We start from the raw sequence: 288,358 nt of genomic DNA on the forward strand, positions 1-288,358 counted from the left end.
AGTAGAGTTGCAACCATGTCCAAGCCTACAATGGGGGACGCAAGTTAGATGTAAACCTGTCTAGCTGAGCATCATGGTATCAAAGTTGAGATTACATGTATGTTACATGGTTTATCTACCACTATGTTATTTTATTGTGGTGCTTCAAATTCTTTTATTTTACCATTTCTTTACTCAACAATGTGGGTTAGTGGTAGTACATGGTAGGTTGAGCTAGCCATTGGTTCCAAAGTGGTTGTAGATTCCTTAGTGATTGTATGTTGGACTTGGGAACCTCAACCTTTGCAATTGATATTTGTATCCTACGTTTAGGATCTTATGGCATCATTTTGGGTATAGATTTGTTAGCTTCCCATTAGGAAAGTATTGATTACCGACATAAGTTGGTATAATGTGTCAATAAAACAAGGGGGACAGGTTGTTCTTGTAGGATTCTAGAGACTAGTTTCACTTCAAATGATCTCAACCAAGTAGCTGAATTGGAGTATACACGAATTTTTCAAATGTTTGCATTCTTTGTCAATAACCTCGAGGAGGTTGAGATTCGAGAGGTGTCGCTTGAAAATCATTCACTCCTCCATGAGTTTGCAGATGTATTTCCTAATGAGATACCAAGTATGTCATTGCAACATGACATTAATTTTCATATAAATCTCATTCTAGGAGAAGAGTTTATTTCTCGGGCACCTTACCACATGAATACTTAGGCATTGAATGAGCATTGAATGTAATTAGAGGAATTGTTGGCCAAGGGCCACATTCATCCTAGTATTTTCTCATGGGGTGCTCTCATTATCTTCGTAAAGAAGAAGGATGGATCATTGCATTTATGCAATAACTACTAGCAGTTGAACAAGGTGATGGTGAATAACTAATACCCCATGTCAATGCTTGATGTCATGTTTGATCAAATGAAGAGAGAGAGAGAGTGTTCTAGAAGATTGATCTTAAGTCAGGAGGCCATCAACTTTGGATCCATGAGGTTGATATTCATCGGATATCTTTTTGTACATGCTTTGAGAATTATGATTTCATAGTTGCACCCTTTGGATTGACCAATGCACCATCAGTGTTCATGAATTTGATGAACGGGGTGATCTACACATATATCGATCAGTTCATCCTTGTATTTCTCAATGAGATATTGATTGATTTTGAGACTATAGAGGAACATGAGGTCTATTTGCCCCAATTTTTGAAATTTCTATGTGACCATCAATTGTATGATGACTTGGGCAAGTATGAATTCATCTAGACTGTGGTGAAGTGTTTATGGAACATCTTTACAGGTGATGGTATTGCAATGAATCCTACTAAGATTCAAGCTATCATGGATTTCCCAACACTCACTTGTGTTCCCGAGGTTTATAGTTGCATGGGATTGGCAAGTTATTATAGTCAATTTGTGAAGAATTTATCACATTTGGCTTTGTTGGAAACATGAATGCTAATGACATTCCTATGGGGGAGTATTGTAGATAAGTTATCATGATGATATGTTACATTCATGATTGTGTTTGTCATTGATGTCAACATAGCAGTCTTCGATGGTATTTGATAGAAGAACAATGGAAAGATCAAGTTGGTACAGATGGCTAGTTTAGTATTCTCACTATTCAAGGTTATGGGAGATACTCCGTAGTATCTAGTATATGCAGTTAAGGTAGGGTGAAGAAATGTTAAGTTTGGAAGAATTTATGAAAGTGTTGGTGATCTCTGTTCTGAGATAGAGTTTACAAAGGCATGTGGTAGTAAACTTGTTGAGGATGTGAAGAAGACATGTTGATGATGGCGTAGCTAAGCTTGCTTGTCATGATATTGCATGCATGGAAAGATATTATAGTTGCAAGGCAGAAGATTAATGTTATCGCTAAGTGTAATATGTTCTTAATGTGGTCCTATAATAATTAACTGAGAAGGTCTAACAGTTGACTTAATTGTTTTATGGATTTGATATAAAGGAATGCCATTTTCCTTTATCATGGACAACATGGAGAAGTGATTGTAAGAAGCAGAGAGAAAGGAATGTGAAGTTGATCAGAGTAGAGCAGAAGTGAAGGAAACTTCATTGCCAAGGTTTTATTGTGTAATCTGAGGTTTGATATTTGGATCTGAGGTTCATGACCTAGTCTACAAGGTCTGATAGTGATTGGTTTGGTTGACAGAATAGAGGAAAGAGAAACCTAATAGTAAATTACTTGTTTGGCTAGTGAGCTCTTCTTGTAATTGGGATTGCATGTTTGGGTACCAAACCCTTCTTGCATACATTGTACTACAACTCCTAACAGGGTTGGAATCTCCTAATAGGAATTCAAATTCTCCTAACAGGGACTCATATGTACCAAATTTGTAATAGACTCCTAACAGCGTCCATCCTCTAACAAGGAATATTTATATTAGTAAATCATCTTGTGGGCATCATTCCCACCAAGGTTTTCCCTCTAATCAAGGGTTTCCCTAGTTAACATATCTGGTGTAGTTGTCTATGTGCATCTTGTTATGGTTGTTTACTTGATTTGAATGGCTAAGATTTTTTAAGGTTGATAAATATTTTAATTGTTAGATAACTGATCCAACCCCCCCACCCCCTCTCCGTTATCTTGGTGGACTATTGTTTCTAACAATTGGTATCAGAGCATCAGGTCCTTGAAGGATAAGCTTAACAGTTTTGGGAGATTAGTGGCAAGTTATTTCAGAAAAGATAGTCCTGAGTTTGATGGTAGAAATTTTGACACCCAAAAGATGGAGCTTCTTGGTAGAATTGTGTGCAAAATTAAGCAATGAGTTTCTGGATAGAGGCACAAGTAAAGATAGATTCAGATTGGAAGAAGACATGGAGATCAAAGAAGGTATTGATCTGCTTATGAAAGGAGAGAAAGAAGGTATGGAATTTTTTTCTTGTTGGACATGTAATGAGTTTGGTAATTTTTCATCTACATGCCCTAAGAGGGTAAGAAAAACTAGAAAAAGTTTTCTTTTTGATGAAGATGAAGAATTTAAAGCAAGTATGGAAAGATTCTTGAATGATTGTGATAAGGATAATTTGGTTAAGAAAGAGGAAGTCTTAGAAGAGATAGCTTTGGTAACTATTGTTGATCCAGAGACTATCCATGAAAATGTGGAAGTCATCATTAACAATGATTTGCAGAATGGGAATCAGATTGAAGAGCAAAGATATGATCCTAGAGCAGAACAAAGAGTAATAGATTACAAATTAGATGATGATTTTTTACTAAAACAAGGAATGATGAAGTATTCCTTGGGACTAACAATAATTTGAAGAATGAAAGAGAGCCAAGGCAAGAACAAAGCTCAAAACCTTCAACAAAACCAAGAGTTGAGATAACAACTCCCACTTCAGGAAAAAAAATGACAAAGAATCATCCACCCAAGTAGATCATAGGAAGCAGAGATAAAGGAGTGATGACAAGAAGAAAAGTCAATGAAGAACTATTTTTGATATCTCAAGTTGAACCTAAGAATGTATATGAAGCATGTAAAGATGATCATCGGAAACAAGCTATGAAAGAGGAATTGGATCAGATAGTAAAGAATGAGACATGGGAATTGATCCCTAGACCAACAAACAAGAATGTGATAGGAACTAAATGAGTATTCAAAAATAGGATGAATAAAAAAGGAGAAGTTGTAAGGAACAAGGAAAGATTGGTATGTAAAGGTTACTCACAACAAGAAGGAATAGACTATGATGAGACCTATGCTCCTATGACAAGAATAGAAGTAGTAAGGTTATTCTTAGCATATAAGACATTCAAAGTATATCAGATGGATGTCAATTCAACATTTTTGAATGGAGAACTTGAAGAAGTGTAAATAGAGAAACCTAAAGGTTGTCCTTTGACAAATGACAAGGACACAACATGCAGACTAAAGAAAGCATTGTATGGCTTGAAATAAGAACCCAAAACCTGGTATGCAAGGTTGGAAAAGCATTTGACAAAGCTCGGATATAGCAAAGGTATGGAAAATTCTATTGGAAAGAAATTGATGATGGATTGATGATTTTGGTAAAAAAATTTGATGATATCATATTTGGAGGAAATGATGATGAAAGTGACAAGTTTGTAGAAGAAATGAAGAAGGAATTTGAAATGAGTATGATAGGAGAAATGAAATATTTTCTAGGATTATAGATTGTACAAGATAAGGAAAGAATCTTTATTTCTCAGACTAAGTACGTGAAGGATTTACTAAAAATGTTTTGTTTAGAAACATGTAAACCTGTTGGAACACCTATAGTTATTGGACACAAGTTATCTACAAAGGATGAGACACCTACTATTGAGCAGAAGAAGTACAAACCTATGATTGAAGGATTGTAATATCTAACTCACACAAGGCCATATATAGCAAATGCAATTGTAATTGTTGCAAGATTCCAAGTTGATCCCAAAGAAGCACATTATGCAACAGTCAAAAAGATATTTAGATACCTAAAAGGAACACCAGAGTTTGGATTTTGGTATGATAGATCTAATGATTTCACTCTAAGTTCTTATAATGATGTTGATTAGGCAAGTAGTATGGATGACAGAAAGGGCACCAGTGGTGGAGCCTTCTTTCTTGGAGGAAGATTGGTTTCTTGCATAAGCAAGAAGTAGGATTGTACCTAACAAAGTATAGTGGAAGTAGAACATGTTACAACAACAAACAATTGCAATCAAGTTGTTTGGATGAAGAAGATGCTGAAGGATATAAGGATAGAAATTAGTGAACCTATTGTCATACATTGTGACAACACAAGCATAGTAAATATGTCTAAGAATCCAGTGTTTCATTCTAAGACTAAACACATTTCTATCAACTATCACATGTTGAGAGAACAAGTTTTAGAAAGGAAATTAGATTAGAGTATGTGAACACTAAAGAGAAGATTTCATATATATTCACTAATCCTTTTCCCAAAGATACTTGTGAGTATTTGTGAGGTACGCTAGGGGTTATGCCCCTTCCTACATCAGAGTAGATAATGCAAGAGTGCATCAGTCCAATGTAACAGAGCACCATTGTTTGTCTGGACTAAATTCTAATGCTTCCTTTTTGGGAGAGTATTTGTGATGGATAGAGTCATCTAGGACTCTTGTTGGATGTTGTTTTGAATAGTGTCTTTGGACACTTGAGCTAGTAAGAATTAGTTGTTGCAAAGTTTGATGGTTGTTGAAACCTTTGCCATTGATGTCAATAGGGGAGAAGTACTACATGAAAAAAATCATGGGGGAGAAGAAAAAACATCATAGGAGAGAAGCACTACATCAAAATAGTTTTGAGGCATGAAAAAATAGAAAGCACATTGAAGCATATCAATGGGGGAGAATGATTGATGAAGACAATTTGAAAAGAAAGATGAAGAGGATTTGAAAAGAACGATTAATAGTCTTTTGCAGTTGGTATTCTTGGAGCTAGATGTTTTTCATCTATGTTTCCATCATTGCCAAAGGGGGTGATTTTTGAAAGCATGAATGCTGATGATATTCCTATGGGGGAGTATTGTAGATATTTTATGATAATGATATGTTATATCCCTGACAGTGTTTTTCATTGATGTCAACATAGCAGTCTTATGTGGTATCTAACAGAAGAATAATGGAAAGATCAAGTTGGTACAGATAGCTAGTTGAGTATTCTCACTATCCAAGGTTTTGGGAGATGCTTCTGAGTATCTAGTTTATGCAGTTAACATCAAGTAAAGAAATATTAAGTTTGGAAGAAGTTATGCAAGTTTTGATGATGTATTTTTTGAGATAAAGTTTATAGAGGCATATTCTGGTAAACTTGTTATATCTCTTAGCAGAATTGTTATTTTGAGAATCGAGGGTGAGGATATGAAGAGAAATGTTGATGATGATGTAGCTAAGATCGTTCATTATGATATTGCGTATACAAAAATATATTCTAGTTTCAAGATGGAAGATTAATGTTATCGCTAAGTGTAACATGTTCTTAATGTGGTCCTATAATAATTAATTGAGAAGGTCTAACAATCAACTCAGGGAATTGTTTTATGGATTTGGTATAAAGGAAGGACATTTTCCTTTATCATGGATAACATGTAGAGGTGATTGTAAGAAACAAAGAGAGTGGAATGCAAAGTTGAGCAGAGCAGAGCGAAAGTGAAGGAAACTTCATTACCGAGGTTTGATATTTGGATCTGAGCTTCATCACCTAGTCTACAAGGTCTGATAGTGATTGGTTTGATTGACACAATAGAGGAAAGAGGAACTTAACAGCAAATTACTTGTTTGGGCAGCAAGCTCTTCTTGTAATTGAAATTGTATGTTTGGGCAGTGAGCTCTTCTTGCATACATTGTACTACAGCTCCTAACAAGGTTGGAATCTCCTAACAAGGATTCAAAATCTCCTAATAGGGACTCATATATATTAAATGTTTTAATAGACTCCTAACAGGGTCCATGCTCTAACAAATAATATTTATATTAATACATCATCTTGTGGGCATCATTCCCACCAGGGTTTTCCGTCTAATCAAGGGTTTTCTCAGTTAACATATCTAGTGTAATTGTTTATGTGCATCTCATCATGGTTGTTGTTTACTTTGGTTGAATGGATAAGATTTTTTAAGGTTGATGAAAAATTTAACTGTTGGGTAACTGATTCACACCCCCCCCCCCAAGTGATCTTGGTGGACAATTGTTTCTAACAGGCTCATCCTATCACTTCTCTTCAACGGAAAGAGATGAAGTATTTGCAAACCAAGCAATGCAAGTCAACATTAAAGGCTCTTAAAGAGTGATTGACCAATGTGTTTATCCTTGCAATGCCTCATCCTATTGGTGATTTCATCATGTACTCAAATGAGTCATTAGAGGGTGTAGGAGTAGTATTGATGTAGGATGATCAAGGGATTGCATATAAGTCTAGAAATCTCAAGGACCATGAGCTAAACTACCCCTCTCAAGATCTGTAGTTGTGCGTGTGTTTATGAGTTGGAGACATTTCCTTTCAGGACACTAGTTTTAGTTGCATAATAATCATCATATCTTGTAGTATATCTTTAGCCAAACATGAATGCATGACAACATCATTGGATCGAGTTCTTGTGTAAGTAAAATTTTGATGTTCATTACATCACTGGTAAGAAGAATTTTTTCACGAATACAATGAGTAGAAGAAGGCACAAGGTTTTAGTTTTATCATTAGGAGTGGATTTGTGTAGCCACATCTTGGAGGCTTTTCCTAGTGACACATGGTATTATGAGGTTGGAGTGGATATTGAGTCTAAATGTACCCTTGAGGGGCGATTTTCAAGTTATTATTTAGAGTCTGATGGACTAATGCGACACTTAGAGAACATTTATGTTCTAGTATCAAGAGATCTTGGTTTTTTAGTTTAGTCAAAGGCACATTGTGGACCATATTTCCCACATTAGACGATTATACTTTTGGGTAGAGATGAGGCGCGATGTTGCTGATTTTGTTCCTCGATGCCATATTTCATTCAAAAGTGGATATGGACACAATATCTAGTGATTTCATCATGATGTTTCCTATGTCATCTTGTCATCATGATGATATTATGGTGGTAGTAGAAAACTTGTCCAAGCTAGCACACTTCTCACCATGAGAGCTCTTTCATGGCCACATCATTGGCTCATGTTTTCTTGGAAGACATTGTTTGATTTTATGGGATCCCTTGTAGGATCATTTTGGATAGAGATCTAGTGTTTACTTCAGCACTTTGGACATCTCTGTAGCATGATTTGGGAACATAGCACAATTTTAGTTCATCTTATCATCTAGAGATAGATGGACAGATTGCGAGAGTGCACCAAGTACTAGAGCATATGTTTCACATGTATGTGGTGGATCAATAGACAAGGTGGGAGGACTATTTTTACTTTGTGAGTTTTCTTATAAAAATGGCTACCATAGCTTTCTTAGCATGTAACTTTTTCAAACCTTGTATGGTAGACAATGTCATACCCCTTTGAGTTGGGATCGTTTAGAGGACCAGGTAGTTTTGGGTCCTAAGATGCTTTAGGATATGGAGCAATAGGTTGTTTGTATTAGATAGCATTTTCTTACTATCAAGCGTAGGAAGAAGTATGCATATGCCCCTAGGTTGGATTGTCATTTTTGTGTTGGTGATCAGGTGTTTTTGAGAGTCTATCTATAGGAGAGCCCCAATAGTTATGAGAAAGACTCTAAGTTAGCACCATATTTTGTTGGACATTTTGAGATCCTCGAGAAAATCAGTCCTATTGCTTATCGCCTAGTGTTGCCACCTAGCCAATCACATGTCAAAGATGTTTTTCATGTTTTTTTCTTGAGGCATTATATTCCTTATGTGACCCATGTACTTGATTGTGATGCTTTATAGGTAGAGGATGAGCATCTTTCTTTAATGGAGCCCATCTGCATTCTTCAAAATTGAAGGTTGGCCCTTAGAGGTTGGGATATAGAGCACGTAAGGATCCAATGGGAACCGAATGTTGAGACTTCAACTACTTGGGAGGATTCCACACAATTGAAAGATTTCTACACTTCAACTTTTACAAGCTTCCAAGAGTATGCTTATACCTAGTGGTGGAGGATGTAGGGCCTCTTTTTTTTGCATTTGGTACCTTGGACCATTTTGATTTGAGAGATAACTTGTTGAATTCAAGTATATTTACATTTGAGATGCTTCGATGACTTAATGATTATTTTGATTGCCAATATCATAGTTGATATAGGTTAGATGTTATATTGTTCAGTTTGATCATATCTGCATGATTATGCTAGTGATGTGATGTGATGCTTTATGATGATGTTTAATTGTTTTGTATTCGAACATGGATCACATTTATGGTTATATGATGGATATTATTAGATTCATTGTTGATGTGCTTATGCTACGGATATTTATCTCATTCTTGTAGTGGACTTATTTTATGACACAAATGAATGATTTAAATGGATTATTTTATTGAATTATATTAAATGTCTTATTATTTAATTTCACTCACTTGTTTCTTCAACTATATATTTATACATTGTATATCTACATTTGATAGATAGTTTATTTATTGTACATAGCACACCCCTTGCAGTGGCACATGGAGTTAGTGATTTGACCATTCATACTAAGCTAGTGTCATCTCGGTATGGGCAACATATCTATTTTAATTAAATTAATGAACCCTTTGTTAATTGGTAAAATATGGATTCTATTGGTGCTCAAAATTGCATTTCCATTTTGAGTACCTAGTCCAAGTTTTGCCCCCTATGAATGCCTTTCATGCATATGTGCTCGGCTATTGTATTAATGCATTTGTGGTGTTTCATGTTTCTAACACCATTCATTCAGCTTATCCATGTGTTCTATGATGATAAACTGACATTTCGAACTATTCTATGAAATCCCATTTTAAGTTGTTTTCAGTTCTGCATTTTCTGCCTAAGGGTCAAACAGTGACAAAAAAGCTCAGTTTGCCTTTGAATATCTTTCACCCAATTATGTTTCATAACTCGCCACTTTGAGGATGTTTAGTATGTATATCAAAGAACCTATGTTCCAAGTTTCAAGTCAATTTGAATCTATTTGACTAGGTTTTGAACCCCTCAAAGTTGGTCAGTTACCTCTGTTATAAATCTGCATTTTGTTTATAATTCCAGGTAGTCCTATTTTATCTAGACTATAACTTTTGACCAATTGAACCAAATAATAAAATTCTTTTTACATCATTTTTTAGGGGTCAAAGACTTTCAATTCTCCAGTTTTTAGCTTATGACAAATCCGTTTGATCAATTTTCAAATGTGATTCCATTTGCAATTTTTAAAGTTCTACTGGTAATCAGAAGTGTAGATTGATCAGGAGCCCTATTCGAGATGTCATATCTTTGAGCTTGTGATTGGTGGGATTGAATGGTTTATTCCTCTACATTCTATACCAAAATACTACAAGTGTGTCAGTTTTCAAGTCCTAATGAATCCATCTTCACACTTTACCAGAGTCATTCCATTTGCAAAAAACACTATTTTACTAATGTTCACTGTCCTACAGTTCCAACTAGCCAACTTCAAACCTTCGCCAAATGCGTCCCATGATTCCTCATGAGCCCAAATCATAGAAGTATACTCTCCTCATGACAAAGTATCAATGCTCCAGTTTTCAGATCCTCATGTGCACATTTGCCTAGTGTTTGAAACCATTTCCAAATGCAATTTCCAGCTTTCTGACATGTTTAATTTTAGGTTGTTTAATTGTAGGTAATTTTAAGTAGGCATGTTCGGAGGTCGATATCTTTTGACCCCGATGTTGTCATCAGACGAGATTTAGTAGGCCTATTGAATGTGTCAGAGAGAACAGAAGTCCAGAGTTTCGAGGTTTGATCAGATGTTTGGAATCAATTTTTAAGGCCAGCCGATAGGCCCTGTCATCAGAAAATCATAATAAGCAAAGAGAGGGGATTTGTAAAATATAACTGCAAGAGAAGGTAGGGGCTACACTCCTTTCAGTTTCACATCCAAGATGAGCCTCCCTCAGCTGAGCATAACAAAGCAAGCCATGCATAGCGAGCTGTAGTATGTGGGTCCACATTTTAGAAAAGAGTAGGTGCATTGAGCAGCCGCAGCTACACGTTAAGAAGAGGATAAAGCACATCCAAGGAGTTGTTTGGAGGCAGGGGTCTCCTCAGAGCGAAATAACAGCAAAAAATCCCCACGCCATCTAAGAGCAATTGTTCATGGCTTTCTCAAGGAGGTAAGGATGCCACAGGAACTCCACATACATAGCTGGGGCAGCCCAAGTTTGAAAGGGCACGATATCATTGATGACAATTCCATGACCTATGCAAAAGGAATGAGGAAGCTTGCAGGGTTTCCACGGTGAATGAGGTTCACAGCATCAACAGGAGACTCGTGCTAAATTGAGGAGGAAGCTCAAACATTGCAGGGGGATCTCACGCAAAATGGAGAGGAAATCATTTAACTCCATGTCCATGCACCCACATGGAAGAATGAAGGGACCAAGCGGAACTATCACTGGTTTCCATTTGAGAACGGAACAAGGCAACAGGCAGATCGATGCATGAGGGGGCCATCTACGGCAAGCAATAAAGAAACCAAGCCGCAGTCAGATGAAGGAGTTTCAGGCGGAAAAAAACTAAAGAGAAATCCATGCCCATCTTTCATGGCATCCCACGTCTACAAGGGTTGTCTATGTTTCTGTAGGGCAACATAATGTGAGGATAATTCACATTGTTAGAACAGAGGGCCGATGCAAATGGGGAGGCTCCACCAAATCATTCAGTAAAACCCACAATCCATGCATATAAAGAAAGTGCAGCAAGGATAGTGTGAAAAATTGCAGCAGTTGTTATCCCACATTGATTCGGATTCGATTTTCATAATATTTTAAATACCCATGAACGCAAAAGAAAATTGTCTTAAAAAAGACACATTGTTTGTGAAGCCACTACGTGTGTGGCTAGGCCGAACCTGTCGCGTGGTCAACAATGTTTTGACCACTTGCGTGTTCGGGGGAGTTGCTTGTTTGTTACACGATGGTTCGATGAAATCGTGAAGTCATAGATCAAAAGGTGAAGGGCTCCGATCCTACGAGATCACCGTAGGGTCGGGGCATAAATTTTGATGTCCTCCGATATTTCGACTGACATGTGATCGGGACATGAAGATCAAAGGCTCGCAATGCTACGAGATCATCGGAGGATCAGAGGGCTCACTTGGATGGCCTGCGATGTTACCACAAAAGAAGTTGTCAGGTGGTCGGGGATTGATTTGTAATGGCTTGCAATGCTATGAAGCGGATTAATTAAAGATTTAATTAATTAAAAATAAAATAAAATCAAAGCTCACTGCATCATCAAGGAGGATGGATTCATGAGCTACGATATTATGATTTGATTGTAATATCGTAGGCTTAGAAATTAAATATCATTTCAATTGAAAATATGAAGTGGGCCCACTCAGTGAATAAAAGATCAACATGTAGCAAAGGGGGAGGAGAGGGAAATGAAAAAATGATTATAAAAACAAATTGATTTGAATGTCAGATTTTCAAATTGATAAATTTGATTTATTTTTAAAGTTTTATATAGCTTATACTATATGACTTTTTAAATTTTTCAATTTTAATTGTTCTGTTCAGTCATGGAGGCCTGATTTTCAGAATGGTCCTAGAGGGGCTATTTTTGTCCAAAATGTGAAGTGTAATATACCGTCAGAACTGGAAAAGAGTGAATTTTCCATTTTTGCAGTCAGATTTTGAGTAGGTGTCAGCTGGTAGTAACTACAGGAGGTTTTCTGATTTTGGGGGCTTCACAGTGAATTGTGCAAATTTAATGTTGCAGATGAAATTGCAATCAGATATAGAGATATTTTCATCTAATCTGACTTCTCCAACAATTTGAAAGATGATATGATGGTTTTTTAATGCAATTGGGAGCAATTAGATGTTTTTGGCAACATCACAAGTTGCATTTCACAACAAAGCAAAAGTGACATGTTGAGATTAGATTTTTGGAGCCTCAGTACAATTTGATGATTTCTTGATATTTCTCCATGGGATATTTTGCTAATTGTTAAAGAGGATATATCAGATATTTTCATTTATGGTTTTCAATTGCAGGTAGATGAGGAATTTCAGTTTCAACAATTCCAGATTGAGAAATTTTTTCAATGGGACAGATGTCAATTCCAGATTACATTTCATGAAAGATCTTCACTCGTATATATATTCCTGTTCTGCTTATTGTAGGTGTTCCAATTTTTTGAAGATTTGAGGAGGATTGCGAGACTAGTCTGGTTCCAATTTCCTGAGATTTTCTCACAATTGTGATACCAATTTTTCTCAGTGTTATTTTGTTATGAACAACAGTAGTGTATTTCTTATGAGGCATTTCATATTACACAGTCATTCTTTGTGTATTTTCTGAGTTTTGATATGCAGATGATGTATTGTTTTTAATGAAATTAATACAAGAACTTCACCTTTCTTAGTTTCATTTTTATTCTCATCTCTTACTTCTATTACTTGCAATGTTCTGTGCTTAAGAACTAAGGTCTTGAATTCAGTTGCAATCCATTAAGGTTGTATGTCAAGATAAATTTGTTGTTGGAACAAAGAAGCCAAGTAAATGCTTGTTTATGCTAATAGGGTTGCAGGTTACACCAGAAAGATTTTACAATAAGTGCGAGAGTTGTTATGAAGACTGATGTCTATTTGCAAGTCAAATAGATAGATCAAATCTCTAAATATATGAGTATACTTCAAGTATTCATTTGCATGTTAAGGTTTAGTTGATGCCCAATGGATAAGGGACTAGTCAACTTGAAGGATACATGTTCTCTATTGTTGCATACCTAGATGATGTTGAGATACAAATCTTAATCGAATATCTTTCATTTTGTGTTTAAGAAATAAAAAAGTTTTCCCTCACTTAGTAGCAGGTTCATGTGCTCTGTTATCAGCTATTTCATCCATGAATGCTTACATAAACATAGAAGATTAAGGGATTTTATCTGTTTTCTAGATTCAACTGTATGTCTTTACACTAGTACCATATAAAGAGTCTGAGGTCCACTTGCCTAGGTCTAACAGAGCCTGAAGAAGAAGAAAGATTTATCCTTATAGTTGGCCCAAGACTGCAGTCAAGTGCATCCATTATAGGAATTTGCTAACCTTAGATGTATTGGTCTAATTTCTTGGTTATTTCCAAAACTGTTAAATCAGGAGCCAACAGATTCATTATGCATATGTCTTTAGATCCATGAGCGTGTCTGTGCATTTGGAAATCCACACTTGTTGTAGAAAATATTAATTCAATGCAATTTGATTGTTTAAAGGGAAAGTTCTTATTAAGTTTTCTTTGATTTACTGGCTAATTTGTTGTAGTTGAATTCCAAGAAATTGGAATTGCCTAATTTATTTGGGAAAATGGTTAATTAGACTATTTAATAGGTTAATGTTTTAATTTTATGAGCCACTTGGAAAGAGTGCTTATAATTAAATGTGAGAACTTTTAAAGTTCATTATTCACTTTGTTATTGGGTTTTTGAGATAAATTGCTTTGGTCGTTGTGATCAAATTATTGGTTTGTTCATTGTGGGAGATTGGTTTGGCAGATACTCGCAAGAGTGATCTCATTAGATATGTAGCGGGAGGATCTCTATTTGCCAAATGTCTCATCAAATTTGACACGCTATTTATTTGATTATTGCATTTCTTGATTCACCTTCTTGGCTATGAGGTAAGGCTCTTCCACTTTTGATGTTTTAGTCTATTTTTACTTTCATTTTTTGTTGCTAGATTATTGGAGGATGAGAACTAGTGTTTCCCTCCATTTGCATGCTTCAATTCGATCCAATTGGGTAGTAATAAGTATTTGAATATTTTCATATTTTAATTTGTAAGTTTTGGTAGAAATACGTTGCTAAAATTTTCATGTGAGCTTGTCTCTCAAATTTTATTTGAGATTTGGATGTTTGATCCCATTTGGAAAGTAGGTTTTCAATTCCATCAATTTTTTGACAACTTTGATTTTTGTGCAATTTTTATATCACCTCAATTTGTTTGCCATCCATATTTCTCAAGTATTTATTTATGCATGTCTTAGTCATATATTTGGAATGTATGCCAAGTTTTCAATCTGACCATGGTGTTACTTTCTTTGCTTTGGCACTTGTGTGAAATTCATGCTTCCAATAACATGCCCATATGAGTGTTTTTGTATTGGATGTTTCTTGACGTATCTCATCCAACCCTTGCATTGGTTTTATGATTATGGTCGTGATGTTAGTTGTGCACACACCTGAGCATGTGTATGATAGTATCTTGTGAGGCCTGAACTCATAGATTTAGGTTGTTGAGGTTTGCTCATTTGGGGGTTCGATTAGGAATTTGCATTGCCTACAAGCACTCATTTTGTGATGAGTATGGGTATGTAGGGTAAGGGTGTGGAGTGGCTTCTCTCATGTTCCCCAGATAAAAGTAGCCAACAAGGCAACGTTAGGTGGTTCTAATAAGTGATAATCAAACCCATTAATTGGCTAAAAAGGAAATTAATGAAAGATAAGTCTAGTCTCTTGAGGAAGTTGATCAACGGCACAATATTTGGCCTCCTAAGGGAATTGATTGAAGATATTATGCAAGTCTATTATCCAGTAGGAGTTCATTGACAACTCAAAGTACTTGTGTTATTTAAGGCAAGAAATGACACTCCACTAGAGTCAAAACATAGTTATCTCATATAGTGTCTAACCATTGACCTATTGTACTGCATTATCTTATGATCATGGTTTTTGTTTCGTGTTCTGTTTGGCATGAGAGTTAGCCTTTGATGATTGTACTTTGTGGTTTTGGTTGGATCACTATCTTCATCAACATGGTGGGAGTGGACCTACGAATACCACATAGTTGGGAGGCATAACTACCTATACCATTGTTGGGAACTGATTTACAAAGATGGTCTACTTCTAGCTCTAGACTAGAGCATGGTGTCTCACTTGGATTCTCTAGATTTTTGGTGGACATTTCCTCATGAGTTTCGGTGTTGCTATTATGCTATGATATATCATGTTCTTATGATGTACCTTATGGTTTTATGCCCACATTACGATGTTGTTTATACTTTAATTATTGTGTTGATTGTTATTATGGATTAGAATAGTTTAATGATTATGTTAGATATATTAGCTTTCTATGCTTTGTTATGTCATCAAGAAATCACTCCTCAAGTTACATGGATCCAATACTCCTTGGTGTGGAGGCTCTTTTTTTCCTTTCTTTTTTTCATGTTCTAGACTCACTTTTATATTAGTGCAGATTCAAGACAAAAAACTTGGGTGACACTTGTGGTTTATTGCCTCTAGTTAGGCAAGATATTGTTTGACCATATGAGATATCACCTATAGTTATGTCAAACATCGTACGATACTAGTGAAGTATCACCTGAAGTTGGAAGAAATATCACCTGACTTAAGGTGAAACATCATATGGTACCTGGCTAGAAACTAAAACCCAAAACAACAAGCACTTCCAGACTTGATATGGGTATGTAGGTTATCCTCTGTATGTATCTTCTCTAGCTTTAACTATCCATAATCCAAAATTGACTGAATGAAATGATACTGCAACTATATGTGTTGTCTTTGAATGTAGAGCAAAATTCTTCGCAAGATGAATGACACTCTAGCTATCTATAAACAAATAATTATCTTATTGTGGTTGTCCCAATTCTTCCATGAAGAATTCAAGCCATATCATCTCCTTGGTTGCTTTTATAGAAGCAACTACTCTACCTCCATAGTGGATAAAGCATTAACCTTCTACAATTGAGAAATCTGACTCACCGTTGTCCCACCAATAGTATATACATAACTTGTAGTACTCTGCCTAGTATCAATATCCCTTCCCAAAGATGAATCAACATAGCCCTGTAAATCAGTAGTAGAACCCCCAAAATGTAAACACTTACTAGATGTTCCCCTCAAATATCTAAGAGCCCATTTAACTACATTCCAATGCTCATGCCCTTGATGACTCATATACCTTCTAACAACTCTCACTGCATATGCAATATCTAGCCTCGTACATACCATAACATACATCAAGCTTCCTACAATTGAAGCACAAGGTACCTTGGACATCTTATCCTCCTCCTCTTCTTTTTTTGGGGACATATCTTTAATCAACTTCAAATGAGCAGGTAAAGTTGTGCTGACAACTTTAGCATTCTCCATAGAGAAATGTTGCAACACCTTCACAACATAATCAACCTGAGATAATGTTAAATTTTTGTTTTTCCTATCTCTCCAAATTTTCATACCAAGAATTTGTTTTGTTGCCCCCAAATCCTTCATAGCAAATGAATGTGCTAACTATGCCTTCAACCCCTTAATGTGATCCATGTTAGACCTAGTCACAAGCATATCATCAACGTATAAACATAAAATAATATAATTATCTTCATCTAATCTCTTAAAATAAACACAATGATCTAAATGACACTTACTATATCCATACTCATGCATAAAACTGTCAAATTCTAGATACCATTGCCGAGGTGCTTTCTTCAAACCATATAAACTTTTCATCAATCTATGCACTAAGTTCTCCTTCCCTTTACCTCAAATTCCTATGGTTGTGTCATATATCTCTTCATCCATATCACTATGTAGAAACATTGTTTGAAAAACAAGTTGCTCTAAATGCAAATCTTCAATAGCCACAATACTTAAAATAGTGTGAATAGGACTCATTTTTATAATAAAAGAAAATATCTCATCACAATCAATGCCCTTTTTTCTATGCAAATCCTTTTACAACTAACTTGGATTTAAATCTTTTCTTATGTCCATCATCTTCTTTCAACCTGTAAACCCATTTATTCTGTAATGTTTATTTACCTACAATAATCCCAAGTCTTATTTTTTAGCAAAGAGTTCATTTCTTCTTTCATTGCAGACTCCCACTGAAAATTTGTATCCACTTGCATAGCTTCATCATAACATTCAAGTTCACTAGCATGAGTAAGTAAAATAGAGTACAAAGAGGGAGAAAATATTTCTAGAGGTTCAATTAGCCTTGTTGAGCATCAAACATTCATTGGGGTGTGTGGTATTTATTGTTGTAGTTGTTGCAGATCATGAGGAACTACTGGAACATCATCTTTTGGAGTATCATCTAGACTACATAATCATTTTCTTTATTCTCATGTTGCTACAACAGATGTTTGTAGAACACTTTCTCATTGAATATGACATCCCTGCTTCTTACAATTATATGATTTTCAAAATCCCAAAGCCTATAACCAAATTCATCAATGCCATATCCAAAAAATACACATTTCTTTGACTTAGCTTCCATCTCAATTCTATTTTCATAATCAATATGTGCAAATGCTTCACAACCAAAGGTTCCAAGAAAAGAATAACTCACCTTCTTACCAGTCCATGCTTCTGTTAAGTTTCAGGATTCGCACTCTACTGAACTCGTAATGTTCAGTAACCCTTACTTAACATGGCAATCATTTCATTATGTGAGACTGGATAATGAAATGAAACCTCCAGATTCTAGGTCGGCTCCTATTGGATTTTTCAGTGGTAATCTCTACAACTCAATGAAAACTTGCAGGAAAAAGGTAAGAAATGACTGAAAACAAACCTAAAACCTAAGGTTTAAATTAAGAAGGTGATGCACCAAAATTTAATATGAAGATGTAACACACATATAACAGAGAGGATTATATAGTTCTATGAAATATAGATAAGGCATATCTTCCTGTAAAGGCTTGCACGAGTGATTTATGATAAGCTTTTAATATTGAAACTACAAAAAGAGGATAAATTACTACCTCACTTTGACTAATTTCACCTATAAACACATATCATAACCTGCAAGAAGACTTACTTTTCCACAAAAAGGTGTTGGAATGAGACAGAAAACAGGAAATAATGGAAATATTCACAGGTTAACTTATCAAATCATTCAAAAACACACACAGAATTTGTAGAAAGGAAAAGGGCTTAACAATTTATTTCATAAAGCATAATCACACTGTTGTCACTGGCATTATTTCTTCAAAATGTTGAATTACAGACCCTGTAACAAAGCTTACAACTCAAAAGATATCTCAAAACTCTATCATAAAATCAGAACTCCCTCAAAATGAGTTAGAAAACTCATTAAGTACAAAAACCCAACTTCTTGGGTCGTATGCAGAATGATAGCCCCAAAAAGAGGACTTAATCACTTACATAATGAAGTCCTACCCCTGAGAAAAATCCATTATCTCATAAAGAACCCAATGACTCACTGATAACTTCCCTAAAAACACTCTAACAGCCAATAAACCTCCTCCAACTACCAAGGCAAAGTCAAATTCGATCCCAAAGCCTATATTCTCTCCTAGAAGGATTCATAATGTCTATAAAAACTTAAAGACCATAATGGGAGAAAGATGACTCATTTCTTTGCTCTTAAACCATGAGAAATTATTAAATGATTTATAACTTTATCATTTAACTATTTCCCTTTTACAATAAAACATTGATGCAAAAATAATAATCAAAGCGATAAAAATCCCAAATATTTGACCAGTTTTAATTTTGAATGTATGTTCGTCAATTTAATAAGACTAGAAATTTTTATTAAATTGATGGGTATGCAGGGTCAAAACTCAGGTACCAACTTTAGGATTCGAACCATCATAGTCGACCATTTGGTTGGCGTATGTGCGGATGTATGAACTTACATAAATGTATGTATGCAACGTATGCATGTGTATGCAGATATGTATGGTTGACAACTAGACATATTTAGTGTTAGCGATATGTATGTGTGTATGTGTGCTACGTTAGATATGTGCATGTATGTAGGCACACATATCTATGCATGTGTGAATGAAATGGGCGGATATGACTGCAAAACAACATAAACTAGCAACTGAGCTAACTTAGACTACTAAACCAAAACAGAACATAAAACAAAAACTAAACTAAATGCAGACACATTTATTGAAAACAGGGAAAACTAACCTATTATATACAAGGTAGGACTGAAATTCATACATCAAAACATGGTTTGAGGTGGATCCCGTTCACAAGGATCGGTAGTACGTCTCCTTCCATGGTAGGTAGCTGGTAAGCATTATGCTATTTACACTTAGCAATCTGAAACGACCCAGCCCACATATGATCAAATTTATTGTGTTGGCCTGGCCTGCTCTTCAAAACATCCCACTTCAGTACCATGTCACCAACATGGAACTATTGAGCTTGAGATGTTCTGTCAAAGCTCTTCTTGATCTGCATTTTCTTATACTCCATAGTGTCCATGGCCTTTTTCCTTGTTTCCTCTAGCTCCATCAGCTGGGCACACCGCACTAAAATAGGATCACCATCTTCAAACAAAACCAGTTGTGTAGCAAGGTCAAGTGCGGGTAATTATGTCTCAATGGATAATTTAGCCCCTTTTCCATACACAAGCTTATATGGGGAGTTTCTGACAACTTGTTTTGGAGTAATCCTATCAACCTATAAGGCGGCTTTCAGCTTTGAAGGCCAATCTCTCTTGTTCTCTTGCAAGTTGCACTTGATAATCCTTATAAGATTCTTATTTGAAGATTCAGCTAATCCATTACCCTGTGGATAATAATTAGAGCTAGTGCTAAGATAAATCCCATGAGTAAAGGCCCAATCAGTTATTTTCATCCCAATGAAAGCAAGCACATTATCTGAGATTATGGAATCAGGTACTCCAAACCTATTTACAATATCATCATAAAAATTTAGGACTGTCATTTCATTTGCATCCTTTAATGCCGATGCTTCAGTCCAGCGTGTGAAATAATCAGTGGCTATGATAATCCACTTGTGACCTACGCTGGATGGAGGGTTAATAGGCCCTATAAAATCAATGCCCCACTTTTGAAAAGGTTGTTCTGTTTTAATTGGTTGTAAGGGAAAAGCTGGCAACCTTTCTTTTCCTATAAATATAGCGCATTTTCTGACATGTATGTGACAATCTTTGAACAAATCAAGCCAGTAATAGCTTGCTCTTAGAATCTCGTAAGCTGTAGTCCTAGGAGAAAAATGTCCTCCTGAATGCCCATCATGAAATTCATGCAATATTTGAGCAGTCTGGTCTGAATCTACACACCTGAGAAGGACTTCATTGAAATCTTTCCTGCATAGAATGTTGTTAATTAGCACAAAAGAAATTGATTGCAAGCGGTAGTACCTTCACTTTGCTCGATCCAAGGTAGTTGGACATTGACTAGTTTTCAAAAAATGCATCATATCTTTTAACCAGCTTGCTGGTTGATCACCAGTTCCAGCAGCTCCAATCAGCAAAACTGTATTTTGTTGCTTCTCAAGTTCTGAAATATCCTTATTTGCAATTTCTTCACATAATCCCTTTCCTCTAACCAGCTTAGTTATCTGAATATCTACGTCATACTCCATGACACGTGTAATCCAGCCAGCTCTCTTTTCATTTAGGTCTTTACTTAAGAGGAACTCCTTGACACTTGGGTGTGTGACACACAAAATAACCTTGCCATGTGTCAACAAGTGCTTGAATTTCTTAAGGCTTTTCACAACAGCAAGGATGTGTTTCTCAACAAAACTATACCTTTTCTCATACTCTTCTAGTCCTTTGCTGAAGAATGCGATTGGCTGTTCCAATCCTTTTGCATTTTGCTGTACCAACATGGCTGAAATCATGTCATAACCCACATACGCATAAAGAATGAAATCCTTACTAAAATTAGGATTGATTAGGACAAGCATTGATGCTAATGCATTTTTTATGGCTTGAAAATTATCTTTAGCCTCCTTTGTCCATGTGAAAACTGCGTTCTTTTTAAGCATAGTTGTTAAAGGCTTGAGAAGTGTTGCAATATTAGGCAAAAATCTTCACATGAAATTGGTGCGGCCAACGAAACTTTGAAGACCTTTCTTGTGTTGTGGTAAAGGCAGCTCCAGAATTGTTGCAACTCATTCAGGGTCCACTGTGATGCCTGCCTTAGATACAATGTACCCAAGTAATTTCCCCTCATGCACAGAAAATATACTCTTATTGGGGTTTAATGAGATGCCAAACTCTCTACAGCGCTCAAAAATTTGCCTTAAGTGATCAATATGATCTACTATTTTCTGTGAGTAAACTGTGACATCATCCAAATAAACCAAAACAAACTTGTACATTAAATTATTGAAAGTCATCTCCATAGCCTTCTGAAAGGTAGCTCTAGCGTTAGACAATCCAAATGGCATTCTTTTGTACGCCATTGTACCCCATTTTGTTGTAAACGCTATTTTATATTGGTCCTCTTCCTTTACCAAGATTTGGTTATAACTCGAATAACCATCCAACAAAGAAAACCTTTCAGCTCCTGATACACTTTGCAAAATCTGTTGCATGGATGGAAGCGAGTGCCTGTCTTTCAACGAGACTCGATTCAAGTCCCTGAAATCTACACATAGCCGTAACTCCCCATTCTTTTTCCTTACAGGGACCAGATTAGCAACCCAGCTGGTATGTTTAATAGGAAAAATAATTTTACTCTCGATCAGTTTGAGAACCTCTTTTTGCATCAAGGGTTCCAGCTTTGGATTGATACGCCTTTGCCTTTGACGCATTGGTTTTGCTGATGATTCTAGCTCTATTGTGTGTTGTGCCAATCTCGGGTTAAATCCCTTTGAATCACTATATTGCCAAGTGAACACATCGCTAAATTCTTGGAACAAATGAAGAAAAGCTGCTTTTTCTTCAACTAAGTTGACTTTGCCAAATTTCAAGCATTTACCTGGTGCAATTTCCAGGTCTGCATACTGGTTTTCTTTAACTAGCAAGTTAGCTTTTGAGGATTTGAGCTGATCATCTGAATTAAAAACACTCTCCAGCGTTACTAAACCCTTTGGCAACTTGTTGTTTTTTAACTGGATCACCTGGTCACCATATTGATCCTTATATCTCTGCTAATTAGAATTAGCAAAAACATCTTCTTCCAGCAAAAATTGTAAAATTTGTTCATCACTGTCAAAAACTTGCCAGTTAGTATCATTATCAGGAACTGAAGGCCTAGTAATGATCTTGATATGTTGCTGATCAGTATGTGCAGACACGCTATTAACAATATCATATTAGGCTCCTACAGCTGCTAGCCTGTCAGCATGCTGATTTTTGTTTCTAGGAATAGCCAGTATGTTAAATGCATCAAAATGTTCAAGTAAATCCCAAACACGATGTCTATAAGATTTCAAAATATCATTCTTTACAGCATTCAGACATCTGATTCGATTTACTACTAATTCAATATTACCATACACTTTTAAACACTTGATGCCACGTTTTCTTGCCCATTCTAACCCTTGGATTAATCCTTCATACTCTGCTGTATTGTTGGTACAAGAAAAATTAAATCTGAAAGCAGCATAATATTTCTCATTATCAGGTGAAATCAACATGACACCCCCACCAGCACCTTGTCTACCCCTCGAACCATCAAAAAGCATACTCCATAGTTGATCTTTGGACTTTCCTAGCTAATTTGTTGGTTTGACCAGATTGGGAATGACTTCGTTTTGCTCATGGATAATATAGGTCCCTAAGTCAACACTTGTCACATGATAAAATTGATTTTCAAAGGTTTGACTAGAGGCCCATTCATCAAGAAGAATATCTAGGACGTTATCTAGCTGGTTTGATTTTCAACTGCTGTATGACACTCCTCTTCATTAAATGCAAGCAAATTTGCATTGACAACATTGGGTACATCGGGCTCTATGTGATTTTTTGCAAGTAACTCTGACTTAATGGTTACTTTAGTGCCATATCTAGTCCTAAAGAGCATGTGGGACCAATCAGATGACAAATAGCCACCAATCTTAGCAGTGAAATCCCTAGACAAGTAGATAGCAAAATACGAGGGTAAATCTATGACATATATATCCTATTGAATGGCAAAATTAGGACAGGCATGAAGGATGACACTTGCATCTTTAATCATGCCTATAGTACCTACAGACGTCCCATCAAGTTGAACAACACCTTTTTCAATAGGCTGGTATTTTAGTCCTAACTGGTCAGCTATCTTTTTTGGCATTACCGAGCTTGTAGCTCCACTATCTACCATATAGTTATGGACTAATTTATCACCAATGATCAAGGAAAGGTAGAAATGAGGTGGTTTTGTTACCTTATTTGATTCCTTGGCAATTTTCTCGCTATCATCCTTCTTTTCATCAACGTTGGTTAACACCGCCTTTGTTGAAACATTCATCACCTTTACGGAATTTGCTTCATCCAAGAGAGCCTTTTGCAAGATATCCATTTGACCGGGAATAGCTAAATTCTCCCACATTGACATAGACATGTTCATCTTCTTCATATTCTCCACTATGTTGAATGGTGCAGCAAAGTGTGATTTCTGATGTATCTTAGCAGCAGCATGTTCTGCTGGCTTGTGAGCAGTTTCCTTGGTGACAGGGACGGGAGTGTCTCCCACCATGTTTGTACCACTTGATGATGGCTTAGCTATATCAATTTCTTTACCCTTGTTTGATGTTTTGTCTGTTTCAAGAGCTCTTTTCTTAGCTTGGGTATTTTTCGATATTGATGAGTCATTATTGACTGTGCAAAACTCATCTCTCTGCCAGTTGAGAAAAGTAGTCTCAGGAGTCAGTACATCATGCTGCTATTCAGGTGCTCATTTGTGACATTTTTTTGTCCCGCTACTGTATTTTGCACCATTAATGCTTGATTTATAACTCCATTTGTGCACGTAGCCTGATTGTGAGGTTCATCATAGGGATAACACCACTCAAAGTCCGTTGCGAGATTATTTTGCATGGGCACAATGTCTCTAACTGGATTAGCTGAATTGAGAGGAACTGGATTATATGGCCGGAAAGGTCTTTGATTAATATTCTGCCTATAACCCATCGCATTACCTTGAAATGGCGACCTATTTCCTTGAGGTTGACTTTGATTTTGCTGCTGGTAAGGTGGATTTACAGCTAGATTCTGCTGTTGGTAAGACGGCCTAGGCTGAAATTGTTTCTTTTTAAGATTAACCAGCTCATTACTAAAGGTTTGCATCATATTTTCAATTTTGAGCTGACTATTCTTAATCTCTTGCACCTCTGGAGAAGGACCTATGGTATTTGAAGGACCTGCCATGGTAATTTCTTGGCTAGGAACCGTAGGTAATGGGTTGAATGGAAAAATTACTAATGGTATATTTGATTGAATGTCTGAAAAAATGGGCATTGGAGGCCTAGCGGCTATTTTACCAGCCTGGATAAGACTATTTTCAGCCCTAATAGCAATCTCATAAGCTTGAGGCAGCAAAACACCTCCCATAGATTGAATCATTACTGAAATATCGCTATTTAAGCTTCTTAAATAATACAGAAAGGCATCATCTGCTGAAGATCTTACCGTATTGGGTATTCTAGTCCAGGTCCTTTGAAATCGGTTATTAAAATCCATCATTTGTTCTTGTGGTGCACGCTTTATGGTTGTGAGCTGCTCCACAAGTGACAAAAATTCTGACTTGTCCTCAAAATGTCTTGTCAAAGCGTCACCTAAAGCATCCCATGAGCCTATAGAACCAACAGCTAGGCTTCTGAACCATTGAAGTGCTTTTCCTTTTAATGATGCTGCTAGTAGCTTAGTAGCCACATCCTCCTCTGTAACATGATATACGTTGCATAAAGTTGCAACATCTCTTATGTGCTCATAAGTTGTAGTTTGGTTTTCCCCTATAAAATCAGGCAAACTCTTCAATGAAGCCAGTGGTATATCATGATGTTGTGCAAAATTCAAGGGGCTTCCTTGATTAAAAGGCACAAAAGCATATGCCCTCACCATTGGTGGAGGTTGCTATATAGGTTGTTGTACTAGTTGATGATGTACAAGTTGTTGTTGAAAACTTTTATTGACTGTACTTGCTAGTATAAAACCAGTACTTGCCAAATTTTCAGTTGAATCAGTAGATATGTCAAAAGAATCAGCTCTTACTAATGGACTTGCTGAATGTCTAACTTTTCTTTGACGTGTTCTGCTATATACACAAAGACCATGGGCTGAAAGTCGCCTCCTTGATGTTGGCTTTGTCCTAGATAAGCTCCTTCCCCATCTTTTTGGAGTTTCCAACTACAGTTATTCAAAAGAAGTGGAACTTTGTGTTTGAATCTTTCTCATAAAATCATCACCCTCTGCTGGCTGGTTGAAAAATGACTTTCAGTTGTACCAGCATAGTCGAATAATGCGCTCGGGTCCCACGGGGCATGCCAAAATTGTTAAATTTCAAGATTTGCACCCTACTGAACTAGTAATGTTCAGTAACCCTTACTTAACATGGGAGTCATTTCATTATATGAGACTAGATAATGAAATGAAACCTCTGGATTCTAGGCCATCTCCTATTGGATTTTTCAGTGGTAATCTCTACAACTCAATGAAAACTTGCAGGAAAAAGGTAAGAAATGACTGAAAACAAACCTAAAACCTAAGGTTTAAATTAAGGAGGTGATGCACTAGAATTTAATATGAAGATGTAACACACACATAACAGAGAGGATTATATAGTTCTATGAAATACAAATAAGGCATATCTTCCTATAAAGGCTTGCACGAGTGATTTATGATAAGGTTTTAATAATGGAACTACAAAAAGAGGATAAATTACTACCTCACTTTGACTAATTTCACCTATAAACACATATCATAACCTACAAGCAGACTTACTTTTCCAAAAAAAAGGTGTTGGAATGAGACAGAAAACAAGGAATAATGGAAACATTCACAAGTTGACTTATCAAATCATTCAAAAACACACAGAATTTGTAGAAAGGAAAAGGGCTTAACAACTTACTTCATAAAGCATAATCACACTGCTGTCACTGGCATTATCTCTTCAAAATGTTGAATTACAGACCCTGTAACAAAGCTTACGACTCAAAAGATATCTCAAAACTTTGTCATAAAATCAGAACTCCCTCCAAATGAGTTAGAAAACTCATTAATTACAAAAACCCAACTCCTTGGGTCGTCTGCAGAATGATAGCCCCAAAAAGAGGACTTAATCACTTACATAATGAAGTCCTACCCCTGGGAAAACTCCATTATCTCATAAAGAACCCAATGACTCACTGATAACTGCCCTAAAAACACTCTAACAGCCAATAAACCTCCTCCAACTACCAAGGCAAAGTCAAGTTCGACCCCAAAGCCTATATTCTCTCCTAGAAGGATTCATAATGTCTAAAAAAACTTAAAGGCCATAATGGGAGAAAGATGACTCATTTCTTTGCTCTTAAACCATGAAGAGAAATTATTAAATGATTTCTAACTTTATAATTTAACTATTTCCCTTTTACAATAAAACATTGATGCAAAAACAATAATCAAAGGGATAAAAATCCCAAACTGAAGCCTGCGGATTCCAAAGAATTATGCAATCTTGAAAAGGCGTAACAAGCCTTTAACCCTAAAAGTCTTTCATTTTACATATGCATCTTTCTTTGAAAAATCTAAAAAACTCGAGGGTTTGAAGAAAATGGAGAAATTTGTTGGTCTCTGAACCGCCATGAGAAGTATTTCAAGGCATTTCTACTCCTTGCGCTATGAAAGTGTGATGTAGATTTAGCAATCTTCATGAGAAAGATGTATTGGTTTGAAATGAAGCCGTCATTGGTACAATTGCTGGAAGGTAAGCTTGTGTTTAAACTATATCTCATCTTGTTGTTCAGATTTCTTCTTTTGTTGTTGGCGTTTGGGAGTCTTCATGTGATTTTTTACATGAGCTCGTATCCTGGAACCATGAGCTAATAAAACCCAAATGGGATTTCATTATATGTCGCCATGTATTTGGGTACCACTGAAAACTACCTTGTTCTCTTAATGACTGTTGTAGCCTTGAGGAGAGGCAGTTCAAATGTAATAATCTCTTGTAGAAATGATTGGAAGAGCTTCTCATACTCAAATGATGATCAATGCCTTTATCTATCTCTGATGTTTTATATCAAAAGAAATTGCTTTGTTTCTTTTCTAGTGCTAGACTGTCCATGAACACGATTTTCTCTTAATCTCCCTTATGATATTTCATTAGGTTTATCATCCTGGCTTTTTTTTTTAGCAGGCTTTGAAGTAGAATACTTCTGTTTTTAAAGGCTGAAAGTAATATTTGATATCGTGCCTCCAAGAAAAATGTATAACTTGAATGAAATGACTGGTGGATATTGTGTACATGCTGCACAATCATAATTAATGGCCAATTAACCTGAAATAGAAGGTTGGATATATATCTTCCAACTGCCTCGGCATTGAAATAGTCCCTGTGAAACCCTTTTTATAGGAAGATCATCCTAAATGAATATTCTGCAATCTTACTTGTCCTTTTAAAATAGGTTCATTCAGTACTTGAATTGTTCAAATTCCTTTCTTCATATTACATCATTTGCTCAAAATGCTATTCATTAGAATGAACAGCATCTACATACAAGTCTACATTTCTTTCTTGAGAATCAATCTATCTCACACCAAAGCCAATATATGGAGTTGCAGCCAAGAATAATGCACAGCGACACCACTTTATCACACGCCAGTTATCCTTGTTTTGTCTAGTAGTGATATTCTTGATTTTAAGCGTCCAACAAGATTAACTTAGATTCCTTAGCAGTGGTATTTGAGTAGCCCAGCAAGTTTGTGATTAATGCCCAGAAACTGAGCCTAAAATGTGCCTCGCTAAATAAATACTAGATTGACCACTTTGTTTTATTCATATTGTTGTGGCTAATAAATTAGAAGTATTCAACCTCCTTGATTCATAAGTTCTTAACAAACACCACACAACCTTCTATGTTGACTTTGAGCCTCCATTCCATACTTTGCCTTCCTTTTGTAGATGTTGTATCTGTTAAATAGTTCTATGGCTATTAAGCTGAATATGAGCCAAAATGTTGATGGAAAGAAGACTTAAAAGAATATCTAACTTTGTGAAACAACACATGCAATCATTGTTGTAACTAAAACCATTATAGTCAATTGCATTAATAGGAGTCCCTTTCTTCATGTGTTGCAATTGTATGTCCCTTTGCTGAATACATTTGTCTTTGAGGTTCCAAAAAAAACACACTTCCTAGCAGCATTTTTAAAAAAAAATTGCAATGAAAATTTTCGTTATTGCTTGAAGTATTCCTCCTTGATTACCTCTCATACTTTCTTGCGGTAGTACACATGTTTGAAATCTACGGTGACAATCATTATTTATTGATGCAATCCTGTAGAGTAATATTTTGTGAGGTTCGAGCACGGGCTCGTGACACTCACAAATAACTTTTCTAGCTTATTTCCTCATAATGAAATGCACCAGTAGATAGAGTATGTGTAGTTATAAAGATAGGTAGTCATTGCTTAGATCCTTTGAGATCTAACATCAGTTGTTTTCATGTTTTTTGGTAGCTGATGGATATCATGGAGCTTGGAGATAGATGAGTGCACCAGGCAGAGAGTTTATAATCAGTCAAAGCAACAAGCAGTGACTGGTTATCTTTACTCTTCTTTTCTTTCATTCATATATATCTGCTTATGTATTTCCTTATGAAAGAAATTTAATATAGTGAGCTATACTCACGGCTTGTGTGAGATCTTTTCCTATTCAGCATATTAATTCATTTCATTGTTTTGAAAACGTCAATGTATATTTGAAAGTAATTAAATACAAGGACATTTCTATTATTTGAATGAAATGAATAACACTTATGTACTTTTATTGCATGTATGCTTAAAATTTTACACATGTGCAAAATTTTAGCAACAACTTCCTCTAGAATAGTACATCCCAAAGGAGTAGAGGGACCTCTATTAGTCAAATATACAACAGTATTAACAGCCTCCACCTACATGTTTAAGGTCAACCCAATATGCAACCTCATGCTCCTTGCATGCTCCATTCTTGTCTTTTTCATGCGGTCAGCCACTCCATTTTCCTGTGGAGTCCTTAGAACAGTTTTTTATCTACGAATACCATTATAGGAACAATAATCTTCAAACTCTTTGCTGCAATATTCACCACCATTATCATATTTGAGATATTTTAATCTTTTACCAATGTCATTTTCCACTAAACATTTTCATTTCTTAAGTTACAAATACATCAGATTTTTGTCTAAGGAAATAAAACCATACATTTTTAGTTGCATCAATGAATGTAACATAATAATGAGAGTCACCAAGGGAAGATACCTGAGTTAGTCCCCATACATCTATATGCGCAAGCTCTAATTTCTCATTTTTCTTTTCCTTCCCACTCTTCACAAAATTCACTCTCTTTTGTTTTCCATACACACAACTTTCACATAAATCCATATTGACACATTTCAGACTTGGCAAAACTTTCTTTGAATGAATTATTTTCATACATTTTTCACTTGTGCCCAAGTCTGTTGTGCCATAGTGTTATATCAAAATCTACAACAATTGTTTGTTCTCCCTGCTCAACTATAGCAATTGTTCCTTAACATTCATTTTTCTTTGAAACAATTAAATTAGAAGGAACAATATGACCTATACAAAGATATAAGGTGCATAATTTCACATATTTTGCTACTACAAGGGAACCTTTTGAAATTTTCCATTTTTTTTCATTAAAACTAACTAGGCAACCCTCATCACTGAGATGCCCTACTGAACTTAAATTCCTTCTTAGCCTTAAATCATGTCTTGCCTCATGTAGTAGCCAATGATTCCCCCCCTACAACTTAATCTTAACTTTTTCTTTTCCAACAATCTGATAGGGTTCATTATCCCCTAAATAAACAAGCCCGAAATCCCCTTGGACATAATCAATAAAATAAACTCTATGGGGTGAAGCATGAAATGAAGCCCTAGAATCTAAAACCCAAGAATCATCAACACTTTCTAAAGAAAGAAGCAAAGCATCCTCTTTGGATTTGTTATTGACCACATTTGTCTCTGTGTTCCCTTCGTATCTATCTCCTTTTTTGTTCTTTCGAGTCCAACAATCTTTCTTCTTATGTCCTACTTTCCCATAGTACTAGCGATCTCTCAGTCCTCTGGATTGAGAGCTCTTCCCCTTTGATTTTCCTCTTGATTCCCTATGATATCCAAAATTATTTCCTTAGTCATTCTGCCTCTGCTTTGTGCGTTCAAAGCACTTCCTCATGTAGATCCACCTAAGGTTTTCTTATGAGTTTCCTCACTTGGAATAACACCAATCACATCATCAAATTTTAAGGTATTAGATCTAGAAATAGAATTACTCATAGTCATTACCAAGTCATTCCATCTTTCCAACAATAAACACAAAATAAAGAGAGCCCTAATTTCTTCATCAAAATTGACATTCACAGAAGATAACTGACTAGTAACAGTATTGAACTCGTTTAATTAATCTGCAATAGATCCACCTTCTGCCATCTTCATATTAAATAAATGCTTCATGAGAAATACCTTATTTGAAGCAGAGGGCTTTTCAAACAGCTTTGCTAAGGTTTGCATCAACTCTTTCATCATCTTCTCTTTTGTAATGTTAAATGTCACTAATGGTGTCAAGCATAATTGAATACTTCCAAGTGTCTTTCTATCTAAAATCTCCATGCCCTCATCTGTCATAGTTCCATGTTTCTTGGTCTTTCCTTCAAATGGCTTCCTTAAATCCTTCTGATAAAGATAGTCCTCTATTTGCATTTTCCATAACTAAAAGTTATGCCCATTAAATGTGTGAACCTTCAGCTTACCCTCATTTGCCATCACTCTCACTCAATCATGAGACCTTCATGGAGAGGATAGCTAAAAAAATAACAATGACCTAGCTAAAAAAATGGCGACAGTCTAGCTCTGGTACCACTTGTTAAGATTAACTACAGATAGAAATAATAGTTACATGCAAATATAATCAATATCAAAAAATAATAAAGTGCACAAATGAGAACACAAGACACAAAGATTTAATGTGGTTCACCCAATCCCTAGGCTACGTCCACCAACAACAAGCCCACTATTATTATTATCCAATGATTACAATCTGTAATCCCTTACAACTCAATACCACCACAAGAAGCTACAATATCACCATACATTATGAAATCCCTAACCCTACGCCATTTTATACAATCTTTTGTTGCTTACAGAATTAGGGCTAGAATAAGTCATCCAATAGAAAAATAGCAATCGACACCCTTTACAATAGTAGGGTCATTTTTGGCCCTTGCCCCATCTTGGGGGCACTACCCCCAAACCCCAATAGAAATAATCCGGAGAAACCACACCAAATGAACTTTCAAGTCTGATTAGGTTCCACATCACAACAAGTATGTGGGTTGGTATTTTAAATACCCTTTTGGGAGTTTTTGCTTCCTAGATCATAACAATTCTCCTACCATGTGCATAAGACATTCGTGTCAAAAAAGGGTTATCATTATGTTTTGTTAATCGGTAAATAAACTTACATGGATTAATCACGTAGGAACTTTGGATTTGGGCTTAAAATGAACAAAAAACAATTGCTAATAGGATGGGAATGAACTCACATGTTTAATTCACATAGTGGTAAATGATGTTGTTGGTTAGTAGTGGGGATCTTTGGTGGTGTCTGTATGTCTATCGTTGCAATGTTATTGTATTGATTGAATGTTGTATCTTACTTCAAAAAAAAATTAGGTTATGCTTATCCTTGTTCCCACGGATCTCCAAGCGAGGCACTACATAACACTAATTTCCTTCACATGTCCATAGCAGTCTAGAAAAAAAAAAAAACTCAATAGCTAAGAGTGTTTTAGGTGAGTGATTTCTAAAGTACACCTTGCTACAACCATATTATTCATATAAATAACCACTTTGCTAGAATTTCATTAAGGATCAAAGCACTTAATTCAATCTCCCATGCACCTTTCAATAATGTGTTATCAAGACTACGAAAATGATAATTGCATCATCTTGAGAAAACTTATTGGATTTGTCATCTAAATTATCTTTTTTAGTTTCTTCTCTCCTTTTGCAATCTCTACGGAAGTGATCAAGCTCCCTACAAGACATTTGGATCTCCCATGGAATGTGGATCTTGAATTTTCTTTCTTTTCGTGCTTCTTGCCTCTCTTTTATTCTTCAATGAACTAAGGACCTCCTTAGTTGTTTCAAACCATATTCTCTACATTTCTAAAAGAGATTATGCCATTATCTCATCCTTCTTGATCTTAGAGTCATGGCTCTCTATAACTATTAATTGTATGTTGATGCCACAAGTCTAGCAAATAATTAAAAAGTGAAATTTAATAATTGTCCTCCATTTTCACTCTGATAAACTACAACTAGGTAACTACCATAGTGAATGTGTTCATGAGCTCAATCATGTAGATACCAACCTTCATTCTAGGGGTGTACAAATTATTTCTCAATGAAATGTTATTTTGTAAAGATTTAACCCAAATTTTTTTTTCCAAAAATTCTTCCAAAGGGTTTATGTATTGAATTCATATACTTTTACCTAAATGAATCTACAAGATAGAAACTAATAGAACCCCTCAATTCTATGTGTAGCATGTCTTAATCTTCTTATTTCATTGTGGTAGGTTTAGTTTTAAATAACCACATATCTTTATCTATGAGCATATCATTTATCTTGAGCTTCCATAACTCAAAGTTAGTATCCATGAATCTCCCCCCATCACTATAGTTGATATATATCTCTTTTTTTGTGCAACAATATTTTCTTATACACATGCTTCCAATCAATCTAGAGTTAATGCAAAAAGCAGTGTACCCATCACCAAAATTCTATTAGGCTTTACTACCAACTTAAAGGAAGCGATGGACTAAAATATATTCTATCTAATCATTAAGGGAAGATTTGTGTAGAAGTTAAATATCTCATGATCATAAAAATCATTATATAGATAGTTATACCATGACATGTTGATTTACATGGAGGAAAACCTATTCCACATAAAAAGCCTTACATTAACAACAAAGCTTAGTCATACTATTGAATAATTGAGAGGTAACAATTCTAATCATCGTGTCTTTATATGAATTTCAACAACATTTAAATTTTGAAACATTTTCTACAACAATCAAATTTTTAAACATTTTCAACAACAATAAAATTTTAGAACATTTTCAACAATATAACAATACCTACAAATCAATTACACAACCTATACAACAATCTATCCTCAAGCATCAATAAATAGGAGAAACTAAAACAAAAAGTGGTTTACTGAAACTATTATTGAGAACAACACCAAAATAGTACCAAAATTGTCCCAAATTTCAATACACCTCTATTAAAAATAGATTTTACAATTGTCATAACGCATTGTAATTTTTATTTGAGTCAACTCCTCAATTGGTGCGCTGTGCTTTAGCGTATTAAAACTAATTCAGTGATGCGGTATAACTTGTCATAATGTTCATCAATATTCCAATGTTTCTTCCCCAGTACTATGCTCGCATGCATCACAAAGTCTGCCACAACTCCCATCTTACAATGTCACAAGATGTTTACAGATCTTAATTCTAGATTCTATTAAAATCTCTTGTACGCCTCTCAATTATCTTACACACGACAAACAATGCTAATAGAAAGTGGAAGTTTCATTCCGAATATGATATCAAATAAATAATAAATCAAGACATTAGCATGTGCTTGCGTCAATAATTTTAAGCTTTCCGTGTATAATTGTTAGTCATGGAACCCTCAAACATCTCACCCCACTGCCATCATCATCACCATTGAGACACTGGCTCAAGATCAATGTAAAGTGTGGCTACATTTACAAAAAGAAATTGGTTGATTCAATATAATTCAGACACTGTCTTGAGAATGTTGAAGACAACATTACGGAGGAAAATTGCTCAAACTATATTTGACATTATCCAATTATCAATAAAAAATCTTGTCATTATTTTATAGTATTTAAACACAAGTTTATCAAGCTACTGGCATATATATATAGAAGGAAACTAGTACTTATTATATGCCACATTTACAAGCCTAGTTAATTGCCTTGTCAGAGAAAATTGTACACCAGTAATTCAAGTTGCAAATCATGTTTCATACCTCTTGGCTTGCCATTATACGAATTATTTCTTCCCATGAAGGGGAATCCAAATTGAGGGTCTCTAACAATTTAAATCATCGTTGTGATATAATGATGACAGTCCAATTCAAATACCATCTTACTCTAATTTAAATAGAATCTCAAACACACGTGGTCAAGCCAAAGTTTTTCCATAGCTACATAATATCGCAGTCTGATAATATCAACTGTATTTTATGAAAATGGTGTCCAATACTTCTAGACAAAAGATTAAAAACAAGTATAAATCAGCAAAATGTGAAGTTATTTTTCTTGTAACCGCCAAGTTGTCCACTCTTCTTCATTTGTGTATAAATATCAAAAACCAATTTAATTAATTAACATTTAATCATTCAGTTCAATCCGTGTTCAAACTCTTAAATTATCATAGAAAACGTGTGAATTATTGCCGAAAACTAATATAGATATCTTACTTTTGTTAGAAAAAAGCTGAGGGGTTCCACTAGGAAGTAGTTTTTTTATTTATTAAAAACAATTTTATTTGAATTCAAACTATTCTATTTTAATATAAACAGATTGAGTATCACAATAATGATGATTGGGATTAAAGTATGTTGAAATTTCATACCTTAAAGTAATAATCCTAAGAATAAGTGCATTTGTTTCATGTTTGAGAAGGCTCATGCACATAAGTGTTTCTTCATTGTGCCCAGTGCATATCTCCAATAAATGCTGCTCAGTTTCACATAACTAGACACTATTGAAATAGTGATCTATACAGACATCACCCTAAACATCTATTGGTGATGTCCATATAAATCACTATTTTGACAGCATCTACTGACCTAGTTATACAAAAATTCCATGCTTGTTTGACAAACACGCAGGAGCATAAATGGATGGCACGCTCATTAAGCATGGAGTGTATGTTTATACGCATGCCTCCAATACACAAATCAACATACCACACATCATCCAATATCGTAACATTACCTTCATAAGCTAATATTAGTATCTTTTAACTCGTCATTTGCTCACATACATATTATGCTTGGTTAAACTGTGCTTCTAATATTAAACAGTGCCTTGGGATTTCAGGAAATCAAAACTATGCTTCTAATATTAAACATTGCTTGGGATTACAAGAACTCAAATTTTAGCAACTTAAAACCTTTCAAAACCACATGCTTACAAATATTTGAATTTGGCCTAGAATGCTGTACTGTAGCTATCTATTCACTTCAACCCATCGCAAATCAGAACTTAACTACCATTTCAGATTTAGTCAGAAAAGCCAGAAGTAATGCATGACTAAACCCCAGTGTTGGAGACTGCATGCCAGCCCATGATATAGGGCAATAGAAACTGCAAATACAAAGCACAATTGTTAGAACTATAATCTCATTTTCTTGCAAGATTGAGACTGCAATTGACCTTCATAATTTTTACAATGGTCTGCAGAAAAGAGACTTTAAGTTTCAAAAAGTTACAAAACCATACATTAAAAGATGATCGCATCACTGTAAATTCAGCTTTTGTGATGGGTACAACAAAATTCTCCTCAATTTGCTGAATCTTGTCTGACACCTCTGCAAAATAGATACCCATATTCACACTTTGGACAAGAACATATTTAGCATCAACTCTTTCCATAAATATATAGAATCGAACAACATTCAGTTCACACCTCATGCTAACATATGCTAGAGGTTGCCTAGACTGATAAAATAAATCACTCTTGTCTAAACATAGAGCAATGTAGATATGCAACGAGCTTGAGCTATTGACAATTTAATGTAACATCATTGAAACATTTAGATTACTATCTTGGATGGTCATACGAACATTGCTATTCCACGATGTGGTTTTAATAAACGGAAAAGCAAATTAAGACATCTTTGCTGGGTTTTTGTATGGTGCTGATACTAATGAGAACCCTTCTTGCCTCAACTTCAAGCATTCTTGTTAGTTTCACCGCTAGGGACTTTCCATATTACTGACGTTCTTTCATATTTTCTGTCCTCTAGGAAAAATATTTAATGGATCTCTTTCTCCAAAGTATAGTCACTGCTGTAGGTTTGATAAACTGCAATGGTGCCCAAGAATGCCAGGAAGTTTGTCTCAAAGTATAGAAAGAGGTAATGAAAGCAGACCTACTGCCAATGAGATTATTATACTAATGTTCTTTTAGAGTTTGTCCTCTGCAATGTACATTTAACGGATCTCTCTCTCCAAAGTATAGTCACTGCTCTAGGTTTGGTAAACTGCAATGGCACCCAAGAATACCAGGAAATTTCTCTCTAAGTATAAACAGAGGTAATGAAAGCGGACCTGCTTCTGATGAGTTTATTAAGTACGAAAACTACCAATACTTCAGAGATCAACTAAACTAAATATAAATGTATTCAACAGATATTTTTCAGTTCCATCCCCTTAAAATCCATCTCAAGCATGTGGGGTTAGAACCCAAAAGATTGTCCATGATTGGCATCGCCAGTATCAGAAGTTAGCAGTGGTGCCAGAGCCCCCAAAAATGATATTTGAATGTGCAGGAGCACCAAAGTCATGTTATTCTAAAACATCACACGTGAGCTTTTCCTATTTTCCTTTCCGTGACCTCAAAATGTGATCTGCCAAAATAATACTCTCTCTTTTCGGCAGACCCTATAAATGGGTGATATATGATGAGCTCAGTCCTAAATGGAATCAAGGAGTATAATCAGCATTTGCCACTTTTAGGGTACAATGAATACCGCTGCTCTAGGTTTGGTAAACTGCAATGGCACCCAAGAATACCAGGAAATTTCTCTCTTAATATAGACAGAGGTATGAAAGTGGACCTCTGATGAGTTTAAGTATGAAAACTACCAATACTTAAGAGATCAACTAAACTAAATATAAATGTATTCAACAGATATTTTTCAGTTCCATCCCCTCAAAATCCATCTCAAGCACATGGGTTAGAACCCAAAGATTGTCCATGATTGGCATCGCCAGTATCAGAAGATAGCAGTGGTGCTGGAGCCCCCAAAAATCATATTTGAATGTGCAAGAGCACCAAAGTCATGTTATTCTAAACCATCACATGTGGGCTTTTCCTATTTTCCTTTCCGTGACCTCGAAATGTGATCTGCCAAAATAATACCACTCTCTTTTTGGCAGACCCTATAAATGGGTGATATATGATGAGCTCAGTCCTAATTGGAATCAAGGAATATAATCAGCATTTGCCACTTTTAGGGTACAATGAACCATTCTCCCAGAAGCTTGCTTTCGGTGATCAAATCTAGATGAAAATTCAAGTCTTCCCTCTCATCAAAAGCAATAAGCTTCCCAAGTCTCTAATCATGGCTCAAAGAGAAATATGAAATTCAAGTGTTCCCACTCATCAAAAGCAATAAGCTTCCTAAGTCTCTGAACATGGCTCAAAGAGAAATATGACTTAGAATGGCAGCAATGTAGTATCCTACAAGGATCCTTCAGCATTCCATCAAAAGCTCCCTCTGGTATCCAGCCATGAGCTAGTTCAAATCCTTGCAAATTAACCAAACTGGCAAAATCAATATTTAATAGTGCCAAACAGATGGTCAATGTCAAGTCCAAAACCTCGTTGGATCTTATTTACAGCTGTAATGTCAGGACCCAAGTACTGGATAACACATGAACATGGAAATAACACAGAATTGAGAGCAAAAACCAGAGATCAATGATTACTAATATGCTGTTACAATCGATACAATCAGAATATCAGATGACATGATGAGTCTTCAAACAACAGGCATCCGCATTGTAGTTACAGATGCAACAATACATATATTCTGCGCCTCCTATGAGCTGCTGTGGCACAATGCTGAGCGCAGTTATATGGTCGGACACTGATTTATGTATGATCTGATTGCTGCGAATAGATGCGCGATGACCTATGTTGACCTTCCAAATCTCTGAGTTCAGCAAAGACGGTGTCATGGGTGATGGAAACCTGAGATTATGCGCACGGTTAAGATAGGTAGTGGCAGAATGATGTGGATGGATTTCACATAGAGACCATGCATATGTGCAATGTGCTGAGAGGTGGCAGATTAGAGGGATCACAGATATGTATATTGCTGGCTATGATGATGAAGCTGCTTCAGACGGCTTTAATCTGTAGATCGTGTATACTTCTAATGTTGTTGGCTGCTGAACATGATCTGATGACCGAATATATACTTGACTGTACAATATATCCATATCACTGTATCTGCTCGATAGTGATTATTTTGCATTATGAAGGTCGTTGTAGATTCTGATTTGCTGTAAAAAAGATCGCTAGTATGATTATTGCTGCAGGCTCACAATCATATTGCCGGAACTAATGCGCTGTATACCGTTGACAGTTGATATATTTTCCGAACCACTATTACCATTGATGTGATGGTATCACTGTTACTTTCACAGATCTGGACTCAAGAGAAGAATGTGCATATTATCTGATCGGCTAAAATTTAGAAATGATTTCAATGTATGAAATCAGAACTGACTATGAGAATCACAGCATGCCAAATATTGCCAATATGATCAATCTCCAATTTGGCTGTCTATGACCTGCAAAAAATGATGAACCTGACTCCTCCAATAAGGTCACGAAGTGACTTCACCTTATTGGAAAACTCAGCACAATAGGGTGGATCTCTAACTTCCAAAACTGCTCTCCAATGCTTAATTCATCAATTAAAATTGTAGACACAAGAATTGATATGCTGTGAATCATAATATTGAGCAACCAAATGACTTACTTAAATATGCAAGGCTAGGTCCTAAATCACAAAGACGACAGTCTGAAAAGTGGGAGCCCGAATTCAAAATCATAAAGACTAGTCCTAATTAACTTATCAAGCAAGGTGGTGCACTAGCACTAGCACACCCCCTTGTGTGACAATAAATTCCTGGGGGACCATAAGAGTTAATTTCAAAATAGAATAGGTCCAGCCTAAAGCAGGGACTTGACAGTCATCAATTTGTAGACACAAGAATAGATATCCCGTGAATGATGATAATGAACAACCAAATGACTTAAATATGCAAGGCTAGGTCCAAATATGGCAGTCTGAAAAGTGGTGTCGAAATTCAAAATCATAAAGATTGGTCCTACTCCTGACTAAGCAAGGTGGTGCAATAGTGCACCCCCTTCCTTGTGTGACAATTAACTCCTGGGGGACCGTAAGAGTTAATTGCAAAATATAATAGGTCCAGCCTAACACAGAGACATGACAGTCTCCCCTTCCTGGAAATGCTTGCCCTCAAGCAATCGCAAATTAGGATGCTCTAGCACAAAAAATGTTGAGAGGGGGTAGGGTGAATCAGTGTTTTAAACTTTTTAAATGCAAGAAACCAAGAAAAATAGAGAAATAGAGTAGAGAGTGTTGGCACATTTGTCATTGATTTCTCCCTGGCAATATGTGATGTTGCCTATAATGTTTTATTCATCAGATGTCTTTCCTTGATCAGATTTGTACTTCTCTGTCTTGTTTGATTGTTTGGATCTGAATTCCTTTGAATCTGGATGATGCTCGGCTTTGTCAGATCAGATCACCATTAAAAATTCCATTTCAGACTTCTCAGGACTATTACAAATTCTGTTTGAGACTTGTCAGGATTGTTACAAATTCTGTTTCCAGAGTTAGTTGTATATGGATAATGCTCAGCTTTGGTAGATCAGTTCTGAGTTCGATGGTCTGCTAATGCAGCTTGTCCTTAAGAACTTTCTCTATCAATGGCAAATTTGTTGATGCTTTATCTGACATGTTTATGAAATATCTTGTCTTCTGTATTGTTGACAGTTCTTTTAGGGGCATCTGGAGAACTGAAACTATCTAAGCTACATTGAAGAAATGCATGGCATTTTTTTGTTGGGTTTTGTCAATCATTGAGTCAATATTCTTTTCTTCTTTTTTCCTCGGGGAGGCAAGGTTTGGTGTATGAAAGAAATATATGATGTGCTGTTTTTCTTGATAGTGTATTCATGACTTCTGAAAATGTCCGTTGTTAAAAAGAGGTTACAGCAAGGGGTGGAATGTTATTAAGAGGCATGGGCGCAGTATTCATGCATGCAATGTTGTTGGTGTAAAAATCTAATCAATTTTTCATGGTATGAGTGTACTGCTGCACAAGCTCACTACAATATGACTAGAGCAGTAATGTTCGAAAAGGGGGCTTAGATTCAGATGTGCATGTGTGATATGCATCGGAGATGTAAAAAATTCTGAGTTGGTTGTAGTGCAGTCATTAATGATCCACATGAATTTCATATGGCTCTTCTTCCTCAGAAATACTTTTTGTTCTGAATGTTTCACGTTGAACTTCTGAAGATGCAAATGTCTCACCAAAGTTTCTTCTTTCAAAAAATTGCTGTTGATTTCTATGGAGTTGTAGCTCAAGCAGGGGGAGGAGCCACTGCTGTTTTCAGAGTTGGTACTCTTTAAAGTGTTGGAGCTCTTGTATGTAACTGGATTGGTGGCCACTGTGTTGGATTCCTTTTTTGGTTATAATAGCTTTTTATTGGCTGTGGTTTTTTACCTGGAAGGGTTTTCCATGAGATATATATTGTTTCTGTTAAGTGTGTAGGATCATTTTCTACAAATGTAATAACACTGCCATGATTTTTGTGTTCCAAATGTCAGTTGAAAGTTATATTAATATGCATAGAAGAGACATGTCTCATGAAGAGACATGTATTTATGGTAATTTATAAATTAATCATCAATTAAACAATATTAACACATACACACACACACACACACACAAACACACACACATATATATATGAGGATTTGTCTAATTGATGATTAACCAATAACCATAGAAGGATTATGTCTAGGTCAATTCAATCCGACTGGAGCTACAACATTAACAATTCCTCTTAGCTAGGGAGGATTTTTATACAACTCATTATGCTTTCAAGCATATAGAGAGATATCATCTCAATATGATATTCTTGGAGTGGCATATATAAGGATATCAACATATATCCATCAACTCAGATGTTATCTTTTGATATCATCTGACGTATGATTCAACAAGAAATATCAATCATTTGATATTCATCATAATTATATTCTCTTGGTACATAATTATAATGTCTACCAAAAGAATATGTTATATCCTAGAATGATATGGGTTATTCGATTTTCGGCACACTTTGGGATAATTATTGAATGCAATATATCAAATAACAACCTTGATCTTAGGAACAACAAGGTAGTCTTCATTATGACAACTATCACAATCTCTGGCACACCCTGGGACATCAACTTAATGTAGACTATTGTGATATGATAGTTATCATGATCTCCAACACATTTCAAGACAACAATTTAAATTAGTCTATCATGATACATTCGTTATCATGATCTTTGACACATTTCAGGACAGCAACTTAATGTATCCATCATGACAATAGGTCAAGCTAGCATTAAGATCGTCACCTTACAACAATGACCCTACATATACATCAATGAAAGATCATCACCTTTCATCACATAATCCACATATGCAAATACTAACTCTCATGATTGATGGAAGAATTGTCATTGATGCCAGAGGGCTTCACTAGTAATGATCAAATTGTTAGCAAAACTATAAGTATCAATGTCACAGGTATGAAGAAGTTATCATCGAAGCCAAATATAAAAAATTGATTATTGGACAAAACAAGTATTACTATATAAGAAAAATCTAATAGACAAAGGAGATAAATAGAATACATTAGAAGTTTAAATTGAAGATTTAAATTTCATCTAAAAGCTAAAAGAGTGAGTAATAAAAGATAAATATCATTATAATAAATATATTTGAAGTGATAAAGCTCTCTTGATAGCAAATTTTGTTAAAACATGTAGCTTTGGTTAAGACAATATATCTGATCATATGAGAATATATTCATATATATATATGATTTGCATATTGATATGTATATATACACAAATATAATTTGCATTTATCATGATGATCACTATTTATAGAATCGATTGTGCATATATATTTTGTTTATATCTGAGATTGATCTCAGCAATGATCGCATTCTATTTTGATCATTATCTATTTGCATCGGGCTTTGTTAAGTCTTTGAAACAATTAGTTTTGTTATAACTAACATCAGGTGTGTTTAAACCACCGATCAGGTATATCAATGAATGGTCATGTCTCCATTTGGAGACATGCCCATTCACCCATATAACCGACCACCCTTGTATATATCTTGTTACCGCTCGCTATTGCAAGCATCGAAATCAATTAATGCTGGCAGATCAGAGGTAATACAGATATTGAAGTTTGAAGAAACTTATATCAATATGTTTGCATTGTCATTATACATATTGTGGAGCATATCAGTTCCTTTATCAACAGAGATTGAACTTGAAAATAAAACCATACATTTATGAGTACTGTCATAGAAATATGTATTAAACTTTACATGGTATCAGAGCAAGGCTGAGGAGAGATTGCACTAAGTTTATAAGGATCAGATTTCACTTGAAAGATCCCTGATGGATGCCCTTGCTGATCTGCTGTAGTTTTTAAATTAATAAACTATATTTTCCTGTGATTTCTTTGATGGTCTTTGAGAATAGACAGAAGTTGCAGAAGGTTTTGTTTTTGTTTTGTGTTTTTTGATAGTTTTCACAATAGTAATGAATAATGAACAATAAACATGAGAGGAGACTGAAAATAAATAAGAGCATAGAGCCAAATCAGAATTGCTATAAATTGTAGCCAAATAATAAATCCAATGCAATTCCAAGGAGCTTACATCCAACAATGATGCCAAACTGCTGCAAATGGCAGCCCTAAGACTGCAAGGAATCAAGTCCCAACTAAAAGAATCAATCTGCAACGTTGAAACCATAAATCTGCAACCTGAATCCACAATAAAGAATGGCGTACTCTATCCCTGATAGCAACGCACACTGTCTGAAGAATCCAATGCCAATAACTGCTGAGGGCTACGTCCCAGCCAATCTAGAACCTGGGGTTTGCGTCCCAGATGAAAAATTGCTTTCTTAGAGCCAATTCACAAAAACAAGTTTTCCATTATGCAAAAGATAATAAGAAATTAAGTCTCCATCTCCTTATATCCCCTTCCAACTGTAAATCGAACCCTAAAGGGAAATTACACTTTGCCCTTTAAATAAAATATAATAAAATAACATTTTCCCAATTAAAGTCGTCCATGCTATAAGAAAAACATTACTTTATTAAAATTCCACAACTGAAGGCACCAAAAAGTCTATAGATAGTAAAAATCATGTATAATAATTCGAGACCTTTCCAACAAGCTATAACACATAGGTGTACCTGATCAACTAAAGCCAAAATCCCTTTATTACTCCAAAATGGTTATATTATTAACCTTATTTTAATTTATTTAATCACCAACTTAGGAAATATTTAAATATATTAAAATATTTCCCAAATGGTCCCAAAAGGCCCAAAATGACCAATCAAACATGAATCTGATCTTGTCACCTGTCTGTGACTGATGCCAGACAAGATGTGTCAACTGGTAGTCCATCCCTAAAATCTAGGGATGCTCCTAAAAAGTAGGAGACAGCCACAATCAACCAAAATTGAGTCCCAATGACTCCCCTGCTGTGTGCACCTCTGAGAGAACTGTCACTGAACTAGGAGTTTCTCCTAAAAAATAGGAATGCCTCCTAAAAAATAGGAGATGCACTCTAAGTCTCCAAAACATTCGCCAAGGTCTCCAAATGCCTCCTAGACCACTCCTAGTCAATCCCTACAAATTAGGAATCCCTCCTAAATTGTAGGAAATTGTTGTCTACTACTTCAAACTACTTGGGAAGCTCATGCATGACTCTCAAAGTTCCTGGGTTGGTTCCCTCTACGCTCTGCTGGCCTATGGGAACCAGATAATAGACCAACCCTGCTAGAAATGTTGTCACTAAGGAAGGGCAAAAATTGGGGACATGACATCACTTTAAATTTACAATCCATTCTCTTTACAAAGATGACAAATGTATTGAGATTCGAACATCACCTTGCAAGTGCTGATAACTTCAAACCCTAGAAACTTTGTATAATGATGTTATTAAAAGAAAACAAATTGGAATCTTTTGTAAGATAGGATAAAGACGACCCTAAATATGATCCTGAGAAATCAGTATGGATCGAGAATAATGAAAAAGCCATGAAGATAATTGTGGATATTGTTCCAGACCACATAGTACCTATTGTGGATATTGTTCGAGCTCTTGAAAATGCATGCATAATCAATAATACAGGTAGAGAACTTGCTCTTAAAAGGCAAATGAATAATGTTAGCATTAATAAAGAAGAAACTATAAATGCCTTCTTCATGAGAATCACAAAATTGAGAGATCAATTATTCTCACTCGGTTATGAGATTGACAATCAAGAATTATCCTTAATAGCATTAGGAGGACTTCCAAACTCCTGGGAATCTTTTGTACAAGGTATAAGTGCTAGATCTAAAATCCCAAAACTAGATTGTTTAAGATCAGATTGTCTTCAAGAAGAATTGACATTAATGATTAAGGGAATATACAAAACCTTAGATGAAGATGTTCAAATTCTTAACACAAACTCTCATAAAAAGGGAAAGAAGAACAACAAAAGAAAAAGAAACTTTCATGGAAAAGGACAATCTAAGCAAAAGAAAGACTTGTCCAAAATTCAATATTTCAGATGTGATCTATATGGACATTATGTGATAAATTGTCCCGATCGATCTAAACCTCAAGCATCATTTGCAAAATCTGATAAATCAAATGTAGCACATGAATCTAAGAAATATGCCTTATATTTAGCATTGTCCAACCAAATTTCAACCAAATCTAATACATAGATAGTTGACAGCGGATCTTCAAGACACATCACTGGATATTAGGATAACCTAGAAAGCATGCAAATAGAAACAGATGGAGAAATTACAATTGGTGATGATTCTGCACATTTTGTAAAAGGAATTGGGACCTGCACCATAAAACTGAAATCTGAAAGTTCTATTCAACTTTCTAGAGTTCTTTATGTATCAGGTATTAAGAACTTAATATCTATATCCGCACTTGAAGATGATGGTTATAGAATTGCATTCATGGAAGGTAAAGTACTAGCTTGGCCTAATAATTCAACTATAAAGAAGGCTCTAACAATAGGAGTACGACAAGGACTTTTATATGAGCTATGCACTAAGACAAACTTTGCACTTGTACATGAGACCTCAGATTCAAATGAAATATGGCATAGAAGATTAGGTCATATCAACTTTCGTGCCCTAAAATGGAAAAGTTAGTAACTAGAATTCCCAAATTAAGCCATATTCACAATGAATCTTACAAAGCTTGTGCCTTAGGGAAAAACACTAAAAAGTCATTTCCTTGTAGTTTGAGCAAAACTAAAGATGTGTTAGAACTAGTACACTTTGATCTATGTGGACCCATGTCTTTACCATCTATAGGAGGGTTCTTGTACTATGTGATATTTGTTGATGACAAGGATGATTTTTAAAGGAGAACAGATAATGGGAAAGAGTACTATTTTGAAATATTTAAAGAGTTCTACAAACTTGCTGGGATTAAGAGGCAGTTCACAATCTCCTACAATCCTCAACAAAATGGAGTTGCTGAAAGGAAGAATAGAACTATTGCAGAAGCTGTTAGGGCTATGATTTTTGATCAAAACTTGAGTATGTCTTTCTGGGCTGAAGTATTTAACACAACAGTCTATATTCAGAATAGATGTCCTCACTCATATTTGGACAATAAGACCCCTAAAGAAGCATTTTCTGGAAAGAAACTTGACATCGGTCACTTAAGGATATCTGGATGTCCTGTGTATGTTCGTGTACCTAAGGAGAAGAGGACAATGTTAGAACCTTCTGGAAGAAACGATATCCTTATTGGTTTTAGTGAAACAGTAAAAGGATATAGAGTTTGCATAACTCGATAGAAACAAGTAGAACTAAGCTGAGATGTCATTTTTGAGGAAGACATTGCTTTCAGAAGAGCCAAAACTTCTGATGAATGAGATATATTTGATGTATCCCAAGAAGAGGCTCCTACTCCTAAGATTCAGAGGGAGTACCCTGAAGAGACTTCAAATGAAACTGAGATCCATCCTGAGACTCAAGAAGAGAGCCTTGATCATTCTAAAAGGCCACTTTGGGCAAGGAAAATTATACAGGAAGGAGATGGATTTGCAGCACCTTCAAGGTCTTTTCGAGAAAGCAAGAGACCTAAAAAATTGACATACAATGCTTTCATGTGTAAGAGTCCAAACCCTGAACCTTCAAATACTTTTGAAGCACTTAAACATCAAGCTTGGAAAGATGCAATGGTGGAAGAATATCAATCTATACTAAAAAAATAATGTTTTGGATATAGTTCCTAGACCTAAGGGAAAATATGTTGTCTTCAAAATGGCTCTTCAAAGTAAAGTATGTTGCAAATGGTAGCATTGAAAAACATAAAGCTCATTTTGTGGCTAGAGGTTTTTCTCAAAAGGAAGGAATTGACTTTGAAGAAACTTTTGCACCAATTGCCAGGTACACCTCTGTTAGAGCTGTAATAGCCATCACAATAGCCAAAGGTTGGAAAATCCATCAAATGGGTGTAAAACCTGCTTTTTATTAATAGAAAAATCAAGGAAGAAGTATACCTAGAACAACCAGAAGGGTTTGTGACACATGATGCTACCTCTTATGTATGTGAATTGAAGAGGGCTCTATATGGACTCAAACAAGCTCCCAAGCCTAGTATGAAAGGATTGACAAACACATTTTAAGTCTTGGATTCACCAAGAATGTGGCTGATCCAAATCTTTACTTCAAGGTAACTAAAGGTGATATGCTAATTCTAATTCTTTATGTTGATCACCTTCTGACTACAGGGGAAGAACATCTCATTAATCAACGTAAGAAGGATTTAGCTTCTGAATTTGAAATGAAGGACTTAGGAATTCTTCATTACTTTCTTGGATTGGAAGTACGTCAGAAGTCTGAGAATATCTTTCTACATCAAAAGAAGTATATTGTTGATATTTTGAAAACATTTGGAATGTGGGACTATCGACCTATGTCTATACCTATAGAAACCAACTTACACAAGCTAAAGGAAGCAAGTGTTGAATCCAGACTAGCTGATCCTATTTTATACAGACAGATAATTGGGTCCCTGATGTATCTTGTAAATACTCGACCTGACATCTGCTATGTTGTGAATGCATTGAGTCAATTCATGGGTGAACCTCGTGAGATTCATACCCAATAGTGCCAGCTTGGGGTTACATGGATATACTAATTCTGATTGGGCCGGAAGTGTGAAAGACTAGAAAAGCACATCAGGATGTTGTTTCAGTTTAGGATCAGCTATGATTTCTTGGATTTGTAGAAAGCAAGCTTCAGTTGCTCAGAGTTATACTAAGGCAGAGTATATTGCAACAACAATGGTAGCTAGAGAAGCAATGTGGCTTCGGAAGTTTCTTTCTAACTTGTTTGGTGAGTCTATGAAACCTACCACTATTCACCATGACAACCAAAGTTGTATCAAGTTATCTATAAATCCAGTATTTCATGATAGATCCAAGCATACAGAAATTTCTTACCACTATATAAGAGACATGGTGGAAAGAAGAGCTATTCAATTGGAATATATCAATACAGGTGATCAAACCGCTAACATTCTTACCAAGGCACTTCCTAAAGTGAAGTTTGATTATTTCAAAAAGAAACTTGGCTTGGTTGAAATGTAAGTTAATGAGATTGAATCTCAAACTTTGTATTTTTGTATTATTTAATAAAGATGTTTAAAGTGTAAACTCTTTTGTCATATGTGTGACTCTATGACTTACGGGCCTACCCCATGTTCAGTATTAAAAGGAGACAATCTTTTATATTGAAATGTTGACTCTAATAATATAAGGTGACGACTTTAAATTATTAGATTACTTTATGATGAATATCATGTGACTTGATATTCTTGAAAATCATAATAGTTAAAAAAGCATGTTGATGGATATCATGTGACTTAATATCTATGGATATGCCATGATCTTTTATGGTGGATATCATGAGACTTGATATCTGTGTACACAACATAATTGAAAGAATATCATGAGACTTGATTTTCTTGAGATATCTAGAGGATATTACTTCTTATAATGAGAACTCATATGCACTTTGTCTTTTCTTCCCTAGCTAAGAGGGAGTGTTAAAACATGTAGCTTTGGTTAAGACAATATCTCTAATCATATGAGACTATATATATATATATATATATATACACACACACGTATGATTTGCATATTGATATAATATATAATCTGCATTTATCCTAATGATCACTGCATATAGAACCGACTGTGCATATATATATATATATATATATATATATATATATATATATATATATATCTGAGATTGATCTCAATAATAATCGCATTCTATTCTGATCATTATCGATTTGCATCGGGCTTTCTTAAGTCTTTGAAACAATTAGTTTTGTTATAACTAACATCAGGTGTGTTCAAACCACCGATTGAGTATATTGGTGAATGGACATGTCTCCATTTGGAGACATGCCCATTCACCCATATACCCGACCACTCTTGTATATATGTTGTTGCCGCCCGATATTGAAGACATTGAATCTTAATCAAATGACTGACTCAAAGAACACACGATAGAAAAATAATACACAGAGAAAAATAATAAACAGAGTCATGTGCTTCATATATTCAGAGATTGATAGATACAGTGATACGGAGGATGTTTGGATATTCACAAAACAACATTACTCAGCAAACGGAATAAGCAGTTGACAGGTCAAAGGATAACTATTTCAAAGAAAGCAACCTCAATATTTGATGCAGCAAATATCATACTGTAGAGGAGCAGCGTTTCTGAACAGGAGCCATCGGGAGTAATAAAAGAAATTAATCACCATCTCTATTATACCAGCAAAGACCACTGCGAAGAACTTAAGTGATACATGGAATATACAGTGCTCAAGGAAAGTGTGATTCCTGAAAAATGAATGTGAAGGCAGCTATAAGCATGGAGGACATTGTGTGTTTGCCAGAGAAAATTTATTCAAATCTCGATATTTGGTAGGCACGTCAAGAGTATGATTAAACCAGTATTGAAAGAAACAGTGATAACCATACATGTCAGTATAGAAGACAGTGTCTAAAGACACTCACAGTATGATAGTCGACGGCAAGGAACAATGACGGTAAAATATATGTCTCAGCAATGGCAAATTTGAAGTCTTGTCATGAACCTTACAAATGTACTGTGTATGAGTTGCTTAATTGAATGAGACAGATAACCAATACAGCACGTCAAGACAAGAGTCAAAGAATTGAAGTTATCATTAAATAAATATATAAACAAAGGCAGTGATCATTTTGAAGTATTTAAGTTTCTATGGAAAATACACATGCGATGACAACGATGCACTTAAAGAAGTTTGAGGCAAACAACGTGTATTGCAGACAATGACAAATTATGCCAGGTCATTTGCAGGGGACAAGTAAACAGGCAACAATGATAGAGCGGATATATTTCTATCAGCAATTACCCTGTGATAAAGTTTCTGCTATTGACTTGAATGAGAACTGTGTGAGACGAAGTCATAGTAAGCGCAGGCCACATCCAAAGAACCTGCCACATCACCTTGAAGATGTGTAGTCAGCGATTAAAGAGGACAACTATAGGGAAAGTATCGTTTTATAATGATCTTTGTGTTCTCAGTTTTATACAAATGATTAAGGAAAGAGAATTGACTAATATCAATTATAAATTAAACTAAAAGGTTTGATTATAATTAAGATATAGTGTTATTTGTTTTTAAAGAAGATATGACCTGTCATTTTGAAAAGTCACACCCTCCAGTGAATAAGAGATATAAGTATAGAATGGATTATTAACCAAAGCATGAGAAAGTGTAAAAGTGTGCAATGCAAATGTAGAAAAGGAAGAAGAGAAGTCAGCAATGAAGTAAAAGAAAAAGTTGAAAGTAATGAAAATATATAATTAAATTTTCAGTCTAATATATATATTATATAATTTAGTGAGAGGTGAAGAAGAGTATTGATTAAAAGAATAGTGTGGAAATACATGTTTGAAGGAAATAGAATCTAGATGAGAAGAGGGGCAGAACAGAAAAGGGGATATATTCAGACGTCTTAGAGGAGAATTTTGTAATCAAACTAAGAGAATACTGTGGAAGAATATTACAGAGTTGCGAAGACTATAATAAGATTGTGTTTTCAGATTAGTGAAAGAGATATAGCAGATTCGGTGAAGAAATTTGCAAAGATATCCATCATTACTTGGGTAAGCAACATTGGCAACATGGAAAAGAAGTTTCAAGCATGGTGTTCACGAAGACAGAAGTGGGAGTTGGTGCTTCCAATAGGTCAGTGCCTATGAAGTGGGAGTTGGAGCTTCCAGTGACTCAATGCTCATAAACATAGGGGTTGGAGCCTTTAGTAGGTCGTAGCCTACAAATCTTTGTAAAAGAACAAGTTTATATATAAAGCAATTATTTGTCATGGTTTTCTCCCGCATTGGGTTTCCAATTAAATCTGTGTTATTGTGTTCATGTGCATTATTGTTTATTTTAACATTTTAAGTAACTGTTTGGATAAAAGTTAAAGATTGAAAAAGATATTACTATACTAATTCACACCCACCCCCACTTTCTAAGTATAAATGTGTGCTCTTCAATGATATCCACCATGGACTAAGTCAGGGGTGGATACACCATAGCTGCTCCTAGAGGGTGAAGCAAAAGGGCTTTCACCTCAAGCTTCTCTCTCACAGAGAGGAATATATTACAAGGAATTTCACCTTTAACGTGTCCCTCTCAATCTGTTGGCTTTTTTCAATCAAGGTTGCTTCTGATGGAATGTTAGACTCCCTCTCAATCTGATACCAACCTTCTTACCTGGTACAAAGTTGTCTCTAACGAAGTGTTAGATGTCAAACTCCTTTAGGCTAACTAAAACATATCCTCTATCTCCTCCCTCTCTTTGTCCAAGCTTGTCTCTAATGAACTGCCATGATCCCTCTTAATATAGAAGTGTTACATCCCAAATTTTGACCAAATTTTAAATTTGCTCATAACGGTTAGATTGGATTTTTCTTTCATAATCATGTGAAGTAGGTAGTTATTTATAACCGTTGTATTAACTACTTAATGAAGATGGTCGTTATCCATTGTCATGTCATGTTTAGCAGTTCCTTGATTTTGGAATTATGGTTAATAATTAAATTCTTTTAAATGTTAATATGAAAATTATCATGGAACTTGTTATTATTGTGGAAATGTTGCACGAGTGATTGCAGGAGAAGATGAAGGGGGGAAGCATTGCTAAATGGGATCAACGGAATGGGATACTAGCTTAGTCCAATCATCAGGATGATAGGTATGACCTTAAATTGTCTTGGTAAGGACCTAGCGACTTGAACTTCAAAATACAATTGAAGGACCCGCATGAGCTATTAAGCAAACATTTTAAAACATAAAATAATTTAATTAAAATATAATACGTACCTCAGAGGATTTTGATTGACCTTTCCATCACATAATTATAATTAATACCTATGTACATACACATAGATATAAGAATAAAATGACACCATAATATTATTGTTTCTTTTATAATAGTATGATATCACCCCATAATTATATTTACGGGAATGTAGATAGATATAAACTATAATTATTTTCAATTTATAACCTTCAAATATTTTTCCATCTTTTTTATTTTCATTTTCTTACTTGAAACCAATTAGAACACTTGGCATAGCTATTTGGCGTTCAAGAGCCAAGACATTCCTTTTAAGTTATGGCTTCTTGGAAGCCAAGGAGACACATTACCTTTTATTTAAGAAGTCGAGAGAGAGGCAGAAGATATATATTTTATTTTTATGCACCCAACTTATATTTTTCTAAGCATTCGACTTCCATCTACCACCCGATATCTCTGCAATACTATCTGATATATCTCTACATCTATTGCCAATCTCTTTTCTGCCTTGTATTAATCATCCTGCTCAAAACATGAAATATTTTGTATTGGTTTTTGCATCTAAAGATCATTTCGAGGAAGAGTCAAATCATAGCGATCGGCTAGACTCCTATCTTCCAGATTATATTAGGCTATGTGGTCAATCATGTTCCAAACAGTGCTAAATCCGATTACCATATCAGTATACTGTAGTTATACTCATCATAAGTAGTATAGGATAGTTCCTCTTAGGAAAGAGTTATCTATGATGTAATGAAATTGTGATTTAAATATACCATTTGGAAGTCAGAGTCAATGATGTTTATGCAAGTCTTAAAGAACATATTCTATCAAGTCACAAATTGTGATAAGCTAGAAACTTATGATATTCAAGAATCAATTGAGAATCAACGGATAGAACTGATTGCTCTGAATTTCCAAGCACCTAGGACTCACCAATTGTATAGCCATGGAAAAGGTGAAAAGGTGAGATGAAATCTGCAATGACATGGAAATAAAGTCAAACATGATACACTAATCCTAAAATAATATTGTTTCCCTATTGTCAAGTCGAGCAATGGTGATCAGGTAATTGAACCCATCAGAAAAACCTTGGCCAAGGTCATTTAAAGGCATGTTTGTCATCTATAATCACTTGATGTCAGTGGTGCCAGTTATTCAGATATGTTCATCCATAACTGTACGGACATTCTAAACACCGGAATGCTCAAATGGCTGGATTAAAAGTAGCCCAAGCCCGATCAAGGGTAGGGAGGGCCTTTCTAATTCAATAGATTGTGTAAGGATAAGTATAGTCCGAGGTTGGGAGGTTAAGCCTAAGTCAACGCTTCTCCTCTTATCGAAAGTCGAGGCTTGCACAACCAACTAAATGTTAGAATCTGATAAGATTAATAATCCAGAAAACTAGTGCAAAGAATAAATATTCAAACTATGAATGCAAATGATACAAAATCAAAATAGCATCATAGAGTTAGTCTCCAAGAGAGTAATGCAAATGCTGGAAGCAAAATAGCATTAAGAGGATGCAAAAACCAGAGATCCAAATATAAGCCAGGTAGCATGCTTATATAGGCTAGGAAGAGGGAGGAAGTGGCAACACCAACCAATGAGGAGCAACTATCTATCGGACTAAAGATAGCAAAGTATCTTCTCAAGATAGCTAATGGATGCTCACATGTAGGAAGGTGACACCTCACAACCATTCACCTAATAAGACATGTTTTATTAACCTAAGCGAGATTATTAAAAGTGTAGGAAAAACCTAGCAAAATAGAAAAAATAAAAAAATACACTAACACCCCCCAATAAGCGAAGCTTAGGTGGATGTAAAAATGGGTCCCGACAAGTCAAGCCTGATGAGGTACCCATGTACATAAAATTCCCCCGAAAGAGAGAGAAAAGAGACTCCCCAAAGAAAATTAGGACTCCAAGTGAGAGGAAGAGGCCTCCCCAAAAGATGAAGCATCCCGCACCTCCAGCAAAGCTTGTAAATTTTGTCCGGTAGATCCACTTACATCGAACAAGTTTTCTTCCCTTAGGAAAAGGGACAAGATCCCAAGTGTGGTTCCTCATCAAGGAACTATACTCTTCCTGCATAGTTGTATCCCACTCAGAAATACCAGAAGCCTCATGAAAGGACTATGGATTTGAGATAGTAGCAATGAAGATATGTAGAGCATCCTGGAATTGTGAACGAGTCTGCTTGGTGTTTGATGGATCCCCAACCCAATCACCTACAAACTGCAAGGTCTGTCTAGCCCAAAATGGACCAGAAGATGAAGAATCTAGAGGAGAATCATCAACCTGTAAATGATGACTAGGAGAGGAAGGAGGTGAGTCCTTTGAATCACTATCTACATCAGAAGTGGAGGTAGAAGATTACTCAAGTGAATCTGACCCATTAGAAGATCTATCATGTATTCCAAGTGACTCCAATGTCAAAGTAGAAGGCAACCCTATGACCATGCTCTACTGGTTAAGCTGATGCAAGTAGTGGAAGTTAAGATGGCCAAACCGCTCATGCCATAATCTGCTCACATCATTAGAGTGAGTGAGTGAAACAGTCAACGGAGGATCAGGAACAAAGTGAGAAAACATATAGAGTCGTGACTGATAATCTACTCTCCCAACTACAACTGTAGAATTATTGTGCAACTCACGTATCTCCACTGAATCAGGAGTGAACTCAACCCGCTTGCCTAAACCTGTGTGAGTGATCTGATGTACCGATAGGAGATTAGTTGACAATGAGGGTACACAAGGAACATCATGGAATGTGCCATCCCCCACATCAACAGGCCCTCTCCCACACACCTCAACAAGAGTGTTATCACCCATCAAAATAGAAGGCATAGTACACAGCTCCAAGGATGCAAGTTCTTCCTTAGATGAAGCCATGTGGTGTGAAGCACCCGAATCAAGAACCCAAGTAGATGGTGAGAAAGCAACTGCAAAAAGGGCCTTGCCCTTTCCTTTCCCCTTGCTGTTTTCTTTTTCCTTGTTAGACCCTTCATTAGAACTTTGTTTGATAGACTCAGGAACACTGATATTATTCTTCTCAAGAATGTATGTCAAGTGATCAAGTTGTTTCTGCAAACATTTATGTTCATCATGACCAGGTCTTTCACAATAGGCACATTTGACCTTTTCTTTCTTAGGCTTATCGCCCTTGGAAGATGGTGTATCAATAGTTGCTTTTGAAGAAATCGATATCTGATCCTTCTTCTCCTCGCTATTCTTTTGTTTCTTATCCTTACTATTGTTGTTACTACTTTGTCCTCGTTGTTCTTTTGTGCCTTGGTTGGCAGCCAAGGCATGTGATTTAGAGGACTTAAGAGTGCCCATCTGGATTAGCTTATCTTGTTCCCGAGTGAGATTGACAGCAAAATCATCTAAAGATGGCATGGTGAATTGAGTACCAAGTGCACCCTTAGTAGCATAGAAGGTAGAGACAAACACAGAATATTCTGAACTCAGCTTAGAGAGAATACTAAGAATCAGTTGTTCATCTTTCTTTTCAATTCCACATTGTTTTAACTGCAACCTTAGTGATTTCAATTTGGTGAAGAAATCTTGGATTGTGTTGAAATTGCCTGGACTCAAACTAATTAATTCATTTGCCAACATATGACCCCTCATTGAATCTTGTGTGCCAAATAGTGTTTCTAGCTTTGTCCATACTTCATTTGATGTATACAAAGACTCAATGTGAAATAGCAAGTCAGGAGAAACAGACAAACACAATGTTCCAAATGCCTCATCACATTTGTTAAACCACTTAGGCTTATCTTCATCTTTAGCAGGTTCAGTTTCAAGTCCCATAGTTATCCTATTTAATCCAGCTTTCCTTAAATGAATTGTCATGCATGATTTCCACTCAAAGTAATTGTATGGAGTTAGGATGGGCATATTTGTTTGATCCATGATGAAGAAATGCAGAGAAGAAATGCTAAAAAGAAGAGAACCCAACCACGACAATGCCCCCCACTTTTTACTCAATCAAAGAACCCCCCCCCCAAAAGAAATATGATTTGGCACTTTATTTTAGTACATTTACAACTACCACTAGAAAGAAATACTTAGTGGTCTTGATTTCAATGCATTACAAACCCTCATGAAGAGCATATGCTAGAAGTGAAATTTGGGCACAATAATCAAGGAAACAAATAGCACCATTGCGATCTACTCGAAAAATCATGCACTTTCAAAAAAAGAATCGCTTCGATACAAGGTCGTATGAGAAAGTTATGATCCTCCGGAGTTTCCAAAACGAGAACTGTGCACAGTCACGACTGAGAATCTGCAATTTCTGAAGAATTCATGGATGAAAATCAAAAAACAACTCCACTAGTGGATAGAGCACAAAAAAATAGCCAAGTTCATAACAAGAATCATCAAAATCGGAGTCCATACGAGCAAGAATGAGACATTTGAAAACTGCGTTCAAATCTGCGACTGCCAACGGAGAGGAGTATGGCTGTAACCTTTCATGCTCGATTTTGAAAAATATACAGCTTGCATGCAAAATCTAAAAGATACCCAGATGGTTTTTCAAGGCTGCGAACAAAACCCAGAAATCGTTTTTCTTTTTGATCTACAGAAGATGCTGTTGTAGTGTAAATTGGGCACATTTAACAGTAATAAACAGCTCCAAAAATCAAAAAACGACCCCAGCAACCAAAATATGACATGCAAATGCTGGATCAGCTTCCTAAGTCCATCAATGGTATGCTAGAACCTGCAATACTGATTGAAAACTCCAAATATGCAAGTTGGTTGTCAGATTTGAGATTGAAACCCCAGAGAAAAATCGTTTTTGTCAAAACTTTTTTGATTCTCAAGATCATCCAAAGATGCAAGAGAAGAGCATACTTCGTTTTTCAAAAAACTACAAAAAGGTTTATTAGCCCCCCCCCCCCCCCCCCCCCGAATCTCTCAAATAAGGAAACTAAAATCTACTCTTGCACATAGAAAAGCTCTGATACCATGTTAGAATCTGATAAGATTAATAACCTCGAAAACTAGTGCAAAGAATAAATATTCAAACTATGAATGCAAATGATACAAAATCAAAATAGCATCATAGAGTTAGTCTCCAAGAGAGAAATGCAAATGCTGGAAGCAAAATAGCATTAAGAGGATGCAAAAACCAGAGATCCAAATATAAGCCAGGTAGCATGCTTATATAGGCTAGGAAGAGGGAGGAGGTGGCAACACCAACCAATGAAGAGCAACCATCTATCGGACTAAAGATAGCAAAGTATCTTCCCAAGATAGCTAATGGATGCTCACATGTAGGAAGGTGACACCTCACAACCATTCACCTAATAAGACATGCTTTATTAACCTAAGCGAGATTATTAAAAGTGTAGGAAAAACCTAGCAAAATAGAAAAAATAAAAAAATACACTAACACTAAAGACTTGCCAAAAAATACTTGTATGTCTTTTTCTTCTTTTCATGTTAAGCATTTACTTGTATGTAGAAAAATATAGTTAATAGTTATTCCAGTTATTTCAGTTGAACATTGATATAGTTATTTCAGTTAATTGTTATTATTTCAGTTGATCATTGATATAGTTATTTCAGTTAATCGTTATTTTAGTTATTTTAGTTGAACATTGATATAGTTATTTCAGTTAATCGTTATCTTAGTTATTTCAGTTGATCATTGATATAGTTATTTTTAGTTCATCATTATTATAGTTATTACAAATTTATTTCAGTTAATCATTGGTAGTTAAAAGCAGTTATTGTCCCATGAAAACGAATTCAATTATTCATCCAACAATCTATTGGGAAAAAATCTTTATAGATTGTCTTTGTTTTGTTATGAAAAACCGTTTGTTACATATGGTATCAGAGCGTTGGGTTCGACATTGAACCTAGGGCACACTACTTCCTAGTAAACCTGAAAGTTCTTAGAATAAATGCATAGGATGCAAGTATGTAAAACACCTCGCAAGAAGACACGACATCCCATATTCTTGTACCTAATTAAAAACATGCCAAACTTCGACTACACTTGTTGCTCCATGCCCCAAGACAATGAAACTCTGAACTAGGCTTTGCAACGAATGAAGAAAAGTATTAGGTGGACTCCTGCTAGTAAAGCAGCATATAGAAACAAACTAATTCAAAACTGGAACGCTTGTCAAGGCAACTCTCTTCTGCATTTTCACAGATCCTGAATGGTGCGAGATATGTACAAATCTAAATCAAAACTGAATGCTAAGAAGCAAAATTTAGATTCCATAATGTAAACATCCTTAGTAGAGGGAATTTTTGTAAATAAGGCTGTCATGAATTCAGCAGCAAAAGTATTAAAGTTAATTAAAGAAATTGGTTTATTCACTTCCAAACTCTTTTAATTTGTAGGCGCACTTAAAAATATGTATATAATAAATTGATACAAAATTTTGTAAAACCAGTAAACAAACAAAATGAGCAACGATAAGAACATTGCAGGTCATGGTATGGTCCATGAAAACACACAATCATCCATCGATTTATTACTTCAAATTTTGCAAGAAACGCAACTGAAGTTGGATAATATGGAAAAGAGAATGAATGAGATGGCAGCTCCAATGGGGCAGAACCAAGAGGAAATGCAATCCTCGCCTCCTCTCAGAACAGAGAAAGAAGTCTCCGAATACAACAAGAGAACTTCTTCACCCACTCAAACTGAAAAACAAAAGAAACAAGAAATAGTGAGTGATCTGTTCGCACATATTAAGAAGATCAAACCACCCAAATTTGTTGGTTTTGAATCTGGAGAGGATGTAGAGGCTTGGTTAACCGAAAAATATGTATACAATAAATTGACACAATTTTTTTGTAAATTTCTAGGTTAAACCAGTAAACAAACAAAATGAGCAACGAAAAGAACATTGCAAGTCATGACATGGTCCATGAAAACACACAATCATCCATCGATTTATTACTTCAAATTTTGCAAGAAACACAACTGAAGTTGGATAATATGGAAAAGAGAATGAATGAGATGGCAGCTCCGATGGGGTAGAATCAAGAGGAAATGCAATCCTCGCCTCCTCTCAGAACAGAGAGAGAAGTCTCCGAACACAACAAAAGAACTTCTTCACCCACTCAAACTGAAAAACAAAAGAAACAAGAAACAGTGAGTGATCTGTTAGCAAATATTAAGAAGATCAAACCACCCAAATTTGTTGGTTTTGAATCTAGAGAGGATGTAGAGGCCTAGTTAACCAAAATGGAACAAGAAATAGTGATTGATCTGTTAGCAAATATTAAAAAGATCAAACCACCCATATTTGTTGGTTTTGAATCCAAAGAGGATGTAGAGGCCTGGTTAACCGAAATGGAACAGTAATTTAAAATTAGGAACTTTTTAGAAACTTCAAAAGTGGTTTAAGGAATATATCACTTTATTGGAGAAGCTGCTACATGGTGGGGAAACACCAAGGTTGAGCAAAACATTAAAACCACTAAAATTACTTGAGAAAAACTTGTAACCATTTTTAGGAATCATTGGTTACCCCAAACCTTTTATATCAAAAAATTGTTGGATTTCCAAAACCTAAAAAAAAAAGATATGACTGTACACAAGTACTGGGAGAAATTTACCAATTACTAAAGTATGTACCACCATATCAACAAGACAGAAATCTAAAAGTGAGGAAATTCATTATGCATATGAATACTAGCATCGGAGGAGTAGTTTGTAATGACCCATACCTGCAACTCTTCTTAAATCAATGTGCAAACGCTGAGCTGAGGCCTTACGATAGACCTAACTCCAAAAAAACACTTGTATGGAGACCAACAAGGATGTACGGTCAGGATGAAGGCGTTACAGTACAGGTCGTACAGTATGCTGATGGTCACCAATATGTTGTACAGTGGACAATAGAGGGGACCATACGATGGTACGAGGCAACTATATGGTGTCAAGAGAGGGGAAGTACGGTGGCCAAGTCTTAGATGTACAATAGACTAGAGGACAGTCTATACGGTGGTGAGGGTATGTCTCCAGTTTGGCCATACAATGAATGAAATGCAGTACGGGGATGTTCTTGTAGCCATACCGGTAGGTGCTTGAGCCAAAAATGATAGAACACCAACTGCGAATGCAATCTTATTCATACACAAACACAACAGATTTAGATAAAATCCAGACACAATAATACTTGAAAATAATGCTCCGATTTGCCAGATCCGAGCGAAGAGTTACATGCAACAAAGGAATAGGGTGAGGGTTGAATCCCACCAAAACCCCAAATAGGGAAGATCTTTCACTTCCAAAATGGCAAATGAACCAGAACTCCAACAGGAATTCGCAGTACAAAGAAATAATCCAAAATGCATACCTAATAACAACCTACAAGTTGTGTTTAAATACCCGTTGGGGAAAACTTTCCTAGGGTGTACAAAGATAGTCGACGACAACACGAACTACGGAAACAAAAATAAAAATGGGTCTGAGATATATTAAATCAATCGGCCCATTAACAATAGTTTCATTAATGATTTATTTTATAACGAAAACATTACACAATTGATGTTTTCACGCCTCGAACATGGAAGAAGCTTTAGAGAAGGTTGTTCGACAAGAATATAAAATCAAGAGAGATGACTTCATTTGAGATAATAAAAGAAAAACAAACTAGAATACAGAACGTATAAATACTAGATCTCAGAAGAAACAATTTAAGGGTTATAACTTTAGCAAGCCAAAATCAAAAGGAAATGGAATCAAGGATTTTAAAAGTAATTTCAGTACAAGTAAAAATAATAAGAGCAATGAAAAGAAGGGGCCACCTTCAAGATGTTACAATTGTGGGGGAGATCATTATGCTAATAAATGCCCCGTCAAACCCAACACCAATCAACTGCACCAACCGCCTCTTCCATAATAGCAGCATGTTTATCAGCAAAGGGATCCACGCAGCCTTGACAATAGACAAGCAAAACAACAGAGGGGCCCAATTGAAACTCCGAGTAAAATCTATGGGAACCCTTTTCCTTCAATCAAGATTGTCGATATGGCTGGAGCCTGAGATAAACCAAGTCCCCTACTTCGAAACTCCTCTCAATTTGATGTCTGTCGGCATACATCTTTTGCTGATTCTGTGCTCGTTGCAAGTTTTTCTTCAGGTATCATAGGATGTTCTATCCCTCTTGAAGCCAATCCCTCACCCTTGGTGCGAGGTTGTCTCCCAGTACTATGCTAATGAAGGAGAGGGGTTTGTACCTGTACAAAGCTTTAAATGGTGCCATCCCGATGGACATGTGATACGTGTTATTATAAAATTATTCTCCCAGGTGTATCCCCTTAACCCACGCCCGTTGTTGTGCCGAAACATAGTTTCAAAGGTAACTTTCGAACCACTTGTTCACAATCTCCGTTTGTCCATCTATCTGAGGGTGGTAATTAGTACTTAGTGACAATTCTGTCCCTACCAATCGAAACAGTTTTGTCCAGAAGATATTGATGAATTGCCCATCCCAATCACTTACAATGTTTCAGGGCAACCTATGCAGACAAAAGACTTCTCTAAAAAATAGATCGACATCTTGTGCAGCCTGAAAATCTAAGAGGATGGCGAAGAAATGTGCGTATTTTGTCAATCTGTCAACCACCATGAAAACACTCCTTTTTGTTCGCCTTGGGAAGCCCCGTTATGAAGTCCATTGAGATACTTTACCACTTATGTTCTAGAATTGGCAGAGGTTGTAGTAACCCGACAAGTAAAGTATGTTCGGATTTGTCCTGTTGGCAGACCGCACATTCTCTTACATATTGCGATACGTCTCCTTTAAGTCCTTTTCATGAAAATCTCTCCTGGAGACTTCTGTAAGTTTTGAGGAAGCCCAAGTGTCCTGCCAAGGGAGAGTCATGTACCTCCTTTAGGATTTTCTACATCAATTTGGATTCTGGCACTAAAAATATTTGACTCTTATAGTAAATGATGTCATCCACCACTTTGTACCGATCATCCTTGGTGTTGCCATCCATTAGCTCACAGGCAAATGTGTTTTTGGAATATTCTACCAACAAATGTGCTTTCCAATTGGCTGAAATCTAGTTTAGTAAGCAAACAGTGGGTATCCTGGACAAAGCATCTAGAACCACATTGTTCTTTCGTTTTACATACTCAATGTCAAAATCAAAGGCCTGAACCTTGCATACCCATTTCTATTGCCTCTCGTTCAAATCTCGTTACTCCAAAAAATATCTCAAACTATTGTGATTCGTGTGGACAACAAACTTGGCACCTACCAGCTATTGTCGGAACTTCGTGCATGTATAATGGCCAACATCTCTTTGTCGTAGATGGAATAGAGTCATTCTCTTTGCGTAAGCTTCATGCTCTCATAAGCTATGGGGTGTCTATCCTGCATCAATACTACGCTAATGCCTTCTCCGGACGCGTCGCCCTCCAAAATGAACAGTCGAGTAAAGTCGGGTAATGCAAGTACAAAACAAGTGCTCAGTGCCTCTTTCAGCTTATCCTAAGTGAGTTATGCCTTTTCGTTCCATTGGAAAGAGCTCTTCTTTGTCAAATCCATTAAGAGTGCGCTGAACTGAAAGAATCCTTTAACAAACCTCTAGTAATTATTGCACAACCCTAAAAACCCTCGCAAATCTGTGAGTGATTTTGGGGGAGGCCAGTCAAGGATAGCCTGAATCTTCTCCTAATGAACTTGAACTCCATATTTACTGATAACATGCTTTAGGTACAATATTTTTGTCATACTGAATTCAAACTTGAATTGCTTAACAAACAAAGACTGCCCCTCCATGATCCTTAGGACGTCATCCAGATGCTTCAGGTGCTCCAAACATGTCCTGTCATAAATAAGATCATCAAAAAATACCAATAAGTATTTATGCAATTGTTTGTTGAAGATGTGATTCATGCATGATTGGAACATAGCAGGTGCGTTTGTCAATCCGAATGGTGTGACCAAAAATTCATAATGCCTATAGTGACAATAGAAGGCCTTGTTTTCTACGTCTTCCTCCCTCATGTAGATCTGATGGTATTTGGAGCGAAGATCTATTTTTGGAAAATAGATTGCGTCATGCAATTCATCCAGCAGCTCATTTATCCTTGGAATGGGATATCTATTCTTTATTATTTTTTTGTTCAACGCACGGTAGTCCACACACATGTGTATTCTCTTGTCCTTCTTCTTAACCAATACTACTGATGACACGAAGGAGCTAGAACTAGGACAGATCCATCCTTTCTCCAATAGTTCCTAAATCGTCTTTTCGATCTCATCTTTGAATTTCTTGTGATGACGATAGGGTGTAGTTCCTAAATCGTCTTTTCAATCTCATCTTTGAATTTCTTGTGATGATGATAGGGTGTGGTTATGACTGGCTTAGCTCCAACTTCCAACTCAATAGTATGTTCAAACCCTCGATGAGGCAATATGCCAAGAGGAATGTCAATGAATACTTTATCATGTTTACTCAAAATATTCTGGAGATCATCATCCTAGGGAGGTGTCCGTTGTCCTTTTATGGGTTTTGCTAAGACAAAACAAAGTGCAGCCCATGCAATGTCATCACGTTGAAAAATTGCCTCCATTCGATGTGCAAAAACTTCCTTCAGACCTTCATTTGCCATTCTGTGGAGAACCTTCTTTGCATCGACAACAAAATTGAAGTCCATCCATTTGAAACTCTGAGTGTATTCATCAAGTGTCTCCATCCACTGTATGCCTAGAATAACCTCCATTCCATCAACATCCATTATGAAGAAATCCTCAATCACCGTGTGATTGGCCATTATGATACGTAGCTAAGAAACAAGGTGTGTGCAAGGCAAGAGAGTCCATCCGGCAACCTTGACTTGAAATCCTGTTTGCGTCTCCATAGGTAGACCTCTTCGTTTCACCAAAGAAGAGTTTATAAAGTTTAGCATAGCTCCGCTATCGAGCATCACCATGACCCTTTGTCCTTGAAGGGTTCCCCATACACGAAACACTGTGCACCTCAGGCTACCGGCTAGTGCGATAGTTCCTTTGCATTGTACCAATGTTGCAATCCTTTCCGTACGGTTCAAATTAACCATGTTGGTGCATCGTGATGTTGGTTGTCTTCGGCGAGTGTTTCTTCTTATTCGTCCTCATCATCGGACACAACCTCAATGTAGTGTATTTTTCCTTTTTCGAGGCATCTATGGCCAGGTTCCCAAGGTCCCTTGCAGTTGAAACATAATTTCTTCCTTCGGAGTTCCTGTCTGGTAGCTTCATCTAATGACAGCTTCTTCGGTGGAGGTTTATTATCTTTGTCCCTTGAAAATACCAGCGGTTTGGGGTGTGAGTAACTTAAAGAGGATGACGTCGATGATGATGCCATGCTCTGTGCCTTCTTAATAGCTTCCAATAGGGTGGTACGATTGAACCCCTTTACCCAACCTTTCAATGTTTCTGTCAGTTTGCCCATGAAGAGCACTATTCGTCTTCTTTCAGAAATGTTTGTGACCAACACAGAGTTTCTAAAATTCTGCAATGTACTGGTCAACTGATCCATTTTGCCTCAGTTGTGCCAAATCTTTGAAATTGAGTTCTGGATCTTTACCATCAAATTGATCAATTAATCTCTCAGTGAATTCCGTGTGAGTATTTATTTGATCATGACTCGGTGTGATGGTGTCATGATGCCACCATTCATGCGCAATTCCATCCAAGTGTAATGTCACGAATTTAATTGCTTATTCTTCTGGCAAATATGGATCCATATCCATCAAAAGGAGACAGATTTATTTTACTTAACTTTTTTCTGAGATCATCATAAAAATATCCTTGGTTTTTGCCTCCCGAATATCTCATTCTCAGATCCGCATAATTTTTGTAGGATATATCTTCCTCAAAATTCGCATTCTTCCAGTCTTCTCTTAGTTGTTTTTGCATCTCTTCAAAGATTGGTTGTTTCCATCCGTGAGATGCCTCCGTCCATGGGGAAAAGACGGCATGGAAGATTGAGATCATGCTAGATGAGGGTTTGATTTACTCGATACCGAGTCTGTGCTGTGACCATTTTGTTCTCTAAATATTTTATTGTCTGCCAACTTCTTGAGGGTCTCTTCCATGAGTCACTGAGTATCAACAATCTGTGTCTGATTCTTGGCAAGTGCTCTTAGTGGTGCCACGACATTGACAGTTGTTGGTTCTGGTTCGACAGCCATTCTATCAACAGAATGTGTCCTCTTCTAGCTATAAACTCTCATTCACTGTCCACCGGCTAGTAGAATTGAAGAACTCTGATACCAATATAATGACCCGTACCTGCAACTCTTCTTAAATGGATGTGCAAACACTGAGCTGAGGTCGTATGGTAGACCTAAAAGCAAAAAAACACTTGTATAGAGACCAAACAAGGATGTACAGTCAAGATGAAGGCGGTATGGTACAGGTTGTACGATATGTTGATGGTCACCAAAATGCTATATGGTGGATAAGAGAGGGGACCATACGGTGGTACAAGGGGACCGTACGATGTCAAGAGAGGGGGGAAGCACGGCGGGGAAGTCTTGTCCGTACGGTAGACTGGAGGACAATCTATACGATGATGAGGGTGTGTCTCCAATTTGGTTGTACAATGAATGAAATGTTGTATGAGGATGTTCTTGTAGCCGTACGGGTAGGTGCCTGAGCCAGAAATGATAAAACAACTACAAATGCAATCTTGTTCATACACAAACACAATAAATTTAGATAAAATTCAGACATAATAAAGATCTGATTTGCCAGATCCAAGCGACGAGTTACATGCAACAACGGAATAGGGTGAGAGTTGAATCCCACGGAAACTGCATGAGCCAAATAGGAAAGATCTTTCACTTTTAAAATGGCAAACGAACCAAAACTCCAAGAGAAATTCATAGTACAAAAAAATAATCCAAAATCCATACCTAATAACAACCTACAAGTCGTGCTTAAATACCTATCGGGGAAAACATTCTGAGGGTTTACAAAGATAGCCGACGGCGAGACAAACTACGTAAACAAAAATAAAAATGGGGTCCAAAATATATTAAATCAATCGGCCCATTAACAATAGTTTAATTAATGATTTATTTTATTGCGAGAACATTACACAGTTGATGTTCTCACTCCTCAAACATAGAAGAAGCTTTAGAGAAGGTTGTCCGACAAGAATATAAAATAAAGAGAGATGACTCCATTCGGGATAATAAAAGGAAAACAAACTGGAATATAGAAGGTACATATACTGGATCTCAAAAGAAACAATTTAAGGATTATAACTTTAGCAAGCCGGAATCAAAAGGAAATGGAATCAAGTATTTTAAAAATAATTTTAATACAAGTAAAAATAATAAGAGCAATGAAAAGAATGGGCCACCTTCAAGATCTTATAATTGAGGGGCAGATCATTATGCTAATAAATACCCCATCAAACCCAACACCAATCAGCCGCACCGACCACCTCTTCTACAACAGTAGCATGTTTATCAACAAAGGATCCACATAGCCCTTGACAGTAGACAAGCAGAACAACAGATAGGCTCGATTGAAACTATGAGTAAGATCTACGGGAACCCTGTCTCTATTTTAATTGATACTAGGGCTTCTGAATGTTTTATATCACCTAAACTATTAACTAGATTTCCAAAGAGAGCTAGTTTTATGGCAATACCATAGACAATTGAGTACGAAAACATGTCAAGGGCTAAGGTAGAGCAGTGTTTGTTTGAGGCTCGGGTTGATTTTCCAATTTTCTCCACTAAATTGAATCTATATGTAGCACCCCTTGGGTCTTACCTCATTATTATAGGCATTAATTGGCTAAGTGAGCATAAGGCCAAGGTGGATTGTCTTAATAAAACTATAGATTGTCTAGATGACCAAGGCAAACCTACAACCGCTATTGGGATTAAACATGAAATTAAATCAAACCAAATATCTACCATGCAACTTAAGAAATGTGGAAGAAAAGGCTATGAGATTTTTGCAGTAAGAGTTGAAGATATGAGAAATACTATAAACACCACATATGGAGATGACTACATTTTAGAAGATGGGGAAATCAGAGAAAAATTAAAGGAATCTTTTAAAGAAAAATATACCTACCTAAAGAAATTATCAAGATCTGTTTCCTAAAGAACTCCCCGGTCTTACTCCATCTCGAGTCTTTAATTTTACTATAGATTTGTTACCAGGAGCAAAACCCATTTCTTGGGCACCATATCAAATGACCACCATAGAATTAATGGAGTCACAAATACAATTACAAGATATGTTAAACAAGAAATTGATTTAGCCCAGTGTATCACCATGGGGAGCCCCAGTATTGTTTGTTGGGAAGGAAGGAACTATAAGACTATGCATAGATTACAGAATGCTCAATAAGGTTACTATCGAGAACCAGTACCCACTTCCTAGAATTGACAACCTATTTGATCAAATAAAGGGTGCTACAGTATTTTCAAAGATTGATTTGAGGTTAGGATATCACCAACTTCGTATTAAAGATGAAGATATTCAGAAAACTACATTCAAAACCAAGTATGGGCATTATGAATTCACAATGTTACCTTTCGGGTTAACCAATGCTCCAACAACTTTAATGAACTTAATGAAATAGCATATTCCAAGATTGCCTAGATAAGTTTGTACTAGTCTTTATAGATAATATTCTAATCTATTCAAAGAACGAGGAAGAACATCAAGAACATCTGAAGAAAGTCTTACAAAGGTTAGAGAACATAAATTATATGCAAAATTGTCTAAGTGCACTTTCTATTAAAAGGAAATTCAATATTTAGGACACATTATATCAGCTCAAGGAATAGCTATAGATCTGTCAAAAATCAAAGCAATTAAGGAATGGCCTATACCGAAAAATGTGACAGAAGTCATTAGTTTCATGGGATTGCCACAGTTCTATAGAAAGTTTTTCAAAAATTTCTCCAAGATAGCTTACCCGATTACATCACTTTAGAGAAAGGGAATGAAGTTTGTATGGACGGAAAAATGTCAATCAACTTTTGAATGCTTCAAGGAAAAGTTAACTACAACACCCATATTAAGAGTACCTGACACGCAAAAGAAATTCGTTGTTATAACTAATACATTAGGAGTAGGAGGTGTGCTAATGCAGGATGAGCAAGTAATTGCATACAAATCTAGGAAATTGAAGAATTATCAGCAGCTATTGTTCATGCTCTTCAAATGTGGAGACATTACTTGATGGAAAACCTTTTGATCTACGATCCGACCACCACAGCCTAAAATATATTTTACTCAACCTAATCTTAATGCTAGAAAAAGGTGGCTGCAATTTTTAACAGACTATGAATTTGGCATAAGTTGCATCAAGGGCAAGGAAAACAAAGTGGTAGATGTCTTAAGTAGGAGGCGACATATTTCTAAAATTGCTTACTATAAATTTCAGATTAAAGGACCAGATTTTACAGCATCTCGAGCATGATGAATTTTATGCAAAGATCAGCCTAGCTCTCATCATAGACCCACAAGAGCCGAACTATTCAAAATTTACGATAGAAGAGGATGGATTGTTAAGATATCATGACAGAATTTATATACCTAACAAAACTGAACTTCAGAGAATGATTCTGGAAGAATCTCATTCAGCTCCATATTCAGGACACCCTGGAGTAACTAAAATGTTGTCAGATATAAAAACCTCCATATTTTTGGAAATGAATGAAAAGGGAGATAACAGAACTTTTGGCAGGATGCCTGGAATGCCAAAGAGTAAAAGTAGAACATCGATACCCAGCCGGTCTTTTGCACCCAAATGTGGTACCAGAATAGAAATGGCAAATAATCTCCACGGATTTTGTACAAGGATTACCTATGACACGGAATACACACAATACCATTCTAGTAGTAGTAGATAGATTGACAAAAGCTGCCCACTTTACACTAGGAAATCTAACCGTTGGAGCACCAAAAATCGCTCATAAATTCATAAAGGAAATTTTCAGATTACATGGAGTTCCAGAGAAAATTATCTCAAGAAGGTATGATAGGATAACTTGCAAATTTTTGCAAACATTATTTTTAGCATTAGGGATTAAACTAAACATCAGTTTAGCTTATCATCTTGAAACAGATGGTCAAACAGAAAGAGTAAACCAGGTATTAGAAGATCTTTTAAGAGTTTACAGTATAGATTGGCATTACCTGTGGGAAATGTATTTACCCTTGGTAGAATTTTCTTATAACAATTCCTACCAATCCACCAATAAAATGGCCCCCTTTGAGGCTCTATATGGCCGCAAATGTAGAACTCTTGTAAGCTGGAATCGATTGGAACATAGAATTATTGTTGGACCTGAAATGCTTAAGGAAATGGAAGATCAAATAATCCAAATTCGTCAAAGATTGAAGGAAGCCAATGACAGATGGGAAAAGTTATCCAGATAGACAAAGAACACCTAGGAAATTTTCAGTGGGAGAAAAGGTGCTATTAAGAATAAAACCTCAAAAGAGTACTATCAAGTTTGGTAAGAATGCCAAGTTAGCCCTAAGGTATGTGGGACCCTTTGAAATATTGGAAGTTATGAACCTAGTAACCTACAAAATTGCCTTACCACCAGCCCTTGCAAGGATGCATGATGTCTTCCATGTGTCATACTGTAATGTTCCCGTCATAAAATAAATGTATTTAATTAATCTTTGTTACGGACCGATTTATTTCATTTATATTCGGTCCCATTTTTATTTTTGTTTTCGAAGTTTGTGTCGTCGTCGGCTATCTTTGTACACCCTCGAAAAGGTTTCCCCGACAGGTATTTAAGCACAGCTTGTAGGATGTTTGTATGCATGCTTTGGATTATATTGTTTTGTACTACGAACTCCTGTTTAAGGTTCTCTGTTGTTCGCCATCTCAAAAGTGAAAGACCTTCCCTATTTGGTTTGTGCAGTTTCGGTGGGATTCAACCCTCACCCTATTCCGTTGGTGTATGTGTTATTTTGATCATCAGAACATTATCTTCTGGAATTTTTTATTCGCATTCAAATCTCTCCGTTTGTGTGGATTTCATCTACAATTCTCTATGTTTGTGTATGTGCAAGACTGTGTTTTAGTTCCAGTTGTTTTCCTTCTACATACGGCCTTCTTATCATCGTCGTACAGCCTGTCAAGACACTATCCAACCTCCTTTAAGCTACCGTACGGCTTCCACTTAACTTTTCATACAATCTCCTGTTGCACACTACAGGTACGGACTTCCCCCGTACAGCTTATTCCTAATCCCATCACCACTGTACAGTGTACGATCATCCTTCTTGGCATACGGATTTGCAAGGAAGAATAGTGTACGGATTCCAACCGTACGGCTCCCTATTCATACTTTCTACCACCGTACATCCTCTACATACACATTATCATCACCGTACGGCTACTCCAGGCAGCACCTCCTCATCGTTCGGACTTCATTCAAGGGCATATTTGCAGCAATTCTGTGTAACACCAATCTGCTAATCAATCCATTGCTCGCCAGGTATATTACAATGGTATTAGAGCGCTTCGTTCCTGCCAGCCTATGCACAGTGAATGAGAGTTTATAGCTGGAAAAGGACACATTCCGTTGGTCGAATGGCAAACGAACGGGAACCAACCACTGCCGAACTTGTGGCTCTTTTGAGGGAACTTGCCAGGAATCAGGCACAGATCACTGATATGCAGCGACTCATGGAAGTAACTCTCAACAAGTTGGCGGAGAACAAAATGGTCGGTGACAGGTAAATCACATCCTCAGCCAGCACGCTCTCGACCTTCCATGCCAACTTTCCCATCACGAACGAAGGCACATCACGGAGAGAGACAACCAACTTTCCAAGAGATAAGAAAAGACTGGAAGAATGTAAACCTTGAAAAAGACATATCCTACAAAGATTACGCAGATCTGAGAATGAGATATTCGAGGGGCGGAAAAAGAGGAGGATACTTTAACAATGATCACAGGAGAAAGTTGAGTAAGGTGAATCTATCTCCATTTGATAGATCGGGGTTCCATATCAGCGCAAGCGTGGGTAATGAAAGCCAAAACCTACTTCCAGTTGAATCCTATGCTAGAAGAAGAAGCAATAAAATTTGCTGCGTTGTACTTGGAGGGAGTTGCGCACAAATGGTGGCACCACAACACCATCACATTAGGGCATGATCAAATAAAGACTTATGCGGAATTCATGGAGAGATTGATAGAACTCGAGCTCAATTTCAAAGATTTGGCGCAACTGAGGCAAACTGGATCGATAGATCAGTTCATTGCAGAGTTTCAGAAACTTTCAATTTTGGTCACGGACATTTCCGAAAAAAGGCAGGTAGTGAGTGCTCTTCATGGATGGGCTGACAGAACTGCTGAAAGGTTGGGTGAAGGGATTCAATCCATCTACCCTGTTGGAAGCAATCAGTAAGGCATGAAGTATGGCATCATCGTCGGCATCATCCTCATCCTCTCGAAGTTACATCCAAAACCGCCAACATTTACGAGGGACAAACCTCCGCTCAAGAAAGCGTCATTGGATGAAGCTTCCCGGCAAGAACTCCGAAGGAAGAAATTGTTCCAATTGCAAGGGACCTTAGGAGCTTGGCCACCGATCCCTCAAGAAAGGGAAGAACCACTACATTGAGGTCGTATCCGATGATGAGGACGAACACCAACAGGAAGAAATGCCGGTTGAAGACGCCCAACCCCACAGTGACACCAACATGGTCAATGTATACTATACGGAGAGAATTGCCACTTTGGTACAGCACAGAGGATCCATTCCCTTGGCTGGCAACCCGAGGTGTACAGTTTTCCGTGTACGGGGTACCCTTCAAGGACAAAGGGTTCTGGTGATGTTGGATAGCGGAGCTACTTTGAAATTTATAAACTCATCCTTGGTAAAATGAATAAGTCTCCCTACAGAAGCGCACACAAGGTTTCAGGTAAAGGTAGTTGGAAGGACCTTCCTGCCTTGCACGCACCTTGTTACTCAGAGCAACATCACAATGGCAAATCACACAATGACAGAGGACTTCTTCATAGTGGACCTTGCTAACATGGAAGTCGTTCTTGGCATACAGTGGATGGAGACCCTTAATGAATACACTAAAATTTTCAAGCGGATGGATTTCACTTTTGTGGTTAACGAAAAGAAGGTTGTCCTCTGAGGAATGGCAAATGAAGGTCCAAAAGAAGTTTTCGCGCATTGGATGGAGGCAATCTTGCGGCACGATGACATTGTGTGAGCGACACATTGCTTTATCTCGGCAGAACCTATAAAGGGGCATCGAATATCTCCATAGAATGAAGAACTTCAAGATATTTTGAGTAGACATGATAAAGTTTTCATGGATATTCCTCTCGGCATACCACCTCATCGGGGGTTTGAGCACACTATTGAGTTGGAAACAAGAGCAAAGCCAGTCATAACCACACCGTACCACCACCCCAAAAAATTCAAAGATGAGATCAAAAGGACGATTCAGGAATTGCTTGAGAAAGGATGGATCCGTCCCAGTTCCAGCCCATTCGCATCATCTATGGTGTTGGTCAAAAAGGACAGAACGATGCACATGTGTATGGACTACCGTGCATTGAACAAGAAAACAATAAAGAATAGGTATCCCATTCCAAGGATAGATGAGTTGCTGGATGCACTGCATAGCGTGGTCTATTTTTCAAAAATAGATCTTCGTTCTTGATACCATCAGATCCGAATGAAGGAAGAAGATGTGGAGAAAACGGCTTTCTGCTGCCACTACGGACATTATGAGTTCCTGGTCATGCCATTCGGATTGACCAATGCACCTGCTACATTTCAATCATGCATGAATCGTATCTTCAACAAATAATTACCTAAGTATTTGTTGGTATTCTTTGATGATCTTCTCATTTATAGCAGAACATCAGAGGAGCACCTGAAGCATCTGAATGAAGTTCTAAGTATCATGGAGGAATAGTCCTTGTTTGCCAAATAGTCCAAACGTGAGTTTGGTATGACAGAGATATTGTACTTGGGGCATGTTGTCAGTAAATACGAGGTTCAAGTGATCAGGAGAAGATCCAGGCTATCCTTGACTGGCCTCCCCCAAAATCACTCACAGATTTGCGAGGATTCTTCGGACTGTGCAGTTACTATAGGAAGTTTGTTAAAGGATTCTCTCAGCTCAGTGCACCTTTAACAGATCTGACGAAGAAGGGGTCATTCCAGTGGAACGAAAAGGCACAACTCACCTTTGATAAGCCGAAAGAGGCCATGAGCACTTGTCCCGTACTTGCACTACCTGACTTCACTCGGCCGTTCATTCTAGAGTGCGAAGCGTCCGGGGAAGGCATTGGAGCAATACTGATGCAAGATAGACACCCCATCGCTTATGAGAGCAAAAAGCTTACACCAACAAAATGCTTGTATTCCATCTACGACAAAGAGATGTTGGCCATTGTGCACGCGCTAACCAAGTTCCGGTAGTATCTGGTAGGTGCCAAGTTTGTCGTCCGTACAGATCACAATAGTCTGAGATATTTTTTGGAGCAGCAGAACCTGAACGAATAGCAACAAAAATGGGTAAGCAAAGTTCAAGCTTTTGATTTTGACATTGAGTATATGAAAGGGAAAAACAATGTTGTTGCAAATGCCTTGTCCAGAAAACCCACCATCTGCTCACTAGATCGGATTTCAGCTAACTGGAAAGCACATCTGCTAGTGGAATATTCCAAGAATACATTTGCCTGTGAAATAATGGATGACCACACCCACGATGATCAGTACAGACTGGTGGATGATATCATCTACTATAAAGACCAGATATACCTTGTGCCGGATTCCAAATTGAAGCAGAAGATCTTGAAGGAAGTGCACGACTCACCTCTGGCTGGGCACCCCAATTTCCTCAAAACTTACAGAAGTCTTCAGGAGAGGCTTTCATGGAAAGGGTTAAAAGGGGACATGTTGCAACATGTAAGAGAATGTACGGTCTGCCAACAGAACAAATCCGAATATACTCTCCCTGCCAGGCTGCTACAACCTTTGCCAATTCTTGATCATAAATGGGAAAGTATATCAATGGACTTCATAACAGGTCTTCCAAAGGTGAATGGAAAAGATTGTATCTTCGTGCTGGTTGACAAAGTATGCACATTTCTTCGCCATCCCCTCAGACCTTCAGGTTGCACAAGTTGCCGATCTATTTTTTAGAGAAGTTTTTCGCCTGCACGTAGCTCGAAACATCGTCAATGATCGGGATGGATGATTCGTCAGTATCTTCTGGACAGAATTGTTTCGAATGGCAGGGACAGAATTATCACCAAGCATGAGTTACCACCCACAGACGGACGATCAAATGGAGATTGTGAACAAGTGGCTCGAAGGCTACCTTCGGAACTATGTCTCAACACAACAACGAGCGTGGGTAAAATGGATCCATTTGGGGGAATATTGCTACAATACCACCTATCACATGTCCATTGGGATGGCACCATTCAAAGCTCTATACGAGTACGAACCCCTCTTCTTCATCGACACAGTTCTGGGTGATAGTCACGCTCCAAGGGCGACGGACTGACTTCAAGAGGGGCAAGATATACTGAGGAGTTTGAAAGAAAACCTACAGCAGGCACAAAATCAACAGAAGATGTACGCCGACAGACACCAGATAGAGAGGAGTTTTGAAGTGGGGGATCTAGTCTATCTCTGACTCCAACCATACTGACAGTCTTCATTAAAGGGAACAAGAAAGGAGAAATTGAAGCCACGATTTTATGTCCCCTATCGAGTGGTCCGTCGCATTGGTGAGGTAGCATATGAACTGGAACTCTCGAAGGGAAGCCGCATTCATAATGTCTTCCATGTTGCCTATCTAAAGAAAGTCATAGGGCAAAACATCACAGTTGCTACCGACCTTCCGCCACTCAACGAAGAAGGAAAGCTCATCTTGGAACCTACCGAGATCCTTGAAGTACGTGAAAAGATCCTATGGAACCGCATTGTGAAGGAGTACTTGGTACGCTGGCGACACCTACCATTGGACGACGCAACGTAGGAAGGAAAACACATTCTCCAACATCTGGCACTGTAATTGCTTGAGGACAAGAAAATTTTAGTACGAGAGGATTGTAATGTTCCCATCATAAAATTAATGCATTTAATTAATCTTTGTAATGGACCGATTGATTTAATTTATCTCGGTCCCATTTTTATGCATGGCTTGTACGATGTTTGTATGCATGCTTTGGATTATATTTCTTTGTACTGCGAACTCCTGTTAAGGGTTCTCTGTTGTTTGCGATTTCAGAAGTGAAAGACCTTCCCTATTTGGTTTGTGTGATTTCGATGGGATTCAGCCCTCACCCTATTCCGATGGTGTATGTGTTATTTTGATCATCGGAACATTATCTTCTAGAATTCATTATTCTTATCCAAGTCTCTCTGTTTGTGTAGATTTTATCTACAATTCTTTGTGTTTGTGTATGTGCAAGACTGCGTTTTAGTTCCAATTGTTTTCCTTCTACATACGGTCTTCTTATCATCACCGTGTGGCCTATCAAGACATTGTACGGCCTTCTTTCAGCTAGCGTACGGATTCCACTTAACTTTCCGTATGGTCTCCTGCTGCACACTTCAGGTATGGACTTCCCCCATTCGGCTTATTCCTGATCCCATCATCACCGTACGGCGTACGGTCATCCTTCTTAGCGTACGGACTTGCAAGGTAGAATAGTGTACGAATTCCAACCGTATGGCTCCCTGTTCATACTTTCTACCACCGTACATCCTCTACAAACACATTATCACCATCGTACGGCTACTCCAAGAAGCACCTCCTCATCGTACGGACTTCATTCAAGGGCATATTTGCAGCAATTCCGTGTAACACCAATCTGCTAATCAATCCATTGCTCGCCAGGTATATTACACATACATTAAGAAATACATTACTCATCATGATAATATAATTGATTGGAACCTATTACAAGTGCGAGAACTAGGGGTGGTGGAAATAGAACCACTCAGAATACTCGAGGTGTGTAAGCTATGCTTACAAAATCGAGAGGTGACTCAATGCAATGTCCAATGGGATCAATATGCAGAAGATAATGCCACCTGGGAAGATTACACGAAATCTTTAAAAAATACCCTCATCTTTTCTCCAAGGCTAGAGCCTAAACCTATTGCTTTCTTGAAACAATCTAAATAGATAGTGTTTAAGTTTTCTTGTGATATTCATTGGGGACGATGAAAAATTTAAGAGGGAGGGTATGTTACATCCCAAATTTTGACCTAATTTTAAATTTGCTCATAGCTATTAGATTGAATAGATTTTTCTTCCATAATCGTGTGAAGTAGGTAGTTGTTTATACCCGTTGTATTAATTGTTTAATGAAGATGGTCGCTATCCATTATTTGTCATGTGATGTTTAGCAGTTGTTTCATTTTGGAATTATGGTTAATAATTAAATTCTTTTAAATGTTAATATGAAAATCATTATGGAACTTGTTATTATCGTGGAAATGTTGAACAAGTGATTGCAGGAGAAGATGAAGGGGGCAAGCATTACTAAATGGGATCAACAGAATGGGATACTAGCCTAGTCCAATTATCAGGATGATAGGTATGACCTTAAATTGCCTTGGTAAGGACCTAGCAACTTGAACTTCAGGATACAATTGAAGGACCCACGTGAGCTATTAAGCAAACATTTTAAACATAAAATAATTTAATTAAAATATAATACTTGTATGTCTTTTTCTTCTTTTCATCTTAAACAGTTACTTTACTTGTATGTAGAAAAAGATAGTTAATCGTTATTCCAGTTATTTCAGTTGAACATTAATATAGTTATTCCAGTTAATTGTTATTATTTCAGTTGAACATTGATATAGTTATTTCAGTTAATCGTTATTTTAGTTATTTCACTTGAACATTGATATAGTCATTTCAATTAATCATTATTTTAGTTATTTTAGTTGATCATCGATATAGTTATTTTCAGTTAATCATTATTATAGTTATTACATGGTTGTTTTAGTTAATCGTTGGTAGTTAAAAGTAGTTATTGTTCCATGAAAAGGAATTCAGTTATTTGTTCAACAATTTTTTGGGAAAAACTCTTTATAGATTGTCTTTGTTTTGTTATGAAAAACTGTTTGTTACAAGAAGGATACTCATAATCTTAATCATCAAAGATATTCGCTTCCAGAGCCTCACTTTATCCAGCATGATCATCAAATGACTAATGAATTTTAGATCACAGCTTCTTTGGAGCTACTGTCATAAGTTGAGCCTACACAATATGTGGTAGCATGTGTAAAGTACCAACCTTCTTTTCCTGCAAGAACATCCTCAGACATAAAGAAAAAGATCAAGGCAAATAACTCTTATGGTATGTATAGAATTACAAATAAGAGAGAGACTACAGTGAGTACATAAATGTAATACTTCAAGTATAAGAATACTTATCTGCACATGTGGGTCCATAACTATTTGAGAATGGAACATATCCTCTTTAAAGATTCTTCAATTTGGAATTTTGACGGTGCCCTTTCTGATATGTTCCCTCTAAAGATAGGTCAAGCGGGAATCGAACATTGATTATTATTATTATCCCTCCCACAATGTAGAATTCCCACTTTCCATTTTGTGAAGTTAGAACATTTCTTCCAGCTTGTTTTAGGAGCGAGCATGTGATCCGTCTATGCTCCCAATGTATATTTGCATGGATATTATCGTTTCCATCCCTGTTGGCAAAACATTGTTCAACCAGATCGCATATTTCCTATCTCAACTACTACTGTGATGATACCTTCCCTTTAGTAAGTTTTCTCATTCAAGGTTCTTGGTAAGCCAGCTAATCTACAACATCCACCAAACTGCATTAAAGCAAAGACAACATGATATGGGGGACAAATTGCATGCTTATTGTGCAGAATAGGGCACCATCTATGCAAATGCATTCTCTCAATGTAATTACTCTGCAAGAGAACACTCTGCTTGTTTTAAATCAATGTTTTATCTTTACCTTTTATACTCCCTCTGAAGCTCATGTTCTGGTATGCCCTTGAAGCATTGATCCATTATGGGCCCTTTGCAAACTCCTAATTTAACTTTAGTTAATCCACATGGCCCAATAAACTTTCACCTTTCTTTATGGTTTATCATTTAGTTTATGATCTCATTGTATCTTCTCCTGATACTATTTTTATATTTATTTATGTTGATACTAGTATATGCTCAACTATATTAAATATCAATTCTAGTCTGAATATTTATTATAAATACCATTTATAAATGGTACTTATTCTTCACAATAAGCTGCTAACGTCAAAACCTCAATGTAGATGTGTATGCTGGTATATGTATCATCCTTTCTCTTTTGGCAGAGTCGACGTGAGATATCCCTTTCCAAGGCAAGGCAGGCATTCCTATAACTGTTTACCAAATGTTATGTGGAGGATGTTGTTGGTCTTCCGGGATCACTGCAAATGTACTAAGCATTGCCATTTAATTTTGGTGTGTATTTTCAAAATGGCAGCGACCTCTTATTTATAATGAGAAAAGACTAAGAAGAGACATGTCTTGTGATGGGACATGTTTGTTTGTTAATTTGACAATTAATATAATAATTAATGTAATCATACTTTTATATATGTTGAAGTGCAAAGGATCATTGCGAATGTATTTCACTGCTAAAGATAAAGAATGTATCAATCACAGAATTGTTATTGTTCCCCTGATCTTGCTTTGTATTTATTGATTTTGATACTTGCAAGAATGAATTTATTTGATATATATAATCTATAATAGGGTATGTGGGTGAATGGTCACCCATATATCTTAACATGAATTAGTTAACAATAAATATTACATCAATTCATTATTGTGTATAACTCACACATAATACTTGAATGAACGATAATGCCAAATAAGGATTGACATTTCCAGTCAAACCTATAATCATATGAGATAAACAATGGTTGACATCTTCAGCCATTTCGATAACCATATGAACATGTGAACTTTTATGATAACCATATAAACAATATTAGAATAGCATCGAACTTATGTAATGACAATATGTATATATACATATCAATATTAAGTCATACTGATATGCATATAGTTCAGATTTATTATTCATAGTGTTTGTCTGATTAAAGCTACATACTTTAACACTCCCTCTTAGCTAGGGAAGACGAAATATATATTTCAACAAGGTCACCCCACTTTTTTGAAGAGTGATATCACTTATCTTGTGACATGAAAAATATAACATGCTTAAGAACATCAAGTCACATGATATTATTCTTATATGTATATCTAAGTTATGGTAAGTGCACTGACATCAAGTCTCATGATGTCTATCATAACACATCATGGCGTCTCACCATGATTATCCCATAAAGAACACAATGATCTACAATAGGTATCACGTCTCATCATATCCATCAAAATGCTCAAGAGATACTAAGTATGACATATTTACATATCACCTCACTCATGATATCAAGGAGTATATTGAACATCAAGTCAGCATGATATTCATATATCCTAGTTATGATATGTGCACTTACATCATGTTGCATGATGTCTATCATAACACATCATGGCATATCCATAGATATTATGTCACATAATATCCACCATGGTTATCTCATAAAGAACATATTGATACACAAACTATATCAGGTCAGCATGATATCTATCAATAAGTCCATGGGATATTAACTATCAATACATTCCATGAATATCAAGTCAACATGATAGTAGACATTGTAAAGTCATTACATTACAATGTTGAATATTAGTGTACATCATCAGAGAGATTGTCAACTTTAAGTAATGTAAATAGGGGGCCCATAAAGTCATGGAGTCACACACATGACAATAAAAGATTTTACATAGAGTTACCACAGATTCTCTCACGTGGTATTGTCATTTCATCACACACATGACATCCAAAGTTTACTTGAAATCACCACGGATTCTCTCACATGGTGTTGTCATGACATCCAAAATATCAAATGGTGGATCTATCATATCTAATCCCAAGAGGTGGAACAAGGGTTTCAAGTTAAGCTTCTCTCTCACAAAGAAAAAACCAATAAAGTACATTTTAAGAAATCACTGATGCTAAGACTCCCTCTTACCAAAGGCTTTATTGTTCATAACTCCAAGCTAGTCTCCAAATGTAAAAAACTTTACTTTGGTACGAGACTTGGTGATAATATTGGCCATTCGTACTTAAGTGATAAAGTACCTTGTCTAGAAACCATCTCCATGGTCTGCTCCCTCTGAATCATTATGATCAAAAATCCACTTGGCAGATTTTATAACAACTCTCTTTGTTTTGATGACAACATTATTCATAGGAGTAGTTTCTCATACACACGTGTACTTTTCTGATTCTTAGTAACATGAATGTAATATGCTTTGGATTTTTCCTGTATTCTAAAAATCTGCAATTGTTAGAACGAAAATTTGTGTTCTTGTATATCAATTTGGTTTTATCGGCAAGCTCAGCAAGCTTAGGAAACTCTCCAAGAACCATTCATCCTTCAAACCTACCAAGAGCACAGAATTTTTGTCATCAGGACTGTTGTTGTTGATTGTCGGCGATGAGTTTACATAAACCCTGACCCCTTACTAACTGGCTTTTATCTCTAGATCAAATTCTTGGACTTTAGAAACCTAGGTTGCTCAGTTATTGACTGCCACCTCCTGCTGTGTCAGGATACTTTTTACTGCAGCATTTGGTACCAGAACTATGGTGTGAGAGTGCTGAATGTAATAACGAAATTGTTTAACTGCCTTTACTACTGAAAATGCCTAATTTTCAGTGAGTACCTCAATTCATTATTTTTAAGAGGAATACTCATGAAAGAAATGGGAATTTCCTTGCCTTCCTCATTTTTTTGTAACAGGACAATGGACATAGTGTGTTCACTTGCATAACAATGCATTATAAAATCTTTTTTGTAGTCCGGGTGAGCTAGAACAAGTGCTCAAACAATAGCTGTCTTCACTTTATTAAAGGCCTCCACGGCTTCTTCATTCCATTTCAAGGTTACATTCTCACTAAGGAGATTAGCAATCAGCCTGGTTGTTTCTGAGAATTCTGGCACAAACTTCCTCAGGAAGTTAATCTGTCTGAAGTAAGATCTAAATCTATTTCGATTGGAAGGAAGGCATAACTGTTGAATTACCTTAACTCTTTCAGGACCAATCCTTATCCCATCTCTATTGAATTGCCTTAACTCTTTCAAGATCAATACTTATCCCATCTTCTAAAACTAGGCGACCAAGGTGTTTCCCTTCTATAATACAGAAAATGCACTTCTTTGGGTTTAGTGAGACACCATGCTCTCTGCATCTCTGAAGGACAAGCTTCAAATCTCTTAGATGCTTCTTTCTTCTCCTAGAAAAGACAATCATATCATCTAGGTAAATGATGATGACTTTATTTAGCAAGTGGTTAAAGGAAGAGTTCATGGCCCTTTGTAAAGTTGCACCAACATTTATTAGTCCGAAGGGCATCCCGCTATATGCAAAGGTACCACAAGGGGTTGTAAAAGCAGTTTTATGCTGATCTTTCGGGGGCAACACTAATCTGATTGTAACCTAAAAAGCAGTCCTACATGGACATCATTTCAAAGCCTGCAACCATCTGAAGAATGTGATCCATGTTTGGTAAGGCAAAATTGTCCTTCAAACTTGCTTGATTTAGGTTCCTGAAATCAACACAAATCCTAATCTCACCATTCTTCTTGCGAATAGGCACTATGTTAGCCACCCAAGTGGAATGGTGAATAGGGTAAATTATGCGAGCCTTTAACAATTTATCCACCTCCATGAAAATTGCATCACCTACCCTAGGATTGCAATTTCTCAGCTTCTATCTAAAAGGAGTAGCCCCTGGTTTGAGTGGAATTTGGTGTTTAAACCTTCCCTATCTGAAGTCTTTCAAATCTTCATACGACCAGGCAAAGACATCATTGAACTTCTTCAATAACTTGGTAAATATAATTTTCTCAAACTCATTGCAGCATTTACCCAAATTGACCATCCTTGGTTTCTCTTCTGTGCTGATGTTCACTTTGTCACAATCTTCAGACTTTTCTGTCTTTTATATTTCATTGCCAATATTCCTACAAGGACTATCTTTCCTATCAAATAGGGTTTCCAAGGCAACTAGTCCTTTAAGAATCGTATTGCCTTTCAATTGGAGCAGCTTGGTATCCTCGTCTGAATTTTCTTTAGGGCAGAATTCATGGCATTCTAACGAGGAGCCTTCAAATAATATGTTTCCAAAACCCTCCTTCCTACGTAAGAAGGCATTGATGTGGGCATCATTGTTGAAAATTTGCCATGAGCCGACATTATCAGGCAAACTGGGACGGTGTATAAGTTCTCTAGTATAGAGACCTTCCTTAAAATCTGGATGGGGAATTAATAAAGATGCTTATCCGGCAAGCGCATCAGCTCTAGTGTTCAATTCTCGTGGCACAGCCTCAATAGAGAAGGCTTCAAATCCTTCCAGCTTTTCCCATACTTTGTTCCTGTAGTGCTTTAGTCTAGGATTTTTAACAACAAAAATGTTTCATATCTGTTTAACCACTAGCTCCGCATCTCCTTTGGCCTTTAATGCCTTGCTGCCTTTCTTCTTAGCTTCTTCTATTCCTAACAGTATCACCTCATATTCGGCAGTGTTATTTGTTTTATCAAACTTGAGCTTGAAGGTGCGGGGAGTGATCTCACCTTCAGGGGAAATGATTACAACCCCTACTCCTCGACCGGTCGAAGCACAACTACCATCAAATTCTAGGATCCATACACCTTGATTAGTTGAGCTCTTGGGCTGAATTACCTCTTCTTTTGGTAGGATGAAATAATTAGCAAATTCAGTTTCTTGATACAGGATGTGGCACATAGGATCCTCTGAAGGAAAGACTGTGTATTTGGCTTTGGATCAGGGTTTAAAACTACCTTTTTGCTGCCAACTGGTATAATTGCTTGTGACCAGTCCAACTTTACCTCTACTCCTAGATTTTTACAAAAGGCTCGGCTCAACAGCATTCCATAACTAGCAAGAATGTCCACAACCAAGATGGCTAACACAATTCTTTTCTTAGGAAATTAAGCTAAAGCGACCTGGGCATCTTTAATCTGGCCTATAAGAGGGACTTGTTTGGTATCCATAGCATAACATTTTCCTGAGATCTGTGTGGTGGGAAGATTTAAGGCCTTTGCTATAGAGGATGGCATGATACTATCTGAAGCTCCGAAATCTATGATACAATTATTCAATTTATGGCCATGGATAAAGGACACGTAAAACAAGGCAGGCTTGAGAATGGAAGGAATATGCTCAGCGAACATTTTATCTTTGCTTTTCACGAGTGATTTAGAGTTAGACATGGCATTGATCAAAGAAGGCGTTTGAGGTTGATTTGGACCTTATCAAATTCTATCAACTCATCCAATTCACTACGATTTGAATGTAGATAATCAACTAGTGAAATTTGAATTCTAGAAGACTTACAAAATTCAAAGGCATTACAAAATTCAACTATATCAAAGGCAGGTTCAAAATCATTTGTTTTTGAAAGTTTTACCTCTGGGGCAGGATCCTTCAGACTATCAAGGACCACCTTCGATTGATTATGCTGTCTTCCACTTTTCGGTTCAGTTTGAGTTAAAAGGATCTTCACGAATTTTGCTCCCTCTTTTACCTCTTGTGAGCACTATGCATGAAGGGTCTTCAAGGGTGACATAGACATCATCTCTTCTTTCAGAATCTAACTCATATTCGAGGAAATAATTTAAAGAGTTGCCAGGACCTCTTTAGTCTATTTTAATAGGAATCTCTTCTATTGTCTACTTATTTGCATTTAGTTGATTTGAATGGATCATCTCACGACATGAAGCACTGTCATGGTTATCAAAAGAGTGAAAGACGAACAAAAAAAATTTTTGGTTGAACCACCTTCAATTAATAATTTTTTATTTGATGATAGCATATTAGGTTGCCTTTTGCCCACCCCTACATTTGGGAACTTCCTAGGGATGTCTTGATACGTAGTATTGATTTTCGAATATGCTCCCCCGAGTTTCTGGGACAAGGACCGACGGGGACCATGGGACGGGTTTCTGAGACGGCAAATTTTTTTGCCAATTTCAAGGATGGGGCGGATGGCAAATGTAATGTTTCGATTATAAAATAAATCATTTATCAAACTATTGTTAATGGGCCGATTGATTTAATATATCTCAGATCATTTTTGTTTTCTTTCCGTAGTTTGTGTCCGCAGCGACAATCTTTGTACACCCTCGAAAAGTTTTCCCGACGGGTATTTAAGCACGGCTTGTAGGTAGTTTTAGTAATGCATTTTGGATTATTTCTTTGTACTGCGAATTCCAATTGGAATTCTCAGTTATTCACCATTTCGAAAGTGGAAGATCTTCCCTACTTGGCTATTCCGGTCTCGGTGGGACTCAACCCTCACCCTATTCCGTTGCCTGTAACATTTTGCTCGGATTTGGCAAATCAGAGCATCATTTTTCAGCATATATTAATTGAAGTATTGTTCGTATTCAAGTTTTCTATTATTGTGTCCAAATATACTAATATAGGAACAAGACTGCATTTTCCGTGTGGCGCAAATACTTAAACATGTGGCGTCTGGACATTTTCACACGGCTTCCTCATTGCTCATACGGCCTTCACTCCTACCATTTTCCCACACCACTGTACTTCCCGTCCATCCTCTATCTATCCACTATACAGCTCATTATATGGCCATCTTGGCACTCACCTCATACACTAACCCTTCATCACCACCGTACGTCATCCCATCGTACGGCCTTCCTTAATCCACGTACGACTCTCCCTATCCACACTATACGGTCTCACTATTCACAACATATGGCCTCCAAATTGTTGCCACCGTACCTTCACTCCCACTCTCATAACCTCACCGTACGACATCCCTCCACAGGCCATTATACGGTCTTCAATCCGTACCATACGGACTCATTTGTACTTCCACCTACACATCCCTTGATTCTCCACCATATGGCATCCTTCCACGATAGACTCCACACCGTACGAACCCCATTCAAGAACACATAGACTGCCATTGGTACCAAATAATTTGCCAATCATGTTTTATATATTGCATTACTAGCACAAAATATTACAATGTTGTCAGAGCTTCATTCCTACCAGCCTGTGGACAATGAATGAGAGTTTATAGCCAGAAGAGAAGAACACATTTCATTGATAGACTGGTTGCCAAACCGGAACCCATAGCCGTTGAACTCATGGCACTACTAAGGGAGCTTGCGCGGAATCAGGCACAGATCAATGATACTCAACGACTCATGGTGCAAACTCTCAAGAAGTCAGCAGACAATAAAATATCTGGTGAACAAAATAGACACAACGCGGATTCGGCATAGGTAAAGCAAACCCTCATCCAGCACACTCTCAACCTACCATGCCATCTTTTCCACAACACAGAGGGAAACAATTAACCTTTGAAGAAATGGAAGAGCAGTTGAGGGAAGATTGGAAGAATGTGAATTTTGAGGAAGATATATCCTACAAAGATTATGTAGATCTGAGAATGAAATATTCGGGGAGCAGAAACAGAAGATATTTTAACGATGATCTTAGAAGGAAGTTGAGTAAAGTAAATTTGTCTCCATTTGACAGATTCTGTGCAACCATGGGTAATGAAGGTCAATATTTACTTCTAGCTTAATCCCATGCTAGAAGAAGAAGCAATTAAATTTGCGGCATTGCACTTGGAGGGAGTTGCGCATGAATGGTGGCATCATGGCACCATCACATTGGGGCATGATCAAATAAATACTTATGCGGAATTCACGGAGAAATTGATAGATTGATTTGATGGTAAAGATCTGGAACTCAACTTCAAAGATTTGGCACAACTGAGACAAACTGGATTGGTCGACCAATACATTGCAGAATTTCAGAAACTCTCTGTTTTGGTCGCAGACATTTCTGAAAGACGATGGGTAGTGCTCTTCATCAACGGACTAACAGAACCACTGAAAGGTTGGGTAAAGGGGTTCAATCCTACCACCCTATCAGAGTCCATTAAGAAGGCACAAAGTATGGCATCATCATGTACATCGTCCTCACGAAGTTGCTCACATTCCAACCCACTGGTTTTTCCAAGGGACAGAGATAATAAACCTCCATCCAAGAAGCCGTCGTTGGGTGAAGCCACCAGACAGGAGCTCCGAAGGAAGAAACTATGTTTCAATTGCAAGAGACCTTGGGAACCAGGCCACGGATGCCTCAAAAAAGGGAATATCCATTACATTGAAGTCGTATCCAATGATGAAGATGAACATGAAGAAATACCTGTTGAAGACAACCAACATCACGACGACACCAACATGGTTAGTTTGAAAAGCACAGGAAGAATTGCAGCATTGGTACACTGCGGAGGAACTATCACTCTAGCTAGTAGCCCAAGGTACGTAGCTTTCACGTACGGGGAACCCTTCAACAACAAAGGGTTATGGTGATGTTCGACAAAAGAGCCACTCTAAATTTCATACACTCATCTCTGGTGACGCAAAGAGTTCTACCTACGGAGACGCACACAGGACTTCAGGACAAGGTGGCCAAAGAGTTCTACACTGCACGCACCTTGTTCCTCAACTAAGAATCACAATTACAAATCACACAATGACCAAGGATTTCTTCATAGTGGACCTTGATGACATTGAGGTTATTTTGGGTATACAGTGGATGGAGACACTTAATGAATACACTCAGAACTTCAAACGGACAGATTTTACTTTTATTATAGATGGGAAGAAGGTCGTTCTCCGTAAAATGGAAAATGAGGGTCTGAAGGAAGTTTCTACACATTAGATGGAGGCAATTTTTCGGCGTAATGACATTGCTTGGGTTGTACATTGTTTTGTCTCGGCAGAACCTATGAAAGGGCAACAGACACCTCCCCAGGATGATGATCACCAGAATATTTTGAGTAAACATGATAAAGTTTTTATAGACATTCCTCCCGACATACCACCTCATCGAGGATTTGAACATACCATCAAGTTGGAAGCAAGAACCAAGCCGGTCATAACCACACCATATCGTCATCCCAAGAAATTCAAAGATGAGATCGAAAAATGATTCAAGAACTGCTAGAGAAAGGATGGATCCATTCCAATTCTAGCCCTTTCACGTCATCAGTGGTATTGGTCAAAAAGGATTGGACGATGCACATGTGTGAGGACTACCATACGTTGAACAAAAAAAATAAAGAATAGATATCCCATTCCAAGGATAGATGAGTTGTTGGATGAATTGCATGGCGCAGTCTACTTTTCAAAAATAGATTTTCGTTCTAGATACAATCAGATCCGCATGAGGGAGGAAGATATGGAAAAGACAGCCTTTCATTGTCACTACGGGAATTATGAGTTCCTGGTCATGCCATTCGGATTAACAAATGCACCTGCTACATTCCACTCATGCATGAATCGCATCTTCAACAAACAATTGCATAAGTACTTATTGGTATTTTTTGATGATCTTATTTATAGCAAGACATGGGAGGAGCACCTGAAGCATCTGGATAAAGTCCTAAGGGTCATGAAGGAGCAATCTTCGTTCGCCACGCAATCCAAGTGTGAATTTGGTATGACAGAAATATGGAGTACATGTTGCACCTGGGACATGTTGTCAGTAAATATGGAGTACAAGTTCATCAAGAGAAGATTCAGGCTATCCTCGATTGGCCTCCTCCAAAATCACTCACAGATTTGTGAGGGTTTTTCGGACTGTGAAGTTATTATCGGAAGTTCGTTAAAGGATTCTCTCACCGCAGCACACCCTTAACAAATCTGACAAGGAAGGAGTCTTTCCAGTCGAATAAAAAGGCACAACTCACTTTTGATAAGCTGAAAGAAGCAATGGGCACTTGTCCAGCACTTGCATTACCTGATTTCACTCAACCGTCCATTTTAGAGTGCGATGTATTTGGAGAAGGCATTGGCACGACACTGATGCAAGATAGACACCCCATAGCTTATGAAAACAGGAAGCTTACGCAAGCCGAACACTTATATTCCATCTACGACAAAGAGATGTTGGCCATCATACATGCCCTGGCCAAGTTTCGACAGTATCTGGTGGGTGCCAAGTTTGTCGTTCATACAGATCACAATAGTTTGAGATATTTTCTAGAGCAACGAGGCTTGAACGAGTTGTGATGGGAAAGCAAGGATCAGGCTTTTGATTTTGACATTGAATATGTGAAAAGAAAAAACAATGTTGTTGCAGATGCCTTGTCCAAGAAACCCGCGATCTGCTCACTAAACCAGATTTCAGCTAATTGGAAGGAATATTTGTTGGTAGAATATTCCAAAAACACATTTACCTATGACCTAATGGATGGCAACACCCAAGATGACCAATACAAAGTGGTGGATGACATCATTCACTATAAGAGTAGAATATTTTTAGTGCTGGAATCCAAACTGAAGTAGAAAATCTTGAAGAAGGTACACGACCCACCATTGGCAGAACACCCGAGCTTTCTCAGAACTAACAAAAGTCTTAGGGAGAGGTTTTCGTGAAAAGGACTTAAAGGAGATGTATTGCAGTATGTAAAAGTGTGTGTGGTCTGCCAGCAGAACAAATCCAAACATACTCTACCTACCGAGTTACTGCAACCTCTGCCAATTCCAGAGCATAAGAGGGAAAGTATCTTGATGGATTTCATAACGGGACTTCCCATGGTGAACGGAAAAGATTGTATTTTCATGGTGGTTGACAAATTAACAAAGTACACACATTTCTTCACCATCCCCTCAAATTTTCAAGCTACTCAAGTTGCCGACTTTTTTTAGAGAAGTCTTTCATCTGCATGGGTCACCCTGAAACATTGTCAATGATCGAGATGGGCGATTCATCAATGTTTTCTAGACAGAATTGTTTCGGTTGGCAGGGACAAAATTGTCACCAAGTATTAGCTACCACTCTCAGACAGACAGACAAAAGAAGATTGTGAACAAGTCGCTCAAAGGTTACCTTCAAAATTACGTTTTGGCACAACAGTCGTGGGTCAAATGGATGCACCTAGGAGAATATTGTTACAATACCACGTATCACATATCCATCAAGATGGCACCATTCAAATCTTTGTATGGGTATGAACCCCTCTCCTTCATTGACACAGTACTGGGAGAAAGTCGCGCTTCAAGAGGGACAAGACATCCTACAATACCTGAAGCAAAACATACAATGGGCACAGAATCAACAAAAGATGCATATCGACAGATATCGAATGGAGAGGAGTTCCGAAGTAGGGGACTAGGTTTATCTCAGGCTCTAGCCATATCGACAATCCTCATTGAAAGAAAAGAGAAAACAAAAATTAAAGCCATGATTGTATGCCCCCTATCGCGTAGTTCATCGCATTGGTGAGGTCGCTTACGAGCTGGAGCTTCTGGAGGGAAGTCGTATTCATAACGTCTTTCATGTTTCATGCCTGAAGAAAGTCGTGGGGCAGAACTGTTACGAGGTAATTGGTAAATACTTGCTTGCTTGTTAATAACAGAGACCGAAAGGTCAATTTATACAAAAGAATGAAACGATGCTTCCTTAGGAAATGATCGTAAAGAATAGAACCATTCTATTCCAGAGAAAGCAAAAACCGAAAGCAAACTAAAGCTTAAGATATTTACAAGATAACCATTAACTAATAATAGACGTCTTATCTATTATTGTAATACCCTCCCTTAATGGTTAATCTATCTAACACACCAAGCTCTCCTCTGAATTTGATAAACTTATCAGGACCAAGAGGCTTGGTGAGAATATCTGCAATCTGATCTGTGGTAGGAACATACTGCAGATCTATAGTCCTGTCTTCAACCAGCTGTCGTATGTAATGACAATGAACATCCACATGCTTGGTTCGTTCATGGAAGACTGGATTCCGTGCTAACTTGATAACGCCTTCGTATCAACAAACAGAGTAGTCGGTCCTGCTGGTGACATCTACATATCCCCAAGCATCCGACGAAGCCAGACAGCTTCACATCCTGCCTTAACAGTCCCTCTGTATTTAGCCTCTGTAGAAGAGAGAGAAACTGCCTGCTACTTCTTGCTGGTCCATGTGACTGCACCGGATCTCAAACAGAACACATATCCAGATGTTGACTTTTTATCATCAACAGAGCCTGCCCAATCTGAATCTGTGAACCCACTAAGTTTAGGATTAGAACTCTGAGAATACAGAAGTCCATAATCAGAAGTGCCCTTCACATAACGAAGCACACGCTTTGCTTCCATCCAATGATCAGCTTTAGGAGATGTCATAAAGCGTGAAATATAGCTGACTGCGAAGCTGATATCAGGCCTAGTAGCAGATAGGTAGATGAGGCTGCCTACTAGTTGCCTATACGTAGTATCATCAACGGAAGGAGAATCAGACTTGGCTGATAACTTGAGACCTTTCTCCATAGGTGTAGATGCAGGTTTGCAATCCTGCATTCGGAATTTGTCTAACAAGGCCCTAGCATAGTTGGACTGAGAGATGAATATACCAGAAGACTGTTGCCAAACTTCAACACCTAAGTAATAATGCATGAGCCCAACGTTAGTCATATCAAAAGACTGGCATAAGTGTTGTTTGATTCCCTGAATCAAAGATGTCGAACTGCTAGTGATGATCAAATCATCCACATAGATAACCAAAAGGATGATGTCACTGTCAGTAGTCTTGATGTACAGATTTGAGTCTGAAGAACTCCTCTTGAAGCCTTGATCACTGAGGTACGTATCAATCTTGATGTACCATGCCCGAGGGGCCTGCTTCAAACCATAGAGAGCTTTTACCAATCTGAGAACCTGGTGGTCTTTACCAGCAACCTTGAAACCAAGAGCCTGCATCATGTAGACCTCTTCATGGAGATCACCATTCAGGAAAGCACTCTTTACGTCCATCTGATGGACCTTCCAGCCAAACTGTGCTGCCTTGGCTAGGACTAATTTGATGGTGCTCATCTTTGCAGTAGGAGCAAAGGTCTCCTCATAATCAATGCCCTAACGCTGAGAAAAGCCCTTTGCCACTAAACGAGCTTTGTAATTATCCAAAGTACCATCTGATTTGTATTTGATTTTGTAGACCCATTTGCAGCTAATGGGTTTCTTCCTTGGGGGAAGATCAAAAAGGACCCAAGTGTTGTTCTTCAGTAGGCTCTAGTGTTCAGATTGCATGGCCTGTTCCCACTCTGGAATTCCTTTAGCCTCGGAATATGTTTGAGGTTCAAACACACTGTGAATGTTGGCCATACGAGCAAAGTTAACAGAATCTGTAGTTTTGCTCTTTTTTCGAGCAGTTCTCCCATCAATGAGCTAATCATCATGAACATCAGCAAGTGTCTTAGCCCACCACTTAGGCCGGAGAGGAGAATGACCAACAGTAGTACTAAGAGATGCTTGATCAGCAAGATCCTCATCAGAAGAATCTGGATCAAACTCAAGTGAAGCTTCTTCAAAACGAGGTGATCCTGCAGGAGAAGCCGGAGGTGTCTGTACAGGTATCACTGGCATGACTGGAGTTGCAGGAGCTACTGGAGCCCTCCCATCAGGTGGACCTAATGGAAGCCGAACTCCCAAATCATGAACCTGCACAAGCTGGTCTGCTGGATCAGGAACAGGAGAAACAGGCATGAATGGTCCTCCCTACTCATCAAAGACTACATCGCGGCTGTATATGAGACGAGATGTCTCAACATCAATAAGGCGGTAGGCTTTGTGAAGACTGCTATATCCAGCAAGCATCAGTTTCTGACTTTTGGCATCCAACTTGGTGCATGAAGCATCAGGGATCCAAACAAAAGCAAGAGAGCCAAAAACCTTCAAGTGACTGATTCTGGGCTTGCGACCTGACCAGGTCTCTTCCGAAGTTTTACCTTTGACCGCCACTGTGGGTGACCAGTTCAACAGATAAATTGCAGTTTTAACTGCTTCTGCCCAAAAACACTTCGGAACATGTCTGTGTTTGAGCATGGAACGAGCCATCTCGGTGATTGTCCTGTTCCGACGTTCAACTACGCTGTTCTGTTGTGGCGTGTGGGGTGTGGTGAACTGGCGTTGGATGCCATGTGTATCCAAGAAGCTGGACATTCAAACAAAATTCCCCCCCATTGTCTAATCTAAGAGTAATAATAGATTTCCCAGACTCTTTTTCAACTAAGGATTTAAACTTCTGAAATACAATAAATGCATCGGATTTCTTTTTAAGGAAATACACCCACATTTTTCTACTGAAATCATCTACAAACAATAGAAAATACCTGTACCCAAGAACAGAAGGAGTGGCCATAGGGCCACAGATATCAGCATGAACAAGCTGAAGTACCTAAGAAGCTCGCCAAGAATCGCCACTGGGGAAAGGTGTGCGATGTTGCTTCCCAGCCTGACATGCGTCACAAACTCCAAGGTGTTGAGTTTGAATCTTTGGCAAACCAAGAACAAGCTCATCCCGAGTAAGTTGAGAGAGATAATGCACATTTAAGTGCCCATATCGCTGATGCCAAAGTGTGCTGATGGAAGATCGTCGAGCAGCCATAGCTAAGTCCTAAGAATCACCAGAATCAGTAAGTCTAAAAAGACCATGATCCTCAAGACCAACTGCAACAGTAAACTTAGTCGCTCGATCAGTTATGGTGCACTGTTGTGCACTGAAACTGACTGCCAAGTGTGGAGAATGTCGCAGCAACTGATTGATTGAGAGTAGATTTAGTTCCATCCCTGGAACGTAGTACACATCAAGGAATATGAGATTCCTCCCGACAGACTGAATTTGAATGTTGTCTTTCCCGACAACTGTGTACTCTTCTCCACCACCAAAAATAATAGAATCTGAATAAGGCAAGTAATCAGTAAACCAGTCTTTGCGGTGAGTGAAATGTCGAGAGGCACCTAAATCAATGTACCAGGCAGATGACTTCACATGATCTGCGGGTCTTTTAGCCATGAAGGCGTAAAAGGCAAATTCCGCCTGCTCAGTGTGCTCTGCACTGTTCGCTTTGGGTTACGAACCTGATTGCTTAGACTGGGCAGCTAAGCGTTTCCGACATTCAACCTTCATGTGACCATACTTGTGGCAGTAGTTGCATTGAATGTTCTTCTTTCTGGTACCATCGGATGCTGGAGCAGAAGACTTCTGCTGAGATGGTTACTGAAATTTGCCCTTATCCTTCTAAAAGGATTTCACAGCAAAGGCTAGGCTTGCTCAGTGGAGGTGGAACTGGAGCTGCTACCAAACTGTTGTTTCCACCAATCTTGCTGAAGCAACAAGGTGCAGAGATTAGTGAACTTTAGATCAACATCAGTAGATGTGATGTTGAGAGTCTCGATAAAATGCTCATAGGATTTTGGTAAACTCCGAAGAGTGATTACCACAATATCCTCTTCCTCCATCTTGCGACTGATGGCAAGTAACTGATCACGGATTTCCTGAATCCAATTCAGGTGTGCCTGGAGCGAGGTGCGCTCATCCATGACAATAGAAAATAAAGTGTTTTTCAAAAAGAAGGCTCAGCTCTTGTCGGAAGTCTCATGAAGACCTTTTAGATGTGTCCAGATTTCGGCAGCTGTCTTGCCGGATGGAATCTGAGAACGCTGGTCATCAGCTACGGATAGTTGAGAAGCATTACTGCCTCTCGATTGTTCAGATCCCATGTATCTTGATTAGGACTTGGAGAAGTCGGACGTTGCGTAACACCCAGAACAAGTTTACCGGTGTTACGATATTCGAAGATTGCGATGATGCGCTGCTTCCAGGTTCCATAATTGCGACCATTGAATTTGGAATTATGCTCAAGCAGAATATTTGTCAGAGATGCCATGGCACGTTTTTCAATGAAAAACTGTGAAAATCTGTGAAGGCACGTTCTTCGAGGCAAAAATACAAAAGACCCAAAAGAATCAAAGAATGACCCTGAAGAGAGCTCGAAAAATCCAGAAGGAATCTGCTATCGTTTTCTAGATCCGCTAGCTCAAAAATTGAGGCACAAAAATCGAGGCACCCAGAAAAAATGGACAACCCAGTTGAGCTCTCGAAAAACCCACCAAGAATTTGCAAACAAAATATTTTTTCGACCCAAAAAATTAGGGTTTCGAACAAAACCCTAGCCGTTGGATTGGAGATCAAAAAATGGCAAATTTCTTGAAAAAAATGGTCGAATCTGCTTCGCAGAGCACGATGACAGACTGAGACGAAGCTAAAAAAGTTTTGACCGCCAAACGATTGGCAGTTTTTGTCAGACGCGAACCGCGCAAGTGCAGGCTTAAAGACGCGATTTCCTTTTTTTTATTAGTCGCGATTTGGAAAAAAAATCTTTGGCCAGAGTCGCAGAGGAACAGAACTGGAAATGGAGGTTGCAGCTAGGGCTACCATTCCAGTGACGCAGAACAAGTGCTCTGAAATCCGTTTTCTTACCTCACAAGGGCCCCCAAACGGAAGCAATTTTGCCCCCAAACGGAAGCAATTTTGAGAGCAGAGAGATCGCCAAAAAAATGGACACGATTTTTAGAGATGATTTGTAGACAAACCCGAATTTGGGATTTGCAAACAGACCCGAATTCGGGATTTTTCCTGTAGACCGAAAACCCTAGGCGGGTTTCTAAGAACGAGCACCAAGAAATGCACAAAATAATTTCGAAAAATTATGCGCTGATAATTTCAAAAGAAATTATAAGTTTTCGAAATAATGTACTAGCTCTGATACCATGTTACGAGGCAATTGGTAAATACTTGCTTGCTTGTTAATAACAGAGACTGAAAGGTCAATTTATACAAAAGAATGAGACGATGTTTCCTTAGGAAACGATCGTAAAGAATAGAAACATTCTATTCCAGAGAAAGAAAAAAACGAAAGCAAACTAAAGCTTAAGATATTTACAAGATAACCATTAACTAATAATAGACATCTTATCTATTATTGTAATAAGAACGTCACGGTAGCCACAGACCCTTCCACCACTCAATGAAGAAAGAAAGCTCATATTGGAACTAGCCGAGATCATCAATGTACGTGAGAAGACCCTATGGAACAACACAGTGAAGGAATATTTGTTGCATTGGAAACACTTGCCATTGGACAAGGCGACATGGGAGGGCGAGCACATTCTCCAGCACCCAGCACTGCATTTGCTTAAGGACAAGCAAAATTTGGGACGAGAGGACTATAATGTTCCCATTATAAAATAAATCATTTATCAAACTATTGTTAATGGGCCAATTGATTTAATATATCTTGGACCCATTTTTGTTTTGTTTCCATAGTTTGTGTCGCCATCAACTATCTTTGTACACCTTTGGAAAAATTTCCCAACAGGTATTTAAGCACGGCTTCTAGGTAGTTTTAGGTGTGCATTTTGGATTATTTCTTTGTACTGCGAATTTCAATTGGGATTCTCTGTTGTTCACCATTTCGGAAGTGAAAGATCTTCCCTACTTCGCTATTCCAGTTTCGGTGGCACTCAAACCTCGCTCTATTCCATCACGAATAACATTTCGCTCGGATTTGGCAAATTGGAGCATCATTTTTTGGCATATATTAATTGAAGGATTGTTCATATTCAAATTTTCTATTATTGTGTTTGAATATACCAATATAAGAACAAGACTACATTTTTCATGTGGCATCTAGACATTTTTGTACTGCTTCCTCATTGCTTGTACGGCCTTCACTCTTACCATCTTCCCAAACCACCGTACTTCCCCTCCAACTTCCATCTGTCCACTGTACAACTTACTTTACGGCGATCTTGGCACTCAGCTCATACACAAACCCTCCATTACAACAGTACGCCATCTTAGACCACCGTACGGCCCTCCTTAAGCCACCCTACGGCTCTCATTATTCACAATGTATGCCATCTAAATTGTTGCCACCGTACCTTCACTCCCACCCTCATAACCTCACCATACGGCATCCCTGCACCTGCCATTGTACGGTCTTCAACCCATACTGTACGGACTCATCTATACTTCCACCTGCACATCCCTTGTTTCTCCACCATACGACATCCTTCTAGGATAGCCTCCACACTCTACAGACCCCATTCAAGAACACAGAGTGTCATTACTACAAAATAATTTGCTAATCATGTTATATATATTGCATCGCTAGCATGGAACATTATAGCACAAGTGACATTTTTCTTTATATTTTTTATTTTTTATTTGTTACAAAATTGGGGACGAATGCAAATCCCCAATAAAGTCCCCAGGAATGGGACATCCCTATCCCCACAACGTTGCCTTTTTTATTTTTGGGTGGGGGGGAACGCGTCCCCGAGGAACACAGATTTTCAGTATTTGCCTCTTCATTGTCATTACATCATTGAATAATCTTTGAACCAAAGGGTCAACTTGTAAAAAACCTTAGCTGGCTATATCCTTAACAAACATCAATTTACTTTACTAAACAAGAGTTTGACATTTCGATGCATTTTTGTAAAGACCCGAATTGGCTCCCAATTTGAATATTAATGCACAATTTACTATTTGCAATATTTAAATGTTTATTATGTATTTTCGAGGTCGGTATATTATAACATTTTCAAGAACTTTGCACTAATGATATCAAATCAGACTTAACTGGATAAAATTCCTTGCACTTTACTTGAAGACTCCAAATCGGAAGTACATATTTTAATAATGGCACCTGCATTGAAGTTAAGTTTTCCAAATCGTGCCAACAAAAATGCCTTCTTAATGTTGACCTAGTCACAATGCAATGAATATCCTTGGCCATCCTTGAGAATGCAGAATGCTGTGTGCAAATGGCATGCAAGGGTTGTTGCTGAGACGTTACTCCTTATCACCCTCAGTATGAGTAGAAGAATGAATCGCAGGCCCTGACAAAGATACGTTAGCCTCCCAACAATCGTTCAAACACCAAATGCAAGGGGTAAAACCAATATCAGGACCAATATAATGTTGTCGTCCAATCTCCTCTTAGTTACAGTAGCTAGTATGCAGACTTCCAAAATTAAATTGTCCACCAATGTGGTCTCACAGAAAAGAAACATAAACTCCACAATTCAAGAACTGAACACTATAAGAATCTCCTAGCCACAGTAGACACAGTCGGAGAATTTTACAATTGTTTACCTCAGCACATTTGTAAATGAAAACCTCAGAAAAATTCATCAAACCCACAACTAGAAGTTATGAGCAAGGAAAATATAATATTCAAGATTATTCTCCTTAGCTACAGGAATACGGTAGGAGCATGCTGGTCAGTTGTATACTTCAGCACAATTGCCAAGAACTTCTCTGACGAAACCCTTATACTTCAACAAGGGCTCACTAGTCAAAAATGAGGAAAAGCCACAAAGGTACAAAAAGAAAATATATTTTCAAGCGTCTTTTTCCCAATGAAATGAGCTCTCATTTATAATCTTTTGTAGGCCAGAGTTTCCTAAAAACTCCACTTCAGAAATTGTTGAAGTTTCCCAAAAGAACTCAACCGTAGAAACTTTCCAACATACTTTTAAGAAATATCTCTTAATGACATTATTATAATAATATAAATATCATTATAATAATGCAACTTAATAATTACTAAATAAATAAGAGCTATGCAATTATTAACTTGATTTACTGCAGGTGACAACCAATAGCCAAGCCACCCACTACACTGCCAAAGATAGCAACTACCAAAAATAGACTTGCTAAAAATAGTAATTTTACAGCTGGGACCCACAAAACACCCTTTCAGCTCACAAGGGTTACTATGATGAGCTAACTCCATCAACTACATAGCCTTGCCAAAAACAGAGACATTATAGTCCTCCCTCCCGAAATTGCTTGTCCTCAAGCAATCCGACGTCATACAAAAACCTCCACCAGGATCGCATAAGAAGCAAGTGATGTCCCTATCTTCACTAGACCAACTAAATGCCAATACCATAATCAAAACCGATAACATAACCTACAACATGGCACTAAATACCTGTAATAGTGATGTAAAAGTCGAAACATCACTAATCGACAAATCCATAGGAGATCCCAAAACACTCTCCTTCGTTTTAATTAGCCAATCATCATGCAGACAATCCCAGCTTAGGCTCAAACCAACTCTATACCCGATGCAAATCCTGAAAATGTGAATCAAATACCAAACTATAAATACTCATCATAGTGTAGACTCTATCATCAATATGATCATCTCCATCAACATCCTCATGTTGTTCTGATGACTCATTCTCAATCACATCAGTGTAAACCCACATACCACAATTCGCTACTCCCTTTGGCCTCAATGCACAAGTATGACCTTTAGAGAAAGGCCCCTTGCACCAAAACCAAAGTTGACACCTCCTCAAATCCTCTCTAGAAATATCATCAAACCTCACCACTAACTTATCCTTGTCCTCAACAACTGGTAGGGGCTCATCATCGGGCAGAAGAGTGGAAGATTTTGAAGCAACCTTGCTTCGAGAAGAGGACTCCAAGTCTTGTGCCTTCCTCATCACTATCTATAGAGGAGATGGGTCCAATGACTTCACCCATCCACGAAGTCGCTCAATCAATCCCTCCATAAATAACATCACTCGTCTGGGCTCCGAAATATTATAAACCATGACTGAAAGCCTTTGGAACTCACCAATGTAACCCTCCATTCCACCAAACTGCTTCAGCTGAGTCAATTCACAGAAGTACACCTCTAGATCCTTCCTATCAAATCTCTTGATCAGGCGATCCACGAACTCCTGATAGGAAGTATTCGAATCATGTTGCCAAGAAACTAACCCATGGTACCACCTGTCATGGGCAGCTCCATCCAGATGCAACACTCCAAATCTAATAGCGTCCACCTCTGACATAGGATGCAAAGCCAAATATTAAGATGATCTTTAATCGCCTGTGGTAAAGCATCCCACTCTATAACATGTGCCAACACATGATCAACAAAAAAGGAGTGGCCTCAAACTCAATACTGACCGCATCCACCTAAGGTCTAAGAAACAAGGGCCTTGGCAACCTATCATGAGTGCCAGTATGTATGTCAGCTCTGTCAACTATTCTACATCAACTCGAACCCGATCTACATCTCTATACCTAACACCATCACGGGTTCTATCCTCGACTCGAGATCTATGAGAACCAGCAAAAACATCTCGAGCTCTATCCCTAGTCATTCCTCGAGGAAATGCTATCTATTGCAGAGTATTAGACAATTGTTGAAGTACACTTGTCATCTGTTATTGCTCAACTGTAATATTCCTAAATGCCTGCAGGACATCTCTATCAACCTCATCTTTTGTGGGTCATAGTCCAGTGCCACCAAACCCAACAGAACCAAACTGAATCTCAGGCTCTCCTTTGGGAGGAGAATTACGTCCTTACTTGTGGGTCGTAGTCTAATGCCATGATAGAAAATAATGGATCACATATTGACCACTAACAACTAATTCGGAGCCCAATTTTTGTAGGTTGGCAAGAAACTACTCTGATACTACTGTAAAAACCCTTTGCCAGTTATATATCCTTAACAAACACCAATTTACTCTGCTAATCAAGAGTTTGACATTTCGATGTGTTTTTGTAAAAACCCAAATTGGCTCCCAATTTGAATATTGATGCACAATTTATTATTTGCAATATTTAAATGTTTATTATGTATTCACGAAGTCGGTATATGATAACATTTTTGAGAAGTTTGCAATGATGATATCAAATCAAACTTAACTGGATAAAATTCTTTGCACTTTATTTGAAGACTACAAATCAAAAATACATATTTTAATAATAGCACCTGGATTGGAGTTAAGTTTGCCAAACCATGCCACCAAAAATGCCGTCTCCTTAATGCTGACCTAGTCGCAATGCAATGAATGTCCTTGGCCGTCCTTGAGAATGCAAAACGCTATGTGTAAATGGCGTGCAAGGGTTGTTGCTGAGACGTGACTCCTTATGACCCTCAGTACAACTACAAGAATAAATCGCAGGCCCTAGCAAGGATATGTTACCCTCCCAACAATCATTCCAACACCAAATGCAAGGGGTAAAAGCAATATCAAGACCAATATAATGTTGTCGTCCAATATCCTCTTAGTTCTGGCTGCTAGTATGCAAACTTTCAGAATTAAATTGTCCACCAATGTGGTCTCACAAAAAAGAAACATAAACTCCATAATTCAAGAGTTGATCACTATCAGAATCTCCCAGCCACAGTACATAGAGTCGGAGAGTTCTACAATTGTTTACCTTGGTACAATTGTAAATGAAGACCTCAGAAAATTCCTTCAAACTCACAACCAGAAGTGATGAGCAAGGAAAATATAATATTCAAGATTATTCTCCTTAGCTACAAGAATACAGTAGGAAAATGTTGGCCAGTTGTATACTTCAGCACAATTGCCAAGAACTTCTTAGATGAGACCCTTATACTTCAGCAAGGGCTCACTAGTGAAAAATCGGGAAAAGCCACAGAAGTCACAAAAAGCAAATATATTTTCAAGCATATTTTTCCCAATGAAATGAGCTCTCATTTATAATCTTTCATTGGCCGAAGTTTCCTAAAAAACTCCACTTCAAAAATTGTTGAAGTTTCTCGAAAGAACTCAACACTAGAAACTTTCCAACATACTTTTTAGAAATATCTCTTAATATCATTATTGTAATAATATAAATATCATTATAATAATGCAACTTGATAATTATTGAATAAATAACAGCCCATGCAATTATTGACCTGATTTACTGTAGGTGACGACCAACTGCCAAGCCACCCACTGTACTGCCAAAGATAGCAACTTAAAAAAGTAAATATACAACTGGGACCCCAAAACACCCTGTCAGCTCACGATAGTCACTATGATGAGCTAACTCCATCAACTTCATAGTCGTACCAAAATGGGGACATTACACAACTTGGCCTGACAAGGATGGTTGTGAGCTTGAAGCTTGCATCTCCCTTCTCCATTTACCAATGGCTAGAAGGTCATCTTCCAACTCGACAGCTAGCCTCTAAGCACCAACAATATCAGCAACTCCGTCTCTCCTTAGGTGAAAATTGATGTCTGGGGGCATTGCATTCACGAAAAATGCCTTTGTGATTTTCAGCATTAAGTCTTTTAGCAGCGGGAATTTTATAAAGTATCTTATTGAACTTCGCCACAATATATTTTCAAGCGTATTTTTCCCAATGAAATGAGCTCTCATTTATAATCTTTCATTTGCCAAAATTTTCTTAAAAACTCCACTTCAGAAATTGTTGAATTTTCTTGAAAGAACTCAACACTAGAAACTTTCCAACATACTTTTTAGAAATATCTTTTAATATGATTATTGTAATAATATAAATATCATTATAATAATGCAACTTAATAATTATTGAATAAATAAGAGCACACACAATTATTGACCTGATTTACTGTAGGTGACGACCAACTGCCAAGCCACATATTGTACTACCAAAGATAGCAACTGCCAAAAATAATCTAACTTAAAAAAGTAAATCTACAGCTAGGACCCCCAAAACACCCTATCAGCTCACGACGGTCGCTATGATGAGCTAACTCCATCAACTTCATAGTCGTACCAAAATGGGGACATTACACAGCTTGGCCTGACAAGGATGGTTGTGAGCTTGAAGCTTGCATCTCCCTTCCCCATTTACCAATGGCTAGAAGGTCGTCTTCCAAATCGACAGCTAAACTCTAAGCAGCAGCAATATCAGCCACTCTGTCTCTTCTAAGGTGAAAACTGATGTCTAGGGGCATTGCATTCACGAAAATGCCTTTGGGATTTTCAGCATTAAGTCTTTTAGCAGCGGGAATTTTATAAAGTATCTTATTGAACTTCGCCACAAAATCGCACATGGGTTCATGTACCTCTTTCCTGAGTTGTCTAACCTCTAGCAAAAGGATAGGTTCATCATCTGCTGATTCAAATCGAGCTTCAAATGCATTTCGCATTGAAGCCCAATCAATGAGTGTTCCATTTGGGAGATGGTGAAACCATTCCATAGCTACGTCAGTTAGGGTTTGTACAAACAATCTAGCAGCCACATTTTCTGTGGCAACCGCAAGAACTCCGTAAGTAGTGTTAAAGGCATTCAGGTGTTCAGGGTTAAAGGCAGTTTTGGGTAAAAATTCAGTCGCAAAATAGGGTGACCAGCCAGAGCATGTGAGACAAAGTCACTCCTACCTTAAAGGGAAGGCTCCCGCTTCTCACCATTCCTTGGATCAACTCAAGGTAAGCAACAAATTGAGAGATTTATAACAGGGTGTTACTATTATCCTTTCTTCTTAACTTTCAAGAAAGGATCCACTTATTCGTGCGACGCATAATCGGCAAGGTGAATCTCTAATTACACTTCTATCACGAGCTGGAAACATTGATACCAATACATTTTAAATAACTCAAAGGCTAGCCAAAATGTACCAGTTTGGCTCTAAGTCCTGTTGTACTTCTATATGATAAAATCTCTACAATTAGGGCACAAAGACTCCTAAAAGTAAGAACAATCTAACTATTTTGCGAATCAAGATGAAAATACAAGCTAACTATTTTGCGAATCAAGATGAAAATACAAGCTACAGACAAAGCTTTGCCTCTTTATTTTGTCTTTCCTTTTTGTATATACATTTATATAGACAAATTTGTATTCTTCTTATCGTTTTATTTGGTTTCTTTTTTTCCTTAGTATCTATTTGCTAGTTTCCCTTTCTTCTCTTATTAGTTTTTAATTAGTGTTATTTTAATTCTTTAGTTTTAGTTTTCAACTTATTATTCGGGTTTTTTCTCTCTTTAGTGGGTAGTTTTTCTTGATTTGCGTGTCACTCCCACCTACCTCTCCCTCTCCTCTTATTGCTTTGCTTGGTCTACAACATATCATTTTGTTTCTTAGCTCTCTTTATCATCCTGATGATGGATCATAGAGTATGATCCGAAACGTTGATGTTAAAAAAACATACACAATCACACCCAGAAGCGAATACAGAATACTTTTGATAACTGTCCTTTTGTTCATTCCAGCAAGCTAATGATGATTCTTTGGTCAAGTCAGCACATTCTGATTTGAGAGGCACTTTGAAGATTTGTTCAATCACTTCAGGATCAAGGCTAATGATAACCTTGCCGTTAGCTTTTTTAATATTCCTTGTCTTTGGAGTGAAGCGCCGACCACATCCGTAGACAAAATCAGGTTCTATGGCCGCCATGGGAAATGTAGAAACCAAATGAATGTTGTTTCTTGTAATACGTTTCATCACATGTGTAGCTAGAGCTTCAATCCTTTGTAGAAAATCAGCTACATCTATGTGACCAATCTTGGTGTCTACCACGTTATCAAGAACAGATGTAATTGAAGAAGGAACTATGTGTGTCAATTCTTTGTCATATTGGTATTTCATCTTGCCCTTGGATTTGGTAGGCGAGGACATTTCTTGTGCTCAAACTGCAACACAAAAATCCCAAAACACAAATACATCATCAGAAGGAATCTCCATGCAATTGAATACCGGAGCAGTAGCGAAGATTCGAAAAGGAGTGACTTTCGAAGAGAACGCATATGCATATGCAATGGAATGAAAAGTGAAATGAAATGAAAGTGTGGATATGGAAGATGAAATGAAATGGAATGGAATGAAAATATGCGAAGGTGAAATGCATCGAAATGCATGCAAAGTGAAAGTTGCTGATTTCAAAAGTGACTTAAAATTTTCAAGGCTTTATTGAATGAAACATGCGTATATGTAAATGCAATATGTAACAAAAAGTGGAAAGTGAAATGAGATGTAATTGCAAATGAAAGGTACACTTTATGTGTATATGCGGATGCGAATGAAGGGTAACATGTAAAATATGTTATGAGGTGGAAACATGTATTTATTCATGTAAGTGCGAATGCGTATATGAAGATGGAAATGAACCAATGGAGGTGAGATAATGAATTATATAGTCACTTTTGGCGGAAGAAGTCAAAGTACACAGAAAGCGAAAATGACATCTTTTTGTCTTTTCAAAATATGACTCTTGATCAAAATCGGACCTTTTGGATTACATGCATGTGCGGATGGTGAATGAAGTGAAAAACATGTAATCGCATTTGTCGGATGAGATGTGAGATGTAATGACATGGAAATGAAATGTGAAAAACGATAATGCTTTCGCATGTAATGAAGGAAAAACAAGTTTTTGGGAAAAAACTTGCAATTTCTCCAAATGGAGAAGAACCAGCAAACAAACACACAAAACCAAAACAAAAGAAAAAACATACCTTTGAAAACAACTCAAAACATGCCAAGATGCAATGCATTCCAAAGATGAAATTCGAATTTGGAACTTGGGAGATAACCAAAGACATCAAAATGAAGAAGAATTTCATATTTAAAGGAAAAATGCACATCCTAAGACAAATTTTTTTACAAATGGCATACATTCAACGATTTCATGCATAAAATCAGCAAGGACAAGCATGAATTAAAACGCAAGAAAAAACAGGTCCACTTACATGAAAAATATGTGCCAAAAATGAAGGGAAAAGATGCTCTTTGTTTGAAATCTTCTTCTAAAATGGTGAGAACTTTTCAAATCTTCAAAATTCGAATTATGGAAGGTAGCAAACAAGGAGATTAGTTAGCAAAATGCCAAAACGTGCCCTAGATTAGCTCCTCCTTGCAACATTTTAAAGATTGCATGTTCTTGGGACGTTTTTGCCAAAACAAGCAAAAAATGTGATCTTCCAAGTAAAATGTTTTGATGATTTAACACCAAAATAATAATCCTCAATCAATGTAATCACCTAATGAGGTAAAAACGAATTGATTCCATACAAAAACATGATCAAACTTGGCAGATTTATGGAGTTTTATGCAAACTCGTGCCCTAGATTGGGAGTTTCAAACAAGTTTTTGGGTGCAATAAATTGATTCTTGATGAGGGCAAAATGATCACCTCTCCAAAACATTTTGAATGCAACTGATTTCATCCAAATCCATGGAGAAAATCAAAAATTATGATCAAAATAGGAGGTTTTTGGAGCAAGAACATGTTTTCTTCACATAATAGGACATTTTTATGTTCATTACATATTTTAAAACATATTGGAAGGCAAAAGAGGACCTTTTAGAGTCCATTGCATGTTTTAAAATATGTCTTGAGACACAATCTCACTTTTTGAGACTCATTGCATATTTTAAAATGTGTAATTCTCTAAAATCTCACTTTTTGGAGTCACTTACATAATTTAAAATGTCTCACCTTTTTGATGCACAAGCATAAAAACTCAAATTTTCATATCATTGCATCAAAAAGGTCCACTTTTACAAGCATTTGATGTAATGACATGAAAAAAGTCTTCAAAATGAGTTTTTATATGCATTAGCATGAAAAGTTTCCACTTTTTATAGTTTTTTACATGCATATGCACATAAAATGTCCACTTTAAGGCTTTTAAGTTATGCATTTCACTTCTTTTTATAAAAATGTCAACAATATGGGTCAAAAATAACATTTATGCATTATAAGTCATAAACATTAAGTTAAAGTGACATTTATATAAGTATTTGATTTAAAAATCAAAAATTTTAAAAGTAACTATATAGCTCTATAGTCACTTTAAGTGAAAAATTAAAAAAGTAACTCAACTTAAAATTATAACATAAAGTGCACTATAGTCACTTTAACTTATAAATTTAAATGAAAAGTAACTTCAAAACATAACAAAAAGTGAGTAAATGTTATATTTTTGAAAAAGTGAATGTCAAAATGAAAATATAACATCATTTTTTTTAATTCGTGTTGCTGCACCTAAAATGTCCACTTTTGAGGCACTAAAATGACCATATCTCTTGACTGACAACTCCGATCGACCTCTAGGTTAGACCGAATCAAAAGGAAAATTGAAGGGTACGACATGAGCAAATCCAAAGGACCAAAAACAAGCAAAAATCGAGCAAAGGCTCGACAGAAAGCAAAACAAAAGGGACTTGACAAAGGCCTTCAATAAAACAATTTGATATTTGAATTGAAATGGATCGATTGATCAACACTAAGCAATTGAATATCAAATTCCAGCTTAGAAAAATGTGAAACTAGCTTGAAAAAGTTTCATATTGTTATCCGCATTTTGTGGTGACAAAATGTGAGACAACAAACTTCTTCCAATCTCCATTGAATTTAGGCAAGACATCCCTAGCTCCCTTCAGGAGAGAATCTGGATTAGGACCTAAAGCAAGAGGACTAACTTGGGCGCACCAAAGAGTAGGAGCCATTTGAGGTAAAATGAGGTTCAAAGGCTGGGCATTCAAATAAGTGGATACTAATGTCCCTCGTAAAATCAAGGCTTGCAAACTTACAGCAACAGGGGGTGATTTTTCAGGGGAAGCAAGTCAACTTATACTTTTTATAGACTTCCTTCATCTTTGGGTCAGATCAAGGGCAATGTTTTGACTTCTTACAAACTCATTGGATTGATCTAAAAATCCTTTCCTCTCTTAATTATGGGTATATTATTGCCAGCCAGCTTGGTAAAATGAAAGGATTTTCGATTACTGTTATTCAACGAGGTTGTTGGGCTAATCTTCCAACCATAACTTCTTCTTGAGCAATGGGTATTCATCTAATGAGCTTTGCTCGTTCTTCTTCCCTCTTAAGAACTTCACTTACTTGCAAGAACTGCTCAACAATGGTTTTGAGTTTCTAGGCTTGAGCATTTAAGTCTGAAATAATATCATCTTGAGTATTGTCAAATCCTAATCCTGATTGAAGCACAAGGAAAATCTTTGTGTGAGGTAAGACCATTCCTTATAACAATGTTGAACCCTAAAGGATTCCCCAACAGAGTCGCCAAAAATTGTTAGTGAACAATTTTTCCCTCTATAATACAAGGTAATGAACAAGGAAACCTTCCACAACAATTGAGTTCCTTTGATTGAACTCTCTCTGTTTTGAAGCATAGCTCCCTTCTTAAATGATAAATAATGATTTCCTTTATTTCAAAAGAATTTATCAAGTGAGATCTTTTAACCAGAAAGAACGAAGTCTTTTGGAAATACTTTTCCATCTCTTATGCAGAAGTATTGCAAGAATAATATTGATTCAAAAATAAGCCTAAAGACTTAAGAAAATATGTACCAGAGAATATCTGAAATAGGGATGATTGACTCCTAAAAAATATAATTAAAAACCATTCACAAAACAGAGCATATCATCATTGATCACGATCATGAAAACATTCCACATGAAACGAATCCAGATTGCTAAAACATATAATCACAAATGACCAACAACATATAACCAATATCAAAAGATTTATGTTTCTATTCCTTGTTCATGTAAATAGCATAACAAAAATGGTTCAGTTTGAACCTACTTTAACAACTTAAGTTACTATCACAGAATTACTAGAGTATCAATCCCAAAAACATTTAAAGTCTTACAATATATAGCCATGCAAGGCTTATAAAACGGTTATAAAACTAACTCCAGTCGGAGTTGATAATACTAAGCTTAGAACCATAAAACAACTAACTTAGGAGCCAAAAGACTAAACGGTCGAAGCCTTAGTTGTCCTTGCTCTAAAGTCACATTGCCACCTGCAGTTTTCCAGTCCTTGTAGGCGACTTCGAAATCCACTATTTCTTTCTGTAGCGGGACTCCCAGCTGTTTTGTTCTCAGCTACCAGATGGTGATGACTTGACGAACATACTCCATCTTCTTAATCTGCCTCATCAGATGATCATCACTGATTATGATCATGGAATCTATCCGAGCGATGACCACTAAACTAGTAGCAGCAACCTCCTTGGCATATTTGAAAGCTCGTAGCATGTCCTAACACTTTGTTTCTATCTCCTTCGAGTCTTTACTGGACTAGTCTTTATTACCTAAGATCTCAACATTGATACATTTCATGTTATTATGTAGGATCTCCTCTAGGCAATTGAGCTCTTTGACTAATTTTGAACACACTTCCAGGCATTGTTCAATGACCATATTTCTCCATTTCAGGTTAGTACTGGAGACGTATAAGAAATCCACATCAATCCTAAAATTCTGCTTTTCAGACAGAAATTTATCTACTCCATACTCCTAAACTTTTGTGATGTGAGTCACGACATCCTCCCATCTCTCCTTTTTCTCGGCCCATGCATTTAGCTTTGCATCTAGATCAGCCATCATCTATTAAGCCTTCACCTTTGTCTCAACTAAGAGAGCTATGTAGCTGACCTCACGAGAAACTACTGACTCAAGCCATTCGTCAAAAGCTTTAGAGACTGACCTATCCCTTTTTACCTGATCTATGAATTGTTGATTCGTTGGGAAGTCATGTCAATCATGGAGATAGCCTGGGGCTGGCATTCAGATTCTACATTTTGTAGATTAAGGATGTACTCTGCCAACATGCGAATGGATTGTTTTAGTTCTTTCTTCTCTTTCTAATCTTTCCAAATACGACTGGTGACCCTTGCGTGTCCTACATCCAAGATCTTCGTATTCACAGCTCCAGAGGTTGGCTCGAGAACTCTTTCTTCCACCATCTAGTCTTGACAGGTGATGTCCTCGAGAGTTTTGTTTTCGGACGGTTTGAACACATCAGACACCTAATCCCATATTTGTTCATCAACACCGAGTATAGTCTCTATTTTTGGTTTTTTGATTTTGGCTGATTTTCCCAAACATTCCCCAACCATGTCCTCGACTGAAATGCTTACGGATACCAAGCTCCTTCTCTTGTTCACCGACACATTCAACCAATTTGGTGTTGAGGAGGTACCTGTGGATGGAGGGGTTTGCAAGGCAGGGGAAGCATAATTAGCGATTGTTGAACCTGGGGCATTAGCGTTACCTTCTGTCAGCTGATTATTCTGATCCATGGTCTCTTGAGTTCTTCCTTTTGAAGTTCCAATCACAGCTTCTACCTCAATCGGATCTATACCAGTATCCTTCATGATAACCTTTTGGCCTTTCTCCTTTCTCGTGTGAGAACGACTCTGCCTTGCTGGCTTTGTTTGTTGAACTAAATTTTGAACCTCGGTGGAACTTCAACTTCAAGGTTCAGAATACCTACAGAGGAAAAGGTGACATCTTTATCAATATCAATATCATGAAAAGCCATAAGTGAGCTAGAGCTGATGAGGGCTTCTTGCGAGGCTTGCTCTGCAGTTTTTCGTTTTTGATTGCCTTTTCTCCTTTAACCAATTTTTAGTTCTCACTATGACTGGGTCAGCCCTGGATTGTAAGTCATCTTCCTCAAGTGAATCCCAATTTATTTCTGGTAGCGAAAAAGCTTCAACCTGTATTATATAAAAAGGATCGACAATTTCTTCACCTTTGTTCTCCCTTACCCCTTTTATATTCATCTACAATTTAAATTCTTTTATCTGCTCCAAGGTTAATCTAGACCACCACCTCTTCCTGACTTCATAATCCTCGTTACAGTCGGCCCAGAAGTCTTCTAAGTGAGGGACATGTGAGAACTCTGGTCATAGTTCAAACAGGGGTCGAGCGAAGTCTTTGTCATCAAAGTCGAGGCGAATTGTATGAGCCTCTAGGTTCATCAAAGTCAGTTCATGTTTGAGATCAAAGGCATCTTGTATAGTTTTGCATTTGTAATGGCCAAGTTCTTTAGCGAACATAGAACCAAAACCTCTCCAAATCTTGAAGCTTCTGTATACTTCAACTACTTACCTGCAGACTTCCATGAAAACATATCTATCTAGGAAATGCCTTGGCAGTTTTAGTGGTTTTCCTTCATACCCGTCGACTCGGATGAAGGTAATCTCATAGATGGAACACTCGTCGAGTTTTTAAGCTCAACGAGTTTTTCCCAATTTAACTCACAGGAACAAAAACTTGCCAAACTTGTAAAAAATTGCCGATTACTCAGCGAGTAATCATTGAGTTTTTTATTAAAACTCGTGGTTTATGTAACCCACGCATTGTGACGACATAATATGTATTATCCCTTTCCGAATATTTTACCAAAAACTGAGATATATATTTGTAGATTTAAAAATGTACAGTAAACCAATACTTGATACAATTTCCAAAACTTTAATAGATTTATAACCAGCAGATTTCAATACAAGAAATCTCAAAAAAGATTAATTTATTTCTCCAATATTCAGAAGTTTATACATAACCAGCAGATTTACTACAAATAACTATCCAATAACGTTTCTGTATTATACAACAGCAATACAAGAAAATTCAGAAAAGATTAATTTATTTCTCCAATATTCAAAAGTTTATACATAACCAGCAGATTTACTACAAATAACTATCCAGTAACGTTACTGTATTATACAACAGCAATACAATAACATGCTACAATCCCAATAATCCAATCTTATAAACAGAAAAGACAGTCAGATTGGAAATATAAATTGAACCTATAAGAAGGCTAGGTTTGCATCCAACCTCCAAAAGCTTCTTCAAGGGTTTGTGTCCTAAATGAAGTAACCAACAACTGTTTCCAGCTCCTAGATTAATATTTGCTTTGAATATTATAATCTTCATATATCATCCCATGTGGAGTCTGTTGTACCTTTACTACTTTTCCCAAGGTGATGCACACTCTTTTAAGCAATGTGGGATAAAGCACCTTTTCGTCCTTTAGTCACTTAAGTGAACATAGTAACTTTTTAAACTAAAGTGACAAGTTAAATAACTTTATTAGTCACTTAGTCAGGAAACCATATAATTGTCAGGCATTAAAATAACTGACCAAACGAACTCAGATAAGCACGTGTAATAACTCGTTGGAAAGCTCTCAGCAAGACGCTTCCGAACCAGCACTAAGATATCCAGAATACTGAGCTCTATTCACTTACTAAAAATAGTAAGTATTCGAACAACTTGCCAAAACTGCTCCGATGGGTCTAAAACTGGAAATGCCTAGGCCAAACCTTGAACTAAACCCTATAAAGAATCTTTCCACCCCATAAACCTAGGCGAAACTAGCCAGCACACAGAATTATAATGTCCCAAAAAAAGGGGACATTACATAATAGGCAAAAACTCATCTTTTTGCATTGTTTGTTGCATTTGTGTTCTCTAGAGCCTTGAGGTGTGGAGAGAAGAAGGGTTGGAGGCATTCTTAGCTGATTGCAAGTGATTCAAGATGGATTTGAGGGAATTTTCGAGGATTCTAACTGGTTTTACAAGACAAATCTCTTTTCAGGTATGTTCCTTTTATCATAGTTGGAAAACTTTTTATAGTTTTAACAAATGTTCTATTGTTTTTGTTGTTGTTTGTAAATGAATTCAAATCATTTTAAAGCATTTTAACTCTATGTTTCAATCATTTGAAAGCCATTCAGCTCTATGTTTCACAATTTTTTTGAAGAATATGTAAAATTTTCTAAAAACAAACCCTAGTTGTTCTAACTTTGTTTATTCATTTTTCTATAAATTTATGTGTAGGGCAGCGGTCATGCATTAAAAAAGCATGACAAATCCGCAAGAAGAGCGGCCACAAACACCATGGCCCATCTCGATATATACGATATATAGGCACTCAGCCTATAAATGCAGGAGATAAGGCATGGTGGTATGCCTATAAAGCTCCAAATGATGTTGGGAAGGTTATATGCATTCTATGTGAGAGACTTATTTCTAGAGGCATAAACTGCTTCAAATACCACCTTGCAAGCATAAAGAAACATGATTCAAATCCCTGTCTCAAGGAAACTGAAGAAGGAAAAAGATTCATCAATGCCCTACTTGCAACTGTTGAAGAGAAAAAATTGAATAGGGAGAGGGCGAAATTAGCTATGAGGGCAGCCATAGCTGAATCTCAAAGAGCTCCTTTTGATATGCAAGAAGAAGGAGGACTTGAGAACATACCAAGATCTCTTCATGGCCCACAGATCTGCAAACAAAATGTCTTTTTCGCCAATTCCACTTCTTCTACATTTCCTAGTTCTTCATCAGCATCTGCATTAGGGATAGGGAGTTATTTTGTGCCCAGGAACACAGTTGGATCACAGCCATCATTAGAGGGCACTGGATGGTTCAAGGAGGTGCATGAACAAACTAATATTGCAGCAGCTGATTTTTGGCTTTTCAACAATATCTCAATGTATGCGTTGACAGTCCCTATTGGTTGAATTTGGTGAATGCAATTTCAGTATTAGGCAAAGGGTACAAGCTGCCTACTCACAAGGATTTGAGTGTAAGGTTAGTATTTTACTATTTAGCAACCATAAATAATTGTGATTCACTTCAGTTCATTGATATATTTTAAATCTTAATTTTTATTTCCTATTTTTTACTAACACTTTATTACACCTAAATTTTGCTTGACCATGCGGTTGGTAATTCAAGAGTATTGATAGAAGACCAAAAGAAAGAGTGGAAGAAATATGGTTGCACCATTTTATCTGACGAGTGGACAGTTGGAAGAAGTAGAACCATTATTAATTTCTTGGTTGCTTGCAAAGATGATGTGGTGTTTTGGAAATTTGCTGACGCCTACAACAAAGTGAAAAATGCACACACATTAGCTTTATTATTGGAGAATGTTGTCATGGAGGTGGGAGTAGAGAATGTGGTGCAAATCATCATAGATAATGCAACGGCATATGTAGCAGCAGGTAAATTTTAACTTTTTATGTTATTCAATTTAGATTTTTTACTAATTATTGATTTTTTACTAATGTTTTAGATAGAACCCTCCAAGACAGGCACCCAAAACTTTTTTGGTCACCTTGTGCAACACACGTCCTTGACCTTCTTTTGGAGGACATAGGAAAACTTGACTGGGTGAGTCCAGTTGTGGAAGATGCTAGGCGAGTCACCAAATATATCTATAATCTCCCATGGGTTCTCAGTTTGATGAGAAAGACCACTAAAGGCAAAGATTTGGTGAGACCCGCTATGACAAGGTTTGCAACGGTCTTCTTGACGATGCAAAGTATTCTCAACCACATATTGGCTCTGAAACAAATGTTTGTGTGTGCTGATTGGGTTGCTTCATCTTACTCAAAGAAGCTCGAAGGAGAGGTTGTGGCACGGATTGTCTTTGATGATAGTTTTTTTGCAAAGGCCAAGGAGATTGTGGAGGTAAGTTCAAGAATCAAAACATTATATTTTTAGTTGATTCAAGTTTGATTATTAATTCATAACTTACTATGTTATTAACTAATGGTCTATGCCTTTGGTTAGAGTCTTGCACATATGTAATGGGCAACAATCCCCAATGGAAGGTCTTTATGAGGCCATGGATAAGGCCAAAGAGGCTGTTAGAAATTACAACCATGCGAATAGACTCATATTTGACCCCATTTGGGAAATAATTGATAGGAGGTGGAACAATATGCTCCACCAACCCATTCATGCAGCAAGCTACTTCCTCAACCCCAAATTCAAGTACTATGATTGTCCTTGAAGTTGAGATTTTACTAAGAATTTATTTTACTTTACTTTTTAAGGTTGTGTAGTAAGACTTGATATCATTTTATATTTGTTTTAGGGCTGATGATTCCTACTCAAATCCTAATGGAAAGGTCATTGAAGGTCTCTCTAAATGCATTGAGAGAATGATATTAAATGAAGCGGAGAGAGACCTTGTTGTGACCGAAAAACAAGTTTATGCAGAATCGAGGGGTAATTTCTTCTTTTCTATGCTAGCAAAGAGAGCAAGATCTACTGAAGCACTAGGTAACGCATCAAATTTTAAAACTTTTGCAAATTGATAAGTTGAGTTTTCTGATTATCTTTTTTCATTGTTTTATAATTTTTTATATTTTGTTTTGCAAATGCTTCGTGGAAACGCATTTAGAGAGAATGATATCCAATGAAGCAAAGAGAGACCTTGTTGTGACCGAAAAACAAGTCTATGCGGAATCGAGGGGTAATTTGTTCTCTTCTATGCTAGCAAAGAGAGCAAGATCTACTCAAGCACCAGGTAAGCATCAAACTTTAAAACTTTTCCAAATTGATAAGTTGTGTTTTTTGCTTATCTTTTTTCATTGCTTTATAACTTTTTATATTTTGTTTTGCAGATGATTGGTGGGCAAGTTGGGGTGGCACTACCCCCAATTTAAAGAATTTCGCTCTCAGAGTCCTATGCCAACCTTGTAGCTCATCCCATTGTGAGCGCAATTGGAGCTTATTTGAGTCCATCCACGCAAAGAAAAGAAACAAAATGACTCAAAAATGGCTTAATGACCTTGTTTATGTGCACTATAATCTTAAGTTGCGCATAAAAAGAGCACAAAGTTTAGCATTAACTGGTCCACTTGATCTGGAAGAGATAGATCCTTATTTTGATTGGACAGCACAAGAGCCAGATTGATTGTTTTCAACGGATGAGATCGCTGATTTGGAGAGGCAAGCCATGGAGGGGGCTGCTGGAACAGATTTTCATTTCACAATGGATAACATTGAGTACGAGGATGATGATGAGTCAAGCTCAGAGGACGAGGCATTACTAGTGCCACATATAGGAGGAGATACATCCTCTTCCAGGACACCAAGCCAGTCAGTAGGGATGTCAAGCGAGGAGGCACAAACATAGATTTCACAGTCACGCAGCGCACACCCTACCCTAGTGTGGATTCAAGGCCTACACCCCCTCGCTTTCCTGCTAGTAGTAATGCAGCTGGAATGAGGACGATGTGATTGTATTGAAATTTCATGTATTTACTTTTAGTATTTACTTCTAGTTTGACAAATTGAAACTATTTACTATTTTGCTTCTCGCCATGAGCATTCCGCATGAGAATGCAATTTTGTAGCGACTATGCATATATATATATATATATATATATATATATATAAACTCTGCTTGTTTCTCTTGTGTTCTCTTTAATTAACTTATTAGATGCATCTTCTCATTAAATTTTGCAAAAAAATGTATCTTTAATTAAATTTCAGCGGTTTCTTTAGGCTCCCAAGTTTTTCCTAGTTTTGTTTTTTAAATTGCTGAGTTTTTCCCGATTAAAATTTTGGGGGGCTTGGCGAGGTATTGCCTGGGGCGAGTTTTCCAACTATGGGTAAACTTTGAGAACTGGGTGCAGAAACTGCCATAGATCAATACGAATTGTGTTTCCTTTTCTGTTAACCTCTTTTTTTCCTTCCCTTGTAACTCAAAGACCAATTTAGCAAGGAATGTATCTTATACTCTCTTGAATTCATCCCTATTCTTCTCTTTTTTCAAGCAGGAGAAATATTCATTAATAGGCATGTTATTTATCCAACTAATATGAGGAAGTGCGACCCATTCTTTTCAGCATGCCAAGACATAAAACTGGTATGAACTCATATAGAAGCCAGACACTCCAGACGCTTGAGAAAGCTCTTTGTGCAACCTATTAGCTATGATTTCTGCCTAATCAATTTGTTCGTTCTTATCACTAAGGATGGTTTGGACAAAGAAATACATCCAATTCTCCTAGTGAAAGGCATGTTGATTTCCTTTAACCCTGTTCAAGAAAGTAATCACATCTTTGATATCAGGAATCATTTGTTCTCTTGTCAACGAGTGAGGAAGACAAGAACCCCCTTTTCTCTAGTTTGAGCAACTAGTTCTTGGCAATAGCATTATTGAACATGTTGGGGTCTGCTCAAAATTTAATGTCTGAGAGACCAATCGTCCAGGCTTCATATTTTTCATGTGGTGGAATCCTCAGAGCACCCATGATTGTAACCCTGTTTATATAGACCAATACTTCTCCAAGATATGTTCTTATCCATCTCTAGGTGACATCGTATCTATTTTTGCATTCTAAAACTAGTTCTAGGCAAAGAAATGACTCTGGGAAACCAACAACTTGTAGCAATCCGCTATTGGCTATTTTTTCAGTTAATTAATCGGGGTTTGGCTTTGAGAACCTAGACAGAGCTTGTTTATGTCTTAATCAGCAAGGAAGGTATCCTTTAGTGCAGGTAAGAAACAGGTAAGGGAAGAGATAGGCTTTTCTTTTGGTAACTTAGGGCAAGAACTAGCCATGGAAACAAAACTCACCAATTCTTTTCAAAAACAGTTAAGAACAAATGTAAATGGAGGTGGTTAATAGAGTTACTCACTTAAGTGAAAGAAGTAATAGTAACCATTGAGGAAGATAAAAGAAACTCACCATGTGGAAGAAACAACAATGTGCTTCCACAAACAATCTTGTTGCAAACTGCTTACGACTCCATACAAGGGTGAGTTTTTACCTTATTGCTGATATCATAATGTAAAGGAAAGCAACCTAGAAAAGCCTTTAAAAGAATACTCGCATCATGACTTGATGTGGAAAGTACCGATTTGACAGGAGCACTAAATTCATTAATGAGAGTATTTGCCTTCACACGTAACAAATCTTTCCACCACACTTCATACCAATCATTTATTGCAAGGTGTCACTTCAGCCTTTTTAGAAGGATTCTAATGCATTTTTGTACTGCCACTTGCTAGTCTTCTTGAATGTTTTGGATTCATGAAGTGAACCTTGAACTATTTAGAAGTTCAGATTTCAAGTCCAAAGCCAAGAATATAGAAATTCAAGCGTATGAAACCATATTTAACTTTGTCAAAAGGGTATTAATGACGAATAATGAAGTCTAAGAGAAAGTGGTTGTTCGAAGTTTAGTTTCAAAACGTGCCCAAAATTCAATAGATTTATGTCAACACTGAGCCTAGCTATCATTTTGGACAAGCTGGTTGAACTTTGAACTTTGAACTTAATTAGTTCAAGGTTCAAGTTCAAGGGTACAAAAAAGGTTTACATTTATAGGCCCAACAGAAAAAAGAAACTAGTGAATTTGAACATTGAACTCAATTGAGTTCAAAGTTCCAAATTCAAAACCTGGACTGAAAGGAGAGCCATTGAAAAAGGGCTTTTACACTGGTAACAATGTCGATAACCATATGAACTTGTGAACTTTATAAATGAAATATATATGTGAGTGTATCAGTTGTATTCAGTAAACAATATCAGAATAACATCGAACTTATGTAATGACAATATATATATACATATATATATGTGTGTGTGTGTGTGTGTGTGTAAGTCATATTGATATGCATAGAGTTCAGATTTATTATTCATAAAGTTTGTCTGACCGAAGCTACATATAATAATGATATATATATATATATATATATATATATATATATATATATATATATATATATATATATATATATATATATATATATATATATATATATATATATATATATATATATATATATATATATATATATATATATATATATATATCATTATTATATTAATTTCTCTCATATAATAAACTCCCTCTTAGCTAGGGAGGATAAACATACGTATTACCTCAAAATAATATCAAGTTAGCAAGATTAAGGATATCTTTGATCAGAAGATATCCATCATTTTGAAATCACCTTTGATATCAAGAGTATTTGTCTCCCAGAATATCAACATATGATAGTAACCAAATAATCAATAAGGTTTGATATCACATCTAATATCATGAGTATTGGTCTCCCAGAATACATGATATTCACCAATTACTCAAAAATGTTTCATATCACATATGATATCATGAGTATTGACCTCCCAGAATATCAATGATATTCACTAAATACTCTAAGTAATGGCCTTCCAGAATGTTGAGATGCAAAATAGTCACCAAATAATGTGCGTAATGGCCTTCCAAAACATCAAGTCACGTGATATTCACCAGGTACTCTGTGAGTAATGGCCTTACAAAACATCAAGTCGCATGATATTCACCAAGTACTCTATGTAATAGCCTCCCAAAACATTAATTTGTTTCTAAAGTATGTGCACACATTCTCATAATACTTACCATATAAACATCTAACATGCAAGGTATAGTCTATCATGATCTGCATAGATATCGCAATATATCTATCATAATAAAAAATAAAATAATAGTAAGATCATCACCTTTCAATAACTTTTGCAAAAACAAGTGGCATCATTTGGAAATCATCACTTCCTCACAATGTACACAAGGGATAGGCCCATTACATCATACAATCACACACAAGAAGTCAAGGCTCCCTCTGATTTTTGATATGATCAAGATCTTCAAAGATCAACTGAAACATATCCTCTAACTGCTAGTTCAGACGAATGTGTTAAACTGCCTTTGACCATCAATCTTTTGAGCTTCTTATTCAAACTTGCCTTTAACAAACTGTCAAACTCCCTCTAAATCTGATATAATTTTTTTTCCTACAATAACAATCTCAGAAGAAAACATCAAAGTACATAGCTCTTATAGCACATATTGAAATAAATAATAGAGAGACTAATGTAATACTAAATATAAGATATTTTCCAATAAGATAAAGATAGTTATAAAAACGTCATACTTTGGAAATGATCCCCATTATTCCAATATATTTTATCATTTATATAATTATAAATCTCCATTATAATCTCATTATGAATGATCTTATTCTAATCAAATATTATAATATATTCCTAAGAAAATAAACACTATTACAATATTCTCATACATACTTACCTTATTGTGGAGCCCACCTCTCATAAAAATTATAGTAACAATCTAACATAAAAGAATGTAGTATTAAGTCAATTTATTTTCCACAATATGATACTTTCCTTTAATAGGGACAATATGCCTTCATTCATCCTTGTCCTTAATGTTTCATACATTTGGCCGTGCTTATACATGTTTGACTTGACCAAGTTGGGGCCTCACATATCACTATGTACCATGTAACAAGGGAACTGGTCGGTTTGTCATTCACTATCATGTAGACTTCCGCACGCATTTACTTTGACCCTCCTGTTATCCTATTCGCCCATATACCAACTTATCACCTTTTTGAAGATTGCATCATTTGACATCAAGGTGTGATCCGTCTACAGTAATCCACACTTGTATTGAAAACAAAATAGTATTTCATGACCATATTAGTGAGAGGATCATATGCCTCTATAGTGAGAGTGGGTCCCTGGTTGACTTGAATTGTGCTCGTGGGAGTCGGCTTGAGGAACAATGAGAGTCGACGGGTTTAATGAATAGATGTAATTTGACTTGTGTGTTTACTGCCTATTGAACAAAACAAGGTTTAGTGTAATGAAGAAATTGCAACTGAGAAGATAGTTTACAAGGGCAGTGCCTACGAGAATAACTCATCTCACTATTCAAACACTGTCAAAACCTACGACCCAAAAGCACTTAAAATTTAACCCACATGATTAACACAACGAAATGCACCAATATAGACCGTTGGCTGATAAGAAAGACCAAATTCTCTTTCTTGGAAAATTAGCGCCTACAATGTAATAAACTTTGATTCATTTGAGTGGATCGTGACCATCCCCGTTAATAAAGTGTAAGATCCATTTAGTTCTCAAATCAATGGTGCTTGTCCAAAAGGTAAACTTCTTAACATTAACCTAAAATAATCCCAGTTGACTTGAAAGGGTCTTTGGATAGTTTGATGCCGAATGAGGGCATAATTCCTTAACATGAAGAGCATAGTTTGATTCGTGGAAGGGTCTAGATCACTTTGTCACAAAGGTTGTACAGTCAATATTTGTTGAATGAAGCATAGTGAGAAACCCCGATTGAATGTGTCGTTGAAAGAGTGACCATCTCCACCTGTGACAATTGCTTTGAGGCAAACAATTGTCTCAACCTGTTCAAATAAAATAGTGGGGAATGAATATTATTGTTACATCCCAAATTTTGACCTAATTTTAAATTTATTCATAGCCATTAGACTAAACGGATTTTTCTTTCATAATCATGTGAAGTAGGTAGTTATTTATATCCATTGTATTAACTATTTAATGAAGATAGTTGTTATCCATTATTTGTCATGTGATATTTAGCAGTTGCTTGATTTTGGAATTATGGTTAATAATTAAATTCTTTTAAATGTTAATATGAGAATTATTATGGAACTTGTTATTATCATAGAAATATTGCACAGGCGATTGCAGGAGAAGATGAAGAGGGGAAACATTGATAAACGGGATCAACGGAATGAGATACTAGCTTAGTCTAATCATCAGGTTGACAGGTATGACCTTAAATTGCCTTGGTAAGGACCTAGCGACTTGAACTTCAAAATATAATTGAAGGACCTATGTGAGCTATTAAGCAAACATTTTAAAATATAAAATAATTTAATTAAAATATAATACGTACCTCAAAGGATTTTGATTGATCTTTCCACCAAATAATTATAATAAATACCTATGTACGTACACATAGATATAAGAATAAAGTGACACTATTATATTATTATTTCTTTTATAATAGTGTGATGTCACCTCATAGTTATATCCACATGCATGTAGATAGATATAAACCATAATTATTTTGGATTTATAACCTTTAAATCTTTTTCTATCTTTATTCATTCTTTTTGCTAGAAAACCGAATGAAGGCATATTTAATTGGCGTCCAAGAGCCAAGACTCTTCTTCTTATGTTACGGCTTCTTGGAAGCCAAAGAGTCATTTAACCTTCATATATCATGAGGTTGAGAGAGACGGAGGACATACAATTCAATTTTTGACTTTCTTCTCATTTTCGACTTCCTTTCTACCACCCGATACCTCTACAAATACCATCTGAAATCTCTGCATTTATAACATTGCCAATCTCTTTTTTGCCTTGTATTAATCTTCTTTCCTGAAGACAAGATTATAATTCACACTATGAATGCGCCTGGAGATCATTTAGAGGAAGAGTTGAATCATTATCAAGTAATGTAGTCCATCAAATTCCAAGTAATGTTACGAATTTCATTATCAGTTGCTACGGTATTCCGATTTCCATAGCAGTAAGCTACAGTTATATATTCATCATGCTTAAGTATCATCAATTAGACCCTCCTAAGAAGGAGTTGTTTATCATAAATGATAGTAATGTATCCATGACATGGAATCGAAATTTATTTATGCCATTGATAGTCAGAACCAAATGATATTTTCTACAAGTCTTAAAGAACACATTCTTCAATTCACAGATTGTGATAGCTGGAACATATAATATTCATGAATCAGTTGAGAATCAACGGACAGAGCCGATAGCTCTGAGATCCAAGCACCTAGGATTCACCAGTTGTATAGCCATGGAAAAGGTGAAGAGGTGAGATGGAATCTGCAATGACATAGAAACAAAAGTCAGACATGATACAATGATCTAAAATTATTTTATTTAATAGCTCATGCTCGTCCATATTATTGTTCCCCTTTTGTCAAGTCGAGCTGTGGTGATCGGGTCAATGAAGCCATCAGAAAAAACTTGGCCAAGTTCGTTTAAAGGCACATTTGCCATCTATGATCACTTGATGTTAGTGAAACCAGTTATTCAAACATGTCCGTCCATAACTGTGCGGACATTCTAAACACCGGAATGCTCAAGTGGCTGGACTAAAAGTACCCCAAGCTTGATCCTGAGGTAGGGAGGACCTTTCTAATTCAATAGATTGTGTGGGGATAAGTATGGTCTGAGGTTCGAAGGTTAAGCCTAAGTCAATGCTTCTCCTCTTAGCAAAAGTTGAGGCTTGCACAACCAACTAAAGACTCACCGGATATTATTTGTATCTTCTTCTTCTTTTCATGTTAAGCATTTACTTTACTTGTATGTAGGGAAAGACAGTAAATCGTTATTCTAGTTATTACAGTTGATCATTGATACAATTATTTCAGTTAATCATTATTATAGCTATTACAGTTGATCACTGATACAGTTATTTCAATTAATCGTTGAAATAGTTATTTCAGTTGATCATTAATACAATTATTTCAGTTAATCATTATTATAGTTATTACAATTGATCATTAATACAGTTATTTCAATTAATTGTTAATATAGTTATTTCAGTTGATCATTGTTACAATTATTTTCAATTAATCATTATTATAGTTATTACAGTTGATCATTTATATAGTTATCTCAGTTGAGCTTTGTTATTTCAGTTAATCATTGGTAGTTGAAAGCAGTTAATGTCCCATGAAAAGGAATTCAGTTATTTGTTCAATATTTTGTTGGGGAAGACTCTTTATCGATCGTCTTTATTTTGTTATGAAAAACTATTTGTTACAATTATATGTGACCTCTAATGCGAGAGATGTCGTTCTATCTCTTCAGCTGCCTCCAACTACCTAAAATAATCCCCCAACCTGAATTTCATTTGTTCAAATATATGTTAATTTGTTATTATTACTACATTTGCAGCCTGAAGCTCTGATACCATGTTTTTCTGGGATCGGTGTAAGAACTACTATTTAATTTTTGGTATGTGTTTTCTAAATACCAACGACCTCTTATTTATAAAGAAAAGGCTAAGAAGAGGCATGTCCTGTCACAGGACATGTTTGTTCGTTAATTTGACTATTAATATAATAATAAATATAATCATAGTTATATATATATATATATATATATATACACATATTATTAGTATATTAATATCTCTCATATAATAAACTTATATCTCATATATAATTATATAGTCATAGATTTTTCCCACTGAAGCTACCAAACATCAATAGATGTGATTGCATTAATGGATCGACCCAATAGGGTTTGTCCTCCTCATATTCATTTATTGTATACGAAAACTGTCAACTGTGGGTCCTCCTGATTAATTAATTATCTGTGTACCATTTTCGATGTTATGCATTTGCCCCTTATGAGTCCCAACAATAATGGATTGCCTTTCCTTTCATTTTCAATAGCCAGTTTAATATTAAATTCTCCTTCCAGTTTTATATCTCTACCATGTAATGTATCTTGCGATAATGAAACAACAAATGTGATAGTATTATGTTCTAATCATCGGAGACTCCATGAATATTACAAACCTTATATTAGCAGCAATCTTAGTGGAAATCTCTCTAATGACCATATCGCACAGGAAACTAGAATACATGTGTTTATTCCAAGATATTTATTGCTAGTTTGAGATAATGCTATTGCTGATATCTTTGTAATATGTGTGAATTACATTTCTACTAGCCAATTTGCCCCCACATTTTGTCATCAATATCGATCATTTGTTTCATCATTAGAACCCACGATTAGGTTGACGTGATTATAGCTAATCGATGACACTAGAATCATGTATGTATCTTTGTTTCGACAATCACTAACTACAAAATTGTCTCTTCTTATGTTATTTGTTTCTTCGATGTTTATATATCAACGTTATAAAATATAGGGCTCCTCCATTTTATACGTTCCAAATTTGAATATGTATAAAATTGTCTTATACTTGACGTGTAGCCCACCTTTATTCATGGGGCTCGATGCTTGATGTTGCATCACCCTAGGCGCCTTACTTCGTATGTCTACTTTCCAATGTGTCTCATTCAATTCCACCATTCCATTTACCCACATGGCATGTGAACTAGTCCAAACGTGTCTTTGGATAATTTTCCACCATTTTTATGCCGCATATGAACCATTTTCATTACCTTTTCTTTATTAATGGGTTGGACAGCAAAAACAGTTGTTTAATTCAACCAGTTTATTTGTTTTCCTTTCTATGATAATGCCTTGTATATGTCCTTTTCTTTCACATGATCTCATATTTTTATAGACTTATTCCAAATCAATGTTTCCCAATTTCTTCATGTCTGAGAGGTATTAGAAAATTGCATACTATCCTCTTGAGCCACAAGAGGTAACGTCACTATCTTATGCAAATGTACTTGTTTGATTTCATAGAAACATGAGCAAAAATAATAGAAGATAATATGCTTCCCTTCGTAGTATCAACATCTTGTCCTCTTTGTCCAGGGTTGCCTCTAATGGACTGTCAAGCTCCCTTTGAATCTCAATCTCTTTCTTCCTGCAATAATATTCTTGGTAACAAAGATCAAGCACATAGCTCTTATAGTATGTATCAAGGATAAAAATTAAGAGAGAGAGAGAGAGAGAGTGATTGTACAATAATACTCAAGGATAATCAACAATTTTTGCATAATGATATAAAATCATTTTAATAATATAGATAAATGTATATATTTTGAGCATATATATATATAATCTTAATTAACATATTCATAATGAAATAGAATATTACGTACCTCTACCTTCCATCCACGTGGGTGCCTTCAATGTATGGTGGAAAGGTACTATAAAATGTATCTCCTCCACAAGAAGCAATCTCTACACTCGAAGGGTCTTTTGGTGGTTCATTGATGTATCCAACCAATGAAAGGTCTCTTTTATCAATACCTTCTTAACTACTGCCCACCCTTGGTATTGGCATGACCAACAATGTTTACTCTTATTATGGTCTGCGGTCAAACTACTCATATTGTTTGATGCCCTTATTCCTTTGTTTGTATATATCATTTTTGACCCCATCATTTGCTCGTGCCATGTTATATATGATTGCCAAACATGGGGGAGTAAACTTGTACCTGATGCTGACGAGTTGTTTTGCATATCGAAGCAGACTATGTTGTCTTTTTCCTCTTGATTTAATACGAACCACGGTTTGTATATAATTCTAACTTTTGAAGGATGTGATGTCTAGGGTATGGAGTATGCCTTATTCATTCTTGTTCATGTCCTCCCCGTGTTACGTGGATGTCGTGCCCTGGCTTCTTGCTGCTCCACGTTGCGGGACACTGTATCCATCCTAATTTGACTGTTGTTGCTTATTATGTTTGATGATTCCTCTGTCGAATGACCAAGTTTCCCAATGTTTCCACTGCTAAAGCATGACCAACTTGCAAGTTGAGTATTTTGAAAGTTTATCCTTCTCTAAACAATTTGAATCTGGCATTCTCCTTATGCAAAATCATTGGTCTTTGTTTCTTGTAGTACATTTGCAACTTGCTTTGATACCATGTTATTTCTAGAATCGTTTCTGCAAATTTACTATTAATGCCATTGTATTGATTATCTTCCAAATGTAGATTTGAGGACTCATAAATATGAGAGAAGACATGTCTCTTCAAGAGACATGTCTCTATGGTTAAACATCACTAGTTAACATATTAATATAATAGTAATATAAATAACCATAAATATTACTCATCTTAAGCATATATGTAATATTAATATGTTAACTACGTATGTAATATATTATTCTATAATAATATATAATATGTATTATTATATTATTATATGATAATATATATTATATTACATATATAATATATATTATGTATATAAGATATTTACCATCAACAAGGCATCTCAAGTTAAAAATCAATCCAATAGAAGCTAGAACCTTAACACCAATGTGTTCAAATCCATATGGAAAAGCTTGTCCAGCATTAGACCTCTACTTGGATCTGTTCTGAGAACAAAAGCTGGAAAGATATGGTGTGGACAAGGATCTATCCAATGGAATTTAGGGCCTGTTTGGTTGCTGGCATAGGAATTGGAAATTTAGAATTGGGAATGGGAATGGGAATGGAGATTGAGAATGGGAATGGAAAATTGTTAATCCATTCCCATTTAGTTCACCTAGAATTTGTTTGAAAATACGTAGTCTCTTGTTTGGTTGCATTAGAATTAGAATAGGGAATAGGATATTTGTAGCTCTAATACTTAAGCCAATCTGAAAATCAGCACCTCGGGACTATCGAAAAGGCTCAGAACTCTCCTCTCCCCATCTGATGCTTGACCGGAAGGATTCGGTGAGCCCAATAGCCGACTCTTCTTATCTCCCAAGGTTGGTGTTTATATTGGTGCAATGACAAAATACATTGTACAAGACGTTACTTTTCGCAATTTTTTTGTCTATAGGGTGAATTGCTTTCTTATTAAGATTTTCCCTGTGTTGGGGGATAGGACAAGACTTGTTCAAAAATTTAGGCACAAAGTTTGTGTGATCGCTACACCTCTGCTTCAATCACATCACCTGATTTATTCTCACTGTCCTTTCTTCTCTCTCCGTAAAAGCGCAATCTGGGTGCCTTCGATCAAATCGACGGAACATGTTTATGAGAAGGTAAAATAGGAAAGATTGTCATTTCCTTGGTGTTCATATGTATGGTGGCATTGTTCAGAGCAGCTCGGCTCCTATTTTCCCACTGGAAGAAGCACAACGTGCAACAGCAACACCATTTGTGGGTCTCGGAACAATTTATCCTATTACCTGTCTAAGAATAGATCCGAAAATATTATACAATTTGGAAAAAATGAGATTGGGAATAGGAACAGCTATTCCAATAACAGGTTTTTTTTTGGAATGGACATATGCTCATTTTAGGGGCTATGTATTCCCATTCCCTATTCCAATTTGATGCACCAAACGGAGAATACAAAACATATTCCTAATTTTCTCTCCCTATTCCAGCAACCAAACGGGCCCTTAAAGAATAATGGTAAACCTCTTGCCATTGTTCAAGGTTGTTCTACTAAGAAATGGGCACAAGCTGGTATTTGTATGTTTAAGGACATTCTTTGTGATGGTAAATCAATTGCGTGCACACAATTGAAGGAGAAATTCAATTTGCCAGCTTCTCATTGGAGGACCTACTGTTTAGTTAAAAATGCTTTAGATGGCTCAAGTGCTAAACTCAAATGTTGTACTCCTGCTACTCACACCTTTCAATGGCTTTGGTCAGATTCCTCCCCTCTCCATTTGGTCAATTCCAAATATGCGTATTCTGCCCTTTCCTCAAATTTTGATATCATTTGAGCATATCAAAAACTGCAATTACCTTTCCTTTGAGTCTGCAATTTGGAAAAAGCATCTGGCCAATCTTTGGTCTAGACCTAATGAGCAAAAAATCATTTGTTTCCTTTGGAGATTGTTGTACAATACCTTTTAAGAAACCTGGCGGTGAGTACAATACCTGTACTGTTTGCCAGCACATTGAATCAGTGCTTCATGTGTTTTTCCATTGCCCTTTTGCCCGGGGGGTTTGGGGTTTGTTTGGGCTTACTCTTGATACCAATTTCTCGGTGGTTGATATTATCTCTGCTAAAATTATTTATACCAGCAAATGGTGCAATGTATTTTGGTCTATTTTTTCATCTATTGTGCTGTGGTTCATTTGGAAATATAGTTATAATGATCTATTTCAAGATAGAGCTAGGATCCTTACTGAGTCTCGGAGGACACTCATATTTTTTGATGTTGTTATCCGAATTACTGGTTTTTTCAAGTTAAAGGAAAGCGCCTTCCTTAAAATCATACAAAATGGCAAAGGATTGGTGGAGAAAAAGAATCTTGTTCACGGCTACACCTCTATGAAAGACATTGATGAGTTGAATATCCCACTAGTTCAGTTTATTCAGAAACTCAAGGAAGAAGGCAGCTGGAAACCTCGGAATCAGGAGAAAGATATACCAGCAAATCTTTTCATGCCATCTCTAGTTCACTTCACTAGTCCAGTAGTGAGGAAGAAGTTTAGTAGTTTATAAGTCATATTTTGCATCCATATAAAGTAATATTATTAAACTCTCCATGGTCACTTAAGGTGGCTGTTATTTTTTATTTTGGGTGGGAAGCTGTTTCTGCAGCTATGACTGTAAACTTTTCTGTTGTTTTTCTTGATACTACCTTTTGGAAGAGTGGCGTTCCTTGGTAAAGGGGTACCACAAAAGGCATAAAAGAAGATTAATCTTTCTCTCTTTAAAAATAACACAAAACACAAAAAAAAAAAAAAATATGGCATTAGAGTGGGTATCTTACCAGACTGTAAAGATCAATGGTGAAGTCTATATAAATCAATCTACATAAATAAGGTTAAATATCAAATGAAAGTAATTTGTAGTGGTCTAGAAGGATAATTGTTTGGAATATTATTGCCAGCAGAGATTTTTAATTTCTATTACCGAATGGCGGAAATAATTTGTAAAGATCTCAAGGTTACCATGGTACAATGTTTATACGGTAACTATTGAATATTCATGTTAATATTTGCAGTAGCTTTGTGTTAATGAATAAATCATTCTTATCTAATTCAAACGTTGGATTTATTTATTTGTCACTATTTTTGGGACCCGTATTTCATTTGGGTCTTGTCATGATAATATTTTGGGAGGTATAATTGGCAAGGAAGTGATTTATTAAAATTGGTGTCGTGAATGTTTGTCGTCTGAAGTTAATATTTGCAGAAAATCTTTCAAGCTGAAGATAAATTTTGATTTTGGGCCGAGTTTATTCTGCAGATCACTCTTAGGTTTGAATATATATTGAATAAGGATTGCACTGGATTAATTTTTTGCTGAGTTCATACTTGGCAGTGAATATCAATATTAGTGTTTGTTCGCAGGTGCCTGTAGATTCATAGCAGAGCTCAAGAGATGTATTTGAGCCTAACAACACTTGTACAACAAGGCATAGAGTCTCTTATCTGCTGAGAGTCAAAAAAAAATTGTGTAGTTGCTGAAAGTCTCTATCTTGGCAATGGTGATCTTATATATAAGGCATGGGTAATAATATGAAACTCTAAGACAACAACTCAAGGAATAGGAGCACCAAGGTTTATTGTAACCAGAGTAATTTCCAATACTCAATCTTGGTTCAATTAAGTAAAGTTGTAACTTGATGTTATTTTCTCTGGCCTTACTTAAGCCATCCCTTACCAAAGATACCATTGGTTTGTATCTGTCTGAAGCATTTTAGTTGAGACAATAAATATTATTATTCCTGAATATTATATTTTTAGTGGATACATTGTCATGAGAAACTTCATTGAACTCTGAAATATGCTACAAGGTTGAAGACTTAAAGTTGTTGAGGGTTTTCAGCATTATTTGATATCATTATATCAACAAAGCTTATTGACAAGGCAGCAGTCCTAAGAAATCAAACCTGATATCGGCTCTGTGCGAAGATTATGAGTAGTGTTTGAGAGTCGTGTAATCCCTCCATTGGACATTACTGTTTTTAGGGGTTATAAAGCATCGAGTGGGAAATATTTTATGAAGAGGTCTCTTTATATTATGGGAATCAAAGAATTGGCCACCTAAAACATCTTCATTCTGCTGGAATATTGTCATTGATGCCAAAGGCATTCAAGGAGATTGATAGAAAACTTGTCAATAGTATCAATATCAGAGCAGATAAATAAATGTGACAAATGGTTCCCAGTGATGCAAATAAAAATGTCTACATATGATTTCTCATTAATAAGATTCACACCACTCATAGTTATGACTTAAAATGGAGTTTAAGTATAGACCAAGGAACACAATATAAAGAGAAATGATGTATAGAAAGGCATCAAACAAATGATGATAATCACCTCAGTCTTGTAAATAGAAGCAATCACATTCTTCTTAATTCAAAGGTTTTGGAAGGAGAATGACTTATAGAAATTGATGACACAAAGATACCAAACATCTCATTCAAAAGAAGCAAATCTTAGCAATCTTGTGTTGGAAAAACATACACAGAAAAAGAATCTTGGCAGGCAGAGGATACCACATACACCTGACATAGAAAAGTCAAACTACCATACTCAACACGACATCAACGTTTCTATTGAAGAATATCACTGTATGGACAAGCAGCGAAGCATGGCATTTCAAAGGTAAAAGTTAAACAAGAGCGTTTGAATTCCATATGATTTGCACGACATAGACAATAAAGTGACAGGATGGAGGAAATGATAACATACATATCAATGAGTCTATGGAGGTAATGTCTATGCTGCAACGATTGTACATGACAGACGATAATGATGTTAAAATGCAGAGATACATGACAGACAACTATGATATTCAAATCCAGATCTGCAGACACTATGTGAATACACGTCCTTACTGTGAACCTCCAAATTCAAAAGTATATGAACGCATACAATGATATGTATAAAAACAAACAAATACAAATGAGAAATATATCCAAGCAAGGAACTCACGATAATCTAAGACAAAGTATGATCACTACGCAGCCAAAGGATTTAGCATTTTAAACAAACAAGGGGCAATTGAAGGAACAATAAAGCTACATGTGATGAAGACAATAGTTTCCAGCAACAAATATAGGTGTCAAGCGTTTCCAGTCATGATTCTGATTGAAGGAAATTAAAGCATAGAATATCGATAGAGTAGAAAAGTTTGCCAAGTCAACAATAATAACACAGACGTGGTCAGAATCACAGTTCAGATCACAAGTATTATATCGGGTTGAATAGATAGTTTGTTATATTGTCATAAGCAAAATGAATGATATCATACAGAAAATACCTTTACCCAGTGGTCAAATTAATTATTTAACATAAGATGCAAGACGAATTATGGATGACACAGTGATATATTATATAATTGAATGCCTATAATGTTCAATGAAGAGGTCAGTGACAACAACAATCTGAGTCAGCACATAAGGCAAATAATGGTCACAAGACATGGGGCTCGATAAGTAAAGTAAGCCAATATTCAGTATTTTTATTGAACAAGGGAATAAGTCAGCAAGGATACTTGCCACATCAATCAGCATGACTAATATAGAAAGGTGCAATTAAGAGAAAATAATTAAAATGAAGAGTCATCATATTACAAGGTGCAAATTATAATTATCATTATTAACTAAAATATGAAAGGTTGAGTCACATCTATTCAATTTGAAAGGGTGCTACACTTTCATACAATGATATATATATAAGATCAGAAAGAAATAAAATAAATGAATGAACAATGTACGAAGTATGAGTGTGTAAGTGATGAAAAGGAAGAGGGTGAATATATATAAAGAAAGGTATCTATACATACAAGCACATATATACTATTAGATTGAAAAAATATAGAAGATCTCAAAAGTGGATAAAACATATAGAGAGAAGTATAACAGGTTGACTTCAAGGAATTAAGACGAAAGGAGGGTGTGTGCTGAAAGATTAATACAGATATACGAAGAGGAATTGTGTGCTAAAGATATCCATCATCAATTGAGCAAGCAACATAGTCAAAGTGGAAAGCGAGTTGGTGTGCAGTGGGTTGGTGCTCACGAAGAAAGCAATGGGAGTAGGTGCTTCTAGTAGGTTGAAGCCTATGAAGTGTGGGAGTCGGAGCTTTCAATGAATCAATGTTCATAAACATAAAGGCCATAGCCTCTAGTAGGTTGGATCCTACAAACCAATTTGTAAAAGAATAATTTTATATAAAAGCATTTGTTTGCCATGGTTTTCTCCCGCATTGGATTTCCACGTAAATAGTGTTATTATGTTCATGTGCATAATTGTTGATTTCGGCATTTAAAGTTATTAAACTTATTGTTTAGATAAAAAGTTTTAAATTGGCAAATTTGTTGTTATACTAATTCACCCCCCCTCTCAATGCAATCATGTGCTCTTCACTAAGGTTCACTTTTTAGTTCATGTTCGACATCTCCCATAAAATATAGGCTGCCATAAAATTCAAGTTGTTCAAAAAGTGGCAGTCAATTATAGTCTAGTACACATACTTCTCTAAATAGTATTCATTGGTTGTACGACCTACACTATAAATATAGATGTCCTAGATCTCCCTGGTTACCACATGACTCAATGGTACTGGTCACTGGTCACAGTTGATAACTGACCACTAACAGTCTAACTTATATCTACTAAATAAGAACGAACTAAAATTATAGAGAATAGACAGATAGGGGTCTGAGTTACTCACCTTTGGCTAAAATGCAATCGTTGCACTCATAACTCACCCATCAATCATCTCGGCAATATGAGAAATTGAGACTTCACTATTGATTGGAATTGAGACAACCTATTGATCTATGAATGTATTTATACCACTCTTTTTGGCAAATTCCGCTAGAATATTATAGTGCATACAAAATATTTGGCAAAGCCCGCATAACAAAAACACGTATTTTGAAATTTCCAAGGCGAATATGGTTCGTCCATTATATGGCCATGCATAATATAGTTGGCAAAATTGAATTAGCATGTGACACGCATCCGCATATTTGGGGGGCAAATGTTGTCCTCCTAAAACATTTTTTAAAATGAAGGGAAACCAAGGGCGAATTGGGGCCGTCCAAAAAGGCTCACTTTGGAAATCATAAGCAAATGTGTTTAATTTGCCATGTGCAAAAAACATTTCTGATTGGCTATTTCGTTTCGAAAGGAGATCTAATCGCATAATTCCTGTGGCAATGGGCTCGAGGGGTTTGACTTATTTTTGGTAAACTTGGGGCAACGTGCCATACCACAATGCAAAAAAGATTCGCCAAACCGAAATTGGTCAATGGGTGAAATTTGCCAAATGGTGAATATTCGCCACTAAAGTGAACCCTGGTCGCCTCCACCAACTAACGCCTAGAAAAAACAAAAAAAATGCAATTTCACTTGAATGATCATTAAAACATGTAAATTTTTGCACTTTTAAAACTTTTTTTTAGCTAAACCCTAAAATGGCCCTACTAGAGGCCTTTCAACCATTCAATCATTTTGTTTGCAGCTGGGTTTGTTGTTCTCATTTGGCTTCCATTTTGTATTTTGAAGACAACTTGATTATTTTCCAAGAGGATCAATCGTAAGGCGAGAATTGGCTTCCACAAAGGAGTTATAACCTTAGAGGTAAGCATTTGATCGCATTCTTGAGTGATTTAATGATATTTTTTTTTACAAATTTTGATGAATTTTCTCAAGTTTGTGAAGAAAATTTTAAAGTTTTTTTACTTTTTCTTTTTGAAATAAATAAAGAGACAAGTTTAGGGATCTATTTGAATGGTCTTTTACTTGTATGCTTGATATTCATAATTTTTATATTGATTTAAATCTATTTAATTCCAAGTTTTTTAAATTTTATTTTTGGAAAAACTAAGTATAGCAAGAAGTTTAGCAATCTATTTACGTAGTTTTCTATCATTTTTTTGCACTTATATGCTTGATGTTGATTTTTTTATTTAAATTTATTTAATTTTTTATAGATGGCCACCACCAGTAGTCAAGGTTCAATGGGCCAAGCATCTAAAAGTTCTAAATTTAATGTGGCAAGAGAGGCAAGAGAGCTTGCTTATAAAGCCATTGCACAATGTCTCTATACCAACAATCTTCCTTTCAATTCGATGAGATCACCATATTGGAAGGAAATGGTTCCACATTCCACAATCGCCACAATCACAGATGATCAAGTTGATAACATCCTGACACATGGTGTATCTACTACAACTGGAACTGTTTTGGGTTCAAATGATATTGAACTTGCAGCAATTGGAGGAGATGGAACCAAGAAATGACGGTGAGTTTAAAAAGAATCCATATGGTACAGATTAAGATTGATAAACATTGAATGGTGAACTATATTTTGATTTTGTAGTTGATGATAAACTATACTTTAATTTTTTAGTTATGATGCTTTCCTAAAATCATGAACATAGACGCATATGATATTCATATCATTGAACTAGTTTATATTTTATAATCTTAATGAGTATTTGAAGATGCATTGGTGAAGTTGCAAGCTATCAAATGTTGTAATTTTGTATATTTCTTTCATTTCTTTGCATATACATAGTATATGCATCTGCATCCATATGTATATAGTATATGTATATATACACATCCATACGCTTCTGCATCCCCCCAAAAAAAATCACGCACCCCGCATCTACTTCTGGATCCGCTTCCAAATTGGCAACTTAGAATGATAATAGTCATAGATATCAAAAGTATGAGTATCACATCATAAAGATGATTACGTTGAGCAGCATGATATGATATTCAATATGACTTCTAACTTCAATACGACCAATAGAATATTGAAAAAATGTTTTTTTTTTAAACAAACTTTTTGTTTTGGTTGGATAGGGGATGCCCAACTCTCCCCCTATCCCTGCCAAAATGGTGGCAAACTGGTGGCGCCACTGGAGACATCGGAACGACATCCCCCTATCCTCATCTTAGAGACGTCATGATTTGTGGGGGGGACGCATCCCCGTATTACACTACTTAGTATTATCTATGTTAATGAGTGATGAAGTCAATCATGGTTATTAACTACTTTCATCATAGTCAATGATATATGCTAAAAAAATAACTAATGTGAGTTAAGATATTAACAAAGAACATGTCTCACCTAGAGACATGTCCCTACATGAAATTTTGTTAATGTGGATATCACATACATATTCATTGAAAGAGGAACTTGAAATACATAGAAATCAATAAGTGCTATTATACGTTACAGCAGAGATATCTCATACCATCTCAAATAGAAAGCATTACATTATGCATCTATGAAACAAAAACTTTAGCATGGTATCAGAGCCACTTTTCCTCCTAAGTCTATAAGTTTACAAAAAAATGTAATGCTAAGTGAATTGATGGAAGATTATTTAGTTACCTCAATATGTGTCAATGTCATCAATGCATGGGAGATAGTAGCGTTTTAATTCTCTACCAAATAAAGGCATTATGAATATGCATTTGTATCATGTACTCATTGTTGCACGGGGAGGAGTTCATCAAACTCTTTGTTCTAGAAGAATCAATGGAGGAAATTATGTATGTTATCATACCATCGAAACAAATACGAAGAAGAGAATTGCACAACAACATCACCAAAAGTTCATTGAAATCATCAAGGAATTGCACTCAACAAAGGTTTAATAATTGATACATCATCAGACAAAATAATCTGCAAGTACTTTGACTAAGGAATAGCTAAACGATTGAGAAAATAATCTACATTTCTAAGTAATTATTATTGTAATTGACCTAAAAAAAAAATTATCAGTAAAAGGCAAAAGCCATTTTTATTATATTTCTTATATAAACTTTTCCATTTTGACACCGTTCAAAGTGCAAGCACCAAGGGAAAAAGAACATTGTAAGAAAATCCCTGATAGAGCTTGGGACATTAGTCTTGTTCCTGATTATTACATTTGCCTCTTAAAACTGACGTCTTCAGAAGGCATACCTTCGCTATAGTTACAAATAATAATATGAACCCTAGCCAAGGAAGTTAATATAGTTATAGTACACTTATTGCTGAATATTGTCACCAAGGAAAGAACAATGGAATTCTTAGTGTCATGGGGGCTATTTTTTATGCCAATTTTCTAGGGGGTGCAACATGTTGTAACTGATTTTTTCTAGCCTTAATTTTGTAAGTGACAAAAAGCTTGTATGATCATGATTTAGTAGCTTCTTGTGGCAATAGTGAGCTGTAAGGGACTTCAAATTGCAATCAGGTTGAAATCACTGGATAACAAGAATATTGGACTCATTGTTTGGTGGATGCAGCCCAGGGATTGGGTGAACCACGTTAAATCTTTGTGTCTTGTTTTCTCTTCTATGTGCTTTATACTTTTTTGATATTATTTATATTTGCATGTAATTGTTATTTATGTCTCTTTAATCCTAACGTCTATGGTGTTATTCTTGGTCTTAGATATGGCGTATGGTGGTCCACTTCTCTGTCCTCCCCAATGCAAGAATGTTTAGTGCAAAACGAATTCAAATCTAAGTCGGTTCTTTACTTGGACGATATTGGGACACTTTGGAAGTGCATGTGACATGGGCATATGTGTGTGGACCTTGTGTGTGTGTTTATACAAATGAGGATGCATTAAAGAGGATTTCTCTCCACTGCATAAGTATGAAGTCAGAAGGAAAACAATGTGGACTTCAATGTGTTAACAAAAACGGTGAGTCGGAGGTGACTACAAATCTTTCAATACTATTGTGGCGCATAAGTATGAAGTTTGGAGCAAAACAATGTGGACTTCAATGTGTTACCAAAAATAGTGAGTCTAGGTGACTAAAAATCTTTCACTACTATTGTGGTTGTATTGTTACCTATTTTTCCTTATTAGGTCAAAATAGTTATGTTGTTAGGTTTTCACACCATCGCCCCATTACAAATAGGGACCCCCTATTTTAACTCGTAGTTGTTAGATTTGTTAGGCTTCGACAATTGTGTTGGTGGTTCAAAGCTTACAAGATTTAAAGGTGATTAAAAATTAAGATGTCAAGAGTTTAAAGTGAGAGTACTCAAATTGAAGTCCTTTCAAGTCAAGTTGTAGGGCGTTGAGCCATAACTCCTAGGTGTATGTAAATTTTGGCTAGTCAAATAGTTCAAAATACATTATTAAGGCATATTTTATGCATAAGAATCTTGAAATTCTTATAGAAATTCTCAAAATCTTAAGGAAAATCAATTTTTCTATACAACAATACACAAAATCCAGATTTATTATGAATTTTCCCACGGAAAATACACAAAATTCAGTCATAGCATGAAATTTCCCACCTTAAATGTCATTTTCTTGAAAATATTCAAACTATAAATGAAAAGTAAGGGCAAAAGGTGTGAATGAAAAGTCCAAATGCAAGGCAATTCCCCCTTTTGGTTTATACTTCGTCAAATTTTGAGACTCAATCCGAGGATTGCCCCACTGTATATCTGAATTTATCCAAAGACAAGTTGATATTCCCCTTTGAGATAACTATGTATAATTGAAAATTTTCCTAGATTTGGGTACTTATCCCTACCTTGGCTGAATTTCCCCACTTGTGGATGAGCAAAGTAAATTTTTCCAAGTGTGAAATCTAAGGATTTATCCTTGCTTAGATCAATTTTCTTACATGAATGAAAAGAAAACCTTTCTGAAGGTGTGGAATTCCCTATTTTGAATGGTGAAAAGGAGACTTACTGAATTTTTGCAAATCCCTACTTTGGTAGATTTTCCCCTTTGTCGTTTTAATGAAAAAATTAATTAAATAAAAGGGTAAAAATAATTAATAGAGTTCTATAACTTCTAGGTGGGAAGTTTTATCCCACATTACTTAGGTGGGTTATGTTGTCTTGCATTTTGTCACCACAAAATGTAGGTAATAGTACGAAACTTTTCAACTTAATTTCACATTTCTCTAAGTTTTATTCATTATTTGATTGGTTGGTATTGATCAACCAATCGATTCCAATTGATATAATGAATCCTTTTACTGAAGGTTTTCGTTAAGTCTTTTTAGTTTTCCTATTTGTTGAGCCTATGCTTGATTTTTGAAGCCTTCAGCGTCCTTTTTCTCGTTTTTGAGTGTGTGTTTGTTGGCTTTTGGTCCTTCAGTTTTGCTCAAGTCATTGCTTTCAATTTTCGCTTTGTTTCAGTCTATCTTAGGACTTAATCGGAGTTGGCAATCAAAAGATATGACCAATTTAGTGCCCAAAAAGTGGACTTTCCAGCTGCAACTACACAAATTAATATATCCATGTCATATTTTGAAGTTGACATTCACTTTTAAAAAAATATAACATATATTCACTTTATGTTATGTTTTTAAGTTACTTTATCATTTTAATTTTTCACTTAAAGTAACTATAGAGCACTTTACGTTATATTTTTAAGCTAGGTTGCTTTTTAATTTTTGACTTAAGTGACTATATTAACTATATAGTTTGATTTAATGTGTGTTTTAATTCAAAACTTCTTAGTAAATATTACTTTTTGGATGATATTTGCACATTATATATTAATATATAGTGTAAATATTATTTATGACCCATTTAAGTAATATTTCTTCAAGAATTAAATTGACATGTGCTTAATTCATCACTTAAGTTCTGCATAGCATGTCTACAAACCCATTTACTTGAAAATATGTAATTGCCTCTACAAAACCGCAATTTTGAACAAAAAGGCAATTTGAAAACACAAAACATGTTAAAACATGTATTTTAGAAAATGCAATGACTCCCCAAGAATGAGACATACATATTTAAGTATTTTCAAAACATGCAGTGACCCCCAAAAGGTGCGATTTTGTACTAAATGTCATTTTAGAACATATTATGAAATATGTAATGCACCTCAAAAAGTGTGATTTTGCACTTGGACTCTATGACATGTTTTTAAAACATGCATATGCACTCAAAAAGTGTAATTTGAATAAGGAGACTATTACATGTTTTTAAAACACGCAATCTCCTCCCAAATTTGCAATTTTCCTTGAAATACATGCATATGCCCTCATGAAAGCCGAAATTGAAGATTCAAGGGCAAAAAACTTGATGTTTTCTTCCTCCAAGAATGAGTTTTTCATCTAAAATGCTTAGATCTGCTCATATAATGGCTTGAAATCCATCACAAGGGGGGCGTTTTTAAGTTTTAATGCATCTACATGCATTTAGGGGTCATGATTTTGCGTATCCAAGACAAAAATGCCTCAGATTTTTGCATTTTTTAGCCACGTTTTTGTTTAAAATGCCCAAAAACTTGGGTTTTCATTCACTTTTTTGCATTTTGGAGCCACATTTTTGCATTTGGATCCATGCATTAGTGGTGCAGGAGAACTTAGGAATGACAAGCAATTACATGGGAACAACAAGCAAACTATGAAGACTATGAAGGAATGGAAGACACTTAATGACAATTAGGGGTCCAAGGAGATCAAAGGAATCCTAAATGATACAAATCATATCAACTATTATGTATTGGCTCCTATAATAGTTTAAATTCCATAAAATGACTTTGAATGAATTAATATCCTTGAAAGGATTAAATAAATGTAATTTGGACCATTAGTGTCCCAATGTGTCTAGGAGGTTTTAGAAGGTAGGCTATTTTTAAATAAGTTTAAATAAGTCTCCTAAGTGTTGGAAACACCTTAGTGAGAAGATTTAATGAGTTTTAATTCATTTTCATAGTTAAAATGTTTAAATTCTCAATGCATAATGGTTAGTAGTCATTTAGGAGGGAAATGGAGTTTTTATAGTTTAAACACTTAACTACTCCCTAAAACTGATTGGAAGAGGTTGAGGAAGTTAATAGTGATTGTTTTTTGTTTTTGAAACTCCATTGTATGGCAAAAAAAGCCTGGAGTGTACGAACAGCCCAGAGTTAATGAAATTCATGTTTTGGATCAACAATTCTATTGTTTTGCATTGTTACTCCTTGTTTTGATTGGAGATCTTATGTAGAACAGTCTTGGAAGGTTTCAATAGGTTATTTTCAGGCTTTGTTACACGTTTTAGAGGGTTTGAGATTCATTTTACATGACTGTACTTTCATGTTCAGCATATTAGTTTGGCTTTTCTAAGTTTGTTTCTTTGTTTTGAAACTTATTTGGTGATCAAATAACCATCCCATGGACTCAAAAGCCTAGACTCCATGGAATGATGTATACTAACCCTGTATTATATGAATTTAACCTGATACATGCAGCAAATTGATTGAGAGTGTGATCACAGGGGTGTAGCTGGGTATTTTCCCATTGAAAATGATGGCACAAGTGTAGCAGCAGGAGTTTGAACTGAATAGCATGGTCTTTTTATGATTGAAATAGTTTTATATGGTGGATTTAATGGTGAATCAATCATTAATTGATCTTGGAAAGGTTTGGAAGAGTGAGATTGAAGAAACCCTCAAAATAAGGGTTTCAAGCAACAAAATTGGGGCTTTTGGTGTTCTACATGTTTTGGGTTTTATATTTAGAGGTTTTGGAACATTTCTTGATACTGTCTAAGGTTTGAGAACTTGGAGATATTTCTGGGTGGTAGTTGCTTTGTTAAATCACCATATTTCGATGCATTTTGGGGTCGCGTAGTGAGGAAAGTCATACATGTTCCAAAAGAGTCCATAATAATCTTGTAGTATGTTGTAGTAGGGCCAAAAGGGTATCCAAATATACCATTTATTTATTCCATCCTTTGGAAAGTTTTGTGTTAGGGGGCAAAAAGGGCAAAATGCTGACTTTTAGGCCTCATTAGGCTAGTTTGGAGTCTTTTTGCCATTTTGAGAAAGAGATAGGTCAAGAAACCTTGAAACCACTTTAATCCATCTTTATACATCCCAAATACATCAAATCTATCATGGGTTTGCACTTTGAGTAACTTTGGATGAATTAAGTCTATTAAAGCCATTTGAGTATTTTAGAAAAGTGTGGATTTCCAAGCGAAAGTTGAATAACCTATCTTGTGTAAAAGGTCCATCGCCCTTTCCTCTACATCAATTGGCATTTGAGGAAGTCATTTTTTCATTCACAAGTCAAAAATGATCAATTTATATGCATTTAGGAACCATATTTTTTGCAAAAACAGCCTAGATTTTTGCATGAAAAGGGCACTTTTTGATAAAAACACTCAAAAAATGACATTTCAAGCCCATACGTTTGGATCAAAAACAATCAATTTATATGCATTTATAAACCATGTTTTTGCAAAAACAGCCCAGCTTTTTTCATGAAAAGGGCATGTTTTCGTTAAAAACACTCAAAAAATGACATTTCAAGCCCATTTATTTGGATCAATAGGAGTTGTTTTTTAGTTTTAATGTATGTTATTGCCTTTGGAGACCATGTTTTTGGCATTCTCATGTCAAATTCGACCCTGCATTTCTCATTAATATTTGTTGAATGCAAGTATGAAAAAAGTCAAATTATTGTTTCAAAATCCGGATTGGAGGAGAACTGATCTTCAAAGTTTGCGATTCTTACTATTTTGGCTCTTTGATCTCCAACTAAGTGGACATTTTCAAACTTGCTCATCAATTCATGCTTATCTTGCTATTTCCATGCATATTTTAGCTTGATGTTGCACACTTGTTGATATAAATGCCATGAAAAGTGAATTTTTTCTTTAAAAATGATGAAAATTCTCATTTTCATACTTTTGGTTTTATCCCAAATTTCAAATTTGAATTTGAACTTTAAAGAAACTTACCTCTTGGCATGTTTGAGTCTAAAACCAAAAGTAAATGTTTCTTTTGTGCTTGTTATCGTTGTTTGTTTGCTTGCTCTCTTGTTTTTCTTCTTTTGGAAGAAGTTGCAAGTTCTTTCCCAAGAACTCGAGCACATTTCACTTCACTCCACCTTCCACCTCTTCATGCAAGTGCATCATTTCATTCCATATTCGCCATTACATGCCAAGGCACATTGCATCCATTCCTTTCATATGCAATTACACTTCAAGAGCAATTACATGTGATTCCACTTTCCATGTCATTACACACTGCATCTCATTCTCCATATGCAATTGCATGTAATCTCACCCTCCATACACATTTACATGCAATCTCATCCTTGTTCCCATTTACACGCATTTCCATCTTCCTTACCTAAATGCATGTTCGTTTTACATGTATTCCACTTTATGTGTAATGACATCAAGAGAACCCGTTTTTGACTAAAGGTCACACTTTTAAAGTCCAAAATTATCATTTACATGCATTCATATGCATTCCAACTTGCATTATTGGCCATACCCACAAAAGTCCATTATTGCCCACACGCAATCCATCTTTCCAAGTTTGACTTTGGCCCTTTCCATCCAAATATATATGCCTTCCGGTTCATTTTCAGCCATCATATGTGCTCCACAAGTGTCTAAACCATACTTTGAATACCTTCCCCTCATGGATTCGTCATTGTAACTCAAATCCCAAAGTTCTCAAGCATTCAATCTCATTGGAAGATGTTATCATCTTCATGTTGCGGCACACTCTTCAAGATATATCAAAGCTTCTTCAAAGAAAAAGAGACAACCCATCAAGAAGGCATGTCTTGATTCTCAAGAAGCAATAATCCATTTGATCTTCATTTTTCCAATGGTTGTATGAGAACCTGAGTTCATGTGGGAATGCGTCAAGCACTTTTTTTCAAAAAAAACTAGTTACAGATGCTTGTCGAAAAGTTGTTCCATGTTTACCTTTGGACATCATTGAGAAGGTCTTCAAAGTGCCAGAAAATCCAAAATGTGCAAATCTCACAAGATAATTCACAACTTGGAATAAGGACAAGCTTGATCACATCAAGCTTCCAAATCACAACTGGAAACTCATTATGGTGAATGCACTTATGGTCAATGCAGTGACGTAGAATACAAGAATCCCTGATCCTGTGATCATCATCAAGTACAAGGCCTTTGCCAACAATCCACAAGATTGATTCATTTAGAATCAGTAGCCTCAACACTTTCTTCTTCTTCTTCTTCTTCTTCTTTCATGTTTGTAGTTGGAGAGGAGGTATTGCAGGAAATTGTGTAATTACATGTAATACGATTTACATGTGTAATGACATGTAATCCAATAATTTCTCTTGTTAGTTAGACCGGATCAAAGTTGACTGAGTTGCTCCCACTATTTCCTCCATCTTTTTCTCAACTCATTTGCCTATATAAGGAGCACCCCCCTCATTGTAAAAATCATCTTTTTTTATATGCAAGAAAGCTCTACCACACTTGTGTATGCATAACTTTGATTGTGTAGTATGAATTTGGGAGAGAAGTGAATAAAAAGAAACAATTGGATTCGAAGCTTTCACTGGAAGCAATTGTGATAAAGCAAATTAGAAGCTTTGACTGTAATTTGTGCCTATTGTCTTTGATTCATGTTATTATTGTGTGTTCAATAATAAGAGCATAGTGAGTTAAGAAGCAATCGAAGCCGAGGCTTTGACTGGGAGCAATTGTGGTGATACACAAAAGCTTTCGCTGTAGCTTGTATGACCATCTCAAATTCATGAAAAATAGTTAGACTTCCCTACTTCTGAAAATCTTTGTGCCCCAATGGTAGAGGCTATTCTTATAGCATAGATTAAGACCGGACTTAGAGGCAAACTAGTACACTTTCAGCTAGCCTTTGAATTAGTGTTGGTTTATCGATATACCGTTTACAACTTTAGATAGAAATGTAGTTAGAGGTTTCATCTTGCCCATTACTGTTGATGTCAGTTTTGTTCCACTACATAACATATAACAATTGAATACCTGATATGGAATATTAGACACTAAATCCCTCTCTTGAAAAGTAAACACTCATGAAGACATGAGAAAAACTCCAATGTTCTTTACACCTGTGGATACTAAGTTGTATTAATGTGATTTGTTGGTTGATCACATAGGCGACCTTACATTGTACATTCGAAGATAACTTGGACTTTTGGTGTGATGGTGATGAATCTAGCTTTGTAAAATATATAAGCGCCAAATGATATTGATGGTGATGATGATGGCAATGTGTTTGCCAATGCTGTTTCTTCTTTTCTAACTTTCTAAGAATGAACTCCAATTACTAAACTACTTGCTGCTTTACTCCTACTCCTATGAATGGAAAGATTAGCAAATGGACGGGGATCGAATCTGATGAAAGCTTACCAACAACTCTACCTCGATAGATGCAATGATTCAAGGGGAAAAAAGACTAGATTACAACGCAAGGCTTCCTAACAAGCCTCTAGGATGCTAGTGGCCTAGTTTATAGATCCCTATCAAACATCCACTAATATCACCATATAACTATTTATCTACTCTTACTCTTTCTTAACAACTTTCTTGAAATAAAATCTACTTTAACAACTTCAATGGAATCTAACTTTAAGTATTGGAAGTAGAAACAATGCAATAACACCAAACATTCTTAATCACCATGTAAGTCACAAAAATGATAAAGAGAAGCAATTTTGGGATTATCTGAGCAACAATTTTCTTCAACCCTATTTAACTTTAACTATTGGAAGTAGAAACCATGCAATAACACCAAATGTTCTTAATCACCATGCAAGTCACAACAATGATAAAGAGAAGCAATTTTGGTATTACCTTAGCAACAATTTTCTTCAACCCTTTACAAATGAGAGCAAATGGCCTTATATAGAGGCCAAAATTACAACCAACGGTAGAGATTAAGAGGCAAAATCAACGATTCAGATTAGATCCTAAAAACCCTAATTAGGGTTGCCACCCCAACAGCCAATGAGAAGACGTCACCTCATCAATGGACCAATGAAAAAAATGGAAAAGTGGCAACCAATGAGAAGGCACCAAAATGGTAACCAATCAAAATCAAACACCTATCCTACCCAAGAAGAAGAAGAAATTGCCACGTGGACTTATATCAAATAATCTTCTAATATAATTCTACCCTTTTCTTTCATCTTCTTAGCCAAAGCGATGATCTTAGCTAGCCTGTCCTTGACTTCCTTCATGGGAGGGCAAAGTGTGTGCTTCATCTTGAGCTCGGCTAAATTCATCATGTTGTTCGTTGCTTGCAGTGTCTTCTCATGATCCTTCTCATACTCTCTCGCATATCCAATAAAGGCATTGAGGGAGGCAAGGGTGTCCAAATGCTTCTTCTTGATGGCAACCTTCCCCAACTCATCCAATCTTGATCCAAATTTCGTCTCATTGACGTTCTCCTCTTTGACGTTTTCAAAATCAAGTGAAGCCCCAACATCACTCATCATAGTTGAAATGCAAGTGTCAACACCTGGGCTGTGCTGTGCAGTCTCATTCTGTATCCCTTCAAGTATCCTCCATCTGATGGTCAAGGCAACAAACCAAGACTCCACCGTACTCATTCCTCCATCTACCAACTTGGTTTTCTCCAAATATCTCTCGAGTAGCTCGATAAATTCCTGTAGCCTGGGAATGGCTAAGACCTTGACTAGAAGGAAATCTTTCCACTCACCTTCAAATCTTCTAAATTTATCTCTAATAGCCACTAATGACTTGAATGTCGAGATAAAGGAAGGCAAGAAATTTTGCCCATCTTGAATTGTATCGTGGATCCAATCCTTGACTTCACACAACTGAGCAGATATCTCTTATGTGTTGCTCCTACTGTCTTGTGGAAGGGTTGCCTGATGCAACTGTTGGATAGGCTAGCAATCTCTCCAATACTTTTTTTTGGCATCCAACTTCACAATCCTCTCGTTTTCCTTCCTCAACCTTTCTCTAATTGAAACCATGCCTTCCTGGATCTCCTCACATTCCATGTCATCCATGATTCTTCCCAAGTTATGCTCAACTATCTCATATTCCTAAGCTACAATCTCATCCAATGCCTTGCCAACCGTTGGTATAGAAAGCTGAACTTGTTAGTGACCTTCATCATCACTCCTGATTACTTTTGCCATCATTTTTGCAATTTGTTTATGTTTCTCACTCACCCTTTTCCATTAACCCTTGGATATCTTCAACTATTCGGGCAGCCACCACCTCGCCTCTTGGCATAAGCATTTTCCTTAACCATAGTGGTGCAGTGCATCTCTCCAAATCTGGATTTGGTTCGACCAGCAAAGCATCACCAATTGCCTCAAGCACCTGGCTTATTTCCTCAATATCAATTGGCCTATCCTCTTCTTCACTAGTGAATATCACATCATCTCCATGTTGGTTCTCTAAGAGAGGAGAGTACTCGGTACTGTTGTTGTAACCGCTTGAATCTAAACCAGAGCTCACCTCTACTGCCGCCCCTTGTCCACTTGTATAATCCTCTTGGCCTCTAGCCTCAATTACACTCTCCCTTGACAGCGTTGCATTCCGTCTCTTTGTTGGAGGTTCCTAATGTTCTTTGCTTTTCTCAACCTCTAAACCTCTTTTCTTGCTCTTAACTACCTTTTGTTGTTGGCTACTGCCCTCACCTTTCTGTCTCACTGACTCCATTGGACCTTCCTCTGGTTTCATCTTCTCATAAGTAAGGCATACCTTCTGACTTGTAATTTCCTTAACTTCCCGTTGTACCACGACTCAGTGTGTAGATCAATTGTCCTTGTAATTGCCTCTAAGGAAGGATCCTGATGATCGTCCCAATCCACTAGACCCAATTTCATTCCATCCACTGTATCATAATCTCCATTTAGCACATTTTCATCATCTTCCAATTGATCGGGAATATCAAGGCCTCTCCATCTGATTGCCCTCATCATGCCCACTGACAACCTTGAGAAAGCTAGCTTCCTCACATGAAAGTCATCCTGTACATTGGCCCATAAATATTCTATAGTAGGAATATGTTTGAATGTCTTTTCACGAGATGCCTTGATAAGACCATTAGGATCGAATCCTTGTCCTACTCTATACCATCCTAAATGATACCATTCTAATTCTTTCTCCATAGCTACAAAGGTGACAGGATTAGGGCAAGTATCATTGCCTATTCCAAATGAGAAGGTAATCCATGTCTGACCTTTAAGTTTCATCATCTTGTCATAATGCTCAAGTTGCCTAGCGAACTCATCAAAACTATCTTATCGAGTGGGTACCTTGGAAGTCTCTTGGGACAAACTGTACTTCCTACCACTCTAATGTATGTAAATTGTGGAAATTGGATGAACCAACTCCCATACTTAACTTTTACTTTTGCTTCCGATGAGAGCCTCTTAGCAGGTGTCCCTTGTAATATCCTTATTGTCTTCATGGAAAAGGCATCATAAAACATCGTATAATCTTTAGTGTTGTGCAAATGAAGTTGTGGATAGCACACATGCACCAAACATTGCCCCGGCCCATTGCCAATCACTCTTAAGACCTTAAGTCCAGTATTTTCATATAGTCTCATAATCAGATAGAAAAGATAGGATCACATATAGAATTGCTTTTGATTTTGCACTGTACTAAGTTGCAACTCTAGATTTTCACTTATAATTCTAGCCCAATCAAATTTTCTCTTTTCGTTTTCAATTTCATAAATAAAGTAGTACATCCAGTTTTCAAATTGCATAGCTTGAGCTACACCCATGATTCGGCTCAGAAGCACAATAAGATCATTGTACTCTAATTTGAAATCTGACTTGGTGAGCTTTGATGACCTGGTAACTCCCTTCGTGCCTTCGTGTAACCAATTCTGCTGTAGATGAATGAAGTAAGCCTCCTGATTATCTTGAAATAACTTGGCCGCCTGATCCATCATTACCACTGCCATGCCTTTATACTGGGGAATATTATATACTTCTTCAACCACTTTTTCGCCGATGTTAGCTAACACTCTCTTCTCTTCATCAAAAGTGATGGAATTGGTAACAATATCAAACCGGAATGCACAGTCCATAACTAATTCTGGACAAGGCAATGTAGGAGGGAAAGCCACCGCATGTACAATTCCACTCTTGTAGATCTTCTTCGCCATGGGGATTACCCTTCCTTCAATCTGTCCTTCAACTATATCATGTTCACTATACCAATATTGGTATCACTAATTCGCCTCACTTTCAAGAAGAAGGTGGTTTTAGGCAACATGTCTTCCTTGTCTTCCTTAGGTATTCGTTCCTTTTGGGTTCTTGCTTGCACTAACATCTACCATCCTAAACACTTATTTCTACCCCTTCGTTATAAATGATATGGACTACACTTATCAATCTCCAACCTTCTTTCTACCGATGGAATCTAGCTTATTCCTGCCTCTCCAAGTCTTATCTCTACACTTATCAATCTCCAACCTTCTTTCCTAGGGGTGGGACTACCACTTATTTCTACCTCTTCGTTTCCTTAGGATGGATTACACTTATATCTCCCAACTTCAATCCTAGTGTGGTCTAGCTTATTTCTGCCTTGGATTTCTGCCTCTCCAAGTGTCCTATCATGAAATCTACACTTATATCTCCCAACTTCATCCTATCAATGGAATGATGAAGTGATGGATGATAAGTGCAAGAAGAAAATAACGGAAATGAACCAAGCAAGAACAAGGAATAGAATCCACCTTTAAAACCAATCTTCACCTTTAAAAATGAATAGAATTTTACCTTAAATCTGCCTTTACCAATAACAGGGCCCTCTTCAAGTTCAAATCAGATCTTAGAAATTTCAATCCTCCTTGCAAATAATGATGCCCTAGCAAAAATCAGAATTTTGACCTCTTTGTTATCTAGTCATGGAAATGGTTTCACTGGAGCCCTTTTAATCCTCCTCCTCAACTTTCTAGTGCTTCCTTGTGCCTATTCCTTTTGCCATTATGTTCATGCGGACACTCATTCAGTTTCACCTCACTAAATTTGGGTCCTCCAGCAGCATTACTTTCGCCTCTTGTTTCTTTATGCATTTGGAGCTATTTGTTCATCTTCACATAATCCTTCGCTATCCACCAAGTCACCCACTTCATTTTTGCAATGTCTTTGTCTTGCGAGTGAATCATCACAAACAATTTAATTGCTAACAAACCTTTACAAGCCTCCTTGAATCTTTGCCTCCTGCAGTTTTCATTAAACCTCCACACAAATGGGGTGTACATGGTTCCTTCAATCTTCTCAAGTCCACTTTGTTTGCCAGCCAAGTTTATCCCCAAACCTGGAAATGACTTCTCAAGAATTTCATCCATGCCCCCAAGGAATTCTCTTGGAATGGTGGTCTCCATTACCACTCTGATAATTTATTTTTCATCTCCTAGTTGTAGCCCCCACGCCATAATCAATGAGAACAAATTTGTGTTTGTTCTGTGATGATTCTCCACTTGACTGAAAATCTCTCCCAAAATGATCATCACATTTTCTGTTGATTTCTTATCTTCAAAGATGAACATCTTGTAAATCCACTTCTTTGTTATCTGGTCATGGAAAGGGTTTTGTTGCTTTGGGGAGGTGAAAGTAAAAGTTGTCTCCATCCCTTCACTCTCAAGCTAGACAACACTTTCCAAATTACTCAAAATCCTGTGAGTTAAATTGCTAATTGCCATGTTTTAAAGGGAAACTTTTGGCCTATCACTGCAATAAATGCAATGTCCTTCAAGGGTTGCATGTCACTTCATCCACAATCACTTCACCATCCCCTAAAGCTATAGCCAAAACTAAAAACCTCTTCTAAAACTCTTTTTTGTTTCTTGAGGGTGGCAGGAAGGTAACGGTTATTATATTCAGTCTTCCTCATCCATCAATAAGTATTTAAGGTCCTCAATTCTGTCCTCTTCCATTTTAAATACAAGAGCCCAATTTGAAATGTCTACCTCTTTATTCCCTTATCATCGAACATGTGTTATTTTATAGTCTTCTAGGGGTGTTAATTCTAAAGACGGCGAGCATGCATATCTCCTTTAATTATTGCATTTGTTAGTATTTGTGAATCTCCTTCTACATTAAGTTTTTGAACTCCTAAACTTTGTGCTTCCCTAACGGCTGGTAATGCTGCTTCAGCTACAGGTACATTGTTTGTTCCATCCACTAGTTTTTCTCCCCACATGCAATCACATTACCATCCCAATCTCAAATGATAAAATTATGGTCCTGATGGCTCTAGGTTGCGTTTAGAAGCACTGTCAAAGTTACAATTTCACCCACCAACCCTCGGTTTTTCTCACAACACGTCCTCAGATGATGGATTAACTCATCCAATCCCAATCACGTGCCTAATTTTAATACCTGGCTGATGAAACACTTAATAAAATGCAATTTATGGAACAAGAATCTTCACATAATTTACAAAATTAGTTTTATAAAACTCTATAACATTAACTAATTATTACGGCTGTCTAGTTAAAAACTGAAGATGGGATATTATGATAAGAGTAATAATGTGAAGCTCACAGCCATTGTTTACTTCCTTCAGTACAGTGGCCCCATCAGATTTTTTTATTAACAAAAGAAAGCTGCCAATTGCCGTACTTTTTATAAGCTGTCAGTTTGTGCATGGGAAAGACCAAAACTATACTTGTCTACATCATTGTCGATGTTTTCTTTTTCATTAAGTAAAAGAAATCAGCTTTCAAAGTGAATGACGTAGTCACTTTATTATTATACTCTTGCTTTAAACTAAGTATTAGGATTTACTGGGTAATACTTCAATATTATCCAGTTTGTTTTCAAATGGTTGAACGTAAATTTTGGCCAATAAAAGCAGAACGCTGATTACCACTTTTTGATAAGGATAAGATTAAAAATTACTATTAACTGTTTGGCCAATGAAGAATGTAATTTAAATACAGTGGAAGACTGGCTAAACTTATGAAAAATGTTTCAGGTAAATGTAATGCCAATCCATCCTTTCCCCAATTAAAAACCAAAGGCATATATACGGTTCAGACATGAGAGTTGCAAAATTTGGTTAAACTTACTCAGTCTGAAGAAATATCCTGGGGGACTTGGAAGTGGTGTTATCTGCAAGACTTTGTGAACTTTACCTGCATTGCTGTGAATCATGCAAAAACTCACATGATTATAGCTTTAAACTTTTAAAGGTGATTAATCATGGCAATATGAAACTGAACTAGATGAAACTGATGTGAAACTTCTATTCAATATGACAGACTAATAACCTGAAGGAAGCAGATTGAGAGATACTAATTTGTGTATCAGCATTTATTTCTGTAAAGCCAGTTCATATAATATAGATTATTTTTTAATTCCAAATATCAGGAAAGGGTAGAACAATTTGATTGAAAAAATTTATACCTTTTCCTGAGGAAAGGATCATGGAAGAATTCACACGACTCATTTGGACTTAGACTTATTAAGCTTCCAAGCTCGGTTGCTGATAAAGCAAATGTCTGCCAGATATCAAGGTCATATATGCAAAGATTACCTACTGTCAATAATTATGTAAAATACATATATGATGTGCTCGCAGCACCACGAATATATCAGAGACAGAGAAGGATTGGAATCAGAACCTATCAGAAAGTGCCAAATCAGAGAGTTCAAATATTCCTTAACAGCTGTGAGTAGACATCCTGAATATTATAACAGTAGCTATACCTCTACATAATTGCGAAGGGCAAATACTTCCCTCAAGTATATACAACTGTTGAAAAAGAGAAGTGAGATAAATCCATAACTATGAATGGATAGAAAATCAGACTACAACAAGCATACAGAATCATACCTGCTTCTTCTTCCAGTCATACTTCCTTTCTCCAACAGAATGAGCAAATTGAAGATGAATAGAGCCCGCTTTGGAAATACCAATGGACCCAGGCTAAATAGTGCATCAAAATTAGATCACAGAGCAACATTATCAATCACAAGTTAAAAACATTAAGTTAAGAAGGTGACTATTATGCATATAACTATAAAAAGTTCAAATATGTTTGGAACAATCCACATGTTCTCCCTCATAAAAGGTATACATACATCCAAAGGACGAAACTCTGGTGCTATTGGTGCAATACAAATTGCACCTCCGCCCTTGTAAATATGGTAGCTAACAAAAAGTTGGCCATGTTGTCCTGGGAGATGAAATAGTCTTATCAACTCTCATTTATCCACATCATTACATCCACAAATCAGATAGAGGTAATATTAAAGAAACAACAACCACTCTGCAAAAGGGAGAGACTCACCAGGAGTAGAAATGCTAGGCACTGATGAAATACCATGCGATTTTAAGATGCTACTATTAACCAGCATAGGGATGTTGATTAACTGACCTCTGAAAACACAATGGAAAACAAGAAGATGAGATAGAATGATTGAACAAGTGTTAATGATATGACACAGAGAAGAAATAATAATTGTCAGAAATATTTATAATGATGACACATATAAACTTCTAATTATCACATCTAAACAACAATCACATAGCCATGGGAAGTTCCAGACATGAAAATGTTTGTTTACAAAAGATACCAGTATCATTCTATGTTACTGATGCATATCAGGAAATCTACACTTTGTATGGTACAAAGATTATCTGTAAACAAATCTTGTGCACACTAGTAAAGAAAATAGTAAAGTCTTTGTTATCTGTACATGATAGTTTACTAAGATTTCATTTCTTTTCCCTGCAAAGCAGAGTAATTCAAGCACAAACATTTCAAAGCATCCCATCAGATCAATGTGCAACATTAATTGTTGCATCAATTGAAGTTCTGAGGTCTAAAAGTTTTTTCCAATGCTTCGAATGTCCTCCAAGACTCTCTTCAACAAAATATAAATCAACAATATGATATTTTCAATTGTGAATAATTTAGGCACCTTTTAAGGATAGTCAACCATTTAAAACTCAATCATAACAAGTTAATAGTAAGTTTGATCAGTATTATATTCCATATTGTATAAGTACCTTTAAGCAGCCAACACCATCCCTATCAATATTGTTATTTCTAATTCCCTATCAATATTGCTCCCATGTTCTATTATTTGTATAGTTTCTCTCAAGTGGCCTCTTAACATACTGATCCCATTTTAGCTAACAGTATTGGTTCATTAATTTAATATCATATTTCATAGTGAGAAAATGTCCAGCCAAGGCCCAAGTATGACTTTTCACACTATTATGCAATATGTCTTGATCATGTTGTGGGATTCTCGTTTACATTGTTCTATCCATCTCCCAAATGTTTGGTCTTCCTCGTGATCTTTATATCATCTATATCATGCCACTCTTTTCTAGGTCAAATTCATCCTTTGCAGTGTTCTACAAAATAGGTAGGACAATGGTTTCTATATATGGAATAGAAAAGCCTTTTGTTTCCATTCCTGATCAAAAACTTTCTTGCTGGTGGTGTTTCCAACTGATTGCTAATAACCTCTATTATGGAGCTAGCTTTAATCTTTAGAACTCTCAGATCAATGGCCAAGAAACTGGAGACAAAACCTTATCTTCTTCGCACCTTAGGGTCTGCTAGAGCTAGGGAGATAGCCCTTATTACAATATCTGAATGATGACCATGTATTGAGATATTGAGAAAAGCAGAAACGTTCCTACAACATTTACTAAGAGACCTAGGGGGGATAGCCCTTATTACAATATCTGAAATGATGACCTTGTGTATTGAGATACTGATAAAAGCAGAAACATTCCTACAACATTTACTAAGATTTTTATGGTTATTACCAGTCAAGCTAGACCCTTAGTAGAACTTCATTACAGAAACTTGAGAACATGGAACAATTAGAACACACTAAAATATTTAGATAGTTTTGTATTTTACGTTTTAGATCCTTGGTCTTAAACTAAGTATATCTCAGATTGGTGCCTATCCAGGGCTACAAAGTCAGATTCTCGCATGCAAATGTCTTGCTCAATTTTAACCTTATCACTGCCTTAGAATGATATATCCAAGAAAGGGTATCATCTGCAACCCTACAAAGCAATCCCTCAACCCAAAATACATCCCTCCATTTTTATCCAAAGCATATTTAATACATTACTTGAACAAAAGCAACAAATATGATACACCATATAGCAAATGTATATAGATAACTTCAAAAACCCTTGATTTTATTATTTATTTATAAAAGAAGTTGGTGCATTTCAAGGATATAACTGCAGAGAGCTCACATAAAAATTTTGAGTAGATCCAATCATTAAACTAAAAAGAAGATCCTTCTTACAATATTCCAAATTCATTATAATGAAAAGGCAAAAGATGTCCATCTAAGGACTAAGGACCTAATAACAACTTTTTTGTTATGGAATTGACTTTTCAATTACAAAATATGCTTTGGAACTTGTCCCCATTAAAATCTCAGGATTTGGTTTTAAAAGTACAATAATGAATCACATGGTGCAGACAAAATGTCCCAAGCATAATGATTGAACAACCTGCTTGGACCAAAAATCTTGTACTGCTTCAAAACTGCCAAAATGAGGTTACCTGCTGATCTAAATCACATCCGACCAATTCAAATGCAAATATGCCTAATCACCATATTTCTCCTCCTATGCCACATACATCTTCTCGGAATTGGAAGCCTTGGGTATTACTGGTATTCTCATTGTGTCATTTACATTCTCCATCCAAAATTGCCTAGTTTCCTTACTGAAAACTATCAAAAACTACCTCCAGGGAAAACATCTCATCCAATGCAGCGTTCAGCATGCTGAAGCTGAATTCATCATTTGCACATACAGCAGGATGCAAGACTTGGGAGTATATTGCCAAATCCACCTTTCCACTACTCCAAACTTTTAGCTTGGCCTTGTTCCTCTTGAATGTTGGGCATCATCCACTTCTTAATAGAATCAATTGATCCAAGATATCTTTTAACAGCTTATCAAGCTTCATCATATAGGCTGCCACCTCTTTGAGTGTCCATCATTTTACATGTTGCCTTTATTTATGCAAGTTTTCCAGGATCAAACTTGAATACTTTGGCAATGCAGCTTATTACTAAAGTCCTTGGCATCCATCTGCCCTTTATTGCGTTGATGTTTTCTTGATCCACTTCAATCTTCACTAAGGCATATTACAAATCTACATATGCTTTCCAAGTGTCGTCTACCTTGCCAATTATTTTGGACAATATGTTGTCAAACAAATTGGACACTAGTTTGCCTATGATTTGTATTTTATCCTCTTTAACTACTTCTGTTTGCTCCTTTAATTCCTTTATTTCAGAGATAACTGCCTCCCTATCTGATGGAAATGCTTCTACTAGAAGTTGAGGACTTGAAATGATTAGCATTAGTGCCCCTGTTGATGCCAATTCTTGAGATCTCAAATGATTGTTTTCGGTTATATATCCCGCATATACTTACATTTCAGTTTACCATGATCTACTTGCAACTCTTTAACTATTGCCTCACTGAACAAAGCAGCATTAATTGCTAATGATGTAGCTTTGGGAGCAAGATTGTCTTAAAGACTTAAACTAGATTTATGATCATTTCTCCTGTCAACTCTTCAACATTACAAACAACATTTGACTTATTTGTGTTTGGGGTCAAAGCCCAAATATCCAATGTTTTCTAATTGTCTCAAAGGCAAGAATAATTGTGATATCCTAATTTGGAAGCAACAACACTCCACTCTCTTGCACAATTTTCCTTATGTTGTCAAGAATGATATTGCCACCTCTAAAATCAACTTGTGGCAAAATGTTCATTGCCAACTCCTCCCACAGAGATTGATTGGTATTATTGCTTGCTTTTTAAACTCTTCTTTAGTCATTTTCTCTAACCATCATTACAAAATCTTTAAACTCCTAGGTGTTTACAAACTCATCATTGGCCACAAATTATTGATAAGACAAAGCTCTAATGTCATTTTTGTTGCCAATGGCAATCTTGAGATTATCATCTCTTCTATTTGTAGGCAAAACTAACACAATGACTCTTGAAGGAAAGAAACAAGCTCCAAAACTTCTTGTCATGTAACATATTCTACCACATCTTCAACACTTAGTACTTCAATTGCTTTCCCCTTCTCTTGGTCAATGATCTTTTGTCTCTCAGCAATTTTTTTCTCAAGGACAACAACTTGAGATTACTCCTTAGGCTCTTCACTTTGTGCTCTGAAACATAAGGCTTGATAGGTGCACCAAAGCCTTTTTTGACTTTAGGGTTATCCTCCTTGTTGGTTCCCAAAACCACAGATTGTAATCCTACGAGCCTTGCCTGCTCGATGCTGGGATATCCAACTGGTTAAGGCCAACTTAACGGGATTGATCGATGCGATCTAAATCCCCTGCGCTTCCTGCTCTGCAAGACTGAGGCAGGTGTACCTGATCCTGGACGAAACACTTAGATCCAAGATACTTAAAACAGATCAATTAGAACACGAATGTGATGAAAGCTTTCAAAATGGCAAGAATTTTAGAAAGCTATTAAGATTGCAAATTTCGAATTAAAGATAATAGTAAATAATTGTATGAATGTTTTTAAATAAAAGTGATTATTACAAATGATTGCAACAAATGAATATATTATTTCCTCAATGGAAAGAAATGAAACAATTGCCAGCATATGGATTATGAACCAGGAGTAAAAGACCAGTGCCTAATTGAACAAGCAATCAGAGTAAACATTACAAGTTGAGTCGTACAACTTTATAAAATTTAATATATTTAACTATAAACAATTTTAATAATTCAGATGCAACGGATCAATTATATAAACGCAATTTAAATTAGTCTAAAATGCACTTTAACTCCTGCAGAGACAAATTAGACATAAATACGGAAACAATAAAGTATTTCACAATATTTATGTTTATCTAATTTAAAATGCAATAATGACCCAATCCACTTATCCAAATATTAAAATATTTAAAGAAAATAATTAAAAACATTTACAAAGGACACAACTCAATAATAATTTAAAACTCCGAAATATAAAATAAATAATTATGCTAGAAATAAATCACAATAAAGACACTCCTTACAGATGATCGATCTATTGCAAATTTCAATTCTAGACTCGCATATAAATTTGCTCGATAATCCAAAATCCAGAAGCTTTGTTCAATTGTTCATTTCTCTGCCAATAAAAGAATATAATACATCATAGAGCATGTAAAATTTAAAAATAATAAATATTGTCGTAAGTCTCTCCTTGGTTTGGCTTTTACATCTCATATTTATAAGGTTTAGAAGGGTGTATTTAACCATCACACCTCTTCATAACTAATAACCACCAATATTAAATATTAAAAATACTTAATGTAATCTTCACCTAATATGATCGATAATTTGGTGTATTATATTTTAAGATATTGACAATACTATGCTTGAAGTTTTTAACCCTTTCGCTCCACATTTATAAACACCTTCAAATCCTTACACATTTATCAGAAAACCATGGTTTTGCGTAGAGCCTGGCGTATTTGCTGCTCCTTCTGCTAGATCTGAGATACTATTTTTTCTATCGCTTATTCATGATTATCTGCCGATTTTATCTTTTACAAATTGAGCAATCACCCATGTGAATACCCTTCGAAAGGTATATATTTTTCAACTCGCGAATGGGAGAAAAACGTGGACGGCACAACTTCAGCAAATATATTTATTGAATCGTTGTAGCTTCAATCATTTCACCGGAGGTATTGCTGGTGCATCCTCCTACTTCGATTTCCTGATTCCTTCCGCGAATATCATGTTGCTAATCCATTGTGAGCTTTTGAGATTGTGTCTTTCGGCTAATGGTGCATCCTAGCATCATGTCATAGATTTTATACTTTACAAAAACAACTCCAAGACTCCTCTTCGTGCACGCATTCATGCCCTTGTCCACATAGACAGCATCCTTCACACTTGCGAGAGACAAAGCATCATTAGATATAGATCCTCAAATAATGATCAGTATAAAACCCTGTTTGGGAAGCTCCCACACGGTACGAAAGCCTTCAGAATTGCTTTTAGAGTATTTGCTTGTTGCACTGAAATGTTCTTTCACGGATATTTGCATAGGTATCTTGCTCACCGTATAGAAAAACATAGCCCCACCTTCCTGAGCACTATCTTGCCTCCATAGCAGACGCTTCTGAAATTGGTGAAATGATAATTGAAACTTTATTTTCACTGCAACTATTATCCTGATTGCCTTCTGTGATCATGTCCTCAAAAGAGCTTTCCTTAGAATTGGTTGTCCACTGCTTTAAATCTGAAGACCTTTTCCACAGAAGTGCAACCAGCACTCGTACAAGGGGTGGTACACATGAAGTATCACAAATAATATCTGCTCCTAATATTACTTCTGCACCACAGTTTTGCAAGTCATCTTGAAAAGCTGACTCCTATTTAGATGTCTGCATTCTACCAATCTATGGTCTTGACGAAATTCTTCCTCTATCTGTTCTGCCATTACTACATGATTTATATGTCAGTTATGTTTCAAATTGACCAATGCAAACAAATCCCCATCACTAAGTATGACCTCGGAAGCTTTGACATTGGCAAGGCAAATGCCAACTAATCCCGAACCAGAACCTATCTCAAAACAACATCTACTGGAAAAATCAGTGGATGGGAGAGTATGAACTCAGATAGGAACAAACTTGATGGCCAAATAGAACACCCTGTACCTCCTTCTAGCATGTTAAGGGATGACCTCAATATTACAGTCATTATCACTGATTCTCTTGTTTATTCTCGTGCAGCAGATCATTCTTTACAGTAACCGAGTGTTGTTTATCAACATTAAAGCATTCAGGCATGTATATGAATGATCGATGATAATATAAATGTATTGGAGTTCTATATATTATGTGTTACTTCTGTCCCTTCACTTCTTTGGTTAAATTACTTTTTCATAAACTAACAGATACACCTAGCAAAAATCTGCTTCCATTGCTCTTTCTCTATCACTTCCCTCTACCAAAACATAGCTTCCTCGCTTTATCCAAAGACTCTTGTGAAATTTGGCTGGAAACAATGCCAAAGTTTTCGAACCCGTACTATCCATTACCTGAATAATCAATAGTAGAGCCTCTCAACACACAACAAGGTTCAGAAACAATCCCTCAAATCTAATTGCAACAATCTAATCTAGAAGCAACTATTGAAGATGATGCTAGTTATCATGTAAAAGATTCAGGTACTGCCCATTCAGAATAGAATCCAGTATGCCACTCCAATTGAGTGATGTACTATATGTACCTCAATGAGATTGGGCCCTCGAAGGGAAACTACTTGCATTATAGTTTGGCCTGCTTGTGGTTCAGAGCAACCTTAGAGAGCTTCTTTCTTCAAATTTTTCCTACCTCCTCTGATGATCTTGGTAAAAACTCAAATGACAGCTTCGAACAATTAATCGCTGTGCAAAATAATAGTGTGTTCTGTTACCTCTTAAGCCTTGACTAACTAGTTTTTGATATGCCAGTCAGCTCTATGCTCCCATCTTGGACTGAAGCTTTATCTTCATGACATAACACTTAATTAATAATGTTTCTTTGCCTTCACTTCCTGCCATAGATGACTAGTTTCTCCTGTTGTAAAACATAAGTTCTCAATTAGGACGAACATCTTGGACCAAGGCAGTAGGCGTGTAATCTTCAAATATTGACCACACAATGCCTTCCTCCCTGATTGGCACCCCTTATTGGTTCATCATGACTCCATTTTTTCAGATGCCAATTTCTCATTATGTAAAATAATTTCATATAGATATTGATTCCATTGCACAAAGCATACTACAATAGCATAAAAGATTATTTATTTTTCAAAACATTATATCTAAAATAAAAAATATATGGTTTTGTATTTATTCAGATATCCATCATTAAAAAGATAGGAGTTTCAATTTGCATCATACTCAACACTCTATTTTTTTTTAAACTGTAAAAAAGTGAATTATAACCATTAGAAATATTGTTATTTTTATTCTAAATATTGTTAATGAAAATAATGTTTAATATTCTTTTAGAAAGACTACTTCTAAAATCAACTGTATATATTTTGAATTAACATTCTGAACCAAACTCAACTAGAAATATCATTAGAAAGAAATCGGACTCAACAAAAACATATCATCAGAAAGAGGAGCTTTTACATGTAATGAACAGTGCATCAATCCATCATTGAAAAATTACAGACAGAATAAAATAGTTTGATAATAACATTTAAATTTAATCTAAATCTCCAAGTTGGTTGGATTGCAGTTACATCATATTTGTTGTTTGATTCCAAAATAAATGCGACAGTAATAATCTCTTTTTTAAAGAATTAGATAGATAGTGGGAAAACGTTCATGTTCTACTTAATAACAGCAAGACAATGGGATAAAAATTTGTGATGGGTACATGTTCTATTTAATAGCATGTAGCCATATAATTGGTTGACTTGATATTTTTTCTTTGCAAGCCTCAAACAGAATTTATTTCTTAAGGCAATTTTGTTTCTCTAGGTTGTACTTACCTGAAGATTTGAAACTGTGAAATTTTAGCTATTTGATACCTAAAATTGCATGTGGCTTCTCAATTCATTAAACTTATAGTAAAAAAATATCTTATAACTTGCATCCACAAGAATAGAGGTAGTGAGATTGCCAAACAAGAATAGAGATTAGAAAGACAGATATTCCATATTGTACAAGAGTTTATTTGGGACAAAAAACAAGCAAAAAAATGCAACTGTTACAACACAAAAAAGGTGATGCAACAGTGCTCTCCACCACGGCTTTGATACTCCCCTATAGAACTAGTGTATGCAACAAACACCTGCTCTCCAAAACCCACAACGGAACATACACAATTCTGCAATGAAGAATGCTCATATAGTGGCATCTAAATAGGAAAATAACATCGCTTTTTTGGCACGGTTTAGGGTTCTATTTTGCACCATTTTTCTGTGCATGATTAATCAAGATTAATCCACACTTTTCCTCCAATTTGTCATGCACTTTTATCGTTGACTGGTCAATGATTTTTTGCAAATTCTATCGTGGGATAAATCGATGTCATTCCCGATCTCAATTAAGCTCGACTGGTCAAAGATTTTTGCTACACTGATCTTTGCTACATTCATTGTCCACAAAAGCACTAGGCACCACCAATCTGCCAAAATCTAAAGCCCTAGCATTTTGAAGAGGGTAATGAGCAAACCTATTGCTATACCAATGTTCAAGCAATGACTAGCTAGAAATTGTCATGTTTGCATCATTGCAGCCTCCCAAATTCTCAATCTATTTATCTATAAGGCCTCCTAGAACATATACATTTGCATGTCTTCTGACCATCCGAGAAATTGCATGAAAAGGTCCTCGTGAAGCCCTCACCTTGTGGAAATTAAAGCAACTTCACTTGGCAAAGACTTAGGGTTCCTAATTACAACTAGGGTTTCATGATAATTTGCAATTTTGCCCAATGTTTCAACAAATTTAAATTATGCCAGCAACTATAAGCTCATAAATATCTAATTTGGCGAATTCGAGCAAATTTGAGCTTATATTGACCACTTACACATTGAAGTGCAACAAACCTTAGTTTAAGCACAAACAAAGCAAAGAGCTTCAATCTTCAAACTTGCACAATCAAATCAAATCAGCTTGGAATCCAACAGTCGAAGGTAATGCGAATGTCTACACTTGCCCATAAGGATTTTTTTTAATGATGTTTACTAGCAAACAGGATCAAGATGCCATTCTTCAAGACTAATGGTTTTGGGAACAAAACTTGGTTCTCCTCAAACCTTGGTATCCAAAATTCAACCCACTCTCTGAATCATTTTTGGTGAAGTCAATATTGGTCCACTTTCCAGAAATTCAACTGCAACTTTAGTTGGAGGGCTGATTAGAAGCTATTTGTGATTCCTTGAGTGACATTATTGCTATAAGCAATGACACCTCCAATTTCACCGCCACAATGTTTGCCCACATCCTTGTGGACTTGAATATCTCAAGAATCTCTAGTTGGAGATAAATTTCAAGATTGATGATCATAGTTGGCTACAACCTCCAGAAACAATGTTGAGCACCAATCTTGGTAAATGGATGCCCTTCCACATTAGTGTTCTATAAATGTTCCTCCACATTATGAGAAGGAACCTGTGTCTCCTCAAGTTGTTATTTCCTTGCAGGAGATTGATGTACAGATGAAGACGATATGAAGGCAATTTCTCATGTTATAAGAAAATATGACGAAAATCAGAGAATCCAAAAAAAATTATGCACGAAATAATAATGTTTCTCTATTTTCATTCAAATACACATTATATATATTAGGATTCCATATCCTATATTATAGATAACTTGTTACAAGTGTGGTTGTCATTGCACCAAAAGATCAACCTACCAATGCCCGATACAACCACTAGACTTATAAAATCCAAAAGGCATTAGTTGAAGTCAGTCCCTTGCCACGAATCTCGAGGGAAGTACTGACAATTTTGCTAACAATCTCCCCCTCAACTTTACCTGAGGGGATCCGAACCTAAGACCAGGCTCACATACCACTTGTTACAAGTGTGGTTGTCATTGCACCAAAAGATCAACCTATAAATGCTCGATGCAACCACTAGACTTAAAGAATCCACAAGAGGCGTTCAGTCCCTTGCCACAAATAGTAGCTCACCAAACAATATAAGATAAGAGTGGGAACAAACACATATGCTCGTGTCAAGAAATAGTAAAACTTGCCTCACAATACTTAGTACTTTCATCCAAGAATAGGGTCAAACACATCTAACCATCGATCCAAGGATAGAGACTAACACATCTATCCAAGGTCTTACATCAAATTTAGATAGGGACAAACATATCTATCCAAAAACAAGGGCATACACATGCTCACAACAATTATGACAGGGGGCGTCAAATCATAAGCACCAACTCATATAACTAGAGACAAACACTTCTAATTACTAACAACCAAGAAAAGTGATTGCGGACATACACATTTGACCATGTTATAAAAAGTTTGAGAACAAAGTCTTCATTGTCCAGTATGTAGCCACCATTCTAGATCAATACCACTCTAATCACATTGTCATTGCAATCTACCAACTGATCTTGGCTTTAGTCGTTTTGGCACAAAATAGATTTGTTACAAACAATGTCCCAATCCCTTTACTCGTGACTGGCAAGAGGTCACCAAGTGTTCTCCAAGCTCTGGTGTCTTCATCCTCGAGTAGATTTGATACTTAAATAGAAAATTATGCTCATAGGATCAAAGTTACAGTTGACCCCCACAAGATGGACGTCACATACACATGATAGAGCATTTTTTTGTTTTTTTTCTTTTTTATACACTCCTTTATTTGCAAAAATGTCAATACAAAAAAAGGTCATATTGATAAATATGACAAGAAATAGTGCTCCTTGTATTGCTAAGCATACATTACGTTCAAACCAAAAGAACAATAGTTTGGACAATAATGAAAACATAAAACAATCAACACCAAAGATTTCACACAACGATCAACAACTCCAATCCGTAATCTCACACAAATTTGCATGCTCAAAAATTCGCAACTATACTGAGCTTTTCATGTCAAAAATTCACAAGATGATTGATAACATGGCAAATGAATAAACCCCGTGCCATGAAAGAATTATCAAATATCAAGATGTTAAATAAGTCTTGATCAATTATTACCTTGAGACAGGGCAAGCATTTACATGGAGCTTTTAAGGGAATCAATATATCCTACACTCAACTAGTTTACCCACACCAAGAAGAGGACAAAAAAACAAACCAAGTTTGAAAGACTTCATGAAATATCCCTTTTTAATGCTATATTGACACTACATGAACTTATGTAATGGCTCTCTCGCCTTGCCCAACCCTTCTAAGACGTATCATCAAGTGCTACTAGGGTACTCCTCATAGTATTGTTTTGGCCAAGTTTGGGGAACACAGTTTCGGACTCGACGCTATCTTCGATCTAGTTTGGTCACTTCAACTTTGGTGCTTTTGGGATTCAATTGAGGGGCACCATAAGTACTCTAACGTGGCTTATTGCCTCAGAGGTGGTTCCAAATGCCAACTCCATTGGTCAGGCTCAATGTTCAATTTCTCAGGCTTTTGCTTTACTAAGGTCGAACGGAATCAAGATGGACCATTTTTCCACTTTCCAAATGTAGTGCCTCTCATCTTTGCATGATGTTCCATGACTTATTTTGATTCAAAGGATACTTTGATGTGTTCCTATATATTTGCATTACAGATGCTTCAAATGACATTACATTATTTTGATTGTCGGTATCATAGCTAATAGATGTTAGATGCTATATTGTCCAGAAATGAATCATTGATCATATATGCATGATGATGTGACGTGATGCTTTATGATGATTGTTAACTCCAAAATTTGCACCCTAATGCTAATGTCTTGAAACTTCAGCAATTTGAAGCGACATGGGATCACTCAGAGTATGTGAATTAACCTATGATCTGACTAAACCTTTGGGTTCTAGGTCGGTTCCTATATGATATATCTAATGAAATGACCTATACTGATAAAATATGTAAACTTGTATGGAAAAAGGGTAAAAAGGGAGACTAGAACATCAAAAAATAAGGTGATACACTAGAACAATAATGCAAATTATTGTTATATCATATGACACAATGAACGCTTCCAACAGATAACCACAAGATATAGCTTGAAGGAAGTGTTAATACATATAAATATTTCAAGAGAAGGCAAAAAATGAATATCATGAAAGGAAATACATCACAGTCAAATATATCATCAAGGAAACACAACTCGACCTATGAATAAAAAATATTAGACATGGAAGATGTAAAACGAGACATTACCCAAAAGGTTTCTGAATGAAAACAGTTAAATAGCATCAATTACCAAAGACATAAACCAAATCTTACTCCAAAAAGATGAGTCCAGTAAAAACTGTATTACGATCAAAAGCCCAAAGAACAATACATCTACATGAATAGCTCCGAAAAATTGAGAAAAATATTACAAGGACAATACATCACATATACATCCCTCTCCTCTCAAAATCTTAACTCTTTCTTTCAAAAAGAGAATATATAACAACAATGAAACTTCATCACTCTCCCTCCAATATAGGGGCTGTAGGTCAAATTTGAGAGAAATTTGCTCTAAATTTGACTCCAGAAACTAAGGAAACATGCCACATGGATTCCAAACTGTGTTTCCACCAAGTCTTTATGATGATCACTCAATGAAAACTCAGAAATCTCCAAACATATCTACACAAAAGACTCAAAAGTTATCCCTAAGACTGAAAGTCTCAAATGATAACTAGAACTCTTGGTAATCACAAAGGGTCTGTGTTTAACAAGTCATTTATAATCTTCAGTTAACAACTTAAGAGCTAAGTCAAACTCTTAACACATGGCGACGCATACTAGACACAATTCCCCTAATGACTCAAGCTCTCTCTTGATCACTATTTTGATGTATAAAAATTTATTATTAAATAATCAGTTTATAAAGCACCAACTATTATAATAATAATTACAATTTTTTACTTATTCACTTCAAAACAATAATATATTTATTTAACATAATATATAGCTTTATATAAATAAAGTTATAAAACTATGTAAATAAATGACTATTACTTCCTCAAAAAAAATCTTGGGCAAACCCAAAAGCCGTATGAAATTGGGTGGAAGAGGCAAAATGCAAAAAGGTAAAACCTAAAACGTATTGCTCATTTTGCATGAGTCGATACATGAAGGAGGAGAGTGAAGAGGGTTTGAGAAAACCCTTTCCATTAATGATGAATGAGTCTGGAAATTTTTCTTTGCATTTTTACTTAGTTTTTTCCCATGCCGAGAGTGCCTGGAGAGGAGAGCTGAAATTTTGAGGGCCTTTCTTTGCCTGTATTTCATGGCATTCTCTTCTGCTTATTGTTGTTGTCATGATTGGGTTTTCCCAAGCTGAAGCTATGTATTTGGCCTACTCATCTTTTATAGTATGCATTCTTTGTTACTTTCGAACAACGTTCTAGAGTTTTCTTCCCTTTGTCTTGATTATTTTCCATGAAATGAATGTTTGGGGTTGTTCTAATTGCGGCCTCTCTTTGTCTGTTGTATATGACGGTTATTTTACACGCCATTTTGCTCATTTAGCTATGACTGGATGCTTCTTCTCAGAATCTCCAAGTGTTAAGAAACCCCAACTGGCCATGAAAGAGATCTCGAGTCTTCTGAATCATTTCACAAGCCTAATTTCTGACATTTCCTTTTGACATTCTGGAGTTGGCTCCTTAGCCATAACTAGGTGTCTTTTCTCAAACACTTGCCATTTTTTGTTTTCACTACAAACCTAGAAGGATTCAACACCGTGATTGGGGCACCCGCTTGGTTAAAACGCGACTTTGCTTGAACATTTGGCCATTATTTACTAATAGTAAGACTTGCTTTGCACTACAAACTGTCCATCCATCTATTAGATTTTGAGGGTTTTACTTGAGTACTCTCTAATGGATAGATCCTCTATTGTTTTCATTCACTAAGCTTTTATGGGTATGACTATAGCTATGTGGACTTTCCAGAGATTTGTTTGAACAATGAGGTTTCTTCCAGTTTTACCAGACTTAAAACCCAAAAAGGGTCTTTTTTGCACATAATATCTCTGCACTTTTCTGATTCTTGTGATCACTTTTGGGACTCAAGCTTAAGAAAATATGGCTGCGTTTTTGACATTCTCCTGCGATTTTCCTTGCCATGATTGGGTTTTGTTTGCTGGGAGTTGTCATTGGATATTTTGAAGAGCAAAATGTGACTCTTTTCATTGCATTCAGATGTCCTTAGTTGTTGCTATAGCTAATCATGATATGCTTGCTATTCATATGTCTGATCTAAATAACATCCATTCTCTCTGTAATTGCACTTTGCAGCCCTTTTATATACAGTGATCATATACCTGTTGTAGTTTCATTCTTTTTTTACTTTCTAATCAGCAATTGTTATTACAAGTGTTTTACTATTACTGGTGAATGCAAAAAATCTTGTATCTCGATGAATGCTACAAAAACCTTTGCCTACCCATTTTGGAACACTATAGCTGGATACTTCCATATGATTGTTCATTTATATCACACTGCAGTTGGCATTTCTAATGACAAGGCTTGAAAGAATATAGATTGCAAAAAATGTTACCAAAATTTGACGTGCTCACCATTAGCTCAAAACCATGTTACCATACACATACTTGTCATTATTGCTCTTTCATTGTTTGGTTTCTTCAAATTTTTAAAACAGCCCTAGTCCTTAGATAGCCCCTCCCTTTATTTGTAAAATGATTGCTTCATTTGTGCATTTACACTCACGAATTCAGAATGGTTATTTACTTTTAATGCAATATAGAAAATTCTTGCTGAATCTCTCATTTTTTTACTGATATTTGATGTGGCTGCTTGTCGACCCTTCTTTCAATATACTTGCACTTGCACTTGTTGAACACCTTCAGCTGAAACATTTATTTCTTTTCTGATATGTTTGTAACAAAAGGTCTCATGCTATGATGACTTGTCCCTTTAATGTTTTCTTTTACTATTGCATATATTTGTTGAACTTGCTGAAACATATATCTATTGTAGAAGCAAAAGTTTACATATATGAATGTCTCTTTTACACTTCATTGTACTTGTTCTGATCAGCTTCATAGGTCCTATTTCTAATTAGTACATCGGACTCAATAACCCTTGTGGGAGCCTACAATTATATCTGCATACCTGTTAGAAACAAGAAGCTGCACAGTAAACAAACATGTCAGTAATAAAACATTTTGGCATGATTATTTGTCTTTTTTGCTAATATATATTTTTATTTTGCAAAGATGAATGGCATAATAGGAATATGAATGTGGGGTGAGATGAGACACAGTCATTGTTTAGATCCATTGGATCTAACAATCTTTTCAGTGAATGCAGAGTTCGGAGGCATGGACGGGAAGCAGTTCGATGCAGCGAATGGGTGAAAGTGAATGGATGCAACTGAACTAGTCATCATAGACAATGACTGGTGCCCATGACCTTTCCCCTCTTTCTGCTTCTTTCATGTTATTTATTTTGCAGAGTAGGAATGTATACCAGTAGTTTAGGGACTACTCTCACAGTCAATTGTGTGAGAGAATTTCATTTTCAGCATTCCTTTATCATTTCATGTTTGTAAATATCCATTGTATTATCATGATGAATAATACAAGGACATTATCTATTCTTTCAATATGAATGAAAAGTGTTTTTTTTTGCAATTTTGAGTATGGCTTGAAAGTAATAAACATGTATACTTTACTTCATTTGATTTTTCAGAACTGAATTTTAACATGAGTTAAAATTAAGTAACAATGGCATCTAGTTATTTTGTACTTGGACCATGATTATGTTTATGATTATATGATGGATTCATTGTTGATGTGGTTCTCCAAGTGATATTTATCTCATTCTTACGATGAAGTCATACAATGATTGCAAATGAAAGATTCAAATGAATGATTTTTATGGATTTGATTAAATAAAATCTTACGCGATTTAGCACACTTGTTGCTTCGGCTATATATATAGTGTGCATCTACACTTGATGTCGTTTGTTTACTATATAGGAATTATATCCCCAACAGTGGCACATGAAATCAGTGATCAGATTATTCATACTGAGCCAATGTCGTCCCTGTATGGCCAACATATCTATTTTTATGAAATAATAAATCCTTTGGTAATTTGGTAAATCCGGATTCATTATGAATTTTCTATTTATACTAGTGAGTGTGTTTATACATTTAGGGTTCCGCTGTTGTAGCGGAAAATGTTATTTAAATGTGACTTTAATTAGGGGAATTTTTATATTGTTTTAATTATTTTTATTAGAGGCTGATTTGTCGTAGTTCAATTCCAAGCAATTGGAATTGTCTAATTGATTTGGGAAAAGGGGCCAAAAGGTTATTATGTTATTTTAATAACCTAAATTACAAGCCACTTTGGAAAAAGTGCTTATATTGGCAAATTAGAACTTACATGTTCATTATTCATTTGTCATTTCATGTTTTGGAGAGGAAATTGCTAAAACCCTCTTGTGGCAAATAATTCTCTTGTTCGTTGTGGGAGATTGGGTCAATGGATCGCCACAAGGTTGATCTCTTTCGGTTCGTAGCAAAGATATCTCTCTTTGCGAAGCATTTCATCGAATTCAGCGGTCTCTTTCATTTTTGATGGCATTTCCTATTTTGCCCTTTTGGCTACGAGGTAGGGCCTTCTTGTTTTATTGTTTTCGCTCCATTTTAACTACCATTTTTATTACTAAATGGTAAGAGGATGGTGTTCCCCTTCGTTTCTATAGCTTATTTCAACCCGGTTGGATGGCGGCAAACATTTCTATGATTTAGGGGTTTTAATTTTGTAAGTTTATTAGTGTTATGCTGTTCAAATTTGTGTGAGAGCTTGTAGCTCAATTTTAATTTGAGATTTGGGTGTTTCACCCAATTTGGGAAGCGGGTTTTAGATTTTGTCAGATTTCAACAACTTTGATTTTTGGGCGATTTTTACATCGCCTCATTTTGCATGCTACCTAGATTTTGCAAGTATTTCTTAGCACATGTTTTGGTTTGGGATTTGAAATGTATGATAGGTTTCCAATCCAATAATGGTTTTACTTTGCACGCATTGGGATTTGTGTTGAATCCCTACTCCCAACAATGTGTGATTGAGTGTATTTTTTACTTGATCTTTTATTGCTTCTTTGATTTTCATGTAGATGGTTATGCCCACAAACGAGCATGTGTATATGCCTGTGATGGGATCATGTGAGACTCCAACTCTTGAATTGAGACCAGTTGAGATATTGTTCATTTGGGGTTGTGTTGGCAATTTGCATTGCCTACAGGCACTCATCATGTGATGAGAATGGATATGTAGGGTAGACATGTAGAGTATCTTCACCAATGTACCCTGACCCAAAAGTGATCGACAAGGTAACATGAAGGGGTTCTAACAAGTGATAACCAAATTAACTAATGGTTAATAAAACTTAAAGATAAGATAAGTGATCACCTATACATTTCTAAGCATCCTACGAGAGTCGATGCGAGGGTGTGGTGTTTGTACGTCTTCAATTTTATTTAGAAGTTGGTGTGAAGGCATGGCATGATTGCTTCTTTAAACCAAGAAACCAATACCTTGAAAGAAATTTTGGGTGTTTGGGATCAAAAGGCAAACGTTGACCTAGATACCTTGATTGCATGTGACATCATCCCATCTTCTGATATCTGTGATATCATCCCATCTTCTGATATCTGTGACATCATCCCATCTTCTAAAATGCTCTACAGATATCAGGGACTCATGGGTCATACGGAGGAGGTACTTGAAAAACTTCTAGCAAAGATACTATAATGTTCCGAACAATTCCAATTGAAGACAAGTTACAGAACCCCAAGTGACTGTACGGATGTGACTAGGAATGCACAGGCAAGAGGACTATACGGGATGGAATGGAGAGCTAACACAAAGGTCATATGGTAGGTATTGTTGGTCGTACGCTGGTAGGTATTGTACGGTGGATAGGGGAGGAAAAGTACAGGTCCATACGATGAAAGAACAAGGCATAGAGGGCCGTACGTTATCTCTAGATGGGTCGTACGGTGGGTGTGGGTTGTCCTGTGTACGGTGAAGAGTCCATATAGAAGGTATGGAAGCCATACGGAATTGATGCCTGATTATGGAATGATGCAAGTGTACGGTAGGGGAGTCTATCTAGGGAATGCGCTTTGTATTATGGAAATAGGCGAACATACATTCATATAACAAAAGACATTAGATGCAAATAAGCCAACAAAGATGAACCAATCTTCGATTAAAATTTGCCACAGATGTTGCTCCAACTTACCAAATCCAAGCAAGGAAATACAATGCAACAACAGAATAGGGCGCAGGTTGAATCCCACCGAAACTACATGAACCAAATAGGGAAGACCTTTCACTTCCGAAATGGCGAACAATAGAGAACCCCCAACAAGAATTCGCAATACAAAGAAATATAATCCAAAGCATACCTAAGACTTCCTACAAACCATGCTCAAATACTCGTCGGGAAACCATTCCGAAGGTGTACAAAGAGAGCCGACGGTGACACAAACTTTGAACACAAATAAAAATGGGACTGAGATAAATTAAATCAATCGGCCCGTTACAAAGTTTAATTAAATACATTTATTTTATGATGGGGACATTATAGTCCTCCCGTCCCAAAATTTGCTTGTCCTCAAGCAAATGCAGTGTTGGATGCTGAAGAATGTGCTCGCCTTCCCACATTGTGTCATCCAACGGTAGGTGTCACCAGCATAACAAGTATTCCTTCACATTGCGGTTCCATAAGGTCTTTTCACGTACTTCGAAGATCTCGGCAAGTTTCAAAATGAGTTTTCCTTCTTCGTTGAGTGGCAAAAGGTCGGTAGCAACTGTGATGTTTTGCCCTACGGCTTTCTTCAGACAGGAAACATGGAAGACATTGTGAATGTGACTTCCCTTCAGGAGTTCCAGTTCATATGCTACCTCACCAATGCAACGAACCACGCGATAGGGGCCATAAAATTGAGGCTTCAATTTTTCCTTTCCTGTTCCTTTTAATGAAGATTGTCGATATGGCTGGAGCCGGAGATAGACCAGATCCCCCACTTCGAAACTCCTCTCTATTCGGTGCCTGTCAACGTACATCTTTTGTTGATTTTGTGTGCGCTGTAGGTTTTCTTTCAAGCCCCTCAGTATGTCCTGTCCTTCCTAAAGCTAGTCCCTCGCCCTTGGCATGTGACTGTCACCCAAAACTATGTCGATGAAAGAGAGGGGTTTGTACCCGTACAGAGCCTTGAATGGTGTCATCCCGATAGACATGTGATACGTGGTATTGTAGCAACATTCCCCAAATGGATCCATTTTACTCACGCTTGTCGTTGTGCCGAGACAGTTCCGAAGGTAGCCTCAGAGCCATTTGTTCAAAATCTCAATTTGACCGTCTGTGAGTGGTAACTCGTGCTTGGCGATAATTCTGTCCTTGCCATCCGAAACAATTATGTCCAGAATATACTGACAAATCATCCATCCCGATCACTGATGATGTTTCAGGGTAACCCATGCAGACGAAAGACTTCTCTAAAAAACAGATCGGCAACTTGTGCACCTTGAAGGTCCCAGGGGATGGCGAAGAAATACTTTGTCAATCTATCAACCACCATGAAGATAGAATCATTTTCGTTCACCTTCGGAAGACCTATTATGAAGTCCATTGATATACTTTCCCATTTACGTTCGGGAATTGACAAAGGTTGCAGCAGCCCGGCAGGAAGAGTATGTTCGGACTTGTTCTGTTGGCAAACCATACATTCTCTTACAAGTTGCAACACGTCCCCTTTTAGCCCTTTCCATGAAAACCTCTCCCAAGGACTTCTGTAAGTTTTGAGGAAACCGGGATGTCCAGCCAAAGGTGAGTCGTGCACTTCCTTCAAGATCATTTGCTTCAATTTGGATTCTGGCACAAGGTATATCCAGTCTTTATAGTAGATGATATCATCCACCACACGGTACCAATCATCGTGGGTGTGGCCATCCATTATTTCATAGGGAAATGTATTCTTGGAATATTCCACTAGCAGATGTGTCTTCCAGTCAATTGAAATCCAGTCTAGTGAGCAGATGGTGGATTTTTTGGATAAGGCATCTGCAACAACATTGTTCTTCCCTTTCACATACTCAATGTCAAAATCAAAAGTTTGAACTTTGCTTACCCTTTTTTGTTGTCGTTCGTTCAAGTCCCACTGCTCCAAAAAATATCTCAGATTGTTGTGATCCGTACAAACGAAAAACTTGGCACCTACCAGATACTGCCGAAACTTGGTTAGCGCGTGCACGATGGCCAACATTTCTTTGTCGTATATGGAATATAGGTGTTTTTCTGGTGTAAGCTTTCTGCTCTCATAAGTGATGGGGTGTCTATCTTGCATTAGTACTGCTCCAATGCCTTCCCCAAACGCGTCGCACTCTAGAATGAACGGCGGAGTGAAGCCAAGTAGTGCGAGTACGGGACAAGTGCTCCTGGCCTCTTTCAGCTTATCAAAGGTGACTTGTGCCTTTTTGTTCCACTAGAATGGCCCCTTCTTCATCAAATCCATTAAAGGTGCACTGAACTGAGAGAATCCCTTACCATACCTCCTATAGTAACTACACAACTCGAAGAATCTTCGCAAATCCGTGAATGATTTTGGGGGAGGCCATTCGAGGATAGCCTGAATCTTCTCCTGATGCACTTGAACCCCGTATTTATTGACAACATGCGCCAAGTACAATATCTCTGTCATACCAAACTCACATTTGGACTGCTTGATGAACAAGGATTGTTCCTCCATGATACTTAGAACATCATTCAGATGCTTCAGGTGCTCCTCCCATGACCTGCTATAAATAAGATCATCAAAGAATACCAATAGATACTTACGCAATTGTTTGTTGAAGATGCGGTTCATGCATGATTGAAATGTAGCAGGTGTGTTGGTCAATCCAAACGGCATGACCAGGAACTCATAATGTCCGTAGTGGCAGTGGAAAGTCGTTTTCTCCACATCTTCTTCCCTCATTCGGATCTGATGTAATCCGGAACAGAGATCTATTTTTGAAAAATAGACCACGCCATGCAATTCATCCAAAAACTCATCTATCCTTGGAATGGGATACCTATTCTTTATTGTTTTTTTGTTCAATGCGAGGTAGCCCACACACATGCACATTGTTCCATCCTTTTTGACCAATACTACAGATGATGCGAATGGGTTGGAACTGGGATGGATCCATCCTTTCTCTATCAATTTCTGAATTGTCCCTTCGATCTCATCTTTGAATTTCTTGGGGTGGCGGTACAGTGTGGTTATGACTGGCTTTGCTCCTGATTCCAACTCGATTGTGTGTTCAAACCCCCGATGAGGTGGTATGCCCGAAGGAATCTCCATGAAAACTTCATCATGTCTACTTAAAATATCCTGAAGTTCATCATCCTATGGAGGTGTTCGATGCCCCTCTATAGGTTCCGCCGAGATAAAACAATGCGCAGCCCACGCAACGTCATTGTGCCACGAGATTGTCTCCATCCGATGTGTGGAAACTTCCTTCGGACCTTCATTTGCCATTCCTCGAAGGACAACCTTCTTTCCATCAACCACAAAAGTGAAGTCCATCCACTTGAAACTCTAAGTGTATTCATCAAGGGTCTCCATCCACTATATGCTCAGAATGACTTCCATGTCAGCAAGTTCCACTATGAAAAAGTCCTCTGTCAACATGTGATTCGCCATTGTGATGCTTAGTTGAGGAACAAGGTGCATGCATGGCAGGAAGGTCCCTCCAGCAACCTTGACCTAAAAGCCTGCATGCGCCTCCGTAGCGAGACTTTGTTGTCTTACCAAAGATGAGTTGATGAAATTTACAATAGCACTGCTACCTAACATCACTGTAACCGTTTGTCCTTGAAGGGTACCCCGTACACGAAAAACTATGCACCTCAAGCTGCCAGCCAAAGCAATGGCTCTTCCGCACTGTACCAAAGCGGCAATTCTTTCCATACGATTCAGACTGATGTTGGTGTCATGGTGGGGTTGGTTATCTTTGATCGGCATTTCTTCCTGTTCGTCCTCATCATCTGATACGACCTCAATGTAATGGATCTTCCCCTTTCCGAGGCATCGATGACCCGGCTCCCAAGGTCCTTCGCAGTTGAAACACAACTTCCTTCAGAGCTCCTGTCTGGTAGCTTCATCCAACGATGGCTTCTTGGGCAGAGGTTTGTCCCTCAGAAACGTCGACAGTTTAGGATGTAACTTCAAGAGGATGAGGATGATGTCGACAACGATGCCATACTTTGTGCTTTACTAATTGCTTCCGAAAGGGTAGCTAGATTGAATCCCTTCACCCAACCTTTCAGAGGTTCAGTCAATCCGTCCATGAAAAGCACTACCCACCTTGTTTCAGAAATGTCTATGACCAAGATAACGAGTTTTTGAAATTCTGCAATGAACTGATCTACCGAAACAATTTGCCTCAGTTGTGCCAAATCATTCTATCAATCTCTCTGTGAATTCCGCATAAGTCTTTATTTGATCATGCCCTAATGTGATGGTGTCGTGGTGCCACGATTCGTGCACAACTCCCTCCAAGTGTAATGCGGCAAATTTGATTGCTTCTTCTTCTGGCATGGGATTCAGCTGGAAGTAGGTATCGATTTCATAACCCACGCTTGCGTTGCTATGGAACCCGGTCCGTCAAATGGTGACAGATTTACCTTACTCAACTTTCTGTTGAGATCATCTTTAAAGTATCCTCTGTTTCTGCCTCCCGAATATTTCATTCTCAGATCAAGTAATCTTTGTAGGATATATCTTCTTCAAGGTTTGCATTCTTCCAGTCTTCCCTCATTTCTTCGAAAGTTGGTTGTCTCCCTCTGTGTTGTATCTTCGTTCGTGGTGGAAAAGTCGACATGGAAGGTCGGGAGCATGCTGGCTGAGGGATTGAATTCTATGACACCGAGTCCACACTGTAACCATTTTGTTCTCCAAATATTTTGTTCTCTGCCAACTTCTTGAGAGTTTCTTCCATAAGTCGCTGCGTGTTAGTTATTTGTGCCTGATTCCTGGCAAGTTCCCTCAGAAGAGCCACAAGTTCGGTAGCGGTCGATTCCCGTTCATCAGCCATTCGATCAACAAAATGTGTCCTTTTTCAGCTATAAACTCTCATTCACTGTCCACAAGTTGGCAGCATCGAAGTGCACTGATACCACTGTAATGATTCGAACAATTCCAACTGAAGACGAGTTATAAAACCCCAAGTAATTGTACGGATGTGACAAGGAATGCACAGGTAAGAGGACCGTGCAGGATGGAATGGAGAACTAACATAGAGGCTATACGATAGGTATTGTTGGTCGTACACTGGGAGAAAGTTGGTCGTACAGTATGTCCAAGGGCTGTACGGTGGATTTAAGTTGTGTGATACAGATAAGGGTATCCGTACGGTGGATAAGGGAGGAAAAGTACAGGTCCGTACAGTGAAAGAGCAAGGCACAGAGGGTCGTAGGTTATCTCCAGATGGGTAGTATGGTGGGTGTGGGTTGTCCTGCGTACGGTGAAGAGTCCGTACGAAAGGTATGGAAGCTGTACGGAATTGATGCCAAGCCTAGCTGATTATGGAATGATGCAAGTGTACGGTAGGGGAGTCTGTCCAAGGAATGCACTTTGTATTATGGAAATAGGCGAATATACATTCATATGACAAAAGACATTAGATGCGAATAAGCCAACAAAGATGAACCAATGTTTGATTAATATTTGCCACAAATGTTGCTCCGAATTGCCAGATCCGAGCGAGGAAATACAATGCAACAACGGAATAGGGTGAGGGTTGAATCCCACCGAAACCGCATGAGCCAAATAGGGAAGATCTTTCACTTCCAAAATGGCAAACAATAGAGAACCCCCAATAGGAATTCGCAGTACAGAGAAATATAATCCAAAGCATACCTAAAACTTCCTACAAGCCGTGTTTAAATACCCATCGAGAAACCATTCCAAAGGTGTACAAAGATAGTCGACGACGACACAAACTTTGAACACAAAAATAAAAATGGGACGAAGATAAATTAAATCAATCGGCCTGTTACAAAGTTTAATTAAATACATTTATTTTATGACGAGGACATTACAAATACAAGGAGCCTTAGAAGGTTGTCAATCAATGGAAATAGAGATCATCTACGATCTGGAGAAAATGGGATGCAATGTCCTTACTGAACATGACAACCTGTTCACAGAAGAGGAAATGACCTCAAAATATACCGACACAGTCAATGTTGATGTTGATTCTAAAGAATTCAAATCATACACGATGAAGCAGTTCACTATGTACAAATCTGTAGCAAAACACTTGTGGGATTCTCTTGCAGAAAACTGCAAAATTGTAAAATCAGCACATGCAGTCAGAATTGAAGCTACTTCAAAGACAATGGAGATACCAGATCTTATAATTCGTGATTGTATCACAAAATATAAGGCTTTTCAAAACAATCTTTAGGATTGATTTAACTTTCTTTCATCTTCTTCTTCTTTCAACTTTCAGCATTTCATGTTTGTAGTTGGGAAGATGAATTCATGCAATGCACTTACATGTAATTCGATTACATGTCCTTATGACATGTAATGCAATGATTCTTCTCACCTATTTTTACTGGGTCAAAGTGGTTGAGTTTCTCCCACTTTTTTCTCACTTTTTTTCCTATATAAAGAGTGCCTCTCTCATTGTAAAAATCATCTTTTATTGTTTGCAAAAAAGCTCTAACGAATTGTGCAAGCATAACTTTGATTCTGTAGTATTATTTTGAAGAAAAGTGAATACAAAGAAACAATTGCAGCTGAAACTTTGATTGAGTATAGTTGTGATAGTGCAAATTGGAAGCTTTGACCATAGTTTGCATCTTTTATCTTTGATTCATGTTGTTGTTTGTTTTAAATAATTGAGCATAAACGAGTTAAGAAGCAATCGGAGTTGAATCTTTGACTAGGAGCGATTGTGGTTATACATAGACTAGAAGCATTTATTATAGCTTATATTACCTTCTCAATTCACAAAAATAGTTAGAATTCTCTACTTCTAGAAGTCTTTGTGCCCCAATGGTAGCGGTTATTCTTATAGAATAGATTAAAACATCACTTAGAGCCAAATTGGTACACTTTCAACCAGCCTTTGAGTCATAGTTGGTTTATCAGTATCATTGTTTCCAACTATTAGATAGAAGTGTAGTTAGAGATTTTATATTACTTATTACTCACTCCATGGGTAAGTGGATTCTTTCTTGAAAGTTAAGAGGAAAGAATATTGGTAACGCCCTTTCAAAATCTCTCAACTTCTTGCTTACCTTGAGTTGATCCAAGGAACTATAAGAAGGGGGAGCCTTCCCTTAATGGTAGGAGAGACTTTGTCTCATACATTGTGGGTCGGTCTACCTATTTTGTGATTGAATTTTTACAAACTATTGGTTGCAAAATACCCACCCAACAGCTTGTTGCTTCTTGATCCATCCTAGAAGGATTTTTAGAGGTATTAGTAATAGTTCATAGTATCAAACTATTCATTAAGAGAAAATATATAGATCAATGCTAAAAGCATACATGACTCGCTATTATGAATATTATAGCATGAACCAACTAAATAAAAGTCATGATCATTATTCAAATACTTATCTCTTGATCACTTTCCTTATAATCCACCAATAGATCTTTCATCACCATACAGTTATAGTGCAGACAATGAATGAAAAATTTAAACACCAAAACATTTGTTATCCTCATAGATGTGAATGTCAAACATATGAGCATAGACAACATGAAATTATCCTCCTCGTTTAGGTAAGAAGTTTCATCAGAGATTCTACCCTCCAAGGCTCTTCAAGTACACATTCTCATATCAATCACTCAATTTAAATAGCATATGCAACTCCTATTAGACATCAATTCTTCTAAAATCCAATTGTTCTATTCTTGTTGGATTGTGTCCTTAGACCCGCTCTAGTACCATGTTAAGATTTTGAACCAACATACATGAAATGCATTACTCAGAAATAATAAAACAAAAGAGAAAATGACACAAGAATTTTATCCTAGCGAATTCATCCTACTAAAGGGAAAAATCTAGCCACACCTGAAAATATAGATCCCTTTATTGTATGATCACAACAAATAAAATCTTCTAAAGCTTGTTATTGTTAACAGTTAACAATCAATCAATAAGTCTAAGTCTCATACTCAAATCGATCAAACTTGCAATCAAAATGCGGAATATAAAATATTACATGTATCTTATAGACACTTTTGAGAATATCTAACACTAATCAATTGATCGTGTATTGTGCAATCAATTGTAACAAACGGATTTTCATATCTAAAACAAAGATGGTTTTAACTAAAAACTCCCATCATTCACAAAACAGATAACTAAATGCTTTTCACATGACATTAACTGCTTTTATCAATTAACAAGAAATACTGTGATCATATTAAATTGAAATAACTAAATCAGCGATTAACTATTCACAACTGTATTCATGATTAGCTGAAATAAATAGGTTAACGATTAACTAGCATAATTGTATTCATATTCAATTGTAATAACTAGATCAATGATTAACTATTTGCAACTGTATTCATATTCAACTAAAATAACTAGATTAACATCTAACTAGCATAACTATATTCATGATCAACTGATTTACGAAACATACAAGTAAAGTAAATGCTAACAAGAAAAAAAAAGGAATGGAACATACAAGTATCATTGGAGGATCTTTAGTTGGTTGTACAAGCCTCGACTTTGGCGAGAGGAGAAGCATCGACATAGGGATAACCTCCCAACCTCGGACCATACTTATTCTCACACGTTCTATTTAATTAGAAAGGCCCTCCCTACCTCGAGATCAAGCTTGGAATATTCTTTAGTCCAACCACCTGAGCATCCTAGTGTTTTATATGTTCGCTCAATTATGAAACGGACACGCTTACATAACTGGTGCTACTGACATCAAGTGATCATTAGGTGGCAAACATGCTTATAAACTACCTTGGCTAAGGATTTCCAATGGGTTCAATGACCCGATCACCACCACTCGACTTGTCAACAAGATTCAATCAGGGATGAGCATGAGCTATTAAGTATATTTCATTTAAGTTATTCATGTCTGATTCTCTTTTCTTTTATTGCAGATTTATTCCACCTCTTCACCATTCTTGGTTGCACAACCAATGATTCCCAAGTGTACTAAAGAATATGAGCTTTCTGCCCTTTTACACCTCTTCACCCTTTCTTGGCTACAATGCCGATGAATCCCAGGTGTATAAAAAGATTATGAGCATCCTGCCCTTGATTTCTTTCACCAAGATTTGTGACATCTTATTTTTGAGATCAGCAATATGCATACAAATTCTTATTGTATTTAGAAACTCTCTTGGGTATGGATTACTATTGAACCAGATAAAAGAAAATAAGAATTCTTTATAATTCTTCAAGGTTCATTCAGCAAGTTAAAGTAACATGGATATAGACATAGTGAAAGTTATGATACTAGTTGACTGCTATAGAATTGCATTTAAAAACTTGAAAAGATAAATTCATGACCTCTTAAGTATTTGATGTTGTACTAAAGGACTCAAACTTTGTCTGGTCCTCTCTTGTTGCGTTGAGATGTTACTTGCAAAACATTTGATCATAGATCATTGGCCAGATTATTGCATGGCAAGGTGCAGAATTTCAAACCGCTTGACAAGGCTTGATATGGGTGTGTGGTGGTAAAGAAGTTTGAGAACTTGGTATCCGATTAGGAGTCTGCTCTCCTTAAGATACTGCAGACATATCTATTGCAGAAAAATTAATCTTCAATGTCTGGGGTATTCGGCAAGACTGCTGCTTATAATGGATGATAGATTGATAAAGAAGGGGATTTCCGACTCTTGGAAAATGGGTGCAAGCGGGTGCTAAAGGTGGCAGAGACAATATGTTATGTGGTCGAGTGAGGAATGAATGATTCCCAACCCCTCTCATGGCTTTCAAATAAAGAACCAAGCCGTGACTTCTTGGCTTCCACCGTTCTTAAAGATTATGTGTCAATTTGAATTTCCAAGTGTTAATTCAATTATGAAAAGAGAGGAAAAATAAAGGAAAATAAAAAAAGTTGAAAAGAGGAGTTGGAAAGATTATAATTTTCATTCGTTATTACAATATATACTTATATACGTTGATGTAAGTATATCAATGGGGTGACATCATTAAATTACGTTATTATAATTTATTGGTGTCATTTCAATTTTACATTTATATGTACGTATGTAAGTATTTATTATAATAATATGATGAAGATCAATTAAAAATCTCTTGAGGTATGTTTTATATTTTAAATTAGATTATTTTATGTTTTCTTAGATTATTTTCTTAATAGCTCATGCGATCCCAGGAATGTATCTTGTGATCAAGTCGTTGCGTCCTTTCCAAAGAAGTTTAAGGTCTTACTTGTCGATCCTAATGACTGAACTAAGCGAACATACCATTCTGATAATCCTGTTTAGCAATGCTTCCCCCCTCTTCATCTTCTTCTGCAATCACTCATAAAAACATTTTTGCCATAATAATAACTCCATAATAATTCATAAAAACATAATAATTGTTATTTTAAATCAAGTAACTGCTAATCATCTAATAACAGTTAATGGTTAACGACCATCTTCATTAGCAGTTAATACAACGTATATAAATAACTACCTATTTCACATGATCATGAAAGAATAATTCGTTAAATCCAACAGTTATGAACAAGTTTAAAATTAGGTCAAAAATTTGGGATGTAACATACCCTCCCCCTTAGATTTTTCATCGTCCCCGATGAATATCACAAAAAAACTTTAATCAATACTTAATCAGTTTAATTTAAGAAAAAAACAAGAAATGTTCAGTTTCCAGCCCTAGAGAAATGAGGAGGGTATTTTTGAAAAAATTCATGATAATCCTCCCAAGTGGCATTATCCTCTGTGTACTAATCGCACTAGACCTTGCATTGTGTCACCTCCCGATTTTGTAAGCATAGCTTACGCACCTCGAGTATTCTAAGTGGTTATATTTCTACCAGCCCTGGTTCTCGCACCTGTAATAGTTTCCAATCATGATGGGTGTATTTCTTAAGATATGACACGTGGAAGATGTCATGCATCCTCGCAAGGGCTGGTGGTAAAGCGATTCTGTAAGCTATTGGGTTCATGACTTCCAATATTTTCAAAGGTCCCACATACCTTGGGGCTAACTTGGCATTCTTACCAAACTTGATAGTACTCTTCTGAGGTTTTACCCTCAATAGTATTTTTTCTCCCACTAAGAATTCTCTAAGCGTTCTTTTTGCATCTGCATAACTTTTCTGCCTATCATTAGCTTCCTTTAATCTTTGACGAATCTAAATTATCGATTCTTCCATTTCCTTAAGTATTTCAGGTCCAACAATGATTTTGTCTTCTAAGTGATTCCAACTCACTGGAGTTCTACATTTGCGGCCATATAGAGCCTCGAAGGGAGCCTTTTTAATGGTAGACTGGTAGGAATTGTTATACGCAAATTCCACCAAGGGTAAATATGTTTCCCACTGGTATTGTTGATCCATACAATATACTCTCAAAAGATCTTCCAACATGTGGTTTACCCTTTATGTTTGACCATCTGTCTCAAGATGATAAGCTAAACTAATGCTTAGTTTGGTACCTAATGCTGAAAATAATGTTTGCCAAAATCTAGAAGTTATCCTAGCATCCCTGTCTGAAATAATTCTCTGGAATTCCATGCAATCTGAAAATTTCTTTTATGAATTTGTGAGCAATTTCTAGTGCTCCATCAATTAGATTCCCTGGTATAAAATGAGCAACTTTTGTCAGTCTATCAACTACTACCAGAATGGTATTGTGTCGACCTCGTGTCATAGGTAATCCTTGTACAAAGTTCACGGAAATTATTTGTCATTTCCACTCTGGTACCTCATTAGGGTGCAAAAGGCTGGGTATCGATGTTTTTCCTTTACTCTCTTGCATTCTAAACAACCTACAACAAATTTTGTAATCTCCCTTTTCATTTCTTTCCAAATATATAGAGGTTTTATATCAGACAACATTTTAGTTACCCCAAGGTGTCCTGAATATGGAGCTGAATGAGATTCTTCCAGAATCATTCTTCGGAGTTTAGAATTGTTGGGTACATAAATTCTATTATGATATCTTAACAATCCGTCTTCCTCTAACTTAAATTCTGAATACTTAGAATCTTGTGGGTCCCTGATAAGAGCTCGGCTGATTTCTGCATAAAATTCATCATGCTCTAGATATTGTACAATCTGGTCCTTTAATCTGAAGTTTATGGTAGCCATTGCAGCAATGTGTCTTCTCTCCCACTTTCTTTTCCTTGTCTTTAATATAACTTATGTCAAATTCATAGTCTACTAAAAATTCCAACCATCTTCATTGTCTAGCATTTAGATTTGGTTGAGTGAAGATATATTTTAGGCCATAGTGATCCGTTCGTAATTCAAAAGGTTTCCCAATCAAATAATGTCTCCACATTTGAAGAGCATGTACTATAGCTGCTAATTCCAGATCATGAGGTATGTAATTTTGCTCATAATTTTTCAATTTCCTAGAGTCATATGGAATCACCTGTTCATCTTGCATTAGCACACCTCCTAACCCTTCTCCTGATGCATCTGTTATAACTATGAATTGCTTATGTGGGTCAAGTACTTTTAGTATGGGTGATGTAGTTAGTTTTTCTTTCAAGTATTCAGAGGTTGATTGACATTTTTCTGTCCAAACAAATTTCTTTCCCTTCCTCTAAAGTGATGTAATCGGATAAGTTATCTTAGAATAGTTCCTGACAAATTTTCTATAAAACCCTGTCAATCCCATAAAAATTCAAACTTCTAACACATTTCTAGGTATAGGCCATTCCTTAATTGCTTTAATTTTTGACAGATCTACGACTATGCCCTAAGCTGATATAATGTTCCCTAAATACTGAATTTCCTTTTGATAGAAAGCACATTTAGACAATTTTCCATATAATTTATGTTCTCTTAACCTTTGCAAAATTGTTTCCAAATGTCTTTGATGTTCTTCCTCACTCTTTGAATAGATCAGAATATCATCTATAAAGACCAACACAAACTTATCCAGGCAATCTTGAAATATGCTATACATTAAGTTCATAAAAATTGCTGGGGTGTTGGTTAACCCGAATGGCAATACTATAAATTCGTAATGTCCATACCTAGTTCTAGATGCAGTTTTGTGAATATCCTCGTCCTTAATACGAAGCTAGTGATATCTTGACCTTAGATCAATTTTTGAAAACACTATCACACACTTCATTTGATCAAAAAGATCATCTATTCTAGGAAGTGGATACCAATTCTCAATGGTGACCTTATTGAGCATTCTGTAATCTATGCATAAATCTCATGGTTTCGTCCTTCTTCCTAACAAAGAACACTAGGGCTCCCCATGGTGAAACACTGGGCCGGATCAGTTTCTTGTCTAACATGTCTTGTAGTTGTATTTGTAACTCCATTAATTCTATGGTAGTCATTCTATATGGTGCCCGAGAAATGGGTTCTGCTCCTAGTATCAAATCTATCGTCAAATCAAAAGCTCGGAAAGGTGGTAGACCGAAGAGTTGTTCAAGAAACACATCTTGATACTTCTTTCAATAGGAATATTTTTCTTCAAAAGATTCCTTTAACTTTTCTCTGATTTCCCCATCTTCAAAAATGTAGTCATCTCCATATGTGGTGTTTTTAGATTCTCTCATGTCCTCAACCCTAACTGCAAAGATCTCATAGCCTTTTCTTCCATACTTTTTAAGTTGCATGGCAGATATTTGTTTTGATTTAATTTCATATTTAATCCCTCTAATGCTTGTTGGTCTACCTCGATCATCCAAACATTTTACAGTTTTGGCAAGACAATCCACCTTGGCCTTATGCTCACTAAGCCAATTAATGCCTATGATAATGTCATAAGACCCAAGAGGTGCTACATACAAGTTTAATTCTGTTGAGAAATTTGGAAAGTCAACCTGAGCCTCAAACAAACACTCCTCTACCTTAGCCCTTGACTATCTTGCATATTCGATTGTCCATGGTTTTGCCATAAAACTAGATCTCTTTGGAAATCTACTTAATAGTTTAGGCAATATAAAACATTCAGAAGCTCCAGTATCAATTAAAATGGAGACAGGGTTGCCCTAGATCTTACCCAGAGTTTCAATCGGGCCTATTTGCTACTCTACTTGTCTATTGTCCAAGGCTGCATGGATTCTTTGCTGATAAACTTGTTGTTATGGAAGAGGTGGTCGTTGCAGCTGATTGGTGTTGGGTTTGATGGGGCATTTATTAGCATAATGATCTCCTCCACAAGTGTAGCATCCTGAAGGTGGCCCCTTTCTTTCATTACTCTTATTATTCTTATTTGTACCAAAATTACTTTAACATCCTTGACTCTGTTTCCTTTTGATTCTAGCTTGCTGTACTTGAAATCCTTAAACTGTCTTTTCAGAGATCCAGAATCAGTACCCTCCATATTCTTGTTTGTTTTCCTTTTATTGTCTTGGATGGAGTCATCTTTCTTGATTTTGTATTCTGAAAGATCCCTGATGGATCTCTGCTGCAAATCTGCTGTAGATTTATTTTATTTTTGTTTTTTTTCCTGTTTATTAATGTTTTCTTGTAGAACTAGACGGAAATGCAGAAGAGTTTGTTTGTTTTTGTGTTTTTTGATAATTATTCCACATAGAAATGAGAAGTAGCAAATGGCAAGAAAAGAGTCTGAAATTAAATAACAATATGCAGTAAAGTCAGAGTTGATACAAATCGTACCAGGCAAATCTCTGAATTATAGAGCCAAATAAAAGAACCAATACATTTCCTCTAACAATGACGCCACAACTGGCTGATGAAGACGGGCTAATAAGATGCAAGAATCTGCTGCTGAGTAACCGATTATTCTATGTATCCAAGTGCTGCAAATGACAGAGTACGGCTGCAAGAAATGGCAGTGTACGACTGCTAGAATTCACCTCCCATACGCCAAAGAACATGCCCAACAAAACAAATTGTAGGCCCAAGCTGAAGTGGCATCTACCTTCCTCCTGAATACTGTTGAAACTACTGACAAACCAATACCCAATGCTGCTGAGGGTTACGTCCCAGCCAACAATTACCCTGGGGTTTGCGTCCCAGAATGCAAATCGCTCAAGCAGAGCAAATCTGAAAAGAAGTGTTTGAAAAATATGCATAATCATGAGAAATGGCGCCCATATCTTTATAACCCCTTGCAAAGCAATTCGAACCCTAAAGTGACCCCCAATTGGCGTTGGCTATAAAAAATGAATTAAATCTTATTTTAAAGTGACCATGTCACTAGAAAATGACCTTTTCCACCATAGTAATAAATCCATTCACCGAATTGCCCTGAGACCAAAGAGGAAGATTTAGAGAATTTCAAGACCTTTCCAATGAGCTATCATAACATGGGATGCGCATCCAGATGAGGCCAAAATTCCCTTATTACTCCAAAATGGCTATTAACTTAGCCTTATTTAAATATTAAATGCTAACTTAGGAAATATTAAAAATATAACCCAAATAGCCACAAACTGCCCAACTGACATCACAAACCATAAAATCATCCTGTCACCTGTCTATGACTGAAGTCGAAAATCAAGGATCCACCGGCAGTCTCATCCCTAAAATCTAGGGATGCTCCTAAAATTTAGGAAACAAGCCCTATCCCTCTGAAACTGAACCCAAAGGGTCATCTCATGGAAACCCAGCCCTGGGCATGATCATACCTCCTAAAAAGTAGGAATGAACCCCATAAATGTAGGAACTACCTCCTAAAAACAAGGAATGTCACCCAATTGATCAATACCCACCAAAAAACCCAGTCCCCAACACTGAATAACCATACTGGGTCTCTATCCAACCCTGTCAGCCTACAAGACCCCATAATAAGCTGACTCACATGTCTCTGTTAGACTGAGCTAGCGTAGGGACATGACAGGCCGCCCCTCTCGGAGATGCTTGCCCACAAGCAACTGTAATGCAGGATGCTGTAAAATGCTCTCACCCTCCTAGGTGGCATCCTCTATGGGAAGATCTCTCCATCGAACCAAATACTCTCGAATCACCCGGCTTCTCAGCCGCCATTCCCTCACCTCAAGAATCTCATTAGGGACCAAAATCAATTTACCATCCTCATCCATAGGAGGTAATTCGGTTGAAACTATAATATGCTGTCCAAGGGCCTTTTTTAGGCAAGATACATGAAATACATTATGAACTTTGCTGCCATGTGGTAACTCAACCTCATATGCAACCTCTCCCACTCGCCTGAGTATCCTATATGGACCATAAAAACGTGGTTTGAGCTTCTCAGCTCCCCCCCTTTTTAGGGTGCTCTGCCGATATGGTTGTAAACGCAGAAAGACCATATCATCCACCTCAAATGCCCTCTCAATCCTGTGCCTTTCAGCGTACATCTTTTGCTGATTTTGGGCCTGCTACAAATTCTCCCTAAGAGATCTCATGACATCCTGGTTCTCTTGTAACCAATCCTGAGCCAAAGGAACTCTATTGTCACCAAATGCCAAATCAGTGAAAGATAATGCCTCATATCTATAGAGAGCTTTGAAAGGCGTCATGCCAATGGACATATGATGCGTAGTATTATAACAATACTCGCCCAAATGCAGCCAACGCACCCATGCTTTTTGCTGCCCTGACACATAGTTACGCAAATATCCCTCCACCCATTTGTTAACTATTTCTGTCTGTCCATCCGTTTGAGGGTGGTAACTAGTACTAGGTGTTAAGAAAGTACCAGCTAGTGTAAAAAGTTCCTGCCAGAAGGAACTCATGAATCTGTTGTCCCTATCACTCACAATGGTCTTGGGAAGACCATGAAATCTAAACACCTCCCTGAAGAACAACTCAGCCACCTGCGATACTGTAAAATCTAATGCAATGGGAAAGAAGTGGGCATACTTCGTTAGCCTATCCACAACAACATAGATGCAATCTTTCCCCTGAACCCGAGGAAGACCTGTAATGAAATCCATGGAGATCCCTGTCCACTTCTGTTCCGGTATAGGCAAGGGCTGCAATAATCCCGCTGGGTAGGTATGCTCTGACTTGTTCTGCTGACAAGTCATACACTCACGGACATGGCGTAAAACATCATCTTTGAGACCCTTCCAAGAGAATCTCTCACGTACCGCCCTGTAAGTCTTACCATATCCTGGGTGTCCGGCTGTAGGAATATCATGGAGAGCATGCAAAATTTGTTCCTTCAACTGAGAACCCGGAACAAGGTAAACCCTGTCTTTATAGTAGATAATATCATCTACCACACTGTATCTGTCATCCGCTATCAATCCCTCCATAATCTCACAAGCATGCTGATCTTTGGAGTATTCAACTAAAAGTTGAGCCTTCCAATCTGCTGAAATCTCGCTCAATGAACATAGGGCAGCCAATGAAGGTTTCCTAGAGAGTGCATCAGCCACAGTATTATTCTTCCCCTTTATGATTTCGATATCAAAGTCATAAGCCTGAATTTTGCTAACCCATTTTTGTTGTCGATCATCGAGCTCTGTTTGATTTAGGAAATACTTCAAACTGTTATGGTCTGTTCTCACCACAAATTTACTGCCAACAAGATACTATCTGAACTTGGCTAACGCATACATAATAGCCAACATTTCCTTATCATAGGTAGAGTACAACTTTTCATTGTTTTGCAACTTCCTGCTCTCATAGGCAATAGGGTGTCTATTCTGCATCAACATCGCTCCTATACCCAAGCCCGACGCATCACACTCCAGGACAAATGGCTGCGAGAAATCAGGTAGTGCCAAAACGGGGCAAGTACTCATAACCTCCTTGAGTCTATCAAAGACCCCCTGTGCTTGTTCTGTCCATCTGAACGATCATTTCTTTGTGAGATCTGTCAAAGGTGCTGCCAGCTGTGAGAAACCCTTCACAAATCTTCTATAATAAGCACACAATCCAAGGAACCCTCGTAACTCAGTAATGTTCCGAGGAACAGGCCAATTCTGAATTGTCTGAATCTTCTCTTCATGCACCTTCACCCCCTCAACACTAATCACATGACCCAAATATAACACCTCCCCCAATCCAAACTCACATTTGGAAAGCTTAGCAAATAGAGACTGACTCTCCATTATGCTAAGTACCTCCTCGAGATGTCTGAGATGGTCCTCCCAAGTACTGCTGTAAATCAATATGTCGTCAAAAAACACTAGAACCGATTTCCTCAACTGCTTGTTGAAGATATGATTCATACAGGACTCGAAAGTAGCTGGTGCATTGGTAAGGCCAAAAGGCATTACCAGAAACTCATAGTGCCCATAATGACAACGGAAGGCGGTCTTGTGTACATCCTCTGCTCGTACACTTATCTGATGATAACCTGAACGAAGATCAATCTTAGAGAAGTAGACAGCCCCATGTAACTCATCTAACAACTCATCAATGCGCGGAATGGGATATCTGTTTTTTATTGTCTTCTTGTTCAAAGCTCTATAGCCTACACACATCCGTAGAGTCCCATCCTTCTTCTTAACAAGCACTATAGAAGAAGCAAAGGGGCTTGAACTAGGTCGAATGAAACCCATGTCCAATAGCTCATGAATAGTCTTCTCAATTTCATCCTTATAGGCTCTAGGATGACGGTATGGGGTAGTAATCACTGGCTTCGCTCTATCCTCCAACTCTGTACCATGCTCAAACCCTCTATCTGGTGGCACTCCAGGAGGTATATCACCAAACACTCTACTGTGACGATCCATCACTGACTGAATGTCCACATGAAATACACGGCCATCCTAAGATATGGGTGTTTTGGAAACCCAGCCCTGGGCATGATCATACCTCCTAAAAAGTAGGAATGAACCCCATAAATGTAGGAACTGCCTCCTAAAAACAAGGAACGTCACCCAACTGATCAATACCCACCATAAAACCCAGTCCCCAACACTGAATAACCATACTGGGTCTCTATCCAACCCTGTCAGCCTACAATACCCCATAATAAGCTGACTCACATGTCTCTGTTAGACTGAGCTAGAGTGGGGACATGACATATTCTTGTTGAACAACCTTCTCTAGAGCTTCCCCCATAGTTCAAGAGTGAGAACATCAACCACTCCTCCTGTTCTATTGTTTAGAACCATAATGAACTTCCTCACCTTCAAATTTATATCTTGTTGATATGGTGGTACATACTTCAACAGTCAGGTAAATTTCTCCCAGTACTTATGCACAGTCATATCTCCTTGCTTCAAATTCTAGAAGTCTAAAAGTTTCTGATCACAAAAGGTTTGGGGCAGCCAGCGATTTCTAAAAATGGTTGCAAACTTTTTCCAAGTAATCTCAGTGGTTTTAATGTTTTGCTCGACTTTGGTGTTTCCCCACCAGGTTGCAGCTTCTCTAGTGAAGTGATATATTCCCCAAACCGCTTTTGAGGTTTCAGAAAAGTTTCTAATTTCAAAATACTGTTCCATTTCAGTTAGCCAAGCCTCTGCTTCCTCCCTGGACTCATAACCGGCAAACTTGGGTGGTTTGATTTTCTTAATTTCTACTGACAGATCAGCCACTATTTCTTATTTCTTTTGTTTTTCAGTTTGATTGGGTGAAGAGGTTCTCTTGTTATATTCGGAGACTTCTGTCTCTATTCTAAGAGGAGGTGATGTTTGTGTTTCCTCTTGGTTATGCCCCATTTTGGCTACCATTTCATTCATTCTCCTTTCCATGTTATCCAACTTCAATTGCGTTCCTTGCAAAATCTAAAGTAAAAAATCATTGGATGATTGAGTGTTTCACGGACTATCCCATGATCCACAACATTCTCGTTGCTGTTCATTTTGTTTGTTTATTGGTTTCACCCGTTAATTTTACAAAATTTGTGTCAATTTATTGAATTCATACATGTTTAAGTATTTCTGCAACAAAAAGAGCTTGTGAATGTATAAAACACATGAATTTAATAAATTTATTTGATTAACTTAATACTTTGTTGTTGCACTTATAGCAGCCTTATTTACAAAAATTACCTCTATTGAGGATGTTTACATAAGAATATTTAATCTTGCTTTTTAACATTTAGTTTTGGCTCAGATTGGTACATATCCCGCACCATCCAGGACTTGTGAAAATGCAAAAGAGAGTTGCCCTGTCAAGCATTCCAGTTTTGAATTAACTTGTTCCTATATGTTGCTTTACTAGCAGGGGTCTGCTTGACTCTTTCTTTCTTCATTCGTTGCAATGCATGGTTCAGAATTTCATTATCTTGGGGCATGGAGCAGCAAGTATAATTGTATTTGGGCATGTTTTTAATTAAATACGGGAAGATGGGATGTCGAGCCTTCTTGCGGGGTGTTTTACATACTTGCATCCTATACAATCATTCTAAGAATTTTTCATGTTTACATGGAAGGTAGTGTGCCTTAGGTTCAGTGTTGAACCTAGCGCTCTGATACCGTATGTAACAAACGGATTTTCATATCTAAAACAAAAACGGTTTTAACTAAAAACTCCCATCATTCACAAAACAGATAAGTGAATGTTTTTCACATGACATTAACTGCTTTTATCAATTAACAAGAAATACTATGATCATATTCAATTGGAATAACTAAATCAACGATTAACAATTCACAACTGTATTCATGATCAGCTGAAATAAATAGGTTAACGATTAACTAGCATAACTATATTCATATTCAACTGTAATAACTAGATCAATGGTTAACTATTCACAATTGTATTCATATTCAACTGAAATAACTAGATTAACGTCTAACTAGCATAACTATATTCATCATCAACTGATTTACGAAACATACAAGTAGTGTAAATGCTAACAAGAAAAAAAAGGAATGGAACATACAAGTATCATCAGAGGACCTTAGCTAGTTGTACAAGCCTCGGCTTTGGCGAGAGGAGAAGCATTGACATAGGATTAACCTCCCAACCTCGAACCATACTTATCCTCACACATTCTATTAAATTAGAAAGGCCCTCCCTACCTCGAGATTGGACTTAGGATGTTCTTTAGTCCAGTCACCTGAGCATCCTAGTGTTTTGAATGTCCGCTCAGTTATGAAACGGACATGCTTACATAACTGGTGCTACTGACATCAAGTGATCATTAGATGGAAAACATTCCTATAAACTACCTTGGCTAAAGATTTCCAATGGGTTCAACAACCCAATCACCACTGCTTGACTTGTCAACAAGATTCAATTCAAGGATGAGCATGAGCTATTAAGTATATTTCATTTAAGTTATTCATGTTTGATTCTCTTTTGTTTTCTTGCAGATTTATTCCACCTCTTCAACATTCTTGGTTGCACAAGCGGTGATTCCCAAGTGTACTAAAGAATATGAGCTTTCTGCCCATTTACACCTCTTCACCCTTTCTTGGCTACAATGTCGGTGAATCCCAGGTGTATAAAAAGATTATGAGCATCCTGCCCTTGATTTCTTTCACCAAGATTTGTGACATCTTATTTCTAAGATCAGCAATATGCATACAAATTCTTATTGTATTTAAAAACTCTCTTGGGTATGGATTACTATTCAACCGGACAAAAAAAAATAAGTTCTTTATAATTCTTCAAGGTTCATTCAGCAAGTTAAAGTAACATGAATATAGAAATAAGAGAAAGTTATGATACTAGCTGACTACTATAGAATTGCATTTAAAAACTTGAAAAGAATAATTCATGACATGTTAAGTATTTGATGTTGTACTAAAGGACTCGAACTTTGTCTAGTCCTCTCTTGTTGCGTTGAGATGTTACTTGCAGAACGTTTGATCACAGATCATTAGCTGGATTATTGCATGGCAAGGAGCAGAAGTTCAAACCACTTGACAAGGTTTGATATGGGCGTGTGGTGGTAAAGAAGTTTGAGAACTTGGCATCCAATTAGAAGTCTACTCTCCTTAAGATATTGCAGACATATCTATTACAGAAAACTTAATCTTCAATGTCTGGGGTATTCGACAGGACTTTTTCTTATAATGAATGATAGATTGATAAAGAAGGGGATTTCCGACTCTTGGAAAATGGGTGCAAGCGAGTGCTAAAGGTGGCAGAGACAATATGTTATGTAGCCGAGTGAGGAATGAATGATTCTCGACCCCTCTCATGGCTTTCAAATAAAGAACCAAGCCATGACTTCTTGGCTTCCACCCTTTTTAAAGATTATGTGTCAATTTGAATTTCCAAGTGTTAATTCGATTATGAAAAGAGAGAGAAAAAGGTAAAATAAAAAAAGTTGAAAAGAGGAGTTGGAAAGATCATAATTTTCATTTGTTATTATAATATATACTTATATACGTTCATGTAAGTATATCAATGGGGTGACATCATTAAATTACGTTATTATAATTTATTGGTGTCATTTCAGTTTTATATTTATATGTACGTAAGTATTTATTATAATAATATGATGAAGATCAATTAAAAATCTCTTGAGGTATGTTTTATATTTTAAATTAGATTATTTTATGTTTTCTTAGATTATTTTCTTAATAGCTCATGCGGTCCCAAGAATGTATCCTATGATCAAGTCGTTGCGTCCTTTCCAAAGAAGTTTAAGGTCATAATTGTCGATCCTAATGACTGAACTAAGCGAACATCCCGTTCCGATGATCCCGTTTAGCAATGCTTCCCCCCTCTTCATCTTCTCCTACAATCACCCATAAAAACATTTCTGCCATAATAATAATTCCATAATAATTCATAAATACATAATAATCGTTATTTTAAATCAAGCAACTACTAATCATCTAATAACAGTTAATGGTTAACGACCATCTTCATTAGCAGTTAATTCAACGTATATAAAAAACTACCTATTTCACATGATCATGAAAGAATAATTTGTTAAATCCAACGGTTATGAACATGTTTAAAATTAGGTCAAAAATTTTGGATGTAACATCAATAATGATCAAAACACATACAATTTTACATCAAAAAACAATAATTTCATTCCCTACTTTTGAAAAGACACACACATTTCCTTTGTACTAAAGTCTTAAAAGTTGTGTGACGATCCTCTACGATACTCACCAACAAAGCCCAACCAAAATTTAATAGGCTTCTTCATGAAGATGCCAATTGTATCTACAAGAGACAGTCGTTATCAACAAAAAAAACTACAACCATCAATGCATTTACGATGATACAAAAATGAATCAACATAAAATTGGCATTTACACTTAGCACATAATCATGAGCTATCTCAAACGAAAGAACCATGATGCCATGACACTCTAAAATAACAACAATCACTAACGTAACCGACACTGCTCAGTCAACAATATGGTGTCATGTCATTGTGCGAAATGCCTCTAGTCGTGTACACTGAATGATAATACTTAAAATTTAAATATGTGTGGTGATGGTAGAGACAAGAAGTCGGTTCACAAGAATACAAAGCATCTCGATATGCATTGGCTGATAAATGATATTTGCTCTTCCAAATACGAATCTCTTTATATTTCCAAATGCATGTCAGGAGTTTCTTCATATAATAAATGTTAGATATTTAGGGTGAGACCTAGCACACCTTGGATGCCATGTCATGCTCACTTGGTTTATAAGAAAGATACAAATGAATATTTGACAGAAATATCATTATAAATCTCTTCTTTAGTTGTTCACAGAATATAGAGGCATTATCTCAATTTCAACAAAAGTCAAATCGAAAACATATTGAATAAATCATATGGCCAATATCATAGGTAAAGCTCTCTATTGCAGCTATATTCTTCAACATTGGCAATATTGTGGATGCAGATAAGTGTGTATTACACCCACCACAACTCATTCTTGTTCTTGAGCTCATACTCTCCCATCAACTTCAGCTCTGATTCCAAATGTTCCTCATTGTATTTCCTTATTGAACCTTTTTGATAGTTATGGTCATCTTTAGCTGAAAGTGACCTTTATGATAGTATTAAAAAAAGAGACATGTGTCATGTGTCATACGTCGTGCGTATGGAATTATGAGTGGTTTTATATTTGGAAATTAAAAGAGACCTTCAATTGTGTAATGAAGAGTCTCTCTATTCTATATATATATATATATATATAGCATCAATCAAAAAGCATTGTACTTGAACAGTTCTTTATCAATAAAAGGGATATTTTTGTTTTGTGGTTAGGTTTTTCCCTTCAAGTGGAAGGGTTTTCCCAGGATAATCTCGTGTCTCTTGTACTTGTTTTGTTCTCTCTTATTTGTTGTTTATCCTTATTTCTGGGTATAACATTAACATGGTATCAGACCCAAGTTGGATTACAGAAAATAAGGGAGTTTCTCTTGTTCATTAATTTGCATATCTATTGTGGCTTGCAATGAATATTTTATAGGCAATCTATATGTGGTGATTATTGGTAGCGGAAGGAGCTATCATTTATATTTGTCCTGGTAGCTGCAGCAGATATCATCCCTACCTACGATGTTTTTGCAAACTTCAATTGCTCTCTATCTTTCTCAATTCTGTCATGTTGATTCTTTACTTCTTTGTTATGCCTAGCAGCAATTATTTCGGTTCATGCTTGGAAGCACGTTATTTTATCTTGGTCACATACATTACTCGATCTTTTCATTGAGATGACAAGCCTTGTTTAAAATCCACTTGGTGTTTGTATCACACCTTGACAATTATAGGGGATCTCAAGAATGCCAAAAAAATTGTGCAAATTCTCAATGCAGTTAATAGCAGAGCATACCAAACTTTCTAGTGCTTTGTTGATAGTTGTTAATGTTTTATATGCTGTGAGAGAGACCATTTAGCAGTCAATATTGTGTGATGTTCTATATTTTATCTCTTGGCACAATGTTTTCTCTAATCTAGCATCATGTGTGAGTCATCATTCATTCTGGCAATATTAACCTTGGGGATTACCATTATGGCATCCTAAGTACATTTACCGCTTTCTTGGCTTCAATTAACTTCATACTCTCACTGACTAGATGTCACATGTTTGTTGTCATGACAATAGTGCTTACATGTTTGTGCTCATGCCATGTTGTCACCACCTCTCTTTATGATCAACGATGGTTAGTTTTTGATGGTTCATTCTATTATTCTCTGTCGTGTATGCTGATTACAGTGGTCGCTTAGTGACTCTTCCTCAGCTTTGTGTCATTATTCATGATGGTCGCGTCTTTTTGTATGGTCGGGCCTCTTTTGAATACCCAAGTGTCGATGATTATTGATTTTCTTATCCATTAATTGTACCCATCAATTTGTCATTTTTTTCTTTTCATTGTACTATCCTTAGTTATATATTTGACATTCTAGGTTATGGAAAAGATTCCTACCATCAAGTGATTTTTCATGTGCAGTGGAGTTAGGCATATCTATGAAGATTGATTCTCTTTCTTGTAAACACAAAACACAAAATTGATCCCTATGCACTTTGTCTAAGACAGAAACCTTGGGCAAGGTCTTTTGGACAAAAAACCAAATAGGTAATTCTGAGTAAGAAATTGCAGAACTTACCATTTGGTTGGAAAAGATATCCCATGGGGAAAGCATTAAGTTTCAAGTCTAATAGCTAGATTAAATGCAATTTGCATGTTGACATTGTTTTCAGTGGTGTGGATAGAATAACAAGTTGATAATGCATGGGGAATAAAAGAGAAGATTCGCAATTATTTGAGTTTGAATGCATCATGTTAGTAGGTAGTGTTAGAGTAAATAATTATTTATTCTTTTACTTAAGTTTACTTAGGTTAATGCATTTATTTATTAGTTGTAGTCTAGGAGTTGTTGACAACACGGGAGTTTGTTCCTATCTAAGTCATACTTATCTCCTCATCTTGATCGAGAATATCCCACCTTTTGTGGACGTATACTTAATTGTCAACCTTATCTTCTAGCACTTTCCAACTTGTTCTACAAGCTTTCTTGAGGCCTTTATATTCGGGTTCTCTCATTGTATTTCTCAACTCATATCTCATTTTCAAGGCATATTATATAGCAATACATTTTCTTTGTTTGCAATATCTTCTCTCTCAGTCCATTTAGTTTTTCCAAGGTCCACCTCTTTCTTCTTTGGTTTCCCTTCGACAGGTTATTTGCATGCAGGTGATCTTGGCGAGATGTGAAGTTGGCTTTCATCAACTTCTACAAGTAGGGTTGGGAGCTAGAGGTGACTTCCTATCAATATCTTGTGTGTTACGGAAGAGAAGGTTGGAGATTAAGCCATAGAATGAACACCGTGGGTGGAGTTTCGAAGTTATGCATGTGGTGTTGTGGGAGCCTTGGCGAAGACTTTGTCACAAATGTAGTGACAAGGAGGATTCTAGCCCCTTGACATCTTCCACTACACATTCGTGTTGTAGCTAAACACTTCTTCCAGTGAAGCATGAGATAAGGCGACAAAAATAGTTTTGTTCTTGGCGTCATTTTTTCTAGGCAATTGCAACATTATGATGGTAGAGAGGCAGAATTGCATGAGCCTAGTGCATGCGTAAGTCAGTCATTATACTTCAACTAACTTATTGTGGTGATTTTCTTTCTTCTTGATTATGAGTTCTTATTTGTGTGAAATTAATAAAGTTGTAAGGACAGTTATCATAACTCTTTGACTTATGAGGGAAATCATAGTGAACATCATGTAGAGATAGTTCATGATACCATCACACTGAGAGATTTTGTGATGGGAGTTGGATGTCATGTTGAGAGGCTCTATGATAACATCACGTTGAGAGAGATTGTAATCCTTGTAGGCTTGTCATATTGAGAGATTCCATAACAACATCATGTTGAGAGAGTTTGTGATGTAAGCTGGCTAGGATCCTTGCATGCATATCATGTTAAGTGATTCCATGATTTTTGAATATTAATAAGTTACTTGTTTTTTAAGTGTCATGTTAAGAGAGTCCATGACTGATAAATTTAGTAAATATCATATTTACTAAAATTTGATAAATATTGTATTTGCTAAGAGGGAAAGCCCTTGGACCACCATCTGCGAGTAAGCATGGTGGAAGTTGTGACTTTAATCTTATGTGCTTATAAAGTAACTATGGTAAATTATGTTATGCTAAGATAACATGTTTTAATGAGCATTGAGAATTTATATGATGGAAAAATTATCATTAACATCATTAAAATGACTTTAAAAATCTCTCTTGCTAAGAGAGAGTGTTGAAGACTGTAGCTGCAATAGAGATCTTTATCTCTGATTTTATGAAATAGAAATGTCTATTATGACCGTTATGGTCATCTTCAACTGAAAAAGACCTTTATGATAATATTAAATAAAGAGGCATGTATCGTGTGTCATGCAAATAAGCATACATATGGAAATATGAAGAGTTTTATATTTGGAAATTGAAGAGACCTTCAGTTGTGTAATGAAGAGTCTCTCTATTCTGTATATATATTGCATCAAGTGAAAAGCATTGTACTTGAACATTTCTTTATCAATAAAAGGGATATTTATGTTGCGTGGTTGGGTTTTTCCCTTCAAGTGGAAGGGTTTATACCGTGTCTCTTGTATCTATTTTGTTCTTCCTTATTTATTGTTTATCTTAATTTCTGGGTATAAATTAACAAGAGGTGTCTCAAAGTAGACCCTCCTACAAGATTGCATTGATCAGATTTTAAAACACTTTGGCTATAGAACTGTAGATCTTTAATGGGCAGATTTTTTGGCCAGAGAACATGAATTGCAGACATTTATTAATGGATGGATAGTCCTTGGAACAAATTTGTCTGCCTCCCTCTGTTCTCTCTCTAAGGTTTTCTTTCAGATTCTGTTTCAAACAGACAAGGACCAATATTTTCTGTAGCCATTGGTTATGTGGTGGATTTGGCATCCATTTGTGTCCTTTTAAACCATTTTGTGATTCATAAGAAATTGTTGCCAAGCTACCTTTTTGCATCGTACCCTACAGTCTTCCCTAGGTTCCAAGAAATTCAGTTTTGATTAATTGCTAGCAATGCAGATTGGAGACCAAGTAAAGATGGATTCAAAGCAAGATTGTTTTAGAGAACTTCGTGAGAATCAGTGCCATTCTTGACATTTCTAATCCTTTGTTTCACCCCATTAGATCCTTCCTTTGCCTGATGCATAGTTCCAAAATGTAAACTTGAAGGCTTGCTTGCATTTTAAATGTCCTAGCAGTCCGAAGTTAAAACTTTAAATTGGATTCCACTTCCTATCAGTTTTGTTCAAAAAAATGGATTCCTTAAGCAGAACAGCCAGACAAAGACTTTATATGGGGGAATCATGGTTGCTTTTAAACTTAAGTGAGGAAAGATTTAAATGGCTCTTCTCCTGTTGCAGTTGTGAAACTTTTGGGAGGCTCTGCAGCTCACACTAGGGTTTCATGCCTTCCTTTTGACAGTGTATGGCAGTCAGGCCCAGTGGTTCCACAAAAGCAAAAGATGGAGGCAATGGCAGGGCAGGGCAGCCTTGGTTTGGAGAATTCGCAGGATCCCATATTTTAGAATGGCCAGATTCTCATTTGATGCATGATGAAGATTTGGTCTGTCAAGATTCTCAGGGAGAAGAAGAAAAACATCAGTTAAAAAATTTAACCATTGCTTGCTCAGAACGTCAAAAGAAAGAAAGCTGATTATGAGCCCAAAGAGAGCATGGAGAAAAGGCTGGCAAGGAGAATATTCAGGAGGAAGTTTCAGGAGATGTCCTACAATCCAGTCCTCTATTGGCAAGTTTTTTCTAAAGGGCATTCTTTTGTTTCTGCTGGATTTGCTAGCTTGAAGGAGGATTGTGAAACTGCAGCTCACTCAACCAAATTTCTTGTGGCTTGTAAGTAACTTCCAGGCTCAAACTCTTCTTTCAAATCAGGAATTGCAGGATGGCTTGGATAATCTTCCCCCCGTGATTCCAGAGGTCCTTACCTCTTTGTCCCCAAAGAAGAAGCAAGGGAGAAGGGAATTGGAAGCAGAAAAGCCATGTATGGAAGCCAGGAATTCATTGGAGATGGCTCTCCACTCCAAAAGAGAAGGAGATTGATTTCAAGACATGTTTGATTCTATCTCTCTGCCTCTTAGGAGGTTAGTAGATTTTAACGGCAGGCTCTTGCCTATAGTGTGCTTGGAAGGTTTTTGTGTGATTGCTTGGGTAGTGTCTCTTCAAGTTCATATTATTTGGGTTCTTTCTTCCTCTCCAGTGGAGCTAGTCTTATTGTTTTGATACTTGGCTCCTTATTTTGGATGCTTGCATCAAAGTTTATTTTCATTATGGATGAAGGTGACAGTAGATCCCCTGCATTACCTATTAAAATAATAATCATCAAGCTTCATAAATGGCCAATATTCCCATAGATAAGAATTATTTTTTGTTTGTGTAGCACTCCTCATCTATTTGTTTTGGCTTAGCAAATTGTCTGTGCAGTGGGAGATAACCTTGGCTTACATTCATAATTTGTGTCGCATACTTAAAAATTACCCCCATGTCACATTTAAGTCTCTTCAAAACCTGAAAGTACAATGCTTCTTGAAACATTATGAGTCATGACTATGACATGGACTGTTAAAATATTATGACTGTGACACCCCAAAATTTGTTGTACTGACTTTCTCAAAAATTGTCCTCCATTGTTATTATGCAAAAACCACCTGGACTTTTTCCACCAGTCTAACATTATCCTTGAAAGAGGAATTCTCAAGTGTTGCTTCAGTCCATATCTTATTATCCTTAGCAGCAACAGCCAGGTTTCGTAGGTAGATACAAGTTTGACTTCCACTCAATACAAGATTTAACTAGAGACTCGAAAGTCAATTCACAGATTCACAAGGACGTCATGCTTAAGACATGTTAAAAACAATCTAAGTATGTTCAGGGTGAAGATTTAATTACATTTTTTTGCCTATATGCTGATAAAAAAAGGTTTGAAAAGGAGGCTAAGAACATATAGTTAAATTAAACGTAACAAATGAGAAGCACCAACTAGAAGCAAACGAAAACATTTTTGCTAGAATCTCAACAAGAGGAATAATGCAAAGAGCATCTTCTTTAGTTAATAGTTATAAAATCAACAACGAGGGGTTTTCTAGTGCCTGAAAAATAGAAATTTACCCCCTGGAAAGAGTAGATCTCAAAAAAGTATCAACAAAGCTATTGTAATATTTTAGAGAGCAATTTGTTGGAGTGCCATCACGGTTTTAATGTACTTAATCAAATGATAAGACAGCAGTATTGAGATTTGACCCGGCATACATTTGGGACAAAATAAATTTTCGAAGCTAGGATTACAGCAATTTTCACAACCTCCTTCCTATTGAACCAAAAAAAATGGTCTACCACCGCAGCAATATTCCTGCATGATAACTTCAATAGGTCTAAAATTCCTGAAGGTGGAGAAGAATGTTATCTATTTGTTTAGTTTCTAATTACGCCAAAAGATGAATATGCCCTGAATCTAGAATAATGGAAACCCTTTTCACATAAATGCGCAAAATATATATCCATTTGCATGCACAAGGATAAATATGCTCTGAAGCGAGGACAATGCAAACTCATTCCATGTAAATAGATTTTATGAATCCCATTACATACAAATATACTATGGACTGTTCATTAAATGTAAATGTCTACCTGAATGATGATGAAAACTCAACTGGATGCTTGCGCAAATGATCGGCTAGATTGATCGCCCTCCTCATTTTGGGATAAAGTGAAGTGTTCAAGCTTCAGACAGATTAGAGTGAGCGTTAAGATGTATGTTCCTCTTTCACCTATAATATAGCAAAAAGAACAAACTAGGAATGACAACGGGAAGAAATTGAAATCCGGTTCAAAAACTTTTTGGTCTTCCCTTCATAATTCATTTCAAAATTTTGTTCCAGATTTGAAAACAAGGTTGAAGAGCGGAGAGACGTTGGCTTAATTTGATGCGTTTTGCTCTATGTTTTTCCCTTTCGTCTTTTTTAATCGTTCGTTCGTTCGGTGATTATGGAAGAGGTTGTTTTTTTAACATTAGGTAGGGGATTATTCTTACTTTTATTCTTAATATAATTATTAAGAGTAGGTCATTTATATATTAATAGTTGATTAATTTTAACTTTTTTGATTCATGATTGGTTCATTTCTACATTATTATTGAAAATTTATAAATTAGGAGTGGTTATTTGTTTTTATTAATTAAGAGTGGATCATTTATATATTAATAGTTGAACATTTTCTTATCTTTTTTAATTCATGATTGGTTCATTTGCGTATACCAATATAGATTTATGACCTATTGTTGGTATTTTTATGAACTACTATTAGGATTTATGTTGTGCCTTGGGGTAAAATTAGTGTGTGGTTATTGCTGCAATGGGAGTTCAATATCGGTCAATATTTTTTTTTTTAATCTTTTCACACATGATGTCTTTTATAAAGTGCATCATTAGTGGCCAAAAGTTGAAACCTTAACTTTAAATGGTTTAAGTCATATACAGAAACAACTAAAAAAATTTATTGAAATCCGATATTTTTAGGTACCTCAAATGAGTGTGCCAAGTTATCTATAGTCACTACTAGTCCCTTTCCCTTATTAGGGGAGAGGATTTTATAGGGGAAGAGCTTGGTAGCTAGGGGAAAGGATTCAACATTTGCACATCCTAATTTTGCACATTTGTAGATTCTAAATAGTATTTCCAATTTTGACAATTTTTTGGGTATTCCTAAGTATGTGAGTTAACTACTTAAATCTAAGGTTTCAGCTTCTAGGTACTACAAGGCCAAAAACTGACTATTTCAAAATAGTTGGACCAATACCCACTTTGTTCTTGCACCAATAGTCATTCACTAAAAAATGATAATACTTGTAGCCAAATATCCCAACAAAAGTGCACAAATAGGCCAATTACCAATCAAAAAGCTAAAAAATGATGGGGTATTAGTACATGTATGGTTGGCTACTATTATATTTTCTTATTATTTTTGTGGCTTCTTTCATATTAGTAATTAGGGGGTCAACAAGTCAAAAAGATTACGATTGTTGGAGTCCCTAATGGTTATTGGGTCATTTCCCCTAAGTTTGTTCTAATAGTCATAATTTTTTTGCATTCAATCTTTTAATTATTAATTTTGAAGGGGGCAATAGAAATGATAATTAAATGTATTAATAAGTTTCACACAAATTCATAGTGATTATTTTATTTTTAAAAATTATTTTGTGATTAGTCTATTTGTGCATAATTATTGGAACATTTATCCATAAGTACAAGTCATTTTTAGTGCACGGTTATTGGGACATACTTAAGTAAGTACTCGGTGACACTTTGAAATGACTACTTTTTTACTTTTTTGCACTTAACCAATTCTATAGGAAGCATTTGTACTACCTAGAAGCCATAACATATATTGAAGTAGTAGTTAAATTACATAGAAAAATATCAATAATAAATTTGTTAAAATCCTATGCATAGTTTAAGCACTTTGGATGCACAAAGTTCGCTATAATAACTATTAGTACACTTCATTTAGTAAAGTAGCATATTATAGTGGATAAATGAACTGATTGAAATGTGAAATGAGTGCTCTATGGAGTATTTGATTAACTATTACATATTATAAACAAAAGTAATAATTAAAATCTAAACCAAACAATGTTTAAAATATTTTTATTTTTATTGTCTTTAAAAGGAGGCAAGTAATAATAGAAACGATACACACTCCATACTATATGATATGCAATGTTCTAGATAAGTTTTTCCACATGCATTTGAACAATGCACTTTAATACTTACATGCACATGTTTGTACCGATTATAAATTTTAAAATCAATAAAAATTATTTCTTTATCAACATAAAACAAGTTCATTTGTCCTATCATAGAATAAAATACAACCTATAATACATGTCAATTTTTCAAATATAAATTGCTTTGTAAACAACAAAAGGCATGGTCGTGTCTATGATCAATCAAACTTAAACTCATTTCCTCCTTCAATAACTACTTACAACACATTTGAAAATATATGGATCAGAAATCAATATTTTATTTTACTTAAATTGGAATTAAACGTAATACAAAAATATTAAAAAGAAAGAAAATGGCTCTACTCTCGCAATTGAATTTGAACACCAACTTATGGTTGCAACATTTTTGTCTTGATAATATGAAATATGCTCATTGACCTTCGAATTTAGTAAAATCTTCTACTCAAAATGGGAGGAATTGAACTCCCCCTCCTCTAATTACTCAAGAACAAGGATGGGAAATGGTAAGGTCAAGAAAAACAAGAAAAATGGAAGCAATTTTTTCCAAGGCTATATCTACCAAATTTTGGGAATGATTTTAATATGTTCAAAAGCTAAAGTCTCTTGGATCTGGTAAATAACATAATGGGAATCCTTCAAAATCCTTGTAGAACTGGAACAAAAATTTCTCTTTGACCAAAAAAATCATAGGCCCTACCTTCATCTGTAGAAGTGAAGTACCTAGGGAAAAAAGGGAAGACTCCTACCAAATATATCCATCTATATTTGGATGCTAAATTTATGTAAAGAAAATATTGACATTGTAAAATTCATGGTTTCTTTGCATGATGAAAGGGATTGGGGATTGTGGGCAAATATGTTACAGAATAGTTCCAAGATTCTTATAGGGGCAAGGTAGGTATTACTATCTTATCTGAAGATTTATTCTTTGTGGATTGTTATAATGCCAAATTAAAGTCATCCTTTATATAAGGTAATTCATGAGTCTTCTAGGGCTCTAGGTTTAGCTTTCTTGATTGGTCTCTAAATTTCAATCCTAAAAATATTTATAACTTTATGGCAAAAAGACTTATTATGCTTTCCAATTTTCCTATTGAGATAATGGAGGAGAATTTGATAATGAAAATGAGCAATTTCTTGGAGGACTTTGTAGGGCATGATATAGATTCGTACTCTTGCTTTGATTGTGTCATTAAGGTTAATATAGACATAAATATTTTATTTTTAGATAATGTCACTTTGAAATTTAACTTCATACATACTATAATAAATTGTTATCCCCTAAATTGAACTAGCTAAAATTCAAACTTGTATATGACATTCATTGTTTGGCCAGTTGAAATTTGAACATTTTGTTAAAATGTTGTCAAGAATGATGATTTTAGTCAATGACCTTTATATGATTATTTTGGTGATTTAGTTGACATGCCTCTCTGTAACAAACATTTTTTCATAACAAAATAAAGATGATCAATAGAGAGTTTTCCCCAACTGAATTCATTTTCATGGGACATTAACTTCTTTTAACTACCAACAATTAATTGAAATAACCATGCTCAACTAAGATAACTATAACAATGATCAACTGTAATAACTATAATAATGATTAACTGAAAATAACTATATCAATGATCAACTAAAATAACTAAATTAACAATTAACTAAAATAATTGTATTAGTGATCAACTGTAATAACTATAATAATAGTTAACTAAAATAACTTGAATAATGATTAACTATTTTTCCCTACATACAAGTAAATTAAATGCTTAACATGAAAGAAAAAGAACATACAAGTAATATCCAGTGAGTCTTTGGTTGGTTGTGCAAGCATCAGCTTTCGGTAAGAGAAGAAGAATTGACTTAGGCTTAACCTCCCAACCTTGGACCATACTTATCCCCACACAATTTATTGAATTAGAAAGGCCCTCCCTACCCCAAGATCAAGCTTGGGATACTTTTAGTCTAGCCACCTGAGCATTCTACTGTTTAGAATGTTCGCACAATTATGGACAGACATGTCTGAATAACTTGCTCCTTTGGCATCAAGTGATCATAGATGGCAAACATGCATTTAAATGAGCTTGGCCAAGGTTTTCTAATCGGTCCATTGACCCAATCACCACCACTCAACTTGACAAAAAGGGAACAATAATAGGGACAAGTATGAGCTATTAAATAAAATTATTTTAATTTTATTTCATCATATGTGATTTTTATTTCTATGTCAATGCAGATTCCATCTCACCTCTTCACCTTTTCCATGGCTATATAGCCAGTGAGTCCTAGGTGCTCGAATCTCAAAGCAATTGGCTTTGTCCATTGATTCTCAACTGATTCATGAATAGTATATGTTCCAGCTTATTACAATTTTTGATTTGAAGAATGTGTTCTTTAAGACTTGCAAAAAATATCACTTGAATTTCTAATCTCCAATAGCATAATAAATCATGATTTCATAACATGGTTACTCTGCTTTTATTTTCCATAAACAACTCTAACTTAAAGAAGGTCTAACGTATGATATTAAGCAAGATATTTTGAATTATGATATATGTTGTAGCTTACTGCTATGTGAATTGGATTTGTTGTAACAACTAAATAAGAAATCATATTATAATGTTTGGATTATGGATAACCACATAACCTAGAATAATCTAAAAAAGGAATGGAGTCTTGTTGGATGCTCAACAACCCGCCTCACTTTTGATTGTAAAGATCTTGAACACTAATCCCAAGTATGAAGATTGCTCACAATTTCAACAGAATAATAGTATAATGCAAAAATCGTGGAAAGGAACAATACAATGGCTACTAATTGATAATTACAGAGATATTGGGTGCTACAAAATATGGTCAGTAATATGGAAGAAGACAGGTGATAAACACAAAAGTCAGATATTTTAACAAGGAATTTGGGTGATGGAAAAATGATGTCTTTCGTCTCCCTCGACTTCAAAATAAAAAGAGATAATATGTATCTTTGGCTTCCAAGAAGTTGTAACATAAAAGAAGTGTCTTGGCTTTTGGACGCCAAATAAATATGCCAAGTGTTTTAATCGATTTCAAGTAAGAAAGTGAATAAAAAGATGGAAAAATATTTGAAAGTTATAAATTGAAAGTAATTATGGTTTATATCTATTTACATGCACGTAAATATACTTATGAGGTAGCATCATACTATTATAAAAGAAATAATAATATTATGGTGCCACTTTATTCTTATTTCGATGTGTATGTACATAGGTATTTTTTATAATTATATGGTAAAAAGATCAATCAAAATCCTTTGAGGTATGTATTATATTTTAATTGAATTAATTTATGTTTAAAATGTTTAGTTAATAACTCATGTGGTTTTTTCAATTGTATCTTGAAGTTCAAGTCGCTAGGTCCTTACCAAGGCAATTTAAGGTCATACTTGTCAACCTAATGATTGGACTAAGCTAGTATCCCATTTTGTTGACCCTGTTTAGCAATGCTTCCCCCTTCATCTTCTATTGTAATCACCCGTGTAATATTTTCATGATAATAAAAAGTTCCATAATAATTTTCATATTAACATTTAAAAGAATTTAATTATTAACCATAATTCCAAAATCAAGCAACTGCTAAACATCACATGAAAAATAATGGATAACAACCATCTTCATTAAACAGTTAATACAATGGATATAAATAACTACCTAATTCACATGATTATGAAAGAAAAATCCATTCAGTGAAACGGCTATGAATAAACTTAAAATTAGGTCAAAATTTGGGATGTAACATACCCTCCCCCTTAAATTTTTCATCATTCCCGATGAATATCACAAAAAAACTTAAACAATATCTATTCATATCATTTCAAGAAAGCAAAGGTTCAGGCTCTAGCCCTAGAGAATAGATGAGGTTATTTTTGAAAGATTTCACGTTAATCTTCCTAAGTAGCATTATCTTTTGCATATTGATCCCACTAGACCTTGCATTGAGTCACCTCTGGATCTTTCTAGTGTAGCTTATGCACCTCGAGTATTCTGAGTGGTTCTATTTCCAGCACCCTCAGTTCTCGCACTCAATTATATGATCATGATGAATAATGTATTTCTTAAGGTATGATACATGGAAGAGTTGATTGTAAGGAAATTTTGTAGGCTATTGGGTTAATAACTTCCAATATTTCAAAGGGTCCCACATCTCTGGGGCTAACTTGGCATTTTTACCAAACTTGATAGCACTTTTATGAGGTTTTACTCTTAATAGCACCTTTTCTCCCGCTGAGAATTCCCCAGGTGTTCTTTTCGCATCTGCATAACTTTTCTATTTTTCATTGGCTTCCTTCAATCTCTGACGAATTTAGACTATTTGTTCTTCCATTTCTTTAAGCATTTTAGTCCCAACAATAATTTTATCTTCCAATCGATTCTAGCTCATAGGAGTTCTACTTTTGCGGCCATATAGAACCTCAAAGGGGGCCATTTTAATGGTGGATTGGTAGGAATTTTTATAAGCAAATTCTACCAAGGGTAAATACATTTCCCATTGGTATTGCTGATCCATATAGTAAACTCTTAAAATATCTTCTAATTCCTGGTTTACTCTTTCTATTTGACCATCTGTCTCGGGATGATAAGTTGACCTGATGTTTAGTTTAGTTTCTAATGTTGAAAATAATGTTTGCCAAAATCTGGAAATTATCCTAACATCCCTATCTAAGATAATTTTCTCTGGAACTCTATGCAATTTGAAAATCTCCTTTATGAATTTATGAACGATATCTGGTGCTCCATTGGTTAGATTTCCTAGTATAAAGTGAGCAACTTTTGTTAATCTATCTACTACTACCAGAATGGTGTTGTGTCTATTCCATGTCATAGGTAATCCTTGTACAAAATCCATGGAGATTGTCTGCCATTTCTATTCTGGAACCTCATTTGGGTGCAAAAGATCGGTTAGGTAATGATGTTTTGCTTTTACTCTTTGGCATTTCAGGCATCTTGCCATAAATTTTGTTATCTCCCTTTTCATTCCTTTCCAAAAATATAAGGGTTTTATATCTAACAACATTTTAGTTACTCCATGGTATCCTGAATATGGAGCTAAATGAGATTCTTCCAAAATCATTCTTTGAAGTTTAGTTTTGTTGGGTATATAAATCTTGTCATGATCTCTTAACAATCCATCCTCTTCTATCCTAAATTCTAAATACTTGGGATCATGTGGGTCTTTGATGAGAGCTAGACTAATCTTTGCATAAAATTCATCATGCTCTACATGTTATAAAATCTGGTCTTTTAATTTGAAATTTACAGTAATCATTGCATAAATGTGTCTCCTCCAACTTAAGGCATCTACCACTTTGTTTTCCTTGCCTTTGATGTAATTTATCTCAAATTCATAGTTTGTTAGAAATTCTAGCCATCTTCTTCGTCTAGCATTAAGATTAGGTTGAGTAAAAATATATTTTAGGTTGTGGTGGTTGGATCATAGATCAAAAGGTTTTCTAATCAAGTAATATCTCCACATTTGAAGAGCATGAACAATAGTTGCTAATTCCAGATCATGAGGGGTGTAATTCTTCTCATAATTCTTTAATTTTCTAGACTCGTATGCAATTACCTGCTCATCCTGCATTAGCACACCTCCTACTCCTTCTCATGATGCATTAGTTATAACAATAAATTTCTTTTGTGGGTCAGGTACTCTTAGTATGGGTGTTTTAGTTAACTTTTTCTTCAAGCATTCAAAAGTTGATTGATATTTTTCATTCCATACAAATCTCCTTCCATTTCTCTGAAGTGATGTAATCAGGTAGGTTATCTTGGAGAAATTTATGACAAACTTCCTATTGAACCCTATTAATCCCATAAAACTTCTGACTTCTGTCACATTTTTAGGTACAAGCCATTCCTTAATTTCCTTAATTTTTGACAGATCTACAACTATTCCCTGAGCTGATATAATGTGTCCGAAATACTAAATTTCCTTGATTTTTGACAGATCTACAACTATTCCCTGAGCTAATATAATGTGTCCCAAATACTGAATTTCCTTTTGATAGAAAGTGCACTTAGACAATTTCCCTATAATTTATGTTTTGTCAACCTTTGTAAGACTTCTTCCAGATGTTCTTGATGTTCTTCCTTGTTCTTTGAATAGATTAGGATATCATCTGTAAAGACTAGTACAAACTTATCTTGACAATCCTGGAATATGTTATTCATTAAGTTTATAAAAGTTGTTGGAGCATTGGTTAACCCAAAAGGTAACACTGTGAATTCATAATGCCCATACCTAATATTGAATGTAGTTTTGTGAATATCTTCATACTTAATACAAAGCTCGTGATATCCTCACCTCAAATCAATCTTTGAAAATATTGTAGCACCTTTCATTTGATCAAAAAGGTCATCAATCTTAGCGAGTGGGTATCAATTCTTGATAGTAACCTTATTGAGCATTCTATAATCTATGCATGATCCAGAGGATATTTTCACTAAAATTTGAAGTATCTCCAAAACTCCAATAATCAATGCCATGTTGAAGTCCTCAAAATTTTGAATCTAACAGCACTTGAATGGACGAAAAAGGAGTCTATATGCTCAAGTTATGGCTAGTCAAAGGTTGGTCAAACCTTGGGTCAAAGGCCATTAGAAAGGTGAAATTTTGAACTCTCCAAAATTGGTCAAAGTCGACACCAAATCAAAGGTCTCATTGAGAGCTTTCCAATGATGTTCATTTCATCAAAATTGGAGCCTGGACGCAAAAGTTACACACAATCAAAGTCAGTTGACCAAGTGGAATGATGTCCTTAGCAAGTGAAGTGATGTGGCAAAAGAAATGGTGACATATGTTGTGTCAAGTGAAGACCACATGGTGGAGTGAATTGGGTGGTATCGGTGATCGACCGGGGATGAACCCTCGACCATCGAACCCCAAAATTCAGTCAATGACCATTGTGCCACTAACCATCTAAGTGGTATCCTATTTAAGGTGTTACAAATAGCCTAGGGTGTTTTAAAGGGAAATCCGCCATTGGGGTGGAACCCTTGACCGGTCAGCCCCTAATCAAAACTTCTAACCATTCTGCCATTGTTATGCAGTTAAACAATGATTGCCTTAACTTATACTTAAGTTGTAACAGACAGCCGACCACATTATATTATAAGGATTTTGTTAATTTGTTATTATCTTTAAAACCCCAAAAATTAGTAAAATCCAAAATCCCAAAATGGCTTAAGGGGGTTATTACGAATGTAATTTGTTAAAGGGGTTATTATTATATATTTTTGTTGTAGCCTATTTTAGGCTAATTTTATGTATAAAAAGGGTGTAGGAGGCCTTTCCAAGGCATTGAAAAATTGAAAATTGAAGATTGAAAATTTGAATTCAATCATTTTGAATATTGGACTTGGATATTCAAAGGGGTTATTCAGGAATCAAAAGGACGACCAAGTGCAGAGAAGGAGAGAGAAAATTTTGGAGGATATTTTTAGACTCGTACATCAGAGTAGAGTAATGTTGTTGTACTTGAATGGGTTGATATTGTAACACTTTTTACTTGATTTTGGAGTTAATTGGATCGGTCCTCTATTTGGAGCAAGACCCACAGACGTAGTCATGATAGGGCAAAATCTAATATCAAATTGTGTTGTGCCTCTTATCTCTCATATTTCTTTCTATTAGTTTTATTATGTGTTGTTATTTTCTATATTTCAATTACGTTAATTGCTTTAGTAAAAGCACAAAATTAACTTTATGCAATTGGTTAGAATTCCTCTATATCAGTCCTAGATTCTTCTTCTTTGTAATTTCAATGGTTTGAAGATACATAGCCACACATTTATTGCATGGATCAGGAAAGTATATTTGATTGTTGGGATTAAGTCCTAAAACTTATAGATCCTAAATCAGATCAAGTTTGGTATCAGAGCCTGTTTTATAGCAAAATTGCAGGTAGTGAATGTTAATCTGGTTGAAGTTGAAACAAGAAGAAGGTGAACTTGCAAAGTTCATTACAGAGATTGGAAAGAGAAGAGCTTTTTCATGAATGATGACATTTGAACAAAATCTTTCTGATTTTGATGTAGAAGCCTTCTAGAGAGCTTTTGTGGAATTGAAAGCTTTGGTGGACATTCTTCTCCAAGAAAGGCATGAATTACAATTGAGAAAGGCGGAAAAGGCCAAGAAGAATGAAGAAGCTAAATCCTCAGCAAATGATGATAAAGGAAAAGGAGTAGGAGGTGGTAGTGACCCTCTTGAACCTCAATCCCTATCTTCTTCATCTTCTTCATCCTCTTCTTCTTCTTCTAAGTTGTTTACTTCTAAAAAGAAACATGTGAAGACACCTTTCTTAAAGCTTGATTTGAAATTTGATTTGCCCATTTATAATGGTGAATTGGATGTAGAAAGACTAGATAACTGGCTTAAGAAAATTGTAGTGTATTGCAAGGTTCAAAATATTTTGGACGATTCTTCCAAAATCTAGCTAGCTACTCTCAGAATGGGAGGTACTACATTAGTCTAGCAGGAGAGTAAGATCCAAGATGATCTAGCTACACATGGTACAATCATTTCATCTTGGTATCAATTTACTTCTTCTTTGAAGAAATAATTTTATCCTTTGGGTCATATGCAACAAGCCATTATGGACTGGCAAAATCTAAAGCAAGGTAAAGGGCAGTCTATGCAAGAGTATACACAGGTGTTTAGGAAGAAGCCATTAACTCTTGGAATTCCTCTTTACACACACGATACTTTATTAAAGTATATAGGCAGAATGCATTCATATTTGAAACATACAATATTGATGTTTAGTCCTTCTAACTTTGATGAAGTATGTGTTCAAGCAACCCATATTAAAGCAAGAGGAGGAAACACAAGTTCCAGCTCAAAGAAGGAATTTGTTCCTCTTGAAAGCAACAAGAAGGGAAAGAAAGCAACCATTATGAAGAAAGAGGAAGGTGAAGTGTTCACATGTTCACATTGTCAAAAGAAAGGACATGCAGATGTGAAGTGTTGGAAATTGAATCTTGAATTGAAACCAAAGTGGTTTAAGAATGATAACAAAGGAAAGTAAAAGACTGTGGTTTTTGTTTAAGGTCTTGGATTAGATTCTGATGATGAAATAAAGATATCAGTTGTGGGTCTAAAAGGTAAAGCTTTCTTTAGTCATGATTCTACCACTAATGTTTCATGTTCTACTTCCAAAAGCCATGATGTTTCTAAAGATAGTAAAAGATTTGAATTGTTTCATATAAGGGTGATTTCTAAGAACACTAAAATTGACACATTGATAGATAGTGGATCCTAAGTTAATTTAATTATAGAGGAAGTTGTTAAATAGTTGGAATTGGAAACTAAGCCACATAAGAGACCTTATCCTTTAGGTTGGGTGTGCAATGATAACAAATTGTGAATAACTAAGCAATGTAGGTTGAGATTTGCAATTACGTCCAAGTACATAGACGAGGTTGATTTTGATGTGGTTCCACTTGACATCTATTGGATTGTGTTGGGTAGCTAGTACTTATATGATAGAAAAGCTATCTTCTACAGGAAGCATAATAAGTATCATTTGTTTAAGGATAGAATTGAATACATTATAAGAGCTCATCACATGGAGAATGGAGGATCAATTGTAAAAATGAGACATTTGAAAATGGTAGTAAATGCAAGTAGTAATTGACTCTCATGTCTGCAGTAGCTAGTGAGGATTAGATGCAAGAAGAATCAAGTCTTCAACCCATGATGGTAAAAGAGGATTTGAAAGGTTCATTTTCTAATGATGTTTCTATACGAGGGGTCCAAAATGTTGATACTTTTTCCATTTCATCAGTTATTTCAATTTTGTTGCTTCTATTTCTACTAGTTGGAACTATGTGGGTGATGGACGTAACTAGTGGATATATGGTTGATTGTATTAGCAGTGCTATGTCATTCTTCATAATGTGTGTGATGAATCAAATATTCAAAATTCCAATAGTTTGTACAGGTGATACTAGACAAGTGAGGTAGACATGCCCTCACTTTCATTCTATGTAAAAATAAACTTTTGGAGGTCTGAAAGCTCTTTTTTTATTGGGGAGAATTGATCCGAAGGATATTTTTACTGAAATTTGAAGTATGTCCAAAACTCCAATAATCAGTAACATGTTGAAGTCCTCAAAATTATGAATCCAATGCCACTTGAATAGATGAAAAAGGAGTTTGTATGCTCAAGTTATGGCTAGTCAAAGGTTTGTCAAATCTTGGGTCAAAGGCCATTAGAAATGCAAAATTTTGAACTCTCCAAAACTGGTCAAAGTTAGTAACAAATCAAAGGTCTCATGGAGAGCTTTCCAATGACATTCATTTTCTCAAAATTAGAGCCCAGACGCAAAAGTTACACACAGTCAAAGTCATTTGACCAAGTGGAATGATGACGTTAGCAAGTGAAGTGATGTGGCAAAGGAAATGGGTGACATGTGTCATGTTAAGTGAAGACTGCGTGGTGGAGTGAATTTGGCAGTACTGGTGGTTAGTCGGGGTCGAACCCCTGAACGGCGCACCCCAAAATTTGGCCAATGACCATTACGCCACTAACCATCTGAGTGGTATCCTATTTAAGGTGTTACAAATTGCATGGGGTGTTTTAGAGGGATGGCCACCGGCGGGCTTGGAACCCCCGATTGGTCGGCCCCCAATCAAAACTTCTAATTATTTTGTCACCATTATGCGGTTAAACAACAATTGGCTTAACTTATAGTTAAGTTGTAACAGACAACCAACCACCTTATATTATAAGGATTTTGTTAATTTTTTATTGTTTTTAAAACCCCAAAAATTAGTAAAACCCAAAATCCCAAAATGGCTTAAGGGGGTTATTACAAATGTAATTTGTTAAAGGGGTTATTATTATATATTTTTGTTGTAGCCTATTTTAGGGTAATTTTATGTATAAAAAGGGGGTAGGAGGCCTTTCCAAGGCATTGAAAAATTGAAAATTGAAGATTAAAATTTTGAATTCAGTCATTCTGAATATTGGACCTGGATATTTAGAGGGGTTATTCAAGAATCAGAAGGATGACCAAGTGCTAAGAAGGAAAGAGAAATTTCTAGAGGAGATTTTTCAGACCCATACATCGAAGCAGAGTAATGTTGTTGTACTTGAACAAGTTGATATTGTAACACTTTGTACATGATTTTGGAGTTAATCAGATCAGTCCACTAGTTGGAGCAGGACCCGAAGATGTAGTCTTGATAGGGCAAACTCCAATATTAAATTGTGTTGTGCCTCTTATCTCTCATATTTCTTTCTGTCAGTTTTATTATTTGTTGTTCTTTTTTGTATTTCAATTATGTTATTTGCTTCAATAAAAGCATAAAATTAACTTTATGTAATTGGTTAGAATTCCTCTGTATCAATCCTAGATTCTTATTCTTTGTAATTTCAATGGTTTGAAGATACATAGCCACACATTTACTGCATGGATTGGAAAATTATATCTAATTGTTGGGGTTAATTCATAAACTTATAGATCCTAAATCAAATCAATGTATAATCTCATAGTTCCATCCTTCTTCCTAACAAACAATGTCGAGGCTCCCCATGGTGAAACATTGGGCCAAATCTATTTCTTGTTTAACATATCCTTTAATTATATTTGCAACTCCATTAATTTGGTGGTGGTCATTCAATATGGTGCCTGAGAAATGGGTTTTGCTCTTGATAACAAATCTATGGTAAAATCAAAGACTTGGGATGGAGGTAGACTAAGGAGTTCTTGGGGAAACACATCCTAATAATTCTTTAGGTAGGGATATTTTTTTTCAAAAGATTCCTTTAATTTTTCTCTGATTTCCCCATCTTCAAAAATGTAGTCATCTCCATATGTTGTGTTTATAGGATTTCTCATATCTTCAACTCTTACTACAAAAATCTCACAGCCTTTTCTTCCACACTTCTTAAGTTGCATGGAAAATATCTGTTTTGATTTAATTTCATGTTTAATCCCTATAATGCTTGTAGATTTTCCTTGGTCATCCAAACAATCTACAATTTTAGCAAGACAATCCACCTTGGCCTTATGCTCATTGAGCCGATTAATGCCTATAATAATATTGTAAGACCCAAGAGGTGCTACATATAGATTCAATTTAGTGGAGAAATTTGGAATATCAACCCAAGCCTCAAATAGACATTGCTTTACCTTAGCCCTTGACTGGTTTGCATACTCGACTACCCATGGTTTTTCCATAAAACTAGATCTCTTTGAAAATCTACTTAATACTTTAGGCGATACAAAACATTCAAAAGCTCTAGTGTCAATTAAAATAGAGAAAGGGTTTTCATAGATCTTACCCAGAGTTTTGACTGGGCCTATCTATTGTTTTGCTTGTTTATTGTTAAGGGTTGCATAGATCCTTTGCTAATAAACATGCTATTGTTGTGGAAGGGGTGGTTGGTGTGGCTAATTGGTGTTTGGCTTGATAGCCATTTATTAGCACAATGATCTCCCCCACAATTGTAACATCCTAAAGGTGGCCCCTTCTTTTCATTTCTCTTATTTTTCTTGTTGGTGTAATTAAATATTCACTAATTACACTTACTTAAGCTTACTTAGGCTAATGCATTGCATAGTAGTTTGTGATTGAGACACTTAGGAGTTTGCACCTCAATTAAACACATGGTGTAGGAGAATTCCACTTTAGATGGTCATAGTTGTTATCTCATTCCACCTTTAGTGAACATATCACATTATCATCCTCATCATTGCACATACTTCATTGCATAATGGAGGATGGTCCACTTTTGGTGGACATGTGATTCCACCTTGTGTAGGTTATAGCTTTTCTTCTCCTTATGTTTGTCTCTTATCACCTCTCCTATATAAGGAGACCTATTATGTACATTTTAATTCAATCCATTAGATTTCAATCAAGTCCATTATCTTCATGCAATTGTCTTGCCAATCTCTTGTGGAAGTTATATTGGTCTTTCATTTGATCCTGGGGGTGTTGTAGAGTCACCTAAAACTCTAACATGGTATTAGAGCTCTCATGGTGTGAAGACCTCTTCTCAAGAAGTGCAATCATGGCTTGACTTATTGTTGGTGCATCATTGGCAATTTGGACATCACAATCTGGAGGAGATTTCAGGAGTCATATTTTGTGACCTTCTATTGCAGGTGAAAATTAGAGCTTGTTGGTGCAAATCAAAGGTTGGGATCATATAGAGGAGTCCAAAAACCCTTAAATCAAATTTTGTTTCATCCAAATCAGACATCTGAGGCCAAATCTAGAGCCATTTGATTTTTGAAGTTGCGGAGGTGGCGATTCAAAAAAAACCATTTCAAAGGTGATTTTCAAACAACAATATCTCCCTCATACAGACTCCTTTCTCCAGCAATTTTTTTGATTTTGGGGTAGAATTTCACAATCTATAGAGTGGTGCAAGTGATTTTGGATCTTTGTCTCTGAATTTTTCTAAAAATCACAAATCCCATTCTTTGCAACTTTCAAGGCTCTATTTGGGCACGTTCGATAACATTTTCAGGTGCAATTTTTTTTGAAAGTGCATGATTTTTCCCCTAATTTCTAGATTTGTAATCAAATTTTAGTGATTTGGAGTGGACATATCACTTTAACAAATAGATCTTTTTTGGCTATATTTGCACTTGGTGAATACTTGGATTACAATTTTCTTAATTGAATCTGTAATTTGAAGGAGTTATCAATTTATTTCAGTCATCATTTGATTTCACTATGGATTTTTCAAAAGTTCCATTACTCACTACATATAACTATCATGAATGGAAACAAGCAGTTTCTAATCAGTTGATGGGTATTGGATTGCCTAGAATGATTCTTGGACGGGATCTAGAACCGAATATAGGTGTTGTAGAAAGAAGGAAATGGTTTGATAGAAGGGATAAAGCACTTGGCTCTCTTAGATCTACCATCTCCAATGATTAGTTATATCATATTGCATCCTGCACAAATCCTCACGATGCTTGGACTACATTGGAAGGAATCTTTGGTAAACCTAATAGAATAAGAAAATTCAAATTGGAGAATGAGCTTATAGGTCTAAGTCCATGTGATTTTGACAATATTCAAGACTTTTTCTCTAAGTTCAATTCCATTAGATTGAATCTTTCTAATTGTGGCATTACTAAAGATGATGAGCAATTGATATTATCTATTCTTTCCAAGCTAGGTCATGAATATTCAATCTTTGTTTCCACATTCTATGATACTATGGATGCTCTTGGTAGTGTATACAAAATGCCTTCTCTTGATGAATTTGTAGCTCAACTCACAATGGAACAAGCAAAGTTAGCATACATGGTTCAATTGAGGCCTTCCAAGTATCAAGCATTGGTTGCAAATGACTCCTCTCTAAAGGCTCCCAAAGGAAAGGGAAAAAAACAACACAAGGATCCTAAGCAACATGAAAAAGGTGATGACTCTCCTTCACAAGATAATATTGAATCCAAGTCCTCTTCAAGAGAGGAAACATCTAGGAAAAAGAGAGATAAATGTGCTTATTGAAAAACGCTAGGACATGATGAGCATAAATGTTTCCATAAGAAGATTGATGAATTGACTCACATTCTTCAAAAGAACAATATCTAGTTGCCCTCGTTAGTATCTTCTCCTTCTTCTCAATACCAGGTAGCTACTACATCTACATCATCATCTAGAGGCAAAGGACAAGCACTCATTTCTTCTACACATCCTGAGCAAGGTAAACGACTTCTTGATTCAGGTGCATCACATCATATGGCATCTTCTATGGATATGTTTTCTTCTATTGAGCCTTGTACTTTCCACCTATATTGATGGGTAATAATACATGCATGAAGGTTTGTGGGAAAGGTTCTATTCCTATGGGAGAGGGTACATTTAATGATGTTCTTTGTGTACCATCCTTGACTACTAATCTCCTTTCCATTTACCAAATTACTCATGGGGAACAAGGTAAAATTGTTGAGTTCACTCCTGATTATGTCTATATTAGGGACATGGAGACTAGAGATGTCATAGCTATGGGAGTTGTTGATCATACATCATGCTTGTATTCTTTTGCACATTTTTTTGATAATGATGATGATATTCATGATGTACCTAACCCTTTGTTAAGGGTGAATAATTCATGAGAGGAGAAAATTGGACACTTGAATCATTTTGTACTTGATTCAAGTGTTGAAATTCCTACTCCTCCACCTCCTACTTCTTCAAACATGAGTTCTACTATTTAGTGGGATAATCTTTATGCTTCAAATCTTGCAATGTGGGATGAATTCCTAGATGCTCTTTCAGAGGAGTCTCGTAATGTAGATTTGGTTAATACATCAGAGGAGGTTTCTCTTCGAGATACTTCTTCACCTTCTTTGGCGATTGGATTTCCCAACTCTTCATGTTCTCTTGATTTTTCACATCTCATAGGTTAGCTTGATGGTGTAGCAAAATCTTTGAGCTTGGAGACACCTATTCAATCTTTAGAGATGCATACATGGAGACCTTCTTCCTCCTTCCTCACTTTTTACATTGAGTGGCTTATTCATCATTTGATTTATTTATCTCTTCCTAAGGAGAGACATGCTTCTTGTAGGTATTGGATTATATTTTGCTTGCAGGTACTCTTCATCTACATTGGAGCTTCTTCATAATGGGGGGATATCATGTCTCCTTATTTCCTTTCGATGAGGGGATCATTCTTTGTATATACATGATGTATGAAATTTTTGGAGGGTCTTGAGTACTCCATCCATCCACACATCTTGTTTTCATCTCTCTTTTTGGAAGAGGTTTTTTCCCATGAGGTTTTCTCTCTTACTCCACTTTAAGAGAGATTACATTTCATGTATTGCATTGCATATTGTCCATGGGTACCTAAAATGGCCTAGTAGCTAGGACCCATCTTGCATTGTGAGTTTAAGTGCATTCTCCTAAGTTGCACTTAAGGGGGGGTGTTGGTGTAATTAAATATTCACTAAATACACTTACTTAAACTTACTTAGGATAATGAATTGCATAGTAGTTTGTGATTGAGACACTTAGGGGTTTGCACCTCAATTAAACACGTGGTGTAGGAGAATTCCACTCTAGGTGGTCATAGTTGTTATCTCATTCCACCTTTAGTGCACATATCACATTATCATCCTCATAATTGTACATACTTCATTGCATAATGGAGGATGGTCCACCTTTGGTGGACATGTGATTCCACCTTGTGTAGGTTATAGCTTATCTTCTCCTTATCTTTGTCTGTTATCTCCTCTTGTATATAAGGAGGCCTATTATGTACATTTCAAATCAATCCATTGGATGTCAATCAAGTCCATTATCGATAATAGCATTCTTGCATCTTCATGCAATTGTCTTCCCAATCTCTTGAGGAAGTATATTGGTCTTTCATTTGATCCTGGGGGTGTTGTAGAGTCACCTAAAACTCTAACAATTCTTACTTGTATTGAAATTAATTTTAAAATCTTTGATTCCATTATGTTGAAATCTGATTGAAAAGATCATTGTTGAAAAAGGGAGATTGTTGAAACAAAACATATGTTTCAATCATTGTTTTGTCACTCATGTCAAACTTGCTATTTGTTGGTAAGACAATTGCTTATAAGATCTAAGTACTATCACTTAGTTGATTGATGAAGAGGATTTAATCAATAAGATGTAACAAAAACACCTAGAGGAAAGGTTGAGTTATGATTATGTAATGAAGTATAAGGATAAATTAAGACAATGGTGAAATGATGTATTGATAATCTACTTGAAGTTACAGAGGTTGGCTACACTTAGAAACTTTAGAAGAACAAGTTATAATAAAACTATCTGCAAAGCTTGACTAAAGTTAATAGTGGGTGCCGAGAAAAGTTAGTTTAAGCTAAGCAAAAAATTAATTGGTACTGAATAAAAGAAAATTTTAGTGTGTGCCGAGTGAAGTAGTTGGTGCCAAGAAAAATTCAATAGGTGTCAAGCATTAGTAAAACATAGTTGATGCTAAGTGAACTCACAGTAGATGTTGAGCTACACAGTATGTGCCGAGCATTAGAAGATCAATAGTGCCAAGCTGTTGCATTATTTGAAAAGTTAAATATTTGCCAAATCTAAGCCAACAAGTTTGTTTTCTTGAAGTTTGTGAACCAGGTGGAAGATAAGGACAATGAGCTGGTGGTACAAAATTTGAGGTAAACCATTTTTAGGTGAATTCAAATGAATTTAAGGAGAAGTTTCTAGAAAAGACAAGATATGGGGTAGATACATTGTATCCTACCTAATCCATCTAAACCTTAAATTGGACGATGGAAAATAGGGCGAGAAAAGTATCCTAATTTCCTATTTAAGGAATGTCTGGTCAAGAAGCAAAATATATGTAGAGGAGCAAAAAGTTGAGAAGATCAAGAGGACCAGGGAAGAATAGAGATAGAGAGATAAGGACTTTGCTCCATTTAGTGACCACATAAATGATTCCATTGGCATACCAAGAAAGAAGGTTGAAGGAGATGAATGCTTGAAGGGTGAACAAACTATCAGAACTACAGAGAATGAAAGCCAAACAAATTAAGAACTAAATTGTGAAATGAAATCTGCAAGATAAGTTGTATTAGATCAAATATCCTATTGTACTCTCTAAAAATTGTATTAGTTAGGGTAAAATCCTTTGGACTAAGGTTGACTTAACAGTCATTAGAAAATCCTTTAACAGAGTGATATTTCGAGTGAATGTTCTAAAGTCCTTTAATGAGGCTCACTTCTAATAGGGTGATTAAAATCCCTTAATTGGATCACATTTAATAATGTGTGTTGTAACCTTTAACAGGGTTGGCCTTTCATAGGGCATCACTTCAAAAGAGTGAAAAAGGAGTAGCATGTTACTGGTGGTTTTTCTCAAATTGGGTTTCCATGTTAAATCATAATTTCAAGTACGCGAATGAGTTTTCATATTTCATATTTTATTGTTGCATGTTGATTTAATAGTAACTTGCATGTTTCATAGGTTCACTAAGCCAAGTAAAAAGTTTTATTGGGACATCTGGACCTTGAATAACTGATTCACCCCTCCTCTCATTTATTCTAAAGAATTCTAACAATTGGTATCAGAGCTATTTGTTGATAGAACTAGTTTGAAGGTTCTAGAAGCATAAAGATCAAGTTGTCCAAGAGAGAAGTACCCAAGCTTAACAGAGACAACTTCCCTACATGGCAAAGTCTAATGTAGCTACATCTTGGAGGAATAGGAGATCATGCACAATCCTTAATTTTAGTGGAACATGTTGATTAAGTTTGAGCTCCTACTGCTGAAGATATGAAGAAGAAGAAAGAGCACAATCAAGCAATGTTGGAGATTACCTCAGCACTGAACTATGCAGAATTTGATGACATCAAGGGATGTGGCACTGCATTCAAAATGTGGGCTGCCCTGACTACTATCTATGGAGGAGATAAGAATGTCCAAAGAGCTAAGGCAGAGAGTCTCAGAGGTAAATTTGATAACATGAGAATGGAAGAAGGGAGTGCAATAAGAAGTGCTACTAGTCGTTTAGATGATGATATTGTTTTAAGAAAAGTCTTAAGAACATTACTGCCTATTTATGCTATTAGAGTCTCAAAAATTCAAGAATTGAGATGCATTCTAGGAAACAAACTAACTTTTGAAGGTTTGGTAGGCAAATTTAGTGCTTTTGAGTTATCCAAATTTGACAATTACAAACCTGAGAGTCTTGAATCTACTTTCAAGGCTAAGCTATTGTTGAAAGACTCTAAAGAGGTAAAACAAAAGAAGAAGAAGAAAGGGAAGATAAAGCATGTATCCAACGATAGCAATACATATGAAGAAGATGTTGAAAAATTGGAAGCACTACTGGCTAGAAGATTCCATAGAGGCAAAGGTAAGTTCAAAGGTAAGCTACCTATCATTGCTTCAATTGCAATGAAGTTGGCCATATGGCAGCAAGATGTACACAAAAGAAGAACTACAAAGAAGGTAACAAGTAAAAAAATAGAAGAGAAGATGACAACAGAGATTACAAAGACAAAGGCAAGAAGTGCTACATTTTTGAAGAAGATGATCCTGGTGAACATGATGATGAAGTAATTTATGTTGCAATGAAGGATGAATTTGGTGAAGATAAGGCAATTGTACTTGTGACCCGTGTAAACAAAAATGACAGATGGATCATTGACAGTGGATGCTCACATCACATGACAGGAGATAAAAGTAAGTTTGTTGTCCTAAATCATTATAATGGAAATAGTGTTAGATTTGGTAATGATGTTCCATGTCTGATAAAAGGAAAAGGTTCCATTAAAATCACAAAAAAGATCTCTTGTGATAATGCTTACTATGTTAAAGGATTGAATTATAATTTGTCGAGTGTATCACAACTAAGTAATGTAGGATGCAAAGTTGAATTTGGAAACAAGACTGCCAAGATATATGACACAAATGAGAAACTAATAAGAAAAGGAGATCAAACTAGAAGTAATCTATTCTACCTTGAAATATATAATGCTACTTGTCTTATGGTGAAATCTAATGATGTATGGCTATGGCATAAAAGGTTGTGTCATGTCAACTTTGATAATTTGATTAGTATCAATACCTTGAAGAAAGTTAGAGGTTTGCCTAAGCTGAAAAAGCCTAATAATGTGATATGCAAATAATGTTAGCTAGGTAAAATGACCAAGTCAAGTTTCAAAAGAAAAACTTATACCTCTAAAGAGATACTAGAAATTGTTCATATTGACCTATATGGACCCATAGAAATTTAGAGTTACAAGAGAGACAAGTACATAATGTTATTTGTAGATGACTATTTTAGGAGGATGATAGTCATGTTTCTAAAGTAAAAATCTGATGCCTTTCAAATGTTTAAGTGGTTTTTGGCAAGATTTGAAAAAAAGAAGGTAAAAGTCTAAAATGTTTGAGATTAGAGAGAGGAGGAGAGTTCACATCAAGAGAATTTGAAGTATTCTACAATGATAAAGGAATTAAAAGATAGACTTCTATACCTTGGACCCCTCCATAGAATGGAATAGCAGAAAGAAGAAATAGGTCAATAATGGATTGTGTGAGGACACTTATGATAGAGAAGAATGTTTCTCTAAAGTACTGGAGAGAAGCCGTGAGTACAACTATCTATACCCTCAATCGAGTGCAAATCAAGAAAGGTACTAGTTCAACACCCTTTGAATTATGGTATGGTCACTCACCCAATGAAAGACATTTCAAAGTATTTGGAAGCAAATGCTACATTCTTGGAGATGTAAGGAATGGTAAGTTTGACTCAAAAAGTGATGAAGGTATATTCCTTGGTTACTCCACAAGAAGTAAAACATATGAATGTTTGAATACTAACACTAACAAAATTGTGGAAAGTGAAAATGTAAATTTTGATGAATACATAGAAGTTCATGATGTTGAACCCATCAAAAGACCAGAAGAATACAAATCATTTGTATACTTCTATGAAGGAATGCCTATTGAAGAAGAAGTTGCCAATCAAGTTGGGAACCAACAACAAGTTTCAGTAACTGTCAAGTCATAGCCAGTGAATGCCAAACTAAATTCAGGAACCAAGTTGCATTTAGATGGCAAGTTATAGAATGATGAAATTGCACATTCTGATTTTGAAGTTAGTATACATGAAGGAGATACTGAGTTACCTGAAAGAAATACACATAGTGACACTAAAGTTGAAAGATAAAATGAAGAAACAAGAGCTGAGTCAAGACTGTCCAAATGTGCTAGAAGACATCACCCTACTAATCAAATAGTTGGAAACAAAAATGCTAGACCAATGAAAAGGAATAGACTAAGAAATGAATCATTCCCGCTAAGCAAGAAAGAACCCAAGATAGTGAAAGATGCTCTCGAAGATGATGATTGGTACAAGGCCATGGAAGAGGAGATTGAGTAGATAGAGAAAAAAAAAACTTGGAGTTTAGTTCCAAGACTAGATGAAAAAAATGTGATTGGTACCAAGTGGGTAATTAGGAACAAGCTAGATGAAAGTGGTGAAATCACAAGGAATAAAGCAAGATTGGTTTTCAAAGGATATGCACAAGAAGAAGTAATAGACTATGGGGAAACATTTGCCCCTGTTGCAAGAATGGAAGGAGTAAGAACTTTACTTGCATATGCCACCTACAAAGGATTCAAAGTTTATCAGATGGATGTTAAGTCTGCATTTCTAAATGGCATACTAGAAGAAGAAGTCTACATAGAACAACCAGAAGGATTTGTTGATGAAAACAACAAGGACATGGTATGTAAATTGCACAAAGATCTTTATGGTTTGAAACAAGCACCAAGAGCATCATATGAAAGACTTCATAGGTATCTTGTTAAAATTGGATTTGAAAGAAATGATGATAACAAAAATCTATATATCAAGATAGAAAAAGGGAAAGACATTCTATTATCTAAAATCTTTGTTGATGATATAATATTTGGAGGACAAGATGCTTTATGCAAGGATTTTGCTAATTAGATGAAACTTGAATTTGTGATTTCAATGTTTGGTGAAATCAAATTCTTTTTGGGAGTGCAAGTTTATCAATTCAAGTATGGCATACTTGTCACCCAGTCAAAGTACATCAAGGAAATATTGAAAACATTTGGAGTAGAAGATTCAAAAATAGTAAGTACACCCATGATAACAAGACACAAGCTATCAAAGAATGATGATTTTGCTGAAATGAATCAAACGTTATATAGGTTAGTGATTAGTAAGTTGCAAAATGTTGTACATAGCAGACCTGATATAGCATTGTCTGTTGGGATAGTCACTAGACTTTTTGCAAATCCCAGAGAAAACCATCTAATGGTAGTGAAAAGAATAATGAGGTACTTAAAAGGAACATAAGAGTTTGGTCTATACTAAAAGAAGAATGAAAAGTTTGATTTAAGAGCCTACACTAATGCTGATTGGAGAGGTAATATAGATGATAGAAAGAGCACCAATGGAGAAGCACTTTTCTTAGGAAAAAGACTAGTTACATGGACTAGTAAGAAACAAAGTTGTACCTCACAATCTACAGTTGAAGTAGAATATGTTGCCACTGCTATAAACTGCACAAACATTGTATGGATCAAGCATCTACTCAAAGGAATGAGAGAAGAAATAACAGAACATGTTATACTTTATTGTGATAACACCAGTGCTATAAATATATCAAAGAATCTAGTGATGCATGCCAAGACAAAGCACATTGCAATCAACTATCATTATGTAAGAGAGCTAGTTGAAGATAAAGAAGTAAAGATGGAATATGTCAACTCAAAGGAACAAATCGCTGACATCTTTAAAAAACCATTACCTAAGGATGCATATGAATATCTTAGAGGTAAGTTGGGGGGTGATAGCCCTATCAAAGGCTACTTAAGCAACATAGGGACAACCTTGCATCAAATAGGTTGATTGCCAAATTTCACAAATTGATGCAGAGGATCTTACTTTAGGTATTTCTTGAAGTAATGAAAATGTTAAAATTCCAAATCAGTCACAAGCAAGGTGATAGAGGGAGAAATTGGAGCTACTACAAACTCTATATCTGCATGTTAAGATGTTGAGATAATATGTCTTTGGCATTGTTGTCAAAGAGGGAGAAATAGCAGAAACTGATCAAAGCCAAGAAGGATCAAAAGAAAGAGAGGGAGAAATAGTAGTTAAGAGGGAGAAAGAAACAATAGAAACTGATAAAAAACTTACATGGAGAAAACAACACAAGGAAACATAGTAGAAACTAATCAAGACGATAGATCGAAGAGGGAGAAAAGAAAAAAGAGAAAAGAGAAAAAGAAAGAGAAAGAGATAACTACTGATGTTGCTAATGAGAGAAAGATCTATCTTGTAAGAGGGAGTTATAAGAAAATAAATTTAGAGGGAGTCATAAGAAATTAGAAGTTGTCGATGAAAGGAACAATCTTGAAACAAGTTTTCTTTTTGGTATTGCCTTACTTTGTTAACCTAGTTAGTTTGATCAAGAAAATCATTTAGGTGACTTGGTTGATCAGTTTGGTTTGCCATCAATGCCAAAGAGGGAGATTGTTGAAATTTGATTGAAAAGATCATTGTTGAAAAAGGGAGATTGTTGAAGCAAAACATATGTTTCAATCATTATTTTTGTAAGAATTTGGCTAAGGGCAAAATTCACCCAAGAAATAAGAACTCAAACACAAGCACACAATAGACCAAAAATGGATATGATCAATTAATTAGAGTATGTCCAAATACATTGCTCTATTCAAAATGTGATGTTCAACACATTAGGAGTTCCTGTATATAAAGGCCTCTCAGGAAGCACCTAGAATGTCTCTAGAAACAACCAGAAGATAAGACAATAAGCACCTTATCCATCATTCTAGATGAATGGATAAGAATGAAAAAGTGTCATATGTGTGTAGAAGATTCCTGTGTTGTAGACAACATGTGCTTAAAAGAGGTACAAACCCTTGTGATGTCATCATGACAACTCACAAGAGTGCACAAACTCCTAAGTGTCTCACAAATAAAATAATGCAAAATAATTAAATAATGCATTAACCTAAGTAAACTTAAGTAAGTGGAATAAGTAAATACTTATTTACACCAACATCCCCCCTTAAGTGCAACTTAGGGGAATGCCCTTAAGTTTACAAACTAGGATGAAGATGCATAATGAGTCTTGGCTACTAGGCCATATTAGGTACCCATGTACATAATGAAAATGCAATCTCTCATAAAGTGGGGAAAGAGGGAAAACCTCATGGGAAAAAACCTCCCCCAAAAAGAGAGATAAAAGGGATGCATGGATGGATGGAGTAATCAAGACCCCCCCATTATGACATACATCCATGTATATACAAGAAAGAATGGAGAAGGACAAAACCTCCTATGAGGAAAAAGTCCACCCCCAAAAAGGAGAAGAAGGAGACAATGTAGTCCCCCCCCTTAAAAGTAGTGTGCCGATCAGTGAGAAATGCTCCAATGTAGAAGCTGATCCATGACCTTTGGACAATGTTCCTCCCCTTTGGAAGAAACAAGAGCAAGGGTACCTGTGAGATGCATCTCTTGGATGGAGAAGAAATCTCTATGATGATTGGTATCTCTGAAGCCTGTCCAAAAGTCCCTGTGTCGATACTGATGATGGCTTCCTCCAAAACTACTGAAGAGAAGAGGAGATCGAACAAGGAGTGTGGTAGAACCTTCTTCATGAAACCAATAGTCTTCTCAACTGATGAAGAGACCTCTTGCAAATGCTGTAAAGAAGAATCCACAATCACGCCAATATGGAAGAATTGATCATGTAGGGAATGTGCAATAACTATAGAAGACTCCTCAGCAAAGAGAAGTGATAAATCATCATGAAAGTCTCCCATATCTGTTGTGTGTGACTCAAAGAATAGAACTAAAATGTTTGGCAAGAAATCATCACCTAGAAGACCATGAGTACCCTACAGTGTTGAAGTACATGAATCTATCACTGTGGCAAAGGATGAAGTATTTGCCTCAAATAGAAGATGAATGTCATCAATTATATCTCCCACATCTTCAATGTGAGACTCCACAAACAATTGTGCAATGTCTGAAAGGAAGTCTTCACATGAAGGTAGAGTAGGAAGACATAAAGTATCCTGCTACACTGGTTCTTAAACATTTGTGGCTGAAATAGGATCAGTAGGAGCAACAGGAGATGGAGGTGTGATCTCATTTGAGGTTGAAGAAACCACAGCTAGAGTGACTGGATGTAAAAATTTCACCAGAGATTGAGGATCTCATGGATCTCCATATGCTTCCCAAATAGACCACCAAATATCACAAGGAAAATGTGCCAATCTAAGAGGACCAAAAGATTTCCTACTCATACTTTTTCGCAAAAATTGATTAAGTTTGATAATATATGTCCAATCAAAATGTGGTGGCATTGAATAGAGATAAGGAAGCAATCTTGGATGTCGTCTTAGATGGTCAATTATCAAAGTCCTCCATTTGTAATAGTTCCTTGTTGTCAACTGTGGTCTAATACCAAACTGACAAATCTAACTCCATGAGATCAATCAATGAACCCCTAAAGAATCAAAGAAAATCAAAGAACCCCCCCCTAAGAAAGATGTTGTTGACACTTGAAAGCCACTTGCCAATTTAGGGCCTATTTTTGAAAGTAGTATTTCTATCTACAAAACCTATAATTTGATTGTAGATCTATAAAGTAGACAAAAAAATGCACTTTCAAAAAAAATGGAACCTAATTTGGAGTCCGGATGAGCCTGTACCAAACATTTTAAGTGGCAAAATTCAAGATTATGGATTTGCAGAAAACTTCAAAAATAGAGATCTCAAACCACCTGCACCAATGTGTAGATCACGAAATCATACCCCAAAACAAAAAAAATTGCCTGCAAAAAGGAGTCCGTATGAGGAAGATATCGCTGTTTGAAAATTGTTGCTACTGTTATTTTTTCTGAATCGCCGTCATGCCTCCAAAAAATAAATGGCTCTAGATTTTGCCTCAGATGTCCGATTTGGATGAAACAAAATCTGATCTGGGGGTTTTTGGACCTTCTGAATGTGATGCAAATATCAGATTTACACCAACAAGATTTAATCTTCACCTGCAAAAAATCTCTCCTATGGCGCTATGGCAAAAAAAAATTCGAAAAATGATGCAGATCCAAAAAAAAAATAGCAGAGATGCAGATGAAAAAAAATGTAGATATGAAAATTACAGATCTGAAATGATCATACCAATTTTTCAAATCGGTCCTTCAGGTGTTGGTTTGCAAAAAAAAATTACCCCACAATTGACTTTGGCCTAAGGTAGGCAGCTTTGTAGCTGATTTTCACTGAATCAGCATTCTGGATGCCATGGTGAGGTTAGATCTGGCTCTAGATGCTCCCAATTTCTGCAGCACTCTAGATTCAAGCTGAGGTGATGAAGCAAGATGATGGTCTCAAACGGCTTGTGATGAGAAAATCTCCAAGTTGCTCTGATACCATGTAAGAATTTGCCTAAGGGAAAAATTCACCCAGGAACTAAGAACTCAAACACAAGCACACAATAGACCAAAAGTGGATATGATCAATTAATCAAAGTATGTCTGAATACATTGCTCTGTTCAAAATGTGATATTCAACACACTAGGAGTGCCTGTATATAAAGGTCTCTCATGAAGCACCTAGAATGTCTCTAGAAACAACTAGAAGATAAGACAATAAGCACCTTATCCAACATTCTAGATGAATGGATAAGAATGATAAAGTGTCATATGTGTATAGAAGATTCCTATGTTGTAGACAACATGTACTTAAAAGAGGTGGGGACCCCTGTGATGTCATCATGACAACTCACAAGAGTGCACAAATTCCTAAGTGTCTCACAAATAAAATAATGAAAAATAATTAAATAATGCATTAACCTAAGTAAACTTAAGTAAGTGTAATAAGTAAATACTTATTTACACCAACAGTTTTGTCACTGATGTTAAACCTATTATTTGCTGATAAGACAATTGCTTATAAGATCCAAGTACTATCACTTAGTTGATTGATGAAGAGGACTTAATCAATAAGATGTAACAATAGCACCTAGAGGAAAGGTTGAGTTATGATTATGTAATGAAGTACAAAGATCAGTTAAGACAATGGTGAAATGATGTATTGATAATCTACTTGAAGTTACAAAGGTTGACTACACTTATAAACTTTAGAAGAACACATTATAATAAAATTATATGTAAAGTTTGACTGAAGTTAATAGTGGGTGTTGAGCAAAGTTAGTTCAAGCCAAGCAGAAAATTAGTTGATGCTGAGTAAAAGCAAATTCTAGTGAGTGTTGAGTGAAGTAGTTGGTGCCGAGCAAAATTCAATAAGTTTCGAGCATTAGTAAAATGTAGTTGATGCCGAGTGAACTCATAGTAGATGTCGAGCTACATAGTATGTGTTGAGCATTAGAAGGTCAATAGTGCCGAGCTACTACATTATTTGAAAAGTTAAAGATTTGCCAAATCTAGGTTGACAAGTTTATATTCTTGAAGTCTATGAACCAAGTGGAAGATAAGGACAATGAGTTGGTGGTATAGAATTTGAGGTAAACTATTTTAAGGAAAATTCAAATGGATTTTAGGAGAAGTTTCTAGAAAAGACAAGATATGGGGTAGATACATTGTATCCTACCTAATCCATCTAAACCCTAAATTGGATGATGGAAAATAGAGCGAGAATCCTAATTTCCTATTTAAGGAATGTTTGGTCAAGAAGAAAAGTATATGTAGAGGAGTGAAAAGTTAAGAAGGTCAAGAGGACCAAGGAAGAACAAAGATAGAGAGATAAGGACTCTGCTTCATTCAATGACCATAGAAGTGATTGCATTGGCATACCAAGCAAGAAAGCTGAAGGAGATGAATGCTTGAAGGGTGAACAAGTCATTAGAACTGTAGACAATGGCCAAGCAAATTGAGAACTAAATTGTGATATGAAATATGCAAGATAAGTTGTAAGTTGAATTAGATCAAATATCCTATTGTACTCTCTAACAATTGTATCAGTTAGGGTAAAATCCTTTGGACTAAGGTTGACTTAACAGTCATTAGAAAATCCTTTAACAAAGTGAAATTTTGAGTGAATGTTCTAAAGTCCTTTAACGAGGCTCACTTCTAATAGGGTGATTGAAATCCCTTAACTGGGTCACATTTAATAGTATGTGTTGTAACCTTTAACAGGGTTGGCCTTTCATAGGGCATCACTTCAGAAGAGTGAAAAAGGAGTAGCATGTTACTGGTGGTTTTTTCCAAATTGGGTTTCCATGTTAAATTATTGTGTCAAGTGTGTGAATGAGTTTTCACATTTCATATTTTATTGTTCCATGTTGATATAATAGTAACTTGCATGTTTCATGGGTTCAATAAGCCAAGTGAAAAGTTTTATTGGGACATATGGACCTTGAATAATTGATTCATGCCTCCTCTCAATTATTCTAAAGAATTCTAACACATTCCCTTTTTATTCTGGCTTGCTAAATTTATAATCCTTAAACTATTTCTTCTAAGATCCAATATTTGTATTTTCTGCATTCCAATTTGTTTTCCCTTTATTATCCTAAATGGAGCCATCTCTCTTGATTTTATATTCCTATCAAACAACCTTCTCTAAAGCTTCTTCCATGGTTCGAGGAGTGAGAACATCAACTACTCCTATTCTAATATTCAGACCCATAATGAATTTCCTCATTTTCATATTTTTATCTTTTTGATATGGTGGTACATACTTTAGTAATGGTTACAAATTTTTACTAGGTAATTTATGTGGTTTTAATGTTTTTCTCAACCTTGGTGTTTCCCCACTATGTAGCAACCTCTCCAATAAAGTGGCATATTCCTAAAACTACTTTTGAGGTTTCTAAAAAGCTCCTAATTTCAAAGTATTGTTCCATTTTGGTTAACCAGGCCTCTACATCCTCTCTGAATTTAGAACCAACAAATTTGGGTGATTTGATCTTCTTAATATCTATGGACAAATCACTCACTATTTCTTGTTTGTTTTTTTTTTTTTTAATAGTTTGAGTGGCTGAAGCTTGTGAGGTTCTCTTGTCATGTTCAAAGACTTCTATCTCTATTCTTAGAGGAGGCAATGATTGCATTTCCTCTTGGTTCTACCCCATCTAGGTTGCCATCGCATTCATTCTTTTTTCCATATTATCCAACTTTAGTTACATTTCTTGCAAAATATGAAGTAATAAATTAGTGGATGATTGTGTGTTTTCATAGACCATGTCATGACCTACAACATTCTCATCATCGCTAATTTTGTTTGTTTACTAGTATAACCTTGAAATTTATAAAATTTTGTGTCAATTTATTGTATACATATTTTTAAGTGTGCCTACAACAAATTAAAAGAGTTTATGAGTGAATATAACACATGAATAATCCAATTTATTTAATTAACTTTAATACTTTTGTTGCTGCATTCATGACAACCTTATTATAAAAATTTCCTCAAGTGAGGATGTTTACATTATGGAATCTAAATTTTGCTTTTCAACATTCAGTTCTGATTTAGTTTTATACATATCTCACACCATCCACAATTTGTGGAAGTGCATAAAAGAGTTTCCCTGATGAGCATTCTAGTTTATAATTAGTTTGTTCCTATATGCTTCTTTACTAGTAGGAGTCCACCTGACTCTTTCCTTCTTCATTTGTTGCAAAGCCTGTTTCAGAATTTCATTGTCCTAGGGCATGGAACAAGTGTAGTTGAAGTTTGGCATGTTTTTAATTAAATACAAGAAGATGGGATGTCGTGCCTTCTTGCGAGGTTTTTTACGTACTTGCATCCTGTACAATTATTCTAAGAATTTTTAGGTTTACGTGGAAAGTAGTGTGCCCTAGGTTCAGTGTTGAACTCAACACTTTGATATCATATGTAACAAATAGTATTTCATAACAAATTAAATATGATCAATAAAGAGTTTTTCCCAATTGAATTCCCTTTCATGGGACATTAACTGCTTTTTACTACCAAGGATTAATTGAAATAGCCATGCTTAACTGAGATAACTATAACAATGATCAACTGTAATAACTATAATAATGATTAACTAAAAATAATTGTATCAATGATCAATTGAAATAACTATATCAATGATTAGCTATTATAACTATAATAATGGTTAACTAAAATAATTGGAATAACAATTAACTATCTTTCCCAACATATAAGTAAAGTAAATGCTTAACATGAAAGAAAAAGAACATACAAGTAATATCTTGCATGTCTTTGGTTGGTTGTGCAAGCCTCGACTTTCGGTAAGAGGAGAAGCCTTAACTTAAGCTTAACCTCCCTACCTCAGACCATACATATCCCCACACAATCTATTGAATTAGAAAGGCCTTCCCTACCCCAAGATCAGGCTTGGGATATTGTTAGTCCAACCACCTAAGCATTCTGGTGTTTGCACAGTTATGGACGAACATGTGTGAATAACTGGTTCCTCTGACATCAAGTGATCATAGATGGAAAACACACTTTTAAATGACCTTGGTCAAGGTTTTTTGATGGGTTCATTGACTAGATCACCACCACTCGACTTGACAATAGGGGAACAATAATAGGGATGAGCATGAGCTATTAAATAAAATTATTTTAATTTTATTTCATCATATCTAATTTTTATTTCTATCCATGGCTATACAGCTGAGGAGTTCTAGGTGCTTAGATCTCAGAGCAATCGGCTCTGTCTATTGATTCTCAACTAATTCATGAATAGTATGTGTTCTAGCTTATAACAATTTATGATTTCAAGAATGTGTTCTTTAAGACTTGTAGAAAATATCATTTAAATATCTAATCTCCAATGGCATAATAAATCATGATTTCATAACATGGTTACTCCGTTTTTATTTTCTATAAACAACTCTAACTTAAAGAAGGTCTAACCTATGATATTAAGCAAGATATTTTGCATTGTGATATATGTTGTAGCTTACTGCTATGTAAATTAGATTTTTTGTAACAATTGGATAAGAAATCATATTGCAATGTTCAAATTATGGATAATCACATAACCCAGAATAATCTAAAAAAGGAATAGAGTCTTGTTGGATGCTCAATAACTTGCCTCACTTTTGGTTGTAAAGATCTTGAATGCTAATCCCTAGTATGAAGATTGCTCATGATTTTGGTAGAATAACAATATAATGAAGAAATCATGGAAAGGAACACTACAATGGTTACTAATTGATAACTGTAGAGATATCAGGTGCTATGAAAATGTGGTCAGTAATATGGAAGAATACGGGTGATAAACAAAAAAGTTGGATGTTTTAGCAAGGAAATCGAGTGATGGAAAAATGATGTCTTTACTTCAAAATATAAAGAGATAATATGTCTCTTTGGCTTCCAAGAAGTTGTAACATAAAAGAAGTGGCTTCGCTCTTGGATGACAAATAAATATGCCAAGTGTTTCAATTGGTTTCAAGTAAGAAAATGAATAAAAAGATGGAAAAAGATTTGAAGGTTATAAATCAAAAGTAATTATGGTTTATATCTATTTACATGCACATAAATATACTTATGAGGTGGTATCATACTATTATAAAAGAAATGATAATATTATGGTGCCACTTTATTCTTATTTCTATGTGCACGTATATATGTATTTATTATAATTATGTGGTGGAAAGATCAATCAAAATTATTTGAGGTACGTAATATATTTTAATTAAATTATTTTAAGTTTAAAATGTTTACTTAATATCTCATGTGGGTCTTTCAATTGTATCCTGAAGTTTAAGTCACTAGGTCCTTACTAAGACAATTTAAGGTCATACCTGTCAACCTGATGATTGGACTAAGCTAGTATCCCATTTCGTTGACCTCATTAAGTAATACTTCCACCCTTCATCTTCTTCTACAATCACCTGTGCAATATTTCCACAATGATAACAAGTTCCATATTAATTTTTATATTAACATTTAAAAGAATTTAATTATTAACCATAATTCCAAAATCAAGTAATTGCTAAACATCAAATGAAAAATAATGGATAACAATCATCTTCATTAAATAGTTAATACAATGGATATAAATAACTACCTACTTCACATAATTATGAAAGAAAAATCCATTCAGTCTAAGGGCTATGAATAAATTTAAAATTAGGTCAAAATTTGAGATGTAACAATCTCCTCTTTGCAATTTGTTTGAGGCTATCATTAATTCTCAAGTCAAATTGGTTATTATAGTTTAATTTTGTTGGATTTAAAATAAACATCACACATGACCTCTTTGGACCATATCCCAAAGTGAGAATATTTTTTGTTTTGTTTTGATCATACACATAATTAGTTGGTGGCTCAACAATTTTCCTAGAAGATGGTGTCTTATAATGGAATGCAATTAGAAATATTTTTCAAATATTGACAAAAGGTTTGTAACAATTCGTAACTAATTTTATATAACTTGGAAACCATGTAACGCCCCGCCAAGGAACCCAAAAGAAATTAACCTAAAGTGTCACTAAGTTTGCTAAACAGTTTTTTTTAAAGATTAAAACAAAAAGAAATATCAAAGTAGAAGAAATAACTCACATACATATAATAATCTATAAACATATTACATCTCTTAAAGGTTTCATGGTGTTGAATCACATACTTAAGTTTTATTAATAGTAAATTTGATACATAACCAAAATCCACATTAGAAAATAAGCACAAGTATAAATCCAATGAAATAATATACAATTACATATAATGCCACTTGGCATAACTAGAATGCATAATCATCCGATGTACAAGTCATAGGGTATGGAAAGCTCAAAGAATATACATCATGAATAAATACAACATCTCATAAGATATTTGATCATCAAGTAGAGTACATCAGAATATGACCACTGAATATAAATACAAGACTAGAATGAAAGGAATAATTGCACAAGCACATCCAATAATGAAATCCAACTGTCAAAATCTCAATGGTATAAGAAACACTACCGCTTGACCTCGTGGGACCTAAATGGCCCACTCCCACTGTGCTGAGGAGATAGTCTAAAGTCCTAAATAGATAACAAATCCAATAGTCATAACCATCATCTAGGTCAATGAAATCTTGATAGAAATCTATCTCAAAGGTATGAAGACACAAATAACATCTAATCCCAAAGGCAACAAAGACATGTAGGAAATCTCCTATGTCAATGGGCAAGTGTCATCACATGAGTCAACTCTAAGGTTACCCTAGTGACCTCTCTAGGCTCTAGCCCCTTAGTGACTCTATGTGGTATCAATATCCTTTCTTACAAATAAGGCATACTAACGAGGCAAGGTTGCAACCAGACAACCTCTCTACTCCCATCCTGGCCTGTACTAGCACTTGAGGCATGGGTGAGGTAAAATACTAACTCTTGTTAATTCATTTTAACCCATTTAATGAAATGTTATCACTTATTAATACAACCTATAATGGGTTACCTAGGCAACTTCTTTAGGGCTCCGACCTCCATTGCAAGCCACTTCCCAACATACATAAAGATAACCTATCCTAAGCTCATAAAAGTATAACTCATAAAATCAAAATATTCACCTCAATCCTATACAAACTAGAAAGCATCAAAAAATAATTGATCAAAACCTCATAGGTTACACCAAGAAAATCACACAAATCATCTCAGTCCTATACAAGTAACTGGAAGTAATAGCAAACAATTGATCAAATCTCATCACATAATTATGTGAATGCATCAGAATGGTTCAAAATAAAAGATCATGATCAAAATAATATACAATATAACCACTGATCCATAACTCAAAGATCAAATCACATAACCACAACATCTCATACATCATCATAAAAAAAAAACTGCTAGGCCTCTAGTAAACATCCAAAATTGGTCAACATACTAAGTAAAACCCAACCCCGACACAAAAATAAATCATACATCACATCAAGTATCTAAATAGTGTAGTTTCATAGTTCATTTAGATTGAATCATAAAAGTTCAATTTACATCACATTTTTGTTTTTTAAGTATCACATTTGATACAGTTTTCAATTTCAGAAGTATTTCAAAATTCCTTAGTATAAAACTCATTTCATATAAAATGTACCATTTAAACCAAATTTGAGTTTTATTAACAACAATCAATTAATGATTTCTATTAATAACTATTAATTTTAATCCTAAAATAGAAGGAAACATAATTTAATATTATTAAATAGAAATGAAAACTCCATTAAATTAAATTTTAATATTTAATTTAATAACCTTAATTATGTTATAAATTATTTCATTTAACTAATATAAAAAGATTATTAATAAATATTTAATAAATATTAATAAAGCTATAATAATAAAAAAAAAAAAATTAATACATAATTTTTAAAAAAATTTATTATTATATGAATAATGATTATTAATAATATTGAGATCAATAGATAAATATAAAGATATGGTAGAGCAAAGGAGGAGAGTAGGGTTTTGTCATAATGGTAGTATGCAACAATGATAGGTTGGAAGGGGAGCTCGTAATGGTTTGTGGCAGCCATGGAAACCCTTGCAAAACCAGTTTGGATCATGGGGTAGTTTTTTGGACTGGAATAGGCAAGGAATGAACCACAAAATGGCTAATTATTTCTAGCTTCGAAAGGATGAATAGGATAAAATACAAGGGAACTCAAAAAGAAACAACTGGAAATGGGTTAGAAGGGAAGATGAGCATCCTATGAACCTTGTTTCTCTCATAAAGGACAATCTAACCACAATGGAGAATAAGAAAATCAATATCTGAATCAACACAGAAGAATGGAAGTTGATGGTTAATATGATGAGGGAAAGGACTTTCTTCATGAAGTGGGGAGGAGGATGGCCATCCCTACCCAAAATGAGAAAGTGTTCAAATGACAGTTGGGTGCTGGAAGTCTATATAAAACTTTGACAAATGGTTTCTTTCTTATCATAATGGATTGAAAATAGGAGAAAACAAGGGTTATGTATAATGGGTCCATTTTGATATATGGAGTTGGTTTCTTCATCAAAGATTGGGTCCCAAAATTTAACCCTAAATAGGCCAAGCTAGAAGAGGTTCATATTTGGATTAGAATGCACAATCTCCCTCATGAATATTGGAAATTGGGAATTTTTAAAATGATAGGAGATAAGCTAGGCAAGTTTATCCAAGTAGATGAAGCAATAGAACATAAATATTTTAGCCAATACGCAAGGATATGCATCATGTGCAAGACACATTTGCTACTCCCATGTGCAATAGAGCTTTAGATGGTTGAAGGTTATTGGTGGAAAGAGATAGAGGTTGAGGAAGTTGATGTAAAAGTTGCAAAGAATGGGGTTCACATGATGGAGAACTGCATAGTAAAGATTAAGGGCAAAAAAAAGGTAGTGGAAGGGCAGAAAGAAACTCTGGTTTTTAGTGATCCAGGTCCATCTAAATCCATTGCACTAGAGGACTCCATGGCTGATGGAGAAAATAATAATATCAACATGGATCTTGATTTGGAAAATGTAACTAAGATGTCTCAAGGAGAGGAAGATGATAGTAGGTTTGGCACTAAAGACTTTGTGTATATAGAAGGGAACCCTACCTATGATGATCACCAAGACCTCAACTTGGGGACAATAGTTATGGCAGCTAAGGATGATCTTAAAAGGGCATTGGAGGGTAGGATAGGAGATAATAGGAAAGCAGAGGATGACTTTCAGTTGAGGGTTTTGAAGAAGAAAATTATGATGGAGCTAATGGAATCATAGTACCATAAGCATCATGAAGTAGAGGGAGGGGGAACGAATCTCTTTGCTTCTTCGTCAAATCTATTGGTACTTGTTGACATTTTTGTCACCATTTATTCCACTGCAGATAACCAATCTGAGATATCTTTCATGGAGTAAGTTATGCATTTTCTTGCCATAGTTTTGGGCATCCTCGGGTGCATGAAAACATAGTGCAATTTTGTGCATCATGGGAGCTATATCAAATGAGTTTGCTATTGAATGAAAACATTTCTTCTCATTCAATATTCATAGTACTATAGTTTCATTCCCGCTTAGGCTCACCAAGTAGTTCTATAGAATGAGCAAGAAAATTGCCCTATCACTATAGGTTATGGTGATCCTAGTTATTGCTACACACAAGAGGTAGAAAGTTGATATAGTGATGGGTGATGTCAAGGATTATCATAATTTGTAGTCAAATCTAGTGTTTTCACATCATCGCACATGGTTAAGGGTTACCTATGGTTAATACTACGAAGTAGAGAAACACTTTCTTCGCGACTTCATAGAGTTAAAGAATGAGTTAAGATTTTAGGCCGCAATGTTGCGATTCAAAGAAAATATTAACTCCAGGAAAATTTTGAAACATTTTTGGATTAAAATATAGGAAGCAGTTAGCTACTATTACGGAGCACATAGTCAGGTTAATAATCATCACAATATCGCATGGTTAAGTTGTGAACAAGGATTTTAAGTTATGAATATGTAATGAGAGCATTAAAATGGTTATCATCATTTCGTAGCAATTAGTAGAAAGAAGTAGTGGGTAGCCACAACAGAGCGATCAACAATTGAGGAATGTCTTCATAGCCTAATAGGTCAACATAGTCAATGAAGAAATGTAGTTGCGAGGTTGTGATGGGATAAAATAGTTAATCTTGAAGGATTATCACAACTTTGCAGATGGTAGCATAATTAAGATTTTCTAAGTTGTGAAGCTGCGAAAAAGAACTGTGCAGTTAAAATTTGGGCATCACAACATTTTTGCATGGAGTTAAAGGTAACCTGGAGTTAAGGCTGCGAAGATGTGAAATGCTTTGTTTGCTTGTTTGTAAGGTTAAAGTTGTGGTTAAGATTCATGGTTACGCGGTTGTGAACAAAGAAATGTTAAGACCAAGGGCTAAGTGCGACTTTGCAAGGTTTCAGTGGTAGTTAAGTTAAATGGCTATGAAGCTACAAAATAATGATGGTGGTCAATCTAAGTAGTGTTTACAATGTCACACAATTTCATACAGGCTTGTGTCTAGTGGTCACGAAATTACAATGAGGTAAAGATAAAAGACATTCCAAGAAAAAGAAATCCTAGGTTCTAAATTGTTGCAAGGATGCAAGTGGTTAGTTCAATGGTCATTTTAGGATCACAACTATTAGTGAATTGAGATGATTAATATTGTGAAGCAACAATCAAGCTTAGAATGAAGACATCACAATTTCACAAGACCAAATAGTTAATGAGGGAAATGAGTTGTGAAGCTATGAAAATAAGTAGGCACAGGTTAATATAACATAGAGAAAGCTATGTGAGGTGGTAGATTTCTTAAAGGATATAGGACCACATGGTGAAGTTGACTATTGAACTTAGTTGACTTAAAGACACAACTAACCTAACATGGTCATGAACATAGAACCAAGTAGCTCTTTGATGGAGAACAAATTCTTTTGATCATTTGCAACCACCATTTGGTGTTCTCCATGTTTGGTAAGTGCAAATTTTATCCTTTGACCACCTTGGTTATCCATCTACCAACTAGAGCAATTATGGTCACTGTTTTTATATCTTCAGGGCTCGATTTGCATGCAAGATTAGATTTTTTGCATGGAGACATGCATCTGATCAGTCTCCTTTTTGATTCTTAGTTATTTCTCTTCTTCAACTTGAATTCAATGGTTGAGTTTAGAGTTTACATGTAAACATCAGAGTTATGCCTGAACTCTATAAAAGGCAGCTATAAATATGTTTTAGACATTCTTGTCTATTTGTATTTTTCAACAACATTATATTATACAACTTTTTCCTTCCATTAATGAAAAATCTATTTCTTACCTGTTGTCATTTATTATTTGTGCATTTCTATTTCCTTGTGGTGAATGCTTTCTTTTCTATTTTCTTGTTTCATATGTTGTGTCAAGTCTTCTAGCAGTTGCTGCATAATGAAATTCCTTTTCCTTTCAACACTACAATCAGTGCCAAATCTTCATGTCATTTTGGGAGATATATTGGAGTCAAGATTAGTGTATTTTGGTTTTTTATTGAACCTTTTTGCAATTATAGGTAGAGTTGTAACCACATTCTATCTTGGTGCATCTCCCCTTTTCCCTTCAGCAATTTAATTTTATGCATTTGTTCTCCCTTTTTCTCTCAAGTGGTAGTTTAGGTGCATCCTCATAGTAAGGAAGTTGTCCTTCTATAGAGATTCAACCTCAGAGTGCAATTCCCACACTTGGAAGTTGTTTCCATGTTACACAAGGTTGCTTGAGGGCCATACCTCAAGCAAGGGTGTAGAATTTTGTGTCGACAATTTTTGGCACACCCAGTGGGACAAAAAATTTGAGCTATTCAAGTCCACTAGAAGCCATTGCAATCTTATGTATTGAGAATTGGGGTGTTATTCTTAGTGCCATTAGCTTTTGGAGGCATTCAATCAAACACCATGGTGAATCTAGTGCACATCTACTAGTTTCAAGATCAAATAGTGCTGGTATGATTTTTAGTTTTTATGTTTCCTCAGTTTTTCTATGAAGTTGTTTTCCTAAATGCTTTATCGTGGATCCCTTGCATAGAAATGCTTCCCATTTTCCCCCATATGATGAAGAGACTAATTTTACCCCATATCTTCATATTATTTTTGGCCATGAATATGTTGATATTTCCCCTTCCAAGTCCATTTTAGTCCAAGAGTTCCAATAGCAGCAAGAGAGGAAGAAAAAATCAAGCCCATATGTTGATTCCTCCCTAGGTCTAATCTCCCCTGCAACATCAAATGATCAACCTGCCTAGTCTTTCTTAGAACTTTGTTATGACCCTAAGTCAAATGTAGGAGTGCTTTTGGACCACATAAAATTTTTGGGCCTTAGATTTGATGGCATAGACAAGATTTTTGAATTCATCCATAATCCTTATGAGGGCACAAATAGTGGGGTTTTTGCTTATGTTATTCTCATTATGACTTCTTGGCTTGATGATTTGCATGGTGAGAAGGAGATGTGGAAGAATGATCCTCATGTTTGCATCATGGTGTTTGAGGCCCTTGATATTTTTAATGAGGCTCACCAAGCCCTCCTTAGTTTGCACCCAGAGGAAGAACTAAAATAAAAGAAATATGAGGAGGAGGAAAGACTGAAGCTTTCCCAAATGCTGAGAGTTGAAGTGCAAGAGCCCCCAAGGAGGAAGTTTGCTAGCTTCAGACAAAGCATCTCTCCCCATATTTCTACTTCAACTACCCTAAACCTCAACCTATAGTTTAGACACCTCCACGCGTCAATGATGGTGATCCCCAAGATGATTCTTATCCCTTCTTTATAGTTCCTAGAGAAGTGGATATATCTTTTCCCACATCAGATACAATAAATGAGAAACCACTAGTTAAAGAATATGTGTTGTAGCACGAGGTTGGAAAGGAGGAACATCAAAAGGAGCCCCTTATCCTTGAGGGAGAACACAATAATGTGCATGAGGCCACTCCTTAGCTCACATGCAATGTCACAGTAGAGAAGACAATCTGAGAAGAAGATTTTCTACCTACTTCAAGCCATCATAAAGACTGTTGCGACATGGGAACATCACAGTGGATGGGGGAGATTGATTTCTATGACCTTGAGGCCTCATGCCTGTCTAACAAGCCTTCATCCCCATATGAGGAACATATGTTGCAATAGACAACCCTTCATGACATGGAGGATGAAAAGGAGGAATCCAAGGATAGCTCTATCCTTGAGGAGGAACATGCTAACATGCATGAGGTTGCCCCTCAATCTATGCATGTTATTGTAACTATAATGGAAGATATTGATGATGGGGATGCTCTTTTGGATGAGTTTAATGCAATATCTCTTCTATAGATGTTGAATCATCATCTCCTATATATAAAGAGCATGTTCTTTAGTAGCAACAAGTGGAGAGCCACACCATACCAGTAGCTTGCAAGGAGATGGCTCATAAGCACAATGAAGACAAGGTGGAAATTTTTTCTTCACAACAAGAAGAGGAGACACTTCCAAACTAGTTGGATGCTACCATTGCAAAGTACAGCATGGTCAAGGCTGATTTCCAAGACTTGAAGCCATTAAGAGGATGCCCCATTAGGCACCTAGCTCTGCATTAATGCAAGTTGCCCCTAGTCATGCTTACTCTTGAGCATGGAGAAGATTTTCACCAGAAGGAGCAAGTTGAGCTTGCTCAAGACCAAGGTGTCGTAGTGTTGGAAAACTTCATTATTTTCAGCATTGGGAAGGTGCTTCAAGTTGCAACAACATGCTTGTCATGCTTGCTTCTAATTTAGTTTCCCTTATGCATGGAACAAAAAATTAACTGGTAAGGATGGGCAACTACTTCAACAAACCAATTAATGGGCTTTTTTTCCCTTCCATCTTTGTAAATTTTTGTAAATAATAGACTAGGTGTTTTCTACTTTTCAAGAAGTGCACCGACATATGCTATTTCTCTGTGAAATGGCAAGTTTTAATTTTGCTGGTTGCACAAGCAGATTTTGTGAGGTTACATTTTTTGTTGAAGAACAGGGCTCATTTTTGTGACTCTATAGCCCAATGGATTGCTTAAGACCACTGGTCCATGCTTATTAGGTAAGTATCCCCTCTGAGTCACCAAGAAATGTTGAATTTTTTGTCACCATTTATTCCATTGTAGATAAATGATCTAAGATATCTTTCATGGAGTAAGTTTTGCATTTTTTGGCCATAGTTTTGGGAATCCTCGGGTGCATGAAAACACAGTACAATTTTGTGTATTGGGGGAGCTATATCGAATGAGTTTGCTATCAAATGAACTCATTTATACACATTTAATATTCATAGGTCAAAAATTGTGTTGAAGTTTCATTCCCACTCAGGCTTGCCAGTTAGTTTTATAGAACGAGTGAGAAAATTGCCCTATCACTATAGGTTATAGTGATCTTGGTTATCGCTATGTGTAGAGGGAAGAAAGTGGATATAGGGATGGGTGATGTCAAGGCTTATCACTATAGAGTACAACAATCTATAGCTTAGTCAAACTCAATGTTTTCACATTGTCACACATGGTTAAGGGTTACTTGGGGTTAATGTTATGAAGTAGAAAATGTATTGATTGCAGCTTCGTAGGCTTAAAGGATGAGTTAAGATTTCAAGCTACAAAGTTGTGATTCAAAGAAAATATTAACTCTAGGGGGCTATTGCAACATCGGTGGGTTAAAAGACAAGAAGTAGTTAGCAACTATGATAGAGCACAAAATTAGGTTGATAGTCATCACAACATCACATGTTTAAGCTATGAACAAGGATTTTAAGTTGCAAAGATGTGATGAGAGTAGTAAAATGGTTATTGTCATTTCACAATAGTTAGTAGAAAGAAGCAATCGACAACCACTGCTTGGCCAAAGAAAGGGATCAAAATACTATAGTAATGGACTACTTAATCTAGGATTGGACATCTCAAGTGTTTTTAACCCAACTCATTTGGACTCATTTAATTTGTCAACCAAGGATATAAACTTGAAATGGTGTCTACAAAGTATATGCTTCAAACTTCTCTCAACTTAAGAATTATTCTATGGAAATTCAAATGATTATGCTACAGGAAATCTACATGAAAGTTGAGAATCAAATCTATTTCAACAAAGCATGAAAATACAACCAAGAACTAATTCAAATTGCCTACGCTACATGAATAGTCCATGAATTCTTCTATCAGTGGTTGCAGGAACAATAGAGTCTACTCTAGTTCTATGAACTAAAGGTAAATCCTATGCTAACTAATTAGTTCACACCCTCTGTGGGTCCCCATAGAGAAGTGAAGTAGAACTACTCAATGATGGAAACCTGAAATGATCTCTTTATTCATAACAACAGTAGATGTACATATTGATAAACAACAAGATTACATTCAGTACTCAAAAACTCAAAAAAATTCTTCTTTCTACTAAAAAACACTAATTAATTATTATCCCTAGAACATAGACTTCCAGTTATTCAAGCACAAACTAGGAATAGAATTCCTAGATTTTAGACTCCATCAACTACTGAAATAATGGATGACATTGAATATTAAAATAGATGAATTAACTTTGGCACCAAATGGAACAAGAATTTAGGAGCTCACGACCCCTAGATTTCCTACTTTCACTCCCACTTTCCTAAAAATAGGTACTGGCTATTATGGATGAAATGATTGATGATGTGGAAGGTCATTATTGAAATGTACCATCATTTGCTTGGGCTGCCAACTTCGCTTAGCTGAGTTGACTTCACCTTTAAGTTTGAAAAATATTAGTGCCTTCAAAGTAATAACATACATCAAGTCTAATTAAAAATATGTCATCTATATTAGTTTACCCTATGTCACATTGCTATAGGAGAACTACCCAACCTAGCTAAGGAAGAAAAACATCATTCTCACTATTTTGTAATCGAGCAACATATCATTTCATAGCATATTAATTTTAGTCCTAGAAATTAATTATGCACAAATCTTTCTAAAATTATCATAAACATCATGTTCTTAAGCATCAAAGTCTTTAGAAAGTTTGCAAATTCAATTGAAACTAAAATGATAAAATAGACCATATTCTAGTCTCATCATTCCCCCCAATTGAAACTTTGACTTGTCCTCAAGGAAACATGAAATTTTTAACCCTTGCAATCATCCTAAAATCTAAGGGAACACTCTATCCTTTACCTCCTATAGCATAGTTCCAATAAAAATCTTTACTCTTCCTATGCCCTTCCCATTTGTTAAGCTCTTCTATCATATCAAATTTCTTTAAATGTTGTTTATTAGCAAGCAATGGGGACAATAATAGTGGAGGCTGAAAAGTTAAAGGGATCCAATCACTTTTTCTTTCTTTCCCTAGCTTAATGTACTAGGGTTCTCGCCAAGTATCCATAATAAGATTCAATGGAGAATGAGGTTCCTTCTTCTATAGTTCTTCACTCAATCCTATCTAGCACCATTGATTTCCCTACTTTGCTGTAGAAAGATCTATTTTTGCCATAGTTGTATTTTCTTGATAGGCTACCTCCCTTAAAGGAGAAATAATCCAGTTTCTAGATTTTGATTGAGAAACTTTCAGCTAATCATAGTACAATGTTCTGGCATCCTTGGCTTTAGGCCTAAGAAAAAGTTGAATCTCATATTCTAATTCTCTATACTGGTAGGTCTAGTTTTCTCTGATAACTTCATTTTGGATCCAAGATATCAATGCCCTGAGTTGGATATCACCCACATAAAGTAGAGGGTTCCAATATCTGTTGTTGGGGACTACTAAATTATGTAAAAAGAGTTCACTTAGTAAATTTTTGATTGCTACAGGGGCAATATGAAAAGCTTGGAAGAATTCTTGAGGAGTATTCAATGTTAAACTTTTACCTTGCATTACACAGGTCATCTGATAATTGACAAATTGTTCTTTCAAAAAGAGAGCATAAATAAGAGAAGGAGAGCGAGAAGACATCAATTTAGGAATCATGGTAGTGACTTTTGTAAGTTTACCACTTAATTGTTCAATCTTCGCATCCTTTTCAATCAAATCTTGAGATTGATTGAAGATGGTTTTATCAAGGCTCTCTCTCTCTCTCTCTCTCTCTCTCTCTCTCTCTCTCTCTCTCTCTCTCTCTATTTTCCATTCTTCCCTCTCTTGAATTAACTAATTAGATAACTATGAAATAATGCTTAACAATGAAACAATGGAACCAGGATGGTAAATAACATGTGACGCCAAGGTGAAGGACCAAGAGGAACAACTTGCTGAGCTGTGGAGGCTAAAGCATCAATTGCTTGTGAAATAATCTATTTAGCAATAGTGTTAACTACATCCAAATTTATTCTAATATCTTTTTCATGAAATTTTCCCCTCTGAAGAATAGGAGGAGAGTTTGCAACTCTGACAAATACATTCTCATCATTGTCCGAATCTATGGAAATGATGGACAACTGGACAGAGGATGTTCTTGTTGCTACAGGCAGACATTTTTCACTTTCTTCATTTGAACCATCTTCAATGAGGATCTTATCCTCATCCAAAGAGAATTTCTCTTTTTCAATAGTTACATTATTAGACACAGGGGATTGAAAAGACACACCCTCATCAAGTTTTACAGATGGTTGGGTCCTTTGAGTTCTATGCCTGAGGGGTACTTCTGCTACCTTTGAAGTTGCAGGAAGTTCTGATATGTTTCCTGTACATTTCCTTTCTTCTTCTTATAACCCCTAAGAACTACAAGAGAGCTAGTATTTGGGGAAAATTAAATTTTCCTTCTAACCTTATTAGATGCTGGACCCAACCCAAAGGTAGAAGCAACATGAGTGGAAATTGGGGTTCTTTGTGAACTACTAGGTCTGGACGAGGAGGCCTAGATGAGGAAGAGCCTAGTGCTAGATTTACAGGATTTTCCTGAGGTTCTTTTTCCTCCTCAATTTTCTTTGTAGGCTATCTGATAGGGTTTTTCACATTATTTGAAATAAAATCATCCCAAGATATACCAAGTTGTTTCCTAAGGGCTTTTTCTCTGATGAACTTAGTAAAATAGTGGTGTGAAATATGTTTCAGGGTTCCTTTTTGCACTATAGTAGCTCTTTTTAACAAAATGTGATACATAAAATGAGGAACATTTAAAGGGCAGTCATCATGTCTTAAGTAGCTCAAAAATTTAAAATACGTGGCATGCAAATATAAATGTCTCCCCTCACAAGTAAAATATCTCACAATATAGACAACACATTGGTTAAACGGTTTTGGTAAAGATGTGCAAATTATACTTTGTTTTTAGTCTATCTAAAGTTGTGGGTCTATGTGCACCGCAAATTGGGCTTTGGCTGAAATTGGGTCCAATGCATTTGAAAACTCCTCTCCTACCAGAGGAAATTCCATTATCTCAGCTACAATTTCTAGTGAAAACAAAACCCTTTTTCCTTTGGTTGTGGAAAAACCATCCCTTAGTATCTGCAAAAATTCTAAGGTAAGCTCCTCATCCCATGCAAATAGTTTGAACATGTAATTCGTCCACCCCCTAGCTTGAAATATAGGTAGGTAAATTGGGTCTCCTAACAATTTTGCATGGTTAGCTAGTTCTCTTCTTCTCAAATCACCCCCCATTGTTCTTTCAAAGTGATTACAAGAGTAATTTCCAAAAAATGGAAAAGCTTTGAACAAGATGAGAAGACAAGTGATAGTACTTTTTTAAGCAACTAACATTTTAGCATTTAAGATCACTTAATTCTACATTAAGTACCTTAGCTGGAACTCATACTTACTTGTTTGCAAAAATGTGTGACATAAAGGTAACTGTCACATCACATCATTCTTTTTATCGTGTGGTGGAATATAAAGAATAGCATGAACATTTAAGGATCACAAAAAAATGAATGAAATGTAATACCCCTCCCCCCAACTAAATTAGGAAATAGCTCCTGCAATTGCTAGTGACAAAGGTAACTAAAAATAGAACACATTAAGAAAAAGATTTAACTTGAGTATGTGTATGGACCTTGTAATTCATGTTGTCTCCTGATATTGTCATGCAATTTGATGAAGGATGAGGTGAGGTGGATGACAAGAAAGTGCAGAGTGGGGTAGAATTATTATGGAGAAAATACTTTCACTAGGAAAGTAGTTTATTATGATGAGTGAAATGCACTTAGAGAGAGGATGGAAAATGAGTGGGAAACACATCTACAGTTGTTGTAAGAATTGTAGGATCAATAGATGGCTGGAATTGCTACAGGAACTCTTCATGACTAGACAACTTATGGTAAAGTTTTAAGTGGTGCCCATTAACAAGCAGTTTAAAGTGAACACGATCAATGGTAGAGAATGGTACTTCTTATCACGGATGAACTTATCACGCCATTTCTTCTACTATTGTTGGATTATCTCAATATTATGTAGGGCAAATTTACGGTATTCATCAAGGGCATTCAGTTGCAATAACCTATCTTCTTAAGCCTTTGAAAGATCAATATCCGATTCCAAAGTAGTTTTTAAAGTATTGTGCTCAAATTCTATAGGCATGGAAGCAGATTTTCCATAAAGTAATTCAAATGGGGTAAATCCAGTGGTGCTCTTCCATGTAGTCCTATAAGCCCAAATTACTTTAGGAAGATAGGTAACCTAGTCCCGTTTGTGAATAGCTACTATTTTGGTGAGGATTTCTTCTATCTCTCTATTTGTGATTTCTACCTGACCATTAGCTTAAGGATGGTATGGGGAAGATGTGCCATGATGGATCATGTACTTCTTCATCAGTTGTGTAATTAGGTTAGATGTGAATTGAGCTCCTTGATCTGTGACAATTTCTTGACGCACTCCAAATCTGGTAAATATGCATTCATATAGAAAATTTTCTACTTTGTGATCTTTGGCATGTGCTTCAACCCATTTAGTTGCATAATCAGTACATACTAGAATGTATGATTTGCTATGAGAAGAGGGTTCTATTAGACTGACAAAGTCAATACCCCATTTGTCAAAAGGCGTGACTACCACCTGTGGCTGTAGGGGCATTTCATTAGATTTAGTGGGACTTCCCATGTGTTAGCATCGATCACATTACCTTGTATACTTTTTTGCATCTTTGTGGAGAGTAGGCTAGTAGTATCTAGTTGTCAAAATCTTGTAGGTTGTTCTCTTTGCTGCAAAATGACCCCCACATGGTTCATCATGACATGCCCATAGGATATCATAGGTTTCATCTTCCCTCACACTCTAGTGAGTTACTTGATTTGGTCTAGTGTAGAACATCAACCTAGCTATCTATGAGAAATTGAAACTTTTTTCCACCAAGAGATGACACTGCTTGGGTAAAAAGTGTGGTGGTGTTCTTCCTATAGCAAGGTAATTTGTTATATCTGTGAACCATGGGTTATAAATTTCTATTGAAAATAGATGCTCATCAGGGAAGCTATCATCTATAGCTACAAGATCATCATGTACTTTAAGTTGTGATAGAAAATTTGCTACTACATTGGCTTGGCCTAGTTTATCTATTATCTTCACATTAAACTCATACATGAGGAGTAGCCAATGTGCTAATCTACTAGAAATTGCAAGTTTGTTCATCAAATATTTTATAGTAGAGTGATCAGTGTAGACAAAAATGTCATAGCTTGTGATATAATGGTAAAATTTATTAAGTGCATATACAACATCAATCAATTCTTTTTCAGTGATAGTATAATTCAGCTCAACACCCTGCAAATTCTTACTTATATAGTAAATGACATGCTCAATAATACCTTATTTTTGTCCCAAAACTACTCCTAAAGTAGTATTAGATGCATCAATATGAATGTGGAAAGGTAGCTTCCAATCAAGTCCTCTAAGAATAGGCATTGTAGTCAAAACATTCTTTAATTGCTAGAATGTTGCTTCACAGTCTTTTGTCCACTCAAATTCAATTGTCTTCTTTAGTAAGTTGTACAAGGGGACAACAAGCTTACTGAAGTCTTTGATGAACCTCCTATAGTAACTGACATGTCCAAGAAAGCTTTTGACATCTATTTGCTTGGTTGGCATCGGTAGATTAGTAATTACAACAATCTTTACAGGGTCCATTTGAATTCCAAAAGAAGAAAGGTAGTGGCCAAGAACAACTCCTTCTTCCATCATGAAATAAAACTTCTCACTATTAAGAGAAAGGTTGTATTCTTGACACCTTTTTAGCACCTTCTCCAAGTTGGCATGAGCTTGTTCAAATGTATCACCATAAGTGGTGAAATCATCCATATAGATTTCAACACAATCAACAACAATGTTAGAAAATATGCTAAGTACCACTCATTGAAAGTTGTAGGTGCATTACATAATCCAAATGGTAAGATAGAGTAAGTAAATGTTCCCCATGGATAGGTGAACATTGTCTTATCTTGATCTTCTGGAGAGATCTAGATTTTATTATATCTACTGAAACCATCTAGAAATGAAAAATATCTCCTTCCTGCTAAGTTATTCAATACTTGATCAATAAATGGTAGAGGAAAGTGATCCTTTTTAGTGGCTTTATTAAGCTTTCTATAGTCTACACATACTCTCCATTTTCCTTCCTTCTTTGGAAAAATAACTAGAGGTGACACCCACTGGCTATTAGAAATATGATAGATAAATCCAGCACTAAGAAGTTTTTGTAACTCTACTTTAACTATATCTTTTAATATTGAGTTTACTCTCCTCTGGGGTTGTCTCATTGGCTTGCATTCTAAGTTTAAAAATATCCTATGTTTATAAAGACTTGGATCTAAACCCTTCATGTCAGTATAGTCCCATGCAAATACTTGTTGACTATCTTGCAATAGTTTAATGAGACTTGTCATTTGAGATGTAGTAAGGCCATTATTGATACTCAACTCTTTTCCTGTAGAAATCTTAGCTCTCTTTACCTTGTCCATCATTAAAACCTCTACTATTGATGGAGATTTAATTTCATGGGGCAATAATGTATGAAGGTAAATAGGTGCTATAGGAGATTGAGGTGCATCATGTTTAGGCAATATAGTTTGTAAGGATCTAGTAGTATTTTTAGAATTGGACTCCTTAGAATCATACTAATTAGTAAGGATTGCAACCAGTATAACATCTTTCTGGGAAACAACAAATGGGTTTCTCTCAAGCATCATGAGCGGTTAAATAGAATTAAATTCTGAAGGATCATTACCAAGGTCTGGCCAAGAAACTTGGTCAAGATCTAGTTGTGGTTGTGCAGGAGAGTACAGAGTTAACTTTTTAGTCTTGGTACCATCTAATATTGTCATTTTTCCTGATCGACATGCAATGCATGCATCTAAAATGGCCAACCAAGGTCTTCCTAAGATTAATGGATATCCTCTAAGGGTGCCTCTAAGTGATAGCCCAAAAAATTCTAAAGGAAAATCTAGGGAATCTAAGGTTACAATGATATCTTCTATCATACCATCAGGCATGACAGTTGAGTTGTCTGCTAACTAAAGTATTATAGGAGTGTCCCCTAATCCAATAATGCTAAGTCTTAACAAGATTTCTCTAGTTATGAAATTAATTGATGCTCCCAAATCAATCATAACATTCTAAATTTGGATGTCATTTATGTGTATGGTAACCACAGGACTTCTTGGGTCAGAATACTTAAGCGTCAAGGCTTTACTCAACATTAAATTAGAAAGTTGTCCCATCACATGGACAATAGGAGGATTCTTTTTCTTTCTACCAGACTGCTTGACACATACTTCTTTTAAAGCTTTATTGTAAAGGGGAATCTCCTTAAGTGCATCCAATAAGGGAATTTGGATAGTCATTTTCTTAAGCTAGTCTAGGAGATTAGTTGCTATAGGATTATGTTTCGATGGAATTGTAGGAACTAACCTTTGTGGATATGGAGGAGTAGATGCTTGTATAGATAGGGGAATTAGAGCATCAACTAGTTGACTTGTTGAAACATTTTTAGTATCAATGACCTTAATTATTATAGGTCCTTTAGTTGCAGGCAACTTGGTTCTAGACCTTAGATGAATATCATTTATCTGTGAAGAATAGGCCTATTGCTTATTGTTTGGATTTGGCGTTGGCTAAGTAGGAAGTTGTGGTTGCTTCTATGGGCTAGCATTGGCTACAGGAGGTGGAGGCATCAGGGCTTGTTGCTAAGGTAGAGGTGTCATAGCTTGTTGCTGAGGTAGTTGGCTAGGCCCCCACTGAGGTGGTTGCTGCCAATTCCCCTGGTAGAGAGGTTATTAGTTAGGGCCCCACTAAGGATATTGGTTATTTTTTTGAGGCCATTTATTATTTTTTTGGGGATACTAAGGTCATTGTTGGTAGGCTTGGTTATATTATGGCTGCTAGTTGAGCTAATTATTGTTCCAATTCTATCCTTGAGGGGTAGAATTTGAAGGAATAATGCCTTGCCACTAATTATTATTATAACCAAAATTATTTAGAGGGTCTTGAGGCATACCTTGTATCTGAGCTGATGGTCATCTTTGAGAAACATAAACTACTTCTCTTATATCCTTATCAATTACTTTGAACTTAGTGGGCATTGGATGTACATTCATAGCTGTAATGGTCTTGCATGTGTAGTTCTTCTTCCTTTCTTTGCAATGAGAGTAGAATTTAGTCATCATAGGATTAGCTTCATTCTTTTTCCTTTGGTCTTGTATGGTATCCAATTGAGTAGAAAAATCATTAATGATATCTTGCTTGAAATTAGACAGTAGGTTAGATTACTCCATCTTAGATACTCTTGACCCACCATCGATCTTATGTGGCAAGCTCCTTAGTCCTCTACCTTTTTTCATAGTAGATCTTGAATAGTTCTAACATATCTCCTTGATTTTATTCCAAGTCCTTTGTGTAACATCTCCTCCAACCATTAGGTCCAAGGCTTCCATGCTTTCTTTTGCAAACCTCTCAGAAAAAGATGCTTCTTAGATTCTTCATTTAGGTTATGTTGTGTATTCCACTGCACATTGAACAAGAATCTAGAAACATAGTCTTCCAAGGTTTCACCCTCCTTCTATGACATTTTAAAAATGTCACCCCCCTTCATATCTTGACCTCTGCAATATTCTTTATATTTTTGAAGAAACAAATTACTCATTTCAGTCCAGTTTGCTACAACATTTACACCCAACCCCATGAACCATCTTAGAGAAGCCTCCTTCAAAGTAGAAGGAAAAAACTTCAACTTATGGGCATTAGTTGTGTAGTCATAGCTCCTACAAAGAATGTCAAACTCAAAGAGAAGGGTTTCAGGGTAACCTGTAACAAGGCCATAGAATTTTGGAAGGGCAACAGTAGGTATTTTCTTCAAATTTTGATTCCCTTGATTTTGATTCCCTTGCTAAGGTGGAATAGGAAAAGGAAAGGTAGGCCTAGCCATTCTTAGAGGAAGAGGTGGTGCTTGATATATAACAATGGCTAGTGGATTATCTTGATATGAAGGCTCAACAAAAAGTTCATTTAAGTGGAGTGATTCTTCTGAAGATGGAGAAGGTATTTTAGGTTGAATATCAACAAATAAATTTTCAAAAGGTTCATCTTCGTAATTCTCTCTTTGGAGTTCATCTAGTTCAGGATGAACATCATTAGATGGTTCTTACTGATTATCATGAGGAAGGAATCTCCCAAGGTGGTCTCTTCTTCTATGTATAACATGCTTCTTTAACACTAAACTCTATTCTACAAGGAATAAAAATGCAACAACAAAGATTGGTTTGAATTAACACCATCCTCGACAATGGTGCCAAAAATGCTTGGCCAAAGAAAGGGATCAAAATACTATAGCAATGGACTGCTTAATCTAGGATTGGACATCTCGAGTGTTTCTAATGCAACTCATTGGACTCATTTAATTTATCAACTAGAGACGTAAACTTGAAATGGTATTTGCAAAGTATATGCTTCAAACTTCTCTCAACTTAAGAATTATTCTACAAAAATTCAAATGATTATGCTATAGGAAATCTATGCTAAAGTTGAGAATCAAATCTATTTCAACAAAGCATGAAAATACAATTGAGAACTACTTCAACTACCTATGTTGCAAGAATAATCCACTAATTCTACTATTAGTGGCTGCAGGAACAACATAGTCTACTCTAGTTCTACAAACTGAAGATAAATCCTATGCTAACCAATTAGTTCATTCCCTATGTGGGGCGCCACAGAGAAGTGAAGTAGAACTACTCAAATATGGAAACTTGAAATGATCTTTTTATTCATAATAATAGTAGATGTACATACTGATAAACAACAAGATTACATTTAGTACTAAAAAACTCAGAAAACTTCTTCTTTCTACTAAAAACCACTAATTAATTATTATCCTTGGAACACAAACTTGTAGTTATTTAAGCACAAACTAGGAACATAATTCTTAGATTTAGATTCCATCAACTACTAAAATAATAGACAACATTGAATATTACAATAGATGAATTAACTTTCGCACCAAATGGAATAGGAATTTAGGAGCTCATGACCCTTGGATTTCCCACTTTAACTCTCATTTTCCTAAAAATAGGTACTGGTTGTTATGGATGAAATGATTGGTGATGTGGAAGGTCATTAATGAAATCTACCACAATTTACTCAAGCTACTAAATCTGCTTAACTGAGTTGACTTCACCTTTAAGTTTGAAAAATATTAGTGCCTTCAAACTAATAACATACATCAAAACTAATTCAAAATATGTCATCTAAATTAGTTTACCTTATGTCACATTGCTGCAAGAGAACTACCCAACCTAGCTAAGGAAGAAAAACATCATTCTTACTATTTTGTAATCAAATGACATATTATTTCATATCATATTCATTTTAGTTGTGGAAAGTAATTATGTACACATCTGTCTAAAATTATCATAAACATCATGTTCTTAAACATCAAAGTCTTTCGAAAGTTTGCAAATTCAAGTAAAAATTAAATGATAAAATAGACCATATTCTGGTCTCATCAGTCATGACGAAGTGACCAATAGTTGAGGGATGTCTTTGTAGCCTCACAAGTCAACATGATCAATGAAGAAATGTAGTTGCAAGGTTACGATAGGACGAAATAGTTAAGCTTGAAGGATTATCACAACTTCACAGGTGGCAGCACAGTTAACATTTTCTAAGTTGCAAAGCTATGAAAAGGAACTATGCAATTAAAATTTGGGCATCATAGCATCACATGGAGTTAAAGGTAACCCAGAGTTAAGGCTATGAGGTTGCAAAATGCTTTGTTCACTCATTCGTAGAGTTAAGGTTGTGGTTACGATTCATGGTTGTAAGGCTGCAAAAAAAGAAATTTTAAAACCAAGAGCTAAGTGTAGCCTTGCAAGGTTTTAGTTGTAGTTAAGTTAAATGGTTGTGAAGCTATAAAATAATGATGGTGGTCAATCTAAGTAGTATTCACAACATTGCACGGTTTCAGATAGGATTGTGTCTGGCGATCATGAAATCTCAATGAGGTAAAGATAAAGGGCATCAAAACATCATAGGAAAAAGAAATACTAGATTCCAAACTATTGCAAGGATGTGAGCAGTCATTTCAATGGTCATCGCAGGGTCACAATAGTTAGTGAACAAAAATGATTAATGTTGTGAAGCAGAAATCAAGATTAGAATGAAAATATTGTAGTTTTGCAAGACCAAATAGTTAATGAGGGAAATGAGTTGTGAAGCCACAAATAGGAGCAGGCACTGGTCAACATAACATAGGGAAAGCTATGTGAGGTGGTAGATTTCTGAAAGGATATAGGGCCAAATGGAAAAGTCAACTGTTGAATTCAATTGACTTGATGACATGACTGACCTTTCATGGTCATGAACATGAAATGAAGTAGCTCTTTGATGGTGAACAAATTCTTTTGATCATCTGCAACCACCTTTTGGTGTTCTCCATGCCTCCTTGGTTATCCATCTACCAGCTAGAGTAGTTATGGCCATTGTTTCTGTCATTTTAGGGATTGATTTGCACACAAGATTAGATTTTTTGCATGGAGATGTGCATCTAACTAGATCTCCCTTCTGATTGTCAATTATTGCTCTTCTGTAACTTGAACTTAGTGGTTGAGTTTAGAGTTTTAAATTAAACATCAGAGTTATGCCTAAATTCTATAAAAGGCAGTTGTAAATATGTTTTAGACGTTCTTCTTTGTCTATATTTTACAACAACATTATGCTCTGCAACTCCTTCCTTCCATTAATGAATACTATATTTCTTACCTCTTCTTGTCTTTCATTATTTGTGCATGCCTATTGCCTTGTGGTGAATGTTTTCTTTTCTATTTTCTTGATTCATAACTTGTGTCAAGTTTGCTAGCAATTATTACATACTAAAATTTCCTTTCCTTCCAACATTACAATAAGTGCCAAACCTTCATGCCATTTTGGGAGATAGATTGCAGTTAAGATTAGAGTATTTTGGGTTTTCATTGATGTTTTTTGTAGTTATAGGTAGAGCTGTAACCACATACTATCTTGGTGTATCACCCTATTTTCCCTTCAACAATTTAATTTTATGCATTCCTTCTCCCTTTTCCTCTCAAGTGGTAGTTTAGGTGCATCCTGATAGTAAGGAAGTTGGTCTTCTCTAGAGATTCAACCTTAGAGCACAAGTCCCACACTTGGAGGGTTTTTCCATGTTACACAAGGTCACTTGAGGGTCATACCTCAAGCAAGGGTGTAGATTTTTGTGTCAACAATACCTTATTTGGGAGGTATTCCAAAAATTGAGGAGTTTCTTAGAGAAGGTACAATAGTAGAATTGGATGGGATTGGGCTCTTAGATTGTCGCACAATCTCTTAATCAAACGTAAAGATGGTTAAGACACAGGGAGGATCTCAAAAATCAAGAGGTAGGAAATCGACCTAGAGATTGTTGGAGGATGCTAAAAACATGAAGGGACAACCTCGATTAAGATCTAGGAGGGACATTGTCTCTCCTTGGTGACCATGAAGTTCCTTACATGGAATATCAGGGGCTACAATGCCCCTACCAAAAGATGTTTGATCAGGAGAGCTCTTGATTAGGTGAAAGTAGAAGTAGTATGCATTCAAGAAACTAAGATGGAAGTAGAGGAAGCAACAAAGGTTTTTGGAGCTAGATAAAGGTGATCAAGTTTCTTTATGGAGGTTGAAGGGGATTTGGAAGGTTTGGGCATCTTGTGGAACCCAAGACGTCTTAATGGTGAGCCCTTAATCAAAAAGAGGAATAACAAGCTCTATGATTCTCTTCATATACTATGAACTTCTTAAGGGTTTTGATCAATGTGTATGGACCCACTAAATTAAAAGAGAAAAAATTTGTTTGTGAGGAGATTGCCCTTTTTTAGCTACTTTGGGGAATATATTTAATATTGGTAGTAAGGGACTTTAATGCTACTCTTCATTCGATAGACAAACATGGGGTTCTCGCACCCTTGGTTCAATACAGGATGACTTTAAATTTTTTTATAGAACAATCAACTATGGGAAGTGCATGCCAAGGGGGGCCACTTCATGTGGACTAATAGGAGAAAGGGATTTTTACATATTGCAGAGAAGCTGGATAGGAATTTTTTGGCTAGAGAATGACAATCACTACCAGTCATTTTTGAAGGAAGAATTTTGGGGTTGTCAAGCTCTAATTACTTTTTGATGTCTTTGGTGGTTCAATGGGACAATATTCCCATCTTCAACAAGATGATATTCCCATCAGGTGTCCTTTTAAATTTTAAATAATGTGGTTTAGGGAGGAAGGGTTCCAAGAAAAGGTGGTTGATTGGTGGAATAATGTGCCTACAATGGACAACAATGTAACCTTTCTATTTTTCTCAAAACTTAGATATCTTAAGTGAAAATTTAAGGAGTGGAACAAATTTCATTTTGGGAATATTTTCAATGTTAGAGCACGCTTAAAGGTGGACTTGGATGCTCTAAATAACAAGGTTCTAGAGCATGGGATGAATGCATTATACTATCAAACAAAACAAGATTTGATGAGAAAGTACACAAAAAAATTGAAGAGGGAGGAGGTGTTTTTCAAGCAAAAATTAAGAGAGAGTTGGTTAAGGGCTAGGGATAGGAACACAAAATTTATCCATAGCTCATTGAAGATCAGGTGCAGTGTAAATCATATCCTATCTATTAAGGATAAGCACTTGTGGAATATATGGACAACATCAGTAGAGAAGCCGTGGATTTTTTCTCAGAGTTATGGATGGAGGAATAGGTGGATGAGAGAAATACCTAGGATAAGGCCTTGGGAGTTGTTCCAGGCATTGTCTCAAAAGAGGACAATAGGTTGTTGATGGAGACTATCAGGCGAAGTGAACTAAAGACTACTATGTTTGGATTGGGTAGAGACAAGGCACTGGGGCTAGATGGATCCCAAGATTTTGTCTATCAAAAATTTGGGAGCTTCTTAAGAGGATTTGCTAAAACTAATGGAGGAATCAAGGAGGGAGGGCTTCATCCTAAAAGACTTCAACAACACACTGATAGCACTCATCACAAAGAAAGGAAATCCATCAAGGTATGATGATTTTAGACCTATTTCTCTTTGCAATATAGTATATAAAATCATTACAAAGATAGTTGCAAATAGGCTAAAAGCACTTCTAACATCCATTATTTCTCTTGAACAAAGTGACTTCATGCCCAACGAAAGTATAGTGGATGGTATCATTGTGGCTCATGAGGCAATACATTCAGCTAGTAAGAGAAAGGACTAGAAAATGATGCTTTAACTGGATATCTGTAAAGCATATGATAGAGTTGATAGGGGATTTTTTTTGAGGTGTTGAGAGAAAATTTGGGTTTTGGGATGGATGGCTGAAGTGGATCAAGAGTATGCTATTGGAATTTAGAGCTTTAGTTTTGACAGTCCATAAGGTTTTTTTAGTAAAAGTTGAGGCATCAAGTAGGGAGACCCAATTTGTCCCTTCTTTTTAAATTATCTTGGCAAAAGTTCTGGGAAGATTAATGTCAAAAAGGAGAGTATTGGGGTCTTGGAAGGATATCCTTATTGCAAATGGGATAGAAGCTACCACTCACTCCTAGTTTGTAGATGATACATGCTTTTTTGTTGTGGCTCAATGGTGGAGGAAAATATTACTAAGTAGGTCTTGGAAGAATATAGCTTGGCATTGGGGTAGTCAATTAATTGAGACAAATCTACAATATAATTTTAATATAGAATTGGGATCACAAAGGATTATAGCCAATTTTTTTGGTGTGAGAATCAGGAAACTACCAATTAGATTCCTTGGCACTTCGTTGTTTGGAGGAGCAAGAAAGGGTGTGATATGGAAATATTTGGTGGATGATTCTAGAAAGAGGGTGGATAGTTGGAAAGGATAGTGGCTTACTTTGGTAGGAAGGATTAGCATGCTTTAGGTAGTCATATCGGATCCGCCAATCTATATATGGCTTGTTTTAAAATACCTAAGAAAGAGATCTTATTGATTCAACATAGCATGTATAAGTTTTTGTGGAATGGATCACAAGAGGGAGATAAGATACCCTTGATGGCTTGGTCACAAGTGTGCCATCCAAGAAGAGGAAGTGGGGCTAGGGTTCGGGACTAGATGTTGTTAGATTTGGCACTTGGTGCCAAATTAGTATGATAGATGTTCAATGGTAGGAACCGACGATGGGTCAAGATATTGAGAGAAAAGTACTTAGAGAGTATGGAGGATGAGTGCATATTATTTAATTTCATGATGAGCTATAGGAATTTAATTACAAATCATTTGACATGGAATATTTGGGATGGCACGAAGGCATGCTTTTAGAGGGACTCGTGGGATGGAGGTTAGAAATTGAAAACTTAGGGGTATCTCAAATTCTTATTGAAGCGACACAACAATAATGGAGCTCCAAAGTAAGAGATTACATTGATGTGCATGATTATTTAAAGGGATTTCTTGGGAAATGGAAGGACCTCTCCTTCCTAACTCTTAGTAATCAAGATAAGGAGCAAATGAAATAGATCGTAGTGGAGCAAGCGTTAGTTTCTTCTAATGCAAGGGATCGACTTATTTGGTGTGGATCCAAAAGTGGATGTTATATAGTTAAGATTGGTTATCAACTATTGGAAGGTAATCATAATAAAGTGTCCTAGGAACAAAATATGTGCTAGGACCAAGCATGCTTACCAAAGTTAGGAGATTTCACATGGCTAGTAGGCAATGGAAAATTTATAACAAAAGAAAGACTTAAAAGGATGGATTTTCAAGGATCTTTAAGATGCCCTCTGTGTAGGAAAGTAGAAGAAATAATTGATCACCTCCTACTTCATTTTAATTTTTCATAAGAGGCATGGGCAATGGTAAGATCCAAACTAGAATGGGCAAGCCCATTGATGGAAACTTTGAAAGGTTGGTTAGAAGGTTGGCCGAAAAAGAAAAAAAGACATGTCTTTGGAGCAACATGGAGTGTAATACCAACAACAACACTCAGGGTGTTGTGGAAGGAAAGGAATAGGAGAGTATTCCAAGATAAGGAGGAGGAGGATATGGTCTACTTTGCCTAGAGGCCAGAGCAAGCCATTGTAGAATTTATATCATTTGTAACATTTTCAACAAGCTCTCAAGATACACCTTTTACGAGAAAAGATTCTTGGTTGCAATCAATTTTTCCTAGCTATCAAATATCAACCTATTAATGGGCTTGCAAGGATTTATCCTAAACAAAGAAGGGAAAAGTGTAGATGGCAACCACCAGAGGAAGGATGGATCAAAATAAATTTTGATGGGATTGCTCGAGGTAACCCAAGTATATTTGGTTGTGGATGTGTAGCAAGATACCACAAATGAAACTCCTTAACATTTGTGGAAAATGATTAAGGGATGACAGGAATAATGTGGTGAATGTGAAGCTACCAAGGAGGCTTTAATTTTAGGAGTTAAACTAGGTATCTATTGAGTGTGTCTAGAAGGAGATTCAAAGATTATTATTAATGGAATTAAGAAAGGGAAGATGGAATCCTAACATCTTGATAAGCACATAAGTCAGATTAAGTGCCTGCTAATAGAGTTTGAGGACTTCAAGATATCCCACATTTTTACGGAGGTAAATAAGATGGCAAACAAGTGGTCCAATTTGGGAGTGGATGGTTCTTTTGGGAACCATTATAATTTTTTTGAAGACTTTAGGCTTCTTAATTTGGAATAAGGATGAATGGTGATGAAGTGTCTTTTATGAGTGTTTAATCCTCCCTAAAGTGTGCATACCTCTCAATCATGAAGAAGTGATCCCTCATGCTTGATAGAGGATTTGATATTATTAACACCATCTCATAAAGTGTGGGCTTCAAGATCTTTCAAAGGCATGATTTTAAGAAGGGAGGGGAGTGTCTTCAGTAGGAAACTTTGTAGGGAATTCAGAGATGGAGGCCAATTTTTCTTTGGAATCAGATACTCAAACAGATAATCAAATTTAGTTGTATGAAGGAAAGATCACAACGAGACATTTGAAGAACATATTTCTATTCGATGACTAGGGATTTATTAGTGGCATCCAAGAGATGTTCAGGCCAAAATATCTAGACACCTACTGGAGGAGAACATCCAATTTGGACATAGTGTCTCTCTTTGTGTCTCTAGCTCTGTTAGTTGGTGAGACAAAGGAAGAAGTCCATAGGGTTGTGGCAGCTTGCATGGAACCGCAATGGCTGTTGGGGATAGATGATGTTATTGATAGAGCCATTCTAGGTGTTGGTTTGGAAATGGGGTAGGAACTGTAGAGGCTAATTGGGGGAGGGGATTCCTTGATTCAACCTCTGGTCATCTAGTCATTCGCATCTCCACAAGGGGTGAATTTTCCAAAAGCTATGGATAGATCTAGGAAGGTGGTCAATTTCTTAGAGGAGATGATTTGGGTCACAAATAATGAGAGGAGGGATTTTATGAAGACAATGCCTTAGAAGAGTGTGAGGATTCTTGGGGAACTGTTGATATATCAGGTGGGTAGGAAGGATGGGGAGCTTCAAGGGAGACCACGACAATAAGAGCTTGGATCGATGTGTCATTGGGAGTAGAGGTGGGCACAAGTGAAATGGGCAGGAAGCATCCTCAAGGATCAGGGAGCATTGGCATGCTATGATCAATGGAGGATGATAGAGCTATCCCAAATTTTACAAAGGAGGCAACAAAATGGTTCAAGTACTAAGCATTTGAAGTTTTTTTTGTAGAATTTGTTTTGTTTGACTGATTATGTCCCCCATGGCATTTGAATACTACTTTTTATTTGGGCTAGGTTTTGTTGATGGTTGTTAGTGCCCTTTATAAATATTGACTTTAAATGTCAATGAGGTAGGGAATGTAGGAGGACTTTTGTGATAATGGCCACTTTATACTATGGCATACTTATGTAAGCACTATCTTTATTTTAATCAATACAAAAAACTTGTTACTTGTAAAAAAACTTTATTTATTTATTTTTGTGGGACCCACAATCATTGCCTCATGGGCTCACAATGTCTCATCTCCTTTAAGGAGATAGCTACTCAAGCAATAGTGTGCTGCTTGTAAGCAATCACAGGTTGCTTAGTAGTTGTGTTCTGCTTACAATAATTGTGCTCTGTGTAGTAGCTGAGTTGGAAGAAAAAGGTAAGGGGGGTGGGGGTAATGGCCCATTTCCCCATTTTTTATATTGAATTTTTTTACATAAACAAAAACAAGGAACCCCAAATTTATTTTAATATTATTACCACAATAATAATTTATTAATGTGGTGATTAATATATATTTTATAAATATTTCCAATTTAGATCTGAAAGGGCAAATAATTTGAAATAGCCAAGATTAATAATTTAAATATGCTCTTCTTTTCCAACCCCATCTCATATTCATAATTTTTCTAAAAAAATCTCATTATGAATAACAAGATTTCTCAAACTAGGGTTTCCAATTTGATTTCATTCATAGATATTTCAACCATGAAGAACAATAAATTTATCAACAAGGGTTTCAACCAGAACTATTTCTGAAAACATATCCATAACAAACGTGAAGAAGACAACAAATTTGAAGGGGATTTACTGGAAAAATCTCAATAAGATCCTACCTTGATCTGATGCTAACCAAACGAATGGCAAGAAGTTGCAAGAATTCTCGTCTTCTCGAAAACCCTCTTTCTCAAAATTTGCTTCTTCAAACCTATGTGTGGAGAAATGAGCTCTAATTTCTTAATAAAGAGCTTTCTCCTTTAGGGTTTCAATTTTAGAAAACACGCAAACCCATTTTCTTTATTGATTTAATTTATTTTAATTTCATGTGCAAACTTTTTACATTTTAATTAAGATAAACTTTATTAAAGTTATTCTCTCTCTCTCTCTCTCACACACACACACACACACACACACACACACACACACACACACACACATTAAATCACAATACACCTTTAATAGTATGTTTAATAATAATAATATTTAGAGTTCATTAATAAAAATGAAACTCCTAAATTAATTATTATTAAATTAAATAAATATTATTATGCCAAATTTGTAACTTTAATTAAATCTAAAAATTTAATTCTTCTATTCAATTAATTTCTCAATTAAATTAATATAATTAAAAATTGATTTTTCTTTATAATTTTTTGTTAAATTAAATCATTTAATAATCTTTTTTATTTAATTTTATTATAACTTAAAATCACAATAGTCCCACAAAACTAAATAAGAAAACCCATTTTAAAGACAAAGTACTAAATCAAATTCAAGGGTCAAAATCTCGAGTTCACATCATTTGATGAATTTGAAAGGGTAAATAACTCAGATACTTGTCCTACTTCCTAGGATAATTGGCTTAGGGTTAGTATTTGGATTCAAGAACTATCTCCCCTCTTTACCATTGAGATATTCTGATAGGGCATGCTCATCCTAGTAATTCAGGGAAGTCCATGCCTAGTACCTAAAATCTGCATAAAAGCTTAGCATGTACATATACATATAAATCTATTCTAAATAGGCAATGGTGAAGAGTGGTGCATCGTGTAGATCCTTACTAGCAAGTGACTACAACTCCCTCCCTAAACCATATTAGAAATGTCAAATATAAAGTAGAACACACATGTACACCATACACATGCAAGTATGAGGTAAGTAACCATAGAAAACTACATATAAATCATCCATCTAACTATCATCATGAAATAACTGAAATCACTATATGAACATATGAAATATCATCATCAAAAGGATAAACATAAACACATGAAATAACAGAGTATCAAGTAGATCATCAAATCTATAAAATGAGTATAAAATAACATCTAATCAAATCATGTAACTGAGTACCACTAAATCATAAAACATAATCATAAAACTAGCCTAAAAGAATTTGACAATATAACATGAAAACTAAACTAGGGGTAGGCACTACAAATCATACACAAAATGTCAATTATTGATTGTTAAGTTGTGGAAAGCTCCTAAATCATCATTTAAGTCTCCATCAAATGCTTTGAAGATTTTGTTATCACATTTAAAAATCCAATGGATTTTTTTGACCATATGAATAAAAGGTAATTAATATTGTCAAATAATTATTTAAAATGAGTTGATTGACTTGTTCAAAGATGTTGATGGAGAAAATAAAGAGGTTTCAAATTTTGGAAATTGGAGTTTTATAGAACATTCACAACTTTATGAAGGGAAAATTTGACATCTTTTTGACACTATCAATAAGTTTGGTAATATCTCCAAGAATCCAATAGTGAAATAAGCCTCAACATAATTGAGTTTTGGGAACTTATAAAGGGGAATCTCTAAAGAAGTTTTTATAGAAATTCTCAATGAATGTCAGTTTCATATTACATATAAAGGTTTTTGAATTTGTTCATATATCTAAAATGTCCTTTTGAGTTATGGTTATTTATTATATGTTAAATTTGTGATTCATATATGCATTTACATGGATCTTGTATTTGATGCCAAGAAACACATTCATCTCATGGTATCTTGATTTGGATGTGCTAGTATAGCTTACACTTTGTATGTTGGGATCTATCATACTAATTTAACCATCATAACATTAGATTTATCAAAACCCCCTTGTAATTATTTATCATTTGTGAAATCCTATTTGGTATTCATACGTGTACCATTGAGGTTTCTTCTATTAATATGTCTTTATTTTTATGTTTTCTCTTTGTGTACTTTTTTGGTAAAAGTACACAAAAATCCTAAATACTTATATCATACTAGGGAGCTTCCATTTTCAAATGTACAGGAAGGTTGTAATTAGATGTGATAATATTTCAATCTCTACAACAATTGGGATGGGTTTCACTATCCACAAAAAAATTAAGGTCAATTCTATGAATGATATTGCATTGTAAGATATTTTTACAAATAGATTTTTAGTTCCTCTCATTAAAGAGAGACAAGTGTTGGTGCATGTTATTTCTCAATTATTTAAAGATACTTTCTCTCAAGTGAACATCGATGACTCTATATGAGATTTTGAATTCATCAAGGATGGTTTGGTACAAAGGAAAAGTGGAAAGAGACAATAATATTGATAGTGATGATGAATACTTGCCATACCAAAAGAAATATATTCATGATGAACCTATACAAGTTGAATTCCTGAAGAAATTCTACAATGGCTTGAAGCTTGATCCAAAAAATATCCATCTTTTTTTGCTTCAAACTTTGAGAAATATAAAAGAAAATGATGGAGGGAAGAAAAAATTAATATTATATGGTTACTTGATTAAATCAACTATCAATGATAATGTTGATGTTTCTTCTACTACACTTGTTAGTCAAAGAAATCGGGGCCTTGGTTAGCCTAAACAAGGTGAGCTTTTGAAAAGCTTACACAGAAGAGACTTCTTAATTATCACAAAGTGCATCTTTTATTGTTAAAGTTTTTACAAGAGATTAATCAAAGAGATGAAGGACATAGTCATTTTCTTAATAATGAACGCAATATTGATGGGAAGTATTACAATCCATGTCTTTAAAGAGATTGTTTACAATGTCCATGTGCTAGAGAAGATGGAGTAGAATCTACTCATAAGAAGGTTTGTGAAGAGAAAGATAAAAAAATAAGAGAAATAGATAGAAAAATAAGATTCCATCAAAGAAAATCATGAGGAATATGAATATTATCATAGAAAAGAATAAATCATATATCCTCTAGAAATAAATAAGATTCAAAAAGAGGTATCAAATGTCTTCAATTATCCTATGCAGCCTCAACTTGAAAGTAATGATGGAGATAAAAAGTTAGAAGATGAGTCTCATGTGGTTTGTATTCCAAGTTGGTGTCTTCATTCTTCTAATGATGATTTTCTTTGTGGAGAAATCATTCCTCCCCATCCACTAGTAATAATTGAAGAAGAAAGTTGCATTGATGGAACCAAGTATTCAATAACTATTGAAGAACCTTGTACTCCTATGATTGTTGAAGAAGAAATTATAAGTAAAACCTTGTAGTTATCTTCCTCATCTTCAAAAATGAATGTCTATGCATTCAAGGATATTGATGAATTTTCAGCATATGATATGTATTATACATGAGTTAAAGATCATCTCTAAGAGAGAGAAGATGAAATTCAAAAACCTATCTCAAAGTTTATACAAACATAGGCTTCTTCATGTCACATATTGTATGAGGGTTGTCTGATTTGTGGGTTTATGTATTCTAAGCCATACTATCAAAAGGATCTTTAGATAGAGGATTTTGATATGCTAAAAAAAACTCCAAAGTTGTGACCAACTATGTTCTAGATGGTACCAATGTGATTCAAGAGAGCTCATAAATTTATGATGAGATTTGGTTGTTTGGTCTAGTGATAATATTTGTTTACTTTCATCAATATACTAAGCTCACAAGTGTTACAAGAATACATGAATTTTTTTTCTTAAGGTTCCTATTTCTCCCAACAAGTAAATAGATTTGCATGATCATTATGGAGTGCTTTTAGGTAGGGTGTCCTACCTTGTACATGTTATAGGTGAGGATTTTTGTTGTCTATCCTATTTTCGGTGTGTATCTACCTCTCCAGTTAGTCCCTTTTTATAGAGTTTCCATAACTTTATTATCCATTGGATAACACACTAATCCTCTATAAGACTTTTGGATTCCATCTATATCCCTTACAATCCTTCTCCCCAGTTAGAGCCAGTTGTTAGCCCTTATTTTGGACTAGCCAAAATTCAAAATTTTATACAATATTAATTATTTGGCTAGTTGAAATATGAAAATTTTGTAAAAATATTATCAAGTATGGTGATTCCAATCAAGGACCTTCAATGATTCTTCCAGTGATTTGGTTGACATGTCTCTCATCTTTGCAATTTTTCTAAGGTTATCATTAACATCCAAGTCAAAAAATTTAGAATATTTTAAAAATATTGAATTCAAACTAAACATCACACATGTCCTATTTGGACTATATCCCAAAGTGGCCACAATTTTTTTATTTTTATCATACACATAATTGGCAAGTGTCTCAACAATTTACCTAGAAGACAATGATATATAGTGGAATACAATTAGAAACACATTATAAATATCGACAAAAGGTCCTACAAGAAGTCATCACTAATTTTATATAACTTGGAAATCATACACAAAATCTCAATTGAAGATTGATAAGTTGTAGAAAGCTCCTAGATCATCAGTTAAGGCTTCATCAAATGCCTTGGAGATTTGGCTATCACATTAAAAAATCTAATGGATTTTTTGACCATATGAATAATAAGTTATTATATTGATGATTAATTATTAAAATTGAGTTGATTGACTTAAAGGATGTTGATGCAGAAAGTAATGAGGTTTCAAATAATGTGAATTAGAGTTTTCCAGAACCTCCACAACTTCATGAAGGGAAGTTTGACATCTTTTTGAAAATATAAATAAGTTTAGTAATTTCTCTAAATCTAATAGTGAAGTACAACTTATTATAATTGGGTTATTGGGAACTCTTGCAAGGCAAAACTTTTGAGAATTTTTTAGAGAAACTTGCAATGAAGTTTGGTTTCATATTATGTACAAAGATTTTGACTTTGTATATTCTTAAAAAGATAATAAAGAATGCATTTATTTGTATGTCCAAAATGTACTTTTGAGTTATGGTTTCTAATTTATCATATGTTAAATTAGTGATTCCTTTGTGCATTTATGTGGATAATGTAATTGGTTCCAAGAAACACATTAATCTCCTAGTATCAAGTGAATTGGATGTGCTGGTATAACTCATCACTTCGTATGTCAAGATATGTCAGATTGCTTTCATCATCATTATATTTTGTATTCAAAAGGCCCTTGTAATTTGTTATCTATTGTTAAATCCTATTTGGTATTCATATGTCTACTGTTAGGGTTTCTTCTATTTATCTTTCTTTAGTCTTATGTTTTATCCTTAATGTAATTTGTAGTGTCTCTCCCATTTGATTTTTGCAAGTCATCTCGATGAATGCAACCTTGTTGATCTCTCCTTGAGAAGGGATAGTGATTGGGACCATGAGTGGTCTACACCCTTGAGGTGATTGGATTTATGTTACTATATCAATTATTTTGATTATGCTTATGGCTGATTTATGAGATTATGATGTGTTAGATGGTTCCATTGAGGTTTGTGCTAGTGGTTACCAGGATTGACATTTTATAATGATGTTGTTATGTGATTACCTTGAGATGGGTGCAAAGTTTGCACTATGTACTATTACCTTGCTACACTAGGCTAGGTTCTTGTAGCAGTGGTTAGTCATGTATGTGATTGTGTTTGGTTATGTGTTTTAAGTGCCTTTTAATGTTGTTTAAACAACCATTATCAAATGCTTAAATAAATAGAAATGAATTGTCCATGTTAGATTACTGTGTTGTTTAGTTGATCATATCTGCATGATGATGCTTTCTTTTGAGATTACAGTATGTTTTATGATGATATCTAGTTATCCAGTATTTGGAGATATCTCTAATTATGCTAGATGTGGATTTAATACTACGATTATTTACTTCTTTCTTTCTTTGTGATGCTTTATGCTTTATGCAAGTGATGTAAATATATTATTTCAGTATAATTAAATAAATGATTAAATTAGGTTATTTAATGCATTTATTGCTCCAACTATGCTATTAAATGCAATTGCACTTGATCTTGTTGTTTAGTGCACAAGATTTATGACCCTAGTAGTGGCACATGGAGTTAGTGATTCAACTATTCATATTTACCAATGTCATCCCTGTATGGTCAACGTATCTTATTTAAATGTTTAAATTAAACCTTTTGGTGATTTCATAAATTTGGACTCATTTGCATTATGTGATTAGACCTGTGAATGTGTCTGTGCATTTAGAGGTTTGCATTATTGCAAAATTGTTAAGGAATTAAGTTCTATTTTAAGGTTTTTAGAATTTATTTTATTTAATTTTAATTTCTGGTAGCTTTGCCATAGATGAATTTTGATTACTTGGAATATCCTATTTTTGTTTGGGTTGATTTGGGATTTAACAAGTCCTCCTGGTTATTTGCCCTAATTGATTATTCACTCGAAAAGTGAATAAGTATCCAAAGAGGAATTTTATTCCTCACTTCTCACTTTTAAATTAGAAAGTTTGAGAGTAAAACCCAAAATCTTCTTCATGAGGAATTACTATTATGTTCATTGTGGGAGCTACAAGCATGGGATCGTCGCGAGTTCGATCTCATTGGATCCATCTCTGGGAGACCTTGGATTGCCATAATTTTTGGCTACTTCTGTGGGATTTTTATTTTATGGTTCAGATTTTAGTTTTTCCCTTTTGGCTATGAGATAGGGCTCTCCCATTTTAATGTTCCAGCTCTATTTCTACTTCTATTTTTGGTAGCCATTTATTAAGAGGCTGAGAACTAGTGTTCCCCTCCATTTCTGTATGCAAGCTCTACCCAGTTGGGTGGTAAATGAATATTTCCCTATTTTTTGGGATGAGGGTTTGGGTTCTGCACCATTATGCTGGAAATTTTTGCATACAGACTCCAAACCTAGATTTTATTGGATTTTTTTGGCTTTTGTGCCCTAAGACCAAATGAGTTTTATTTTCAAAGTTTTTGAGTTTTGGGTTTTTACCTTGATTTACGTATCACCCAATTTTCTCAAGTTTTCTTGGCATGATGCTAGTTGTGGACTTGGATTAGTCATAGGATGCTAGTCAGATCTCTATTGTACTTTTATGTTTGTAGTAGGATGTGTGATGTATTTGTATTCCTAACTTTGCATTCAGTAGAGTAATTTTGTATCTGGTGTTTTTGTTTTGATCAAACCCTTGTTGTTATTTTTATGGATGCTAGGATTTGAGAAGAATCCATACTCCTAGATTGAGGCTGGTTGGGTGAGTTCATGGTGTGTGGTTTGGTTGCATCATTGGGATTCCTGTAGAATCCATACTGTTGGATTGAGGTTGGTTGAGTGAGTTCATGATGTATGGTTTTATTGTCATTCATGATTCATGTAGAATCAATCCTCTCAAGTATGTTTTTAGTTGAGTGTTATTATGCTTTTTTTCTCATCTAGTCCTTGTGTATGATCTTTGTGATGGTGGTGCACCACACATGAGCATGTGTATGTGCATTTTTTGGGTGACTTGCGAGGCTTGATCTTTTGTGGTATTTTCAAGAGTGATGATCATTTGGGGTTGGGTTGGGAATATGCATGCCTATGGGTACTCATCATTTGATGAGCATGGGTAGGGAAGGGTAGCACCATGGAGGGAGCTTCTATTTCCACAACCTAGTGACTATTTCCCAAGGGGTTGCATGCATAATTTTTAAATAAGTGATAACTAAATAAAATACTTGGTGGTAATAAAACTTAAGATAATAAAATGTGTGAGCACCCAATTAAGTTTGAGGACATCGTGTGAGAGCCTTTCATTGAGAAGTTGAACTGCATGATATCTAGCTTGGGATTTTTGATGCCAAGTGACTCTCCATGCAGCGAGTCCCTAAATAGTTACCCATTGAGTGTCTGACTAGAACTTGTAGTTCTTGTATTATCTCATGTTCTTGGTTTCAATCATCATTACTGTCTAGCATGAGTGTTAGCCATGGATGTTGCTTTATATGTGTTTTTGGTTGGATTATTATCTCCATCAACATGATGGGAGTGGACCTACAAGTTTCACGTGGTTGGGAGGCATAGCTACCTATATCACTGCTAGGGATCGGTATACAGAGATAGTCTATGATTCTAGTGTGACCAGTGCTTGATGTTCACTTGGTATTTGAGTTTATCTAGAGTATATTTCCTTGTGATTTATGCTTTCATTGGAATGCTTGGATATCATGTTTAGACGATGTTAGTTTATTTGACACATTCCTATATTATGATGTTTAGCATATGTTTAGATGACATGTTTTGATTAGTTGGAATATCTATTGCATTACTTGTTAGCATTTTAGATTTCCTTGTTCTTATGATGTTATTATGCTTTAGTAGTGACACCCTCATAAGACAACTCTAAGTATCTAGTTGGTAGTTTGGGATGTTATTTGTGGGGATGGTTAGGGCCTTCAAGGTCTCATTATGCTATTATGGTTGGGAGGAATCACACATGAGTTTTGTTATGTTCATTCCTTACGTTATTTCTTTCAATACATTTCCTTTACTGCTATGTTTTAGATGGTTAGATGCAATTTCTATCTTGCACTTATTGTGTTTGAGTGTGTAAGCCTTGCTTTGTGGATCCAATACTCCCCAGTGTGGAGAAATTGTTATCTCTATCTTCTTGTCTTATATTTTTCTTGTTTGATGTTACGAATCATCATGCATGATTGTACTCTCTCTTGTGTGAGATTGTACACTCTCTTGTGTGAGACTTGGTATTTTCTTGTATGGCTTGTTGTACTTCTTCACATGGTTCTTGGTACTTCCTTGCATGAACCTTAACATTAGTGCTATGGTTTTTGTTGCTGGGTTAGGTAGTTCTTCATGTGAAAGGGTAGTTTCTCATGTGGTACATTTCACTTCCTCACACTAAATTGTTAATTGTATTTTCTCGTACAAAAAATAGGGGGAATCTCTACTATTTTTTAGAGAACTCATTTTGATGATTTGAGTACCCTTTTGAGTTTCTTGTATTTCCATTCCTTGACAGATAAATTTTTTTATGTTTTGTTGTCATCTTTGGATTTCATCTTCTATTTGAGAGTGTCAATTTTGTAGTGGCATTTGGAGATTCATTTGTTCTCAGAATTGTATTCAAGTCTTCCATTGTGATCTTTGTGATCCTTGTATGTTGATTGTCATGTGCATCCATAATTATTTTCAAAAAAAAAAAATCTTGGCTTATATTGAATCCTTGTTTCAAGGATCTTTGGGCGGGGCATTACACAATTTCTTTGTAAAATTTCAAAAAAATCCTAAGTACCTACATCATATGAGGGAGTTTCCCCTCTTGAATTTAGAGGAAGGTTGCAATCAAATAGTGATTAGATTTCAATCTCTCCAACTATTAGTACATTTTCGTTACCCACTAAATAGGGTTAATTCAATGAACAATCATGTAGTGACATATTTGTTGCCAACAACTATCAAACTCAAGAAATTTAAAAATTCATCAAGAAAAATCAAACCTATGAAAATTACTTTTAACCCTAATCCAACTTTTTTTAATCAATCTCTTAGACCTTCTTCATTAAATATTAGGCTTAATGATCATATGAGAAACTTTTTCATTGAACCACTTAAACCCTTAAGAGAAGAAATGTTATTAGAGCCCCCTCAACCAAAAGTTAGGAAGTCAGGGTTTAGAGAAGAAGAGAAGGAGGAAGGGGAAATCTTTGAGGATATTGTGGGTTGTCTGCAAAAGGATGGGGTACCCATCTATGAGAATTTGAATTTTGTAGAGGTTTTTGATGAGAGGGATATAGGGAACAAGTTTCACTATTCTAAGAACCCTAATAAGATTAATAAGGATGAAGAGGCATCAAGAGAAATAAAAGACAATATCGATAAGGTAAGCAAAAAGGGTAAGAATGAGTGCCCAAGGGAGTTGGTAAATAGAATTTTCCCTCATATATGAAAAAGGATGAATCCATAATGGAAAGTCAAGTAGAAAAGAATACGATGCTATCCCAAAATGATGAAGACAAAAAGGAACAAGAAATGTGTATTGTTAATATTTTATATGATGCAATAAATAATGATCTTATGGAGTAATTTAGGATGAAATTATTGATAAGGATGAAGGGATATGCAAAGAAACCTATTTATGAAGAGCTTGTGAATATTGCCCAACCACCCTTTGTATCAAAAGTAGGAGAAATGATAGTATAACTTAATGAAAAAGAAAGGTTTAAGCTAAGAAAACCTTAGGTATTAATCAATGGCAAGGGAAAAAGGAAACCTCAAATTGTGCAAAGAAGTGCATAAAGAGGGGAAGGAAATTTCTCTAAAAATTAAGAGTTAATGGTAGAGACTCTAAGGGACAGGTCAAACATATATGGAAGGGGACAGTCCTTCCCACATAACCATGAGACTCTTCAATTATAATTTTAGGCAATTGAACACCCCTGATAAGAAGATGATTTTTGAACATTCTACTTCTAATTCTGATTTACTAATGCTTCAAGAAACTAAACTCAAGAAAAAGGATTTGGAGTCTTTTATAAGAAAACATGGTTTTAGAGAAGTTGTTGGGTCACCTTCTATGCATAGAACTTTGTTTCATTTATGCCAACGTAGTAACAATTGTCACCAAATTGGAATATTTGACCAATATTGCCTAAGATAACAAAGAAAGGAAATCCCTTCTCCCAAGCTTCTATAAGTTAGGGCTCAACCATGCAAGTAACAAGAAAATTTTGATGAGGGTGGTGACTATATCTATAATAAGATAGGTCAAATCTCTAGTGAGTGTCTATGTGCATAGGACTTTGGTATAAAGTCTTGCAAAATAAGTTGGGTAGGTATCATAGGACATAACCAAGGTGGGGGTGGGGGGGTAAAGAAATCAAATAATAGAAAGTAAAGATCCTACATGGTTAGATATTTAATCTACCTATATTATCAACAATACATGCTTAAAAGCTAGGATAACTTAAATACATAATCAATCAATCTAAAATTATCAAGTGTTGCAAATGAAAAGTACGAAAGTAAAATATATCATTTAGTTTTATCCAATCCGAGGAAGATAACAATAAGAAAATAGAAAAATATCACTACTTTCAAAGATAAATGAATCCCATAGAAATCACTCTTGGATCCATCTACTCTAATAATAACTTAAAACACCAACAAGCACTGGGCTTAACAAAGCTTTAAGGAAGCCAAAAAAGTAAAGGACAATATTGCTTCATTAATAAAAATGGTGTTACAATAAATATAAGATAAAATCATCAATTTTACCCACCCTAGAAAAGTCTACAATCATCTTATTTATAGATTACTTCCTACAATCTTTGGCGGGAAACTAACTTCTTTCCCTAACTAATTTACCTACCATCTTTATTTCTGAGAAATACCAAATCTCCTACCATCTTCACACAATGAAAACTCATAGAAGAGGAAATTACATTTAAAAATCCATGAAAGGAAGACAAAGAGAAGCGGGGAATAAGGAAAGGGATTTCCCAAAGAAAATTTGATCTTTGAGTGCCAATCTTTATACACTTTTTCTGTCACATCTCTGTTAGTTATCTCTTTGACATTTTTACAAATTGGTAAGAGCACTCCACTCCTCTTACAACTTTAAATGCATTGGGTTCATGAGGAAACATGTAGTTGACAAAAGGTTATTCTTTATCTACCATCACTAAATGTCTATCATATTATTAAAAAGTATGTCAGACATGTTAGTGGTAGAAGGCAAGATCCGAGAGGAATCTCTACACATCTATATGTGCCTTAGAAGGATTGAAGTTACAAAACCTTTGAGAATAGAACATCGACTTCCAACCACCACATAATACAACCTCACTTGACTAAGTTGCAAGAAAATAAATCCTCAAACTTGGTTTGTCATATTTTAGAGTTGTGGTGCCTTGAGAAGTAAGGGAAACTACCTTTGAGTAGGTATTGAATTTTTCCAAAAGGAACTTTGCATGTTGAAAATATTGCTTGTACAGGAGTCCTTATTGCATCCTAGGATGGTAAGATTGACACCCTCCCATTTCATTAAATGAAAGGGGTCAAAAGTAGGAGGTGAGGCCCCATTGATCTAGGAAGATAGGCATCTTGGGTCCACCTTTATGGAATATTGATCATGCAAGTGCCTCTTCCTTTTCTAACTCATTTCTTCAAGGGCTTTTATTCTTGGGGAACATCACATTCTTTGTTGATAGTTGATCCTTCCATGATTCAGAGCTCGAGATCTAGCTAACCTTGACCCATTGGAAATCACCTTCTCATCTTTGTCTAAAGATACCCTTTTATCAGGTGGTCTCCCTTTTCTAAAATTTGCACTGGTCTTATTCTAGACATGATACCCAAACATTTTTGCTAGTCCTCCAAATCCACTAACCATTAGTACCCATGGAGATCAAACATTCATTAGTATTCTAATGCTTCTTTTTAAAGAACTTACCAATTATTAGGCTTTTAGATTTCTCAAATTTCGGGGGTTCACTTCCCTCCTATCCTTATAAAAGGATGAATATGCCACATGGGGAGAAGAAGAAAAACTTGAAATCCCAAACAAGTATTTCAACTTATAAAAAATGAAAAGAAAAGAAAAGAAAAGGTAATTGGAAGCCATACCTGTGGAACATAAAAACTGTATCTTGCCAGGGACAAGGCGAAGAATCCTCAAATCTTGAGAACCTACAATTTCATAAATGTCAAATAAATAAACAATTTCAAGGTCCAAAGTCATATTATTTTGTTCTTATGCTAGAAACCTAAAAAGTATGCTACTTGGACCAAAATTTTGGCAATGTGGCTCATGATATTGAGCTATCCTTACACGCTTGGAAAGACCACTATTTAATATCCACTCATAGGAAACATGGGACTGTTTAATGCTAAGTACTTTTGATGTGACAATCATTTGAATTTTGAAATACCAACCAATTCATCATGAATGATGCAAGACACTCAACTCTAGGAAGAATGTAACACCTAGATTGGTGACAGGAGTGACAAACCACTATCCACCACTACCTAGAATGTTGTAGAGTCATTGGTGCAACATCAATCAAGCCACTACTCATTCTATCATGGTTGAGGTCACACAGGTGAATGTAATGGTGACATTTTATCCATATACTTCATCTTTTAGAGCCAAAAAACATACAACCTAGGCATGAGTAGAGGTATACCTATAACTTTCTTGGATTTGTAAGGAAAGACTCGACTAGTGATATCCTACCTCACACCAAAATCTTGATCAAAATGAGATACTAGAGAGTACCAAGATGAAAAAGACCATCCTTTGGTAGAGAAAGCGCTTAGAAAACTAGGAGCAAAGAACTCACACCATTAGACCAAAGACACCAAAAAGAGACTAATTATGCCTCCCCTTATCGAAGATAAACTTTCCACCATGAAACCTAGTTTCCTTTTACAAGTTCTTATAGTTAAGTTTATAGCACTAACGAGCTACAAAAATAGTTTTTCAACATGTTAAGAATGGAGTTGAAGTGACTCCACTCACATGAAAAACAACCAAAGAAAGAGCAAACACAGGCACAAGAAGACAAAAAATGAAACCACACTCACCCAAAAAGATCACAATGAAAGGTACACAAAAAAATAAAATACAAAGGAATGAGGAAATAGGGAAGAAGAACCCAAAAAAAGAAAAAACAACCAGGTGAACATGACCTACAAAACATGAAAGATACGTGACAAGGGTAGAATGGAAATACCAAATTGGGAGATGAAAATGAAGAACACTATGGTGCCAAAATCTGCCCTAACTCATCCATAAACAAAGCTAACTTCATAACCAAAGTCCACATCAAAAATTTGTACAACCAAAACCACTTCCATGCAGAGTGATAGCCCAAGCAACAACTTGACTTGGAGAGCAAGATTGTGATTATAAAGTAAAGTGATAATTAATACCTTTAGGTGCCTTAAATAACATCTTGATTATGGTAGTTTAAAGGGTGCATTAATTGTACTTACCTTTCATTAACTAACATTGTTACACCTCTAGCCTTAAGACCAAAGAAATTTCCCCCACCATTGAAGACACATGAGAAAAAGTTTCCAAATGATCTGAGAGTAACCTTTCAAGAAGATAAAGATATTTTCCTAGGGTTGAGAACCTTACTTCCTTTTCCTCACCAAAGGGATCCATATCTTGGAAAAGGAATGGAAAAGCCACAAGATCTAAAAACAAAAAAAAACTAAAGAGACCTACCCTAAGCAAGGAAAGACTAAAAAGTAAAGAGAGGGAACCCAACTAATTTCTCACAAAAATTATGGATGCGTATATAGGGCATAGGAAATGGAGACTCCAAAAGGTAAATGCCTTACATTTGAGAATTCTAGAACTTATCCTTTGTGTTAGAGTTTTAGGTGACTCTACAACACCCCTAGGATCAAATGAAAGACCAAGATAACTTCCACAAGAGATTGACAAGACAATTGAATGAAGATGTAAGAATTGTATTATTGATAATGGACTTTATTGACATCTAATTGATTTAAAATGTACATAATAGGCCTCCTTATATAGGAGAGGCAATAAGAGACAATGATAAGGAGAAGATAAGCTATCACCCACATAACGTGGAATCACATGTCCACCAAAGGTGGATCATCCTCCATTATGTAATGAATTATGTGTGAAGATGAGGATGATAATGTGATAAGTACACTAAAGGTGGAATTAGATAACAACTATGACCACCTAGAGTGGAATTCTCCTACACCATGTGTTCAATTGTGGTGCAAACTCCCAAGTGTCTTAATTACAAACTACTATGAATTGCATTATCCTAAGTAATCTTAAGTAAGTGTAATTAGTGAATATTTAATTACACCAACACCCCCTCCTTAAGTGCAACTTAGGGGAATGCACTTAAACTCACAATGCAAGATGGGTCCTAGCTATTAGGCCATTTTAGGTACCCATGTACAATATGTAATGCAATACATAAAATGTAATCTCTCATAAAGTGGAGAAAGAGAGAAAACCTCATTGGAAAAACCCTCCTCCAAAAAAGAGAGATGAAAAAAAGATGCATGGATGGATGGGGTACTCAAGACCCTCCAAAAATTGTATACATCATGTATATACAAAGAATGATCCCCCCATAGGAAGGAAATAAGGAGACATGATATCCCCCCATAATGAAGAAGCTCCAATGTAGATGAAGAGTACCTACTAGTAAAATATAATCCAATGGCTACAAGAAACATCTCCCCTTAGGAAGAGATAAATACATAAAAAGATGAAGAAGCCACTCCATGTCAAAAGTGAGGAAGGAGAAGGAAGGTCTCCATGTATGCATCTTTGAAGACTGAATAGGTGTCTCCAAGCTGAAAGATTTTGTCACACAATCAAGCTGACCTATGAGATGTGAAAAACTAAGAGAACATGAAGAGTTGGGAAATCCAATCTCCAAAGAAGGTGAAGAAGTATCTCAAAGAGAAACCTCCTCAGATGTATTAACCAAATCTACATTATGAGACTCATCTAAAAGAGCATCTAGGAATTCATCCCATACTGCAAGATCTAAAGCATAAAGATCATCTTGCTGAATAGTAGAACTCATGTCCAAAGAAGTAGGAGGTGGAGTAGGAATTTCAACACTCATCTCAAGGACAAAATGATTGAAGTGTCTAATTTTTTCCTCACATGAATTATTCACCCTTGATAAAGGGTTAGGTACATCATGAATATCATCATCATTATCAACAAAATATTCAAAAGAATACAAGCATGATGTATGATCAACAACTCCCATAGATATGACATCTCTAGTCTCCATGTCCCTAATATAGACATAATAAGGAGTGAACTCAACAATTTTACCTTGTGCCCCATGAGTAATTTGGTGAATGGAAAGGATATTAGTGGTCAAGGATGGTACACAAAGAACATCATTAAATATACCCTCTCCCATACGAATATAACCTTTCCTACAAACCTTCATGTATGTATTATTACCCATCAATATATGCGAAGAAGTACAAGGCTCAATAAAAGAAAACATATCCATAGAAGATGCCATATGATGTGATGCACCTGAATCAAGAAACCATTTACCTTGCCTAGGATGTGTGGAAGCAATGAGAACTTGTCCTTTACCCTTGGATGATGATGTAGATTTAGTAGCTGCCAAATATTAAGAAGAAGGAGAAGACACTAATGAGGGCAACTGGTTATTGTTCTTTTGAAGAGTGTGAGTGAGCTCATCAATCTTCTTATGGAAACATTTATGCTTATCATGTCCTAGCTTTTTGCAATAAGTACATTTATCTCTCTTTATTCTAGATGTTTCCTCTCTTGAAGAGGACTTGGATTCAATATTATGTTGTGAAGGAGAGTCATCACCTTTGTCATGTTGCTTAGGATCCTTGTGTTGATTGTTTCCCTTCCCTTTGGGAGCTTTTGGAGAGGAGTCATTTGCAACCAATGCTTGTTGCTTTAAAGGCTTCAATTGACCCATGTATGCTAACTTTTCTTGTTCCCTTGTGAGCTGAGCTGAATATTCATCAAGAGAAGAAATTTTGTATGCACTACCAAGAGCATCTATAGTAGCATAGAATGTGGAAACAAAGATTGAATATTCAGGACCTAGCTTGGAAAGAATAGATAATATCAATTACTCATCATCTTTAGTAATGCCAAAATTAGAAATCTCCAATCTAATGGAATTGAACTTAGAGAAAAAGTCTTGAATATTGTCAAAAACATGTGGACTTAGACCTATAAGCTCATTCTCCAATTTGAATTTTCTTATTCTATCAGGTTTACAAAAGATTCCTTCCAATGTAGTCCAAGCATCATGAGGATGATGTACATGATGCAATATGATATAGCAAATCATGAGAGATGGTAGATATAAGAGAGCCAAGTGCTTTATCACTTCTATTAAACCATTTCCTTCTTTCTACAACACTTGTAGCTAGTTCTAGATCCTATCCAAGAATCATTCTAAGAAATCCAATAATCATCAACTGATTAGAAACTGCTTGTTTCCGTTTGTGATAGTTATAGGGAGTGAGTAATGGAACTTTTGAAAAATTCACAGTGAAATCAAATGATGACTAAAATCAATTGATAACTCCTTCAAATTACTAATTCAATTAAGAAAATTGAAATCTAAGTATTCACCAAGTACAAATATAGCCAAAAAATACCTATTTCTAAAAGAGATATGTCCAATCAAAATCACTAAAATTTGATTACAAATTTGCAAACTAGAGAAAAAATTATGCACTTTCCAAAAAAGTTGCACTTGAAAATGTTACCGGATGTGACCAAACAAAGCCTTGAAAGTTGCAAAAAATGGGATTTTTGAATTTTAGAAAAAATCAGAGATAGAGATCCAAAATAACCTACACCACTGTGTAGATCATGAAATTCTACCCCAAAATTAAAAAAAATTGCTCGGAAAAAGGAGTCTGTATGAGGGAGATATCGTTGTTTGAAAATCGCCTCTAAAATTATTTTTCTGAATCGCTGCCTTCACAACTTCAAAAATTAAATGGCTCTAGATTTGGCCTCAAATGTCTAATTTGGATTAAAAAAATTTGATTTAGGGTTTTTGGACCTCTTCTATATGATGCCAACCTCTGATTTGGACTAGCAAGCTCCAATTTTCACTTGTAATAGAAGGTCACAAAATACGAGTCTCAAAATCTCCTCCAAATTGTGATGTCCAAATTGCCAAATGCTGCACCAACAACAAGTCAAGCCAAGATTGAACTTCTTAATAAGAAGTCTTCACATCATGAGAGCTTTGATACAATGTTAGAGTTTTAGGTGACTCTACAACACCCCCTGGATCAAATGAAAGACCAAGATAACTTCCATAAGAGATTGGCAAGATAATTGCATAAAGATGCGAGAATGCTATTACTAATAATGGAATTGATTGACATCCAATTGATTTAAAATGTACATAATAGGCCTCCTTATATAGGAGAGGCAATAAGAGACAATGATAAGGAGAAGATAAGCTATCACCCATACAAGGTGGAATCACATGTCCACCAAAGGTGGATCATCCTCCATTATGCAATGAATTATGTGTGAAGATGAGGATGATAATGTGATAAGTACACTAAACGTGGAATGAGATAACAACTTTGATTACCTAGAGTGGAATTCTTCTACAACATGTGTTTAATTGTGGTGCACACTCCCAAGTGTCTCAATCACAAACTACTATGAAATGCATTATCCTAAGCAAGCTTAAGTAAGTGTAATTAGTGAATATTTAATTACACCAACACTTTGTAATAAATAGTCCCTTATTCTTACAAAGTTGATCCCTTTGAGCATGAATTCTAGATTGGAACATCCTAACTCACCATAACTCTTAAAATTTATATATGTCTAGTAGTGGAGGGTGTGCTTTGAAGGGGGTATTAAATTTCAATTCCTGAAGAGTATAGAGAAACCAAGCTCATTCAAGAATCCATTCATTTTTCCTTTATGGGATATCATGCAACCTTTTGAAGAGGTGAGAATATCTTCCCCTCCTCATTTTAAATCTATTCTTTTAAAGTATGGGAGGTGATATTCCTTTTTGTGGATGGGAAATTTAATTTATTCATTGCATGGGTGCTTATTTCACCATCCCATCCTTGCATACTTATTTTTCTTGATTGTGAAGAGGAAAATGATAACTGCTACTCATGATATCACTTGGCCTTTAAATTTCTATCAATCTTGAGTGGGGTTGATCTATTCATTGTGTTCCTATAGTGATTCTTCTCTTCCTTTTTCTTGTCAACTTAGTTGACCAATGAGTTGTAGACATAAGCAGAGTTGTTCGAGTTCGATGAAGGTTGATCCTATCATGAGTTCATACCAATAGTTTTTAATGGGTAATAACAAGGTTCTAGGATTTCATCGAGTGGGTATTGGAATAATCAAATAGCATTGGCATATTTTAGTAAGTCATCTCCTATTATGCAAAGCATACAACACCTACTTAGAGGAACTATAAGCATGGACCCTAGAAATGAAAAAAATACTATGAAAGCTATAGCGACAAAAGAAACTAGACACATCCCAACTTATTTACATAGGTCAACCAAACACACATAAACTAGAGAGATGACAAAACCCAAAACAACCAAACCAAAATGTACATGGTGCACTCTCGTGGGTACACTAGAAATAATATTTACAAGGAATTATACATATATTACAATCAACAAGAGGAAATGAATACCCCAACATTGTCTTCTATTCAAAGTAATGTTTGAGGATTTGTCTATTGACACACAATAGGATTGGTTCTCTAATTAAGTTGTTGAGATGATAAGTATTAGCCCAATAGATCTTCACAATCTGATTAGGCTCAAGCTAGAGCCACTAGACTTTTGTATGCTTTCCTTTCTTCTCATGGGAATTGTCCCATAGGAGGACTATATCTAAAAGGCTTTATGTTGGGCTCTTTTGTCAATCCACATTTTGACAACTGCTTGATGTTTGGTGAAGTTATTGAGATCTACATACCTCTATTCTTTGAGGCATATGAGATTAAGGAGGTGAACCTCCATAATAGTGTCCCTCTCTTTGAACTCCCTCATGAACTGTAGGATTGGAATCCACAAATTCATGGAAAATACTAGATCCATACCATAGACTAGGTAGAATAGAGAAGCTCTTAGGGTGGCCTTATTTTAAATGTCATCTTCCTATAGAGAAAATGAAATCTTTTTATGCTAGTGATGAGGATTTCTCTCTAGAAGGTCCTTAATAACCTCTAAGAGGTTCTTGTTGGTAGATTCTTCTAGTCTATTACGTTATGGATAATAATCAATTTAGTACTTTATGGTAACATTACTATCATATGCCCACTCTAAAAGCTAGATAGAGGCAAACTCTATGCCATTATCACACACAAAGGAAATGGGAATCCCAAACTTCATAGTGATGTTTTCTTCCACAACATGAATTACTACATCTGTTGTATTATTCTAGCAAGGGATAACTTTAGTCCATGGGGGAACAATACTTTGTTGTGGTTATCAAATACTAATGTCTGGTGAAAGAATTGGGATTAATCTCCTTGATGAAATGAAATGTACATTGAGAAAAAGGTCTAGCATCAAACATAGGTTGAAGAGGCACTTCGAGATTCTACTCTCTAGAAGGAATAGTTTGGTAAGTGTGACATTTTATCATGTGATTATGATCATCACAAAGCAAATATGACCAATTATACCTAGCCCAAAGGATCTAGTGGGCTGTGGTGTCAGCTAAAGCATGTCCTATTATGAACTATCCATGAAATTCTTCTATTATTTTTCTTGCCTGCTCTTGGTCAAGGCACTAGAGATATCTGCCTTTGAAATTTATTTGGAAAAGGGCTCCACCCTTAATCATGAAATGTGCACTTTTAAATCAAAGTATGTAATGTTTATGGGCTAGGAGTCCCTCCCAACACTTTTTATGAAGCAAGAGACACACCAGATCATCGTATCATGGGTCTTGGGTCAGAGTCTTAGTATTGTAAGTCAAGCATTATAATTGGGGATTAATTGAGGCCATTACTTTTGACAAAAATTTCTCACGAACCAACTTTATGGGATGCATCTCTAAATCATACTCTTGGGGGATGGCCATCCACTTCCCACATCTCTCACTAAGTTCTCTTTGCATAAGCATATCTTTGATCACTTGGTCCAGAACAACTGCATGTACCTTGCTTCTAAGTATATAGTGTCAAAACTTCTTTACTTCCCTAACAAGAGAAAATGATTGTTTTTCAAGGGAACTTCAACATTCTTGAAGGAAGAGATTATGAAAGTGATAGGATTCTCTTTCCCTTCGACCTTCTGGGTTAAAACTTCAGTGGTAGAGTGTTAGTTTGTGGTGACTGATTAGGGAAGTACTATACATACTTCATAAATTCTTTTGGGCTTTGTAATAATTACATGTTAGGATTTTTTTTTGACATGTAATTATTAATTATAACCCTAAAGTGGTAAAAATACTTGTATAAAAGGGCTTAGGGTTAGGGATTGTTTCATAAGGTGATGTGAAAATTGGTTCTTGTGGCAGTATTAAGTTTTAAGGGATTATAGATTGTAATAAGGTTGTAATCACTAGATCATAAAAATATTGGACTTGACATTTGGTGGGCGTAGCCTAGGGTTTGGGTGAACCACATTGAATCTTGGTGTCTTGTGTTCTTTTCTGTGTGATCTATTATTTTCTAATATTGTTTATATTTTCATGTAATTCCTTTTTTTGTTCATGGTTTAATCCTAGCATAGAGTGTACGAATACAAGTGAATAAATATAAAATAGGAGGCCATAATTAGGGCTCTCGAGTATAGGGGTCTCTATGATTGCTTGTTTTATATGTTCAAAGGCTCATTTTTCCTCCCTTCTCCACTTGATCTTATTTTCCTTTTTCATCATGTCATTACAAGGTTTCACCACTTCAACAAATCTTGTGATAAAATGTTAGACTGAGTTTATCTTTCTAAAGAAAGACCTCATTTCTTTCTTGCTGCCAAGCATTTGCAAACTCAATAGAGCTTCTACTCTCTTGGGGTCAGTGCTGATACCCTTCTAAGAGATTATATGTCTAATAAATTTCCTTCAGTGACCCTAAATATGCATTTCTTGGGGTTCAAGGAAATGCCAATTTGTCGACATCTCTCACAAATCTTGGCAAGGCGGGTAGAGTGGTCATTACTATCCTGGGAAAAGATCATCAATCATCCTTGTAGATGATTATACATTTATTGATTCATCCCTCAAAAATTTTATCCATCACTTTTGGAAATGTAGCATTGACATTGATGAGTCCAAAGGGCATTGCATCTATAGGAAAGCATTCCCCACTTGGTGGTGATCGTTGTTTTCAACTGGTCTTCATGATTTTCCATAATTTGATTATAACCAGAGTATCAATCTAAGAAAGACATCATATGTACTCCATTCAAAATTTGTAAAACTTCATCTAGTAAGGGTAGGGGATGTATATCCTTCACCAATGCTCTATTCAAGTTCTGAAAGTCCACACATAATCAAATTTCTCCACTCTTTTTCCATACCAAAATTAAATTAGCTACCCAGGTGGTATATCAGATGGGGAAGATTATTCTTCTTGACAACATTTTTTGAACCTCTTGATAAATTAAGGGTTCGATCAAAGGTTTACAAGATGTTGTCTTTGTCGAAAGAGCTTAGCACCTAGTTTGAGGGGTATAGTGTGTATCATCATAGATGTGTCATATGTTTTGAAATATTCATAGATCTAGGAGATAACATTGATGTATTCTCAGAGGACTACAAGAATCTTCCTCTTTTCCACAAGGGATGAGGAGGAACCAATGAATACATTTTTCTCCTCGACGTCAAACACTAGGTTAACCTTTTCATATTTTCCTTCTTCTAACAAAGGAGGGTGCCTATTCTTAACCTAGGGATCTGAGTCAAAGATGCATTCTAGCACTATCATCACTTTTGGGATAGTATTTTTGGGGAGGTCCAGGACCTCTCTCGGATCACTTTATTTTCTCATATCATCATAGGCTTCTCCTTCTACAATCTAGTCTTCGAATATGCCATTATTGGCTAGGAAAGCCAATATGTGTTGATCATCTTAGAAGACCTAATAATGCTTAACATTATTAGGGATAGATGAGATTTCTATAATTTCCACATAAAACCTTTGGAGGTAAGAACTAGCCATGGACTCTAGGGTATTGGTAGATACTACAAGGGCATCAAAGACATAATTTCATTTTCTTAGGATGACATCAATGCCAAAGGCATGAAAGTCTTCTATTGAATCCCATACCTAGTGGTGGTACATCATCAATTATCTATCATGGATTGTATATTGGTTTTGAACTTATCTAACAATAAGCTTAGACTCTCCTAGAGCCTTGAGGTGGGTGACTCTCTTTGATAGGGAAAAGAGAATCCCTAGAACCAAAGCTTTGTACTCAACCCACATTGTTTGTGTATTTGAATTACAGTTGGTAAGATGCAAGGAATGATTTTCCTCATGGGTCAATCAATTCTACCCCTACACCAACTCTAGCTTGTTAGTTTGTGGTGATTGATTAGGAAAGTACTATACATACTTCATAAATTCTTTGGGGCTTGGGACATTGCCCCAATTTTTTTTTGGTACCATTCATAGATTTGCCACTAAAGTAATGGCTAATATTCACCAATTTATGGCCGACATGTAGTAACCCTAAAGCAGTTTAATACTTGTATAAAAGGGCTTAGGGTTAGGGTTGTTTTATATAGTGGTGATGTGAAATTGTTTCTTATGATAATATTAAGCTATAAGGGATTACATATTGTAATCAAATTATAATCACTGGATCATAATAATATTGGACTTGCTGTTTGGTGGACATAGCCTAGGGATTGGGTGAACCATGTTAAATCTTGGTGTCTTGTGTTCTTTTCTGTGTGATCTATTATTTTTTGTTATTGGTTATATTTGCATGCATTTGTTATTTTCTATCCATGGTTTAATCCTAACAAGTGGTATCAAAGCGAGGTTATTTTTCAGCCATCCTCTGCAGGAAAGTCTCACGGTTGAGTGGGAGCGATGGAAGATGAGGGTAAGCTAAGGGTTTAAAGGTTTAATACATAGAACTTGCAATTATGGAAGATGAAAATGGAAGACTATCTTTATCAGAAGGATTTATGGAAGCCATTAGAAGGGAAAGCCAGGAATCAGAGATCTATGTCAAATGATGAATGAGATCTTTTAGATAGAAAGGCACTTGGAAGCATTTGATTATGCCTAGCACCATCAATGGCATTTAATATTACAAAAGTGAAGATGACAAAAGAATTGATGCAAACCCTAGTGAAACTGTATAAAAAGTCCTCTGCTTCAAACAAGGTATTTCTCATGAAGCATTTATTTAATATGAAAATGGCAGAAGGCGGATCTATTGTAGATCATTTAAATGAGTTTAATACTATTACTAGTTATTTATCTTTTGTGGGTATCAATTTTGATGAAGAAATTAGGGCTCTCTTTATTTTGTGTTTTTTTCCTGAAAGCTGGAATGGTTTGGTAATGGCTATGAGTAATTCTATTCCTGGATTCTTGTTACCTCCTTCCCTGCTAGATATCAAAAAGGTGGGTGTTGGATATGTTTATGTAGGATTTATAATTCAACTTGAAATTCCCTTCACAATGGAACTGACACCATGAATCAGACAAAAGACTTTTCATGGACACACTATCACCTTGAAGAGTGACATCATATTTTAATCGTACATTGAAATCATAAATTCTCTGCGTGATAACCAAACATTTACCATTGAGTGTCCTTCTTGGAATAAAATCCAAGGCTAAAGTCTCCATACTTTGATATATACTAGGTTCTAATTGAGCATACACAACCTCACTCACCTAATTGTAATCAGTGAGAGCTTACATCATCCATGGTTCACTATCAACCTTGATTTGATTGCGTTCACCCCTCTAGGGAACCAAAGGTGGGAAAAGTCTATAGAAATATACCCATTTAGGGCCTTTGACCATATATGACTTCATAATGTCTGGTAAGTTTTAGGGATGTCCACTACTTGGATCTTGATGACACTAGACACCTGAGTTTGATGGATGAGCTAAATCTAATTTTCTTTTAGCTCACCCACCACTTTTACAATAATTCTATTGAGTTGTACAATAGCACCTTTGGATGGAAAAGGAACTAATCCAAGATTCTTACATATAGATAGGGCATGATGTTACCCAAAGCTTTAGAGTTTACCAAAAAATTAAGTATATTTTTACCATAAATTCTCAAAGTGAGTAGGATGGGAGGGTCCTTAGTATTGCCCTGAAAAATGGATGCATTGGCATTGCTGAAAGTCATGTTCTTAGTGACAATAGGTCATGTTTTATGGATATTGAGTTGTTGTAGGAGGGCCTTTCACTACTTGGGGAAACTAAATAGAATGTTCATCAGGGACATGGTGGTATTGGTGCTTTCCATCACCTGCTGAATATCAAATTTTACTCCAGAGGACCCTAATCCTTTCATCGTAGAGCCCTATGGCTACTTAGTTGGTCCTACAAATGGAGGTGGATTCACATTGGCATGAGGGTCAAGTGGTATGAAAGTAGTCTTAGGTGGAATTGGTGTTGTAAAAGGGCCTTTTGTTAAATTGGCTCCTTGTATTATACAAAGGCCAAAAATTAGTAAAAGCATTGCCCTTGTAGGTGGGGATGAGCTCGTCAAAGAATCCTTGGAGCATATTCTTCTCATCTTCTCCCTCATCCTACCCATAAAAGATAGTTTCATTAATGAATCTAGAGTTAGAATGTTCTACCAAAGTACATGGAGGTGTTTGCTTAGGGCAAGATTGTAAGTCTAAGTGGGAAATTCACATTACCTTCTCTAGGTTGGCACAAGTAGCCTTTGAATAAGTTCTGGTATCATGCAACTGATACTAGTTGGTCAATGGATAAATTTTTTCCATGAGGGTGGTATGACTAGATCTTGCAGTCCATTGGCTATCTAGCTAACTTGTGGGAATCCTTCCATTATTCAACATGTTATTCCATTTTTGATTACCAGACTATTGATTATAATTGTCATTGTTGTTACCTTAGGGATCAGAGTTAAAAGAAATCATTTTCCCCAAAGAGATATTCCCCTACTACGGGGGAGTGGACTATTATTTCACCATTTTAGTCTTGTCTATTTTCAACTGACTCATGTCATTAGCCATGCAAGTGATAATCCTCTAGAAGGCTTCCATGTTAGCTACAAGATATATGATTTGATTAGGTGATTGGGAAGACTACACCTATATACCCATCAGATTGGTGGGGGAAACATGGTTTTTCCCACTTGGGAATGGGGAAAAAAATGCAAGGACATGAGGTAGGACATGAGGTAGGACATGAAGTATCAAGTACTTTAAGCACCACTAGTTGAGTCTAAAGGTGATATTCTAGAGTAATAGTAGTAGTGTCCTATAATGCATAAGTATAATGTGAGGTGGGATAAGCTAATAGCCCCACCATGAGAATCATGTTATAACTACTCAGATGAGAATCTACTTTGGACTGAGGTTGATATGACACACCCTAGGTGTCAAAATGGCGATCCATAAGATGGGTAGAGACTTCTAAGGCCAATGTGTAAACTTTAGCCAAGGTATCCCAGTCTGTTTGGGGTATGATCCATATGATGAAAGTAAACACAACTCGGGGAATCACATCCAAATATGTCCTTACAACCAATTGTGGTATAGGGGCAAAAGCATCCTAACACTACT

General features: G+C 35.9%; 1 protein-coding gene across 2 annotated transcripts; it reads right to left on the minus strand.

The window, feature by feature from the left end:
• Positions 1–35,531: 35,531 nt before the first annotated feature.
• Positions 35,532–200,327, minus strand: LOC149558486 (single-stranded DNA-binding protein WHY1, chloroplastic-like). Of its 2 annotated transcripts, XM_089832692.1 has the most exons (8): positions 199,985–200,327; positions 150,956–151,044; positions 150,747–150,841; positions 150,499–150,591; positions 150,069–150,163; positions 149,732–149,805; positions 36,053–36,141; positions 35,532–35,917 (listed from the first exon to the last, which is right to left on the minus strand). In XM_089832692.1, the coding sequence occupies exons 1-8, from the start codon at positions 200,050–200,052 to the stop codon at positions 35,864–35,866; spliced, it is 657 nt and encodes a 218-aa protein (XP_089688818.1). In that variant the 5' UTR covers positions 200,053–200,327; the 3' UTR covers positions 35,532–35,863. The 2 variants fall into 2 exon arrangements, with proteins under 2 accessions (XP_089688818.1, XP_089688819.1); XM_089832693.1 differs by lacking the exons at positions 35,532–35,917; positions 36,053–36,141 and adding an exon at positions 134,325–134,454.
• Between the last annotated feature and the right edge of the window lie 88,031 nt (positions 200,328–288,358).

This window comes from Cupressus sempervirens, chromosome 5 (assembly GCF_028749045.1).
Source record: "Cupressus sempervirens isolate cs-2001-9-10 chromosome 5, ASM2874904v1, whole genome shotgun sequence".
NCBI classification, from domain to species: Eukaryota; Viridiplantae; Streptophyta; class Pinopsida; order Cupressales; family Cupressaceae; genus Cupressus; species Cupressus sempervirens.

Bases quoted from the DNA above. Each gene is read 5' to 3' on its own strand.
- LOC149558486 (XM_089832692.1), bottom strand. From the start codon at position 200,052: ATGAGGAGGGCGATCAATCTAGCCGATCATTTGCGCAAGCATCCAGTT. The intron at 150,592-150,746 runs GTATGTATACCT...TGCACTATTTAG, and splicing joins CAGAGTTTCGTCCTTTGGAT to CCTGGGTCCATTGGTATTTC. The intron at 150,164-150,498 runs GTATGATTCTGT...GATATCTGGCAG, and splicing joins ATGACTGGAAGAAGAAGCAG to ACATTTGCTTTATCAGCAAC.